At 40.6% G+C, this 273830-nt stretch overlaps 4 protein-coding genes across 7 annotated transcripts; 2 read left to right on the top strand and 2 right to left on the bottom strand.

Moving 5' to 3' along the window:
* The first annotated feature begins 3981 nt into the window (after window positions 1-3981).
* Window positions 3982-56219, top strand: UPF2 (UPF2 regulator of nonsense mediated mRNA decay). 2 transcript variants are annotated; one of them, XM_041483713.1, is made up of 22 exons: window positions 3982-4457; window positions 9202-9581; window positions 11170-11949; window positions 15795-15955; window positions 16945-17142; window positions 18387-18536; window positions 18944-19047; window positions 19366-19451; window positions 25863-25971; window positions 27151-27264; window positions 28511-28627; window positions 33515-33700; window positions 34223-34426; window positions 35051-35326; window positions 36721-36904; window positions 37645-37784; window positions 38818-38922; window positions 39834-39932; window positions 40609-40776; window positions 45122-45263; window positions 48778-48898; window positions 55004-56219. In XM_041483713.1, exons 2-22 carry the CDS (start codon window positions 9220-9222, stop codon window positions 55011-55013), a joined length of 3816 nt encoding a protein of 1271 aa, XP_041339647.1. In that variant the 5' UTR covers window positions 3982-4457; window positions 9202-9219; the 3' UTR covers window positions 55014-56219. The 2 variants fall into 2 exon arrangements, with proteins under 2 accessions (XP_041339647.1, XP_041339648.1); XM_041483714.1 differs by lacking the exon at window positions 3982-4457 and adding an exon at window positions 4674-4899.
* Window positions 56220-65319: 9100 nt separating this feature from the next.
* PROSER2 (proline and serine rich 2) lies at window positions 65320-89785 on the bottom strand. The gene is made up of 4 exons (XM_041483721.1): window positions 89639-89785; window positions 80091-80306; window positions 69982-70234; window positions 65320-69093 (listed from the first exon to the last, which is right to left on the bottom strand). The coding sequence occupies exons 2-4, from the start codon at window positions 80268-80270 to the stop codon at window positions 68102-68104; spliced, it is 1425 nt and encodes a 474-aa protein (XP_041339655.1). The 5' UTR covers window positions 80271-80306; window positions 89639-89785; the 3' UTR covers window positions 65320-68101.
* Window positions 89786-108582: 18797 nt separating this feature from the next.
* On the bottom strand, window positions 108583-114334 carry ECHDC3 (enoyl-CoA hydratase domain containing 3). Its single transcript, XM_041483795.1, has 5 exons — window positions 114037-114334; window positions 113829-113950; window positions 111592-111689; window positions 110555-110755; window positions 108583-109074 (listed from the first exon to the last, which is right to left on the bottom strand). The coding sequence occupies exons 1-5, from the start codon at window positions 114162-114164 to the stop codon at window positions 108745-108747; spliced, it is 879 nt and encodes a 292-aa protein (XP_041339729.1). The 5' UTR covers window positions 114165-114334; the 3' UTR covers window positions 108583-108744.
* A 19425-nt stretch (window positions 114335-133759) lies between these two features.
* Window positions 133760-245763, top strand: USP6NL (USP6 N-terminal like). 3 transcript variants are annotated; one of them, XM_041483793.1, is made up of 15 exons: window positions 133760-133875; window positions 138872-138961; window positions 185657-185730; window positions 187773-187855; window positions 204695-204734; window positions 209445-209525; window positions 217680-217787; window positions 219681-219790; window positions 222031-222079; window positions 223703-223823; window positions 226936-227030; window positions 228688-228753; window positions 228841-228940; window positions 231021-231173; window positions 242201-245763. In XM_041483793.1, exons 2-15 carry the CDS (start codon window positions 138958-138960, stop codon window positions 243643-243645), a joined length of 2529 nt encoding a protein of 842 aa, XP_041339727.1. In that variant the 5' UTR covers window positions 133760-133875; window positions 138872-138957; the 3' UTR covers window positions 243646-245763. The 3 variants fall into 3 exon arrangements, with proteins under 3 accessions (XP_041339727.1, XP_041339728.1, XP_041339726.1); XM_041483794.1 differs by lacking the exon at window positions 133760-133875 and adding an exon at window positions 135043-135178; XM_041483792.1 differs by lacking the exons at window positions 133760-133875; window positions 138872-138961 and adding an exon at window positions 179033-179162.
* Window positions 245764-273830: the final 28067 nt, after the last annotated feature.

Genomic DNA, 273830 nt, shown 5'->3' with positions numbered 1-273830 from the left:
CATTCAGAACCCACCTGGATGTGTTCCTGCATCAGCTGCTCCAGGTGACCCTGCCTTGGCAGCGGGGTTGGGCTGGATAATCTCCAGAGGTCCCTTCCAACCCTGCTCTGGTGAGACCCCGCCTGCAGTGCTGCGTCCAGCTCTGGGATCCTCAGCACACGAGGGACATGGCTCTGCTGGAGCGAATCCAGAGGAGGCCACCAAGATAATTAGAGAGGTGGAGCACCATTCCTGTGAGGAAAGGCTGAGGGAGTTGGGATTGTTCAGCCTGCAGAAGAGAAGGCTTCCAGGTGACTTAATTGCAGCCTTCTTGTACCTGAAAAGAGTCTGCAAGAAAAGATGGAGATGGATTTTTTACAAGAGCATGTAGTGACAGGACAAGGAGGAATGGCTTCAAACCAAGAGTGTAGGTTTAGATTGAGTATTAGGAGGATGTTCTTTGCTGTGAGCAGGGTAAGGTACCACAACAGGCTGTGCAGGGAAGTTGTGGATGCCCGACCTGGGGATGTGTCCAAGGACACATTGGATGGAGCTCTGATCATCTTTGGAATAGTGGAAGGTGTCCCTACCTGTGGCAGGGCGTTGCACAAGATATTCTTTAAATGTCCCTTCCAATCTCAACTTTTCTGTGATTCTGTAAACTTTGTGTGAATGCAGGTCTGTGGTACTGGCAAGTTCCCTGTCCATAGGCTTGGCTGTGTTCCTGTAGCCATCACAATGAGGAAATCAAAGAGCATTTTTTGTCCAAATCAAACCATGGTATTTGCCTTTGGAACAGGTGGGACTGGATTTCAGAACTGAATCAGTTCTGACACCCCAGTTGGTCTGGGATTTTATGATATTCACAGTCCTTGCAGAGGGGCCACTTGTGTTCCTTAAGGCCTGCATGGTTGGGTTTATGCATATTTATAAAATCCAATGTGGGAGAAAAATATAAAAATAAATGACCTTTAATGCTGCAAAGAGGGCAGTGACAGAAGGACAGTGGACATGTGGTCCATACAGTGAACTGTAGTAGAAATGTGGCTGTGAATATTCATATTTTTTTCAATTAGAATGAAGAAACCTTAAAAATAATGCTGCAAGATTATGTGATTTTTTTTGAAGCTGACAGTGGAGATGGAGAAAACGTTGATGTAGTTAAATATTTCCATTCTGCGCTTGGGGAAAAAGACAAATGTTGCAGGCAGATTGCAGGATGATGAAATACTTTTCCACAGTTCTTAAGCAAATACCAGTCAAACAGCAGATATCACTGTGGTTTTGCTTTGAATCATATAGGCAGTTAGTTGAGTATTTCCCAATTAGCACGGATAGGAATAGGTTTGAACACTAAAAATTTTCCAGCTTCTCCAATGAGATGTTTCAGACAAACAATGTGGATCTCAGAGAACTAGCTGAATATTTGTATATATAAGTTCACTTAATAGAAGTTTAATAAAGTCTAAGCAGGTGTTTATGAAATATATATCTCATCAAGTCAACTTGTTTGGGTTTTTATGTGAATCAAAATCCAGTTAATAAAGATTTAAAGCACTTTACAGATTTGCCAACATAATCATCTTGTGTAGGACGTGATTACATGTGACAAAAGCATTGCTGTGGCTGTATCTAGGTCAAGGAAAGGTTTTGTTGACTTTGATTCATGTCTAAATGTGAGAAGGTGATACCTGTGCCAGCAGAAACACCACTGCTGAGGGCGTAGGCAAAGTGACTCTCCCAGCCTGGCTCTTCTGGTGCAAAGCCTGTCCTAGAGAAGGCTCCTGTGTGAGGTTCATTCTGTACATAATGCTCTCACTAAAAATACTAGAAATGCCCAAAACCAAGGCTGTACATACTAAATAGTAAGTGTCTGACTACCTGGCAGCATAGAAAATCAGCAGCACTGGGAATATTTCTAAAGGAATTATCCCCCTTGCTACTTTAGTAGTTAGATCAACCCAGAAAAGCTTGAGTGCTGATGAAGTTTGTCAGCTGGAGGTAAGTGGTGAGGTTACCTTGAATCTGAGAGTCAAGATGTAGATAAGCAAACACAACTTATTTTAACAGGATGAGGTGAAAGCTTGCACATATTCAAAGAGTATGTGCACTAAAATGTAGCTCCTTTCCAGGAAACAGTGGCTATAAATAATCTCCAAAAATCATGAGAAAAAAGCAGGTGGGTCTAAAAAAATTATGTGAATATCCACTCACTTGGAAAAGAAGATAATTTGCTGGATTTGGCTGCAAGGAAATATAGAGGACACCTACAGATTCTACATTAGGCCAGTATTTGGCACAATTTAAATACTGTGTGCATGTTTGGTGCCAGTAATTGAGGAAATATATAAAAAATTTGGGAAGAAGAGCTTCAGGAATTAAAAAAAAAATACATGCTTTATGTCTGAGATTTATGAAACATCAGCTACCTGGTTTTGGTTTTGGTAAATCAGTACAAAAGCTGGATTAGTATGTGCACAAATGAAACTTTAGAAGGAAAAGTTTTCTGAAGTTTGCTTGCATGGCCTTTACAAGAGAGAGCTCCAACAAAATTGTAGATGTGGGAGTGTGGTATAAACACCAAAGGAGATTTTGCTTTCCTTTCAAAACTGTAGTGATTGTGCTTTTTGTTCATGTTGGAAAGGACAGCAACATCGTGCTTCGGAAGAAAATAAGCCAACATCTCTTGATGTAATGCCACTGATACTTAACCCAAGTATAACCCAATTCCCCCTAAAAAGAGTAATCCAAAGGCACCCACTGACAGGCCAAAGGATTGGTGCCTCTGGAAAATAAAGTGCCAACACTTGGCACTTTATTTTCACCCACTTTTTACTATGTTCTGCCATGGATCTTCTCCACTCCAGTGAATCAGTTTAATCAGCTTGGTAGTTTAAGATATTTTGGCAAGCAAATGAGATTTTTGTGAGCAGGAACATGTGCATGATCTGTGTCAATAACAAGCACGACTCCATCCTTTCAACCTTGTCCAGAAAGAGATTTTTAGATATGTCTGCAAATACACCCAGGCCTGTGCCTGCTGTCAAAGTCCAATATTGCTGAAGGGTCGTTCCAAGCCCAGAGTGTAAAGGCTTTCCCAACCTAAACATTTCTGTCAGAACCTGGATTCAAAATGTAAAATAAACACCAGATTCTCACTCTGCAGCTCTGGGCTGTGCCAGCTTTTTCCAGCTTAGGCAGCTCCAGAGTTGCCCAAGAGGTGATACTGTGCCCAGAACTGCAGGCAGAGAGCCTTTCCAACAAATCTGGGAGTTCCACCAAATTCACCACTGTAAAATATCCTCAGATGTGCAGGTGGGGACAGTGACTGGACTAGAGGGCAGAGAGACCAAATTTAGACTAGGAAATAATGACAGAATCACAGAATGGATGGGTTTGGAAGGGACCTCTGGAGATCATCCAGTCCAACCCCCCTGCCAAGGCAGGGTCACCTGGAGCAGGTGACACGGGAACACATCCAGGTGGGTCGTGAATGTCTCCAGAGGGAGCCTCTGAGAGCAGCCTGTCCCATTGCAATCCTCAATGTAAAGTTCTTCCTCATTGGAGGTGAAATCTCTTTGTTATGTTACATTTTATGGCCATTGCTCTGTCACTCAGCACCACTGTGATGAGCAAAGCACCTCTTGGCACCTGCCTTGGAGACATTTACTGGCATTCATGAAATGCCCTCTCAGTCTTCTCTTCTCCAGGCTGCCCAGGCCCAGCTCCCGCAGTCTCCTCACAGGAGAGAAGCTCCAGAGGCCTCCTCACCCCTGCGGCTCCGCTGGACCCTCAGCAGCAGCTCCCCGTGTCCCTTGTGCGGGGGAGCCCAGAACTGGGCACAGCGATGGACGCCCGAGAAACCACCCCGAGGCAGTAATTTGGTGTTCAGACGCTGTCGCGCCAATGTTTTATCACGGTGACACCGGAGGGCCCCACCCGCGGCATGACGGCTGCCGTGACGCCCGGCGGGCACAGACACGTCACCGCAGTGACGTCACGCCGCCCCATAAGCCGAGTCGTGCGCTGAGGCCACCAAGGAAGTGACATTCGGAAGCTATTTTCCCCTTTCCCGCCGCCGCGAGGGACGCGGGGCCGAACACTTTTCCTCTTCCATTCCCACTCTCGTTCCCGTTCCTCTTCCCCGTTCCGCCTCCGCGCTCCCGGTAACCCGTCCGCCGCCAGGACCCCGCGCGGGGCTGCCCTCCGCGCTGCCTAACCCCCGCCCCTCGGGAAGCGCCGCTCCGCGCCGCCCGCAGCCGCGGCTCTGCCGCCGTGAAGCGGCGCCGCTCCTCCCTTCGCGCCCGGGCGTGGCGGGGCGGGCGCGGCGGGCTGGGTCGGGGCAGCGCCGTGGGTCAGGCAGCGCGGAGGCGGCCCGGCCGCCGTGAGGGGAGAAGCGCTCGGGGGCCTCGGAGGGGCGGAGGAGGAGGAGGCGGCGGCGGCGGCGCCGGGCGGGCCCATGTCGGCACCGGGCACAGGTACCGCGGGCACCGACGGGACGGGAGGGCGGTGCCGGGGCGTGTGTGAGGAAGGGGTCTCGGGGACGGGGGGAGGAGGGCACAGGGCCTGGCGGGGAGGCACGGGAAGGGGGGTTCCGGAGGCGGAGGGGCCGTGGGGCTCGGAGTAGGGGAGGCTCGGGTGGCGGTGCCTGAGAGCTCTGGGAGAGGGAGGCCGGAGAGAACCGGAAGCTGCTGTTACCGAGCTGCTGGTCCCATCCGGGAAAGGGCCCGGGCTGCGGGAGAGCTGAGAGCAGGGATTGGGGTGGTAGCCAAGGAGTCTTTTTGTACTTAGTGCCTTGTCTCTAGGCCTCTGTTTCACGGTGGAAAGCGCATTCCTGCAAGTTTGGCAGCAAAACATTCTCTCCGAGAGGTATAGAAGCGAAAGTAAAAGTGCCCGGCTGTTCAGCAGGCCGGCCAGAAGGTGTGTCAGTGGCCTGAAGTTGTGTCAGGGGAGGTTTAGGTGGGATATCAGGAAAAGGTTCTTCACCCAGAGGGTGGCTGGGCACTGGAACAGGCTCCCCAGGGCAGTGGTCACAGCACCGAAGCTGTCAGAACTGCAGAAGTGTTTGGAAAATGTTCTCAGGTACATGGTGTGACTCTTGGGGTGTCCTGTGCAGTGACAGTAGTTGGAATTTGATGATCCTTGTGGGTCCTTTCCAAGTCAGGATATTCTGTGATTCTGTGAACCTTGCCTGCCAGCTGTGTGGGGGACTCCTCTCTCTCTCTGCACTACAGTTTGTTTTTTTTTCCTGTGTGCTGTGTTATATTTTCCAAAACCTGTAAGTTTATTTTCACCTCACTGACCTGGGTGTTTTTCTTATGCACCTTCCCTTGCATTAACTGAATTTCAGTTTTTGAAATCTACAACCTTGTAGTGGTGTGATAACTAGTGATGGAGAAGTTTGTTGCTCTTTGAGATTTTTCAGCCAGTCAGAGGTGGGACATCTTGCCTACATTTGTTATCTCCCTTATCTCTTTTGTAATAGAGTAACTGCAGAAATGACTATTTATGTAATCCATCTAATTTCTAGTGAAAATTTTCGTTATGTTTAGTTTAATAGAACCATATTTCCTTCTCTCATACTTGTGTTTGCAGGGATAGGGATTCTGGATCATATTACTTCAGGCTTTGAGAATAGACTGTTTTTATTGACTTGAGAGTATTGCTTTGATGGCCAAGGTGTTGCTGTTTATTCTTTTATTCTGAATTGTGAGTAGATTCATGATGCTGAGTACCTTATATTACTCTCTGCTTTCCTCAAGAGTAAATAACATAGATGGTTTTTCTTAAAAACTACTTCTGTATTTCAAAACTATTTCTTAAGTCTCTGAGCTCAGAGTATCATGAACCCAGTCCCATTCTTTCAAATTCCAAGATTATTGTTAAAAAAGTAGAAACTTTACAATAAAAAGATAATAAAAATTTACTTATCTGTGAATGAGTCACTGTACATCAAATATTGAAAAATTAAGGAAAATAGTTCCCTCTAAAAACATGTTGTCTGCAGGTGCTGAAACTGAGAAGAAGGAGTGTTAAAGCATGTAAGTGTCACTGTAGAAATGGGCTGCCAGGAGTCCAGAGGCACAGGGATGTTTGTCTTGTCTCTGTTTTCTCTGTCCTTCCTAATTTTCTGGTGTGAGTGCTGGTTTGTCCTGTCTGTTGGCCTATGGAGTTCACGTCACTATTATGCCTTTTCATCAGTACATTAATGTAAATGCGAGATATTAAATAGAATAAAGTTTCTCTTAATGTTTCCATGCCATCTTCAGCCTTGTTTCCTATGGAAATGAGGCCCAGGTGAGCCAGCTGTCTGTGTCCGTTTTTCCCTGCTTCCCACAGCTTTTGGGAAAGTTGCTTGTGGGACAGCTGCCCTCTGCCTGTCTCGGGGGCTCCGTGCCGGCTGGGAGCTCCGCCTGGCTGGAGCCCCGCGCTGGATCAGCCCGGCTGTAGCTCGGGGGCAGCGGCAGCGCCGCCTCCTGCTGCCCTCGGGCGTTTGGTGTCGGCGCTAACGAGCTGGCAGAGCCATCGGAAAGGTTTGGGAGATAAGGAGCTGTACACGCCGTAGGTAGTGAGAAGTATTGCAACACACCTGTTCTGGGATACAGAACAGAATCCTACTGTAAAACGAGATTTTTTGGGTTTTTTTTTGATTCCAGTGTTAACTGGGAAAAAGTGGATAATACTGCCTTGTGGTCAAAACCATAACATGCCCAATTATGCTCCATCCCTTTTCTTTTTATCTCATCAGGTTTGCTTTTATAGGAGGAAGCATCAGATACATCTTTAAAACAGAATTCTGAGTTCCTAAATTTAGAAAGAGGATAAATGACCTTGTTGTTAAAAGTTACTTGTATAGCTGGATATTTTGTTCAGAGTATTGGAATTGTGACATGCTGTTCCAGCATTTCTCTAAACATAGGCAACCCCTTCCCTCTTTGGTTAAGTACTGATTTCATAATAATACTGTTTTAAGATCAGAGTTTTTGGAATTCAAGTACTTCCTGAGATCATGAGATTTGAAATTTTATAGTTGTAGACATGCATTAGGTAGTCAAATGTGCTGCTGCTGGTTTAAGCAATGCTGATTTGATTTCCATAAGTCAGTGTCAGAGACATTTCCCCATTGGTGCTGTTGCCAGTTGCTGCCAGAGGCCAAGTCATGAGTAAGTTCCCCATTGGTAAGTTGTCACTGCCCAGGTGTGAACACTGATACTGTAAATTTTTGCAGACCATTTTCTCTTCAGAAGCTCTGGATGAGCGCCTTATATATTGTAATACAGTTTCATCTGGGTGGGATAGACAGTATATAAATGTCATTTTATTGTTTGGGAGATGGCAGAGGGAATGTGCAATGCTTCTTAAGAAACATGTCTTCTTTATTGTGAACTTTTATTTATAAACATATTTCAGAATAGTTAAAATTAGTACCAGAAGCACTCTACATTAGATTGGAATGCAGGTGTCTCATTATCCACTCTGAGTAGATGCAGGGAATTGGTAAATCTAGGATGTTTTCATAATCCAAAGTAAAATGTTAGAAAGGCCAAAGTAGGGGTGGCTACTGGGAATCAAACTGGTGTTTCTAATGAAAACAAAGTGATGGCTCTTCAAAAGGCATCACATGCAATGGTGTCCTGTCAGTCCCACCTATGCATGTATTTAACTTGAAGCATGTAAGCGTGCGAAAATTATTTTTGGTGTTAAGAAATTAATTTAGCCTGAGGTAAAAGCCTAGGTGATTGTAATTGCCTCTTGTGGTCCTGCCTGGCCCACCTGACCCTGCCATGAGTCAGCAGAATGCCCCTGCATTCTGGGCTGTAGTACCAGGGGTCAACTGTAAGGCTGAAGGTGAGTCTTCCCCCTCTGCTCAGGTGTGGGTTCTCTGTTCCCAACAAAGGCATTGACACACTGAAATAAGTCTGTTGGAAGATCACCAAGATCACAGGGAGGCTGGAGAACATGATATCTAGAGAGAAACAGAGATAACTGGGTTCTTGATCTGTAAAAAGAGAGGAGGAAATCTTATTACTGTGTTAAAACAAGCTAATGGGAGAGCATAGTGAGGATGAAGCTGGTTTCTCCCCCAAGCTCTGCAGGGATAGGACGAAAAGAAACAAACACAGTATGGGGCATGGCAATTTCCAGGTTGGTATCAGGGAAAACTTTTTCTCTGTGTGCCCAGAGAGACCCACTGCTTCTCTGTTCCTGGAGATACTAAAGCCTTAGCCAAGCCTCCGATCTGCTTGGAGCAGGGATCTGAACTAGGTGCTCATCACAGTTTCCTCCTAATCAAAATTGTCCTGTGATTTTACCCTTTTGTGTTCAATATATGTTACCTTTTGTGCCCTTAGCCAAATGAAACCAAAGCTTGGAGGGCTGGAAACCCTAAAGACGCTAAAGCTCTTACAAAAATGTTGGTTGAGTAGAAGTAGAGAGAAATTGTAGCCTTTGATAAATCTTGGTAATTGCAGCCTTTCTGATATTATTTCCGTTTGCTCTGCTGGCAGGGAGGTTTGTGCATCCAGCTTAGTCAGCACTGCTCGCTCTTCAGCTGCTACTTGTGCTGAGTGCTGGAGATTCTGGGGACATCTGGGGAGGGGTGAGGAAAGAAGGAAGCAAGCTGATGCCTTTTCACAGTGAGGATAATCCAGCATTGGAGCAGGTTGGCCAGAGGAGTTGTGCAGTTTCTTTCCTTGACGCTTCTCAGGGCTGGGGCAGTCTTGTCTGAACTCATTACTGGCCCTGCTTTGAGCAGGAGGATGAATTACTTAATGTCCCATCTAACCTGCATTATCCTATGATCCTAAGTAGTGGAAGGGGGAGTGTTCTTGGGAGATGAGTGGAAAGGTCGGTGAGGTGCGGATGCACGCTGATGTTTCAAGCATGTACTTTTCTTAAGTTTGGGGTACTTTGTTTTCATCAGTCTTGAATTATTTTTCTTTCAGATGGACTTGTTTATGTTCAAGATCTTAAATTCCTTGGGTTGTAGAAACTTCAAGGTGTTTTTATTTCACAGTTTGTGCTGAAGACAACTTTGCAGAACAACATGCTTACAAAATGATTAGGTTTTACTTGTCGGGTCCATTCCTTAGTTCAAGAAAACATAAACTATTATTCTGATGAGTCACGCGTTTGTGAGTTAAGTGAATATGGGTGGGCTGTGAAAAATGACTAAAATACCAACAGCAACTTAAAAGTACTTGTTTTCCTGTGGTTCTGCAGGTCTGCCTGGGTAACACAATGCCAGCTGAGCGCAAAAAGCCAGCAAATATGGAAGAAAAAGAATCTCAGTTAAATAATAAAGAAAAAGAATTTAGTGAAAGGCGACCAGTGAGCACCAGGGAGAAGCCGAAAGAAGATGTGAAGGTTGGTATGAAGAGAGAGACTTTAAAGGTTCCTGAAGATAAAAAGAAAAAAATGGAAGAGGATAAAAGAAAGAAGGAAGACAAGGAGCGGAAGAAAAAAGAAGAGGATAAAGTAAAGGCAGAAGAGGAGCAAAAGAAGAAAGAAGAAGAAGAAAAAAAGAAACTTGAAGAAGAGGAGAAAAAGAAACAAGAGGAGGAAGAGAAAAAGAAACAAGAAGAAGAAGCTGCTCAACTGAAGTAAGTTACCTTTTAAAGGTTTAATTGGGCCAGATGCTGGAGTTCTGTTATCAGGATTATGGTCAGAGTTATAAAAGATGAAGTGTTGGAGTTACTTTTAATAGGTTGCATGTAGTGTTATAAATTTTACATGCCTGTCTGATTGTGCTTTATGACTTCTAAGAGGTTTTGAGTTTTCACTTGTAACCTCTGTTACTTTGGTCTCTGTTGTGGGGGTTTGATAGTGTTCTGCATGTGATGACCATGGAGAGCACAATTGTGCTTGAGCAAATGTTGTGATTTAACCCCAGCTGGCATCAGCCCCACACAGCCACTCCCTACCCTCGACAGGATGGGGAAGAGAATCAGAAGAGTAAAAGTGAGAAGTCTCTTGGGTTGACATAAAGACAGTTCAATGGGTAAAGCAAAAGCTGTGCAGGCAAGCAAACCAGAACAAGGAATTCATTCCCCACTTCCCAGCAATCCCCAGGACAGCAGGGCTCCATCAAATGTTAACAGTGACTTGGGAAAACAAGCACCATCACTCCTATCATCTCTCCCCTTCCTTTTTCCCCCAGATTTATGTGTTGGCCATGATGTCATATGAACTGGGATATCCCTGGGGTCAGCTGGGGTCAGCTGTCCTGGCTGTGTCCCCTCCCATCTCCTTGTGCACCCCAGGCTCCTCCTTGCTGGGGTGGGGTGTGGAGCAGAAAAGGCCTTGACCATGTGTAAGCCCATCCCAGCAATAGTGAAAACACCCCTGTGTTATCTGCACTGATTCCAGCACAAATCCAAAGCATAGCCCCATACAGGATGCTCTGAAGAAAATTAATTCTGTCCCAGCCCAAACCTGAACAATAAAGAAGCACAGATGCATTTGAGGTGAAGTGTTACTGTCCAAAAATTGGGAATACAGACTTAACAGGTCTACAGATCATACATAACAGGAGCAAATCTGATCTGAGAAATGACTTTTAATCAGTCACAGACAACTGATAACTGGATGGCAAACTCAGAATGTAACCTGGCAGTTTAATATGTGATATTACCAAGACCACGTTCCTTATTATGTTATCCAACCGTAGTACAGTGTTGAAGGTGGCATCTTTATGGGTCTGAAATATTTCACTTTTAAGATTGAGGGAATGTCATAGCCAAATTATATCTGGTACAGATATAGTTCATCTAATCCAAATTTTCTGTGTAATTTTAGTATTCTGGCAATAAAAGATTCTCCTTAAATGTGTAATGCAGTAACCTTTTGAAAGGCTGTTTCCTCTTCTGTGAGAACTTAATCTGTAGTAAATGGAGTTTCATGTTAATATTTTTGAAGTCTGTTGGGATTAATATGTTCTGCATAGAAATGTTTGAGAAATTTTGTTTTGTAACAAGTAGTAGTTGCCCTTTGCAACACAAAAGTTAAACAGTTTCTGAAGCAGAAATGCTTTAGCTTTCTAGGATTAGCTTAGTAGATATTAAATAAGAGAGTAAGGTGAAATTGTGTTAGAACTCCTGAAGCTTTTCCAACTGTGACCTTTTTTCCTTTGAACTGATACTTTGAGATTAAGTCTCCATAACAAAAATGACTGATTTTTATGTCGCACAGGGAGAAGGAGGAAGCACATCAGCTCCATCAGGAGGCTTGGGAGCGCCATCAGGCAAGAAAAGAGCTCCGCAGCAAAAACCAGAACGCACCGGAGAGTCGTCCGGAGGAAAACTTCTTCAGCAGACTGGACTCCAGTCTGAAGAAGAACACGGCTTTTGTTAAGAAGCTAAAAACCATTACAGAGCAACAAAGGGACTCGTTGTCCCATGACTTTAATAGCCTGAATTTAAGCAAATACATTGCAGAAGCAGTAGCTTCTATTGTGGAGGCCAAACTGAAAATATCAGACGTGAACTGCGCTGTGCACTTGTGTTCCCTCTTTCACCAGCGATACGCTGATTTTGCTCCTTCGTTACTTCAGGCTTGGAAAAAACATTTTGAAGCAAGGAAAGAAGAGAAGACTCCCAACATTACCAAGTTGAGAACTGATTTGCGTTTCATTGCAGAATTGACAATAGTTGGGATTTTCACTGACAAGGAAGGTTTGTCTTTAATCTATGAGCAGCTTAAAAATATTATTAACGCTGATCGAGAATCCCACACTCATGTTTCTGTGGTTATCAGCTTTTGTCGGCACTGTGGAGATGACATTGCTGGTTTGGTACCAAGGAAGGTAAAAACTGTTGCAGAGAAGTTTAACTTGAGCTTTCCTCCTAGTGAGATAATTAGCCCAGAGAAACAACAGCCCTTCCAGAATTTGTTGAAGGAATACTTTACATCTTTGACCAAACACCTGAAAAGGGACCACAGGGAGCTACAAAATATTGAAAGACAAAACAGGTGACAATTGAATGTTGCTTTTTACTTATGAGTAAAAATTAGTTTATTTATGAAATGCCTAGATTTGTTGCAGTATTGATGAACAAAGTCTTTTAGCAGTGTGTAGAAGATAAGTGTGTTTTGCAGTGTTTCTAAAAAAAGTTCTAAATTTGTTCTGAATACTTAAAAAGCAGAGACAAAACCGACTCTTTGAATATCTTTTAAAGGAAAGGGAGGTTGACCTTTAGCTGTAATTCTCTTTCCTCTGTTTGGTGCTGTTTCCTTATCAGCATGAGAGCAATGCTGCTTTCCCAGCTGGTACTGTCCTTTTCCAGTTGGCACAATCTGATTTCTCCCTTTCCACCCACATGTATCAAACGAAGCATATGCCACAATTGCTTTGGCTTGTTTACTTTTTTTACTGTACCAGGGTGAAGGAAAAAAATAGGTTAAATTAAGAAGGTATCTGTTACACTCCAAGGTGGACAAATATATATTAAATAAATATATTAAAATGTTTTGAGGGCATAGACAATTTGATAAAAGTCCTCCTAAATATTTATATGTAGTACTAATATTGCAGGGTATGAATATGCAGGCTTTGAGCTCTGAATGATTTTATTTCTGCCATGTTCATATTGTTTAATAACTGTTTGCTTTAAAGCATCCTGAATTCTCATTATTGGAGCCAGCCTAAATCCAAATGCTATTCTTGAAACAATCATTCTTAATTTCTTCTGGAAGCATTCCAGTCAGATAGAAATGAACATGTTACTGTTTATAGACACATATTTCAGCTAAAAGGCTGGACATCCATCCAGAACCAAATGTATGCTTGGAATGCATTAAATTTTTATGTTTCCAAAGCAAGAGTGCTTTGTGCTGATGGGTTTTGTGCTGCAGTCCTATCTGGTCTCAGCCAAGTGTTGAATTTCACAGGATCATAAACTGACTCTTGAGCTACTGTTATTTCTACAAGTACCTTACTAATTCAAAGTACATTACTGACTAAGGTGTAATTTTTTCAAAGTGAATGAATATGAACCTTTATACTTGCACAATTGTCATTAGTTCTGGGCATATTGGTTCTGGCTGGTGTTTCAATGAGTGGGTGTTACAAAGTCTGTAACAGACTAATGACAGAAAATAGAGTGAAAAAGTTTCTGAGAGGTATATGTTAAGAAAGCAAGAAGCAGAAAGAATGTAAGTGATCTGGGAGAAAGAAACATACTTTAATATTTACTTGTACAGCTGCATAAAAATGAGTGGACAGAGCCTGAGCAGCCTGGTCTGACCTCATCACTGAGCCTGCTTTGAGTAGATCAGACAAGGGCAGATGAGGGACCTCTTTGAGCACCTTGTCATTGAATTATCCCTCCCTGTCAACTTGGGTGCAAGGCTTTGTTTTGGGGAAGGAATGTGAAGAGCTATCATTTATCACTGGATTAAGAGAACTCTGTTATTTCTCTCTCTGAACTTTAAAGTGTCTATTTTAACTCCTTAATGAAAGCTGAGGAATAAGTTTTGTTAAATAAGACATCAAAGTCTTTCCTGCCAGATTTTATTTGTTTACAGCATCTATAACAGATTTGTGGCATTTGCTTGCTAGGGAAGTGCAAGGCATGAGGAGGGCAAGACAGAGATTAGCCAAGTAAAAAGTCTATGAATATTACAGAAGTCTTCCTGTACTGTGGATTTTGGGAAGGTGATTGTGCAGTTGATCCCTTACTTGCTTTTGAATTTATTTCTTTTTTTTTATGGGTGGTAGTTTTTTTGGGGTGTTTTTGTTTGGTTGGGTTGGTTATTTTTTTGGGGTTTTTTTTAAATCCCAATAATCCTGTTGGTTGAAACAGGTCTCTGTGTATTGAAAATCTGATTCATTTTGCTGTAGTTTTTATTCACAGTGTTACTCCACAATCAATGAAGTGAATAGGGAGTGAACTGTTCCCTTTAGTGCATCAACTGTGACACATGTTAAGATTATGATATTTTGTCAGGTGAATAATTCATCAATTTATCTCTGTCAGGAGAATGACCATGAAATAATTTAAGCTGTACAATTTGGTTGAATTAATTGAAGATTACTATGCTAAATTAACCATGCTTTAGTGCTGTGTTACCTGTGGAATAATTCAGGTAAAATTAAAGCAGACTCAGGCACTGCTGGTTAAATGGATGGTTGCGAAAATTACCTTGAGTTACTCTTTGACTTTAATACAACATAGAACCTGGGGTCATTTGGTTACACAGCTGAGGGCACAACAAAACTTGTCAGGCTGTGTCATTGCAAGGAAACACCTCGATTCTCATATTCTGAAGAGAGTTTTCAAAAATAAGTGTTAGCTGTGGAAGAAACTTCTTTTGTCTAAATTAAGGATGTTTTTAAGATGTGCTGAGCTTGCCTTGTGTTTGAAGAGACATGAAGTAAGACAAGTACTGTGTGCTGTACTTGTAATTGTATTCAGAGGTGAACTGTGCTTTTTAAAGTTTGCTTCATTTGCTTTAGCTGCTTTGAATTTAACACTTGTCTTCTTGAAACTGAAATTGAGAACTGAAAGTCTTGTACTATTGTTACAGCACTTTGCTTTTTTTGTTTTTCAATAATAGCAGAGAGCTTCAATGCTCGTGTTTATAAAGCTGCTGGTTTAAAGTATGCATGCAGTGGACAGCGGTCTCCATGGAAAGGCTATGAATTGACACTTAATGTGTTTCCTGAATCCAAACTGAACTACTGCACTGCACAAATACTCAGTGGTTATTTAATTTGTTAATTTTTCTTTGGTGTACTTTGCAGGAGCAGGAAATACATGTTAAATAAGTGTGTTTTGTCAGAGAGAAGAGAAGAGAACTTTTGCCAGCATTAATGCTTCTTGCTCTCTTGCCAGACGCCTGTGTCCAGTTTTGGTTCTGAGCAGGGATAAGGGATTTTGTTGCTCACCCTATGAATGTGTGCAAAAAGACTTTTGTTTTACAATTGACCTGGAACAAGAAGACTGATATCCCTCAACTCACATTCTCTTAAGTATTTCAGAATTCTTATGCCACAAAATGCTTTGGCAAGACTGTGACTGTTTGCCTATTGCATAATAAAAGCCTAATGGTAGTGGAATCCTACAGGTGATAATGTAATGATACAACCTGCTTTGGGAATTGTGGCATTGGCACCTTTTTTCAGACTTCTGATGCTTTCATCTCAGTGCAGGGTGCCTGGTCAGTGGTTCCAGCACTTGTAAGCAAGAACTTGTAAGAAAGAGCTTGTAGGTTCTTTCAAGTGCAAGTTACTTTTGACAACAGACTTCAATGTTAAAAATTATTATTTGAAATAAGTATGAATAATTTTGTAAAAGAAAATAAAGAGCAGCTGAAGAAACAAATATAGCTGCTCATAATTTGGACTGATAGCCTTGAAATAACTTGTTTTGTTGGAAAGTCAGTGGGCTGCTTGCAAATTTTTTGACCCTCCTGGTGATGATAGTTCATGTAATCATTTAAACAATGTGGAAATGGATTGTTACAGGTGCAAATCAACTTTTATCTAGCTTGTTGATAAAGTTGAATATTCTATTTTACTATATAAGTCTTTTTAGGACTTTTACAGCCTAATTGTGGCAAAGAGTAAGTGGGCCTTTCTCTTCACATGGAAGCTGGAGCTTCTGTGATTGTACTGTCCTGTACAGGAAATTCAGTGTGGTTTGGAAAAATAATACTGTCACTTAAATCTTTGCTATTGCAGTCTAAACTAGAATTGTTACAGTTCCCTCAAAGAGGGCAAGTTAGCTTTGCTCAGAGAAATTCCTAATGGTTCAGCATAGCTGAAATATGTTTTAAGGAAAAAGGTGGTCTTACTGTAAGTTTGGTTTTTGTAGACGCATTCTCCACTCCAAAGGAGAGCTGAGTGAAGATCGACACAAGCAGTATGAGGAATTTGCAATGTCGTATCAGAAGCTGTTGGCAAATTCTCAGTCTCTGGCTGATCTTTTGGATGAGAACATGCCTGACCTCCCTCAAGAGAAGCCAACACCTGAGGGTAAGCCAGATTCTAAAGCAGGTCAACAGAACCCTGGACTGGGCTTGGGTGTGGTGGAAAAACTAACCAAACCCTCTTAGCAATGTGTTCTTTCTGCTGGTTTCATTTCATTCAGCCTTTCCCCTACAGGATATCAGCTAATGAATAATAAATTTATTTTTTAAATTAAAGTAGTTTTGCCTAATATGTAACCATAACTGTTGTATATTCTGAGTACTTATGGAAACCTAAGTAATATCTCTTTGTTTCTGGGGATAGAGTAATAAATGGAAAATTATAAATGTTTTTAATGTGATCCCTTCACTTAATATTATGCAGGTTTTACTATTTAAAAACTGTTAGAGTTTTAAAAGCTGATACTGATAAAAAATATGCTTGAAGTCTATTTTGGGTCATGATGTTGTGGGCAGGAACATTGATAAGCCAGATAAGTCACTAGGTCTGGCCTCCTGAGCAGAAGTGCAGCTTTCAGTGCCTTTAAGTCTAAACTTTGAGATTCATTGAGATGTTGAAATGATTAATATCTTTTGCTTTAAATTATCTTGAACTTTAGAAAGCTCTATTTTTTTAATGCCTCTGAGTATTAAATTGTTCTTTTTAAACTTCATTCTTAAAACTTAGTGGAATGGAGAACATACAGTTCATTGTACTCCAAGTGATTACTTTTAATGCTAATGTTGTTAAAATCTGTTATAACTTTCTAATACCACATAATGTGCTGCTCAGTTTTTCTTGATTTGACTTCCTCTGATTTTGTCTGTATTTTTAATCAAAATGAAATTTACGGTTTTAAGATAATTTCTTGGTATGTCTATTACTAAGATTGAATTGTTAAAAACACTTTAAAGTATGCATTGAAATGTTCAGGTGAAAACAGATGTAGTAATAAATAGTTTAACACTTTCCTAAAAGGACTCTTAAAGGTGCCTCCCTGTAGAAGATTGTAAATTTGTGTAAATAACTCCATTATTTTTTCACTACTTTTGCAGAACATGGACCTGGTATTGATATTTTCACACCAGGAAAGCCTGGAGAATATGACCTGGAGGGGGGTATCTGGGAAGATGAAGATGCTAGAAACTTCTATGAGAATCTCATTGACTTGAAGGCTTTTGTGCCAGCAATTTTGTTTAAAGATAATGAAAAATATTCCCAGAACAAGGATTCCAGCAAAGATGAATCAAGAGGTAAGATGCTTAGATGAGTATTTTCTTCAACATATCTTGTCCAACAGATAAACAAACTTGATGGAAGTAACAAGTCTCTAATGAAATAATTGTGGTTATCAGGACAGTACACCAGTTTGGATGAATTTTTAGGGGATGAACTAGGTGGGATAGGGATTACCCCTGGTTATTAAGGAAGAAAAAAGGCAAATGCATTTTAATATTGTTAGAATTGTGAATTTCAAGTAATTGGAGGTTAACCATTGTGAGTAAATACCAACTTTTCTGTGAGAAATGGGAAGAGTTTTCCCTTTTTTTGCAGATGTTAGTGTTTGGGTTTTTTTCACTGTTATTTTCTTATTAAATTATTAATGTAGGTGAACATTAATTGTCAGCATAAAATGTCTCTAGATTAGAGGGCCTGGGTGGTTCCTCTGTTCTGACACAGCTCTCAGTTCACAACCAGGCCTGTGCAGACTTCAGGTACAGTGGGGTAAAAAGTCACAATTCCTGGCTCACACTGTAACAGAAGATGCATGATTGGAGAATTCTGACATTTTCCTGTAAGGCTCTTCAGACATTGGAGCAGCTTACCCAGGGAGACTGGAATCTCTGTCTTACTGTTTTAAAACAACTGGAAAAATACCTGAGAAATCTGGTGTGAATAGTGTTCATCCACTTTGGCCAAAAGGTTGAACTGGAGCTATCACCAAAGTCCATTTCAGACTAATTTTGTTTGTGATTCTGAACATGTTAATTGTTTGTGAGTCTGTATTTCCATAGGGTGTGTGCACTGTTTAGAAGTTGTCTTACTTGGCTTTGAAAAATTTTAGAGTTTTATTAAGGTTATCTGCCTTGAAATTGATATTTTTTTAAATGAAGCGTAGTCTACAAATGCAGTTGGAAGGAGGCCTGAAAAAACAGTAAAATTCTGTAGATTGTAATCTCTTGGAAAAATGCTCAGTATTGGACCAGTATTGTGGTCCAAGAAAAATATTAACGGTTCTTTTCTGAATCTTTATCAGATTCAGATATTGTGTTCAAAGAAACTAATAATCTTTATTTGACCTTTTATATGGCATGTTATTTCATTGGCACCTTCCTCCTGTTCTGCTTTTTCCTTTTTTTTCTTCATCTGTGTAAAAGATTGACACTAAAGAGACGTAGGTTTAGCAGCATTAATCTTCCTGTATTCTAATAATGACTATGTATATTTTAACAGTTTGTTAGTATTTATTTGGTACTTCTACTTAACTTGTAAATAGATTCAAAAGATGCCAAAGATAATAAAGAAGCAGCTGGGAATGAGGATCTGGAATTGGAGCTGGAGAACCTGGACATTAATGATGATGCACTGGAGTTGGACTGTGGAGATGAGGCAGAAGATCTTACAAAGAAACTTCTTGATGAGCAAGGTAAAAAGAATTGATTTAAAGAATTTTTTCTTTGTGATTTGGTTTTTTTTTTTTAACTTGGTTATTTTAGTTTGTGGATTTGTAGAGTGCATTCAGGGCAATTTTTTATTTATGAAGCTAGCAGCTAGAAACTGCTAGGATTGTGATAAATGTTTTTGTAGCAAGTCATTCAGATAAAAGTGAAAATTATTTTAAAGATGTTTATGTATTGAAAGTTACCAATTCCTTCACACAGCTTTTAAAAGTAAGTAAATGTAAAGGTAGTTGTCTGAAAAGTGACTACAAAGAGGAATGAATACTTAACAGCTAAACATTACAAATGCACCTTTTGGGGAATGTGTTGGACAGTATATGATTATATTTCATAATTTAAAAGTGTCTGCTGCTTGTTTATTTCCCTCTGTTAGAACAAGAGGATGAAGAAGCCAGTACTGGATCTCATTTAAAACTTATAGTAGATGCTTTTCTTCAGCAGCTTCCAAATTGTGTCAACAGAGACCTCATAGACAAGGTACGGTCATAGTTTCAGTTTTTTGCACTCTTAAAAGCTGTAATGCTAGATCAGATAGATAGGAAATAAAGATTTCAAGCTTTGGAGTCTGACAGTAGCTGAATTAATTTTTAATCAGTCTGTATTCCTCTCAGTGGACATGTTTTCTGACTATGCCAGGTCTAGCCAAAACTGAAGATTTTTCTTTGTTTTTTTTTAAAGCAGTTGTATGTAGTAGGAATAATTTTGTAAAAGCCGTGTTTAAACACCATTTTCTGTTGCTTTCTTGAAAAGCCACTGCATTAAAGTGAAGTATTGCATTAACTTTGCTCTTTATAGGCAGCAATGGATTTTTGCATGAATATGAATACAAAAGCCAACAGAAGAAAACTGGTCCGAGCACTTTTCATAGTTCCTAGACAAAGGTAAGAACGGAAGGGGACCAAGCTGGATCCACCCATTTATTATTTAATTTAGCATGTGCATATATGTTTTAAAACCAGTGTATATTCCATTTGTTTATTCCTGATCTGCACTTTTAGAGTGGCTTATGCTGAAGCACCAAAGAAATATTTAGAATCAATGATCCACACCATGGTAAATTTTAAAAAATTAAGGTTTTTAATAAGGTTTTTTTTTTTCTGGTGTTTGGTGTTTATAGCAGATCTCTTTTCATTACTTTTTAAAATTACTTTAATTTTTGTGAAAATAACAGCAAAACCTACCTGATACCAAAAAGGGAGGTTTTATTTCATTCAGGACAACTTGCACTTTTTTGTGTTAGAGCCTGTGGACACTTAGAGCACAGTGTAGCTTACAAGGAGGATTTCTTGTGGTGTGTTAATTCTGATGTGCATGGCCATTGTAACAGCCTTGTGCCTTCTGCAACAGCCAGTCCTAGGCCAGCCACTTTGAGCCTGGCCTCTTTTGTCTGTGTACATCTGCCTCTGTAAAGCTCTTGCTGTTTCTCCTTGTCTCTTGTGTAAGCAGATTTCCTGCACTTACAGGGAGAACCCTACTTCCAAAAATGTTTGCAAATATTCAGATAAAACATTGAATTCATTGGAGGAATAATATATTTTCCTGTTCTCTGGTAAACTTGAGCATTAAGTAGGTAAAATTATGAAGAAGTTGCTTTTCTTGCTTTACCTTGCCCTGTTTCTCATGATAAGCTGTTTTGATGCTGAATTTAATATAATGTGAACATGGTCATCTTGGAATTCTTGTTAAGAGTTTTGATTCCATTACCTTTTAACACTGGGGGGAAAAACATAACTTCAGTACCTGTTCTATCTCAACTCATGTGTAGACTGGCTTTGAATAAACAGACTTCATGGTGCTTTGTTTTCTTTAAGTTTAATCACTGCGTGTGCTGTGTTTTCAACCCTAATTCAGCCTATTTCTACATCCCATCTGCAATAAGCATCTGCTGTGCTAATAGCCCTGTTCTCTTGCTGTGTGCAAACCAATGGCTTGTTTGCTGACTGAAGCATTAACCTGACTCCGGTGAAGCAGTGCACGTAATCTTTCATTCTCTTGTGTGTTCTTGCTTCTAAAACTTACAGGTTTGACCTCAGTGTTTGGAGATTTTGATAGAGGCCTGATTGTGCCTAACATATTAATTTTGTGCCTAACATATTAATTAATTAATGACAGAGGAGACAGGCAACTGATTATCTTCTGTGTTAGATGTAACAAGGTGCTCTTCAGCCCAAATGTAGGTTGCTGAGGAACACTTCTGTTTATCTGCCTGCTGGTAATCATGAAATGCATCAAAACACAACATGAGAAGAACTTGTTTTTCTCAGCTTAGAACAACTACAGCAAAGAAAATCAGCAGGAGCACTTAGACTTTTGTCTTCAGCTGTGCCATAGTAGAGAACTTTCCACACCTGTAAAATGGAAGTAGCTTTTTGGCTGGTCTGTGACCATACAGTAATGTTTATACCACTGCCCTGTATTGTTTCCTGGTGCTGTAGGTTCCAGATTGTTGAAATTGATTATTAACTCTTGGAACCTTTTGAAAATTCTTTATTCTCTTTGCATAATCTGCTAAACTGTGCTAGGTGCCAGTGATCTGGAGGAACTTGTAGATGTGCACAGTGAAAGGAGGTACTTTCAAACAGGAACAGCATGATAAGGCTTGTAAGTTCAGCAGTGTGATTTCATAGATGGCATGAAAGCAAAAGTTAAATTCCTGATATATTGCACTGTTAAAAAATTTGTCTGTGATCAGGCTGTACTGTGAACAGTTAATAAACTCCTAGAAGCATACATAGTTTCCTCATTGCCATTGATTTGTCATCTTCTCAGTGGTAATTCCATTGCCCTGTGGATTTGTATTAAAAGTAATAATAATTTAAAAAATACTAACTTTTCTCATGGACCTCAACAGAGCAGGATAGATGGTGGGATAGCCTTGAGGAGCTGCTGCTTTTGTGATGGTTCTGGTCTCCAGTAGTTGGAGCTAACACTGAAGTGAATGGCTCAGCTGATCTTCTCACTGCTTTGGTTATAAATATGCATTATTCCTAATATTAATAAGTACTAATATTTGGTGTACAATTCTTTTTGAATTCCTTTTTCTGCTGTCTGCTCTGGGACCTACTTGACTAATAAATACTCAAGCTACCTTGATGCTTTTAAGATCTTAAGTTCATTTGTGTTTTTGTTCCTGCATTGGTGAGCCCATTTCTGGGCTATTCAGCTGGAGAAACAGGATGTTGACTGAGCTGCTTGTTCTGAACACAAGCAGCTGGATTGTAAATACCAGCTGAACTGCCCATAGATGCAGGCAATTTGAAAGGGCAACCTATCCCAAATATTTAAGTAAACTGCAATTGGTAAAAGAGCAGTTCTGCTGTGTGTCTTCAAATCAGCATTCATAGTCATTTCTGATGTAGAAAATTCTGTATATTCTGTAACACACTGCTTTGGGGCTTTGTGTACTGTGCATCAATGATGATTTTGTGCTGTGCATCACTTCACTGAACCATAATGATATGGCTTTACCTTCCATTATTGTTGTTCCATACTTGTTTTTACTAGTCCAAGAATTTTTGCAATATTTCTCTGGGATACTGTGGGAGAAGAGTGCTTGTTAGGCTAATGTTTTTGAGGAGGGTTTTTTGTGAAAGCTTCAGAGGAGCAGTGTCCTTGAAGATGCAGATAAAGCAGTATGTTTTCAAAAAGCATTTAGTTTCCAAGGATATCAGTTAATGCTGTTTAAGTTTACTGCTTTATTTGCAGCCATAATGAGGTATTTCAGTGACAGAATAAGTTCTCTTTCTTCTCCTGAGATCACTTTTGGGAAATGTGCAGGCACAACAGTTTCATCAAGCAAGTGTAAAACTGGTTTTTTGTTTGATGTGTAAAACAGACCCTGTGAAATCAAAGTCATTATGTAGTGTTGCCAGGGAGCTTTCTTGCTACCACTAGGGTTGGATGGATTGGGACAAATCAGGATTCTTCAGGACAGAGAACTTAATTTGACAAAAAAGGCCATTTCTTCCTCAGCTCACTGTAAATCAGTGTTAGAATGCATCTTTGCCCTGCTCTGTTGAATACTGATGAATGGATCACATTTACATTTTCAGCTGTGATTTGAACCTCCAACCCAACAGAACAGAAGGCCTTTTAAAAAGATTTTTCAATGCCAGTATACGAGTGGCTTTCACATTTGCATTGGAGGATTGATTTAAAACTAAATATTAGCCTTTTAATCCAGGACTGCAGGCAGTGATTTAACCCATAGTGCTCACAGCTTTAGGACCTTTTTGTGTTGTTCTTTGCTGAATTATTTTCCTGTACACAGAATTATTTAGGTTTACCAGAATACTGCAATTTTGTAAATATTTTTCTTTTACTCCAGTATGAGGACTCTGAAATATTTTCTCAGGCTTTGAATTCTAAACAATTCTAGATAAATGTTAAGCAGTATATAGGGGCTGTTGTGGCTTAGGGTATTTTTTGATGTTCCCATCGTTGGTGATCTGTGCTGCAAGTTTACCTGCAGCAAAAGATATGTTGTTCACATGGAAGTTTTTAGTGTTATTATTGGTTGTTCTTCATGCAGAAGGTAGCTGCTTCTTAAGTGTTAAATAGGTTGTTCACATTTTAATTCAAAAGCTGCAAGCCTCCTGTGTATTTCCTGTCAGCTTTTCATTCTGAGACTTCTCTGTAGCAAGGTTCTCTTTGTTCAGTTGAACTCGACTTATCAGTGTTTGCATGGCCTGTTCCAGTTGAGGATAAAATTGAGGGATGTGCTTGAGATCAACGAGTTTTATGTCCTGGCAAGGAAATAAAAGCCAAAAGTGCTTCCCTGGTAACATTCCAATTCCACATCATCCTTCTCTTCCCACTGAGCAGTGTGGGTGGCACTTAGTACCTGTTCAGCCCTGTGCATGCACTGCTTTTATCCATTATCATTGTGCTTATGAGGCAGGAGTTCTGGCTCCATTGCTTCATTCTTCAAGCTGTCTTGTAGAATCAGAGAAATTAGGAAATGTACAAAATGCCCCCTTCACTCTTCCTGGGCATAAAATTTTGGATGCATCCATTTTAGAGAGATTGCAGTTAGGACTTTGAGATAAGTTTTTCTGTAAGTTGGTTTATGATTGGTTTTGTTTGTTTGGGCTTTTTAAAATAAACTGACATTTGAAATGGTAAAAAAAATATATACTCTTAGACTTTTTACTGATGTGTAGCTCATGTGAGCCTGAGATCCAGAGCTGACTAGATTGCAGTCCATGGTATGTGGTCTAAATGACAATGGTCAGAAGTGGTGCTTTTTACTGTGGGGCTGAATATTCAGGGTACTGCAGAGAGTGACTGCCCCATCCCTGATGCCAGATCTTGCTTCATAACCAGAAGAGCAGGAAGAGAAAGCAGTACTGTGGGGTTTGTGGGGCTTTAGTTAAGTTCTTCCCCACCCTTCTCCAGAGAAAAAATGCTTTTGAAGGGAACAAAGCACTGCATGTACCAGTAGATGGTGCCACTGATACTGGAATGTCTCCACTGCTGAACATGAATTTTTGTCTCCCCTGAGAGGGAACAAACTCAATCTCTGATTGCCAATTTCAGCATAATTAACCCAAGCCTTTTCCTTATTATATTTCACCTATTTAGAAATACCCAGTCTTAGTATGCTTCCCCATTAAGAAACCTTTTGTGTCCTGCAAGGGAATAACAACAATGTGCTCTAAGACTTTAATTTTCCCCTAGGTATACTCAGTTTACAGAGATGAAATTATTAGCTCTCAGCAGGCAGGTACTTGTTGAGACCAGAATAAAACTTTCTGGTATTTGTTTTAAAAGAGTTGCTATACAGAAATCCCCTCAGTTAAATACACCCTCTTAGCTCAGCCACAGTCTTCTCTTAGTTTAGCTTTTGTGGGTGTGTGTGAAGTAGTGAGACTTTCACTTCTCTCAAAGTTAATGGCTAAATGCTTAATAACATGGTAGTAATTTGCTGTGGGTAGTCAGCCTTGACTGTGTGTTCCAACAAGCTTGAAAAATGTAAATACTGCTTCAGTTATTGATTAACAGAAGAGATAAAACCTGTTAAATAGGTAACTGAGACAGCCACAATGTTTCACCAGGAGTCTTGTGTTACCAGGATGCTGCCTGGCTATGCTTTTTGGGGGGAGTATATTCTGATGCTTCTAACCCACAATTTAAATACATACTTGTCTCTTTCTGTAAATGGGTATTCAATGTCTTGGAAATGGGCTCCAGTAACGTAAAAGGAGAAGGGAGGCAGTTGTGATGGCTTTGTTTAGGAGTTTTTGTCTTGATGCTTTGTGCCAGGACAAGCTCTGTGTATCAGCTGTGCTTTTGGATTTTTTTTTTTTTTTTTTTTTTTTTTTTTTTTTTTTTTTTTTTTTTTTTTTTTTTTTTTTTTTTTTTTTTTTTTTTGTTAGCATATTTTTTCTTTTTGTTTTCCTTTCCTGAGCACTAGGGAAAACCTTAATTCTGCATAAAGTGTAAACTCAAGATGCATTTTTCCCTTACAGGCAATTTCTCAGTAGAAGCATGCAAATTTAGGATGTTCCTCTCCACTTACTTTGGCTTGTTCTAGAGTTCATCTGTTTACTGCATTAACTTAACATTCTGAAAATAAACCGAAAATACTTCCTTTGGCTTGTTAGATGACATTATGAGGCCTCAGAGTGCAGTTGGTTTCTCTGCATTTAAAACTGATATATACACAGCTGGTTTGCGTAAATGTGCAAAGGAAATGTGTGTGAAGGCATGTAATTAAGGCAAGAGAGAAGGAAATAAGGAAATTCTATAGAAAACTTGGAAATATTACCATTTGTGGGAGTGTTAGCTGAGTTTTTGGAAAACGAGTGGCCACATCACATCTGCTCAGCTTTGTTTTATGTAATAACTACTATTCATTTAGGAGTTTTCCACCTTAAAAGTAAAGATATTCTCTGCCTTCCTAGTTATGTCTTCTGCTTTTCAGAAAAAATATTAATACCTTGCCACAACCCATGGCCTTGTCCATAAGAACCCTTTTTTGCGTGTTGAGATGGATCTGAGTTTTCTTTATGTTTGGTAATTTATTGAAAGTCAAATTCTGTAGTTGATGGTATTCAGCATTTTACCTATGTCAGGAGTTAGAAAGGAAATGAACTATGGAGTATTCCAACAGGATATGGGGGTTTACTTTCTTGTATTATTTTTAAATGATATTGCATTCTGAAGTGGGCCAAAAAAATTGCATGTGTGTAGTTCTGTCAGTGCATTGATTCTTTTCACAAGTAAAGTGGTACCTATATTTGTACACATTAATACATTTTTGTCTATTTTATCCTCTCCTTTGTTTGCAGATTGGATTTGCTACCATTTTATGCAAGACTGGTTGCCACATTGCATCCCTGTATGTCTGATGTAGCAGAGGATCTCTGTTCCATGCTGAGAGGCGATTTCAAGTTCCATGTATGTTTTGGTGATTTATATTTTTATTAAAACCAGATCAACTAATCTCATAAGTTGACCTTTGGGGAAAATACCCACTTTGTATTGTGTAGACACTACTTCTAAAATTCAGTGCATATTTTTCTGTCATCTCAGCAGTTGTAGAAAAAAGAAGAGAAAGTTTTGTAACTTTATAAGTCTTCGTAAAAGAGAAGTTTTTGCAACTTCCCATATATGCTTACATATTTAATAAGGTGAACTGTACAACAGTTACAACAGTTACAAAATTAAATACTTTGCTCCATCTGTGTTAAAAGTTTTCTGTAAATAAATAACTTGATTTTAAAATGAGACCTGACCTATTCTAACATTTCCCACTACAAGGCTACTATTGGAAGGATCAGTATTATCATAGCATATTTAATTAAAATTAGATTTTGCAATTTTCATCTATCAAAATTTTCCACACAAATGTATTTTTCAGTGTAGTTTCCTTCAACTTTCATTTTAACTCTTATAACCAAACTTGTTATGGTGCACAGTGATGATTCCTTCACCATTTTCTGAGCTCTGTGGCACAGATTTCAATTTTTTTTTTCTAATATTGACATTAAAAATGCACATAATTTGTTCAGAATTACTTGAATCTTAATGTTAACTTTTTCAGAAAAACCTCTTTCTGTTGGGGAAATACAATTTTCTATTTTGCAGGTTATGTTTAGATGTTGATATATATTTGTGTTTGGTTCCTAAATTTATGCTGAATGTATTTTAAAAGTCTGCACATTACTAAATCTGACTTAAAAAAACCATCACTATTTAATGTTTCCTTGAGGATAGTACAGGTGGCCCTATTCACATAGAGACTTCTTATTGATTCTGAAAATACAGAATCTAGAATACTTTATCACTACTTCACTGGGGCAAAGGAGGAGGATTTGTGGCTGTAGCTATGTTAGAGGAATTAATTGTTTTGGGGGGTGGGGAGGTGGGGAAAATAATTTAAAATCTTCTGAAGAAACAAGGTGGTAGGGAGGGTTTTAGGAAACCCAGTGAGAAGTGAAGGTGGAGCTTGAGGAACCAAAATGGTACCAAAGACTGCTGAATTCCCAGGTGTGTTTTGTGCATGTTCAGATCAAAATAATTTAGAGGAAGTGGATATTTTTGAGGGCCTACCATCAATTTTTGGTTGTTTTTTAGGTAAGAAAAAAGGACCAGATCAACATTGAAACAAAGAATAAAACTGTGAGATTTATTGGTGAGCTTACCAAGTTTAAGATGTTCTCCAAAAACGATACTCTCCACTGTTTAAAGGTTGGTACTGTGATAGTCCTGTACTCCTGTGTATGCTGACAATGTGTCCCCAATCCTATTCCCCTTCACTTACCTGCTGCTGATGTTACCCGAATTCATTACCTGAGATGTTTTAAACCCTGGAGTCTGTGGCTGCTGTGTATGAGGAGACTTTTATAGCTGCTGTAGAAGTTAGAAGGTTTTACCTCTTCTAATGGGAGGAATACATTAAAATAAACTTCTACATTTGGACATCATTTTCTTTGGAAGTATGGCACACATTGCTACTTATTAATCTGCTGTACATTGTAAAACTTCCATAATGTTGATTTCAATTAATGATTTTGTGGAGAAAATAACAATAAGGGAGAGAGACTGGAGGCAGAAAGCATTTCAGTGGTGCAGGGAGAGGCTTTTATGCCATTTTAGCAGGTGCTTTTGTTTGTTGAGGAGAAAAACATCTCAGGAAAACATTAATCTCACACATCATCTCACTTTGCATATGGATAAACATTCAAACCTTGATGTCAAGTCCCAAATTAAAAATAGGTTTTAAAAAATAAAAGTGCCTTTAATAAAAGATGCTTGAGACTCACAGCTTAACATCACTTTCTGTATGAATAGTTGCTATTCATTGACTTGTTAGATATCAAAGCTGAATTCCTAAAGAAATCATAATCACTCATAATTTCACCTCTCTTGTCTATAAAATGCTGTAAAATGCAAAGCTGCATTAATTATAGTTATTGCTCAACTGAAAACAGTGCAGTTAGCTGTGCTCTGAGGTTACTGTGCCCTTGTGTAGTATTATTGAGTAGGTTTGGTTGGGGTTTTTTTGCTGGTCTTTGAAAAGATCCTGTTCTTCTGAAGCCTAAATTTGGGGTCCATAGACTGTTCTTGTAAGAATTTTAAAATGAGATTAATCTGTCAAATATTCTTAGAATGGTTTGGGTTGGATGGGACCTAAAAATCATCTGGTTCCAGCCCCCTATCTTAGACATGGACTCCTTCCTCCTAGACTTGGTTTCTTAGAACTCCATCCAAGTGGCCTTGAACACTTCCAGGGATGGGGCATCTACAACTTCTTTGGGCAACCTGTGCCAGGGCCTTGCCCATCCTAACATCTGATCAGTGAAATTCACTGGCATTTGTTCCATAAAGAATTCAGTACCCCAGCAGAGTGTCCAGTCTGGTAGATATAGCTTCATGTTTTCTGCAGCTGAAAAAGATGTTTAACAAGCTGTGCTTTTATGTAAATCCATCCCAGATGCTTCTGTCAGACTTCTCTCATCACCATATTGAAATGGCGTGTACCTTGCTGGAAACCTGTGGAAGATTCCTCTTCAGATCGCCAGAATCTCACCTAAGAACCAGTGTTCTTTTGGTAAGAGGAAACTTGTTGTCTTATGGGGGAAGGTGTCATGTTCTGAGTTAAAGCAATTACTTGTTTTTGAAATTATTCTCAAGAACTCCAGTTGACCTAAAAACCTCTTCATGACTTGAAAAAAATTGTAAAAAAAGGAATTCAATTACTGAAGTAAAAAGCTATTGCTCTTGAACTACTAGTAATTCAGAGACAGGGCAAACCCAGAGGATGAGGTTGAAAGAATATTATAGCTGTACCTGAACATGCCTGAAATAGTGTTTGAGGGGAAAAATAGTAGTGAATAGAACCAGACATGATTTCAACTGGAAGTGAAGACATTTGTGCAAGAGGTGATTTCTATGCCCTGTATAATGATCTGGGATTCTAAATGTGAAAAAAAAAAGTTCATGAAGATGCTAAGAGAAGCAGTTTTAGAAATAGAGATCAGGAATTAAGATTAGAATTGGTATCTCTAAGTCTGGAGAAGTACTGGCAAAGACTTAAAAATAACAAGAACTGAATAAATAATAACAAGAACTAAAAAATATATTTACTGACTTGGGAGACAATCCTAAAACTCTGTCCAGGGCAAGAGACCGAGTCAGACGTGGTTGAAGAAGACTTTCAAAGATAGATTCACTTTCTCTTAAACCAGTAATCTCTCTTCTTGTGCTCTAGTTAATGGAGAAGCAGTTGCATACTTGGGTATATTGTTGTACAATTTCTTTTCCACAAAATACTGTTTTTTTTCTGAACCTCTTTGAATGTCAGAACATCTGTTGAGGTGGTACAGTCATGAGAGGAAAGAGATGGGTAAATTAACTGCCAGTTCCTTGGCTCTTGCTTTTTGTAGCAGTGCACTTTGTATCTTGAAAGGTTTGAGTCTCAATTTTCTAATGGTTTGCCAGCTGATGTGTTGTATTGTGAAATATATTCCTTTCCATAATCAAGGATTTTTTCCCTTGAAAACTCAGTTCCATTGGCATTAAAAGACATTTTACTCATTGCTATCACTTTATGGTAGTTAAAAGTTTTAGAAGTCAGGAAAAGTTAAATACTTATACCAGAGCTGGTTTTTGTAACTGAGTGCATTTAGTGTTATGCACTATAAAAATGCTGACTGTTAGATTGGATTGCTGGAATCTCCTGGATGAATGCTAAACATGGCTTAACTGTGAAGTGCAAGAAAAGCCACAAACACTGTTTGAATTACTGAGCCTTAAAGCCTCACAAGGTTTTGGGTAAGTAGTCTTTTCTTATGCATTGAGGAACCGGGAGAAGGTGAAAGACGGCAAATAAGTTTGGAATATCTATTTATTAAGATGTAAAATAGGCTAAATAGAATTATATTCTGCATCCATCTTAATTGCTGCATTTTCTAACATTCCACTAAAAAAACCTACAGAGATTAATTTTGACTTAAGTAGCCTTACACAAATTGGATCATAGTCTCATGGTACAAGTTAGTGTGAACTGTGGAAAAGATTTCTCCCAAAGCAAGCTGATAACAATCTTGTGGCAAAAATCCAAGTAGTTGTAAAGCTGATCTACTCTTATGGGTAGAATTAAGGCCTGTTGATCCTCTAAATAATTATTGGTCCTAATCTTTACTGCTGATGATGTATTTTGTAATAAGATTCCAAACAGGCTGCGTGTCTCCTATTCAAGACAGTGTTGCTTTGTCCTGGTGTAGAAGAAAGTCATAGTTAAGAATGGATTTTAAAAGTAATTAAGGAAAAATTACCTAGTGAGAAGTAAAGTGTTCTGTAAGGGCATTGCTAATTTAGTGGCACTAAGTAACTTATTCCAGTGATCATATCCTGGTTTTGTGGAACTACTTCATGTTTTGCAGATTATTTAGAAATTCTTCTTTTATTAGGACAATGCTTATTTCTAGTAATGGTCTTCTTGCCAAATCTTTCAAATTCAGTGGCCTTTATGTAATTTAAAATACTAATGTAAAACTAGATTGGCTTTGGGATTGATCAGTTGATAAATGAATTACTTGAATTGGATTATTGAATTGGAGCTTTGAAAGGAAGATCAGCTTCATCTTGATCTATGTTTCTGTAACATAATTGAGTTTAAATGTCAAGTTATTGTATTATACTGTTGTGGTCTTGCTGAAAGAATATTTGAAATTCTGGTATTAAAAGCTTCCTGATGCATTTTTAATCATTTAACTTAGACAATTATCTTAAGCTTTAGGGCCAGATCACTTGTGTTAATAAATATACAGAAGGTACACGTAGGCTTCCTTCTTGGTGTGACTGCTTTTACTGGTGGTGTTAAAACTGGGAGATGTTGTTTGTACAGGCAGAGGCTGTGGCAAAGTAAATGCAGTTCATGGAGAACTGTGTTAATTCACTGTAACAATAATGTGCTTCCAGGAAATGAAAAATTTCCATTTTGAACTGTCAGAATGAGTAGCAGGGTAGAGCAGTGCAGGTATTAAAGGGAAGCAGGAGCTGAACAGTTTCAGTATCTTGCTAAAATCTGATGTTTAAATGGCAGTCATGCTGAAATGCTTTCCAAAATTGATTCTCATGATGCTTAGGTTTTGATTAGTTCCTTTTTTTTTTTTCCCTAATGGTCACCAGATTTTCTTTTGAAATGCTTCTGCAGAAAGCATATGCTGCATGCAGAAAGATTGTGCTACTCACCAATAAGAAAAACCCAAACAGTTTTAATATTTTAACATGGGTACTTTAATCTTGATTGTGCTCTGTTTTTATCAAAGGAAAAAGAGAAACCTAATCTTCAAATGTAGTGCTTTACCTGTGTAGTTCTTCATTTTAGCCTAGAAAAATGAGGACCCAAAATAGCTGATGGGCTTAAAGCACTTTGGACCATAGGTCTTGCTTTTTTCTTCTGAATTGCATCAAGGTTTTTATCACTACAAACAGTGTAGTGTTATGATTTCTCTTTCCTGTGTGTCCATCTGATGCCTTAGCTGAAAAAGGACTGAAACAGTTTCTTGAAATGCTGAAGATTTTTAATAAGTAGAGGTTAAGACTAATACAATCCACTTAAAATTAGAACACACATTCAGGACTGATCATAACTCAAATTACAGTGATGTTGAGACTTCTTTTTCTCTTCTGGGAAGAAACATTTTAATTATAAACTATTATTTACAGTAAAATGTACAACTTTTTATAAAGGGAAATACACAAAGTGTGTAGGTTTAGGGGGTTTTAAATGTTATTTGCAAGCCCTTCTGCCATTTTCTCTGTCCAGCTTCACTTTGACCCACTTCATTTTTCAGTATGTAGTATAGCATGATAAATGCTTTTAAGGCAGCAAAGGTGTATTTTCTCTTGATCTATCAAGAGAAAATGAAGGTGGAACATTTTCAAGGGTAACATTAACATATATGACATGGTAAAGTTTGGGAATTTTCTACTCTAAGTACATAAAACAATTTATGTACTCAGTTGTTAAGTGCTTGTGCATCTGTTAGGTGCTTGTAGGAAAATGTGCTGCTACTGACAGAAATTTCCCATTTGGAAAGGAACAGTCTCACAGGGAATCAAAGGAAAGACCATTTGTGTCGTGGAAAAGGTTAAGAATGAAATGCCTTAGGGTTGGTGTCAGATGGAGACCTTCCTGGTGATAGATGACTAAATCCAGGAGGAAACTTACATTATTTGCTGGGTTACTATGTTACACAAAGCTACTGTTCCTCATTGAATTAGCAGCTGAAACTCGGGGTTATGGAGCTCTTTGAGTACATTGACATTTCAGTTGAACTGAAATGTCTGCCTTATAAAAGAAATTTTAAATTGTTCAAGTTTAGTGGAAAGGCCACCAGCATGAAAAATAGTGCCTTCTCACCAATATTCAAAGGAGGTTTAAACTCTTGGTTGGTTTACAGGACTGCCTGAATGGATATATTAACATTTGTGTGTAGGGATGAAACAGTACATACATGTTAATTTTGTTTATCTATTTGGAGTTATAAATGACTGTGTAGCCAACCTTTAGCAGCTAAAGTTTACACAGGTCCAGTTTTCCTGGTGAACCACCATGGAGTGATTTAGAATATATAGGATCACTTACAGAATTACACCTATATACATATAACTACACAGATGCGTACTAAAAAGTATTTAATAATGAAATTAAGTTCATCTTTAACTAAAAATCAGCAGCTTAGAACTGCTTTTATCATTCTTGTACAGAATTTTTAGATAAAAGAAATTTTTAAACCCCACAAAATAAACCTTAACTTACATATCTAAAGTGATGTATGGAGAAAAGATTTTATTAAGTGAGGAATATCAGGGCAATCATGACAATTAAGCACAGTAATGAGTGCTAAGTCTTACTTGTCTGATGTTTCCTGACACATTACTTTATGGTAGATACTGTTTTTCTTGCAGTCAGTTCTGCTTGGGTGAACAGCAGTAATGGAGCATGGGATAAGGAAAATTCTGTTGTCTAAACCTTTGGAAATTCATATAAAACCATCAAAAACTCTCTGCAGTTACATGCTGATGTAAAAAGTAGATTGCCAGTCTTATGATAATTCACTGTGTTTGTGTCAAGACATCAATATTTCAGCTACTTTAGTTAAGTAAAATCTAGTTAAGTAATGTTTTCAACAGATTTATCTGAACAGTAGCATTAAGATTTTGAGTTAAATCTTAAATACTTTTCCAAAACCTTTTTTACCACAGGTGAGCCATTATAAAAATAGGGATCATAAAGAAAACTGACCATGGAAAGAGCAACACAGAACCATATATATGTACTTTGTCTTTTTTTCTCTCTACCCAAGCTTTTAACTTACTTTTCTGCAACCCTTCATATTTACTGTATCCCAAATGTAACTCTAAAAGCCTTTGGCTTGAAAATGTGGCATGTCAGCATCTCTAACAGGTCATTTGCATTTGTTTCCAGGAGCAAATGATGAGGAAAAAACAAGCAATGCATCTTGATGCACGCTATGTTACAATGGTAGAAAATGCCTATTACTACTGTAATCCCCCTCCAGCTGAAAAAACTGTGAAGAAGAAACGTCCTCCTTTGCAGGAATATATCCGTAAGCTTCTTTACAAGGATCTCTCCAAGGTCACCACAGAGAAGGTAAATCCTTTCAAAATCTTTAATACAGTTTTTACTGAAAGTCATGTAGTAGTAACTTCAGAAAAGATTTGGGGAGGCCATGGTTTTTTAGTTGCAAGGAAGAGGGTTCATTTTTGTATTCATGAATAAAATGGTTAATTTCTTTTATTGGAGCATGTAGAAGCTCTAGTTGTGGACATGTGTTCTCAAAAGCATCAAATGCTGAACAAAGGGAGAGTGAGATGAGATCCTTGTGTTGGGAGAGTAAGGGACAAAAGGCTTCAGTTAAATACAGACTGTAAGAGCAAGGAAATTATGGAACAGCCTTGGACAACTTGATCAGTAGCTCAAGGACAGCAGTTGTGTTATGTACATAAAGTCTTCCACAGCCACTGCAGGTCTGGAGGATACCTGGAAGGGAGAACAAGGTTGTTTGTAGGTGCTTATAGGGATTTCATCCCAGCCAGGAGAGAGGGGGATTACAGGGAGCATCTTGATATTTTACCTGCTAAAATGTGAAGCTTGTCTTAAAATTTGGTTTAGGTCCTGAGACAGATGCGCAAGCTGCCTTGGCAGGATGCAGAAGTTAAGGACTATGTTATATGCTGTATGATCAACATCTGGAATGTGAAATATAATAGTATTCACTGTGTAGCCAACCTCTTAGCAGGGTTGGTCCTTTACCAGGAAGATGTGGGAATTCATGTTGTGGATGGAGTGCTAGAGGATATTCGACTAGGAATGGAGGTAAACAATCTGTATCCTTGCTAAGCTATTCTCATCTACTTATGTTGAAAGGAAAACTAAAATAATTGTGCTTAAATAAATGAATCCTTGGATTCTCTCTTTTTTATTTTTTCTTTTTTTTTTTTTTGTCTGATGACTTTTCTACTTGTTTGGTATAAGTTTATTTAAATTAATAGAATAATTGTACCAAAAAAACCCCAACAAAACCAAACTAACATTACTTAAGACAATTGTTTTGCATCCCTTATCATAGTAAGGCCATGGAATTTATTCTTTGACAGTGTAGACAGATTTACACAACTTCCAGTAACTTTGGAGACCAGTCCATATTTTAAAAGCTGTTATAATTACAATATTTCTTTGACTGAAAAATCATCATAGATTTAAGATGGAGTGTATGTTAAATGTATTGGAACTTACTAGCTGACCAGCTTTCATAATTCTTTTTAATGTTTACTTTCATGTAATGTATGTAGCCATAAATAACCATCTTTTATTATAAGAAATTCTGTCAACTTTTTTATACACCTTTTTCCTTTGTGAAATGTTCGTTGGGTTTGGGTTTTATAATTTTCTGTTGTGTCTGCATGATAGAGTGAATTTTTTTGTTCTTTTTTGATAAAGGTTAATCAACCAAAGTTCAACCAACGGCGGATCAGCAGTGCCAAGTTTTTGGGGGAGCTTTACAATTATCGAATGGTGGAGTCAGCTGTAATATTTAGAACTCTGTATTCCTTCACCTCATTTGGTGTGAACCCTGATGGCAGTCCTAGTCCACTGGACCCTCCAGAACATCTTTTCAGAATCAGACTTGTCTGTACTATCCTCGATACCTGTGGGCAGTATTTTGACAGAGGATCCAGCAAGCGGAAACTTGATTGCTTCCTTGTATATTTTCAGGTATTCTAAATTTTATGCAGATCTGTAAAGTTCTTTAACAAGCTAATATAGGTCAGTCTGGTACATATTTATCTCATTGTTCTCTAGTACTGTAATTTGTAGAATCTTGTCTGTCTGGTAGCAGTTTTAGTTTCAAGTGATATGTTATGTTGAGTTATGCCAAAATGATCTGGAGGCGCTCAGTGCTCACACTGGGGTTTGCTGAACTTGAAGAAGAGATTCTTTAGGCTGCTGTCCTCAGCTAATGGTTTTTGTAGAGAAAAATGAATCAGATACTTCTCAGGCATGCATGGTGAAAGGATGAGAGGTAATGGGCACTAGTTGCAGCAAAGAAAGTTCTGACTTAATAACTGTAGTGAAGTGGGGAAAATATTTCATAATTTGAAATGAGGAATTCCAGACCATGGAAGTCATGCTAAAACTTGCTGGATTTAATTTCTTATTCTTTCTGCTTTTCTCTATTTATTTATTTATACTAAAATTTATAATAAAGCAAGGGTATTAAAAAATTAAAATTAAGGTGATAACTTATTTCAAACTTTAAGGATACAAATCACTCATCTACATGTAAGATGTATAATGGTGTTTTGAAGTGTAGAGCCTCAGAATGGTTTGGGTTGGAAGGGACCTCAAGGATCACCTTGTTCAAACCCCCTGCCATGAGCAGGGCCTCCTTCCACTAGACCAGGCTGCTCACAGTATGATATGGTCTGATTTTTAAATGCAAAAGGAAAAGTTTTGGGGAAGATATCATCATATCCCTGTTACACCTAATAATTTCAGCAAGCCTTCCTCTTGAGCATGTCATCTTTTAAGTAAGATTCTGTTATTCATACTTTATTTTCGGATGAAGTTTTTGCAGCACCTTGGTTCTCAAGTTCTACTGTTAGGTTCACTTAAAATCAGCATTAATTTTTTACAGTGTCACTGTAAGAGGTTTATGTGAATTTATTGTAAAGCAAACTGGATAAGGCAGTTGAAGCTGGCTGCAGTCTTGAGATTTTTTTATGATGTTTTCTCCCTTTTCCCCATAATATGCCTTTGGGGAAATCAGTTTTCTTGAAAACCTCTGGGGGAAGGAATCGAAAGCTGGCTGGCTGTTAAAAGGTCATCTCTTGTAGAAAAAGTTTACCATGGGAAGGCACTTTCTTGTCAGGGCTTTTTTCTTGAGTCTTCATACTTATAACAGTAGTTATGATTCTTAATGCTTGTGATAGCCAATGTTATCAAACAAGTTTTAGTGATACCAAAATATCTAATAGTTGTATGAAAGAGTAGTGACATGAAAGCTTTTGCATTTTGTACTGTATAAACATGGCATTTTAAACTTCATAACTTGAATGGTTTATAAATATCATTTTGCATATAATTAATTTCAATATTTGATATTCCAGCGCTATGTGTGGTGGAAAAAAAGTCTGGATGTTTGGACAAAAGACCACCCTTTTCCTATAGACATAGACTATATGATCAGTGATACACTGGAACTGCTGAGACCAAAGATAAAGCTCTGCAATTCTCTGGAAGAAGCTGTCAGACAGGTGCAAGACTTGGAACGAGAATTCTTAATAAAATTGGGTAAGAAATGTGCAAGGGGAGTAAGGTATTTTTGACAATTCCTGTAGTTCTTAAAATTGTCTCTTTATGTTGGTCATAGGTAACTGTTGTTATTGTTACGATCATTTATTCTCATGATAGAAACATTTTTGCACCTTTTTTGCATGTTTCTTTCTAATCATCATAGATACCATACAGAATCTCTATAACTCTACAGTAGTAGATGTTGTGAAAAATAGTATGAATGCTCTTAATTTAACAGTATTTGGAGAGCAGAAGTGTGTGTGTATTAATTTATGGAGTCACATGGTGCAAAATATGAGGAATAAAATAAGTAATTTAATCAGAAAAATGTAGTAATCACACTAATTTCAGGAGAAAATATTTGGGCTGGCAGTCCATATTTAGTTTGAGGGTGTTTTGAGGCAGTTTGAACAGCTTCTTCTGTTCTCTGGGAGATTTTAAACAGTCTCTCTAAAGTTTTCCTCCTTTTCTGACAGGACATTATTACCCTTTATGTCTAAACTAACTATACAGGAAATGTTTCATTCAGAAGTCAAATATAAGTTTTAGTGCTCAGTAACAATGGACTTTTGACAACTTCCACATATAACTTGCGTGGTTATGTGACAGGAAATGTTTCATTCAGAAGTCAAATATAAGTTTTAGTGCTCAGTAACAATTTTGACATCTTCCACATATAACTTGAGTGGTTATGTATGTTCTAATCTTCTAAATCTTTATCTTTTTGCAAATTTCAGGAATTGTGAATGACAAAGATTCCAAGGATTCCATTACAGAAGGAGAGAATCTGGAAGAGGATGAAGAAGAGGAGGAAGGTGGAGCAGAGACAGAGGAACAATCTGGAAATGAAAGTGAAGTAAATGAGCCAGAAGAAGAGGTGAGCTTAATCATTTACCTTGCCTCATGTAAAAGAAGTGATTTTGATTGCTTGCTACTTTCTGAAGCCCTTCTAAGTCAGAGCTAGCAGGTGAAATCTGGGTGTGCACAGCCCAGTCAGTACTGTGAGGATATTCCCATCCCAATTCCGTGTATGTGGAAAGCTGACTGTCTGAGGCTTATTCCTTATTTTGGCAGAATCTTGAATCTGACAGCTTTGCTCAGGGCATGTGCTGCTTCTCAGCAAGAAGATACCTCCATCTTTTGGCATGAAAAAAATTCACTTTCAGATGACTTTCTGTATCTGTTTTAGCAAATGTATTGACTAAATGTCAAAGCAGTCATTAGGAAAAAATAACAGGTGTTTAGGGTATGTCTATGCAATATGAATAAATAAAAGATTTATGGAGCATAAAACCTTCCTTGTTTACTGTGCTAATAATATTTTCAATCAAAAATGGTGGAGCCAATAAAAAAACCACAAGTACGTAGAAATTCTGATTTGTCACTATGACACAGCAAAGTTGACATGATAATGGTATTGTTACAAGAAAATGAGTTCATCAAGGAAACAGAGAACAGTTTTTCTCCGTATGCTTGGGCTGGCTGATTTATTAATAAGCTTTCTTTCCACAGATGTCTCTCAGCATTAAAGGTTCTGAAGTTTGGCTGGGTTTGTGCCTTCACCCATAAATTAGTATCAATAGAATCAGAAACAATTGCAGGGTGGAGAAGGCACCTCTGGAGATCTTTGTATTTCCCTTCTTTGGACTTCATGAGTTCTTGCCAGTCCATTCCTCCAACTCCTGTGGAGTTCCCTCTGCGTGGCAGTGTGTATCAGCCACCAGTCCCAGTTTTCTGCTGTACTTTTGTGAAATTACTAATGAAGCTGAGTTCAGATTGACACGCTAAATAAAAACCAAACAAATTTACAAAGACTTAACTAAGCAACGTGAAGAGTTTAGGAAAACGTTTGAGGAACCAGCTGTCCTTCTTGTTTTAAAATAGTCAGCAGTTAAAATTGAATGTTTCAGGAGGGCTCTGACAATGAGGAAGAAGAGGGTGAAGAAGAGGAGGAAGAGAACACTGATTATCTTACGGACTCCAATAAGGAAAATGAAACTGATGAGGAGAATACAGTATGTATTGAGCTGGAGATAAGTGAATTAAATTTGCATCTTTGGTTTTCTTTACTCAGTGTTTTTTGCCAGTGCTGCTCATAACATATCTGGAAAAATACAGCACGGACACTCCCTGCTATTCTTTCAGATACATTTTATAGCTTATTTTCATGTATGCATACTTTGGTTATTGCCTTTTGAAAATTTTTATGCTGTCAAATTTGCTACAACGTGTTTTCTCAAGACTGTGAGCTTTCACAGGTAGCTAGACTGGAAAATATTGTGTAAATGATGGTTTTGTAATGCCTGCAATAGTAGCAAACTGGTAGGATACAACAAGATAACCAATTATACTCCACTAGATCTCAAAACAGAAAAGGAGACAAGCCAAGAAGTGTGAAATTTCTACAATAAAAATTTGGGATTGACAGATTATAACATTTGCAGCTAAACAACCCATCTGGTTAAGCATGAATTGCAGTTACATAGTAAGGAAATAATGAACATTATGGAAGAATGTGTTACGGTGCTGACTTCTGACATTTTTGTTGTCATGTTGTGCTTTCCAAATAATTGAAGGGTAGTCTTTTTCCTGAAAATACCACCTAACTTCATGGACTTAATGGGAAATTGAATTAGAATAGGTGTGTTAAGGATAGGGACTTTTTTTTATTGTTGCCACATCTTGAATGTGTCCATACACACACACACATGAGTCTGTCAGAATGTAATGAGTGACCATAAATCAGGAAATATGCCTTTCAAGAAAATAATCGAGACTGAAAACTTCTTTCCTTAACAATTTGCTTCTATAAACCTTTCAGTTGTGTATGATATAGAAGCAATAAGGATATTTTCCACTTATTTCTAGACTGAATATTCATATTTCTGAAACTAATGTAATGGACAATTTTTTCTCATTGCAATAGGAAGTAATGATTAAAGGAGGAGGACTGAAGCATGTCCCTTGTGCAGAGGATGAGGACTTCATTCAGGCCTTGGATAAAATGATGCTGGAAAATCTTCAGGTATAAATAGTTATTTTCTTAATTTATTGTATAGCTAAATGTTGATTTCTTTCTTAAAGTAAATAAGTGATTAATGCTTAGGTTACCATACTAAAGGAATGAAGACTTTTTTTTTTCTTTGTTTTGACCTCTTTTCTGCAGTTGACTTGTTTGGCTTTTAGTAAAATAGCTGTTAAATGTATTGTTTGTCCAGTGAATACGTGACATACTGACATATATTTTACAGAATGAATAATAAATGCAGCAGATACAGCAAAACTTCTGACTTTATCTTAGGTTTTAATAGGCTTAAAATCCAGCTACATGGAAATTTGCATAAGCTTTTAGTACTTTGTTTTCTTAGTCACATCTGGTAAATGTTTCAGTATTGAGTATATCAAGCCTTGTATAATAAGTGTATTATTAAGATGTACAAAAAGAATCTTGAATTAAGAATGTACATTCTACAGTGTGTCTCATCAGGTCTCTAGATTTCTTTCCCTAAGAGATTGCCCTGTAACTTTCTTCTTCACAAGCAAGGAAAACAAAAGGAAAATATAATAAGCCTAATAAATGTAGTTATATATTACTTCATTTTCCTGGAAGGTTAAACCTTTTCTCAGTTGTGAAAATATGAATGTTTCCAGCCTGACTGTGTCAGCATCTGATCATTTATAGAATTCACTTTTTTTCATAGCAACGGAGTGGTGAATCTGTTAAAGTGCATCAGCTGGATGTTGCTATTCCTCTGCATCTCAAAAGTCAGCTGAAGAAGGGCCCCCCACTTGGAGGTGGGGAAGGAGAGTCAGAGTCTGGGGACACAATGCCATTTGTCATGTTAACAAGAAAAGGCAACAAACAGCAGGTAAGGAATATGTAGTGTTTAAATAAATAAGGACCTTTCACTTCAAAAAAAGTAACACAGAATTTTTTTATTTCTTCTTTCATTTCTCAAAATCAGATACAGACAACTTCATTTTGACACATGGGAAATACCATATATAATTTCTTGGAATTCTTGGTTGTTAATAGAAATGATGTAGAAAAATTCTGTGGTCAGATTATACCATGACTATTTACATTTGGTGATTCTACAAGTAGGTCAGTGTTAGGTCTTGTATGTATTTTAGATATAGTTGTGGAAGATGAAGAGATGTGGTTGGTGAACTGCCACTGAACACTGAAAGGACTAGAAAGAAAAACGAATATTCCAGAATCTTTTAAGATTCTACAGCTTTTCCTGAAAACACTTTCAGCTTCAAATCAAGATATATGGTCATTGCTAAATTCCATTTCCTGAGTAACTGCCACTTGGCTGAATTTATTCAACTTGCAAAAGGAAAAAAAAGTCATTATCTTTGAAGACACTGTTAGGGGATTATTCCAGAATGCATAGAGTGAATCTCTTGGAGAAACTTAAATGGAAATGAGGTTGATAAAACAAACTAACTCCTTGCTTCATGCAGCTAAGCTGTATGTTAGTCTTGGCTCTTTTCTCCAGTGTATGTTTGAATTTTCCTAGCTCAGCAAATGCACAGTACACAAATCTCTACCTAACACATTCCACATGTATTTCTTGTCATGGTTTAGGGCTTTTAAAGAAATCTTCATTTTGGTTGTATAATTTGATGAAAATAAATTACTCTGAATTTATATGGAAAGCATACCTAAGGAATCGTTTCATACCATCTATCTGAACCTTTCAAGTGTTTAGATCCATGTCATTATTTGGTTTTTACATTTGTTACCTAAATTGTGACAGTACTGGGGTGTATAAACCTGAAGCAGGTTCCTTCTCTTCGTTCATATGAAACATATTTCAAAAATTCATGTAGGAAGTGGTTATTCTGTTTTCCTGGAACTTCAATGTGGTATACAAAGTTCTGCAATAGCTCAGAGTGGGAGATTTTTAACTGTGGTCATTGGTCTGAGAAGGGGCTTGAGAAAACTCCATTTCTTAAAAAATGTTGTTTAGCTTTTTCAGAATCGTTTACTAGGAGTATCTGTAGTTACAAGGAATTTTGGGATCTTCATATTCCATGTAAAGGGGAAAGTATTGCAGAAATGTGACTTAGAAAGAAAGCAGAACTTGTTCAGGAGTTTTCCCTGCTCCTCCCCCAATATTTGGTTTTTGGAGTAGGCTCTTCCTGCCAAAACTCCTCTCAGTGTTTCTAGAAATGTAGAAAACAGTTGCTTTATAGACTCCTTCAGCTCTTGAATTAATGAAAGGCTTCTTTGTCCATAGTTCTGTATTCAGAAAAAAATGTGTTTTAGTACAGGGTTTTAATAGAAAAATAAGCAGGAAAGAAGAGGTGGAGTTGAAAAGAAAATAATGATTCCTTCTTACGATGCTTTATTTTAAATCTGCATGAGCAGAATGTGCAATGAGTTTTGAAGTGATTTGCTGTTAAACTAGATCTGTAAACTTTCAGATTTTTAAAACAGTTAAAAGAAGTTTGCAGCAGCCTGGGAAACTGTCAGTAACTTCATCTGCACAGTCACCAGAGTGATAAATGACATCAGCCTACTTGCTTGCTCGGCTAGTAATGATTTCATCCTCTGTGTTGTTTGTCAGTGGTGCTCCTGAAACAAGTGTTAGAAAAATGGAAGTGCTGTGCTTCCTTCCCGAGGGTAACGTTTGGTAGTAGAGGCCCAGTTGCCAAATACTCAGTTGACATGTCAGTGTCCACCCAGATTTTAGTGCAGCATTGACAAGTAGTTTTTTTGAATACAAGAGCAACTGATTGGTATTTACCAGCTGCATATATCCAGATTAATGGTCATTGCAGGCTGATAGTGAGAAGACACCATATTTTATCCTCCAAACATAGAAAACTAGTAGCAGTAGAATCTAACATGGTTGTTGGCATCGTAAGGGATCAGAGCTGAGCTGTATCTAACACCCTTTGAAGTTTTATGCCAGGTAGGTATGAACTAAATTGAGATATAGACAGAAAAAAGAAAGTCAAGAAATCTGGTTACTGCCTAAGACAAAAGATTACCTTTCCTTTGAAAGGTTTTTAGCAAGGCTCCATAAAAGAATGATAATATCCATGGAATGGTCAAATCTCTCTCTGATTGTGAATTTTTTTATCTCATTTATATCTTCACATCTTTATCTCATGGCATTTTTATAAAATCTGTGGTCTGGTCTTCTGAATAATGATTTTTGATCTTCCTTCAGTTTGACATCCTTAAAGTGAAATCCACTGTCCTGCCCCCCTGCATCTCACAGATTTGATAAGAGGTTTTTGATACACCTTTTCATATTTGCAAATTGGAAGTGTTTCAGTTGTTCAGTAATCATCATATCCTGTAGTAATTGTCATCAGTGACTTGATTTCAGATGGCAGCTGATTGCCTTGAGATAGTGACTCAGTGGTGTTTTGTTAATTGCCAGGCTGTTGTTTTTTCTGTATCTGTTTCTCTCATTTACACCCTTCTATAGTTCAGTTTTCTTTTTCTACTTTAAGCATCCTGTCTGAAAATACCAATCCCATTTAGCTGATAAATCCATAGAACAGAGAAAATATAAAGGACATATTAAAATGGATGAGGAGCTTAATGGTGAAGCTGAGGAATGATATTTATCATGAAATGCTGCTAATGGATTAGTTATTTGTGTAGTTTACGTAAAGTTCATTTGATGATATCTGGGAACTTGCACAGCCTGCTCAGCAATAAGTAACCAGAGCTTGCTTTGCTCTTGGTATCTCAACTTCCATTTCTGTTCTTCCCTGCACACCTTAATAACAAGCTCATATTTATATTCAGTATAATATGCTGTTACTGTCATCCCAACCCCCCAGAAAATCTCATCTAAATTCATCGTGTAGTTGGTAGGGTTTAGGGATTTACTGCACCTAAGTTTTTCTCAGATCTTTGCAAAAGTCTGTTTTTACTGTTTCAAAGATAGTTTATGTTTCAGTGCTTCATCTGAGTCTTCTCACACTCACCACTGCTGCTAGTGGGGCATTACTCTCTGAGATACCTTGAGACTGTTTAGTGATTATTGCATTAAATACTAACCACAGGTGGTAAGGATTTTGCTTTTACTCTAAATGTTCTCAGCAGAGGTTTTGATAATTTATCTCTCTCTGCAGCTTTTGACAGTGTAACAGAAAAGAACACTTAGGAATTTACTTCTGTTTCTTTGGAAATAGATCTCCCATGACGAGTAACAAGGAGCAGTACTCAGAGTAGTTTGTGGAATATTGAGAGTGATTATCCTTAAGTGCATTACCCTTCTTATGGCATAGAAATACTTATTTCTAAAGGACATGGAGTTGAAGGAGGAAGAGAGATTTTTCTAAATGTTTGCAAACTTTAGCATTAGGACTTTCTTAGAACTGTTGTTTCAGTTGTGGATAAGATTTATTTCTCTGTTCGGGAACAATTGTAAAAAAAAATAGATATGTAGAAGTAACAAATTGGATTTTCTGAGTCTGGGGAAAAAGAAATCACCTTCCCTACACCTTCCTGAAAATATCAGCTGGATTTCCAGAGAGAGGGTACTTCTGTGGGAGTGCCAAGCTTACCTGGTGTGCCTTATGGCAAATCAGATAATGGGTGCTTAAATCAGAATGTGTGGTGGGTACATTTGGGTATGGGGGAGGAGGAAAAGATCAATCTGACACCATGGTTGCCTCTAGACTAAGAAGAAGCACTGGGGAACCAGAATTATTCTTAAAAAGAAAAGTACTGGCCAGGGAATTCCAGGGAATGTCTGAAATGTTTTTCCTCTGTTATCACAAGCGATAGTAGTAGATACTCTGCTCAGGGGACTTCATCTCTTTGGAAGGAAGAGAGCTGAAGAGGGAGATGCAGCTTTCTGAACCAGCTGTGGTGCTTTTACCTCAAGACCAGGGCAATTCCCAGTGGGCAGATCAGCTGGTACGAAAATAAGAAAGAAAGCATATGGCTGTGCCTTCCTAAGGAAGGACTGTCAGTTTTGTTCACATGAATACTGTCTAATAGGTTTTGAACTTGGCCTTTTTTGTGTTTCTCTGTGTCTTGCATTTTCTCATGCTGCTTTATGTGAATTAGAGCTTCAAAACAAACCAGCAACTCGCTTCACAGTAGGAACTTCTGTAGAAAGTACCTCATTGAAATAACCTAGAAATAACCATAGCATTTCTGTAGTTTGGATTGTTTTATATTGGTTGGTTTTTTCCTCTGATGTGCACTTAAAAACTTATTTTCATTTGCAGTTTAAGATCCTAAATGTACCGATGTCTTCCCAACTTGCTGCAAACCATTGGAACCAACAGCAAGCAGAACAGGAGGAGAGAATGAGGATGAAAAAGCTCACTCTGGATATCAATGAACGGCAGGAACAAGAGGACTATCAGGGTAAGAGAATCACCAAGGATTTAGGTTTGATTTTCAGGGGAGCCTTTATGGATCTGCAGAAAGCATTATTTGTGATGATTAGCAGCTGAAGTTCTAAATATTGATTTGCAGTACTTATGGGAAACCTGTATTTTGGTTTTAGTCATTTATTATTTCCTCCCTGGTCTTTATACTTGAAGTTTTTGTAGTTGTGCCATGAAAAGGAATTTTCAAGTGGGTCTCAAATTTCAGTGTTTCCATTTAGTTTGGGAAAGGAGAAGAACTGAGATAGTTCTTTAAAATTAAGGTAATACAAAATCAATGTGATGTTTACTGCAAGATGAATTCTGTGCAATTTAAGCTCTGCATTTAAGCTATTAATAGGTGTTTTATATATTAATAATATTTAGGCTCCTTAGTCTTGCAAATCCCGAGGTAACCTTCACCAGAGAAATATAAAATGTTACCTCAGCTTCATATTGTAAAGGTTCTAGGAATCCTCAAATCTGGAGCATAAGCATATATTAACAAAGTGAGGGGTTGGTACAGATTACATGATTAACTTGTGTTTTGAAGACATGCAAGTCAGGCACTTTGGAACGTGGACAGATTGAAGCAAACAGTTAATACAGCTCATGCAGTCTCCAAACAGGTGCACTTGGTGTGTTTAGTTGTTGGGTGGTTTGTTTTGGGTTGTGGTTTTCTTCAGATTCAACTTCCCTTGGCTTACTCAGACAGTAAACAAAACCAGACCAATAAAGCTGATGTCTTATGTTACTGTTCCCATTTAACATCTCAGAAGTTTTTGCTCTGCTTTTTTTTTGTAAAGATGTTGTAGTCTGGTGGTAATCACAGTGTAAGTAGTTAATTAGCAGGAAATCTCATTTAAGGCATTTAGTGAAAGGTCATTGTTCATCAAGAAGTGGGAAATTAAGGCAGTTTTAATTTTAAAACACTGTGGAGTCCAGTACTTCTTGCAGAACTTTTATAGTACCAGAACTAAACTTGTAATTGTAAAAAGGAATATCTTCCAAAGTGAGTGTCTGCAGAGCTCTGAAGCGGTAACACAATATATTCTTAATGTTAAACATGATAATTGGCTCAGAAACTTTCCTGAGACACTCTGCTCTTATAAAGCCCACTTGTGAGAAAGGTGGAGAGAGACTAGAATTAGACATTTTAGTGCTTCTCTCAGACTCTTGGTAGGTTTTTCCTCATTAGATACTTCTAATATTTGTACTGGTCAAGGCATTTGGGTTTTATACCATTGTATGACTTTGTTGATATCTAAAATGAACCTGTTTAATCTAGGACTTTGTTGTGAGTAATTGTGCTTTTTATCCAAAAAAGGATCACATTGATTTATTTCTGTTGGGCAAAATCAGAAAACTGATATGAATTGATAACTGGAAATAGGCTTTTTTAGAATTTTCTCATAGATTTTTATTTAGTTGCTGTGGATAAAACAATACAGGAAGGAAGTCAACACAAAAGCAAAAGGTTTTTCCATAATTGACATCCCTTTTTAAAACAGCTGTTGATGCATCTTAACCTGGGTAATGTACAGAGTAAAGCCAAACTAAGAAGGACCTTTTAATCAGGCTAAATTAAACAGACCAAATTACATTCACCTTTGGAACAATTTTTTATTTAGATATTGTGCTGTTGATTGTTACTTTTGAAGAGTCATTGAATAAAAGTGTTGGGTTTAAATTTCTGTTTCAAGCTTTGAAGTTATGGAGGGAGAAAGAATTCTCAATTTCTGAAAGAATGCCTCAGGGTTGTCCCAACGTTTGCAACGTTTGTTTTTGTTCTTTTTATCTGCACAGGGTAGCTAATAGATGGAAATTCACCAATGTACTTCAAAGTAGTATCAGATAAAGATTTAATGTTTCAGCAGAGCTTAGTATATTACAAAGATTTTTTTAATCTAAAGAACTCTTAGGAACTTGGGTGGTTCTCTAGTTTAGACTGGTACTTTTCTGTGCAGATTAATTTTTTTTCTTCACTTAAAAACCAAGGAGGTTTGGTGATGTGCCTTCAGCCTTGAAAACACACTGTGCTCCCCTGCCATCTCTGCCTTCTGTTACATTCTTCAGTTCTGAGCTTCCCAGTCCCATATTTCCTTTCACCTGCTGTGTGGAAAGCAGAAGAGGCAGATGTGTTCATTCCCTGCTTGCTGCTCACACCTGCCTGGCAGGGTACCCTCCTCTGGTTTTCCTCATTGCCCCCAGAGCTCTCTCCTGGCACACAGGGCTGTTGGGAAGGCTGATTTCATGATGTTTACAAACATGGGCTGTCAGTGTGTTCAGTGGCTGCCTTTGCCAGGTGCTGAATTCAGAGTACAGAACGTGGATACAAGGGTCACTGACTGTTGACACAGATATTGAATCACCCACGGTTTCCCAGTTTCTCCAAGACTGGGTGGATAACTTCACTGAAGGTTTCACCTGCATTCTGTAAATGGTGGGGGAACCTCATCTGTCTCTGGTTTGGCCCCACTGAGAGCAGTGTGTGTGCAGCAGGTGATGGGTGTGTGTCTCCAATGAGATTACCAGAGACTGGAGAACCAGACAGAGCAGACTTTCAAACATAATCTGTTTAACAGCTTATTCCACTTTTCCCCTTCATTTATCCCATCTGTTTGCTGAGTAAGGTAGATCCCTGCTCAGGTGGACCGTAGGAATACTTTCCATTAGATGTATTAACAGATTGGCAGAGGTTACCTCCTGTGATGTATCTGTAATTATATTGGATACTTAATAAGCATTAACTTAGCTTGGTAAAGAAACATTTTTTTTTAATCATTAAAAAATGAAATAGTTTTAGAAATTAAGATTTACCAAATGTCAAAATACAATACTATCCTAGTTTAAATTGCCCATAAATTGGCTGTCCAGGGATAAACTGGGTAGTATGGGCTTTCTGCACCCAAATTATTCCCTCTGATGATGAGTGATGAGTGAAAAACTCCATCCGTGGGACAGCTGGCGCAATGTAGGTCAGCTGAGTCACCTTCTTCAGGTGCCTGTCTTCCCTGGAAAATGATCCAATTATGCCAAGCTTAGACTTAAATACCTGACTGGCAATGCCTAATTTTAGGACAGGTTTCTTGCTGAGTCTTTAATTGGCAGCAGTTGTTACTATTCCAGGGAGGTTTAATGTTGAGGCCACTCGTGCTGCTGTGAGTCTTTGTTCGCGATCATTGATGAAGAAAGTGATGGCTGATGTGTTCAGAAAGAAAAGGTTGCAGGTCTTTTCTTGAGCATCTGTGATGAAAACCATTGCTGGCAGTTCCTTCTGCAGGAACATCTGGAAATGCAGGTTCATATTGTGGGGTAGCTTGGGTTTATCAAAGCTGTGGATGCAATTTGTAACTTTTTGTGATTAACTTTTGCGGAATAACTTGAGTGTTAACGCTACAGCAAAGTGTAAGTGTAAATGGCATGAGATATGCATGTGTAAATGTAAAAATGATCCATAGAAAATGTATTGAACTTTCTTCTGTTTCCTTTTCTTCTGCCTGAAATCCCAGAAATGTTGCAGTCTCTGGCACAGCGTCCAGCTCCAGCAAATACTAATCGTGAGCGGCGGCCTCGTTACCAGCATCCGAAGGGAGCACCTAATGCAGATCTAATCTTTAAAACCGGTGGGAGGTAGGACAATCTTCCTTTAAATGTGGTAATTCTGGTTCTAGGCAAGTAATTATCTTCATAATTGAAAGAGATAATGATCTCTGTAGTGAGTGCCTGGGCAGTCGTTTCCATTCTAAAGCATTCTCTTAAAATGCCAAGCAGTGTTCTGTGTTTCTAACACAGTGTCTACCTCTGTGACAGTTTGGAAGCCAAAAGATTATTTTTCAGTTGTGAAATGGCTGCTAGAATCTGAACCTCTATTTGTAGGGGAAAAGATGTATGTCTGCTTTCTCCATGAGAGGGGGAGAGGATTGGGTTTTTTTAAGTATCTGCAGAAATTCTCATACTCTTTCTGTGGGATGAATTTGACAGTTATTCCTCTGTATTTGATGCCCTGAATGGGAAGTGAATATAGTAAAGGTGGGGAAGACGGAGCAGAATTTTCAATCTATGGTGTGCAAGAGCTTGCCAAAACCAGCATTAATATGAAAAGAGTCATTCCCGATTGCTTAATTGTTGTTCTGAGGCTTTAGTATGTGTCTTTTCTCACTCAGAATAAGCTGGCAAATAAACCATTAAATTAGCCCTGCAGCACACATCTGAATAGACAGAGTTTCGGTGAAATGCAGACTTGCTTCCAAGTTTCTCTTTTCTTTGCAAGTTCATTTTGAAGGTGGATTGATAGGAGCAGCAACTGGGAAGGGACAGTTTACCTCCTAATGGGTCTGTCTTTGTAAACTGCAGATAAGTTAATGTAATGTACTATTTCTGTGTTCCAGTAGCATTTCCAACTTCTTCATGGTACATATTTACGATCATTTGATAATGTCCTGATGATCACTCGCTCCATCGAGACCTCATACAGACACTACTTGTACAAAAAAAACTATTGCAGTTTAAAATAAATGTTTTACAAAAAATTAACCAGATGTAACTCAATAAAATGAGCAGTGCTTTCCCTTTAGCTTTTTCATATCACTGTGACCTAAAGCTGTTGTAGGAATACAGAGTGTTCAGGTACACTGAATTGCCACAACACTTGCAGGTGTTTCATTAACAGCTGCAGCATTCTGCTCTTTCAGTCACGAGCTGCATGCTGCAGTTATTCTTTAAATACAACAGCCAGACCAGTAGATGTGGTATCTGTAGATTTCTTTTAAATTATTTTCTTTAGAAAACTTTTTATATTTCGATGTTGTAGGGAAAATATAATTTAGGACTTGACTGAAATAGGTCAGATGTTATCCAGCAAACAGTTTGAGTAGTGTTTGTTTATTCAAGTGCCATGCACTTGCAGTACTGATGTAGTTTTGTATTATGGAGTTTACTCTTTGTTCCTTTTAATCCATAAGCTGCTTGGAGCAGAGACCAGGAAGTTTGTTTGAGCAGGTATATTTTATTTGTTGTGTACTGCAGTGCTCTGCCTGGCAGTCATGCATCAGTTGAGCCATCTCAGCCTGCAGTAAGGGACTAGTACTTTTCCTAACTCCATTTATTTCTTGGAGACTGTGGATCCACCAATGGCTTCCCACTGGCACAGATTGTCTGTTGCCTACATTCCTAGAGCCTCTGATTTGTAGGATATATTGGAAATTGTCTTCTGACTTCAAAGGTTGCACTGCAGTCTCTGCCCAGACCCCCCTCATGCTTTGTTAAAAAGTTACCCTGTAAATTCTGAGGAAACTGGAGGGTCTCACTGAGCAGATAGCAACTGAGCTGTTAATTTTAATATCTGTGTAGAGAAGGTTTCACATTCCTGCCTGGTAGAACCAGTGGTGTAACACAGATCTTGCACTTCCACGAGGACACCGTGTTGTGTTGTTGCTGTTTCTTTGTACATGAACACAACTGAAATGTTATTTTCTTGCAAAATAACTCAAATTTACTGGAAATAATAGTTTGCTGGTTTCTTTAAGGTACACGACTTATTATTTTAAAATTCTTGAGGTTAGGGATAATCTAAGCAAATAAACCTCCTGGTTGGTTCCACTGTAATGTAAAATGTGACAGGTTCTGATAGCTGAGGTAGGAATGAGGCCTTTCTTGCATTTCAGGGAGTGTTGAGAGTAGAGAAATTGATTTGTTGTTTTTACCTTTGCTTTTTCATTGCTAAACATGCCCTAAGCACTGTGTTTCAAACACCTTTTAGGAACTTAAATTCAAATCTACCTCTTGTAGCAGTTCATTTCAGAAATTAGTGAAGGTAGCATTGGGTTCTTCCCTATGTTTTTGGCCTTGAACAACTGGATCTCACTAAGGAATTAGCCCTCTATATGTTTTTAAAAAAATATAAATCTTCTGCAGTTTTTTACTTTATTCCTCTTGTGCTAATGTCCTTGTTCTGTACTAAAGTAAATACAGTGATATTTGTAAGCTTTGTCAGATTTCTTATTATTTAGTGTGTGCAAAATGCTGGATCAACAATTGGAGTTTGTTTCTGTTTGTTTGGAATTGCCTGCTTGTATTGCCTCAGGTTTTGAGACGTGCTGGTCCTGCAAGGAGGAGATTCTTTCTGGGACTTGTACATTTAAGGCTGACTGGACTTAAAGATAATTTACTGTGACTCCATTAAAAGTAGAGTTCCTTGATTTGCTTCAGCAGCCCTGGGAAGAAAACAATTTTCTCTCTTGCCTCCGGTTCTGTAGCATTTGTGTGGTAAGAGAGGCCTTTGGCTCTCAGGCTATTAAACTACAACCTTCAGAAAACACAAAATTCACTAAAGTAATTTTTTTTGGTGATGGGATTATCATAAAAATTGACTGGTACCATTAGGAACAGCTTCTTAAAATATAAAGTGGTTTTCCTTTGTTTAAGGGAATTGAGGTCCATTAAATGGCTTGGTTTTAAAAGTGAAATGAAAATAACCCCATTATATAAAATAATTTTAAAAACATTGATTACCAAAATGTGAAATTTCTCCCTGTAATTCTTCCATTGAGAAGCAGGGCCTTACCAAGGATTTTATCTTGTTAAGCCTCTCCTTATTAAAAGATGCAGCCTCAAAATTTGTTGCTGTTTTGAAAGTATAGTTTAGGGCCTGCCTGTGTCCAAAGTTCCCCTAGGGATGCAGGTATAGGCTGGCAAATGAAATCATATTCAAGTTAAATGGTGATCTCAGGTCTCCTGCTTACATCTGACTCTTATTTCTCTTTAACCCATTTAATAAAGAAAAATGAAGCATAGCAGTAATAACAGGATGCTGGGATTTTATTAGCTAAATATTCTCATCATAAAGAATATGGCATTAATGCTGAAAAATCAGAGTTTGGATAATAAGGAGAAATGTGAATTTAACATGATTTCCTGTTTCAACTTTTGGACCAACACAGTTCATACATCACCTGTCATGAAGCTGATGCATTGACAGTGCTGCTTTATGAAGCTTTGAATTCACTTCTTACTGAGATGAGCCTTTCAAACACAGCTAAGAAATGCCAAACCCCTTTTCAGCTGTTTCATGGGAGGGAAGCAAAGGGAGGAATGTGGGAGGGGGGCTCCAGATCCTGCAGCTGCTTCTGGTGGACTGCGCTGGAGCTGAGCAGAAAAGAATAGAAAAGCCTCAGGTGCTTGCCTTGGCAGGATGGTGCTTGTTGAGCTCTGCAAGCTGGGTGTGAGTCTGACCCAGACAGCAGAGCTGGAGAGACACCTGCTACAGTTCAGAGGGAATGGAGGGCAAACTTGTATTTATAAGCCATATTCAGTTAGAAAGACTGCTCTGTTGGAAAAGGTTCTTTCAATATAAATGATAACTACCTACCAAAAATCTCTGCAACTCTGTGGCCCTCTGGAAACCAGCTACCAATCCTCAAAAAATTCCCAACCCACTGTACACACTGATTTCACTTAGAACATTTTATTTTTGATGTATAGACGAGACTATAAAATAACTGACAGAAGTTAAGATTCTCTCACTTAGGGGAGTCCAGCTTGTGTGGTTTATTTGAATTTTGGTGTTCACAGTATGGAATGTGATAAGTCAGATGTGATAGGTTTTTAATGGGCATCTTGGTGGTTTCTGTTTCTTGTTCATGGTTTTGGGTGACTAGGGGAGAGAGAGAACAAAGAGCATGGAAGCTGAGATCAGTTGAGAAGAGCAAAGCAGGGAGTGAACTGGGAGAGGAGGTGTTTGGGGCTGGAAGATTGTGAGGAGATTTGTGAAGAAATGCAGCACTGCAGAAATACAGAGTGCTGTGGATTGGAGGACATGAGGGGATTAGGGATAAGTGTGAAATCCAGCTTCAGAGGTCTCTACATGTCAAGAAATAAAGAGATTTTTGTGATCTTGTGATGTCAGCAACATGCAGAAAGGAGTTGATTGTTGATATTCCTGGGCACTTCTCAGTTTAAGCTGTAAAGTTGTGCTGCTGACTGAGCTCTCCCATCTTCACCCGTGCCATGGCTTTGTGATTATTTCCTAGCCTGTGGTGTGATGTTTCTGTGTGTTTTCATGGCTTCCAGCTTTGTGCTCCAGCCATGGTTTGTGTCAGAGGCTCTGTGTGTTTCCCTGTCACAGGTGGGCAGTGCTAATGCTCAGCAGAGCCGTGAGAAGCCGACTGTGTGAATTTCATACAAATTAACAATGTGTCAGTGGCAGGAAGGGGAGTGTGGGAGGAGACTGCAAAGAATTGATTCCTTTTACACATTGAGCTCAAGATAGTTTTAATTACATCTGTGTACTGAGTTTGACTTTGCCAAATACAGGTTTAGATCAAGTTTACTAGGTCAGACACAAATGTGAAATACCTGGTTTGGGAAAAACTGCTACTGCTATTTTTGGCAGCAGCACGTGGCTGTGATCCCCTGAAACAGGGATCTGCCACCAGCCTGCACTGGTAGCTGCTGGTTTGGGTGAGAGTCATTTTGACCAAGTTGGAGACATACAGCCAGTCCCAGCTTTTTCCTTCCCTCCCCATCAGCAGTAGAATTATTTTTTAAGAGGAGATGGAGAGTTAAAAGCATGATCCTGCAATTCAGTGATGTCTGCCCTCGATTGTAACATTCTGCAAGTGAGATGTCAGTCTACTAAATAAATAAAAATTATAGTTCTTTTCTACTGAAAGCACATAGCCAGTGCTCTGATGTTGAGTGTGCCACAAAGAATTGGAATGTTACCTTATGTAACACTAACAGGTGTTAAAACCAAATAATAGAAGCAGTGCTGCAGTGAGTTCTAATGATGCATCAGCTCAGGATTTCCTGGCAAAAATACACAGCATTTTTATATAAACAAATACTGGATAATAGAACAAAGCAACATATACAAATACAGAATTAGTGTGCCAGCTTCATCTGGTACAAGAGGTGCAGATGTTACTATGTCCAGATAACATATCTGTAACATTTTTCTTGCAAGATCTTCAGTGAAAACCAGGTTTACATCAAATGTCTGTTCAACAAACACTGGAAGATTATGCACTGATGTAAAGAAACATGAACTGTTGTGGTTGCATGGTAAAAAAATCTCTGTGTGTAGCCCTGGAAATTCCTTGGAATTGTAAATGTTGGAGTTGTATTTTGATGTCTATTATTAATTTTAATTTGCAGCCTAAAATCAGCTGAAAAGGAGCCCAGATGCAGTGACTGCATTAGTGACACTGGGGTGGCCTTACTGCTGCATTGCCCTGGTCTTGTTGAATCCCCTGCCTACAAACTGGTGTCATTCTTCAATGCATTCCTATGTTCTTAAGAGAATTAAATGTGACTTTTTGTGGGTAGGGATGTGTTTCTTGAACAAGAGATGGTGGAAGATTTAAACGCACCAATCGACTCTTAAAAAGGTTCTAGCCAATTATTTGCCTCTAGAAAGCCATTTGTAACATTTCTGCAGAATTTCTAAGCATTAAGAAACTGCACAGAGAGATGAAAACTATTTACAATAACTCATTTTTCAGCAAATTCACAGCTGTGCTTCAGTAGTTCAGCATCTCATGTGGAACGATAAGGTGCAGATTATCCCCCTGCTTCTGCCTGGTGTGCCCTTTTGAAATGGCTGTGCAGAAAAGAGAAATGTGTAACTTTGAGGGTAAAAGGGTATCAGAATGAGAGGCAGCTGCTCTTGGGGCCGCTCACCCGCAGAGCTGTGGGCCCCTCAGGCTGATCTGATTCCTCTCTCCGCTCTTCCCGCAGGAGACGTTGATCCAGCCGCCAGTGTCATTTCATTAGGTCCTGTATCTCTGGTGTTGTGGAGTCCTCCAGCGATTCAACGAGAGCAGTGGACACATCTCAGCATGTCAGTCTAGAGCGTTCAGAACCGAAACCTGGGACAGGCTGGGGCCGTGGGGCACGAAGAGCAGCCTCCCCTCTCCCCCCCCACCCCCCCAAAAAAAGCTTTTTGTTATGGGAACCGCGTTGAGGGTTAATCTTCTCATAGGAGCAGAAGCAAACAGCGAGATGGGGAACTTGACCTGCGAGCAGCTCGGCGAGAGCCGGGAGCAGCCTGGAGTTCAGCCGGTGACACTGGAATGGGAAAGGCCTTTGGCAGCTCAGCGTGCAGGGAAATAAAGCTCTGAACTTGCCACAAGTTACGTTGTCTCCGACTCGAGCACTTGGTGTTGGAAGGATGTTCTTTGGGGGCTGCAAATCTACAGTAGAAAAACATAGAGCAAACAGCAAAATCCAGAAGAAAACCCTGCCGAGTACGATAGCTTCTCAAACACTCCTCAGCGAGGATGTTCTTGGTTAAGGAAGAGCCTTTTGCTGCCAGATGTACCAGAAAGGGGGTGGGGAGGGGTGAAAAACTGAAGAGCCAAGGAGGTAAAATGTCTGTTAAGGTTTAAAATAGAAAGTAAAGTTGATGAACACGGGGTGTTGACTCGTACTGCTTGGAACAGCCTGACACCAGCCTAAGGACAGGGATATAGTTGAGCCCATTGTATCTATCATTGAAAACCAAAACGTGCCAGTCAGCATAGCAGGAGGATGTCAAGGAGTGGATCCAAATATTTTGTTGATCTTCATGGGTTGATAAGCCTCTGTGTCTATTGAAACAAACAAAAAGTTTAAAAAAAAAAAGATTTAAGTCTGGAAACAAGTAGAATTTTTATTTTTTTCTAAGTAGAAATGAGGTTTCTTGGTCTGTTTCTGACAATCTGTTATTTATTAGTGTAGGGTTTTGTTTGCTTTCAGGTAGAGGTAGTTCATTGAGTTCAAGACCCATCTGTATGTTACTACTAATTCTTTTTTCTAGCTCTTTTAAAATCCTTTTTACCACTGGTTTTGGTTTCTGCATGTAGGAAGAGAGACTTGTAAAATTGTAACATTTCATACAGAAATGCCGCCCGATCTTCACCAGCTTCAGAAATCTGACCTTTGCCAATGCTGCAATAAAGTGTTGTAATTTAGAGTCAGTGTCTGCCTCTTGACATTCACTTTGTTCTTTGGAAATGATGTTTTGAAGGGTTTGTGATGTGTTGTGGGCTGTAGTTTGGACAGGAATTCCAGGTCTTTGATTCTAGTCTTATGTGATTTTTTCATATAGTTTTCTTTCCAAGTGAAATTCATGGGTGTGTTCATTAATCACATTTGTAACTCTGAGCTCCTCCAGGAACATCTCCTACATCAGTATGACCATATCCTTGGACAGTTTCCACTTCCCCAAACAACAATGCCTACCAATTCCTAATAGCAAATTAAGCATCTAATTGTGGTTCAGACTAGAGTCAGCTTCCTTTTCTCAACATGTTGCTTAGTTTCAAAAGCATCTAATTTATCCAGACTGAGTAACTGCATAAAAATAAAATATTAGCTCTGTTTTATATGTGTCAAGCCAATGCCTTGGATGGAATTGGGATCAATGGAAATGTCTTTATAAAATTATTTACTAAAGATAGTTTAGGGACAGCTGGGGATTTTCCTGACTTCAGACTGAAATCACAAAACAGTTCAGTGAAACCTGAAGTTTAATTTTAAAATTAATTGTTCTAATGCCGAATAAGAACCTCAGAGGTCATTGTGAGTGAAATAATCGGGGTTGAATGTACAGGGACAAACCTTTTAGCAGGGCCTGTTGCAGTAGGACAGGGAGTGATGGTTGTAAACTAAAAGAGAGTTGACCTAAATTAGATACAAGGAAGAAAATTTTTACAGTGGGGGTGATAAAACACTGGCACAGATTTCCCAGAGAGGTGGTGGATGCCCCATTCCTGGAAACAGGCAACATTTCAACCTGATGTATTTGAAACTGTCCCTGGTCATTGGAGGGGTGTTGAACTGGGTGACTTTTAGAAGCCACTTCCCTTCCAACCCAAACTGTTCCGTGATACACAGGAAAAACCCCGGTTTGCATCCACTTTGTTCCTTGCCTTCCCACGTGCTGAGCCCACATCTCGTGCTGTGGCTGGACGCTGGTCCTGCTGCTTGCACAGCAGTTTCACCACGTGCAGGTTCTTGCTGCAGGGACTGCATGGCTCCCTCTCATGTCTTAAGAAAACTTTGCCTTCCTTTACAGGGTGTTTGATTAAAATTGTTGGGTGAGCAGCCTGGGATTCATACAGAACGGAGAATTTTGTTTTGCTTCTGTTTTGGTCAGTGTTTGTCACTATGAATATTTCTGCTTTACCCAGATTACAAGATGTTTATTTTAATTAATGAAATTATGTTTAATGTCATTGCTTCTCTTTCCCTGCAGTGCAGTGACCCACAGGTGTCTCTGGTCACTGTGAAGTCATCCCAAATTCAGCCTGTGGCAGTGTTGGATGTTCCCTGGGAGCCTTTCTCACAGGATGCTGGTTGAAGGTGCCCTTGCAAAGAGTGTTTCTGCAGCAGTGCTCCCAACCCTACAAGCAAGGAGTTAAGTCTGGGAAAGCATATGTAGATGAAGGAGAAACTGTCTCATGGCTTTGATTACGTAAAAGATTTCTGTTATCTTATCATTCTGTGGAAAGAATTTGGGTGCAAGTCAGGCCCTGGCATTCGGAGTTGTCTTCACTGATGTGAGGCTCCGTGAGCTGACGGACAAAGTGTGCTGTACAAAGTGTACTTTTGTTTGTGTGGGTTTGTACCCAACAATTGTGCCTCAGTTTTGATGGTAACTTCTCTTCCCACATCTCTTAAGCCTCCAAAGCTCAAGGCAGGAACTTGGGGGAATGAAATCCTTCCTATCACAGTAGACAGGTTTGTGACCACCTGAGGAGCCTGAATGTGCCTCATGACCTGGCAGGATGGGTCTGAGGCCATCTCAGGCTCCTGTGAGGGGGCTCTGAGCAGCCTGGTCTGGTGGAAGGGGTCCCTGCCCATGGCATTGGATGGGATTGGATGAGCTTTAAGGTCCCTTCCAACCCAAACCATTCCATGATTTGTGGTGCATCACTTGGAAGCCTGTTGGAGCGGAGGTGCTGTGTTGGCCCTTGCTCTAGGATGGAGCCAGGGTGTCTGGGACGCTCTGAAATTGGAATTTGACCCAGGAATGTCAGTACTCAAAGGCAGCACCTTGAACTCCAGCTGATGCTGTGGGGCATCTTTCTCTACCCACAATGATGTAATGTGATAAAAAAGCTATAAATCTTCTTTTCAAGAATTGCTGAGTTTGCAGACTTGCTGTAATCTCAACTTCCCAGGCCCTCAGCATAAGAAAGCTCTTGGCCTGTTTCTGTTATGTGGATACAAATATAAAGCACATCCACGCACGTCTGCCACAGCACACACAATTTTATGTAAATTCAGGCTTAGAAAACCACCTCTGTTGTGGAGTCTGCCTGCTTTCCTCAAGCTCTCAGCATTTTTCCTTTGGCTGTTCCAGCAGAGCAGTGACTGTGCTTGGCAGGGCAGCAGGATGGGCTGTGAGGAGCTCAGGCACCGTGTATCCTCACCAGGTTGAGTGGATGTTTTCAAAATCAATCCATCCATAATGATGCCAGGAGCCTGCTGATGCCCCCTGATAAATACATCGATTTTTTCCTCATTTTTTCCCTTCTTTGAGCTTCACCACTAATTTGCTCCACGCTGAGGTTTTCCTCAGCCATGCACTCTTCTGCCCTGTGGAAAATGCTCCTCTGAGGTGACACTTTGCTGTCCCTTCTCAGAGTCCACTATAAATAGGGTTTTTTCAGCTACTCCTAAGGAAATCCCAGTCTACTGGGAACAGGAAACTATTTGAGCAGGAATTAAACAAATGAGCAAATGTCAAAATATTTACTTGCATTGTTTGAACTATAAACTTTGCTTTTAAGTTATTATTGTCAGAGTGTGATTGTGCCCTTAAAACACTGTGTTTATGATCCTTGTTAGAAGAGCAAACAGTGTTCTGTAAAAGCCTCTCTCCCTCCCTCCTTCCTTCCCCCCATTACCTGGATCCAATCCGTCAGGCAAATAAAAACATGGTTGGGACACTTAAAAAGGAGGAAGACATTTAGCTATTGCTAATGTTTATTTGTTCTTTGACATTTACCTGCAGCAGGAAAGTTTCTGTTGTGCAGGGGATAAAGTGGAGTGACGTTTGCTGCCGAGAACGAGTCAGTCAACAGCCCAAGAGCTTGAAAACTTTGCTGTATTTACCCCTTAGTTGTTTTGGGGGTGGTTTTTGTTCCATTTTTAAATTATTTACACTGTATATATTATATACATATGCACACACATCTGTCTGTTCATGGTGAGCTAAAAATCAGAAGCTCTCCTGGGAAGCAAGACTTGAATGTGTCAGTGAGGCTTTGAGAACCCACCTGGAGGAGGTTTGGGCTCGCTGCTGTACTATTCCCAAATGGAATTCCTACAAGTTGCTGGGAGTTGTGATGGAAGAGAAGATAACCAAGTCATGAGAGGGAGCTCAGAGGAAGCTTTGGCTGTTCCTACCTCTGCTCTGAGCAGCTTTTCAAGTGGTGATGGGAGCTCTGGCTTCCTCCTTGGGCCCAGGGCAGGAAGAGCCCTTTCCTGGAGGAAGACACAGCTTCAGTCCACTCCTCTCCAGGAATCCAGCTGAGCTGTTCCCAGCAGACACCATTCCTCACCCCTCCTGTGGCAGACTTTCTTTTCCAGCAGAAAGATGAACACAGCAGGACTTACACAGTCTAACCCTTCCTTTCCTACTGAAATGTCTGAGAGGGGTAAATAAACCAGGTTTGTTATTCAGGTTGGTCCCAAATCCCACACCCTTGAAAACCAGGGGTTTCTTACTGGCTGTGAGTCTTAGCTAATATAAAATCAGAGCAGCTTTTGGGTCCAGAGAAGGCCTCACTCTTGCTGCAGGGTGACAAACTGCAGAGAGAAGTCTCGGCTCAGCACAGAGCTGAGGGGTTTGTTACAGGATGCACCAGGAATTGCACACAGGGCCCATTTCCTGGGCTTGAGCTCACTGGAAAACTCATGCCATAAATAAAAATTAAACCTGATCAGGCAAACTAAAATCCATTTAGGAGGCAGGAAATGTTCCACAGTAATGAAGTTTGTGTCGTGAAGCCTGAAGACCCTGTGGATCCTCTGCTCTTGTGCAGGACTGGATATTGGAAATAGAAACGTGCTGACAACTGTTTCCTAATAGATGTTTAAGTATGAAGAAATAGTCTCCTCTCCTGCCACACCAGCTTGTAGGGATACTGTTTTCCTTCTGGTGTCATTCCACCCTCTGAGCATCAGTACAATGGGTGACTTATCTTCATTAATCAGAGTATGAACAGCTCCTGGCACACATGAGTCTGAGCTTCCAGGCTGCTGGATTTTCTCCTGGGCTGCCAAGGGAATGCTACCAAAGGGGCAGGTGTGGTGGTGGGAGAGGAAGGGTGATTCAGGATTACTCCACAAGCCTGGAAACCCAAAGGTCAAGCTCATCTCTGCTCTTTTTCCTTGGCTTAACGTCACTGCCCTTGTTTCCCAGCTGGGAAATGCAGCCCTTGCCCTTCCTTGTGGGAATGGATAAGCACGCAGAGAACAGATAAAAAATTACACAGTTTTCTGATGCTGACAATAACAGAATCTCAGGGAGTTAAGAGCTTCCTTTGAAATTATGGGAAAAAAACCATCATGAGCATTTGAGGATGAAGTTGACCTCCCCAACCCTGTGAGGAAATGAGCAATCCTGTCCTAACAGAGAGCTCTGAGGCTGAATCAGGCAGGGAAGGGACTTGCACGGGAAGCCCCAGCCAGCAGTGAGAGGGGAAAGCTGTGACAGAGTTGGGCTGTGCCCAGCAAGGGCAGGGGGCTGCAGGGCTCTGTGCTGCCTCTCCAGGCTCTGAGACGACACTCACAGATGCTGCCACAGCTGCACTGAGCTTCTGAATCCCTCCTGGGCTGAACAAGGCCTGGCTCAAGGACAGGGGGCCTCCCAAGGGTCTGTGTGGGGCTTTGGCAGGGAGAGTGGGGACACGGGGAGGGGGGTGTCCATTACTGGGAGAGCAGGGACGTGGTTCTGTGCATCACCTCAGAAAGAGAAGTGTGAGAAGTGTGTTCAGCAGTAACCACTGCAGCAGCCATGCCTCAGCTCTGGCTGGTGTCTGGCTGCCCCAGCTCTGTCCCCAGATGCTTTTCCAGTAACTCCTGTGATCTTCAAAGCAGGAAAGGAAGAGGAAGGATGTCCTGCTGGATTGACTGCTCAGTGGGATGGAAGGCACTGCTGAGCTGCACTTCCCAGCCCCACCTGCTCCAGGTGCCTCCGAGCTGCACACGGGGCTGACAGCAAACACAGCAGGAGGACTCTGCCATAGGTCAGGTGAGAGAACCCTTCCCTTCGGCCCCGTGCAGGTCCCAGGGCTCAGGGGGCTGAGCTGGTGGGCAGGGTGAGGCTGGAGGGCAGCCAGGGGCACGCTGGACGGGGTGCAGCAATCACCAGGGGAGGAGTAAGGCCGAAATCTGACAGAGCTGGAGCAGCAGTTCAGCAGGCCCTGGCTGGCTGTAGCACAGGCTGTGGGAATTGGAGCTGCTCCCTGACTCAGTGGTCAAGCAAGGATTTTATGTATTTATCATCTTCTTTTAAATTCAAATACCTTTTTTTTTTTTTTTTTTTTTTTTAAATGATGGGAAAACCCCCCCCAACCCCAAAAAACTTTACCCTTCAGGTGAGGATACTGTAGCAGCTGCATTTCTTTAGGATACAGAGATACCCCTCTGAGAAGAAAATAATGGTCCTGGGTAAGAGTCCCTCAGCAGCTTTGGGAACCACTCAGAATTAGTTTGTGGTTCCTGGGGCTCTGTGAAACATTCATTAAAGCTCAGGGGCAGGTGCAAAGACCCATGAACAAAGGAGAAAATGAAGCTGAGTCGCTCCTTCAAGCCTGCCAGCTGGTTTATCTGCCACTCCTTGTGCCTGCTCAGTTTAATCCCAAAGTTACTGAAGCCTCTCCTGGTGTTCTTTTTTTGGCCTCTTGGAAGTAGCAGCAGGTAATTATGGTCCAGTGGAAAATAATCGTTCCTGGCAGTTCCCTTGAGGTAAGAACACATCTGAACTTTTGGTTATGTAGTCAGGGATGCACCGAGGACTTTTCAGGGAAGGCATTTCCTCATCTGGGAGGAGTTACCTAACATGGGAAGAGAAGCCCCATTCTGGGGAAGAAAAAAGACCAAATAAAAACAAAACACACAAGACAAGGGTGTGTTCCCTTGGAAGGTTTGGCTCCATTCAGTCTAAGGACTCTCCTTACCAGAGAGGAAAAGATATTTATAGTTTGGAAATCAGAACTGGGATGAAGATTTGTCTCCCTTTGCCTCTATGGGATGCAGGAATTATCTGAAAGCAAGAGCAGGTGGAGGAGGGCTGATGAATTAAAGGCCTCCTCTCATTGAAAAGGTTGTCAGAGCCTCTTGGGAGACAACACTGGAAGGCAAAGGAGTTCAGGAAGGCTGGATGTGCTTCTAAGAAGGAAATTTTAAAGGCACAGGAGCAGATGATCCCACATGCTGAAAAATGTGCCAGGAAGGAAGGAGACCAGCCTGGCTGAACAGGGAGCTTTGGCTGGAGCTCAGGGGGAAAAAGGAGCATATGACCTTTGGAAGAAGGGGCAGGTAACTCAGAAGGAATTCAAGGGTATCAGGGTATGCAGGGCTAAAGCTTAACTGGAAATTAATCTGGCTGCTGCTGTAAAGGCCAAAAAAAAAAAAAAGTTTCTATAAATACATCAGCAACAACAGGATGGCTGAGAAGGATGCAGGAGGAAACACAGTGACAAAGGATGAGGAGAAGGCTGAGGTACTTCCTGCCCTCTTTGCCTCAGTGTATAATGGCAAGACCAGTTCTCTGGGTACACATCTGAGACAGGGATGGGGAGCAGAAGGAAGACCTTACAATCCAAGTGGAAATGGTCAGTGACCTGCTACAGCACTTGGACACACACCAGTCCATGGGGCAGGTGGGATCCACCACCCACTGTTGTGGGAGCCAGTGAAGTGCTCCCCAAGCCCCCTTCCATCATCCTCTTCCAGTAGTCCGGGCTAGGTGGGGAGGTCTGGGTTGTAAATTGGCAAATGTGGCACCCCTCTACAAGAAGAGCTGGAAGCAAAATCCATGGAAGTACAGGCTGGTCAGCCTGACCTCAGTGCCAGGGAAGGCCATGGAGCAGATCATCCCCAGTGCCACCACGCTGCACATGCAGGAGAACACGGATGAGGCCCAGCCAGCAGGGCCTAGTGAAAGGCAGCCTGATCTCCTTCTGTGGCCCAGCTGGGGCTCAGGGGAAGGCTGTGGATGTGGCTCCCTGCACTCCAGCAAAACCTTTGACACCATCTCCCACATCGCTCTCCTGGAAAAGCTGTCAGCCCAGGGCTTGGACAGTGGCTCTCGTGGCCAGGTTAATCCTGCCTGGGCAGGGCCCAGGGAGTGGTGGGGAATGCTGCTGCACCCAGGTGGCATCTGGTCACTGTGGTGTCCCCCAGGGCTCAGTGCTGGAGCCAGCCCTGGTTAACATCATTAATGATGAACTGGACAGGGGGATCAAGGGAGTCTGCTGGTGCCATGGAGCTGGGCAGGAGTGTTGATCAGCAGGAAGGGAGGAAGGCTCTGCAAAGGGATCAGGACAGGCTGGATCCATGAGCCAAGGGAATGAGGCTCAACACCAAGTGCCAGGTCCTGCCCTTGTGTCACAACAACCCCATGGATCCCTCCAGGCTGGGGATGAGTGGCTGAAAAACTGGCCAGTGGAAAGGCAGCTGGGGGTGCCTGGGACGGGCCCTGAGCTGTCCCAGCACTGTCTCCCTGCTCCAAGGCCCTTCCTTTGTAGCTGCCTCCAGAGCAATCCCACTGGAGCAGGTGCTGCTGTGCCTGAGCTGTGCTTCCCTGGCTCCCTCTCTGCCAGGAAGGACAGTGAGTAGCCAGCTAAGGAAGGGCTGTGATTTTTCCTTTGGTGGGTTCAGCTACACAACACTCTGAGCTTGTTCAGCAGAGCTCTAAGTTACTCTGTGCTGAGGCACAAACAAGACTGAAAACCTGCCCAAGCAGCTGGGTTAAAACCATCACCTCCCTTCAGCCTCCTGCCTCCCCTGATCCCTCTATGGATAACACTTTCTGAAGCTGTCTGTTCTAAAGGGAGAAACTAAATTCCATATGTGTGTGTATGAAACAGGAGTCAAAACATCAAAAGCTTCTTCCCCAAGCTGCAGCCACTTGAAAGGCTGCAGGTGCTGGGGCAGCTGTGAGGCTTCACCTCCAGCACGGGTGAGGCACTGGAACCTCCTCTAAGTTTCATTACAGATCTGGCCAAGTTAAATTCTCTGCCTCTGGCTCCGGGCTGGAGCTGGACACAATTACAAAAGGCCACCTGGCCTGCCAAGGCTTAGACATGTAACTGAGCCCTGAGGCAGCCCTGGAGAGCTTGGAGACAAGGCTGCTGCACCTGCTGCTGCTTTTCGGCTACCACCACAACCAGCCTCAGGGATAAAAAAAGTAGATCAAGCAAATGGGAAGTATTTCTTTTTTCTAGAGTGATTTCTAGTCTCTCTTTTATGACATATGAATGTTGAGGTGTTGTTGAGGTGGCTCAACAACACCTGAATACTTACATAGAAATCCTCCTTCAAAAGACAGAAAAGCAGCAAACAGATGTCGAAGGGATGGGTAGGAATGTTCTCTGACAGGGAACTTTGACCTGTGCAACAAGGAAGACTTCCACACTCAGCAGGACCACACTCACTTATGGTAACAGCCTTGGAAACAAAGATGTTATTCTTCTTTCACATGTAAAATTTTTCTCTTGGAAAGGTCATTTTAATAATGCAAAACATTGTGAGAGAGAGGCTTTTGTCTAATTCAAACACTGCTCAGGATGAACTTCATTCTGGCAAGGACTCTGATCACAGCTGCTGAAGCCCAGCAGTGAGAATGCACATCCCTTGTCAGACATAGCCTTTTTTTTTGTCCCTCCTCCAGCACCTGCCATGACAGGGTTGGGCTCTGGCTCACACACATCCACAGTTGCAAAATAAAAGGTTATTAAATCAGTATTAGCCATTAAGAAAAAGTCACCTCCCTCCTCCAAGGAAGAGTCATGCTACTGGGTGGCAAAGAACACAATGGCACCTCCCATCAGCCATCATTTCATTGGGTTTATTCTAGTTTAATAGATGATTTATCAGATTTGTGCAAGACAGTTACCTCTAGCACAAAGGGAAAGAAAGTAAAATTACAGCAACATATACACACAAAACAAGATACACAAAATAGAGCTAAATTTATATACAGGTTATTAGCAGCTAGACTTCATTTAGTACATGGCTTTACTCACTACAGTTTTAGGCACAGAGAAGAATTTATCTGCTATGATGAAGGGCCACAATGAATACCTCGTTCCAAGTCCTCCCTGGGCAGAAACTGCTTTAGCTAATGAAGATCTAACTCTCACTTCCCACCAGTTGAGGACACAGCCCTGCACAAAGGATGAGAGAACATGATCCAGCTAATTCAGCATACAGCAACTTTAGATATTAAATATCTGGAGTATTCTTAAGTGGGGTGACATTACAGAGTTATTGAACTAGACTGAATTTCAATGAAACAGTGTCAGGGTTCTTTCCCCCCCGTTTGCTTAGCAAGGACTCTCAGCTGTAAACAACTCAAAGAAGAGCTGGCAAGAAATGATTAGATGTGGAGATTGCTTTGTACGCACTTCACATTCATAATGAAGAATTTGCTTTACCAGGATTTGAAAGCACAAAGGCCATGAAACATTTAAATTTACTTATCAGGTTATGTTAATAAATTACTATGCATTATCCACATGTCAGCCTCCATTGCAGCCTGCACTGCAGCACGTGCTTGGGTGTATTTTCTGTGCTCCCTAGTCTTTCTGATTTAGGACTGCAGACTCAGAGCCCAGCAGAACAAGCCTGTGCTTTACTTGCAGCATACAAGCAGCCTTTTTTGCTTCAGCAGCACCTCTCATGTTTGATTATGCATGCCCAAGTGCTCTGCCAGCCCAGGAACGGCCACATATTTTAATTACTGATTGCTTATGTATAGCAAGCCTGTCACAATGAGGAACATGATCACTTACCCAGTGAAAATGCTGAAAAGAATAACTACATAACAGAAACAGCCAGATACCGTAACAACACAATTAAAAATTTAAGCAGCAAGCAGATAATTTTAAAAAAACCCAACCAAAAAAAAAAAAAACCAAAACAACAACAACAAAAAAAACCCCTTAACTTATGAGGCAGGTTGAGAATGACACAAAGGTTTTTCCTTCACAACAGCTTCGTTTACAAGTACAGCTCAGCAAGTTTGAAATACTTTATCACAAGAGCTACAAACTTGTTTATCACAGTTATGTCAGAGCTCCTCGCCAAAGGGTGTGTCAGTTTCTGCTGCAGCCAGCCCTCCTCTTCTCCAAGGTTTATTGCTCAGCTACTCTGGAGAAGGAGTGCCTTGGTCGAGGCTTCAGAAAGTGCAGAGAGTAAGTCAGTTTTTCCCTTTAGAAAAAAATCCAAAACACTGAGAAATCAAATGTGAAGGAATAACAACAAAAAAATGGAGAGTTTGGCATTTGATTTTAAAGTGGCTATTCTTGATGTTTTCAGGTAATACAAAAAGAGAAGGAGTTTCAATGTGGAAGGGCAGCTTTGCCATATTAAAAAACCCAAAAACACGCTAACACACAAATATATTTTGGGACCATCTTTACCAGCTTGTCTATTGAACAAAGGTAAAATACCACCAACCTGGACCATTCAGGGAAGGTGCAACTCTCCTGAAACTCCACATAGCCTGCAAGAATTTTGGCTGTAACTTCTGTTATGCATTGGCAGGGCAGAATCAAACAAGGCTGTGAACAGGGGATTTTTAGGGCTGTCAAACTACAGGAAAACCAAATGACAGTTTTAGAAGTAACAGAACTTATAATTTGTGTAGTACAGCTACTGTTCAAAAAGTAGCAGCTCCTTCCCAGGAACCCCAACATAAAAGAGAAGACTTTTAACATGCAGGTCTCGCTTTTGGTACAAAGCTAACTTGTTCCTATGGCTTCTCTGCTGTGAGGTGCTCCCTGGGACAGAGCAGCTGGGGTCACAGATTGTCAGGAGACTCTTTGGCTGTCAGTGCGAAATCTGGTGCATATCCTTGAGGCTCTCCCGGTGCCTTTCCCGGGACACGTGGCCGCTCAGGCGTGGCGGGGAAGCAGGTGGCTGGGAGGGGAGGGCAGGCTCCAGGTGCAGCAGCACAGTCAGGCAGTCACCCGTTCAAACCTTGGGCTGCTCTGCCCAAGAGAAGGTCGAAGCAGAAGCCATCCTGTGCACAGTTTTGAGTCAAGGGGAGAGTGAGGGAGCAGAAGACTCCACTACTGGCAGGGAAAGAAGCCAAGCCAGACAACACAGATAACAAAAAGTCACAGAAGGGTGTCACACTGTCAGAAATTTCAGCTGTGACATTATCTCGAGCTCCCATGGACAGACAGACAGACATGTGGGCAGGACAGACGGAGCTCTTTGTTTTGGCTTCAGAAAGAGCAAAAGCAAGATTTGCCATTTAGTTTGCTATGTACAACAATACTGCACTGTACACTTCATTAACGAGACGCTGCCTGCTGCAGTCCAGCATTAATTAAATAAAATTCCTCTTAGTCACAAAGAGCAACAGATAAGTATCTCTGTAGGAAGGAGAGCCAAACCCCACTGCTGTACATGACCCTACGTGGTGCCAGTCCTTCTGGGATAAACACAAGTGGCCATTCCACAGTGTCTAATACCTTCCTGGCTTGCCTGAAGCAGAGAACTTTCCCTTTTGTCTTCCAATCCACTTGATCCCAATCCTCTTGGGAGTGTTCCAGCACAAAGCCATGCTATGACTTTCCCCCTACTGCCACAACATTCCCATCCAAGTTAGGCAGTCTCTTTCAGCAGTCCCAGTTTCCGGAGTGCCTCTCTCCTGGCTTCTTCAGTTGAGCCACGGCCGGAAAACTTCACCGTTATCCCTTGGGATCGAAACCCTGAAGGTCTAGGCAGCGAACCCGATCTCCTCCTCATGTCCAGGCTTACACCAGGTTGTTTATAATCATTGCAACTTTTTTCTGCATTCTGCTGTGGGCTGCTGACTTTGTTAGTGGCAAGAGCCACCTCTGGTCTGATTGTTACAGTTTTGCCCATAGGAAGGAAAGGGCTGGGCTCACTTTTTAAAATCTCATGGATGTTTTGATATCCATTGGTAACAGCCTCTGACTGTTTGGGCTGCACATCAGGCTGCTGAGTGCTTGGGGCATGGTCCACTTGGTCCTGCGCTGGCTTTCCCTTAACTAGGCCGAGTTTTGTCAGGGCTTCATAGCGTGTTTGCTCAGAGGAGAGATCCCGTAAGGAGGAACTTCTGTTTCGTGACAAGAAATCGTTTTTGTGCAGCTTCTCCTCCAATTCAGCTGCCAGAAGAGCTCCCCCATTGATGTTGGCCAGCACCTGAGCCCGCCGCTCCTGGACATTAACCGCTGCTTTGGAAATGGTCTCGCTGAATTCCTTGCCACTGACATTTGTTATGTTGATGTTGCTTGGGAACCGGTGGAGTTTGGGGGCGGGGGCAGGAGGGTGCTTGGGTGCTGTGGAATAATCACCGTTGGCTACCGGGGCTTTCTTCCTGTCGGAATTCCCTTCCTTGAGGGCGCCGGGAAATCGCGCCCGGCTCTCCACCTGCTGCTCACAGATCTTCTGGGCCATGATGAGAGGAGTGGGGACAGAACGGAGCAACTTTGGATGCTGCACTGGAGGAGGGGGTGGAGGGGGAAGAGGAGGAGTCTCGGACACCGTTGGTGGTGGTGCAGGGGGGTGTGGGGGAAGCTCAGCAGGTGCAGCTGGCTGAGGGCTCTCGGCTCTCCGAGGGGCGTCCAACACTGAAAGGCAAAGCAGCAGAGATGTCATTAACTCTTCACACAGAGGAGAATGCAAGCTGAAATGCTTCTTTTAGCAGCATTTCTGTCCTCTCCCTACCTTTCTAACTCAACCTCAACCCAAGTAGCCAGAAGAAACTGTAAGTGAAGTCCCAGCAATGGCATCTCTTAGGCACTGCTATAGCTCAAATCAGCACGTTTACCATGTGTCACTATCACAGCCTTCTCTCTGCCTTTCACTCACAGTCTGCATGTTGCTTCACTGTGCTTCAATGGCTGCTCTTTCATAAGAGTTTTGCAGTTCTTATTTTTTATTAAAACAGCCAGGAGAGGACACATTACGTCCCACTGTGTGTACTAGCTGGTAGATTCATTGTCCAAACACAGAGAGAACGCACTCTACGGGGTGACAAAACCAACATGCCATATGCTATCTTGTCACAAACTCACTGAAAGGATCAGTCCCACACAGAGTAACACTGAAAACAATCTGCTATCTCAAAACTCCTGAAAAAAATCTTAAAAAGTCTTGGAGAAGAGCAGAGCATGAACAGGTTGGTGAACGCAGTCTGCTTTGTTGCAGTGACTGTGCACAACAGTGACAGCTCAGTCTTCAGGCAGAGGACTGAGACAGCAAACCAACAACTTCATCAGATGCATGACCCCCGTGAGGGAAAAGGAAAAATTAGAAAAAAATGTTACAGTAGCAGCAAGAATTTCAAAAACCCCAAGCAAATTAAAATCACAGTCTTTGGAGCTCCTGATGAGTAACAAATTTATCTTGAGATAGTAAGGACAGTACAGAATTTCTTAAGCACTTTCTACAGGGAACTGGAGTAGGTCAGGGCTGGATTCAAAGGGAAAACCCACACTTGCAAGAAACCCAACTACCTGGTTCTGTATCTCTGCTGGAAGGGCCTTCATGGTCACTGCTCTCAGGTGTTGACTGCACTAAGTCAATGATATCTTCAGTCTCTGAATGACTGGACACATTTTCTTCTGTTGACCTTGGGGACTGACAGTGGATGCCACTGTCACGTAGGGCCATCTCCTCCAAGTCATCTTCTAAGGCATCTATGGTTTCCTCAAAGAACATGAGAACATCCTGTTCTTCGTGAGTTAAGTATTTCAAACTTTCATCATCCTATGGGGAAAAAAAGGAAAAAACAAAGATTGACACCTTCCCAAAGAGACATTTAGACATTACAATGTTAGAGGACAAAAAAAGGTTAAAAACCAAAACAGCAGCAACTGGTAGTACATCCTTTAGTTTAGCAAAGAAGTCTTCATTGGAGTTGTACAGAGAAAATTACTAAAAGATTATAAGAGCTACTAACAAAAAAAAAAAAAAAAAAAAAAAAGAGTCAAAATAAAAAGCCCTACACACACCTGTGCCTTTGCAGGGGTTAGCATAGCTTCTTCTGATTCCAAACTGGGGCAAACTGTGTTCTGTGTCAGATTCAGGGACAAGGCTTGGGGAACAACATGAGAGGGAAAGGGTGCACTCAGAAATGGGCTGAATCCCTTTTTTGCTCAAGTCCAAAGGGTGACTTGACTCCTAGAAGCAATGCTGGAGCTGAGAAGTGTTTCTGCCACTACAAACTATAAACTATCCAGAGGTACGTAAGAGATTACAAAGAGGTAATAGTAAGGAGGGAGAGGGTTTCTAAAGATTTTACCTTTGAGTTACAGGAAGGAAAATCCAAGAACAAATATGAAGACCTGCTCCCTAGCAGTATAGTGCCTTAGGCTATTTTCTTCAGCAGGAAATAATCCTGTAGACCACAGAACTGATAAATAATCACTTGAATTATCCAGTTCATTTTCTCTGAGTCACTGCTCTTAATTAACTTGATTAACACATTATCACTATGCGAAGCTGGGCAGCAATGCTCTAACTCTTTTCCCTCCACCCTGGGAAACACTCACTTTTCCAGAAGCTTGGAGATGACAAAGAATGATTAAGAAAGGCACTGCATTAAGACAATGGATACAGGAAAGACATTTCCCAAGAGACCTGTGTAAGTTCTGGAATGCAAGTATATATTGTTGAAAAGCAAGTGAGGTTTTCCCTTTTCTGGATTGAATTTCTCTCCTGCCAAGCATATACTGGAAACTTTGCTGTCAGTAACTCAATGAGAAGCACCAAGGACACCTCATTGCACGTGCAGACAGGGTAAAAAGGCTACTTCTCAGTGGAGGGCTGGGAGAATTTAGGTAAATACATAAAAGTATGCAGTACAAATATTCAAGAGGTAGCACGTTCTTGCTAGGGCAGCACAACTTGCTTCAAACTCACCGTGCCTGTTCAGATCATCTTACATTAGTTCAGACTAAAAAAAACCTGTGTGCAGCTCTACCTGTTAACTCCTTGCACAAACAAAGCTTTTATCCCCATTCTCAGCACTAAAAATAAGAATGACATAGCTCTGTAGCAAAATAATTCCTATAGATTAAGAAATACAATGTGCTGCATTGTACCCAGTGGCAGTTGATCTCCAAGCACTCAGAGTATTACAGATGAGAAAATAAATGGTTTGAAGCTCTTAGCCTGTGTGGCCAATAGAACATTTGGTAGGAGGGAAAGACGTACAGAGGTATGGTTATTTCTAACTTAGTCTTACTATCCACAGTGTACTGTCAGAATAAGTAACTTATTCCAGCTTGCAGCAAAACTGCTACAAAAGCTAAAATTTGGATGCCATTTGACAGTGCCGGTTTAAAAGATGAACTTCAAAGGCTGACGTAGTCCACAGCTCGCACCCAGCACATGTCAGCTTTCAAAGGCCAAGGAAAGTTTTACAGCTGCACTTGAAAAGCAAGAGACAGACAAGCCTTCCTTTTTTGTTTTTTCAGTTTTTTTTTTGTGTGTGGTTTTTTTCCTTAATGGATGTTGCAATCTCCTTCCTTCCCCACCCAAATACTCATAGGGCTGCTATGTCTAGTAGGCGAGAGAATGACAGGAAAGGAGCCCTTGTTGGGTAGCCCTGAGCTGGAGCTGAACAGGAGTCCAAGAGCCTTTTGTTGAGGGTGAGCTCATTGCCAGAGCCAGACTTACACAGGCAAAGGAAAAGAAGAAGGGGTTGTGTTTAAGATGTCCATAGTGACAACAGATCCAGAGTGTGGTAGAGGAATTACTGTGTCCACCTAAAAAAACTGCTCCCACATTAGCTTAACTTGTTTGATCAAGAGCTGAGCAAAGAATAAAGCAAGGAAGCAAAGACTTCCAAAAGCACTTCCTTGCATCCTTTTCTGTGCTGCAAGACTGAACATTTTTCCATTACAGGTAAGATGTGGAGGACAGCCTTGCCTGATTTAACCATCTCTCATGGATCTTGCTGTGTCCCTTTAGGTAAAGGATCTAAATTGAGTAACCATCCCTTTGCAAACACATTTGTAATAAATAGCATACCAAGATGTGAAAGGCCAACTTCATCTCTGTTAGTACTTTGATCTGTTTCCTCATGCAGTCTCCCTTCAAGATGATCAATATCACATTTCATCAGAAAAAAAAAACCAACCAAACAACAAAACCAAAACCAACAGCTCTGGAGAATAGGCAGTGTTAGGTCAGGGCACTGTACTGAGATGCAAGGCATCCAGTCTGGATAGAAACTCCCCCAGGCCAGATATGTTTCAGTTTGCCAGCCAAGGAAACAATCCCATTTTAGACACACAATCACAGTGGAAAGAAAAACCTACTCAGGCTGGTCAAACCAAAGGAGCTCAGAGATGTAAAGCAAGCAGTGACTTGCTTTATTCCCACCTCTATTACTTGTATTATAGCAAAGCCTTCAGAAAGATGGGAGGAATTTTTGTAACTTAAAGGTGCCAGTTTCAACTAAGGCTACCAAGTCTTCTTGCAATTAGTTCATTTTCCATATATTCCAAGTACTGGAACAGTTAATGTTCTTTCCAGGCTGGTTTTCCAGGCCTCCTTTTTTCTTGATGAATCTGTGTTTTTTAATAGTCAAAGAAAAGTCTTTTCAGCTACTTGAGTTATTCACCTCATAGTTTCCATCTACTCCCTACTCTTCATACACAAACACACCTCCCTAAATTAAATCTCACATACACCTAACACTACAAACTTCAAAACTACTGTCAAAAGACAGCCTGAATTTGAAACTTGAATATTGTCCTTCAGCTTAAAATTACATTAAATTGGGAAGATTAAAAAGACTGCTCAGATAGAAGAAATTTGGGATGAAAACAACTGAAATAGCTGAGTATGCTCAGCTGGCATTAATATTTTAGATCTCTGTGCAGCCAAACATTTCCTGCTTATGCCAAACAGGAAAGAGTCTGTTATGACACTGTTTGGTATAAAAGAGGAAAAATAAAGAAATAACAGAAAGAAAAGAAGAATAGAATCTATTTCATAGAAAAGATTCATTCAATCCTTTCCTGCCTGTTCAATACAATGACTTAATATCCAGAGGCCCACAATTTTTCATACACATCTGTAGAAATTCTGAACATCACATCCAGATCTAAAACTCCTAAGACCAGCACAGCTTTGACAGAAACAGAACACCACAGGAAATCCCAAGACATCTGCAGTGCTTAAAAAAATCTTCTAAAACCTGCTAAGAAACCAAACCTCAATTAGCAAAATACCAGAAGAATGCCAGATTCAACTGATTTATCAATCACTTGACAGCACTGAAAAATTAATAGGTGCAATTCCATGAGAAAGAAGTGAGTGGGTGCTTCTCAAAAGAACCACGAAGGGAGCAAACTATTCTAAGGTGTAGTACAAAGGCCAGTGTAGCAGCACTTGGGCCACAGTCTGTTAGTAACAAGGCAGTTCTGCTTGTTAGAAGGGGTGAAAAGGAAAGCCCTGCGTGCAGGAACTGTATCAGAACACACATAAAAGCTTTAGCACAGAAAAAGTCAAGTACCTGTGACTGGATTTACAGGAAAGGGAAATGGAATGGATTGTACTGCTGTGTTACTGAAGCTGGCAGTATGTGAATTACAGCTAAGAACATGAGCTACTACACAGGATCAGACCAAAAAGCCCATTTAGCTCAGTAGCCTTCAGCAGCTATGAACACACAGGAGTAAGAGAGGTTGTGGGAGGTGTTGCTGTATATTGGACTGGTATATTTTTTTCCTTCCCTAAATCCTTCCAGTTTCCAGCAACACATGGCTTAAAGATTTCCCAGATGCATTGGCATCTGTGTATTTAATAGCCCTTAATGAGCTTTTCTAGCATGAATTTGTCTTATTGTTTGAGCCATGGAAATGACTGGCATGCACAGCATTCTGTGGCAGGGAGTTCCAGAGTGTAATTGTGTGCTGTGTCAAAAAGTGCTTCCTCTACAACCCACTATCTGATGGTTTTGATAATACCATTTCATTTGGTGAAGAAGACTATAATATTGAGTCTTGTTTTCTTCAGTTTACAAGCATAATTGTACCATGTGCTTCATAAGAGGTAGCAAAGCATATAATCAATAGGTCCTAAGTGAGGAAACAAATTATCTACAAGTACTTAAAAGATAAACTAGATGAGCTAAAGTCATAAACTGACTAAATTACTCCTAACCTACTTTTAAAGAAAGCAAGCGGAATATCTACTTAAACTCTGAAGACATCTCTTCGATAAACAAAATTAGGCTGATCAGCCTATAGAAATTAAAGGGAACAAGAAATTGTTAGAACAACATTGAGAAAAACAGGGAGACACTTCAGGCAAAAGCCACTAAATTTTTATTAGTCACACCAAGCTCATTTCTCATGAGAGGGTTATTGACTTGACCAATAGGCGCAAGCACAAGATGTCACATACCTTGATTTGAAACCCTTATGACACAGCCCCCAAAACTAAACACACAGGTGAACAAAAAAATGATGCTGAGATGAAGTTACTGCAAGGTACCTGTGCAATCTGTGATTCTGTCAGTTTAAGTGCCATAAAGAGGGAAAAAATCTGCTGTTCAGGGATGCAGCTCTCATTCTGGGATATATTAACCAGGGTGATGACATGACAGCACATCCTCATTTGGAACACAGAGTTCAGATTCAGTTGCTGAACTTTGGAAAGGATGCAGCCAAGCTGGACAGGGTCCAGCACAAAGCACGGAGTGCTGTGAGCTTAGCTGCACAGGAAGGCTCAAATAATGGAGCATGTTACATTTAAAACAGGGGAGAATGAATGGGTGCTGGGGCAGAAGCAGCCCTGTATCTCTGTGTGTATTTTAAGATACAAAAAGTTGACCACCCATATAATTGCAAAAAATCTTCTTTACATTCACTGAAGGTGAGACAAGTAGAAGTTAACTTTCACATTACAGAAACTTTAATGCAAGTATTCAGTGAAAAGTAGTCAAATATATGAAGAAAACACTCTGGAAGTCTAGGAATGTCTATCAGCATGGTTTAAAAAGCAGATTTGCCCACCTGCTGGAATAGTCTCTATCTACCAGATCCTACTTTGAAGCACAATGATACAGTTTGTGCACAGAGCCCAAACTGCCTTCAGGATCTGTATTCTCACTAGCACATTTCACAGCAAGATCATTCCTTGCTAGGAGTCAGGCTCTTATTTTTCCAAGGCACACTGCTTCCAGGTCATACTAACATCAGCTTAAAGTGGATGAAGCATAGCATAGCTCTCCACACCCTGTAAGGAATGGCTTCCACCTGCCCCAAGGCAGACGTATCCATACAAAGCAAACAGTCAAAAATTCTTCTCATATTTTGTGTATTGTTATTTGGCAAAGTCCTTGGACACGCTGAAAGGCCTTGTAGTACAGTAAAGCCTGTGGAGTATCAGTATCAACAGGGAAAAACACATTAATTTTATGAAAGGAGTCTGTTTCAGGACTTTCCCTTGAATGTACCTGAAGTGCAGCTCAGCATCACAAGACTCATTCAAATTGTGAGGAAAAGAGGTGGCAGTGGGCTAACAGACACATGATCTGTCCTTTTCCAGAACCCCTAAATCCAGACTGGATTCCCAGTGGATTCTCTTCAGGGAGGTTGAGGTAAAGAGATACCATGGTGCACTTAGAATGCCAGGTCTGTGGCATCTGAATTATCTGTACATATCCAAAAAAGCATAAGGATCACAACAAAGAATTTTTAGGCTACAAGAGACACCATAACTACAAAACCACCAGGTCACCCCTGAGTTAAATGGCTGAGTGTGTGAAACAAAACAATGAGCCAGTTCAGACTACTCACAGCATAGTTGCTCTTCATGTCTACGTAATCAACGTTCAGAATGTCACCTGTACTGTACAAGGGATCCAGGAGTGACAAACCATAATCAGTGACTGACTGTGAAGTCATGTTAGAGCCAGAGAGGAAGCTTGTTTGAAGAAATAACAATCAGAACAAGCAAAATCTCTTCAGAGTCATGGCCTCTCCCAATTTAATCCATTTGATTAGTGATCAAATAAAATAGTCACTTGAACAAATTCTACAGGTCACCACTGTCCCAAAAAGAGTGGTGGTGAACTGTGGCATTAACCAAGGATCTGTCTGATCCAAAGGCAAAAAATAAAATATAAAACACAGTGTGATCCACCAAGAATAACAAGAACTAACTATCCCTCAAAGCTATCACTCAGTAAAACATGTTCAGATACAGAAGGTAAAGTACTGAAGTTGTAGCAACAGATCCAAGGCACTGGCACAGCTTATTATTAGTGCAGTTCCAATTAGCACAGCTCACTTCAGGTACAACCAGCACCTCTGCCATGGTTTTCACAGGTAGCACAATTGTCCTAGCACATTATTCACACTTAGAAACTAAAGCAGTTACTCATGGCTGAGAATAGACACCCAGTCCAATTATCAGAGACAAGCACTGAAAGAAGGATTGGCTTTAAGAAGCTGGTCTGTGCCTATTCAGTCAATGGAACAAGGCAAATTGCTTGAAAAAAATCCCCAAGACCTAGTTTTATCTTCAAATTAAGTGTCCTTAAATTGCTGCAACTGTATTTCATGGCAAGTTAATTCTTATACCACATGTCTGGCAGTGTCATTACAGACTGGGTTTTGGAAGCTAGAATTGCCAAGAACAGAGTGTTTTTGTTTGCCCTCACCCTTGGGTAAGTGCAACTGATTCTCCATGCACTGAGAGAATACACTTCTCTAAAGCAGATGTATGGATACATTTTTTTTTTACAAAGAAACCAAAATATGTGTGCAAATCAGTCCTCACATATAACAGTTTTTATGGTTACTAACGTTCATGTGAGATGAAGATATCAAGGTATACATTTCTCCCATCTCAACTCAACCTGCTGTGACAGATTTGGCAGAATAAGTCCAGACCTGAACATCTATCATTTCTATGAAAATACTCATAAAATCAAGGCAGCATCTTGCTTTCCATTTAAAACAATAAATTTGACTTAGAGGCCTGCAGTTGTCAAAGATAACTGGAAGCATCACTATAGGTAAGAGAAACTGACAAATCTGGCAAAATCAAACTGAAGTGACAACAGATGACTGGGAAGGATCCCACAGACAGAATTTTAAGACCTTTTTAGCACATGGAAATTGATGTCCATCTCCTGGTCATTCCTAAACTGACAACCAGTTCCCAGCAAGCAGTGCCAGCACAGACAGGATGCAGGACCAGCCAGGAGTCAGCCAAACCAGCTGTGAGCAGTCAGCAAAGGCTAAAGCCAGTCCAAGTGTTTGTCCCTATTATCACATCCCTGGGTTTGTTTGAATTCCACAGATGCAATACAAAGGTTATATTTAGTAACTAATGCAGCTTGACACTGAGAAGCTTAAGAACCTGCTTTTTCACAATCAAGTAGGAAGAAACCTGGAGCAGCCCAGGCCTGTCATAAGAAACACTGTCACACTTCTTTCCTTTGCAATGCCATTACAAAAACCCAAAATAATCAAAGCCAACCCTGACCTTTCTTGCCATGTCTCTAGGTGAACAGACCCAGGAAAGTGATAAATGAAGAGGCAGTTAGGTCTTTACTTGCTTCTATTTCAGGGTCCAGTGAAGGTCCAGTGTGCCTGAAAATACTTCCCCACTTTTCTCAGAACTGGTATAATAGAAATTCTTTGTCTACACAAAGTTATCTACTCCTTTCTTCTCATTAGGCCATCAAAGCTTCTGCATCTTCTAAAGTTTTATAACAAAACTACTGAAGCAAGAAGATAATTTCTCTAGCAGCATGTTCCAGCAATTAAGCAGAATTTCCTTCATGTTCAGTTTAACACAGACCCCTTCTCAAATTCAGAACTGAAATTATGCCTGTATTGAAGAGTTTATATTGTCCAGCCTGTTACTCCACACATGCAAGTTGTCACCCTTACTGGACATGCCACCTACTACACTGCTGGAAGAAAAATCATGAAGGGGATCTGTGGCATCCCAATTAAATTTGTTGGTACACAATTCACAGTCTTCATGCACAAACTCAAACAAGACAAATAAAGGCTCTGTGAACTGCTAATTCACAGCTCTGATGGGAATTGCCTAAGCCTGCAGCTAACTTTTACTCCATCTATAAATTACTGCATTACAGAGTAGGAAGGGATTCCAATTCTAGCTGATGCATCATCATATGGGTTATCACATGGCAGGATCTAGTTGGACTAAGGGAATTTACGTCATTTTCTGACACAGCAGACCTGGGATGAGACTGTACAAACAGACTGATTTATACATAGCTTTGTTATTTAATACTGATTTTTTCAAATGTCTAGTCTCATGCCTGCTACTGCAGCTAAGAATAAAACTGAAGGAAACATGATTGACTATTACTGTGTTAATCTGGAAACCAGTGGTAGAGTAATAAACAAAATTAACTTGCAATTCTGTGTAAAATTAAGTTGTAATTCTCTAGCAAAGTACTACTTCCACCATAATTCTCTAAAATTCAACCAGCTTTCATAAAAAACCAACATTAACTTCCTGAGTCCAAATTATGTACTTAATCTCTCCCACTCTGACCCTTCACAACTTTTTTCTAGAACAGATCAGAAACAGTTAAGTAACTAAATTTTGTCATACTTGTTTTGTGTTTTAACTAGCAACACAAGCTGAAGGATACAGTGTTATATTAACAGTAAGTATTTTCAGTAGAAGCAACAGAAAAAGGACCTGCATTTGAATTGCCTCCAGGTACTTTGTGAGAAGACTCACAAAGTAGCACAAAACCATGAGTATATCTGAGGTATACAGATAAATACAGGTTTTGCCACTTACTCTTTCACAGAAAACTACCACATTAAAAGGAAACCATCAGGGAGGGCAGAGGGAAGGAGACAGAAAACCTAATTCTGTATTTAAGGCAAGATAGAGATTTAGATTTCCACTTAGGGCAAGCATGTTTACCAGAGTGCTCTTTCCTCAATTAAAAATGGATGCTTTTCAAACAGTTGGGATGATCAAAAAAATATGGAAGGAACCATACCTGCGCTTTCTAGGCTTAGCCTGCCACAGTACCAAGTGCACTGTTGAGTTCACTGCCTGATTCACCCTGCTAATTGGGAAGAACGCAGAAGTGCATCCTACTCCCTCAGTTACTCACTCACAATTTAAATGGCCACACACTCATACTCACTAATGCGAGCACAGCTTTGTTTATGGTGACATATTTGTTACTCATCTAATTAAGGTGGAATAAGCTGAGACCTTTATTCAAGAGTGTCAACAAAGAGATTAAGCAAAAGCAGTGTGTAGAACCACCACTATCCTTAAGTTTCTTTACGAGCTATTTAAGAAAGCAAGGGCAGAGCAGCCCTTACTGCCATTCCTGGTTCTCTGGGAGGAAGGGCTGGAGAGAAGCACTCTCCAAGCTCTCAGAGACAATCAGACCAGAATAACAAGCTGTTATACCAAAGCTGAGAAGTTATTTCTGGCCTTTGAGTTTAACAACCGAGACAACACCAGCAACCACTGAGGATTAGAAATGGCAGAAATCAATCTTAATAAAACAAAAATCGCGTGATATGGACAGAGTTATTAATGTAATCTGTATCACTAAGCACAAGGCTCATTAAACACTTACCAAGGCAAGATTTCTGCACCTAGCTTGGCTGCCATGGTTCTCCACACTGCCAGCCCTTTCCATGCTCCCATGAGTGTGCTCCGGAGAGATCTCGGATGCCATTTCAGGAGAATCCACCAGGAGATTCCTAGGCATCACACCTTCTTGACCTATTGATCCCGACGCAGCACAGAATGCCATCAGTGTGTTACGTGGGGCTGCTCGCTTTAGTCATGTCTGGAAACAGAGAACAATGTGGTATGGGGTTAATTCTGCTGGTTAAAACACTTGAAAAGGAATGGAAAATAAATGGCAAAAAAAGATCCCACACAAGTTAATAAAGGGCATATCTTTATGTCCTGAAACACATCTACTGCTTTATGGGCATCTTTCAAAACACTGGTTTTGTTCAAAAAGATGACTAAAATTCAACATAGAAAGGTTCTGCACCCCATCTCTTGTGCTTCCAAATGAGATGTCTATGGACAGTTATAAGCAAGGATCCTGCATATATCCATGTCCTACAAATTCAGTTTGTGTTTTCCATTATGGCACATCATTAACAGTAATAAAATCCCACTGGCTGAGATACCAACTGGCCCAGCTCAAGTACCTTTATTTGGTTTTAAACAAGAATTCTATTTATGGGATCACATGAGGGAAACAGAACCCCATTCATTTCCTAACACTGCTGCAGTTAACTCGTGCCACTGAAGCAGCTCTATACCACCTGCTTCTGGTGAAAAATCCATGAGCAGAACTTGGTGCCATTTTTGCATCAACGCATTACAAATTGTGTTTTAAAGCTTCAAGAGCTTTTATTTCACTCAGCCATGAAGAAACAGTACTTGTACATTTGGAAGACACTTACTGAAACAGACATATGCACCAGCATATTCACTGGAGGAAAAACCCCCAGTTTTTTAAGCTTTCCCAGTGCCCAGTTCTGTAAAACCTCTGAATTGTCATCATCTCCCAAAACACTCTGGCAAAACTTTTTGATTCTCAAGGACACAAACACAAAAGTCATCTTAGTGCACTAACAGCATGAGCAGGGGGTAGGCAAACCCTAGAACCTAGCTCATTTCTCACTGCAATACATTAAACCAACCTTTGCAATGAGAAATTGCCTTGCTTGCTAACAGTCCATCTTCTCACCCAGCCTGCCTGTGACCCGTGGACAGCAGTGACACATTCCTCAAAACAGCTGGTTCTGAGGTGCCACGTTATATGCAACCAGCTGGGAAATGGACACCATTCCCCTGACACTGCACAAATTAAATGAGATGCTCCTGCTTCCCAAGTGCTTCTCCCTTTATTATGGCTCAAGAGGTGACACGAGAAGCAAAGTCAAGCCTGCATTTCCAATTCAATGGGATTACTTCTCCTTGCTCCCCACAGCTGTGGGCTGAGGGCTGAGAAACCAGAGCCTTCTGGTAAGCTGATTAGTGTTTCATAGCAGTGAGATAACATCTGCCAATACTGAGCAACAATTCCATCCTGCTGATCCCTCCTCCCAGGAGAGGGCTATGACATTACCAGAGGTGCCTCGCCTGTGCCGCAGCACCAACGTGTCCTGTGGGAAAGCTCCCACACAATGCAGCTAGGCTGCAGTCCAGGAAGTCTTGGAAGCACATCCACAACCCAGAGCACTGGGTTGCCACAACAAAAACATCTCATAGCCCTTCTTAGGAACATTAGGTCTAATGATCAAATTTAGCCTTACTTTTACACAAAAAGAACAATCTTCCTTTTTTTCCTATTAAGAACTTTAGCTAACAATGACACAGTGCATCCTCAGGATTATGGGCGTTAAGTGATGCCCAGAGAGGTAGAAGCATGCTCATGGTCCTGGTTTTCAAACTCTTAGGACAGGCAGACACAGGAGCACTGAGGCAGCTGCTCTACCTTTGGCTGCTGCAGAAAGCTAAACAGGAAAACAGCAGCCCAAGCATGGAACAACAGCAGCTCCATCTACAACAAAACCTGTGGTGCTGAAAAGCCACACACAAACACATCCACACAAGAAAATATATGCAATTTTTGGAAGCTAACGTTACCAGTGAAAATCTTGACTCCTCTGAACAAGCACACACAAATAAAGATATAATTTTTAGAAGGCAAGACTATCAAAGCATCTTGACACCTCTGAAATTCATAGAAAACTCCCACTGACTTCAGATTCCATCCTATGACAGTCAAGGTGATGTTCAGATGGAAAAGAGAGACCAGCAAGAGGTGAGTATTTCTACTGACATTCAACACATGGCAAATGTTATTTCTCTTCAGCACTTTCAAGTTGCAGCATCACATTTTTATCCAGGTGTCCCCAATATAAACTGAATATGGCATGTTTGTTCAGTCCCTCAGCGATGCTGTAGACAATTGTGAGATTTCCAGAACTACACTCAAAGCTGTGAACATTTTGTGGACTATATTATGAGAGGCCACTGCTGCAGATTACAATAGCTATCTAATTACAATTACAGATTACAATAGATATCACAAATAAGACCCACATTTAAAGACTAACCAGGAGAAGATATTAATTTATGTTACCAATAAAGAAATCAAGAGGCCCAGATTTTGAGGGAGAAGTATTTAAGAGTATTGTTCTGCTTTCTCCAACAGCAATACCTCAGTTTAACCAGGACTAAGTTCATGGTAGGCTATCTGCATTCAGGATAGCAGGAACACCCAGATTCAGCAGCAATAAACATTAAAGCCATGACTTATAAATAACAACATATACCTCAGCTCCCAGCAAGCTCCCATTACTCATTCTGGAGCTGCAGTTCAGATGTTTCACAAAGCTCCTGAACAATGACTAAAGGCAGTGAGTGCAACTGGTTCAGAGAGCCACCCACACAAGAGCCAGTATCAAACATTACAGCGCTGGTCCTGCTTTTGTGTTAGAAGCTCTGGCTTCTTTGGGAGTTTTACTCATTTCAGAAAAGCTTGGGAGCTGTGCAATGGTCTGTGAGCCTGCAGAAAAGGTGTGGGGGAAGATTTTTTCCCCTTCTACCTTTTACATCATCTTTACCACAACAAAGGTACATGTCAATATAATCATAATCCATTCATATACATTATTTCTTCTCCCCTTTCCTGTGTTCTTTATGCTTTGAGAAACTCCTACACCTTTGTACAGTGTCTAGAGCAGCCAGAGCTGAGGTGAGGCTGCCCAGCACCACTACAATACATACAGCATGTTTTACTGACAAATTCTCTCCTAACCATGGTTAACTGAAGTCACTTCATCCTGTTTATGCCATCTCTATTAAGGGAAAGACTTTATAAGTTTAAGATAGAAATAGTCAAGAATCTAGTGAATTTCCAGACCCCACTGTGTCAGTAGGATTGCCAAGGTAAAAGGCAGGGTTCAAAAATGAGGTAACCTTGCTCAGAGAGAAGGAACAGCAGGACGACAGGCAGCTGTTCCTCCTGACCTTCAGAGATGCATTAAATATGAAAGTTGCTCACAATGGGATTTGTTGTTCAGTCATTGTAGCTGGGTATTTTTTAACTTTGCTTAAGAGATGTGTGCCTGTACCATTAGGGATTAATAATAAAAAAAACATCAGATCATGACACAGGAGCACAGAAGTGTGACAGGAACAGTACTGTTTGGAGAGACGATCCCAGACATTAAACCAGAAATGCATCTTAGGGCAGATGTGATTCTATCATCTGAAGTGTTCACTTCTTGGATACACTAGATATAGCTTTCATGAGATATTTAAAACAATACAAGTCACACATCGTGCACATTTTTCAGAGAGTAGAAGAAGGAAATTGAAAGATTCTGAAGTTAGCACTGAATTTCACCTCCAAAGATTTAATTTTGCTTTGACAGAGGTAAATAATTCAGAGAGAATGTATTAAGTAGCCATCAAAGATAAGGTGCGGTTTGTCCTTTCAAAAAGGATATTTTTACAGTTTTGCTGACTAAGGTTACTTCTTCACTGAAGCTCAAAGTTAGCATTTACAAGGGACTGTTTCTATAGTAGCAGGAGATTGAAAGAATTTTTTATTAACAATCCTGTTTGAAGACTAGCTTAATAGGCAAAAAGATCGATCCCACAAAAGTGCAAGACATTTAAACGCTAAAAATCAACTGCTATCTAAGCCAGGAGCCAAAAGTCAGCAGACAGCACCAGGCCATTAACTGCACAATATACTTAAGGTGAGTTGACAATTTTTAGAAAATTATCATGCATTTTTAAAAGGGCACAAGATCAGTCTGTCCCTTTCGCTGTACATACAATTTCTAGAACACTCTCTGCATGAAACATTTCTGAAGATAGATTTCTAAGCCTCGTTGTACTCTGAGCATCACACAGACTTTGCCTTTGTTCTTAACCAGCTCTTTCTTAGTGATTCAACTGCAACAGAAGAAGTGGCCAGTGAACTTCAAGGCTGGTTTAATCTGTCAGCTGTGCACACACACAGCAATGCACACACTGTCAGTCACCTTGCACTCCATGGTGGTGGTTGAGTTTGGAGAGTTAAGCATCTGGAAAAAAAACATCTAGAAACACTCTGTGGTCATTAGAAGTGTTACCATGGGATGGGTTTTATAGAAATGATGGTACAGGAGCAGACTGGAGACCTTTATCAGCCTCTGACAGTTGACAGCAGAGCAGTAAAACAAGGCAAAGGAGAGCAGGAATTCATTCAGATTCCTGCATGCTGTGGTCAGGAGACCACAGGGCTTCCCAAAACAGGTCAGGTATTTATGTCTAATAACCTCATGAATTTTTCTTTGTATTAAGTGCTCCTGCAACATACCTCTGAACCAGCTGTACAAGACCAGAGCTGAACAAAACCAGCTGACCCACGACATCTTCACTGAGCCACTGCTGTTCCAAACTCCTCAAAACTAACTGATGGTTAGTTATGGTGGACACATCTCCTTGTGAACAGGGCTATCAGCAACTGAATTCTTCTTACCTCCTTCAGGATGTGAAATACCGAGTAAATCCTTGAGCTTTAGGGGAACCCCTCCTCTGTGATATACAGTAAGATTGAAGCTTTCTGGTATAAGAATAGACTAAGTAACAGTACTGCCTACAGAGGCCAAACCTCACAGGCAAGTTGACTAATTCTAGGAATACACAGGATAAACTGATGAGGTTTTGCTGAACACATAAAAATCCCACAGAATCAGACAGTAAATTTATAAACTGTTCTTACAGAAAGAAACAAAGCAAAACTGAAGTAGCAACAAACAACAACTGATGTTTGGGAACCAAGGCAAACCAAAACTGGCCAACATGGTTAAATTCTGACTTTTCTTCTCCATATCATGGTGTAGAAGCTTGCCATAACAGTGAGTATGATTCACAGGTTTTATCTGCTCATGAAAAATCCCATGTGTTTAAAACAGTCATGGCTATTTAACATTCAGTAACCCGGAAACACTCCTGCCCTTGTTTAGAGAGGGACTGTCACCACAGTATGGCCAGACAAATAGAAATGCTGATCATTAACAGAAAAAGAACAAAAAAAAAAATAATACACAGACTCTATGACAGTAAGGTCTACTAAATGAGAGCCACGCATTAACAAAAAAAAAAAAAAAAAAAAAAAAAATAATACACAGACACAGAATCTAGGACAGTACGGTCTACTAAATGAGAGCCACACCAACAGCATTTTTTAGACACTTCCTTGGACATCAATATTGATTTGCAGAACAGGTGACAAGTAGGACTGAACAATGTTTAGCCAAATGTGAACTCGGGGGGCTCTCATGGCAGCCCATGGCAGACATGCAACTACATCAAAGTAATTAGAGTGACAAGAACCATGCAAGTCTTCCAGAATTCAATGTATATAACCCCAATATTTTGTTTTAAACTTTCTGGTTTCTGTGGCACACTTGTGACAATTCAAACTTTCCTTTACAGGCTGGGGAGCTACAAGATCCGTTAGTTTTAGAGCTAAAAACAAAGATTCTCTCAGTCCTCTAAATCTGGAAGCTGGAGCCTCAAGAAACACACTGAATGTCATTCATACAACTCGCACCAGAATTTGTGAGAGCTGCCAACAGTGAAATAACTAATCCTGTGTACATACATTTTTGAAAGAACTAGATGGGCAAAGCACCAATTCAGTAAAACTTAAATCTGTCTGACTTCACACGCTTAAATGGTTCGATGAATTGGATCTCAAATTAAATGTAGCAACCACTTAAGAAGAAAGGAAACAATCGCAAACCAACCAATTTTCATCACCCAAGTAATAATTCAATTATTACATTGAATTCTTCAAATCATGTTTTGCTCAGGAACAATGCCTAAGGTCACACCTTTGACCATGTTAATCCAAGCCTGATGATACCAGAAAACAAGGATTGCATACTGTGCTTTATTCTTAACTGGTCTTTCTAGATTTTCAAGAACATCCTTTTTACTGTTCTGAGACCCTATGGTTCAGAGACTTTGTTACATAGAACCAAGCCAGCAGAAGAGCACAGCTCATCACTACCTCATACTCCTCTCTGCAGTGTTTGGGAAATGCTCCTTCTTTTAAGGCAGCGGAATACCAGGGCAGTATTTGATGATGCTAAGCACATTGGTCCACCCTCAAGATGGGAAAAGATGTGCCCACACATCTTTTCCTTTTCCCTTGCAAATAAATTCTGTTCCCAGTTCACTACATCAGCAACAGCATCAGCTGAATCTTGTTGCCCAAAATGAAGGCCAGTGGCAAAGGCTCCTACACAACACTGTGGATTAAACCACCACAGATCCCTGAAGTGCTCACATTTCCCACTTGTTTAGAGTGACAGCATTGCTTCCTGCCCCAGCTGAAAATAAAACTACAGCCAGTGAAAAGCAGTTACTTTCCTGTAGATTAAGGTCTTACCTAAGGGCACCGATAAGGCTCTCACTGGGACTCTCCAGTTGAGATTTGATGACCAGCAGCTGCTCAGTGGAGAGCTACATGTGATACCCAGAGCTGCCTCTCCAGTCCCATATGGGGCTTTAAACACATCCAGGTGGTGGCTGAGCTCTCCTCTGACTTCAATTTGCCTTATGCAAATTTCAACAAGGAAAGCGTCCCATTCTTTTCAAGTTACTCTTTTTAAGTCTCCCCTGTTAACATCAGGGCGGTGCTATCTGTGACAGCCAACACTTTAGAACCATGAAGTGTACATAAACAATTTCAGGCACAGACGCCTCTGTAATTAGTCAACTTCTGTCTTGTTACAGGTGCAGCATTGCTGGGGTTTAGGGTTTCATTATGTAACTGCTGCTACAGTCATAGCAATGGTGAGCCAAATCCTGTTTTACACAGCATTTAGGATAGCAAGGCAACTTCCAGCCCCAGTACAGCTGTGTCACAGTCTCACCACTAGATTTTAGGCTGCTCTCCTACGTTTCTTTTTGTGACTGCTATGCTGGTGTGGGGAAGAAAGCAGAGGACATCTGAAGCACAAAGCACAGGTGTTTACTTTAAAAATTAGCAAATTTCGGACATTTAATTCCTATGTAAGTACATAAAGGTCTGCCTGCCCAAGGTAAACAAAACTGAAAACAGCACTGGCAAAAAAAGAGCAGTACAGTCTTGGCCCTGGACTTTACTTGGTACAGGGATCATCCATACACACCCAATTGAAAAGAATATATTTAAGCAGTTAGTTATACTGGAAATTAAAATCACTTGCTTTTATTTTTTAATTAAAAAAAAAAAAAAAAGGAGGAGGGAGGATTTGGTAACAGTAACAGCCTGTCTGGCTGGCTTTGAAAGCCACATTCATATGCTCATTTATTTTCATGCTCCAGTATTTCAGAAGGTCAGTCAGCCTGAGACTTGTCAACTGCTCAGGAGTTAAGTTGTTCCAGTTACTATATCCAACCAGCAATCCGTCTGCCAACATTCTTGGTTAATATTTCTCTCAGAGGCATGCAGAGAAAAAGCAGCTATAACTAACTGGATGAGAGGAGTTTTACTACTGACAAAACAGATGCAATATAGAAATCTCCCTGCTCCCTTCTAATGCCAGGCATTACTTGCACTTCTAGTCATAAAGCTTCATTCTACTCATCCACTCCCTATAGTAAAAACTCCAAACAAATCCTTGATAAGAAAGACACTGCTGGGAAAATCTATTCTGTTTCTGAAAAATAAATAATATCTTCATTTCTTAGAGACCCAAGCAAGCAATATTTTTTCCCCTTTTATTGTTTAAATATCAGCTCCCTCCTTACACAACAGTAATTCCTGCAAATGAAGGAGAAAAGCCACGATCATAATTTTTTTAAAGTAGTGACTGTACAAGGAAGGCCATCTACAATGCTGCATTAGTCAAGGATCTGTATCAAAGTCTTGAAATAATACCTTTTTATTAGCATAAGCCAGAAATTGCAAAAGCTTTTAAAACTAAGGCTTATGCATTAGGGTTTAGAAAGAAGTCTTTCATAAAAAAGGGAGGGGATAGGAAGTAACTGTTACATTTCTGATTCTTGTTACAGCTTAAAATACTTGGAAAATGTTTAGAAAAATTCGGAAGAGGCTGTCTTATCTCTTTCCTATTTCATCTGCATGCTTGTTACCACAGGAATCATCTCTTGCTACACCCATGCACAGGACCAAGCACAAGAGAGCTCCACTTCCAGCAACCTCCTCTCGCTGCCACACTAAAACAAAAACTATTCAGGAAACATGCCCTTGAGATCCTGGATTACTGAAAATCCCAGGAGTGTTTTTAAGGCTGTGCTTTCTCTTTACGGGCACTAAACCTCACCCGAACCACCTAAGATTAAGATCTTAAGAAGCACCAGCCTTCTCATGCTTACCACCTTAGACGGAAAAGGCACCTGACAGGGGGAAAGGGAAAAAAGCATCCTGAGCTAGAATCTGCTACTGTTTACACCAACAGCTTTTCCAGTGGAAACCCTAAAATGCAGACAGAAAGCAAAGAGGAGGCACAAGGCAGGCATTCCTCATCACCCTTAGTCAGGCAGGAACAGCATACATCAAAGTTTTACAGGTATCAAACGTTTGCTTAAATATATTTTCTTAAAGTTACCGATAAGCAGAAGCAAATTTTAGGTTATGCGAGGGAAGAACAAGAAATCCACAGGGGTAAAAAAAATTCTTAACAGCTCAGTAGTGGGAAGCCAAGCCTCGCACACGGCAGGGCAGCAGTTTGCTCATAGTTTTTCTCCTCCCCGCCTGTGTACCAAAACTAACCCAATCCCAAAGCCGCTCTGCGGGGCTGTGCCGGTCCCTGTCCCCGGTCCCGCCCGCCGCCCAGAGCCCGCACGGAGCACCCGGCGTCCCGGCCTCCGCTGCTCTTGGAACAGGAGGGAAGAATAATTAAAAATCCATTAGTGAGTAATAAGAGCAGCGCCGAACCATTGCCGTGGCGGGCTGGCCGGGGCGCGCAGCTCCGCGGCCTCTCCCCGCGGCGAGCCCGAACAGGCGGAGAGACGCGAGCTCGCCCCTCACGCCAGCGACCCGAGACCCGGCGGGGACGAGCCCGGGGCAGCGAGGACTCCCTCAGACGGGAGCCGGCGCAGGGCCAGGGGAGCCCCCCGAGGAGGGGCGGCACTCACCGGCTTTGGGGTCCGCGCCTCTCCCAGCCGAGGGCGGAACGAGCCCCGGCAGAGGACAGGCAGGTGGTCGGAGCAGCGCCACGGGCTCCGCCGAGCAGCCGCCCCGAACTCATGCGCACTGCGCCGGCCGCCACCCACGGCGGGCGGATAAAGCGGCCGGGCGGTGGCTCAGCCCGGCCCGGCTCCGCCTCGCCCGGGCGGGACCGCCGCCTTTGTCCCGGCGGTCGGGGTAGGGCGTGAGGGAGCGAGTCTGCCCTGTCGAAAGGCGGCTGCGGTGCGGTCGGGGCTGAGGGGCTGCGCTGCCCCAGGAGAGGAGCTTTGTGTGTTGGAGCTACGAAGTTCGTCAAGGGTCTGGAGACTCTCACTTGTGAGGAAAGAGGGAGATGGGCTTGATCAGCCCCGGGAGGAGGTGACTGAGATGGGACCTCATCAATGTCTATCAATATCTGAAGGGGGGGTGTCGGAGGATGGATCAGGCTCTGCTCGGTAGTGCCACCCAGTAGGAAAGAGGGAAAGGGCAGAAACTGCCCAGGAAGTTCCACCTGAACGTGAGGAAGAATTTCTGTCCTGTGCAGTGACTGAGCGCTGGAACAGGTTGCCCAGAGAGGGTGTGGAGTCTCCCTTACCGGAGATATTCCAGAAGTGTCTGGGCAAAATCCTGTGCCTCACCGCTGAGGTCGCTCCCGACCCGACCGATTCTGTGATTCTGTGTCCCTCCTCTGTGTGGGGGACATGGGTCTCCACAGCCGCCCTGTGAGGGCGGAGAGCGGGGAGCCATGGTGGGCGCAGTGGGAGAGGGGACAGTGACACTTTTGGCTGCCTCAGGGAATCCTGAGGTAAAACCTGCCCTGATCGTGCCCAGGGAAGTTGTGGATGCCCCAACCCTAGAAGTGTTCAAGGCCAGGCTGGATGGGGCTCTGAGCAACCTGGTCTAGTTGAAGTTTTCCCTGCCTGTTGCAAGAAGTTGGAACTGGATGATCTTCAAGACTTCCTTCCAACTCAAACCATTCTATGCCTCTATGATCCTGTGAGGCGTAAATTGTGTTGGATCTGTTGTCTGAGGGGCTTGTCCCTCCACTAAACTACTGGGAAATGATAAAGGTAAAAGAGAAAATCACTGTCGCAACTGCTTGTGTCTGCCTCCTCAGTGGGGAAAAGGTTTACATGCCTTGTTAATCTGTGCCACCCATATACTTAAGAGCTCAATAACAAATATTGCCTATTTGTACTCTTATTTATTACTAATATATCATCACAGTCACAGGTATTTATCAGGTGATTGTGCCCTCTCCCTTCTTCATTGTGAAAGGCCTCAGCAGCCAGCAAATTAACAGTTTGACTTATATTACACTGTAAAAATTTCAAGCTGCTTTCAGAAATCATTATTTTTCACCCATGCTGTGGTGGCTGAGATATTCCTAATGCAAGAAGTACCTCAAAGTGTGGAAGATGGAAATGTTTCAAAAATATGTGGGCCTACCCAAATAAATGGCATTACAGAACAGGGAAGGGGAAGCTGTACAACGTGGGTCAATGAGGGTTGACAAGGTAAGACCATTCCAATTTTTTTTCCATAGAAAGATGGTAAGACCGTACCATTTTTTAAAATGTGTTCTCCAAAGCTACAGGAGCAGTGTCCAGGAGGAAAGCAAATTATTAAGACTCTAGTTGTTATGTTAAAGCTGGTGCCTAATGTAAGCTTTTTTGGTCATTCTACAGCCAAGAGAGAGAGGGACTTTCCACCAGTTGAAGAAAGACTGGACAAATCTCATTGTGAGGAAACCTGTCTCTAGTGGTTGTAGTGGTGAAGCCTGACCAGAGTCCTGTGTGTCTCTCTTGACTGGGGGCCCAGTTTAGAGTTTGCTGATGTTAGGCTAAATGAATCCCATCTTTCTCTTTTATTCTTGGCTCTGGCAACAGCTTGGTATGGGATCACATGCCTGTCCTGTGTAACAACTGTTACACAACAGCACAGGAAAGGAAAGCTCCTTATTTCATCAAGGAGCAAAGTGGGAGTGGTGTCTGTTGCATACAGCATGGACACCCCAGCTAAGGAGAGCATCTCTGTTCTGGGAACATTTAATTCAAGAATATACTTAAAGGCAAGCATGTACTTTACAGATTTCTGGTGTGGGAACATCAATACAGAGAGGGAGAGTGCTTTGAGATTTGTCAAGATGGAATGTTAGATAACTTCAATGTATTATTTTTGCAATGTATTATATGCTAATTCAACCTTCTTGAGCTAAAATTCTCCTTACTAAGTAGGACATCATTCTGAGGAAGATTTTACAGTTACAGGGCTTTATCAGCTCCACAGTGTTATTTTCTTTATTTCTTGATTTACTCTCATCACCTTGTAATATCAGGTGTAGTCTCACATTAAAAATGTGCCCTGTCAACATTTTTCTACCCCAGGTGAGTCCAAAAGAGTTTTTTTGTCCTTTTGATCATCATTTGTATGTTTTTTCCCTCTTTCCTCATTCTTCAGCATTACTGATTACTAGTCCTGGCACTGAGTTTATTCTAGGAGACCAGCTGTGTGTTGACACATTCTGTCCTGAAGGTGGGGAAATTTATGGAGCACAGTTCCAAGTACACAGCCCATTACTGTGTATTATAGAGAACTTCCCTCCTCTGCTCAGTGAAAACTTGTTATACCAGTTCAAAAATATGTCAGGTATGCATCTCCTTCCTCCAGCATTAATCATTAATTAACATGTGATACTGACATTTCTGGTTGCTACTTAATGTAGCAAAACAGTATTTTATGTGCATTTCTAATTTGTTCTATCATCCTCCAGCCTCAGCAGAGGGTGACACATCCAGCTGTCAGTGTCAGTACTCTGGCAATGCTGCCCAAAACAGAGCCACAAGAACAAGCCCATGTCCACAAAACTCCTCTTGCCAGTCTCACTCCTTTGCCTCATGTTACAGGCCAAAATTCTTGTTTCTTCTCACAGAATGTGCTTATTGTATTTGCTGCTGCAAATAGCTGACAGTAGACACACTGAACTAAGCAACTGTGATCAAAGAGGATCTTATTCACCTGGTTTGGACTTTTTTCACAAAGTTTTCATTTTGGGTCTGTCTTTTCTTTTTCTCTGTATGTGTCCTGGATTTGATAAGAATTGGTAGAATGGAGCAGTCAGAAAGAAAACATAGACTGATGGGAAGCTATCTGGTTTTTACTTAAATTTCAGTAGGCTTAGAAAGCTCCATGGTTAAAGTTCAGAGCCCCTTGTGTGAGGCAGTGTATGTAAAGTAAAAGAGCAGGCAACAGACAGACAAAATAGGGAAATAAATATGTACTGAGATACGAGATAACCATGAAAGAAACAGGGTTTAGCCAAAGTGAAGGTCAGGTTACATTTGCAGCCATTATGGTTGACTTAGTGTTGTGATAAACATGGCATTATCATGACTTGTTATTTGCATAAGAGTGGCCATAGGAAACCTCCAGACAAGAGCATGGCTTCTTGTACAAAGTACTGTACCAACAGCAGGTCACTATTATTGTTTACAATCAGTAATCCCACATGAAATGTGCTCTGGGACTGATTCATCCAACTTTTCCCCTTGATTGACCACTTCCTTCTTTTGGCTGGGCACTTACAGCCAGAGCCAAAGGAAGGCTTCGGTGTCACAGCGCTCCTTGCTTTTCAGTGCCCAGCTGGCAGAATGCATTTCCAAGCAATGAGATAAACTTACTGTAACCAAAACTTGGTGCTTTGCCTGTGACTCAGTAGCAGTTGGATATCCCGGCCCAGATATCACTGTTGCCTCCCTTTTGCCAACTCTGTGGCTTTTGTTTTGTGGTCAGGCAGGTCTGCTTAAAACAAATAAGACAAGATTGAAAGCTCCCTCCCCAAGTTTGCTGATGACACTAAACTGGGTAGTGAGGTGGACATGTGGGAAGTGACAGCAGTCTTGCAAAGACACCTGGAAGGGCTGGAAGAGTAGACCAGCAAGAACTGTATGAGGTTTATTTAACAAGACAAGAGGCAAGGTCCTGCACCTGGGACCACGTAACCCAAGAACCCATTAGAGGCCAGGCCACCCCTGGAGTACTGTGTTTGGTCCTGGTCTGTGTAATTCAAGACACAGTCAGACTGGAGAGGGTCCACAGTCGGGCCACCAAGATGATCAAAAGGCTGGAGAGCCTGACCTGTTAAGAAAGAAAAAAACAGTTAGGTCTTTTCTGCCTGGAGAAGACTTTGGGGAGACCTTATCCAGCACCTAAAGGGTGACTCCAAAGAGAATGGAGGCTCTCTCAAGGAGCCACATGGAGAAGACAAGTGGCAATGAGTACAAGTTGCTCAAAGAGAAGTTTCATCTTTATATGAAAAATATTTTTTTATGGCGAGAACAGTCACTCACTGGAACAAACTCCCCAAGGAACCAGGTAGAGCTGGATGTTTTCAAGATGTTACTGGACAGGGTGCTGCATAATATCATCAAGGCTCCCTTCTCCATGAAAGACTGGACTTGATGGTGATTTGAGGTCACTTCCAGCCTGGGCTGTTCTATGATTCAGTGATTATTTTTGGGAAGTGCTGATATCTTTTTTAACCCAGATGTTTTTGCATTTGGTTTGGACTGACTGCCATGGGACAAAAACTTTAGGATGAGGGAGACAGATCTGAAACCAGCTCCCCTGTTGTAGGGACAGGAATATCTTTGAGCTGCACAGAGCAACTTCCATCCCTCCCCTGCGTGATCAGGGTACATGTGTGGAGAGTGAGAGATGAATTTGAACAGTCTGGTGGTTCAGAGGCAATGGTGGCATCTTCTAAATGGGCACTTCCTAGAGAAGTAGCTGAGATACCATCACTTGCTGTGAAAAACAGTCAAGATAGGATCTATGGAGATCAGATACAGTCAGTATTTATTTGGTACTCTTTAGGAATGCCTTTAGAGTTTAGCCCTGTTTGTGATTAAGCCAGAAGAATATCTAATTTCCAGATTATGTTATCAGTTAATTGAGAAATGGCCCTGAGGCTGCTGTGGTTCTTTGCCTGTACAGAAGCAGAGCTGGAGGCATTGTGAGCTGTATTTATTAACATCTCTCCAGCCAACCTTCACAGTCTTCCTTCTGCCCTCTGGATATGCAGATTCCCCTCTGTCCCCTCTCCAGTACCTTTTCTCCTCCCTGCACTGCAGTGGCCAGCTCACTGTCCCCAGTCCCCTCTGCCAGCACCCCCACCCCACCAATGCCTCGGGGCCCACCCTTGTTCCCCAGAACTCTCGCTATTGCCCTGTGGTTTCCTACTGCTTCTCTCTCTCCATGAAGCCATGTCCCTCTTCCTTGCCTGGTCTCACAGGCACACTAGTGAGTTGTCTAGGAACTCAGACCTAATTTCTCCCCTCTCCTTACTTCTGGTGTTAGTGCACCTCACTGGTGAGACGAGATTTGCAGGTACAAGAAGAAGGCTGCAGAGGAAGAGAAAGTTCCCTAATGACTTGTGCTGCCTTCAGGCTTTGTCTGCAGTTCACCTGGGGGGAGAGAAAGGGGAGCTGGGGTGTATTTTTGGCACTTAGTACCTCACTTTCATTTAAATTCTAGTTTCAGCTCCTAAATTCTCTATTAGATCTAATCTGTCATCTTTTCCTTCAGCAGATCCTACTCTGAGAGCAAATATTTCCTTTTTCCCGTGTTTTGTTTAGAGGGGGGTGGGGCAGCTTTCTCCTGGTGTTGCAGTATCTGGTTAAAAGTGGCCCGATTTTAATAGCTGTTCCTTGGCTTCTGCTATTTAAAACATATGTTTTCTGACATTTAATGATGTTTGTTCTCCCATACGTCCCAATGACTATAAACAACTGGTTATTTTCCAGTGTCAGTGAGTTTGAAATTAATGCAACTTATTTTCCTGTGGGAAACAGGGACCTATATGTCACTGAATTGAATTAAATATTAATTGTATTATTTCCGAAGGGGAGAAGTGCAACTAAAATCAAAGAAATATAGAAAACTCTTTATTCTGAGAGAGCACAAAATGCATATACTTGGAAATAAACCTGTCTTTTTAAATTGCTGTGAGGTTTTGAGGTTTGTGCTTTTTTCTTTTTCTTTTATTTACCCTTTGTTTTTCTTTTTTCTTAATTTTTTTTTTTAAATTTCTGGTTTGATTTCTTTTAGAACTGGAAGTTAATTCTTCTAATGGTATTCCATTGGCCCATGATATGTGCCTGGATGATCTTAATTCCAGTTCCCAAGGACAGGGTGTCCTGTGATACAGCAAGCTGTATTTTGCATTTGAGCTGTATTTTCTGTTTCAGCAGGACAGAATGGTTTATGGAGGAGGAGAGCAGGATGGAGGGGTTCCCTGTAGATCATGTTTGAGGGAAGGACTTGCCACTGTCATTCAGAATACTCTGGAAAGGAATTCTGGTGGGGTTGTGGGCTCTGCCCAGGGTCAACTTCAAGTCAGTGGAACAAATCCCAGTAATTTCATTAGGAGCTGAATCAGGCCTTTACTAGGTCGGGAAAAGGGTTTAGACTTCTGTAGCAGAACGTAGATGGACTTTAGACATTTAAATTTCATCTGCAATCCAAACAGTCTCTGCTTATCAGCCATCGAAACCCACTTCTGCCTTATCTCTTCACGAGCCTCTCAGTTTTCTGTGGCTGTCCAGTGGCTGCACGTGCTGTATGAGGTGAACAGAAGACTTCAGCACAAACTTAACCTTGTCCAACAGAGTGGCTCACACACTTTCCATCCTCAGTGTCCCTCCAGAGTGTCCACAGTCTGTTTGGGGACACTCAGGGGTATTTACTTGTGAACTTGGATTCTGTGACTGTACCTCCATAAAAACTGGATTGGAGAATACCCATCATGGTTCAGAAAGTAAAAGCAGAGATAAAAGCTTCTACTCAAGAAGCTACAAGAAGGTGAAAGGAGGAAAGAGGGATGGAAATCCTCACCCCCAGATCTTCAGGGACAAATCATGTATTTTACATTGCCATTGATGGATAAAACAACTCACCATCATGGCAAGCCCCTAATCCCACAGGACAAGGCTATTAGAGGATAATCCTAACCTAAATTGCAACCCTATGTTTGAGTACTGGTTCTCCTAATGCTCCAGGATACAATTACAGAACAAGGCCTGGAAACCACAGCCTTTGTTCTGCCTTATTGCTTAATTGTTTAATGAAGTATTCACTTCATCTAAGTGAGTGCTTTGTAATTTTGTACTTGCATGCAGCTGGCAGAGGCAAAGTACTGGCTTTTTTACAGAATAACTTGTTCTTTTGGTGGAAGAAGGTACCATTAAAAATATCAGGCTGCAATAGTAAATAATTTGAGAGAGCTCTCCATAAAAAGAAAATCTCACCCTTGAAAGTGAGGAATGAAAGCACATTTTTTACTGCTTTTTTTTTTTTTTGTCCCTTTTCTTCCTTGACACTATGCAAAGACAGATGGAAGAGGCAGTGGGACAGCCAGTACCAGATCTTTCACTAACAGGTCTGTTCTGAGGGCAGGACACTGCTACCACGTGCACCTCTCAAACTGGAATGGGAGAGGCCTTCCCAAATTAAGACTAAAAAAGAAGCATTCAAATAAGCCTTCTATCAAGATAAAAACAATATTCAGGCCCTTAAGTAAGTGCAAAGTCACTACATATAAGTGCAAATAACATGAAAAAAAATTATTCTAAAAACTTCTATGGATTTCAACAGTCTCTCTGTTCTACTCTTGAAAATATTCCTGTGTCAGGCTCCAGCTCCTGAGTAGTTCCCTGATGAAGGTCAAGTGCTCTGAGACATCCGTTCCCTACCAGCTGCAGGTAGGCAGATCTGTACCTCCCACCATTTAGGAGATTTTGATCTTTTGAAGCTTTTCTTCCTCTTTATAACTATAGAAGGAGCTTAGACAATTAGCTCTGGGCTTGGATATCATTTTTGGCTGGCAACATGAGCTTCAGACACAGGATATCAGGAGATTTGCAACAGGGTAGGGACAGAAAATGACCCTGGGAACAGGAGAAAATAATTTGAACATTGGAGGCTTTTTTGAGTTCCAGCCATGCAGGGGCCCTTGCAAATGCTAAATACCAAAGAAACATTGCCAGTCTGTAATACCAAGTTTTTCTTCAATAGCTATAAAATTGTTTTATGAATAACATCAGTACAGACAGAAGAGGTAAGGTCACCTGTGTACCTTCCTCTCCTGCCAGCCCTGCCTCTTGGGAGGTACTGCCTGTGGATCCTTTCCTGGTCCTGACAAGGAAGGGTGCTGCTTCACTGGGAGCACATTGCTAGAGGGGCACAGCAGTGAGGGAGGTGGTTCACAGGGGGTTCACTTGGTGCTTTCCATGCAGACTCCGCTGTGGGTGCTGTTCTTGTCAAGTCCATGGAATGCAGATGATGGGAAGGAAACCATTACACAGTTGCATTTGAGGTACCAACAAACAGAACAGTATAGGGCACCTGGATGTGTATGGTAGATACAAATTTATATAGTTAATGCATCGTTCTTAGCCGCCCAAAGTGACAAATGGATTACTTTTAACTGCTGTGTTCTGTTTAAAAGCAAGTACAGGGCAAACGTTTTGTTTGTCAGGACGCTTTGTAACTTGTTTTCATGCAACTACCATTTTCAACATCATTTAACAAGTCATTATAGACCTTTTAATAAATTATAGTCATTAACCTTGCCTTGGGTAACTGAGGGAAAGATTTTAATTCAGGCAGTGAAGAGTCTGTCCTCTAGGCCTGTGTTCAAGATCACAAGAGTGGCAGAGCCAACATCAATTCAAGGACCAACAGGAACACACCTGGCTCACAGCCATCTGTTGTTTGTACCTTTGCAGTGCTGCTGGTTCCTGCTCATGCCAGTGCTCAGAGACTTCTCAGGCTGCTGTTTCCACACTCACTCCAAGCTGCCTCTGTGACCTGTTCTTGCAGTTGGAAGTGCTAAAGCCTGAGAAAACCCTGGCTCCTTTGCCTTTAAGGACATACCTGGCAGCTTCTCTGTAGGGAGTTTCCTGCAGAGGCAGGAATCTGACTCATGGCTGCTGGAGACACCTCCTGGAAGAGCTGTCATGGAATAGCCACAGGCAGTTGTGATTCAGTCCCGAGCAGTCTCATTAGCACCCGATTTCTTAATGGCATCCCATATAAACTTAAATTACCAGCTATTTTTGTATCCTCCATGCAACCAACCACTGCCTTAACAGGAACTCTCTGTCCACATGAAAGAGTGTTTTGGTTTTTGGTTTTTTTTTTTTTTTTTTCAATTTTTAAATTTTGTATGGAAATGCTTGCATAAACTTTCATTTAAACATTTTAAAATTTGTTTGTAATAAAGAAGGAAAAAACCCCTTTGCTTAAAACTTATATTATGTAAGTTTTTTCTGAAAACCAACACTTTAACTTTGTTGAAGAAAAGATTCAAAACAGGCTGCAAAAGTATTTATTTAGCACATTTTTGGCTTAAAATACTGTCTTGCCGTGTCTTTGTTATTGCTACTTATCACTCTGAGGTAACATTTGCAATTTCAGTTGTTTGCTTTTAGGGATGTCACTGGTGGTGGCTCAATATCTGTAGCTACAGATGGACATAGTCTGAAATGGCTCCTGCCTGAACCAGCTTCTCCCAGTCAGGGAAAGCTCAGAAGTGGCAGGGTGGAAAACAAAGCCAAGAGCACAGGTCACCCCTGTCCTGGCTCTGTGGGAGCACACCTGTGCAGCAGGGCTGAGGCTGTCTGGTGGAAAAGGTGTTGAGTCACAACTGACTGGTCTGAGTGGAGCCTTTGTAGTGAAAACTGGCAAAGCAGTTAAATTACATCTTCCACTGGTGAGAGTTGTCCAGAAGCTGCTGGGCACAAAGCTGGCATAACCTGTACCCCATTGCCATGGGCTCCTGCAGGTTTGGCCTGGGCTGGACCCCACTTGCCACTTTATCTGTGTTCTGGTTGACCTGGCTGGGTTCACTGCATTCCAGAGCTGGTCGTTCAATGTTGTTTGTTTGAATTCCTCTGCTGCTCCAGCACAGCCCACTGTACCGGCTCTTTTGGTGTCTGAAGTTGTAGATTTCCCTCACTGTGGTGCTTTGAACAGTGAATGTGCTCCCCATCCTTCTTCTACAGTATGAGAATCTGGGGAGAATTGGCTGATAACTAGTGTTCCCTGAAATTCCAGTTACTAAAAATATCATCATAGGTGGTCATGCTGACTTTCCATGAAGCCAGGAGTAAAACTGAGGCTCAAATAGAGACACCTGGTATTTGTACTCCTTCATATTTACAACAGTGTAATGATTACCTTCACAGACTCTTGCATAGTCTCACCTGGCCCGAGGGATGGAATGACTCGGTAGGATATCTGCATTACAATTGGAATATAGTTCCTGCTGGGAGAGGACTTGAGAGAATATTTTTATTTTTCAACAGCTCCTGCTGTGCCTTGGCATTTGCACTCCATCTGGACTAACACCTTCAGCAGTCGTTTCTCTGCCCAGCAGACTCTGGGCCAGCAATGACAAGAACACTGGTTCATCATCAAGCTGTGAGTAGCACAGCTGATTAATTCTTATCATTCACTGCTTTTAGTGTGTCACACAGAACTTTAGAACTTCCTTTACAGCTGGGGAAACTGAGTCATGGAGAGAAGAGATGGTGCCACTTAGGTCACCTGTTAAGGTGGGTGACAGAGGCAGCACTGAGATTGTGGCTGGCTGAGCTCTGGCTGGGAGGCCCATCCTCTGGATCCTATTCCTGAAAGCCTGAGGCACGAAGGCATGATTGTCACACTTCACTCATCTCTTCTACCTGGCTTGCTGACACAGCCTCCTTGGAAGGTCTTTCTGAATCATTTGTTCTGTCCAGAACCTCTTACCAAACTACCCATCTGGATCTAAAATTCAGACTCCCCAGGAAAGGCAGAGCAGTCTTTCCCAACCTATGCTCAGCTCAATGGTCCAGCTGCCCAGACACAGCTGTACTGCTCACAGGTGTATTCCTTAAAGCAGAACAGGGTCTCCTCTTGCTTCAAAAGACCTCCCTGGAATTTTTTACCAAGCTGTCTGTCTTGAATCAGATTGCAACTGGTCCTCCAATGTAATCAGTGAGGATGCAAAGGCAGGAAAAATGGGAGAAGAAAGCTTAGACCCCTGACTTGCGGGGCTCCCGGGGGTACTTTTTCACACGTGCTGCTCGGAATAAACCAGGGCTCATTCCCTGGGAGCAGTCCAGTAGGAAAACAAGGCTGGCAGCACCGGCCTGGCGCGGGTCCCGGGAGCCGATTCAAGCTGTGAGCTGCCATTGCCCTCTGCCGACAGCTCGGTGTACGGTGCCCTCACTGCAAAGCGAGTGTTTTCTGTTCCACGGCAAACAAGGAGTCCTGGGCGTCTGCAGAAAACTGAAGGATCCTCCCTCAGACAGAGATTTTTAGGGTTTATTGCTTGATTTTTTAAAGTCCTTTCTCACTGTCCATTGTCTTTTAGATCCTACTCATCAGTCAATCAATCAATCAATCAATCACATATCAATCATCCCGCATCAAAACCAAGTCCAGTGTAAACTGTTGTGCAAGGCATGGAGTGTATGGGGAATGGGAGCCAAATTTCTCCTGTAGAGGTTGTGGTGTACAGGGACAACTCAAATAAAACATAATGAAAAACCCAGTGATCAGCCCCATTTTACCTGTAAGTCACTGGGATACTGAAAGGTCTGAGCCCACAAAAAGGTAGCTCTGGTTCCTTGCTGCAGGTCAGGTTAATTCAAAGCAGAAGTAAACCACAAGTCCTGACTGCAAGGAGAATGGGTCACACTGTTGGCATCTGCTTTTTTTTTTTGCTTTTCAATATTTTTTCATCATGAGGTTAGACAACTCCTTAGCTCACCCAAAGCTACAATTCAAATGTTATTTGGGGGTAAAGCAGGCAGAAGCAATGACCTGTGATAAACAGAAGGTTGGACTGGACAGTTATATTTCTTTTCTCCCTCTGTCAGTTTGCCCAAGGTCATAGTGGAGTTTTGTGAGAAAACCAGGAAGTGAATCTGTTTTTTATTTGTTTTGGTTTTGTCTGTTGTTGTTCTTGTTTGTTTTGTCCAGGGCTTTACATTTTTTCCCCTTTTATTTATGTTTCAGAATTATCTAACAAATTACATACAGAAATATATTTAAATATTATAGTGAATGGGTCAGAAAGGTCTAGGACATTTAACAGGTGGGTTTTTAGCCTATGAACTGCCACTGAGCTCTTTACCAACTTTTCCTGTGATAAATTCACTGTTTGTGTTTGTTATGAGCGCTGAATAAATTGGTGTTGCATTTTGACCATCCAGTACCTCATAAAGATTTCAGGCTGTCAATGGAAATATTCTTGGGCTGCTTACTCTGAATAAATGCTCATGTGGAAAAAGACTAAAAGCTTACAGGAACATCCACAGACAGCAAAGAAAAAGGACTTCTATCTTTGACAGCTTCCATTTTACTGTGATGAGTACATAGTAGGGACTAAGTGTTTTTTCATAGGCTCTGTAAAAGGATGAAGTCTTCTCTTGCTGCTAGATAAATGTTGTTTCCCATTTCAAGCAGGAAGAGCTTCTGTTTTTAGTGATTCAGACCAGTTTCCAAGCCTATTAGTGGGGAGGAGTTATCAAAATCCAAATTCCTGAACTTTAGTGCTGTCATTTTATTAAATGCATTATAACATGAATTATAGCAATTGTAAAAATAAGTAATAGTATTGATAATTAATAATAATCTCAGGCTAATGAATGAGGAGCTGGTCATCTTTGCATGGTCCCAGTGAAAAAAGGGTAAATTATGTCAGCTTTTCTGTTCTCTGCGTGGGTGCTCTGGAGACCACCTCAGTGTTTCTCTTGCTGGGCCTTCTGTCAGAGAGCCAAATTCTCTCATTACCCTGCTCTTCCATCTGTTATGTCTCAGATTTGTGGACCCATGTAAGAATGAGTAGTTTAGTCATATAAGAATCTTAGCATTCATTAAAACAAAATTAACCCTCAAGGAGGGAGAGAAAGACACAGAATAAAAGTTCTGACTTCACACTGAGATCTCAGAACCAAACCAACAAACAAAAAAAGAAAAAGCACACTAGTGAGTTCCTAAAAGAGAAGGGAGATTAACTTAGAATCATTCACCATGTCTACATTTATAAAATATCCTAACCTTTAGAATGGAGATTTTTTAAAATAAGATTAACTCCCTTAAACAGCAGATGATAAAAGTTTTGTACCTGATAAACAGGTACAAGAAACAAAATAATCATATCTAGACTAAAGACCACATTAGAAGAATGACTTCATGTGTTCATTTCCTTTTTCCTTTCCCCTGTGTTCTATATATGATTTACTAATTCTTTATTGTTTCTTTCCAGAAGCATCACTCACTGTCTACACTGAGAATGATTTTGGGCCAGGAAGTGGAGACGACCAAAGCAGGTATATATTTCACTTTATCCTTGATGCTGACAGGGCAGAGTGGGCAGGGAAAACATCACTCATCTTTCCAAACATGATTTCATCCACTGCAATTGTTTGTAGGAGGACAGGTCTGGAATAAAACCTGACTGCCACTTTGGAAGACCTCACACCTTCTCTGTCATCAGCAGCTGAGGCATCAGCAGCCTGAATGTCAACATTCCCTTATTGCAGGGAATGTGTCCTTAAAAACTCCTTCAGGAAGCAGAGCTGCTTCTGCTTCCCCAGACATGGCCCATTACATCAGAGCTCCTGACGGGGCTCTAACGAGCCAGTGACAGACTCAGACACTGCCATCCATACCTGAGCTGCATCTCTGGGAGGGGATGTTCCCTCTGCAGGACTGGTGGATGAGATGGAGACCTAAATCTGTGTTAAATCCAACAGGTTAATCTGCACTGCCATCAAAGTGAGGTTAAAGAGTTGGTGGGAAAGTTTATTTTTAGTTCGAGTCCACAGCATTCCAAGTCTTAGTTTTGGCAGGCTGAAAACACTATCCTGCCTCTAGGAGGGAAAATTAAAGGTTCTCATATTAAGTAGCTTATGAACATTAATCATTAATCAAACACATTTTAGTAGTAGAAATTCCATTAATTATTTTGTCATCTGGTTCTGTTTTAATTTCTTTGTCTATAACAACCAGAATCAATAAAATATACAATAGCCCTATGATGTTCCCAGTATCATGTCTCCAGGATACAAATATTTAAAAGAAATATTAATGCTTTAAAACTCATAGCATGAAAATTAGTACAGTTGGGCACATCAAAGGTGAATGAAACTCTTTTCCCTTTTCCAAATACACAGTGGTATTAGGGGTACATTTCTACCATTTCCTTTTTAGAAAATCTATGGTTTTGACAAAAATAGTTCCCAATATTGACCATGAGCAGCCAGGAGGTGGTACATCATACTGTGGAGAGTGTAAAAGGTACAGCTCTGATGTTTTTTTTTTTCCTTCCTCTGCAAGTGTAAAGCAGGATGGGAATGCATTATTCAGCAGTGAAATTCAGAATTAGTATAATCGAGGTGCAATGCCAGTGGAATCAAGACAAATGAATCCTACTCGTTGCAGTATGAAATTTGTCCTATAGCTTTAGGTCATCATGGAAATTTAACCATTTGTCTAGCCTCCTTATTGCTCAGATACAGCAGCCAGCATTTCCATGAGATTATTTAAATGTAGAATTATTAGAAAAGTTTGCAGCTACAGAGATAGATGGATTTTACATAAAACCCCTGCTCTTTGTAGCAACACAGTGTGATATTGAGAAAGATAATGGTCAAAAAGTACATTGCCAGGCTTCTAATGAGAAACTGTTGACAGTAGAATTACCCCAACATTCATCAAAAAGCCAATAAATGTCAAGCAAGAGGCCTTTGATGCAGTAGCTCATAATTCCTGTTCAGAAGCCTCTGCAGTCACTTCAGGGCATGCCGTCATCCTGCATTTCTGCTGATTTTACCAAAAACTTTGTTGCTGAAGAAATACAAGGAGCAGGTGTCAGCATTCCAAGTGCCACGGCTACAGTGCCACGGGCTCACCGTGAGACCTCAGGCACAGCACATTTGGCCTCAATTTCCCCATCTGCAATACAGGAATGGCAACACAGGAATTACCCAGAGGCACTTCTGTGAAGGACACGCTGCTGCCATCCAAATGCTCACAAATCATGAGCTAGGTGGTAAAAAGTCTGCTGCTGACTCCTGCCACTGAGGTAGCCATGTATTTTTAATGTTAACTATGTCCAGCTTTTTGGGCCTTTGTAGGACGTATTTTCAAGCTCTCTCCTCCACAGTACAGGAGATTACTTCAAACCAACCCCAAACTAATTCTCACCCAGGCTGCTGAATTCTGGGTTGGGTGGCCTTAAGGAAACTCCATGAACTTTATATAAACGCTTATATAAGCTGTTCTTGGGCTCTGTGGAGCACAGAGGGTATAAATACCTTGCCCATCACCCATGTCTTCTGTTTAACTCTACTTTCAGTACATATTCCCCAGGTGATGTAGTGAAGCAGGTCATTGCCTGGTCCATGAATTAGGAATAATCTTGTGCCTTGTGTTATTTGTCACTTCTCCCCAGCTTTTCATTTGCCTTATTCATGAGGGAAGCCTGAAGCTATATCCCAAGTAAAACAATCATATCCTCTAGATTTTGCCTTTGTATCTTTTCTAAAATTTCCAGGTAAAAGCTCAAAGCCACTCCTTTAAGGCTTCCATGGACTCTGAGGCAGTTCATTCCATTCATGCTGGCAATTCCTTGCTTGCATATCATGACTGGTTTCCATTCCAGCTGTTCCCATATATATGTATAGAAAATGTGTCCCTGTTGGTCATTTCCAAGGATAAGCTGCATCCTAGAGGCTGTGTGCAGATGGAGTTGCACTTAGTTTCCAGAGCCACATGCTGTTAGGGTGACTTGAAACTAGGCTAATTACCTGGCAGACTTCTCTGCAGAGAGATTCTTTAATAAAAATGGAGGGGGTGACAAGGGATAGCATCCTTGCTATTTTGGGACAAACTCTTCCCTCAGGCAGCAGATAAACACGGTGATAAGGCTCCCAATCTATCATTTGATATGCTGTTTCTTGGCTGTAGTACTTAATTAACAATTCTGGAACTGCTCTGTTTCCCAGGAATAGCCTGTAAATCCATTAAATTAAACAATAAGGGCAGATGTGAGCAAAAATAAAAAGCCCATGCAAGTCAGAAATGAAAAATTAAGTTGTTTTGTCAGTCTTCAGGGGCCAGTGTAGGAATATTATAAAACCTTCTGAAGCTTTTCTGTCTAATGTTCAAGCAAGAGGGAAATGTTCCTGTGGATAGCAACATTTTTAGAACTGATGATTGCTAATTACAAAAGCACTACTGACAGGACAAGGCAGAGTGGTTTGAAACTGAAAGAGGGTAGGTTTAGATTGGGTATTAGGAAGAAATTCTTTAATTTGAGGATGGTGAGGCACTGGAACAGGTTTTCCAGAGAAGCTGTGGATGCCCATCCCTGAATGTGTTCAAGAACAGCCTGGTCTAGTGGAAGGTGTCTCTGCTGTGGGGCTGGAATTAGATGGTTTTTAAGGTGCCTTCCAATCAAAACCATTCTAGGATGATCCTATAATTCTGTAATTAAGTAATTACTTTACTTCATGAAATAGTACAAATACTGTGAAAACTGAGTTAAAATAAAAATAGTGCCTTCCAATCAAAACCATTCTAGGATGATCCTATAATTCTATAATTAAGTAATTACTTCATGAAGTAGCACAAATACTGTGAAAACTGAGTTAAAACAAAAATATATTTTCTCTTCAAGTTCTGAATGGAGTTAATAATAATGCCAAACCCTATAGATGGCAATCAACTGTAGAAGAATTTCTGAATATCTGAAAGAATGTGCTCATCTAAACTGTCACTCATGCTTTAAGGTGGCCAGTGAAACCATTTTATTACTGCAGCTAGCTGGAAAGGGCACTGTTCTGCAAAAATCAAATAATGTACTTATTTCTAAAAGCCTGGAACAAAACAGCCAGTTGAGATTTGCTGAGTAGTTGCAAGACAGCCATTAAATATAAATATTTTTAAAAACAATTTACTCTTTCCTAATGCTTTTAGAGCAGCATATGGGAACAGAGTCTAAGTGCATCTTACATTTGCAGCATTGGAAAGGACATGATGAAGGTTATTGGGCTCCAGATTTAACTCTTCCATCTCACAATTGCTCATATCAGTTTCTAATCTATATAAACTAAGTGAGTTTGTAAAAAACTTACCTTTAAAACTCCATCTTTCCTGGTGGTAACAATAAAAATTTGTATTTTTAAACAGCTAGTGCCAATGATGCACATTTTTCACATTCAGTGTGAAACAGTGTAATGGTCAATTAAAGCTTAAGTTTTCCTTTTTAAAATTAAAACTTGTAGCAGAAATGAAAATTTTGTTCTTTTGAACCTGTAGATGTTAAAAGGACTTGCTTTGTGGAACTGTGTAACTCATATTTCCACATCTGGACTTTTAGTAGCCATAGGTGGGATTAATTTGATCTAACTTAAGACATCCAAGTCTGCACCAAGCCCTTTAGGCTGCTTCTACTGAAAACAAAGAAAAAGGCCCATCCTTACTGTGATTTACATGGTCTTGCTTAGACATCTGTTTCAAGATGAGATGGATGAGCCCTCATGATCTGGCTATGTGGAACTTCAGAAAAAATGTGTTTGCTGTGAGGTCATCCCATGTTGATCACCATGGATTGATACCAAGGCTCCTTTCATCCAGTACTCCCATCAATAACACATCCTCTGCAAATCTGCAGATTCTGCAAAACTGGGGCACTGGCTGACACCCCAAATGGCCTGGCTTCAATCCAAACTAACCACGACCCAAGGAGAAATGCAAGTTTCTTCACCTGGGAAGAATAACCAGTACAGGATACCAGTACAGGTGAGGAGTGGACTGGCAGAGCACAGTCCTGCTGGAACTGGGCTCCCAGGGGATGCCTGGCTGAATCCAAGCCAGCAGTGCACTCACATCACAGAGCAGACAAAACACACACTGAGCACTCTCCTCTGCTCAAGTCTGGTGAGGCCATATTGAGAATACAACCCAGTTTTGACACAACCAGTACAAAAGGGATGTGGAGAAACTGGAACTGGACTACTGGAGGGATGCCAAACTGGCTACCCAGAGAACATGTCCTACAGGGAGGGTGGAGGAATCAGGGCTCATCTGTCTAGCACAGAGGAATCTAAGTGTGGTCTACATGCAGCCTGTGACTGCTTGAACAGAGTTACAGAGATAATGGAGATAAACTTTCTCAATCATGATAAATAATGGAACAAAGGGGAATGGCCAGGAAATGCTGCTTCAAGGCTCAAACTGGACATTAATAAAAAATTCACCTGGAGGGTTGCAACTGAACCTCTTTTTTTGGAAGTTGTCAAGTCTTTAAATCCATGGCTGAACTGCTCCAGTGCTGGTAAAAGCCCAGCTTTGAGCACAAGGATGGACTTCCCAACAAACACACCAGCCTGAAAAGTGCAGCTGGGGCAAGACACTGCCTTTCACACCAACCCATGCTCATCCTCCCTGCAGTCAACAAAACTCCCCAGAGCTGGGAGTTGAACTGATGGTGGAAAATCAGGATTTGTGGGGGACAAACTGCTGACACATACAGTTCACAGGAAGATTTGAGGAGCAGTGGACAACTGTTACAGGCTTCTGTCTGTAACACTCTAACAGTCCTGGAACCAATTATCATACCTACCAGCATCATCTCTGGAAGGTGTCCAAGGCCTTCAGTTCTCTATTAATAACAATAAATAACAATTCTCATCCAGAACTATGGAGGGGAGGTGCTGAACAAGGTGATGTGAGCTCTCTCTCAGCCCCTGTGACTCCCTGTGTAACCTGAGACAAGTTAAACTGTGTTTTGCAGCACAGAGTTACTTTTAAAACCACAGATTAAATTCACTGCTATCAAAGAAAACCCATCTTCTTTGATTTTTCTTAACATTTATTACATACTTAGAGTAAATTTATTGTGTCTGGCATTTGTAAGAAGAGAAATTTAACTTTCAGTAAGAATAAAAATATAGTTCCCAAAGGCAACTGCGTGAAGAATCATAAAGCACAGCTAAGGTTTGTTTAGAGACAGGACTCATTTCTTCTCCTCCTGAGAGTGTGACCAGACAGGCTTACGCTTCTGAACAAAGGCTTCAATGCCTTCCTGCCCATCTCTCAAAGTCAAATTATCTACCATGACCTTAGTAGTTATTTTGTAAGCAGTGTCAAGGTCCTGGGTTATCTGTCTGTAAAAGGTGGCCTTCCCCAAGGCCAGGATGGATTTGCTGCTTTCACATATCTTCTTAGAGATTTTCATGGTCTCTTCTTCCAGCTTGTCTTCTGGTACCACCTTGCTGACCAGCCCGTGCATTAACGCTTCGTGGGCAGAGAGAGGTTCACCCGTGAAAAGCATCTCCAGTGCCACCTGAACAAGGAAAAATATTGTATTAAGTCAACCCAACTCAGTGATTTGCTTTGTTTGGGGAATTTCAGCCTCTTCCTTCAGGTACAAGTTATTCTTTTCACAAATGATTTAAATCTTTTGGTCTTTTAAACAGCCAAGAGGTCTCAGCAAAGAGCAGAACTGGGTCTAAAGCTGGTCTCTGCAAACCTGCCTGCTGATTCCAGCTGTCCTAGGCTGACACCTCTGGGTTTCTCTTCAAAAGCTCACAATCTCTAGTGATTGCTGTAGGAATTAAAAGAGAAGTGGATCATCTACAAAGTCAAATGACTAAACTTGGTATTTTAAGCTGGGCATATGTGCAGTTTTTGAAAACACCTGCCCTAGTTTTAAGTTTAGTATGAGTGGTTTTAAATATGGACTTTTTATAGCCACATTATTTCAGTCTCCTGCTGCTTCCAGCATCTGGTGCTTGAGGTTTGAGACAAAAAATCCCCCAAATACTCAATAAGACTATTCAATGCTATGTATCAATAAAGTTTTCCAAGACTTCTGGAGCAATTTACCAATGCCTGAATCATAAGAGCCGATTATCCTCATTAGCATCTTTGTTCTGGTAGCTACAAACAATGGCAACTTCTTTTGTTAAAAGGTAAAAATCACCAATTCTGGGAACTGCAGGGAATGTTCTTATTGCTTTGAAAAGTGGCACAGAGAAAAGTATTTCCCACACATTTTAAAAAGGTAATCCTACCTTTTTAAAGGTAAGCCCAGAAATACTAACTCAGAAACAGCTGCAACTGCACACGAGAGCAGACTTGGAAAAATCCCCCATGGACTCTATTTGAACAGGATGTCCCTGCAGATGGGAAATTTCAAGCTGAAGCTTTTATCCAGCAATGGGATGTGTGCAGTTCAGTCACTGCATCTCAGCAGAGCCCTGCTGGGCTTGGACTGTCTGCCTGCATGAATCCAATTGGCTTTACAGGTTGTACTATTTTTTATGCAGTGAGAGATGTGCAGCCACAATCAGTAGGACATAAAACAGGAAGACACTATAGGAGGGTTTTAGATGCTATTTAAAGCATCTTGATCTACAGCCAGGCAGATCCTGCTGGCAGTGAAATGTCATTGCCTGGCAAGAATTGATGCCTCGGTGGGACTGTTATCCTGAACTTGCAGGGGTTTCCTCCTCAGGGGAGAACATCATTGGCTAAAGCCCTGAGCTGTCTGTTGGAAAGGAAAGGGATTGCTGAGCTGGTGGGCTGCTGGGATGAGCTCGTGCTGGTTGGAGTCACATCAGTAGAAAGCTGCCTTTCCTAAACAAGAGTTCACCCGTCACATTATTTTTCCCAGTCCAAAGAGTTATGGAGATGCCTTCTGAAATAAAGTATTTTGAATGTTGCACTGCAGGAAAATAAAGTTCAGGCAATGGAACTAAAACTCCTAACATGGGAACCAACTTTATGCAAAATTATGAAGAATATCTGGAAAGGAAGTTTACCTTTCTTGGAAGAGATCTGCCCAAGGCCACAGCTGGTGTGGAGCAGAACAGCCCAATGTTTACTCCAGGAGTAGCAAACTGAGATTTCTCACTTGCCACTGCGATGTCACAGCTTGCCACGAGCTGGCAGCCAGCTGCTGTAGCCAAGCCGTTTACTTTGGCAATCACTGGCACTGGAAGTTTCTGGATTAAAGTCATAACCTGCATGCACAAAAGAGTAGTCAGTATAGAAATTCAGAATGACACAGTCCTGTTTCGGAAGCCATCAAAAGTTCCTTCCTCTCTATTTACCAAAAATCCCCCAGACTGTTGGATCTTGGCTCCTTTCTGATGAAAGGATGGTGAGGGCCTGTGGCTTTCACACATGGCTTTTACAGCATTCCTTAAACATGGGCTCAGCAATGTCTTAGAGATCATTAGTACTGGAGGAACTACAACAAAAGGTTTCAAAGTACTCACTGTTGTCACACTGAGGAGGATTAGGGGTCAAATTCTAGCTCCACCACTATCAAAGGGGATTTTGCCATTCTCTCCAAAGGATCCAGGATTCACTTCAACTTCCCCACCTCCCTGACCTGTGTCTTAAGAACTTGGACAACCAGTGAGTCAGATCTTACTTTCACATTGTCTACTTGTTGTTTAAGCTGATCCTGAACTTTTAACTAAATAAATGCTGGGAAAGTACATTTTATCACAAGTGATGTGGAAGTGGTTATCCCTAAACTTCTAGAAAAGATACTCAGCTGCAAGGAACACTGGCTAAACTAAGGACTACACCCTGACTGTGCCCATTGTTGGAGACATGCATGTTGGCATTCTAGCACTTCTATGTACATGTAGAGAAATCCAGGGAAAACCTAATTTCACCAGGATCAGGCATTAAAATAGCAGAGCAGCAAAAATCAAGGAATCCGAAGGAATGTGAAGGAATCTGAATCTGTACTTTAGCAAGCAGATGACCAATGCTGTCCCTCCTTAAACCAATGCTTGCTCTTAACAGCAGGCAACGGCAAAGACGCTCAAGAAGAACTGCTTACCTCTGCACATAATTCAAATACTTGGGAATGATGCTTCACATCATCTTCGCTTGACAGTTCCTTTAAATCATGGCCGGAACAAAATACAGGTCCTTCAGCTGCAAAGAATTTTAGGAAAAGTCAGTCTGAAGTAATAAAGAAATCAGGGGTTGAGCATATCAATGTCCCAGCTAAAGGTATGTCAATGACATGTCAATGTTCAAAAAGGAGTTTGGGGAGGGAGTTTTGAACAGAATTCCAAAATACTGCCTTCTGGGTTCTGTGGTAACTTCAAATTCCTGCAATGCAACATTTAAGAACAGTAACACCCATTACCACTTTTCAAGGTCTCATTTTACTTCCACTACACTTAACTCAGTTAGAAAGAATGCACTTCACCTCTGAGCCCAGTTTTGTGTAAGGATGTTCAAAACAGCTCCTTAGTACAACACAGCTTATCAGCTGGAGCAAGGCTGGAGTGCTCTCAGACTGATAAATATACTTAATCCTTATTTATTGTACCCAGAATTAATGATTAACTTTTGCTAAATAAGCATCAGTATTTTTCCTGTCATGGTGCTGAAGGTCACAATGGAAAAAGAACGAAAAAAGGTTATTCTGCTACAGGAGAACCAGAAGGGTTGTTGGAGTGTTTTCTCCACTACTAAACTGTCCTCTTGAGAACCCCCAAAAGCATGTTCAGGGTTTGGGCAGCGAAAGAGGAGGTTTCTGTGGAACCAAACTTTGGATTTGCTAAGATCAAAACACTCTATACAGGTACACAACCTTTACAACAGTTTTCCTTTGTCATGTGACTACCTGCCATTAGAATGAACCAATGTGATGCTTTCCAATCCTTCAGAACTTCTCAGATATTTGTATGGATGTGACATTTCCAGCTACACCTAAGCAGATCAAACCTTACCTATGGATTTGTTTCTTATGAATCAGATTATTAGGACACAATCGATCCAGAAATAACCAGACAATTGTCAGTCAACTCATGGGGTTGGCAATATATATCTGGAGATTAATTACATCTACATTTGAACCTCACTGAAGAGTCTGCCGCAAAGTCTGTGGTAAAGGCCCAAAGCACTCTCTGAGGAATCTTTTATTGTCTTGAAATTTCTTCTTTTGCATTTTATTCAGCAGAGGAATTAGAAATAAACAGGAACATGTAAGTTCTAAAAAACCAAATGCAACTGTGCTCACAAACTCCCAGAGCACTGTACTCCCAAAGAGCCTTCAGTGTTTCACAAAATTTCTAACTGCTGTTTGAAATGAGGAATATGAATTTAAACTCACCCCTGTGAAATCAGCTCTCTTCTACTCTTGTGTGTGCCCTAATACACAGAATTTTCCCCTATGTATAGGAAACATCATGATCCTAAATTAATAAACCAATTTATCTGAGATGTTTGGAAGGGAGGAAAAGGAAGGTTATCTTAAAATAGCAAGAGGAAAAAAAGATGGCTTAAGTACATCTCAAGTTTCACTATCTTTAAGAACTCCACAGCTTAATATGTAAATGGGAGGAAACTGTAACAGGCTCTGGGAGAGGCTGTTATACATCTGTGGGTCAGGAGTGCCTGTGGTATTGATATTGCAGCTTCTCTTTCACTGGAGTGTTTTTAAAAATAGTTCTGACAAACCACTGGCAATGACGAGGCTGATCCTGGCTCAGAGCAGGGAAGCAGAGCACTTGATTTGCAGAAACCTTGTTTTTTACTACAGTCTGTAACTGTCAACAGGGCAACAAGTGCCGGCCTACCTTTGCCTGTTCCTGCACAAAACCCCTATGTTGGGATGTTAATGCTTTACTTTGGTAACTCTTAGAACTATTTTTTTGTTTGGCTTGTGTTCTGTTTAAAGTATTCCTTACATACAATCTTAAAACCAATTAACCCTGACCCTAAACTGCTGAGTGTCAACACCCTCATACTCCGACCGAAATACTGACGTGTTAATGCTTAGACATGCTGGCTAAAACCAAAAGCGTAACAAAACCCCAGGCAGTCGTTAGTGCTGAGTTAGGAATGAGGAATTAAGTACAGGAAAGGGGAAGTTGGGGTGAGTATAGAGGAAGAGCGTACAGGGAGGCCTGCCGGGCGCTGACAGCCGCGGGAGACCACGGGAGCATTAGGGAAACACACAGGGCCCTTCCCGCCCCGTTTCCCGTAACTCCCAGCGAGTCTGGGTTTCGGCTGCGCGCTCGCCGCCGTGCGCCCTGCCCGCCCGGCCGGGCGCCGCGGTACCCGCGATGACGATGACGCGGAGCTCCCGGCTCTTGACGTCGTGCAGCAGGTCCCGCCGCAGGCTCTGCAGCATGGGCAGCGACAGCGCGTTCCGCCGCCGCGGGTTGTTCAGGACGATGGTGCTGCAAAACCCGTGAAACACGGCGGGGTTACGGTCACCGAGCTCCGAACGCGGCCGCGTCCCGGAGCCCCCGGCGCCCCCGCTCACCGCACGCCCGCCGCCTGCCGCCGCTCCGTCAGCGGCTCCGCCGGCGGGGCCTGCCCGGCTCCCGCGGCCGCGGCGCTGCTAAAGGCGGCCGTGAGGCGCCTCCGCAGCCGGTACAGCCGGGCCGCCATCGCTGTGGGGTCGGGCCGGGCCGGGCTGGGCCGGGGCGGAGCGGGCCGGGCGGGCGGAGCTCCGCGGCACCGGGGTTGGCAGCGCGGTCCGAGCCTGACCTCGGCCTTGTGGTGCTGCCGGGGCACAGTCACAGAATCGATTGGGTTGGAAAAGATCCCTGAGACATCGAGTCCGACCTGTGAGCAAACACAACCTTGTCAACCAGACCATGGCACTGAGTGCCACGGCCAGGTTTCCTTATACAGCTCCTCCACCTCCCCGGGCAGCCCCAATGTCCAGTCACTCTTTCTATGAAGAAATTCTTCCCAGTGCGCAACCCAGGCCTCTTCTGTCACAGCTTAAGATCGTATCCTCTTGTCCTGTTGCAGGCTGCCTGGAAGATGAGCCCGACACCCACCTGGCTACCCTCCTGTCAGGGAGGTGTAGAGTGAAAAGGTCTCCCCTGAGCCTCCTTTTCCCCAGGCTGAGCCTCCTCTGCTCCCTCAGCTGCTCCTCCTCAGACTCGTGCTCCAGTCCCTTCCCCAGCCCCACTGCCCTTCCCTGGACACCCTCCAGCACCTCAATGCCCTTCCTGGGCTGAGGGGCCAGAACTGGGCACGGCACTCGAGGTGTGGCTCAGCAAAAACCAAAAGCGTAACAAAAGCCCCTGGTGCTGCTGGACACATCATTCCTGGAGCAGACCATCCACACAGAGCCTCCCTCGGTCCTGCTCTCAGACCTGACCCTGCACTGGAAGGCTTGCGTGGGCAGTGGTGTCATTAATGAGTAGCTGGGGTGCTGGAGAGCACTCAGAAATGTGATAATCTCTGCAGATTCCACTGAGCACTTGCATCTGTGACTGTGAGAAGGAGATTAGGACTGTGCTGAGTGAATTTGTCAGTGGCACTGGGGTGGGACCTGTCATGACAGCAGTGCCATGCAGAGAAAATGACATCACTTTGAGGTCCAGAGTAACTGGCATGACATGACATTCAGTTCTGCAGGGCTATGTGGGAACTAAGAAGATCATAATTTATTCACTGGGAGCTAATAATCTAAAAATTGTCATGGGAAAGGCCTTGAGTGTTCTAATTGGTTCTACAGAGTCCGTCTGTAGTCCAAATGATGCATTCAAGAAGAAAAAAAAAGGCAAATATGATTTTAAGAGGTGGTTTGGTGATTTTAAACTTCAAATGTAATTTAAAAATTCAGAGTATTTTAGGGACTTACAGGTACATTCACAGCTCTTCTTGAATATTGCTTATGCTTCTGGTCACCTGTGTTCCAGAAGTCAAGCTAAAAGAGAGGCAGCCGTGTGGCTGAGGCAGCTGGGGAACAATCTCCTCTGCCAGGAGATGCTGACAGGCCCAAAGACCAAGCAGCCTTTTTCCACATGATACAGCTACCCTAAAATGGAATAGATTTATGTCCAGCATGTGCTCCTTGTAAATGTAAATCTGTGCTCCTGCTTCCTGATCTCCCTGTTCTTGTGAGTTGTTGCAAAGTACTTGTAGGTTCCCAGATGTGTCTCCAGTTTTTGTCACTGTCTGTTGGACCTCTGCAGCCTTTTTGTCTGTAGGGACAATTGAGGCTTCTCAGTTGTGAACATCAGCCTTATAAAAGAACCATTTGAATTTTGTATTTAGTAATATATTTACTTACACAGATATTAACAGCTTAGTGTGGAGACTTTCTGCTTACTGATTTTATGTTGCCTAACACAATGACCCCTCAGATCCTGGGCTTTGTGGCTCTACAGTAGGAGGCACAGTAGGTTTATGTATATTTATGTACATTTTTCAGTGTTGAAGGTCACTGTCAGACCTGAGAGCTAATTCTGCTCTGGGCTTTCCCCACATGACCATTTTCTTTTTCTCAGGGTTGTTTTTACCTCATGGTCATTCACTGAAAAGTTCTTCCAAAATTTACTTTTAATATTCAGTAAGAATTTGCAGAAAAAAATATTAAAAATTTCCATTTAGAAGCAAATGAGATCATACACAGATCATATTCAGCAGTTTCAAAATCCCTGCTTGGTTTGGCAGAGGCCAGCACACCGAGAACACAACAGGTGTGCTTGCTCTGGGAGGAGTTCCCAATCCCCTGACCATTGACCTCTTTCAAACTTGTGAATACCACCTGATTTTTTTTTTCTTCCAGTTCCTTTTCCATCTGCTTGTCCCTTTTCTGTCCATTTCCAAGGAAAGAGTATTTTTGCAGTCTTCTCCAAAAAGCTTATTTTTTTTATATAGTGTTTCCATCTCTGGAAATTCAGTTCTTTTTAATTTTGATTGACAACCTCATGTTTCCTTTCACACCCACCCCCATTACAGATTGTTTTTTGGCTGCATTTTCCCCAGTGCATTTAGGGGACCTGCTGCTGCCTTCTCTGAGAAAGTACTGAAAAAAACTTTGTGATTTCAGGCAGATTTCCTTTTCATAGCATTTGCCAGCAGCATTGTGGATATGGCTGAGCTCACAGTTTCAACTGGAGACAGCCAGAAGCCAGGATTGCAAGTACCAGACAGGGCTTTTTAAACCTTTAGCTGTATAGATCCTCATAAAAAATAAAAAGGGAGATTACAAAGGACATGATGTGACTTCATCCTTAGTTCATTCCAGAAGCTATCACGGTATCACACTGTGCAGGAAAAGATGGTTTGAGATTCAAGTGTGCTTAGCTGCTGTAAAGCCCTCTGTGCTCTCCATTGTGATGTTTCTAGAGAGCATGCATGGACAATAAAGATACAGGATCCCTTCCTTCATGAAGCACAGGTATTTATTTGGGTCTTTATTTCTTTGGTTTTCAGCAAGCCCAGATGGGATGTGAATCTTGCAGGAGCACCTGCTGCTATAAATAGCAGGTCCACCCAGGGCAAAGGCAGACCTTGTTGGGATGCAGCTGAAATGTAAAATACATCACACACACATATGTAAATTAGTAAATTTATCCATAAAGACATTTCTATTAATTGGAATGCTATGATGAAAACTTGGGAGTATTTTATGGAACATGAGGCAGACATATCCTTAGCAGAGTTTCATGCAAATTATCTCTTGTCAAACGTTGGCATTCCCAGAGGATCTTATGACCTGATTTTCAACACTGCTGAAGGCATTCAAATCCCACTGGGAGCCAGAGGGTTTGGCACCTTAAGAACTGAAAGACTGCTTAATTCTGCTCAGGTGTGTAGTAGTTCCAGGATAACAGGGAGAGCAGGGTCCTGTTCTTGCACCCAGGCCAAGGAAAATCATTTATTTCCCTGCTTTGTAAATTCTGCTAGCAAAGAGATAGACTAGTGCATCATGGTTTCTCTGATGTGGAACCCTCCAGGACTGACTAAAGGAAAGATGAAAAAAGATTTTGGTTTTTTTGTTTCCATTTAGCAAGGATTCTGAGCTGAGTCCCACCACCACAGGATGGGTTCTGTCTGTGTAACATTTTTATTGTGTCCTTAGACAATTTGTGTTTTCTATGTTGCTATTAGGATAGAAATAGCACAGAAACTTCAGGAAAATACTTAATTGTGCTGGGATTTTCTAAGGGCATGAAACCCTTTTATTCTGTCCACACCTCAAATTCCCATAACCCTGCTACCAAACCTCCTTTGAGTCCTACCCCTGTGTTTTTTTCTTTGAAAAGTCTGGGAAAGGTAATTTGTATATCAGCCTTTTCTTTTTAGAGGCTCTAATTATTAATTGTGAAGTAGTAATTAAAAATCAGTTACAGGATTAATGTATGGGAGACTATCAGAAATTTTAGCATGTACTTTAAGATAAAGTTATATTTTAAAAAAAATTGATTATTCTGCTAAAAGAAAGGATTTTAATCCAGTTTTAACTTCATGACTGCCACTGAGAATTTGCAGCAGCCTGTGAAGCAGGCTAATCAGTCAGGCTGCCAGTCAGGCTCAGACCAGGTACTTCCCTGGCAGTATTGCTGCCTCCTGCCTTTACATTCCTTCAGCAAACAAGCCGGTGTCCTGTTTGCTCTTGACATTAAACATAAAGCTCCCAGAGTCACTTCTGCTGCAGTGTCCTGAGTTACTGCTCAGAGCTGTTTCCCAGACACTGTGTGGCAGCACTGCTCCGTGTAATGGGTTGTTCTTATTTTCCCTTCTGCTTGTCAACCAGGTGATCGACCAAAGCCCTTTTGTCACTACACCCATTCCTTCTCCTCTTCATTTGCTCTCTTTCTCTTATCCTCCCCACACTCATCTTTTATCCTATATTGTCCTCACTGTTCAGTGATTTATGTTTCCCTGGCGTTAACATTAGAATTTTGTTTTTTGTAGATGAGACTCTTAAGATGTGAACAATGACCAGAATTATAAAATATGTGAGGCTATAACAGGCTTGGAAAAAAAGGTGATATTCATTCCTTCCCTCAGAGGATCTAACCTTAGGTTCCCAATTTAGATACTTAATCCTGCAAGGCTCCCTACACAACCAGTAGAGATGTTCTCTCCCCCGCAGGGCTGAGCAGTGTCTGAATGAGCTGCCTGCTCCCAGTGCCTCTCCAGGCTCCTCCTGCTCTCCGTTCATTGCACCTGTGTCGGGTTTAACCCCAGCTGGGGACTCAGCCCCGCGCAGCCGCTCGCTCACTTCCCCCGACAGGATCAGGGAGAGAGTCAGAAGAGTAAAACTGAAGAAAGTCATGGGTTGACAGAAAGACAGTTCAATTGGCAAAGCAAAAATGGTGCACAAAACTCAAGGAATTCATGCCTCACTTCCCATGGGCAGTCGGGTGTTCAGCCATCCCCAGGACACTGGGGCTCTGCCAAATGTAACAGTGACTTGGGAAGGCAAACACCATCACTCAAAATGTCCCCCGCTTCCTTCCCCCAGTTTTACCCCATATGGTCTGGGACATCCCTTGGGTCAGTTGGGGTCAACTGCCCTGGCTGTGTCCCCTTGCTCCTCACTGGTGGGGTGGGATGAGGAGCACAGAAGGCCTTGCCCTTGTGTAAGCCTTGCCCAACAATAACAAAAACATCCATGATTTATCAACTGATTCCAACACAAATCCAAACCAGACCCATGCAGGGTACTCTGAAGAAAACCAGCTCTGTCTCAGCCCTAATCACCAGTAGGCAACCAAGGCAGACTGGTCTGATGCCTCTTGCAGGGCATGTGAGCTTTCTCCTCAGCCACATGAAAGGTACAAACACTGACCTAAGCCCAGGGACCTCAATGGAAGAAGGAAGTACCAGAATCCTCTCAGCCTGATGATTCTCTAACTGTATCTCAGGATTCACTTCCAGATGTCAGTGCCTCTTTGCTGTGGTTACAGACAAAAACATAGCTGTGAATGAAGAGATAAATTGTAGCCACTGTTTGGGGCCAAGAGTAAAAGTTTGCCTAAAGTTGTCCATACTTGGGAACACCCTCTATTGTGGCCTGGTTTTGCTCTAAGCCCCTTCTGCAAATGACGGTTCTCACCACCCTCTACCGAGCTTGTCCCTGCCTCTGCTAGTAACTACTTTACTGTAGCAAAATACATTGAATTTTCTGGACTCTTCCAGTTCACCTGTTTCATGCTCTTTGGCCAATTTTCAACTAGTTTCATTTTCTTTCAATCCTTTTCATCTCATTACAACCACCATATTAGAATCAGAGAAAATATTAATTTTTCAATTAAATTGGATTTTTATCCAATGAGAATACCAGACTCTTACAAATGAGCACGAGAATGACAGAATCCTAATAGTTAACGGTTCCTTGGCACCACCAACATCAGAAGCTGCACAGGGATAACAGAGAAAATATCCATCTTGGGTAGAAAAGTTTATGAAGTCCCAAAAAATTAGTTCAGTCAGGAGCTGAAGCCAGTCATGTCCACACCACACTGGGGCAGGAGGAGGAGAAGGGGGAGGTTTTTATGTGTCCTTGCAACATTTCTTGCAAGGGGCTTGACACAGAAGGCTGCTCATTACTGGCTCGGTGGTGACTTACACATCTCAATGGTGTTTCTACCTTATCTTATATCTTATCTCCCTGGGGCTGTGTCAGACCTGGCAGCCAGGAGGCAGGACAAGGAGCCACCAGGGAAGCTGCCAACTGCTCGTGTGCATTTTCTTTATGGAAGGAAATGCTGGGCTGCAGGTTGGGCTCAGACCATCCAGCTGGCCCCGATACTCTTGCCATACACTTCCATTTTATCAAGGCCACACATCTTAAATTCACAGTGTGCTGGCACAAAGGAAGGGGCGATGGCCTGATCCAACACAGCTGTCTGATATTGTGGAGAAACATCCTGTAACTCTCTGTGTCAAAGTGCTCGTGGTTCCTGTTTCCAAGCAGAGGAAGCAGTAATACATAATGAGCAAAGAAAATTATTCTGTGTTTAGGAAATACTAACCCACAAATTAAAAGGGGCATTTTTATAATCAAGAATTATTTTAGTTTTGAAGGAAAAAGCAAAAGCTTCAGGAAACTATGTCTGCCAGTCCCCTGGATCAGTCAAGGAGATTGGAAGAGATGTTAAAAGTTGCTGGAAAATTATTGCTGAACAAACAGACAGAAATGAATGCTTGCCCTGAGGAAAGGGCTGCAGCCCAGGCTCAGTGATGCTCTCTCTGGTGTGATCTCCAGACCAGTCCATGGGTGTGCCAGTTGATACACAGCTCTCAGAGCCAGCCCTGCTCTCACCCAGCCAGGAGCTACGGGCTGTGGAAGGGAGCTGAGACATGGGGTGTTTGTGTTTGTGCCACGCAGACACACTGGAGAGAGGATTTACATACATGGGGAAATGCAGGTTATTGTAACAGTGCGTGACAGAATAAAAATAAGCTGCAAACAGCTGTAAAACTAGCTATTTACTAGTCCTGTAGTTGAGGAAAGAACCCGAGTTGATTTTTATCCCTAACATTCCATGTTGCTTGCCCTTCTGCTTCCTCCCCATCCCTTCAGTCCTCCTCACCCTGAGCAAATGTACTGTGGTGGGAAGAGTGCAGGCTTTTGGCAGGTCAAACACAGCAGTGAAGCCAATGAAGCCTCTGGCTCTTCTCTAATTTGAGGTGGTAATTTGGGTCTCCAGTCTCTGTCTGGCCTTCAGTGTTCATAGGAGAGGTGGATACTTAAGATCACTGAGAACCCCAGCCTGCTGTTAAATGTAGCAGGAGACAGACAGTCTGATCCTATTTCCACAGGAAACCAGGCTAAAATAACCTTCACAATCTTGTTAAACTCCTACATTTAAAATGACATAGTTGTTTTCATGAACAGCCTCCTGCACAACAGCAACACTAGAGTGAACTAGAGATTGTCATCATTATCCATCTGTTTTATTGAGAGCTGAACCAATTAGTACTGGAAAGATTCTTAATATGGCAATGGACTTATCAATTATCAATGAACATTTTAATGAACTAATCTCATTAGTGATTTTTTAGAATTTCATTTATTTTTAACAGCTAACTAGTTTATCTTTGTTTTTATTTTCACTTTTTCATTCCACTTTTATGAGAAATTTGGGCTTCGGCTTCACGAGACAGCAGGAGAGACGTACATGCTGATTTCTCCCTCTCTTCTCATCAGAGGCAAGGAAATCAAATGCTTCCTTGATTTACATCCTGCTTAATCCCACTGACATTAATTTACCTAAATCTGAGTACATGATTTGTTAAATTAGACCTGTACAGTATGCAAAATATGAGGGTTTGGCTAGGTCTCTTTGAAATAATGTAGCTTAATTTATCACTTATTTTTAAACATGGCCACCTGCTTTTCTCCTTCATCAGTGTTTATATGCATAGTTCTGGAGGAGGCAAAAGAAGATAATTCTTAAGTAGTAAATTTATTTAAATTTGGACTTCAGTGATCCTTGTGGGTCCCTTTGAACTCAGGATATTCTATGATTTTTTTAAAAAATTTCTTCTTGTTTCAGGAGTACCTTTTGTGCTTGGCATGTTCAGCTCTGGCAACGCAGGTGCCTTAGCTGACACTGCTATTCCCAGCAGGAAACCTTCAGGGCAATGAACAGCACATATTTGGACATCTGAGACAAATGAAATAGGATTATATGAATTAATTGCAGCTGCAAAGTTTTTCAAGTTCTTCACGTTTTTCATGAACATACAGATTTGGCTGTTGACAGTGGCACAAGCTTTCATTAGACTTGCTGAGGATGGAAGAGTCCCTGACTTTGCAAGGCAGCTGAATCCCAGTTCAGTTTGAAGCTGGTGGCTGGATTCTTACAGATTTCACTGTCATCAGGTTTCCATCTGCCAGTTTGCTGGACCTGGCACAACAATTTTCAAGTATTGACGCTCGTGGCAACTCATGACAGTTCATGTAAAACTTACTTTCAGCTTTGGGATGTGCAGTGCCATCAAACTGGACCAGATCTAGATGATCTTTAAGGTCCTTTCCAACCAATGCATTCTGTGATTCTGTGATAATATCATCAGTGCAGTCTCAGAGCCACAACAGTACAAAAAGGAATTTAGACAGCACCTTGAATCCCCAGTGCTTCCAAAATTACAGAGGTACATAATAGCACAGCTTTTTGATAATGGAAGACCAACTTTGCTTCAGTTCACATTAGCACTAATCAGTTGTCTAGATCTGGACCAATCCATAGAAGTGAAATTACAGGGACATTAGGGAGGTAGTAAATCATGTTTATTACACCAGTGCCTAAGGCTGAGAAAGTACAAAGCTCTCCCCAGGAGACACTGTACTCCCTGCTCCAAAAAAGCTCAGAGCTGGAGAAAAGCAGCTGAATATGTTTATAAAGTGACGGTTGTGATTTGAGAGCAAGCACGTAGTACCTTGGTGATGTTAGAGTTGGTTTGAGAATACAAACAGATAGAAGAGAGAAAGGAGAAGAGACACTGAAAAGAGGATTGTTGGAGTAACAGTCCCAGGAGTGAAATGAAGCTGATGTAGGAGATTTTGAGCACAGGGGCTGGATCAAACAACGAGTGAATGTGGGTGAATGTTGAGCCAGCACTGCAGAGTGGCTCTGGGGGTGGCTGTCACTCCTGCCGTGACAGCTGCTCTCATGGCTTGCTTCTCCCCCATCTGAGAGCTGGCTCCCCCAGAAATGGGGATTGTTCTCAGTGTAGGTGTGTGCCAGAGCATCTATATTTAATTTCTTTTTTTTTTTTTTTCCCCTGAACTTCCTTTTTAAGCAGATTTAAGGAGTGAAACACACAGAGTACACAGAGGGACATTTGCAATATTATGTTGAAAATACTGCCCCAGATCTCAAGTTTAGGAACCAAAGGTGGGTATCCACATGCTAAACTGGAGAAACTCTAATACTGGTTTGAAATGAGATCTGGCTGCTCACAGCCTCATTGATGAGATGTTTTGATGCCTTCTTGTTTCTTTACTATATCAGCTCTAGGCCACCTCAGGATTTGACCTGTGCTGAGGGAGTTCTGTAACACACTGAGCTCTCTGTCAGTTACTCCATCTGCTCAAGCAGGGATAAGAATTTGTCTTGAGGAATCCCCATTTTCCTTTTTATAGCTTCACACTGATTCACCATGGGAAGGGGGTCAGTTATGAGGAATGTTGCAGGCTCTGAACTACATCCTGCTCAGCTGCACACCTACAGCTTCCACTCATTTGTAAAAAAAGACTAACATGCATGCAAGAGGGTAATTTGGTTCTGTTCCTGTTATTAGACCTGCATGACTTGATATTACTCAGAAATAGTTTCTGGCTTTTGGATGCCTGTTATTATCATTACAAGTCTTTACTACTCTTTGTAGGAAGAGGCAGGCTTTAGATGAAGAATAATTCCCCATATCCTCAAGTTCTACTGTTCCCTTTCCAGTTATGTCCAAACATGACAGCTGGAACAAAAGAGCCAGTCTCCTTTCTTTGTATGTGCAGGTAATTTGTAACTGAATTCAATCCAAGATTACAAATATACCAAAAAATGTGGAGGTTTTTTTGACCTATTTCTTTGATCCAATTCCCATCCCTCAAAAGGAAATCAAGCAATGTCCAATCCTGCAATAAAAACCATAAGGAACAAAGGATTATTTTAATGCATTTTTTTAAAAGTGTACTTACTTAAAAACTTTAGGTGTAGTTGATGCAGCTGGGGGTAGGAGAATGCAGTGGATGAGCCCATCTCAGTGTCCCTTCCAGTTCCATTTTCTATGATAATATGATTGGGAAGAGGATAATTATCAGCAATATCCAGTGTGAATGCAGGAGCAGATTTGGAGTGCTGCCTGATTGCAAGGTATTTGTCTGACACTCATTGTCATTGCATGAGAATGCTTTAATAAGCATTGAAAATATTCCATTACATGGACCATCTCTGGCAAAAATACAGTCTGATGTTTCGTGCTCTGTATAAATGCCAAGTGTTTAACACATGGACACGCAATGCTACCAGCTGAAAACACTAAAACCTGTAAACCCTTGATTCTTATTTGCAACAGAAATACCAAGAATCTTTCAGTTTTAAGATTCTTTAAGAATCTTTAATGTAAACACTTTCTTTTCAGTATGGATGAAAAATGACAAAGGGTGTTTTTCCTATTAAAAAATAGATGACAACCTTATAACCATGAAAAGGACTAATGAGACTGATCTTTTGCTACAAATGCAGATCCTGTTCTGGCACCTGAACAGCTGAGTAGGAGGTAAGAGTATATTTTAAGACTAGATACCACACAGAGCAGATTCCTGCTTGGTTCTTGTACTGATTTATACTCAGTTCTCAGCACTTCAGATTATATTTTCCAAACACTTTACTTTTCTCCATTTACTTCATCAAAGTCATTCAAATCTGAATTTTAAACCTGTGTTTCTACTGAGTTGTCTGGAAGCAGATTCATTTACCTAATGTAAAGGTGAGACTCAGCACACAGATTAAGACACCTAAATTTAGGTGTCTGCACGTAGGTGCTGACCTGTGAGGTGGCTGCGGAAGCTCTGGCACGGCCGGGAGGCACCGGGCTCGTTAGCTTGAGAGGGATCCAAAATCACTCACTGCTGATCAGATCTCAGCAAGTGCTTATGGAGCTGAGTCCCAGGGTAATGAAAGTCTGGAGAGTGGGGCTTAGGGTGGCATCAGCCCAGTCACCTGTAAGGGTGTATCATGAGCTGCCTCATGCCCTCTCAAGCCCTTTGAGTGCCCTCCAGCCCTCAGAATGGGAGCCCTGACACCTGGTTTGCACACAGGCACATGCACTGTGGACACAAGGACCTTAACCTAAGTTAAATCAGATCCATCCCACCCAAGGAAGAGATCCTCTCAGCGGACTTCATACGGGAACAGGCTGTAGAACAGAGTTCAGAACTCAGGATAAGCAGTCTCACAAAAGCAGTGGTTAGATTACACCTGTGGCCCCGTTTGTCTATGGGTTGCCTGGAGCTTTTGCACATACCAGGCTGTTTCCAGCTCTCTCACAAACTCTAGACAAGAAGAAAAAATATTTATGGACAATAAGGGTGTGAGGGTGTGGCCAACAATTCCTTCTTCCCATGGAAAAGACCTGGGGTGACTGATGCAGGACACAACATGATTGTCCTTTTCTATCTCAATGCAGCTGTTTCAGAACACAATTATCAAGAAAAGGCTGATGCAGCTTGTTTGACAGATTTTCCTGACTGTGTGGAAAGTCCAGGATGTATTTTAGGTGTAATTTAATTAACTGATACTGTAGCTACGTTTACCCTGCCAGAGGATTTCTAAACTCTTTGCACCAACTAATTTTAGTTGAGAGACTGTACAATGAACTTACTCCATTTTCTGCATTTTCTCAAATTCATATTTCACCCTTTATCTTAACTGAAGCAGCAGCAGCCCTGTGTATTTTCCATTACCTCCTCCCCTGCTTCTAATAAAAATTCAACTATGGGGCAAATCCTTGGCTGGAAAGAGTCTATAGAGTCCAGGACCTCCTTTGTATAAAAAGTTACAAAAACAGGATGTGTTTTATTTGACTAGAGTGAACTTAATGGTCATGGGTCGTTTTCATTTAAGACACATTTTTTTTTCTCATGATTTTCAAATGTATTTTGTTTCTTAAATGACAACAAGAAGAAAATGTATTTTTCTTAGCATTTTTTTTAAGGATCTCAAGGCACTTTGCTGGCAGTAATATGCTAAATATTGCAGCCTCCCTATATAGTGAATATGTCACTACTGGCCTTATCTGCTTTCTCAGCTTTCAGGCTTATTTCCCTCCAGTGGGAGGGAAGACCTGGGTGCTTTCCAGTCTAGAATTAAGAGGACAAAAACACCATATATTTTTATGTACTTTTTTCCCCCCTTTTTTATCACTTGTATTTTATTTCACTTGTCTTCCCAAACTGAAAGCTTGATAATGAATTATTCTTTTATTTCACTGGCACACTATTATTTTCCTTTGTATTTAAGTACTCCCCAGCAAGTCTTCAGTTTGTCCTGTTCCATTCATTCCCTCTGGAAGGGTTTTCAAGTTTTGAAAGTTCACCTCAGGAAGATTTCATAATAAGAACTCAAGGAAAATAATATAATCTTGCTTTAAAACACTTCCTTCCTCTGTTTTGCTGATGAATTATAACAATTCACAATACCATCTGGCCAGCAAGTGGTACAGAACTTATTTCATTGTTTTAACTGTATTTATTTCTTTTGATTATACAGCCCATAACATGAGGATTCCTCTGCTGCTGTTCTGTGACGAGACCCAGAGTACAACATGAGATCAAGATGTGCCCAAATGTCTGGAACTGGGCTAGAAATAGCCCTGGCAAATGATCTGTAGACTTAGATGGAATTAGAACGTGAGTACTGTGGTGGAGGGCAAAATGCACATCTGAATTTTCCAGCTTGATCCATTTTCTAGAATCAGAGGAAAATCTGAAGAGAAATCTGACTTTCTCAGGGGGATTTTATAGAAACTTCTTAAGCTCATAGACTGAATTGAAAAGGAGAAAGGAACCTGTTTTTTTGAATCTGGTTTTGCCATAACTCTGAGTAATGGAAATAGAACTGGACAAGACATTTTGAAGAACTTTCTACAATCCAAGTTTTGAGGAATCTCACAGAACAGTTAATGAAATTGAGTAGTGCTCAAGCTCAAGTCTAGAAAGGACAGCCTTCATCCCAAAACCTAACTGATAAACTAAATATATCCAGGTCTAAATTTGATCACATGTGGATTGGGAGCAGTAGTTGTGTTACAAAGAGGAAGTACCACACCTGAGCCTCCTCCCAGATCACCTGCAGCACCCAGTGCATGAGAGGAATGAGACCTCAGAGTTTCTAGGTCTTCCCCCCAAACACATTTGGAGCTTTCCAAATAGCTCCAGACTTTGCAGACTTTCAATACAGAATTTGAGGCCTGATTCAGTGTGGATCACAAGGTGGTGCAATTTCAGTGAAACTACTGCTTCTTATCCTACAGCTGTTAATTCAATTCACTTGTTTGATTTTGAAAGACTGTGAAAATGAAGAATTACTCAAAACAGTCTCTAGTGACTGTGAATGTTCTTACAGCTCTTATCAGAAGGTGAATGTTATTGTGTAAAGGTACAGAGCACTCTGCAGCACAAATTCACTGTCTGTCCCATGAGCAGGTGCCAATCCTCAGGGTCAGTGCTGCTCCACACAACCTTGCTGACAAGTGTCATGCTTGGTGTTGATTGTTTGATATAGATCTTTTGATCACCAGCTTTTTCATATAAGCTGTGGCCAGACAATAAAAGGCAAAGGTCAGTGCCACATGAATGACAGAGGGCATGAAGTTCTTAGAATTTATTTTTAGTTCACCAAACCATTCTAGTCCTGAGGTTTAGATTATTTAAAGCAAACACTGCTGTATACCCAGCACATGGTATTTTCTCCCATGTTGCCTCAGTTCCACATGCTCATGTCACTATCATGTGAACTACAGCATAATGCAAAGCTGTGTCGTATTCTTTTAATTTTTACACTGAAGGATTTCAAATGGAACCTAACATAATTAGATTACATGTAATCTCTTCCCATTTTGATCCTATTCTCAAGAGTGTTTGCAAAGGAGCTTACTGGAGTCTTAAATGCACAACTTGAAATCACTCTGACGGAGATGAATAAGAGCAGCACGCTCTTAGGAAAACATCCGGATGTGCAGGACAAAGCCTCATGGCTTTATTCAGTGAAAAAGGTGTCTCCATGAGCAGTGCCCACTTCAAAATCCTTCACAAGCAATTTTTTAAACTCCTGCACAAAACCTATAGCAAGTTGATTCAGAGTCTTTCCTTATCCATTTGTCTCTTGAATCAACATGGACTCCTATTCATACCTGCTTGTCCCAGGACTTCCACAGAGCTGTGTGGTTTCTATTCAGGTGTCAGCCATCGAGATAAACTGCAGTTCAGAAGGGTTTTCAAACAGGCATCACCTTCCCGGGAGTACATTAAAAGGGATTATGCATTGCCAGACAGCAAGTCTTGTCAGGTCAGGGCAAAACAACATTTTAAGCCGATTGGCTCATATATCTCAAGGTATGTGTGTCCTTGCACAAATTCACTTTCCCCTCAACCCAGTATTTAAGAAAATCCACCTTTCATGATGTTGATCGATCTGAAGTGTGGTCAGATTGAACCCTGCTTATTATCCTGAGGTTACCAAAGAAGAAATATCTCTGGATGTAATAGTAAATTACTGGATTGTAAGGAAACTTTGAGGAAAACAGCCTGTTATTTGGTAGTTGATGCTTCACCTTTCAGAAAGCTGTTCTTTGCATAAAAAGGATAAAGCATGTTTACACTTCAGAGGTATTTGCTGCAAGTTTAGGAAGCTTCATCCTGCTTTACAGTCTCAAGCTGGCTTTGTTTGCCAAAGGTGAGGGGTGCCTTTATTAGCGATGGTGGCTGTGTGCAGGGACCTTGGCTTCCCTACAGGAGGAAATGGGGTACCTGATGTAAACATCAGCCTCAGCAAGATCTGTGAGCACACCTTCTTCACCGGCCAGGAACCTGAGTAACCTCATGTCCCTGTGTTTGAGCAGCCTGACCCTGGGAAATGCAGCAGTGGCCCTTCCCTGGGGAACGAACTCTGTTCCTTATGGGTGTGAAACAGCTTGAGAGAGCATGCCCACCGTCTCGTTGGCTTGTTTCACTCTACAGTTGCCATATGGGCTTAGTTAGGGAAAAGATAACTGTGACAGGACTTCCACTTCCCTGGCAAGCTACTTCTGCAGTTAAGGCTTCGTAGGAAACCTTCACGCTGCTTTACCCTGAACAGGAGGCTGACCGAACACAGATGGCTCAAGGCAGAGGGGGAAGAATGTGTTTAAATGCAAAGCCCAACTTGCATCCCCCACTTCACGTTGTGCTACATAAATTCTACATGAAGCGGAGCTGGGCAAAGACTCTAAATATCACATTGTTGGAAAAAAATGATTTTGATCTTTCGCAAGGAGCTTTACCTGAACGAAGTGAATATGTTTCTGCTCCATCAGTCATTCACATTTGTCTTTCTGCTGGTTTCAGCAGCAAATTGAAAAGGTCATAAAGATTTAACTTTTCTGCTACATTAGACAAGTAATTACACCTTTTTCAGGATCCACTAGCACAGCACACAGTATCGAAACATTTTATTACAGGCTCTTGTTTTCATTTGCTTGTGACTTCATGAAAATTATTCCCTTTGAGGCTTTTAGATTTATTGGTATCTAAGAAATGATTCTATTTCTGTTGAGTTGCTTTTGACATTCTGGTGGTTATGAGTGAGTGATAATAAACTTTAATAGTGACTCTGAACGCTGACTCTATAAATACTGTCATGAGATTCCTGGTTCCTTGTCTCACTGTAACTCTACATCAGATTTGCACTTTACAAGAATGTATCCTTCAGTGACTCTCCTGGAGAATCACAATAAGGCACGCAAAAGATGAAGCTGACATTTTGTTTTGTTGTGCATCATTGCCAATAAGACCTAATCTTCTGTCTTATCTCTTTTTCTTCCTCTGTTTTATGTTCTACTTTTCCTTGATTTGAAAGCTGTATGATTTGATTACAGCTTTTCCCTCTTTTTCACCAAATCCCTTTGCTTTCCGCTGTGGGGAGCAGGATGAAATCCTGTTAATAAGAATCTAAAATTCAGGTTCAGGCAAATATCCCAATTCATGTTTTAAAGCCCATACTGTGCTTCAGTTTAGACACAGCCACACATTTACTTCAGCCAGGCTTTCTGAGTTTTGCATTTGCTGTGCACAGCCAATTGTAACTGTCTATGTACTCAATGTAGAAAAGGATCTCTGGGAAATTCTATAACATAGGACAAACAGGTAAGTGACACGTTTTTGGTGTTGTGATGTTTCTCAGTTCACTAAAAAACTACTTGGTATCAAGGAGACCTTTAAAAAAGGGGTTTTGTACTGTGTAAGGGTATTAAATGTTCTTTGTGCAGTTTTCATAGAAAAAGAATCTTGAAAGTTAAATCAACATATAAAAGGAGAAAGAGAAAAGACATGAGAGAATATTGAAGTAACAGAATAAGACAGAAGGAGGTGAATGGGAAAAGGCAAGAAAATGCTAGAGGAGACAGAAAATTTGGGAAAAAAGGAAGGAGAATTAAAAAAATCTGTCTTGACAGACAGAGGGGACAGAAATAGCTCCTTTCATCAGGCAGCAAGCACTGCACACATTCAAGTCTGATTCCCGTGGCAGGAGCTACCAAAAGCAGGAAGAGAGGCCTGAATGGGTGAAACCTGAACCTCAACAAACCAGCAGAGCCTGTGGACAATGGAACTGGCTGAGGGCAAAGTGAACAATCCCAACCAAAAGGAAAACAGCCCTTTAGGCAGCCAGAAATAGTGAAGCAAAGGGCAAACCCTCCAAGTCTCACCTGACTCCTGCTTTTAACAGAGCCCTTCCTATGGAATGCAGCATCTCCACGTGGGCTGATGCTCCTGTGTGTGTACAGGCAAACCTCTGCCTGAATCATCAGTTCTGCAGAGCTCCTGGAAATGGCAATGACATGACCAGGCAAGGGATGGGATGGAAGTAACACCTGAAACCCACCACTTTCATTTTGGGGAAAATAAACAAAAGCAAACCCAGCAGGTGGTATAGCAGCTGAGTGCATTTAAGCTTATACAATACTGAAGTTCTGGAACAGCTTTTTTGGGAATAAAGAAGGGGCAGGGCGACTCTCATCTATTAAAAAGATGGCTTGTGGTCTTCCTGAAGAGATAGATAAAGGATTTAATCACTCTGGATCTGCTGTAAATTGTGCTGAGTTCCATCTGATCTGTGTTCAATAAATGAAAATGAGATGAATTTATTAATCCTGGTTGTAATGTTGATCCCTCTTCTGCACCTTTTGTACAGCTCCAGGGCCTGGAGTTGTTACTCAGAGGCACCTGGGTGCCTTATCCAGCATGTGGGATGCCACCTCAGAGCTCCTGGTACCCCTCAGAACTCTCTGTTCCCCACAGGCACCAGGGACTCTTCTCCTCTCACATGGCTGCAGGTGTAGCCCTGGAGTTGTGCCCAGCTCTTTCACATTAAAGTCATGATGTTCTCCTGCTGCGTTGTCCCAAAGACAGCAAAAATCACTTCTCTTGCAGAAAGAAGGAACAATTAAATGTTTTCTCTTCCTTTACTTCCCTTGGCTAGGGCATGGAGGGAAGTCAGAGCAGAGGGCAAGGGCCTGGCTGGGAACTGTGCTGCTGGGAAGCATTTGGGAAGCCTCTCTCTAGCCTTGGGAAGCACAGAGGAAGTTTGGGGTCATCATCTGCCCCATCCAGGACTAGGATGTCTCCTACTCCAGGAGGAACAGGAGAGGTTCTCCACTTCCATACTATGATGTGAAGCTGTGTTCTATCCATCTCCATTTTTAAATCCTGCTTGTTTTCCAGGTTCCTGACCTTCTTACACGTCGAGCAGTGGGAGCTGTACCCGCTCTGCTGGCCACATGAGTGACCCCTGTCCCTCCTGGCCTGGAGAGGTTTGGACATAACATCCTCCCTTCTGCTGTGCCTAGGGGCTTGCCCACAGGAAACTGGAGCAGCATTTATCCTCTAAGAGCTTCCTGTGGGAGTCATTCCTCTTCTCAACTCACATACCCATGCTGCTAGGGCAGAGGTGGGTTTTCCCTCCCAGCTCCTCATGTCTTCTCCAGGCAGGTAAAACCACAGGTCACCTGGTGGAGAGTCCCCTCTCTCTCGAGCAGGGGGATGCCTGTTCCTAATAGCAGAGACTCTGGTCTCTACTGGCAGGGCATGGAACATTTCCTCTTTAAGCTCCTCTAAAAGTTTTTGGTGGCCCTCTTTAATTGCCTCTCTTAAATTCCAGAAATCCTCCGTCAGTCTTTCCATGGATGAGATGTAGGCCCATAATGGGGCGGAGATAGTTTCTTCATGTCTCTGGAGTCTGCCAAACCAGAATGCCCACTTCTTCTTCTCCCTCCTTCCATGCCAACACTCCCAATGACTTGGCACATGACAACACGTTTTGTGTACACTGGACGCTGTCTGGATTATTAGGGAATTGCTTGTTATCTGAAAAGATTATCTCCAGCACAGTTAATTCTCTCAGGCACCAGGTACTTTCTGAGTGTTCCGCTTGTCTTGGCACACTGGAAAGTCTTCTTCTTGCAAAGGTATTTCTCCCTCATATCAACAAGAGTTGCCTCCAGAGCTTGGGAGCTCCTGGTGTTTTCCTGATCCTTTGGCCAATACCCACATCCCAGGACAGGGATCCCAGTTGCCTGGCTTCATTACCGTCCAGTGCTGCACTGTCAGTCATGATAAGTCTTGCCAAATATTCAGTGATTTAAGTGGAAATAATCTTAAAAGAAATAATTAAAATCAATTCCAAAGGGAGAAATTGTTGGAAATTGTATCACTTTCCTAATTAACTTTTTTACAGTATTGTTTTAATTAATCAAAAGCAGTGTATTAGTCTCAAGCAGTGTAATTTTCCACTTTAGCCAGCATGTTGCTAAGTTTCTTTTGACAGACTTACTGTTAGATTACCAAAACTTTCAATTTTGCTAGACTAAGCCTGATAAGCTTCAATGAACAAAGGAAAGCTGGACAACAAGGATCCAAAATTCATGGCCCTCCAAGGAAATCAATTGGAGTAACCAGAAAAGACTAACAAAGACATTACAGCCTAACACTGTAGACTCTGTCAGGGAAAAATTGATAAAAAGGCTGAAAAATGTGGACTAATTAGCACTAGAACAAGAAACCAATAACTAATCGAACAGTAATTACTGAAGAGAGTTATACAATTTAGAACCAATGAACAATAATTTGTTTGCTGAAAATGTGTGAGTGAAAAGTTTTGGAAATGGAGTGCATATGGCTGGAGTTATCTGCGATGCACTCCAGCTGGGAATAAATTAAGACCTACTCCCCGACAGTATAAAATTAAGAGTTTGGGAGTTTGATTTATCCCGGTATTTTTGGTGTCATACTGGAGCCCAGAACTGGACACACGAGAATGGGTGTCCACACTGCGAGCCTTGGCAGCTCATGCAGCACAGCCAAGGAGTTTCTGAGGGCACCAGGCCTGTTTTGTGTTTTTCCCACCTCCGTCCCCACAGCAGCTCCCGGCCCCGGGCAGGCGCCTCGTCCCGAGCCCAAGATGGCGGCGGCGGCGGCGGGTCAGCCCTGTGGGAGGGGCGGGGGCGGGGAGGGTTTCCATAGCGGCGGTGTCACATCGGGGCACTTCCTGGTCGGAGGCTGCCGGTCCCGGGGCAGCGAGCAGGGACGCGCCGCTGGGGAAGGCGGCGGAGGGAGGCCCCGGGAAGAGGAGGAAGCCGAGCAAAGGTAGGGATGAGCTGGGACTCTGCTCCGGCCATTGTGCGGCCCCGGGATGGCCGGCTGGACCCGTCCATTGCGGGGGTGCGGAGGGCCCCGCGTGTGTGTGTGTGGAGGTGCCGCGCCGGACCCTCCATTGAAGCGGGCGGGTTCCTCCCGGCTGAGGGGAGGCGGGCGCTACCATCCTCCCCCGGGGGGGGGCGCACCCCCCGCGAGGCCGGAGAGGTGGAAGTGGCGGGAGCCGGCTCCCGCAGGGTGCTGCGGTGCTGGGGCTGTTCCACTCCCAGCGGAGGGGGGTGTTTGTGTGTTTTTGGAGGCTCCCTGCTCTTTCTGCTGGGGAGGGGGCGCCGCGTGGGAGCCGGGAGTGCGGGGGGAGCCCGGGGGAAGCCCTGTGGAGATGCCCCTGGTCCTGTTGTAAGGTTGGAGTGATGTGTGGCGGCGTGAGGGGCCGCAGTCAGAGCGGGGCTGGGGGGCTGTGTGCTTGAGGGAGTCACGGCTGTAGGTCCGACACTTGGGGCCTCCTTGAGGCCCCTCTCCTCTGGCCATGTGGGAGGCGACTGTGCCGCCCTAGTCAGGAGTAGGGAGGATTTCTGTAGGGAGGCTGAGCCCTTTAATGTGTCTTTCTGGCACCGCTGCTCTCTCTGTACCTGCTCCCTCCTCTGCTTTTTGTAATACTTCAGGTATGTGGTGGAAAGTGCCAGGCTGGCGGCGGTGGGCTGGGAGAGAGGGCGTCCCTCAGGCTGTGCTCAGCCCTGGGTCTCCATGGCCCCCTCCCAGCCCTCAGTCTGCGCTGGGACTGCCAGCAGAGAGCCACTTATTATCAGGTGCCAAGATGGCTTTCTGTAGCGTGGATGGCTGCTTGTAGAAAACCACCGAGCCACTGAGCTGCCAGCTGAACGAGAGTCAAGTGGTGACTTATAAGTCACTGTCTCCAAACTCCTGTACCAGTTGTTCACTCGCATATGCTCGAGAATAACTTTCTTTGTGCCGTTTGCTGCTTGGAGGAGGCAGCTGCACTGAAAACTGGCTGTGAGGGAAGCTGCTTTTCAGCTTTCACTGAATTACAGTGGAGTAAAAACAAATCCACATCTGCCCTGTTCACAACAAATGTATCTTGTGGAGGATCATTTCACTTAGGATAATTATATTAAATAATTGTTTTCTATGGTTTTTTAGCTTGCTGCGTGCCCTGCAATCTAGAGCTGCTGTGTGACAGTCGAAACTCCAACTCTGCCAGGCGTGTGTGTATTAAACGCAGCGGCCAATCAGCAGTGCCTGAAACTAAAGGCGATTTGCCTCAACGCTTTGTAGTGTAAATATTCCTGCTATGAACAAAGGAGGGTGTGTCGTTGGGCTTGTTTCATTTGTACTTCCATGTGCTTCCTCATCTGTGGCCAGTCAGTGATTCTGTGTAGGTTCTGAAACAGTAGCAATTGCACTTTGTTGTGAATTGTGCGTTTGTGCTGTCTTGGGCATTTTATTGAGCTGGGGTGCTCAGAGGCTTGGTGCTGTATTAGGCATTTTTGTTATGTTCTTTTTAATAACTGTGCTCTGAAGTGACTTAGTTTTACTCCTTTTAAACTTTTTTTTTCTGATTATAAGTTTTAAGTTAATTCAGCTGAGATGCAGTGTAAAATAAGTATTTAGTAGAACTGCCTTTTAACCAGCTGTTCCTCTGCCCTCCGATTATACAGCACAGAAACCACCAATTTCAGACTTAATGTTTTGCCAGCCAGCTATCTGTGCAACTCTAAAACACAGTGCTTCTGAAATCTGTCTGTTTTCTGTAAGGGGCCATAATGTTTGGTTTAAAGAAGACGGTAAATGACACTAAAATACTGATCTGTGCAAGGCAGGCTCTCTTTAGGCTGTTTTGTCTTTGTGTGTTTAAGCAGGGCAGTTGCACACTGCTCCTGTGATTCCTGGTTCTTGGTAACTGGGGGTATAAATTCTTAATGTTAACTCCTTAGTATCTAACTTAAACAGATCCTACAGTAACACACACAGGCTAGACCTGAATCTTTAATTGCCAGCTTAAAGGAAAATCTCTTCTCTGGGTAGAGTCATAGAAGTACAATATGCTTTCATTTGCTTGCAATCTGGCTCCTGCTAATTATCCTGAGACAGAGTATTGGGTAAAAAAGAGACCTGGCACCAGCTATGGAGACAGGTAATTGAACGTATTATGAGTGTGTGTGAATTTGAAGTTGCAAAGAACTTCGCTCACTGCAGGTACTCCTGTCAAATCTCAGCTGAAGTGCCAGTAGTTTCACAGCTACTGGAGGTGGTACTCCCAGGAGTGAGAGAGTAGATGTGTGTCACTAGAGGAAACATGAGGTGGAATGCAAGGGTTAGCTCTTGAGGAAAAGACAAAGATCAAAGGTATGTGTGGGTGGGTTGGTGGTTTGGTTTTTTATTTTTTGTTTTTATTATAGCTTTGTTGATTGCAAGGGAAAGCGGAAAGAGTATCAGGCACTGCTTTGAATTAAAAGCTTTTCCAAGATGGTGTCTTCCAGAAAGACACTGAACAAGTAATAGTCTTTATTTCTGTTTTGTAGTAGTTGGTAGTATTTCTGTACATGAGAGAATACTGCAGGCATTGAAATAAATCAGGTTGGCTGAGAAAGCAAAGTGAAAACAGTTTAGTTTCTAACACACATCCCTAGGTAAAGGTGTTGCTGTTGCAATGAAATGGAAAACAGGGACTGTCTGCTATTTGGTAGTGTTGACTTTCAACACTGCTTGCTGTTGCTGTACTCAAAATTACAGAAAGAAAAAACTTCCTTTAAGAAAAGTTATTTACAAGGGAAATTATATAAAACACACACGTAGTGTTATTTCAGAGAAAAACAGCTGAATTTACCAGAGGTCTGCATTGTGTGCTAAACAGATGCTATCAATAGCTAAACAAAATATTTAGGCACTGAAGGCAGGACAGGAGCAGCACTTTGTGGCTGGGAGTCGGAGGTCAGGTCGCTCTGGTGCACTGGAGCCTTCACTTTTCACACGTTCAGGTAGAACAGAGCTTCTGTGTCATCCCCATCTCATTTCCTCAGTGTTACGTGACAAGATTTTTATAAGCAATGAGGGTGCATAATTAAGCTATTATTAGCCTTAAGTGGTTTTCAGAGCTGCTGTTTTGTTTTTTCCTAATGAACAGCCTTTTCCTGTACGTACACACAATAAAATGTCATGTAACACGATGGCTCAGAGGCAAAGTATTGTTAGTTCATATTTGCAAAACTAAGGTGAGATAATGCCTTTAGAAAATCAACTTGAATGGGAGACAGTGGTCTTCCAGTTGATTCTGCATAAGATTCAAGAAGGGCCCCAAGGTAGTGTGAAACTGGTCAAAAGTGCTTTGGACCTGGTTTGAGGGTTGTCTGATCCATTTGATGCTCTTAACATAAGAGGTGATATTAGCCCAGTAAATAATTAAATGTCATGGGAGTTATATTTGCTAATTTTGACACCAGTAATCAAGAGGAAGCTGACAAGGCTGCAGTTCTAATGATATGTTTTAACAGACGCTTCATTTTTGATTGGGCTGCGTGTGCTTAAATATTTAATTTAGCAGACGTTCATGGAAAGGTGACAGGGCCTGCAGTTCAAACTGTTCTGCACTGATGTAGCATCTCATGGCTTTGTGTTCCTGTCTGCTTACTTGGAATGTTTCTGTGTGGAGTTTTTCAGCTGCTTTCTTGCCCTAATCAGTCTCTTCCCTGTGTTACTTTTTCAGTGCAAAAAGGTTGGTTGTAAATTTCAGTCTGCAGCTTTACCAAAGCCTTCTTTTTGGCAGCTGGATTTCTTTTTTTTCGTGGTGTGTGTGGCTTTGATGTTTATTTTATTTTTTTAAAAATTGTTTTAGCAGTTGATAAAGGAAACTTCTTGTGATGTCCTGTGGTAGTTCCATGTACTTTGTTATGCCCTGTAGATCTGTAAATGTTATGTGAAGTCATAATGTAGGAAAAGTTAAATCTCTTATGTCTTTTTGCATTTTACTTTTTTTTTTTTTTTGAGCATGAAGAGATCAGGAGAGTTGAGACTTGAAATCTGAGTCAGCACAAGATATCTTGCTGGATTAGCACAGGTGGTGAGGTTCAGCAGATTCTAATTTGTTTTGAAAAAAGGAAATATATCACATAATATTCCTTAATTTACAGATAGTCTCCATTTGTGCAGGTATTAGAAGAAAACTCTGTATAGCTTAGTAGATATGTTGGATTTCTTCTTTTCATCTCAGCTGTGAGTGAAGTTTCTTTCGTTTAACTGTTCTGTCAGACTTGGATAAACTTGCTTTTAGCAGCAGGAGGGAGATTATATAATAAATTTTTCAAAATGTACTTGCTGTGCTGTCATTGTTGGAGATTAAGTCCTCTATATTTGGCTTCAGGGAGGGCCAGGCTTATTGTTAGTGAATCCATATCTGCCCTACTTGGGTATGTTTTTTTGAAATCAATGAGGAATTGATGAAACTGTAGGTTTGTAGTTGCTAGGAATGGTGGCTTTTTCAGGTTTTGTTTCTGAGAAGGAAATGTTTGATGTCAGTGCCAACCTGTGCTTGTTTAGTAATCTTAATTGCCTTTCTTGTGTTTTAAAAAGTGGGGCTTTCTACATTGTTTTGCCAGCTGAGGTTGCTGAAGGAAAATACCACTTAGGAATTTTCAGTTACTATATCTGTGTTGTAGTCTTGCACTTTTAACTTTTTAACTGCTCCCAAGAGATAACAAACGTTATATTTTTATAGCACTTTTTTTTTAGTACATACACAAGTTTGTAATGTGATTGTTAGAGGAAGGTGCACGTTTTGAGTCCATAAACAGCCAAATATATCCATAAGCAGTAAAGGTCCCCAGTCATAACAAACAGATCTCTGTTTTCCTTTATTTTTTTTTTTTTTTAACAAAGAGGAGAGAGTAGGAAAGACAGTTTATATGTAAACATATATTCTAGTGATTTGAAGCTGAAAAAATTATTTGTATTTTTATTTTCCTCCCATCTTCAGGACATGTATACCTCTGAGAAACCTTCTCCAACAAAATACCTTGCTTCAAGACCTGTCTTGGATTATATACAAAGAAGTTTCCAGTCATGAGTAAGTAGATTTCTTTCTTTCAGAAAAAAAGAAACTCTTAGGTTGTAGTTTAGAAGAACTGAACTTCTGTAGTAGCTTTTGGGAGGTGGTTATTCCTTGAAAATATTCATACTGAGTTTTGTGTCTTCAGTCCTGTAAAAATAACCAAATAAACGTGAGAGTTGGCAGATGCCATTTTTAATCTGCAAAGTTTTGATCAATGTGTGCTGTGTAGGACTTCTCTGTAGTCTGGTCTCGTTTTCAAGAAGTTGAGTTCTGTAACAAGATGATGTTTGTTTTATTCATTATAAATAAAACATGTAACTCTGAGGGGAAAATGCCTTGGGTTTGCTAAGAATTCTAAAATTTGTGACTGCCTAGTAAATTAAAATAACTGGTAAAAATCCAACATAAAATGAACGTGCTTCATTTTATAGGAAAAAAAATAAATACGCTGCTCAAATTCCAGTATAGATGTTTGATCCCAGAGGAATTCTGGCATGTATTGAAATGATCTGAGCCACAGAAAACTGTGACTTAATGTCTGTTATGGTGGAAAAAAACAGATGAAAGCCACCGGAAGTTTTGCTTTAGGTCGTATCTGATGGGTAAGATAACCTCTTTTCATGAACTCTTTTGAGTATTTGAAGGTCTCATAAGTTTTGCAGATGTGAGACTTCTTCATGCAGCTTCTGTCAGCAATGTTACTTGGCCTTGTCTCATATAGAAATAAGGATAAAACTTCATTTGCACAGGAACTATATTTGTAATGTAGCTCAGCTTCAACACAACTGTACTTTCTGTGCTGAAGGAAAAGCATCTTGTTCATAGGATAATTATATCCTTTCTCAGTAAAATAAGACCATTTGAGTTTCTGGGAGGAAATGAGTAAAGAAAATTGTTGGTTAAATTTCTTGTCAAACTAAATGAAAAATGATTGCTCTTGACATCTGGAAATAAAAAAGAATGATGAAGGAAATGCTTGCTAAATGCAGCAGAGGAAAAATTACACCAAAAAAAAGCTCAGAAGAGTTTCTGAACTGTAGGGTTCATGCTGGTGTAGGTAGAACTGTTTTAGTTTTTATAGAGATTTATTTCTATTTTCTTTCATATTGCTATTCACACTTGTTTACTTTATGATATGTAAAATATTTGCTGTATTGCATAGAGGACAATTTTCCAGGCAGTTATTCAAACATCCTGATTTGTCAAACACTGTATGTGAATCATCATTTATAGAGCTTTTCATGTTTTTCATTGCCTTATGTTCAGTCTTCCACATAACAAATAACTGGCTCTCAGTTGCTGTGTTAAGTGTGACTCCCAGGGTGCTGCTGTGGTGATGCTGGTTTGGGTACAGCACACACAGACAGTGCTAGAGCAAAACACTCTTGGTTTTTGGTCAGATTTTGAGCTGATTCCAGCCTGGAGGGTTCAGCTGTTCATTAGGAAGAATGAAGACCCTTATTCAAATGCAAGATAACATTTTGCAGTACTTTTTGTGGTGGTCAGTAATGATGTTCTTCAATGCAGGGTGCCACATTCTTGTGGTAGGGTGGATGTTGGAGCCTGTGCTTATGATGGGCTTCAAGGGCACAACACAAAGTGCCACTCTTTAAAAATATGGTTTGGAGAAGATTAGATGTTTTCTGTTTGGCTGATGTTGAATTTCTTGGTTTATGGTTTACTTGAGAGAAACCTGAACTATAGTCAGAGCCCTCAGTTTATGCTCTTCTTTCCTAAATACCTCAGTCAATGAGGAAGTACCATATCTTATGAAGCTGCATTTATTTGCACAGTTCTGTATATGTGTGCTTATTCACAAAATCTGTGGGCACCTAGAAGAGCTAGGTGTATTAAAAATGGTGGGAGTCTCTAGTATTCCTAAATTGTGCATCACCTAGTGTCACTCACACAAAAAATCTGTCTAAAATGAGGTAATCTCAGCCATCAGAAGGCCACTAAAAACTCCAGAATGCTGTTATGTGCAGGCTACATGATTGAATCCTACTTGGTATTTTCTTGTGATGTACTTGATTCAATATATATATATATGTTGCTCTTTGTGAAGGGCTGTGCTAGGTGCTAAGTCCTAAAATAATTAAATCCTTTTTCTAATATCTGTCCTAAATTTATTCACAGGCAGATCATATCTGTTTGGCATTTTGCCAACTTTATTTACTAGATGAAGTAATTTTTACCATATAATATTTGTTGTTTACCATATAAAATTTGTTACACAAAGCTTATTATTTTATTTAAATGCCTTGTAGAAGTAAATCTGAGTACTTATGAAGCACACACATGCTTATTTTTAAGCCAGTGATCACTTAATTTTTTTTTTTTGAAAGTGAATGAGAGTGCTGGCTTTTTGTTTAACTTGTTTAATAGTTACCAGGTGTGTAAGTGCCTGCTTTGGATCCTGTTGTACTGGATCTTTCCTTGTATTGGGGAAGAGCATTGACAGAATTGCAGAGTTCATCATTCATGGTGGTAGTTTGTTGTTGGACAATACAGAAAATCTGTTTAAACTGAGGCAGTCCCTGTTAAGGCTTTTATTTCTGTGGAACAGCTTTGTAAATGTCTGTTTTCATAAATAAGGGTAAGACAGATTTGGATTTGAAATTGTGCTTTTCCATTGTATGCCTTACAGTACACTGAGGTCAGATCCTTAAAGGGTTTGTAATAGTATCAAGTGTAGCTAAGTGAAGTTGATTATTGATTTGTTTTGTATTTAAAGATAACTTGTCAGAGAAATCCTGGTTGATGCAACTTGCCTAGAATGTCCCACCACAGAAAGAGTTGATTTAATCTACATTTTCTCCAGGTGTTTAGTGGCCAGAAAATGTGTAGCGTCATGATAAATTCTTAGTGTTATAAACTTTGCTCTTTATTGTTGGGGATTTTCCTGCTCTTTTCTCCTTTGAGGAAAGGTCAGTACAGTGAAATTATTTGAGCTGGTATAATGAAACTTAAGGCTAGTGCACGCTATTGCAACAAGCTGCTGACATCTTCATTTTTTCCCCTTAAATGCGTAAGATGCAGTGCCAATTTATAATACAGAATATTTCTTTCCTGACTTTGTCTTTCTGCTTCTAGTTTTATTTCTAACACACTAAAAACTTAATGCTGCATGCATTTGGGAAGATCACCTTCTTTGTGCTTCACTCCCATCAATTCATTTCTTTCTGTTTGACTGAGGGTAGGAACACATTTTGTGTGAGAGAACACATTTTGAGAGGTGCTGTGCAGTGTAATCTTACATTCTGCAAATGCTTGGTGTGGCCTGGTAATGATGGGGGCAGTTTTTGCCTCACCAGTTCAAATCAAGTCCACAGTGGTGTGATTAAAGGCTGCTTCTGTTTCATGGTTGGTTCCATACCTTGACCTCTCATTACAGCTCTGGCTTTCTAGTCTGTGTTCACAGAGGAACCTTGTGGTTTTGGGATTTCTGAAATCATAGATTTTGTTTCTTTTCTTCTGTGTTCTCATAGTGTATGTAAAGAAATAGTTTTGGCTGTCAATGTCCGTGTTCATGAACAGTGAACTCGGGAACTAAAACAAATATTAAGGTCAGCCTTGACATTTTAGGTCAGCCAGGTCAAGATGCAGTGCTGTAGTGACTCCTTCTAGGCCAGGCTGGATGAGGCTTGGAGCAGCCTGGGCAAGTGGAAGGTGTCCCTGTCCATGGCAGGGCATAGGAACTGGATGATCTCAAGGTCACTTCCAACCCAAACCATTCTACACATGATTATTTCTGTGCTTGCAGCTGAGGAAAGTGTTCTGGGTATCTCTAGAGCTCCCTGTCCTAAGGAAAGTCTGTGAGTTAAAGCTGGCTCATTTTTCCCCCTCACCCCTCAGTCTCCCCTCCTGGTGTGTCAGAATGAATCCGTAGTGAACTGAGGACCAAGTCAAACAGTTCATAAACAAAATACTGGGAAATAGATTTTTTGTTTGTTTTACCTAAGTGTAGGTGGCTGCACGTTTTATGTAGTGTGGGTAAAGTGTTGCAAATGATTTAAAAACTGAATTATTTGGTGGAAGAGGCTCTGTAGTCATCACTTCTTTGCAATGAGCTGAGATTGAATGAAAGGAAGGAAAAAGTCTAGGTTCTGATTCATTGAGACAACTGCGTGCTGGGAAGGAGAGCTTACAAATAAACTAAAATTCTTTAACACTATGTAATAATGAATAGTTAAAGGATGTCAGATTATTATGTTACATGCTAGACTTTTGTTTTAGTTTTGAAGTATGAACCCTGGAAGCCAAGTCATAAAATGCAAATTTGAAGCTATAGTTAGTGTTTTCACAATTGTTGTGATTTCACAGCACAGTTGTCTTCTAATCTTCATAAATACTGTGACTTGAGAAACAGAGAAGAAGCTATTGTGTGTCCTGGGTTATCTTTCCTAAAACTTGAAATAGTAATTCTCTTTGAAAAACTGAAGCTGTGAATAATAAAGAATTGTTGGATATGGGGGACAGAGCCATAATGCAGATTTGTAAAAGGTGACTTTGAAGACTTGTGAAATATTAATAAAAATTTTTAGGAGTTAAATAATAGTAACCACCCTGCAACTCAGCTATGGGAAAAAGAAGGAAACCCACAAGACTTTTAACTAGTGAACTACTGTATATTAGTGTCCCCTAAAATTGCTTCATTGATAATATCAGTGTTTATTTAATTTTTCCTCTTCTTTTATTAGCTGTCAAGGGAATTCACTGTAACTGTAGTGACACATGAGAATTTGCATCAGTAGTAGTACCCTATTAACTTTTTTGTAGTGGGGTGTTGAAGCATGAAAAAGACATGTTGTTGTTTGCCTCTGCAATCTTGTAGTACGAGAATTTGTCACTCGGTCTTGCTTCACTCTTGCTCTTCTGTGTTGTGTTAACTTTTCAGATCTCTTTTTTTAGGGTACTGCTGCTTGCTGCTCTATCTCCTCTTTATAGTGTAGCTTGTACCTGGTGAGACTGTGAGCAACTGGACTGGAGATAATTTTCTGACTCAAAATACAGATTCAGAGATCAGAATTAATGAGTTACAGGAACCTGTGTGGTCTCAACAACCATGTTTTGAATGAAGTTTCATTAGAAAGGTTTGGGCTGCAGGAGCCAAGGCTGAACTCAGGGTCTTAAAATTTCATGACCTCTTTAAGATGTTGCCCCTGCCAGTAGTGGGTTGGTGTCCTTTGCCTGCCTGAATTCCTGCATTCTTCCTTGTTACAGGAGCATTCATGAGGCTGACTGGAACTGGGGGGGCTCCCTAAGCTCTTGCCTAGGTGGCTGCAGCCAGGGGTGCACTGCTGCCCTGCAGGGAACGCTGCAGGGGTGGGGATCAATGATCTGGGGCTGAGATTCTGGTAAATGCTGGTTTTGCCTCGCTGGAAGTGTGCAGGGAACTGTAGCTTAAGTTGTTCAGGAATGTGGTAATCTTGGGCTTCCTCTATGCTAAGCAAGGAGAGGCATCTCCAGAGGGCTAATCAGATCTTGCATGACCCAGTTTCTCACCAATACTGTAATTAAACTGCTCCTCTGAATACACAGGGTGCATGAGTAGCAATAAAATATAAACCCAAATACTGTGCACAAAACTGGTGTATCACATGGGAAACTTACTTGTTGTTTTAATATTTGCATTTTATTATATTGGATTTTTATTTATTCAATTGACGTAATGATGCAGCTTCTTAGACCTTGTGGATTTTTTTTTCTCATAGTACAGCTATTGAAATAAATCAGAACACAAAAGCTTTTTGAAATTTGTCTGTATTTAAACAGATTTAAAGTTATTTTAAAAATTTGTTTTCGTAATCCTTCCTTTGTTTTTGGTCACATTTTAGGATTGTTACGGCTGGTAAGTCGTTGCTTTCTTTGCACTTAAAATTTATTTTTAGGTCAAAGAGGCAGATTATCAGTTTTTGACTTTTATTTTGTCACGTATTTACTTCAACAAAGTAAGTCTTCAATCTCCATAGTCTGAAATGAAGCTGTATCTTTGCAGGAGGTTGCAGTTACCAAAAAATGTATTAATCACCTCCAGAAGCTGTGTTTGCAGGTGGTAGGTTCAGTTCAGTAATGTCACATTTATAGGGCTTTTCTGACAAAGACTTACTGTAAAATATTTACTGTTTAATGTAAATAATCAATGTATAGTAAAGTTAAATTTATAAAACCCTTTGCATACATTTCAGATACATTGACTGAACATCTTTTAAAAGGTGTTGTATTTATTTTTAAATTTATTTTCTATAAAGGGAATTTCAAATCTATCTTCTTTCATTTGGGTTTTTTCCTGGTAGGTTGATGGGGCTTCTCTAAATAAATTAGTGCAACATGACACCTCCTTTTAAAGAGATGTAATTTCTGTTTGTAAACCAAAATGTTGACACTGGCAGGAAACTATTGTTAGTTTTGAGCTGACAGGAGAGCTGTGGCAGGAAAATTACCATCATTAATGCCATCATAATGTTGGAGTTCCAGTGTTTTCATATACACACTGTTCCCCAAATGTGTCCTTTTTAGATAGTTGCACTTCACATTTATTCTGCCATGTTTGTACTGGAAATTAAGGTTGGATTGTTTACAAATTATTTACTTTATGATACCTTAGCTCTGTGTGTCTCTGAAACAACAAGGATGATATAAAGATGGTTATGATAGTAATTTATGTATATTTAAACATTCATTACATGTTTTAGTTGTGATATATATTTTATGTAATTATTTTTGCTTTACAATGTAAAATTATATACCTACATTAGAGATAGTAAAAATTATAAATAAAGGAGAATAATCTTCTAACATTTGTCTGCCTCTGTTTTGATTGATGGCCAGTAAGGAGTGCTGAATTATTATGACTAATTGGCATACACAGGAGTACATGCCTTTGGCATGATAATATTCTCCCATTACATCGTTTTTAATTTAAATCCTAGTCTTTGGACCTCTCTCTGTGCTCCTTTATATAGAACATTGCACAATGATGCCTTTATCCTGGGTCTTTGGTGCTCCTGCAGCAGAAGGAGTGAGTAGCACAAGAACACTGTAACCTTGTTCTCTGGAGTGAGTATCAAGTATCTGCCACTATGTAAGCAATTCATATTTCTGGGATCCTATTCATCCTGTGATAAATTGAGGGTGGTATTCAAGTGCATTCCAAAGGGGGAAGGATGCAGGAATTCCCAACTAAAATACAGATGAAAAGCAACTGTGGGCACCCCTTTCTCTGCATAAGGCACTGCATAGTCACAGAACAATGTTGCAGTTACTGCAGGAGGACTTTTAGAGGCTGCAGTTTTAAGCTTCCTAATGGTGGTGTTATTTCCTGTTGAATTGGAGAATTCACAAAACAGCTGAATGGGATGAAGGGTTAGAAATGGACTGAAGAAGAACTTTCCCAAGTGTTAAATGAGGTGTTCACAGGACTTTCCTTGCCTGTCGTGAGTCATGTTGATTCTCACTTTCCATACAAATGATTGAATAATATGCAGCACTGTGCAGGAAATGTGAAGTACTGCTGCTCAGTGGCGTAACTTTATCACAGCTATGAAAAATAATTGAGCTGCAGTCTCATGTTGTTATTAATGTTCATATTCAAGAAACAAAGCACCTGATTTAAAAGATATGTGGTTACTTTAAGCTAAATTGACTGTGTTTCAAGAAAAACTATTTTGACATACTTTACCCAGCTACTGATAGGAAACGACTTCTTTGATTTGTAACACAGTTGGAAAATATTTGGGGTTGTTGCCAGAAGTGGGGTTATGTAAGTAACATAGTGAGATTATTGGCTCCATATTTGTTTAAGATCTTTTCTTTACTTAAACTATCCAGCCTGTTATCCTTTCCCTATTTACAAGGATTGCAGATGTTTGTGGTAACAAAGCAGCTGCACTTAAGTGATAGGATTGATATCCTATCAATCAGCGGATTATAAGGCTTGTTTAAGCTCTCATTGCAAAGGACCCTCTCCCCTATAATTAAGGTATTTTAATTCCTAAAGTTATATGGGAGACTGTCAAGATAACACTGGAATTTTTTCAAGGCTATTGGTAAACCTGTTCCTATCCTGCTCAAAATTTCTGAAGCAAGCACAAATCTGTGTAGAACTCCCAAGTTCTTCTGGTTTGGGAAGCTGGCATATGTGTTGTTTTCTTTCTTCTCTTCCTTTTTTTTCCCTCAGTTTTATTTTGTGTGACATAATGGTCTCCAGAATGGAAGGTATACCAACATGCTGTAGAACCTCAGTGCTTTTGGCCAGGGCAGTCATTAATCTAACAGATCCCTAATGTATAAGGGCACTTTGTTTTAATAAAGCACTGTGGTTTGCCATAGGAGAGGATTCCTGAATGCAGTCTTTCTGTTTTAGCCTTGAAAAGCTCTTTGAAAACCTGCCTAATTCTGTGGTGGAGTGCTGAAAGCCTTACTCAGAACTCTTTTGAGCACAAGTCAGACCTGCCAGAATTTTTAGGGACATAGGGAAGTAAGTCTCTCACCAGAATGTTCTGTTGCATTCAATAGAAAGCTTTTTCCTTCTCTTTTTTCCTTTGTAGTAGAATTTTATACAGCATTATATGAGGAGTTTTATTTTGTGGTGCTACTGTGTCTGAGTTGTTCAGACAGTACAATGGTATAACCTTCATTTCCTGCTGTCCCCCAAATTTAGCTTTGGAGGTGACACTTGTGGGCTGCAGCTCTGAGTTTGTGGAGTGATGCTGTGCTACAGCCATGCTTGTGGTCAGGCTGCTCTGCAGACCCTCCTTGCCTTGGGAGCTTCAGTGCAGTTACAGCTCATATTATTTTATATCTGGCTGCAAAAACTAGACAAGCTTTTAGCTTCCTCTCTTCCCCAGTTGCATCAAATTACTGTAAGAATGTTTGAAGGATATCATGGTCTTGGAGAGCAGGAGAGAAAAAAAATTGGTCTGTTGCTTGCTGTAAAAAGATGAGGTACGAATTGAAAAGTGTCAATTTTGCTTTTTTTCTTCTCATTTCCTTTCCTGTCTCCCACCTCCCTTTTCTATTCAGAAGCAGTGACAAAAATATTTGTATGTTTTGCTCTAAGTATGTGGTAGGAAAGTTTTCTTTTTAGAGCAAAGGCTAATGAGTCACTTTTAGTGACATTTCAATATTTATTTATTCCTTGTGCATTAAAACAAACTAAAAGAAATAATATTTATGTGAAACTCACTGTAAGGCTCTTGAGTGTTTTTCCCCCTCTTGTTAATGCAATCAATCATTAAGTGGAACATCCATGTAGAAGAACTAACACAATTTGTGTTTTTGTTTAACACTGTATATTCAGTGGATGATGTAGCAAGGCCAGGTTACCTGGATGTTATTCAGTGAAATTTAACAAGGATAAATCCCTGCAAGGGGGAATGGGGAACTTCTGTTCCTCTAGCACTGGTGTAGTGCCAGTGGGAGTTAAAATGCTAGGTTGCAGTGCCTGAATGTAATACTGGGTAGTGATGACCCTTCTTGTCTGGACCATGGCAGTTGTTGGCTGAAACTTGGCATGATTTTAAATTCTCTACAGCTGCAGAGAACGTAGAGAACAGTAAATGCACTACAGTTTTCCATCTGCCAAAACTGGGACAGTGTTAGTAGGTTCCTGTGTTCTTGTTCACGGAATAAGTAGGTAAGACATTTTTCATTTGGATAAATGGATTGTCTTAAGGTGAAGCTGACTAAAGAAGTCTCAGATGCCCAAGTGTTTCTACCATTTTTTCATTGATGAGGGAATAGGAGAACTGTTCAACAGTGGGGGCATGCAAGTAGTCACAGTTAACATGATTGTCACATTCAAGTGCTAAGCTTGGATTTTTAAAACACATTAGTTACAATCTGCTTTGAAAGACTGCATTCTGAGTGAACATAGAAGGAGAGCAGGAGGCAGAGGTCTGAAAGTGAACAGGTAATAATGGTGTGTCCCATTAGAACACGAGTGCAGGAAGCAAACAGACCCAGGTATGCTTCCTTTCAAAGGAGGGTGGTTCCCTTCTGCTCTGTGTGACCTTTGGCGTGATTTCCATTGGCTACTTTTGAAATGTTGAACTTTTTCTTCCTTTGAATGTGTCTTTGTAACAGTTTTTTTATTGCTGAGGTAGGTTGCTTTTGCGGGATTAGATGCCACTTCAAGCGTTAGATTAGCCTATTACAGAGTATTCAAAAACTTGTTTTAGAAGTTTTGAGTTTTCTTGCAGAGACAGAAAGCCACACTGTGTACTATTTGCTGCACAAACTATGGCTGCAAATACATGGGCTTAATAAAAGTAATGTGTATTTTGCAGTGGACTAATAAGGTTTGATGTTCTTCCTGCCTCTCTACAGCTGCATTTTATTACTTGGATTAAATATCAGCCTAGAAATGTACATGCAGTGGAGGATTTAATCATGCTAACAAATAACAGTGCATAGAGTTTTCTAGTTTTTCTTTGCCTCAGGGAGGTACAAGATTATTAGTCTCATTTATATCCTCTTCAAAAGGAAGCCAAGTAAGGGTTTAAATTAAAAGCAAAGTTTTTATTTTTCTTCTTTCTTTGAATTGAACACACATTCACATTTATCAGTCTATGGCTGATTAAACTAATGAATGTACTTTGACTTCAGTATTAGCACATGTAAGATAGTAAAGTTTTGATTTTTGTTTAATATAGCAAATCCAAAAAAAGTCTTTAATGACTAGTGTGGCTTCTTTCTTTGTGCTTAGGTTTGACAGAACATTTAATGATATCCTTTAGCTTAAGTTAAATTTGTTGATTAGCACTACAGCCATGGCCCAAATCCAGGCAGTGTAAAATTGCTGCATATTCTGTTTGAAATGCTGCATATTATTGGGGAATATATTTCAAACAGTTTTTGCTATTGTAATTACAACTTCATTAATGTCTGATTTCTTTTTCAGACTTCTAGTATGGGACTTTTTTCTTCTCAGAAAAATTTTCATTTGCAGCTAAAGCTATATGAAAACTTGCTATCTAATATGAGGAAGACTGAGAAATCCTGTGGGGTGTGTGCATTCACTGAGATGAGATCTTGTGCCACCATCTTCTTTCTTCCTCCTGTTTAAAAAAAAAAAAAACCCACCAAACATTATTTTATCAATCATTTAAAAAGGACTGCTTACAGACAACGTTTTTTTGGGGGTGTGGGGAGTGGTGGTGGAATTCCATTTGCTTTGTTGTTGCTTTTTTGACCTTTTCTTGAGCCTTATAAAGTGACCATTTGGCCTTTGAAAGGCATGGTGTGAGTGTGAAGAGAAAGAAATTGAATTAATTTGACGATTCACAATAAGAATCTGTGATTCTATTCTTAGTCATTTTCATAATGCTTTGTAGCTTGCTTGAAAAATCCTAATAGACCCAAAAGACATGAGTACCCCTGTGTTTAAGGAATTCTGCACTGCAGCCTGAGCTATTTTCTTTTGCCAGGTCTTTATGGGTTAAATATCTTAGAGCTTTTGGAACCTTTTGAACTGTTGCTAAATGGTGCAGTTTAGACACACTTGTATGTCTAAACCTACAGTTCTACAGAAAATATAGGAGCAAAGAAGAAGCAATAACCTTTGGTCATGGAGGTGACAGGTATAAAACACATTTATTGGGAAGAAAAAATAAATTGTACATCTATACATGTTTTTTCCTTTTTGTAGTTTTTTTTTTTGAAGAGCGCATCAAGACTTACATGAGCACAAACTTCTGATACTGATCTCCATTAGTGTCTGGTGTCTGCTATCAGGGTGATAAAAGTGGTTTACACAGGCAGTTCCCTGGGCTTCATTGTGGCTCTCTGGGAGACTCACTGTCTGTCTTGTTAGAGTCCAGAGCCACGTGCAGAATGTGTTGTAGCAAGAGCTGAAGGGGTGAAAACTGTGCAAGAAGGGTGACAGCGAGAGCACTGAGCAGGGATGGAGTTGTGCAATGTGTAGTTTTCCTTCACTGTGTGCTCTAAGCTCTGCAGAATGTGGCCCTGTGTTTTTCTGTCTTCACTTTTTTCCCCAGTTACAGCATTTGTTTTTCTGTTTCAGGTTTATAGGATTTTTTTCCTGGAAAAGGTAGAATTACTTCCATTGACCATTTATTGAAGTTTTCCATTATCTGAATTTAATGAACAGCTTTCTTGTATGTTTAGAGTGTAAAGAAAAACAGACTTTAAAAAAAAAAGGCTTTCTCTTGAAATTATTACTTTTCCAGTCTTTAGATCAAGCTACTTTCTCTTCTTTAGAAGATGCCTTCTAAATAAGGCTCCTAGATCTGCAGCCATAGTTTCGTGCTTTAAAATTGGGAGCAAACCTGCTAGAAATGAAGAAAAAAATATTCCTAAGTGGATGCAAATTCTGTTGGATTAATAGTTACTGACTCTGAAGGGCCATTGAGAAGACTGTGAGGATGTTTATTTATTTTTCTGGATGCTTTGCAAAATGCATACCCAAAAGCAGTCATTTTTGAAAAACTATGTCCTGAATAATAAATGGAGTTGTGTCACTGGTGCAAACATTTTTACAAGAAAGGCTATCAGAATTTCACATAGGAATTCTTGAGGGCATTAGGTTTTCTTCTTTTTGCCTCTTTCTTGCTTCAAAGAACGATCTGTAGAAAATAATAAAGATTAAGAATTTAAAGTTTCAGAGCTTTATGGGGACAGTTAGTTATTGATTTGGAACTCTAGACTTCTTGTCCAACTATGATAGATTATTGAAAATTTAGTAAAAGCTGTTGGCTTCAGTTCAGAAATTGGAAAATTAATTCAAAATATTAGTGAGAAACAATAGATAACCTACTTCATGGCAGCTCTAGTAATAATTTTTATTACAATATATTGCCTGTCTTAGAGCTCAATGCCTTATTGTTTCGAGATAATAATTTGAAGACAGGAACTGACAGGAGTATCATAAAACAAAATGTTTCTGGGGATAGTGGAGATAGTTAAGGTGTGTGCCTTAGCTGCTGGATAGACTTTATGTGAATTCATTGTTTTTGCAAGAAATAAACGGGTGGTTTATTTTTTTTTGTGAAGGGACTATGCAATAATATACTTATGATATACTTTTATTTGAGATTTAAAGACTCTTTTCCCTGTTATTTGACTTGTATTTCCTTAATCCTTTAATCTATTCTTGAAAACTTTTACCCCGCATATGAGAGAGTGGTTCCTGATGGGAAAATAATTTTCTGAGTCTCTTTGCTAAGATGGGAGGGACAATGAAGCAGTTGTGCCATGTGTGGTTCCTGAAACTTCAGCTTTTAAAGCAAACATTCCAATGGGTCATCAAGAGCAGGTGCCCTCACTTTAGATGGTGCTGGAGTTTTTACAGCCCCTGTTCCAGACAGCCCTGCCCACAGCCCTGCTGACTGTAGGGTGCTGAAACACCTTCTGGGTGTTACAGCCTAGAGAGGAGGGTCCAAAGAGCAAATGAACCCTGCTCCCTTGTAAATCCTCTTCTGCTGCCTGTAACGTCAGACTTTGCTCTATTGCAGAGCCAGCGTCACCAGAAGTGTTTTGTGTCTTTATTTGCTTTCTAAAAGACTTGAGGCTTGATCCTGCTGTCAGTGGCACAACTGCCCTGGGCTAGGACCTTCCTGGACATTTTGTTATGTGCTCTCCTTTCCCTGGGGGGTCAGGACTGAAAGCTTGGCATTTTAACCAAGTGTGGAGTCTAGCAGGTAGGGAAAAGGACACAATTCTGGCTTTGGGGAACTCAGGAGAGGATGATGAAATCAGACCTGCACAGGTTTCTGCAGAGATGTTGGGAGTAATCAATATGCAGAATATCTGAATTCTAGACAATTCAGGTTGATAAGAGATGGAAAAGAACAGTGACAGTAATTTGCATCTCAACTCTAATGTGTGCAGGGCTGCTGTTCCTATGAATGAAAGCCCTCGAGCCATTGCAGTGGGTTGGGTTTTTCTCTGTTAGTAGCTTGTACATCTTTCTGTAAACGAGGACAAACAAGCAGGCGCTTTTTGGGTAGCTGCAGTGCTGTCTGGGAAAACCCTGTGGGTTCTTGGTGGTTTTTAATAGCCTAGACAGAATGCTGTGAATATATAAACATTACAGATTAGAAGAAGAGAGTGAAAGAGAAAATATTAAGTCTTCCTCAGACTTAAAGTCTGATCTTCCCTACCCCCTGTCAAATACCTTTGACAAGTACCCACTGAGCCATCCTTCTGCAGCATCATTTGTGCTGTAAATGTGTTACCTCCTGACAATATGCTTCATGAAAAAGAACTGCATCCAAAGATCAGTTAATTATAATTACGTTAACGGAAGCATTTTTATTCTGAATTATGATAGCTGACTAATCAGGATGCAGGTCATTTTTTTATTATGCTTGGGAGAGATCAAGGGCTGTACACATTGATCCATAAAATCCCATCTTGGCTAACTGTTCCTTCCAATACAAATGTATATTTCATCATGTTGTTAACATGTGCATGATTTCTGTATTCCCTGCAATTTTGAAGTCAAGGAAGAAAAGCAAAATCCAAGAACATCATCAAGCACATATTGCTTAGCAAACTCTCTGTTGAAGAGGAAAAATGCTTGGCAGAGATTGGTGGTCTATGCTCTGAATATGTAGCAATACTTCTTTTCTCAAACAGAATCTACTGAAATTGTTACACTAAATTTATGACATGGTTTCTTGGTGGTTCACCTTGTGTATCTGTGTCAGAATTGCTGTGAACTTCCATCTGGTGTATCCTTGCCCACAGTGGGTGCTTTATCAGGATGTGTGGTCTGGGAGGTGGCAGTTGTAGTGACAGATTGTGTGGAAGTATCAGTTAGTTCAGTATCAGTCAAAGAAAAGAGTGAACTATAACCAAGTTCTGACTCACAAGTAACAGATGAAATGATACAATTTAGTGTGGTTTATTTCTAGAAGTCTTTTTGGTATTGCCTCTATAGGAAAGCAGGTTTAGTGTTGCTGTCTTGGTGTAAATTGATTTGAGGAAACACAAATAACAGCCACCAAGCTTACTGTGTAATTATTCAAAGTTTCAGTGATTTGTTGAAATTTCTTATTTATCATGCCTGCTTCAGACTTGCATCATTTTCTTTACATTGCATATGGAATGTTGTTTACATTTTCCTAAATTATTTTAAGGCTTTGTGAGTTTTTTCAATTTTTTTCTACATGCCAATTGTCACAATAAGGAAGAGAGGGAAACTGCTGTGCATACCAACTTTGGAAACTGTTCCACATTGAGGAAGGCAGGTGTGATGTAAAATGACTTCCAGTCCTGAAGTTCTTGTGTGTCTCCCTTTAAAAGGGAGGACAGGGACCTGTGCCAGCAGGGTAAGGGACAGTTTGGAAGAAAAAGGAATGACTTCTTTTTGCAGTTGGGAATAGGTGCTGAAGTGCTTAATTTCTTCCTTTTAAAATAATTTTTCACAAAAGTAGGTGCAAGTCATGCCTTCTAGTTCTTTCTTCCTCTGCTGCCCCTTCCCAACTGTTAATCTCTGTCAGTCCACCATCTCTCCTTGTTCCAGCACTTGAGAACATTGCTGTAGCAATGAGATAATCAAGTTAATGTAAAAATGAACTGTAGGATCTGCAAGGTGTATGCTTGCTTTGGAAGGCTAAGTGGATGTTATTACTGAACATTTTATTCAACCTTAATATCTTTTTTCTTCCTTTCTCCTTCTATCCATAAAATGTTAATATAAGGATGATCAAAAGTTTAGTAGTTCTGTAATAGTTGTGTTTTGTACACCATGAAGTTAGAAGTCAGTTTTTCTAAAAAAATTTGTGATGTAATATAGTTGTAAGTAATGATATACATTTGGTTTTATATCTTTTGACGTGAAGAAAAGTTGTTTGATTACCCAACTAAATAAAGAACAAACACCTCGTGATGAGATAATTGTGGAAAAAATTCTTCCAACAGCAATTTTGAGCCCTGGATTATTAAATAACAGACCTTCAGGTAAACCTTACTGCACAACCCTACATTTTACATCTTACTTAAATGTTCTGAAATTATACTTATTCTGGAAGAGTCTGCTTGTAGTGATCTTCTCCAGACCTCTCTAGGTATAAAGTCATTGTTCTTAAACCTGGAATTTAACTTCATGTCCAGGAGTTAGAAATTATTCTTTATATATGAAAGCTGAGGATTCTGTCTGTAACATTGAAGAACATTGAAGAATGTAAAATTGAAACACTGAAGAATGTTTCTTCAAGCTTTCTCTTGGGTGGACACTTGAATGATTGCAGAGTGGGAGAAGAAATCGGACAGCCTGGCAGGGAGAAGGATTTTACTTTTCTTTTGTTTTAACTAACCAAATAGGGTAGAACTTTGGGTTGCTCTTCCTTCTGGCAGAGATTAGTGGCCAGGCTGTGAATGAGACTGACATAACAGACATAGTTTGTTGTTCCTGTGCTCTCTGTGATTCAAGAGACTGACATGGACATGGATAAATATGCCAGTAAATCTTAAAATCTGAAACGCTTGTGATGAGCAGCTGGAAATGGAAAAATGGAAAGAGATGACCTCTTCTCCTCCCCATCTAACACTTAAGCAATGGGAACAGAAGGTCTAAAGGCCAGAGAATGTGGCCTGTGGTTTGTTTTCATGTTACGATTTTCAGAACATGTAGTTGGCTTCCTAAATTGATCTCTCTGTGTGCGAGGCCTCGCAGTGCTGCATAGGAATTCAGTTTTCTGAAGTGTTCTCAGAGCCTCTTCAGGTCTGACAGTTATTTAAAGTGATCACATAAAACATGATTCCTCGGGATTTTTTTTTTTTTTTTGGGATAGCTCTGCAGAGGCTTTGACAAAAGGCACTTCTGAAGGGCCTTTGTACATTTTCCAAATGTCATTAAAAATGTTGTGGGGCACATACAGCAGTCTGTCTGCCTAAAATTACGTGACACAAGTAATGCCAATACCTTTGCTGAAATAGTTCTCTGGGCCTCTGGTGGTGGGTGAAAGAATGCCTGAAATCCTCCCAGGATTTGCAGCGTGCCTCCCGGTGTGTGAGGATTCCTGTCACGTACGAGGGTGTCAGAGGTTTCTGTTAGAGGGGGGAGAAGAGGAGCCCAATAAATGTCTTTAGCAGGAGCTTGCTTGTGCCTGATGGAGTTTTTGCAGGCTGGGTTTAATTTTAGTTCTGTTGGTGGGTCTGACGCTGGCTCTGCACTGCACCGGAGTCTTTCTTTAAGCGTTACGTGAAATTTCATGAACTGAGACTGACTTGAAAAGAGGATGCAGCCACACTTGTTAGTTACTGAGCCTAGGGGAGCTCGCTGCATCTGTCGCACTCGTTTCAAGGTTTTTTTTTTTCCTTTTAGCTACTTTGTGAACGTTTCCTTTCAACTTTATGTAGAGAAATCAGTATGTGTTCTCTGCAGTAAACAATTCTAAAATGTTCTCTAGAAATACATTTAGGACTGCTTGCAGTTTTTTGTCTGCTTGTGCTGAAGTCACTTTAAATCCATCACCCCAGCCTATAGAGTCGTCAGGCAGAAATCTTGCTGGGAAGGTAGATGAGTTCTTCCTGCAGCAGTTTTGCTTGAGCATACTGAAGACAGCCATGTAATAAGGTGTAGTAATGAAACCTGTTGGAATTTTAGAGGAGCACCTTATTCCTTTGATCTTGCTAAGGAGCAATGATTCAAGTGCTACAGATTGTAAAGGATCTGGTGTCGCCAGCAAGACGGAGAACAGATGCTGCCAGGAAAGGTAAGAGCAGCTCTGGGATATACTCAGTGTTCTCAGTAACTTGCTGTGAATCAGAAATATTTTGGGAGTTTGGTTGTAGTTAAATTGCATTCTTGATACTTAAAAATGCTCTTTGTTGTGGCATGAACAGCTGCCATAATTTGGCTTAGAACTATATTAAGCCTAATTATTATCGTTTTTGGAACTGTCGCTTTCCCAAAGAGAATCCCAGTGACGTTTATGATGCTGAAAACTGAGTTTGTCAGCATCTGTAACTGTTACTGTTACACTGAAGATTTTCTTCTTTTTTTTTTTTTTTTTTTTTTTTTGTAATAAAACATTTTTTTGTCAGGAGAGCTCAGGATGTCAAAATAGCAGTCATATTGTGTGTAATCCCATCAAAATAGTTTTTAGGCTCTTAATGAGAATAAGACCAAAACCAGGCTTCTTTAGTGCTTATGAAAATGAGAGACTAGAAGTATACAGCTGCACTCCTGGCTAGGTTTTACAATTAGTTTATTTCTAGATTAAAACTAACTTCAAAATCCAAAATGCCTCTTGCAAGTGCATGAAAAACTACTTGAAATAATCAACGATTGTTTGAATTCAATTGATGTTAAATGCTGTTCTTGTGTACTTCAGTGTGTTGAGCATTTGTTTTTTCTTTGGTAAAGTAGTGCCATCTTTTGTGGTATCTGGCACACATCTGATGAGGAACTGATTAAACACTTCTTTTGTCTTTTACATCTTAATTATTTGCAACTGCTAAATATTTGGTTTGTAGAGGAACTAAATAATTTGTAGGGATAACTTAAAAATTTCGTTCTTTTCTTACTAGAATTAATTTGCCAGGACTGGTTTATTATGTATTGAATAGGTTGTGAATAATTTAGGATTTACAGCATCTGCCTGTTACTGTGTCATTTTTCTGTTCTGCCCTTACGTGTAATGTGTGGCTGTAGGCAAGTACCTTTATTTCACACCAAATAACATCAGGCTGCTCTAATTGTAACAAGTCAGGTAATGAAACACCTCTGTAAGTAAACAAAAGGAGTGAAGGTAGAACTGGGCTCAGCTGTTACCCTCTTATTCTGAAAGAAAAAAAGGTAAGCTTCCTAATTATTTCCTTAGATTTTTCAGTGATTGGTTGAACATCCCCCCAAGAGTTGTATAGTTTCATCCCAGTACATTACTTGACTTCAGCACTGTTCACTGTTCATTTTTGATTTCTGCTGCTTCCAGAGATGGACGAAGGGACAGGAGCCCTGCTTGTCTGTTCTGCACGTACCTCACTAGTCAGGCAGGATTTTTATAGAACTACTGTAAGAACTGCTTAAAAAATGTAACACCAAAACCCATAAAAATACTTATTTATAAGAACATATTCAATGGAATTGAAAGGGAAAGCTTTGAAAAACATGAGGAAATGCTCTTTCTCAGTTCTAAAGCTTTCAGGTTTTTTTTCCTGTTTGTTTTACTCCCTTAGTGAAAGACATTAATTTTGGTCATTGTTTGGGAGGTATTCTCAAGCTGCTACTAACTGAGCTAATTAGGTGTTAGCTCTTACAGAACCTGGTGATGCATTTTGCCGAGCAGTATTAAGATCTTAACTTCAAAAAACATTCAAATGTATTCCAAAGTAAACATTTACAAAAGATGCAAAATGCTGACAGGTTTTGGTGATCAATACAGTAATTTGAGTAGACATTAGGGTTTTTTTTCTTCGCAGAGTGCAACATTAAGCATCTGGTGTACGTGAAGGGCTGTATTCTGCAGAAATGACTCATTCTCAGTATTGTTCTCAGTAAATGGAAAAATGGACTGGTAAAGAAAGAGTTGCTAGGAAGCCTACTGTGAATGTGAGGTGAATCCATTGAGTCATGGGGGATGATGTGTGAAGTGTTTACCAAAGTGCTTTCAAATTGCTGTTACTGAAGTGTAAAGATTGTAAATCCCACTCCTCAGGTCCATCCTCCTCTTTCCCTTTAAAAAGTGTTTTCATTAGAATATGATTTATTGGGAGGTAAATGTTACAAAGAAGCACAGTGTATTAATAGCACATTTCATATGTAGTATCAAGTTAAAAACTTCTTTACCACTGAAGGTCCTAACCAAGTAACTGTTTTTATAAACAGTGCATAAGGTTGGGGGGGAAAGGATTCCACTGCCTTGCAATTTTCCCAAGATTTATTTTCAGACTGAGGCTTAGAAGCACAGTTAAGAGCCAAGAGAGTGTTTTTTTGCATCCATCATTCAATATCAGAAGCTTGTTATAAGGTCTGCAGTAAGCACAGTTACTGTGGAGATGAAAATTCAATCCCTGTAGAAGAAATTCGTGCAGAATGCCATTTAAAAGAACCCCATTACTAATGCTTCATGAGTTGAAATGTGGATTTAATGGGGTAGCTGAAGAGCCTGACAGACTTGTGGAGTCTAATTTTATTTTTTTATGGACCAGTTTGTTTTCATTGTGGCTGTGACCTATGCCACAGGTTAAATTGAATTTAATTTTCTGTATCATAAGAGTTTGATAAATAAGTGGTTTGCAAGACTAAATCCCACAAACACTCAGGCAGTGTGAGCATGAGTGTCCATCTTGTCTCCCAGTGCAAGATCTGTGGTTCTGGTTTTGTCTTCAGTTTTTGGCTGCTGAGGCTGACATCAGAAAATCCTTCAGTAGGCCTGTGAGTCGTGCTTAGTGAATACATGAAGTGAGCTAAACAGGAGGTTTTGATTTATAATGTCTCACATTTCCATACTTTTTTTAATCTTGTGCTGTTTAAACATTGAATTATTCAATATTTTTAGGGGAAAAAAAGTCCTATAATTGTTTTGCATAGTCTTCCAATTGCAGTGAAGCTGAGTGTGTAGAGTTTGTTGTTTGGTTTTTATGGGTTTAGTTTTTGGGAAACTCCAGACCCTTACCATGTTTAGATAATACCAGATTCGATAGAGGGAAAAATTGCCACCAGTCATTTATTGTTAGAGGAGTAACACTTTACATGCCCTGTAAGTCTGGAGGTGAACATGAAGTTGTAAAGAAATTTAAGAGGTTGCCATTATTTTATTTATGAAATTGAAAGTCTGCTTTGAATAAAATAATAAATCATGGCAATATAAAATTCTCTTGACAAGCGTTGTGATTTGAAGCCAAACATTTTATGAGATCGGAAACCTTTCTGAATTTTAAAAAATAGTTCAAATGTTACTTGTCCTAGAGAACTCCATATAGAGTATAAATCTACTAATTATTTTCTTCTTTGCCATCACTAAAATCTTGGTTGAAATCCAGGTTGTATAAAATTACTGAAGAAATACTCATGTTTACTTCTTTCCTCCCTTCTTCCTCCTACAGATGGCTACAGCAGAACTTAATTGGCAACATCACCTTGATGTTAGGATATAAAAAGAGATGTTGTACCAAAAACTTCTAGCAGATGGGACAACTAAGTTGAAATCACAGAATTAAAAAGGAATGCAGTATTTCAGTGTGAGAGAGAGAGAGAAATCTGAGAGAAAACTTCAGTTTGATACTGTTTTCTTTAAGAATGAAAGAGGAGGCATATGTTTGGTCACTGCACTGTTTGGGCCTATGAAGTGTGTAAATGTTGGGCCAGCCAAGGATAACTGTGTTTAAATTTTCCAGCAATAAATGATTCTTGGAAGTGACTGCCTGGATTCAGTGCAGACAGTACTGTGGTGGTACCTTGTATTTCACACGTAGACTTGACAAGAAATAAGCAGTGTTTGTTTGGTTTGTTTCTGTGGGCATGGACTATGTTGATTAGTTGCAAGATAGAGAAAACAAAATAAAGGTCCCACATCGAGTAGTTGTGGTGTTTTCTCTTTACCTTTGGTGATAGTAGAGGAAAAGTGTACTCAAATCAAATGCATTCCATTGAGGCATCTACTGAAATATGGGAAACTTCTTAAATCCCTTGATTTTTCTGTTTGTTGTAGCATCTTTTCAAGGAAGACTCAGAGTTTTGCCTCTTATGGGAGGCAAGTTCCAGAGTTACCTGAATTTCTTATTTTATTTCATAATACTGTTATAATCCAGGTTGAGTATTTTTACTGATAAATACTGGATTAGAAGTAAAGGTTTCTCTAGACTTGCATACCTGTCCTTGAATTACTTCATTTTTTAAAGGAGACTGGCCAGAAGAACCAAGTTAATAAAAATTAATGAGCTCTTCTGTGAGCTGCAAGCAGGCAGTTAATTTTTTTTTTTTGTCATTAAATATGAAATTCTGCCCACAGGAGCCAAGAAAATGTATTATAGTCTGCAGCTCATCAGTACAGGTACATAGCTTCAATTCACAATTTACTGTGGCAAAGTTTCCAGCAGTGTGACAGAATTTAACTGTATTTCAACAGTTCTGACATTATTTGTGCTGAAGTTTCAGCTGTGGTTTCACAAATAATTAATGCTGGCAGAAATGACTCCTCCTGCCTTGCCTCTGCTGCTCACTTGGCCTCTCCATCCCAGTTCAGATCCCCAGTGCTTCACCCGGGTTTGTGTAGCCATGCAGTGGTTTGGAGAGGGACACTGCACTTCTCATTCTTGTTGAGCTACTGTAACCTTGATTAGTGTAACTAATCCACCTGCTAATTTAACTAATCCACTGCTGGTGCAGTTCCACAGAGGAGTTTGTGAGCTCCAAGGAGGAGCCAGCATTGGGATGTGAGTGAATCCATGGGGACAGCCTTCCTTCAGTGGTACTGCTGGCTGAGGCTAATGGGAAAGGCTGGTGGGATTTCCTTCTGCTGCAGTGAGAGGAATTCACCTCAGGATGATACAGACACAAGCAAGTAATAACACAGTTGGGTCACTGCACAGCTGGACACACAGTGTGTATCCAGAGTGTTTTTACCTAATATACTCTATTTCCCTGGCTGGCATTTGCTATGTCTCACCTTAAATAATAGTAACTTTCATGGGTTACACATCATGGCTTTTCTACTGAATTTCTTATCCTGACATTTTATTGCCTTTTTACTTCATTTGAAATTTTATTCTTCTCCTTTGTGTGATGCCAGCTGCAGTGATTAAGAAAGGTCCTGGTGCTGCTTCACCATATGTAGCTGTTAATGGCTTACTTTAGTGTCTGTGTATTTGGTTATTAGGTAGGTAGCATCATTAAACAAAGTCTGTAGATGTTGTATCTTGGGAATTGGTCTGTGGCATAACAAAATTAGTACACACAGCTAGAATTCATTTAGCTGTTGAGGAACTACAGAGAAAAGAAGCACTTGCTTGTTTTCTCCTTCTGCAGTAATGTTAGTTACCTGAAATGAGCTAATTTACAAGCAGGTAAGCCCAGCAAAGGCAGCTCATCCCCAGCTTCCTACTGTGATTTGTTATTCTAGTATGTCTTGGGGTTATTTTTGGGAAGGTGTGACCCTAAACCTATGAACTGTCAACTGTAATATTCTCAGTAATCCTGAAATACAATTTTAGGGTTCTTATTTGTAGCACGTGGGAAATGTGGGAGCTTAACATAGAATATTCCTATACAAGTAGGCTTGAACAAGAAGGAAGAGTAGGGAATGGTGCTGTAGTGTAATAGGGAAGAACACAACAGGTTTGCAGTGATGTTTTTGCTAGATGGGACGGAAATTCAGTTCTGTGTGCATCAGCACAGCTGTTTTGGCATCACTGAAGCTGATCTGACTTGCTGTGTGTGGGGATCTCCAAACCCTGTCCTGGTTTCACTGCAGCAGGAGGCACCTGGCAGCTGGGTGAAAAGACCAACTCAAAACAAGGTGGGTTTGTTGGGTTCCTTGAATGAAGAGGACAATTAATGATTCATTCAAGTTTTTGATTAACATTTGGGAAGATTAATGAGTTACATGGTTTTGAGCTTGAGCTGGTAGGATGAGTATATTTGGCTTTCTGTTTTCAGTGATGCTCCAGCTGAGACAAAGATTCTGTGTTGCCTGAGGCGTTTGTCCACTGTGTTTGCAGTAGAGCCAAGATCTCAAGCCTGGATCTCTGGACATGGCCAAAAGCTGTTTTGTATCCTGTGCCTTCCTTCTCTACTGGCTCTTGTGCTTCTATAGTGTGGGAATTTTACAACTAAGACATTCTAGTTTTGGTTTGGAGACTTTGGGAAAAGGCCGGGAAGCTGTGCCTGAAGGATCTAGAAAAACAAACCTTATCCTCAGTCTTGCATTTTCATCACTCAGGTGAACATATTTTCCTGATCTTCATTTTGGTGGGATGGCAGTTGTGCATATGCTGTTTTCAAGCATACAGAACTTTTTTCTTGTTGACTGTCAAAGGGTAATGCTGATGTTATTTTACACAAGCAAGTATATTTCTTTTCCTGAAGAAAAACTTGTGCTGTTACGATGTGCACACTTGAAGCAATGAGGGATCATCTAATTTGTTCTAATGTGTTAAGTTCTTAAGGTTTCAGTATTTTATCTTCATGTTTATGGAATTTGGAATTCAGTGTTAATCATCAATGTTGGTGTCCATCTTTATTAATTGGGAAGCTGGTACAAAAACCTTGAAAAGGTGACAGTTTTATTGTTAAATTGCAGTGGGTAGGATTAAGCAGTGGTGCAGAGATAAATGCTAATATGTTTGCTTGTTAGTTTTCAATAACTTAGAATGTGGTGAATATTTCAAAGTGACAGGGTCCCAGCTGGACATTTTCTGCAACAGGTAATTATAGCAGTTGGGTGGCTTAGAAAGTGCTTTGGTGTATATTGACATTCACAGCTTCCCTGGACATCTTATCTGGCTTCTTCAAAGTATTTTCGTCCTGTTGAACTTCTAGATCTTTCAGTATAGGATGTAAGGAAAACATCTAGACTTCTCCAATCAACTATCAAAGCAATTTTTATCTTTTATTTTTTTTTTAGTTAATCCTGTCTAACAGCAAATAAATATACTGCTTTTTCCATGGATTAGCTTCCACTATTTTGTCCTTCTGGTTGCAAGTCCAAGCAGTTTCTTTTAAAGGAAGTTATCTGTCAGCATTAGTATTAAACTATCCATAAAAATGTTAATTTGAACTGAATTTCCAGATCAAACAGAAAATGTAATTAATGTCAGTTAATTAAATTCTTGGTGGAAATGGGAAAATAAGTACACAGAGGCCCAAGACTGCTGCTGTCTCCTTGCTAATAAAGCAGCTAACAAAGCATTTTTAGCAGTACCTGGAGGGGGCAGGTCCTTGGTGAAAATAATTTCCTCAAGGAACAGATTCTGCTCCCTTCTGCTTTATGTCCCAGGTGATGCAGGTTTTTTCCCCTACTGTTATTTTCTGTACCATTATTACATGTCAACACAAACCAATAAAAGGAAATAGATGTGTGCAGGCACATGATTACACACTGTTCTCTCCAGGAGAAGAGCACGACCCCTGTGTCAGGTCTCATGGTCCCTTAACTCTGCACCCCAAGCTGGGGTATAAATCTTGGGACCTGCCACAAGGGCTCCATGTGTGCAAGTGGGCTTTGGTGTAAAATGAGTCTGGGCTGACTGGCCACAGCTCCTGTGAGCAGATTGTGGCCACATGGAGAAGCTCATGGATATTCAGCTTGTGGACTTGGGATACTCTTGTGTGCCTGATACCTTCAAGCCAGCAGTGGTGTCCTCTGCTGCTACTGGGAACAGCTTGAGTGCACACTGCACATGGAATTGGTGGTCAGAGCAATAACTCTGCAAGATAGGATTGACCTGTTCCTTTAGACTCGGGGTGTTCTGAAGACCTCAGGGGTTTTGTAGTTTTAAGCCAGGTATCACCCTGATTCACACAGTCAAAACCGTACATCCTTGGGGAGTGAAAACTGCCGTTGATATTTTTCCCTCCCTTCTCACTTTGCATGTGCTAGTGGGTTTTGTTGTTTGTTTGGTGTGTTGTTTTTTCTTTGTTTAACAGTAATTGTTTGTCTGGCACTGTTGTGCTTTCTGAACATTATCACAATCTGGATGCTCCACTCCTATGGCACATTAACCACAGGTCTGCTATAGTCTAATGCAGATAATAATGAAATTTAAGTGGAATACTAGGAAAAAAAGTCTCTTTATTTCTCTGTTCTTTAATTCATCATTGCAAAATAGGTTTCTGTTAAAGGATCTAAAAATCAAATGTCTTTTTCTTAGCATTCATGTTGTAGTGGCATAAGTGATGTCTGCACCTTCCTTTCCTTGCACCACTGCAGGTACTAGTTCTATCTGAACATGGAGTGTTCAAATGTAACCTCTCTGCCTATTATTTTTTCAAAAGAAAATAGAAAAGTCCTGTAAATTTTGTGGGCAAATTAGATTGCACAAAACTTTCTGCATTTATTGACTGGAAAATATTTTTATTCCCTGGAAACTGAAGAGGAAATTGGTTGTTTTTTCTTTTCCTTATTTTTAGATGAGACGTTTTTCTTTTGGATGTACTTAATATACCAAGCAAGATTAATATGTAAGCATTTGGAGAGGAACATGAGTGTGAACAGGCAAGTTTCACCATATTGCCATGTGCTAACTTTTCCCGCAAAATATTTTGACTACAGGGCACTCTTCAAGCCCTTTTTTGTCTCCACTTAGTCAGAAGTATCTTACAGAGGTTAAGGCTGAGTTTCAGGCTTCCTTTTTACAAATAAATCCTTCAAAGTTTAAATTAATAATTTTGGTTTACTGATTCCTGTCACAGTTAGAATGGAAGTGAAGCTTTTGTTGCTAAACCTCATTTCTGAGTGGGAAATAGCAGGAGTCTGAAGGACATGGTTATAATGCAGTTCACAGGTCTCAAGTGGAATGTGAGAAGTTGCCTTGATCTGAGACTTCCTCTTGCTGATAGAAAAGGAAATACTGTTTGTGCTAATGAAGGGACTTTGGTAACTTGAATATGCTGTGATCTCTCCTAGAGAAATATTTTCTGTTTCATTTAGAGTCACATTGTTTGCATTGGTGGAACAATTCTTCATCACTTTCAAGTGTTGGGTGTTCCTGGGATGCTTCCAGGGCTCCCCAGTGTGCAATCTGCTGCTGATTTCAGGCATTGCACTTTGCTGTGTGATGTATAAATGGCTGCACCATTGCTCTGTGTCCTAATTTTTCTCCTTCTATAAAGAAAAAACCTGACTAATCCTTTCCTTTTTCTGATGCCAGCTGTACGTTGAAAAGACTTTTAAAATGTTCTGAAAAATTTCCCCATCTATGCTGCAGCTGCATGAAGTCTTGAAGCCACCATGTCACATCACTGGGTAAAAGAAAATGTTGTGTTCACAGACTGTAGTGTGGATCACACATTGCACAAATCAAAGATATGGTTTTGTCAATTCTGTGCAGTGAATTAGTACTCTGGCTAGGTTTTGAAATACGTGGGATGAATGCTAGTCTGGAGCTTGCCAAATCTATAGATGAAAAAGAAAATAAGCTACACAGACTCCAATTCCCACTACTATTTAGTTTATAGGCATTGGAATGACCTTCTAATCTGTGCAGTGATAATTGCCTGTTTTACATAATGTGTAAAGCTTTGCAGAGGAGTATTTGTAGTGATGGAACATGTATTAAAAATCATTGTCTGGCAACTAATAAGAATGTAAAGCCATTCTATAAATAGTGCAGATAAGCTCTAAAAGGAGGAAAGAGCAAATATACTTAGGCAAATCAAAAGACAGCTGGGCTGGGCATTTAACATAGCAGTGGCTCATGAACTGTGTCCATGCTGACAGGGAGTGAGGCACTGCAGGCAGAGATGGACAGAGGAAAGCTGGGAGATCAGCATTCCTCTGTATTTCAGCAGTTTTTTCCAGGCTAGATCAAACCTTGGGTAGAACATAACTTGGAGGTAGGAGTGCATCTCCCAGATAGTTGAACCTGGAAGGAATCCAGCTTTGCATACTTCCAAGTCTCTTCCCAGCACAAAGTGGAGAGCAGTAAATAGAGATGATGTGGAGCTTTGCTCCAAAGTGCTCTTCCAATTTAGACTAAAGTGTTATTTATAGAATTGTGTGGAACATCAGTAGTCTTTTATCCCAGATTTATGATCTTGGCATTGGATAGAATAGCCTAATGAGGCTTTTCTTGGAAATAAATGGAATTTCTGGTAGGCTTGATATTTCAGGGGCAGAGGGGGATCGAGAGATAATGCACTAAAGCATTGAAGACTGACATTTATAACTTGGGTTTTTATATGCTCTGCATCTTGAGATTAAGTGTTAACTTAATGGCAGAGTTTCTGTCTGGCCACTGTACTGGGTTTCCTGGCAATGTTTTGGTTGCTGGGGCTGCAGAGGGTGGCCAGGGTCTGCCCCTGGGTTGAACACAGCCAGACAGAGCTTGCTCCAAAACAGGCCCATCCTGGGCCAAAGCTGAGCTCACCAGCGAAGCTGGTGACACCTCTGAGATAAGATAGTTAAGATATGGTAAAATCCACAGTGCAGCAGTTGTGAGAGAGGAGAGAGATAAAAATATAGTGGGAATTAACTCTGCAGACCCCAAGGCCAGTGGAGGAGCAGGAGGATGTGTTCAAGCACCAGAGCAGGGAGTCATTGGCAGCTCTGGAGAAGGCCGTGGTGAAGCAGCTGTGTCCCTGCAGCCCGTGGAGGTCCATGGAGGGAGCAGAGATCCACCTGCAGCTCCTGGAGAACCTGTGCTGAAGCAGGCTCCTCCATGGCACAAACCATGGCCCTGGAACAGGAGCCCACACCAGGAGCAGGTTTTCTGGTAGGAACAGCAGCTTGTGGGAAAGGCCCCTGCTGGAACAGTTTGTGAAGGACTGTATCCCTGTGGAGGGATCCCGTGCTGGAACATGGGAAGAGTATCAGGATTAAGGACCAGCAAAACCCAAGTGTTATGGGCTGACCTATACTATTTTTAATTGCCAGTAAATTAGTTTTCCCAAGCCAAGTAGGTTTTTCTCATGAGTGTAATTGGTGAGTGACCTCCCTGTTTATCTTGATCCATGAGCTTTTTCTTCTTTTCATCTCCCCCAGTTAAGTAGGAGGAGAGAGAGCAGGTCATTGGGCACCTGGCAGCCAGCCAAGGGTTAACCCACTACAGCAGTGCTGAGCATGTGGACAAGCTTAAACTTTGCAGGCCTCTGTTCCTGTGAGTTCTCCCCAGTCCAGGTTCCCTGGAGCTGCCAGTGATGGCACCATGAGCAAATTCAGCAGCTGGGCTTTTCTGTTGTGGGTTGCAGTGCACTCACATGATCCTGTTTACCAGCTCTGCCCAGAGCAGTAACTTCAGCAGAGTGGGAGACAAAGAGCAGTGATGTGGTCAACAAGCACTGTAAATCCAGGACTGGATGTCTGAATCATGTCCTCCTGTCTTTGCCTTTCTGCTCTCCTGAGGTACTCCTAGGTAAAATTTGTTTGTGTTTAAAAAAAAAAAAAAAAGGTAGTTAATAAGCTTTGTAGCATTTTCAACTGCTGGTGTGTAGTAATTGGTTTTGAAACAGTATTAACTGGTATGCCAGTGGAAGTTTTGGAGTAATTTTGGCTAGTAAGTGTTAGAAATTCTAAAGTCATTGCTTCTATTAGGAAATGTCAACGAATTATCCCTTGCATATATAATATGTGACATAATTTCATGATATGAGGAGTTTGGAGAAGAGATAATCAAATTAAGGCTTATGAGAATGCACTTGAATATGAGGTGGCTACAGGTGGACAAGGGGACACAAAATTTATTTGATATATGTGAATCATTCCTGCTGCTGTTGAATTGCTGTTTAATAGTTTGGTCTGGGCTTTGTTTATTTGACTAAGCTGTTTTGGCAATTTCTGTTTCTTTTTTCATTTAAAACAACTTCTCTGTGGTATTTTTTATTTTTTTCCTCTCAAACCTATTTTTACCTATCTTTTATCTGTCATGCAGCTTTCATCATTGAGTTCATAGATTTCTGATTAGTGATAAAAACTTTGTTTCCAATTAAAAACTAAAGAGAAACCAACTTAGAGCTTCTTATTTGGGAATAATTTATTTTAATACAAAGACATTACAAAAGGGCTCTAACATGAAAACTATTGCAGTTCTTTTATAATTTTAAATTATTTTTTCCTCCACAATTAAAAAACATGCAGATGAGCTTGCTTCCTAAGCATTCTTTTTCATTCTGATCCAAATGTGAAAAGTCCTTCAATTCAAATTTGGGCTAAATCCTACAGTCCTATGTGAAATTCTGTAAATATTTGGTATTCTATTTATTTGAGCTAAGAAGCTTGAACTTGAAATGCTGATGGCTGAATGATGTATCAGGGAACTGTCTGATATTGGACCAGTAATGACACACCAGTTTCACTGAGGAATAGTTACCTCTGAGCTGTAAGAATAAGAAATTTGCCTTGCTTGCCCTGAAGTGGCCACAAAGCAGATGTATCTGACAGTCACATCATTTCAGTGGCTTATAAATATGGCAGTTCCCTGTGTCATATCCTTATGTCCTTAAAACTTGGAGCTACAGAAAAGGTGACTGTAAAGTTTTTTAAAAGAAGCTAATTTATAGCATGTTTGTATTCTTTTTGTGCTGGTAAGTCTCAGTTGTGTGTTGAAGAAAACTGTTTTTCAAAGTTACTTACTGTTCATAGACTCTGCACACTAACTTGTGCCATAGGCTATACTTCTGCAATTTTTTTTCTCTTTCTTCTTCATCTTATTAAGAATGTGCCGTTGTTTTGCATCCGTATTTTGCTTCCATAAGTTTTCCTTTAGGCTTTTTCTACTTTTTTTTTTTCCCCTTCATTTCAGCATTGCCTGTGTAAGCAGAGACCTACCACATAGTGCTGATGTAATATACAGGCGTGAAGGAGGAAAATAGGTGCAAGGTGGTGGGAAGATTAGTACTCAGATTTGCTGAAATGTTGTAATCTCATACCCCTTACTGATGATGACTTCATGCTTTAACTTGACAGCTGATTCCATTCTAGCAATTTGGTACATCATCCTCTTAAAATGTCATTCCTTAGCTAAAACATCACACTTCTCTCCCCCCCTGCTTTCTGTATCCTCTTTTCTTATTGTTTGTATTTGTATTGTCATTAGGTGTGGCTTCTGAATTCTCACCACTCTGCTTCTCAAGTCTCAGAAGGTGCTACATTACCAGGAACAGTGACACAGGTCACTGCCTCGCTGTGGGCTCTGTCAGGGTGAAGGCTGCAGTGTCCAAGCTGAGCAGCAGTGCTTGGGCTGCACTTCCATCAGCCCTGGAGCTCTGGGTGCTGCAGCCTTCACCTGCATCCACAGCATCGGAGTAGATTTGGACCTCTCAGAGAGGACGAGAGCCTCTCATTGTATTCCCACCAAAGGTTTTTGATTTAGTAAAGCCTGACTACCTGAGTTTCAAATCCATGTATTTGTCTTGTGCCTTTGCTTAAAATCCTGTCTGTTTATCTGAAAAAAAGTGACTGAGTCTTTGTTGGAGCTGGTGATTCAGTGAAACACCACCCGGGCTCAGTAGCACCTGAAGAATAATGGCTGTTTGTGATACTGTTTTAATTGAGAGAGAACTTCCCCAGGGTGTACAGCTGACTCATTTTTCACAGAAACCTGTCATCAATGTGTCTGAGGTGGCCTGACTGTTACTCTGGGATTAAGCAGCCTCTTGTACCTCAGGTACAAAGTACTCTCTGATGCTTTTGTTTTTCTACATTTATAGCACATGATATCACAATAATGTCAACCACTGGTTCCTGTTGTCAACGCTTAGGTTTTGTGTGCTCTTCCAGAACAGTGGGTGGTGGCAAATAGAGTATGTGTGAGTAATTTTATAGTGTTTCATAGTTACACCCCTGGATTTTTCTCTGCCAAGGAATAAAGTGAGCTAGAGAAGGAGAAAGTGTGGAAATTCTGCTCACTATTTAAGCAGAGTAAGGTTTATACTGATGACTAATGCACCCTAAAAGCTGTTCTCTTTAGTGTGGATTATAGTAAAACAAATTGAAGTTGAAAATTATATTTCTTTTTTTTCCCCAGCCTTAAGAGAGACTGACTTGTTTGTAAATTCTTTTAAGAACTTGCTGTCACAACAAGAAGTTTGTTGTTAAATTGAATGGTTTCAGAAAACTCTAAAAACAGGAGAAATATTTGGTGGTTTTCATTCACTTTCAGACTTGTGTGATAGATGGCAACTGTACATCTGCTGAAGAGGGAAGAGTTGATGAAAGGCTGTTGGATTTTCATCCAGCTTGAAGCCCTTGCAGTGATAGTTCCTTATCCTTCCAAAATGTAGTAATTGAAGGAATGTTCATTATGTTCATCCTCTTTGTTTCCCATCCTATTGCTAGACCTTTCAGGAATATGTGTACAGAGATGGTTTTGGTTTGCTGCATTACAGTTCCTTGCTTCAAGAAAAGGCTTTGGCTTTGGTTGTAGTAACATCAGAAATGCAAAGCTGTCATTTTATCATGTACTGAAGAAATGTTTTCAGTGGTAAGAGGGAACCACAATTCATAACCAAAATACATTTTTCCTTTGCAAGTAATTTTGGATTTAACTTCACTGATGAAAATTTCACTGAATTTGCAGAATTTCTATGTGAGGTCAACAGTTGACCTCTAAGTTTTCTGTCTGCAGCTGGTTTTAGTTAGAGCTCAAAGCTGTTGTCTTGTAGAGGTTGGTTGTTTGGTTCATGCCTGGGTAACCAGTCAGCCCTGTTGCTCCTGGTCCATCTGAGAGAACACAAATGAGAACTTGAACCCTCCCCAAAGTGCTGAATATCTTAATTGCATGTCTACAGGCAAGCAGACAGTGGGTGGATGTGTGTTTAAATCCCAGCTGGTGCTGTTCCTCCTTCTCTCTGGTGGAGAGAGCAGCTCATGTCTGCCCTAGGGGAGGGTTCTGCAGTGGGTCTGCTTTTCCCAGGGAACAGGATCCTGTTTGCCAGGTGCAGCTCCACAGGCTCAACCAGGCTCAGCTCTTCCTGTGGATTTTGATTCTGGATATGAAATTCACAGAGGTTGAGAGGGATCTATTGGGAATGAAATAGGTTATATGAGCTGGACTGAAATCCATGAAAGGCTTTATTTGTGTATTGTCCTGGAGCTAATGTTGATAAACTGGAATAGGGATTTCCAAAGTACTGCATCAGTGTTTGTATCAGATGAAGTAGGCTTTCTCAGTTCAGTGAGTTTAAAACTGCTTTTTTAAATTTCAGGTAATTTTCTGCTGAGATATGAGAATCTGTGACAAGTAGATTTTTCTGGGTTATGGGTGGTTTTCTTTGGTTTGGCTTTTTTCTCTAACAGAGTGTAGTGTTTTTAAAGCAGATCATCATTAGTAGGTTCAGTGCATTATTGACTTCAGCATAAACAAATGGATTTTTTTCTTGATGGCCGTGTATAAGGCTTAGACTAGAATTAACATCATGTTTGTTTTGCAGTAGGAACTTGTTAAGGTGTTCACAGCATGTGTTTGTAGCTCATTTTGCATGAGTATTGAAATAAAAGTACTGATTTTGGGAGAAGTAGTATTGAAGACTTAATGGTGGGTTTGTGTTACTGAAGTACCTCAGTGCTTATCTTGTTCTAAGCCAATAAAAAGAAAGTGTTACTGATATGCCTGCCTGTTAATGCACTTATTATTAAAGTTATTGTTTCTGTGTGACAGCAGTATAAATTAATAATTATCATGTTACATCAACACTGGATATTTGTAAAATGTTTTCAGAATATCCAAAGAATGAGCCAAATGCTGCCTCTTGCTGTGATCTCTTACTGAAGGAGATTTATAACCTCTTTGGAAAATTCTGTTCTGATCCTGTATTGTCATTTACAATCAAAGATTCAAACAAATGTCTTTTCATTTTCTTTTTGTGGTTTTTTTCTACTACAGCTTTGTGCCTGCCTCTCAGTGGTGCTGACATCTCAGTGTTGTCTGTACTTAACTGGAGTAAAAAATTGGGGAAGAAGACCAAGACCTTCTTTGGCACACACTCCTAAGTTTTAGGGATTAATTACCTCTAAAATCTAATTTGGTGCTTCCTCTAGCAAAAAAATTAAAGGTGATGGATATAATGTAGGCAGAAGGTTTTTCTTACTGGTACAGTGTTCTCTAGAAAGTTTGTGATCTTTTTTCTTCCCCCTTTCTCCCCACCTTTGGGTTGTTCTATCTGATCTCTGAAGTTGTTCTATATTGACAAAGGTTTTAACTGATGCAAACAAATTCATCCTGGTATTGCTAATTAGCAGTATGAATGCAGCCTGACTGTGATTCGGTGGGTATGGCGCTGGGATTTATTGCAGCTGCTCTGCTGGGTTTTCCCTCAGCTGGGGGCTGGGACCAGACACCCAGGACAGCCTTGGAGGCCCTAATTCCTGTTTTATATGGGAAATGCCATGGCTATTTACTTTGTTTTGTTTACTAGTCCTCAGTCAGTGAAACTGAAAACAACAGAACCTTCTTGTCTGCCACTAACTTCCTTTTCTCATAGCAAAGATGAAGAAACTTCCCCTGTTTCTGCTGCCATTTGACAAACTTGTTAACCTTTCAGCTGGCTGTCTCTTACTCCTCCAGCCTTTCCTATAACCACTTCATAATCATAAAAACATGGATCTCTGCTGCCTGACACTTAAAATGATTTCACATGTTCAGAGGGGATTTCAATATTTCTTCCCCTGTCTTAAATGTCATTTTAATTTTTAAGTTAATGACAGATATTGTAAGCAGCCAGTTGTTCAGCTCCATGCTGTGCAGACATGACTGATACAAGAGGGCAGGTATCTAAATTTGCCTTGATGTCTTTCCGTGGACTTACTCAAACTTATCACAGAGTCACAAAGAGAAGGTTTAGTGTCATATGAGCTTCTTGGTGCCATTCAGACTTTTCAGAGGATTCCCTTAGAGGATCCTATTTGTACTTAAGGTATTATTACTGCAGTTAAAATGTTTATCTGCTCAAAGATGAATAGCTCAGAGACACAGTAATTGAAGAAAGCTGTTCAGCTATGGTGAACTGAGCTCTAGTGTGTAACTCAGTTTTTTGGTTTTTTTGGTGAAATGCTCTAAGTATGTTGGGATTATATTTAAACAGAAGGGCTTGCTCACTGTTAAAACCTTTGCTCACAGAAGCTCCTCTCACTGTTACTGTGCTTTTTGGTGGTTCCTTCCGTGTATCCCAGTGGTAGATGGAGGGATGCCTGAGATCCACACTCTGTGGTACGGATCACAGCAGTCTGTCTAGCAGCCTGCAGTAACTGGAGTAACTCGTGTAACGTTGCTGGAATAAAGCAAGAAATGCTTTTCATCCTGCCACAACTTTCACAGTATTTAAGATTTTATTTTCCTCTTGTGTATTGGGCTGAAACTGAATTTAAAGCTTGAAAATGAATGCCAAGGCCTCCCCTTGCTGTGTCCACAAGAGCAGCAGCTCAGCCCCTGGATGCTCAAGTTCAGGTGTGAGCAGAGGCTGCAGGGAGGTTTTATCACACTTTTGGGCAAGGACTCGTCTCTTGTGCTTCACATTATCTCTTCCAGGAGAAGGCAGAAAAGTCTAAGGCTGTAGTAGTACATGTGCAGCTGGGCAGTAAAATCTGGTGATTTCAGGGCATTGCTCATCTGTTGCTTGTTCGTGAACGCTTTCTTTTCCAAAGTCTCCTGTGGGGCCAGCGAGGTTTGGCCGTGCCAGCTGAGCTGAGCAGCAGCTCGGTGCCAGCCCTGGGGCTGTGGGCACTGGGCAGGTCTGGGGAGCTGCTGCTGCTGTGTCCCCCTGGGGCTCTTCAGGTTCTGCTCCTGCCACCTTCAGTCAGAGCCGGTGTTTTTCTGAGCTGGCTTGGAGCTCTTTAGTCTTGTTAAGTGGCAGAATAGCATGTATTACAAAAACAAACCCTCCTTTTCTTCCTGTTGTAATCAGTTAAATCGGCTGTGTAATTAAATGATGAGCTGGACTGTGAGTATGGCAGTGTATTCACAGCTCATCTGTGTAGAAGAACAATTCTTATTTGAGCCGGTATAAAATGACACCAATATCGATGAAATTTTGTAACTAGAGATATGTTGCAGCTTCTCTAGCCCTACAGAAGAAATAACCCAGCTTCCTCAAAAATTAGGGACTGCCCTCTTTTAAAAAAACTTCATCCAGAGTCTGTATGAGTGTTGTCTTGGTGATGTTTTAAACTGGGAATAGACTTCACATCATTAACACTGAATTTTAAAATATAATTATTGTTTGCTTCATTAATTCTGACTAATGCAGAGAGAAAAATGATTAATCAGGAGACAACATAATTAGTGCAGTGTGGCAACTGACTACTTAAATATAAGTCTGTTAACGTGGGAAGCATAGCTCTTGTTATGAAATGTTCTACTTTGTGTCAGAATTGAAAATATTAGAACCATTTTACTCTTTAAATTGATACAGTAAATTGTAGTGCTGTGAAAACATTCATATTCTACCACTAATTATGATGTTCAAAACAGGAAATCTGAAATTATGTCGGAAATAATGTCAGCATTTCAGAGATTTTTTAAAATGTTGTTTTGATGTATGTTGCTGGGGAGAAAATGTTTTTATATGTCATCCTGATATATAGCATTGGGAAAGCAAAGAAGAAATTTATTGCAGAGAACTGCTATGTTCAGTCTTGCTGAAAGATGGTTTTGCTTATGTGTTTAGTAGCCTGTCATACTCAAAAGAAGTATGAGCAGCGTCAGTGTAGAGAAGGGATATTTTAGTTCTCAAAAGCCTCTGCGAACTGCAGGCATAATATACTTTTAAAGTACAAGGAATTAAAAAAAAAAGACATTTTCAACTAAATTTGTTTATAAAATCATAACCAGTACCTGAAAAGCCACTGGCATAAGAGGATGCCTTGACTTATATTATTAGGTTGAGGGTAAAATTCCTGAAATATTTCTGCTTTTCATCGGTCAATACTGCTTCTTGGGTCAAGTGTCTGATCTTACCATATAATGCAGCAGATGATTTGCAGCATATTTTATTAAGACATAATTGTAAAGGCTAGGACTAGTGCTGGGAAAGGTCATGGATTTCAGGGGGAGTGTGGGAGTAATACTCATGAGCTGTAGATGAAGCAGATTCTGTGTTACAGTGGGATCAGTTCTAGCCACAGCAGGAGTTCTAAGGAATGTAATCTTTTCGTGGAAGACCATAAAATGATTTGCAGTAGTGGAAAACCTCCTGTGTTTTTCCATGAAGGCGGTGTCTCTGCTGTTGCGTGGCTGCTGGGTTAGAACATGTCACCCACCAGGCTCGCTGTGTCCCCTGGAGCCCGGGATGCAGACCTGCCCCCATGGCCACTGCAGCAGCTGCCTGGAGCGCTGAGCTCAGCAGTGCTTGCATCTCCTGGCAGACAAACGTGTCGGTGAGGGACCACTTCTGTCTGGCCACGATGCTGCCCTTTCATGGCACTGAGGAAGGAGAAAAATTGTAATGAAAAGGCCAGATACCAGCTACACCCTTGGGAAGAGGAGAACAAAGGATGACTTAAGCTTAGACATAAGACATTAGCTAGTTGTGGCACAAGTCAGACCAGTCTTTGCATACTGGCAAGCCCCAAATTATACCCAGCCTGAGTTTTTACATTGAAGTCTATTAAGAGCTGCCATAAATATTCCAGGTTGTGTTGACAGAGGTTTGGGCAGGAGGGTGGGTTGTGCATTGGTTTTGTTCTCTTTTTCTTTCAAGAAAGGAGCATTGTTCAAAATTGGGCTTACTCTTTTCAGTATAGCTTGTTGAAAATTGGCAATTGTGGTTTCTTCTGGCTTTGCAACTGATTATGTTAACCTTCAGCAAATTAATTATCTTCTGGCTCACGACTGCACACAACACTTTGTGAAATGGAATTACAGTAGAGCCCTGCCAGATCTTGTCACTCTACTTTGTAACCCTTGTGGGAACTTTCATAAGGCTCAGTAGTGAGGTGATGACATGAGCATTCCAACTGCAGCTTCCAGCTGGTTAGGTGTAGGTACTGCTGATGGAGTGATCTAATTTTAAGGTGTAGTTATTTACGTGAAACACACAGAAAAACAAATTACAAATTAAGACTAATTAAATGGCCAAGTTATATTTTATTAGAGTATATTCTTTTTCTGTTTGATTTCTGTTTTATTCTGAGTTTTGTGCTTTTATTGCTGCATTAACTTAAAGTTTTTGTAAGGCTGTGTTATTAAAAATAAAATGATAGGCATATTGCAGTAATTGATTAATATTGGTGGTATTTCTGTAAGCCCTTTAGTCCATTGTTGCTTAAAAGCAAGATGGAGTATTTGATTGAAATTCTATGCAATACATAGAGTTCTAAATTCTCATTTCATATCTTGACACAGGCTTCCTCTGTGGAATACTGCTTAGCAGAGCTGCCTTGATTTCCCTGCTCTTGCTTTGAGTCCTTTGGAGATCACTTTAAAATTTAAAATTTGATTGATTTGAGAGGGTTTTTAGTAGCAGTTAATTCTACTAATTTCCAAAGTGACCATTTTCCATTGGTGAATGTGCAGTGTTTCATAGGGGATGTTGCAAAACTGCAAGAGTTCTACCACAGTGAAACTTAATTTTTCAATAAGATGAGAATTCAGTCATGTTTCTTCAGGGAAGTTAAATCTTTACTTTCATATTTTTCACTCATTACTCCTCATGCTGTAAAACTACAGCAGTGTCTACTCTGAATGCTGATTATTAAGAGTGCATGTGCTTGCTGTTGCAATGGACTTTTTTTTTTAGTGCAGAGCATAATGAATATATTGATTTTTCCAAAGAGTTTTACTCTATCTTTTAGCTTTTTTCCTTTTCTTTGGAATAGAGAGAAATTTCAGTTAAGCCAAAATCTTACCTTTTCTGTGTGTAAGTCTACTTGAAAAACACCCACAAAATCAGACATGCTAAATTTGAGAGACATAAGAGAAGTATCAGTATAGATATTTCCAGTATAGCTATAGTGTATATATATATATATGTGTGTGTGTATGTGTGTCAGTAATATGGCTTATTTCTGTCTGGGATTAATGTGTGGTAGAAGAGCAGCAGAGATGTTAAAAAGCAAATTGTTTTTGTGGTGAAAGGATGAGAGAGTTAACCTGGGACAAATGCTTGTGTTCATTGCGTGTGACTTCTTGTCATCCTCACCACAAATATGCTCACAGATAAGGAAACAGAAAGTAGCTGGTTTCAGTTCAGTAGTTCTGTTATGAGCAAAGATTATTTCTGTGGAGCAAGAGGATTGCTGTTGTGTCAGCAGTAGGAAAATGCTGCTTTTGAGGGAAATGTGCCTGGTAGTGGACATGGCACTGGCTTAGTCTGAGCTCATACTGCTTCCAGAGACTAAACTATTGACACCTGGGCTTGGGTGGGCTCCACCAGCAGTAATCAGTGGTAAAGACAAAGGAGCTGCTGCTCATTTCCAGGCTCGGTGCTCTGCCACACGATATGGGGAGGAAGGTTAAAACAATTGAAGGAACTGTTCTTTTTTCAGTCTCTGGGGAAAAAAGAATAGTCCAACACACTTGATCAGATCTCCTGTTCCTGGCATTTTAACATTTCTCTGAGTGCAAGAAAACCACAAAAGGGTTGAGGCTGGAAGAGACCTCTGGAGTTATCTGGTCCAACGCTGTGCTCAAGCAGGGCTGTGCAGAGCTGGTTGCCCAGGACCACGTCCAGACATCTCATGAATATCTCCAAGGATGGAGAGAGATTCCACAGCTTCCCTGGGTAACCTGTGCCAGTGCCACTGATCATCTTTCAGCTGGCTTCACAAAGTGTCTGGTAGTGTGTGTGCTCTGACTTCCTTAGGTTAGGGTATGGAATTGGCTGATTCCTGGCTGCAGGCATCACATAGCAGCAGAATGGCAGTGTGAGAGAGCGTGTGTGGGGGCTAAAGTCTGTGCAGGAGAATGGCTTTGTGTGTTTGGCCTGTGACATTTGGTACAGAGATCTGTTTTCCAGGTTTTACTCCTGAATATTTATACTTTTATCAACAAAAATGTTGTTTTCAACTTCTGAGGTCCTAGGTGTTTCAAGTTCCCACGATATCTTGAGTAAAGTGATTTTGATCAGAAAATATGTGAAATCTCCATCCTTTAAGTAGGGAATTCCAGTTACAGAAATCTAAACTGTATTTTTAGAGTTAGCTAATTTTGTGGTTTCTTAGGTAATAAGCCAGAAAGAGGGTACCTCAAGCCCCATTTCAAGTAAGTCCTTTCAGTAAAACTCTTTCCCTGTACTTGGAAAACACCAGTAAGAATTCTTGCCCAAGAGTACAACAGCGATGTGTTACAGGAGCCCTGGCCTCTGAGGCTGTTTGTTCAAATCCTTTTGTTTATTATGAGCTGGAATGCAGGGCTGTGGGCTGGGCTGGAGAACACCAGCGTGGTGCCTTCGTGACACTTGGCATTAACAAATGGCATCTTTGTTCCAGCCTCTGCAGCTCCTGGAGCTGTAGAGGGGCTGTGTCTGGAAAAAGGAGCACGTGTCAAGTGGCTCAGTTGTGTGGAGCAAATGCAGCAAGTGGAGGAGGAGAACTTTTCCCCCGGTCATTTTTGATAAACTGATTTAGAATATGGTCTAGAAGCAAACAGATTTACTTCATGAAGACTAAAACAGAGCTCTACAAGGACTGGGAAGAAAATGACAGTCTAAAGACTGGTAAAGTGTTGTGTAAAATGTTATATACTGGTCTTTAATTGTTTACATTATGCTGTTATTATCTCTCATTTCAAATCAGTGATAACTGAGTTTTAAATAATAATATTTAAGGAATATAATTATGTTTAATTGTGGAAGAAATGTAGCTCAGTTAGCTTCTGGAAATACATATTTCAGAGAAAGTGTTGCTATGCAAAAGAGATTGTTTTTCTAACTAACTAGTTCATTTTAGGTTAAAAGCTCTTTTCTGTTTTAGAAATTCTCTTTGTGTGAGGAGAAAGTATAATAAATGATGCTTAATCCCTTTTGTTCAGAGCAGCTTTAATATTGGTGTGCAGGTATTTACCAAGATTCTTCCTTTTGAACATGGTGTACCCACAGCAAAATACTATTAAGTGTACGTCATGGCTTTTATTTCGTTGTTTATGGGAATGAACTGGAAGGAAAATAAACAGCCTGAGTATTTAAAGGACTTTCTGCTATGACCAGAGAGTTTGTTTATTGCTCTGATATGTGCTTTGAATGTGTAGATGCATAGCAGCTGGTGGTGGTGCCTGCAGACAGGAATTTGTGCCAGTGCAGCTCTTTGAGCAGTGGGATGTGTAATGTGCAAGCCAGCAAGAATTTTAGTAAAGTAATGGGAAACAAATTAACATTTTCAGTTCTTTTGGGGTTTTCAGAGTGCTCTGCAGTTGGAGAGACGATGGTGGGCTAAAGGACAAAAAAGGAAGAAATCGCTTTTCAGAATTTGGGATAAGGTTACACAGGATGCTTTTGGTACATTGAGCCCCATGGAAAGAGGCATCACTGCTGAGGGTGCTGGTCCACAGTGGGTGAGCCTGAGCCAGTGTGTGCCCAGGTGGCCAGGAAGGCCAGTGGCATCCTGGCCTGTGCCAGCAGTGGTGTGGCCAACAGGACCAGGACTGTGATTGTCCCCTGTACCAGCACTGATGAGGCCACACCTCGAATCCTGGGGTCAGCTTTGGCCCCCTTGTGACAAGAAGGACACTGAGGTGCTGGAGCCTGTCTGGAGAAGGGAGTGGAGCTGTGATAGGGTTCTGGAGCACAGGTCCTGTGAAGAATGACTGAGGGAGCTGGGGGGTGTTTATCCTGGAGAAAAGGAGGCTCAAGGCAGAAACTTACTGCTCTCTACAACTCCCTGCCAGGAGAGTAGCCAGGTGAGGGCCGGGCTCTTCTTGCAGTAACAAATGACAGAATGAGATGAAACAAGTTCAAGATGCATTGAGGTGGTTTAGTTTGGATAGCAGGAAAAATTTTGTTCCCGAAAGGGTCCTCAAGCACTGGAAATAGGCTGCCTAGGGAAGTGGTGGAGTCACCATCCCTTGCGGTATTTCAAAGCATTTGGTGCTTGGGGGCATGGTTTAATGGTGGGCTTGGCAGTGATGGGTTAATGGTTGGACTCAATGATCTTAAAAGTCTTTTCCAACCTAACAAATCTGTGATTCTTCTTAAATTTATGGCACATCTGTAAGAGGCAGTTTATTATACTGCTGCTGATGCATGAGGACTACAATGTACCTTGTGCCTACTACTCCTTCAGTGTAAGCAGCTCATTGAGGTTCTTGGTGGTACTCATTTCATACTACAACCTGAGGGAGCTACTCCATGGTTGTTACCTTTGCCAGGTGAGGTACAGCCTAGTCATTTTTTAGGCTGTTTCAGAGAGAACAGCTCTAGTGAGTTTGAATAACCCCAAAGATCATTCCTATAAATTGTATGACTGCTTTTGTAGGGACTAGAGATGTGTGCTCAGTGGATTGCACATGGAGATCACTTTTAAAAAGGCTATGCCTTGCTGGTTTGCAGTTCTGTAGCTGAACAGGATTAGAAGCCATGCAGGATTAGACAAACAATTCAAAATACAGGTACTTAGTAAACCTTGTAGAGCAGCAGCTTTTCTTTTTGTGGGAAAGACCAGTGTTTTACTGTCTTCTGGCCATTCCTCCCTCAGCAGCCCTGAGTTCTGCCAGGCTGTGATGAAAGCCAGGTGTAACTATGGGCTCTGTGTTAGTTACCCCAACCAGGAGCAGCTGAGCTGCTGCCAGGCTGTCACAGGCTGTTCAACTCCTTCTTGACTGCTGGAAGCATAAGGGATAGTCCTGCCAGTTTCCACTCCTTTATTCTGGAAAACTGAGTTACTGTAGGGACTGCAAGAGGGGTCCTCAGTGTTTAGCTCAGTGATTTACATGAATACAAAATTACATTGTTGTAAATTTTTCCCCCTACCTTCTCCCTACCCCCACCTTAAAATACATGTTTAAGTGGATTATAGGGGGTCCTTGGGTCAAGATTCTCTGGTGTCTGTAGGTGACTCCATCCACAGCTACTCTTCATCCATGTGGAACAGAAGAGAGAAGATGGCATGAAAGCAAGAGTAAAGCAGGATTTTTTAAAGTTTCATCAGATAATGAAACCATATCTCTGTTTCTTGCAAAAATCTCTATATTTGAGAATTTTTAGTAAAACAGAACTCAATTTTTACATCTATTTGTAGGCCACCTTGTTTTTTCTATACTAGTATTTATTTTTACCTGGATGTGTTGTTTTGCTGTTAAATGTCACTTATGGCAGTTAGTGTCTTCCAGGTAGTTTAGCATTCATTAATAGAGCATAGTGTTATATACTTTTAGTTTGCATTATGTCTGTTACTTCTGGGGAGATTCAGGACACTTGGAAATTTTCACAGTGAGAACAGCCATTGGAATAATCTCCCCAGGACAGTGGTAGATTCCCCAAGACTGGGCACTTCTAAGATTCAGCTGAACTGGGTGTTGGACAGTCTTGTCTAGACTGTACTTTGGCCAGGAAAGCTTGGACTGCATGGTCCTTGAGGTCCCTTCCAACCTGTCATTCAATGATTGATGCTGGGCAGGATTTTAGCCATGCTTGCTTGTATCTTGTAAGCCTGACTGATTTTGGGGGGGACTTGAAAGTGCTGTTTAGCATGCCATTGTTGACAGAATTTATCATCAGGACCTTTCCAGTGTATTTCCCTGTTTTTTAGTTCAAATCGGTTCTCCGTGCTAATTAATTGACTGTATGTTAATGTTGATCTCATTTGAGATGGCATTGTTTCCTGTATAATCTGTAATGCTAACTTTTAATTAGTAAATTTAATCATACTTGTATCATATCTTTAACTGCTTTCACTGAGATAACACTGAACAAAACTGATAAAACTTTAGAATATCAGTTATTTGTCTTCAATTTCATAGTGATGCATTCTTGTGCCAAAGAATTTTTCTTGTTCCCATATTTAGCTTTTACTTTATCAGGAATCAATGTGTAATTTCTAAGTTGGAGGTATTTAAATATTTCCTCTTATAAGAAAAATCATGTCCAATGCTTATCTCCCAAAATAAAAGCTCTTGCCCTCATCTCAAGCTGTTTTCTGGGTTTTCAGTATGGATGGATTAATGAAACATTGAACTATCTCAGTGCAGCTGGAAGGTTAAGATGATTCTGGCAGAAAGTAAAGAGGATTACTTTAAAGGCAATGAATATGATAATTTACACACTAACTGTAATTGAATTGTCATGAGACACAGATAATGCCAAACTTTGATTCACACATTGCTAATGCAGAGGAAGGGATGGTAAGCCATGGCCACGTTTTCTGCATAAATCAGGAACTTGCTTTCTGGTGCAAGTACAGTTTGGCATTCTCTTAAGCAAAGGTTTAAACTTTTTTCAGCTTACACTGTTATTGTCTGTGTTTTTGAAGATCTATGCATGTCCTTTTGAGCACATTTTAAAACAAAAATAGAAGCCATTTTCAGTTCTGTTTAAAAAATGTATCAGCTACGTACTTCATGAATGTATTGACTACTGTGTATTACAACATTGTCTGCTTATATTCAGCCACACTCTTTCTCAAATGAAATCTAATGTCTTCTGCTTGGAAATTAATGATAGGACTTTTTACCTATTTTTTGAAGCTCAGCAGCAAGTGTACTTTAAACAAGGGAGTTTTTCCCCACAGCTGTCCTTTGGCGAAGTGGAGATTTGGGTCAATCAGTACTTGAAGTTGCTGAAGGAATGTCAAGTTTCTAAGGAAGTTAAAAGTTTACTTTTTAAAAACTCATAATTAGTCTTCTGTAAAGACTTGCTGTAAGCACACATCTGCCTTCCAAAAGGAAACACAATTTAATTTTGGTTACAATTCCTTTATCTTCTCACTTTGAAAGTAAAACCAGGGTTCACCCACTGCTTTTTGTCAGTGTTGATTTGGTAGATCTAGTGGATATTATCAATTTAGCAGACATGCTATGTCAACTAGTAAAGACTAGGAACCAGATGTTGTAATTGTGCCGGGGGAGTAGATGGTGCTGGAATGCGCTGGCAGTGGTGTGAGGTTGTGTCTGTGCCCCTGGGTGTGACAGCGCTGGGGAGGGGCTCTGGGAGCTCTGTCTTGCTCAGAGCTCACATGGGCAGCCAGGGTAACAGAGCCCTGCAATGGCTGTAAAGCTGTGCCAGAGAAAAGCAAACCAGAGACCCAACTTCTTTGTGTCATGAGTCTCCTTTCAGCTTAGGAATAAAGGATCCAGCACCTGAAAGCACAGGAGGAGCAGCGCCCTGCTTGGACACACCCAAGTCTGAGCAATATGAAATTATTCTACTTACCCCTTATCTTACTAGGAGGAAATTATTTGTCAGTGTTGTAGATTAGAGATGTGAAGCTTCCAAATACAGCAGATTGAATTATTCTTTTTATTTCTCCCTCAAATAACTGTGTAAATACATGTGTGCTGGTACTGCTGCACACTGGAGAAAATGACAGAGCTCTATGTATTAATAAACAGGAGTAATGTGATTGGCAAATGATGGTGACAAAGGGGGCCAGGTGAGGGTAACCAAGTGTGACTTCTGGGGATCATAAATGAAAGCTTTGAAGAAGCAGCCAGACCTTCCCTTAGGGAAGCTTGGGACAGGCAGTGCTGTTGTCTGAATTCTGGTGCTTGTGTCTGTGGTGGGTCATACTGAGGTTCTGCTAGTGTTCTCCTGGAGAAAGGTGGAGTGAAAACAAGCAGAGACCACGTTAAATCTCTAAGAGATGGCTTAGACGGCCACCTTGGCACAACTTCTTGTCTAAATGTTGAGAAATATGTAGGTAACCTTTACGCTTTGAAGAAGCAGCCAGACCTTCCCTTAGGGAAGCTTGGGACAGGCAGTGCTGTTGTCTGAATTCTGGTGCTTGTGTCTGTGGTGGGTCATACTGAGGTTCTGCTAGTGTTCTCCTGGAGAAAGGTGGAGTGAAAACAAGCAGAGACCACGTTAAATCTCTAAGAGATGGCTTAGACGGCCACCTTGGCACAACTTCTTGTCTAAATGATAAATATGTAGGTAACCTTTATTAAAGAAACACTAGGTTTGAACAAATAATTGTGTTAATGTGATACAATAGAAAACTGTAATATCTGATCTGTTTTTCTATTTCATAGCCCAGATGGTTGGTATGTACAATTGCTGAAGTTCATTATGTTGCCATGAACTAGATAGTGAAAAAAACCCACATGCTTGGAGTTATTTTTATAACAGTGTTACATTGAAATATATTTTAAACCTTTTTCAAGCCTTGCTTTATCTGAAGTTCATTGCTTTTTAATAATCAAAAGAATTTGATGCTTGAATATTTCACAAACTTATTAATTAAAGCTGATTTACCTCATTGCTTTGATATAATTCTGTTTGGGATATTGAAGTACATTCTGTTGTTGGATATTCAGAATAACAACTTTTCCTTTCTTGGTGCTCTCTGTTCCTGTCCATGTCCTAGAGATGGTTTCTGCTCAGGGAACAGGACTGAGCAAAACTTGAACTCCACTCATGTAGTAAATGCTGCATCTGCAGTGTCCTTATGTCCAGTGCTTACTCACACACTGTTTTTTGGGTTTTTTTTCTTTTGTCTATCAACCTTCCTGTTGTCATATCCTTACACTTATTCCAGCTCTGGGTTGCCCAAGTTGCAGTTCTGATGCTGTAATGACATCCTTCCCTGTTTTCTGAGAAATAAGTTGTAGGCAATTTCTAAGAAGCCATGCAGTATTTCTTGAGTATTCCAATATCTTTACAAATCCTGTAAATAATTCACAGTTATGTTTTAAGCCAGTAGTGAATGTTTCAGCTTTCTTTATTAGAATGTTTGTGGAATTGCCAATTAGTGGCCTTTAGTACTTTCTTCAGTCTTTCAGTTAGTGGGTTGTGGAGAATTATTTTTTTACTGTGTTTAATGTCTACATTGGTGAAAAATCAGAAGTAGTCTAAACTCAGCAATTAAGAGACTGTGCAGTAACTCTACTTTGTTTTGAGCAGTATTCAGGACATGTACCAAGGTCATATTTTGCTTTGACACAATAGTTTTGGCATTTCTCCATTGAAGTAGTCTCCCTGAAGTTGATTTTCCAAGTATTTGGCTGCAGTTCTTTTTTCACAAGGGGGAAAATCTGAACAACATTATTTTAATTCCTCTACAGGTGCAGATGCTGAGCAGGATGCTGCTATCAAACTTGCCCAGGAACGAGCAGAGATAGTTGCCAAGTATGACAGAGTAAGTGAACTTTTTAGTAATTTAAAAGGCATTTTATAATGGATCTTCATAAAATGTCTGTTTAAAAAGTGAATCATGATTCCAGCTAGCTGTTGTTTAAAATACTCTGTTGAGTACTAATCTGATGTTTAATGTGGCCTCTGGGTGCATTAAACTCTCCCTCCACGGGGGATATTCTAGATAATGACTCAATCAACTCATTTTTCAGGTGCATAGCAAGTTACTTTGGGACTATTTCAGGGAGTGTATTGTATTAGAAGTAGTGAAAGTGGGGTTATGGAGGATGCTCAGTGTATCTATGAGATCAGAAGGACTCTCATTTTACCTTTTATTTATTTAGTCTTTGGTTATGGTAGCACAAACACTGAAATCATAGTAGAAAAATTAAAAGGTGAGTGAGCTGTATTGTTTCTCATCTTGTTGTGGGGAGCTGAAGAAATGCCCTGGTCATACCATGTTTGTTCTTGGACCCCTTGTCAGGAAGAGCCTGGCACAGAGTGCCTAGAATGCTTACATAGTAGTCAGGTATTTTTGTTACACTTACAGACTTTTTAAGTGTCACTGGAGTACAGAGCAACAGCCTTGTTTGTAGAGTTCATGGAATGTTTTATGTGCCAGACTTACTGGTGGTCTGCACAGTGTGCAGTAAACGAGTGGCTCACCTTGGACTAAGGAAAATCCTGCTTGTGTGTGGCAGGCTGACACCAGCTGCTCCTCACAGCTGCTCAGTCACTGCCGCCTCTGCTGGGCAGGGGAGAGAAAATGTAACAAAAGGCTCATGAGCTGGGATAAATGCAGGGAGAGATCCTTCACCAATGACTGTCGTGAGCAAAGCAGACCTGAGCTGAGGAAATCTGTTTAATTTATTACCTATCAAATAAAGAGTAGGGCAATAATAAAATGAAAACCGGATCGAAAACATTTTCTCCCCAACCCTCCCTTCTTCCTGGGCTTAGCTTTGTTCCCAATTTTCTCTGCCTCCTCTGCCTGAGCATTGCAGGAGGATGGGGAATGGGGGCTGTGGTCAGTTCATCCCACATTGTTTCTGTGACTCCTTCCTGCTTGGGGGTTTAAACTCTTAAACCTTAAACTCTTCCCTTTGTCCAGTGGGGGGTCCCTCCCACAGGCTGAAGTTCTCCACGAATTTCTTCAGTGTGGGTCCTTCCCGTGGGCTGCACTTCTTCATCAGCTGCTCCAGCACTGGTCCCTCCATCAGGGTCAGTCCTTCAGGCACAGGAGCTCCAGCATGGGTCCCCCATGGGGTCACAAGTCCTGCCACCAAACCTGCTCCAGTGTGGCCTGGGCCATGGCCAGTGGCAGGTCCATATTGCAGCTGGCTGACTTTGTCTCTTTTGGATGTGGGGGAGACTTCCAGCAGCTTCTCAGAGAAACTACCCCTGGAGCCCCCTGTACCCCGACAAACCCAATTCACTTTGTGTTCTGAGTGGTGTCCTGATTTCACAGCCAGTAACCTGTGCACAGCCCACACCAGAAGCAGGTAGGGCTGAAATGCAGTTAAGCTTCTGCAAGCCTTTTGCAAGACTGGCAGTTGGAGAGCAGGAATGGGACATGGATGAATGCATAACTGAGGGGAAAACTCAGTGCTGCATTGTTTGACAGCTGCTGCAAGTCAGCATGCACTGTCTGCAGGATGTGTTCTTGCAGGTGATAGTTCAGGAAAGAGGGACTTGGGAAATGAAAGGAGTAGATGGCACTCTGGGGACCTTGATGGATTATTGTGGAGTTTAACAGCAAGTGTGGGATTACTGTGACTCTGGTTTAAATGTATTTTGTATAGCAGTGACCAAAAGAGATTTTCTGTGATGAAAATAATGTTTGTAAAGGCTGGGATACGTGTTCTGCTCTCTTTCTTCTTGGTTGGTTAGGTTAGGACTGGTGTTCTCCTTCTCCTCCTCTAACTTCCTGCCACAATGTCCCAAAGTGTTCCAAAGGTTACGCTTTCAGTGGTTGAATGCTCCCTTATGTGTCTTTATTTATTGTGTCATAAAATATAATTTTTTTGTTTTTTCCTTGCCCTTTAGGGGCGTGAGGGTGCTCAGATTGAACCGTGGGAAGATGCTGACTACCATCTTTACAAAGTCACAGACAGATTTGGGTTTCTACAGTAAGTAGCAAGCCTAAAGAAAATAAGATTAAAAGTTTGCTTTTAATTTTTGCTGGCTCTTTATTGTATTACCTATTTGGTGAAAGTATTATTGTACCTTTAACAGATATTTTGGAAACTGCTGTGTAAGTGTTACTGCTGGCTAATCTTTCACTGTGCTTTTCAATTCAGTTTCTATCTGAGTTTTTATTTCTGTAATTTGATCTTGCATAGGGAGTAAAATGTTTTAAAATATTTTCTTGGGGAGTGAAAATTGACAGTCTACAAAAAACATATTCCAAGCTAAATTACAGATAAATTTTGGTTGTGAATAACTTAGTTGGTTATAAACAAACTTGAAGTTCTCAGAAGGATTTATAAAAATGTTATTAAAATGCTTAATTTTAAAAATATCCCAACACATTAAGGTTGCTCAATGGTTGTAGATGAGCAAAAGTATATATCTCAGTCCATAGAAGATTAGTATCTTTTGGCTTCATATATTTTTTTAACCTTACTGAAATCTCTGCTGATTTGGGACCTAATATTGAGTCAACTTTAAGTCAGAAAATGCCAGAGTCCAGATGCAGTTCCCCTACAGGTGCCTCCTTTGTAACATAATCTGTTTCTTTTTGGCAAATAGAGGATTAGAGAATTACATTGTGTTAGGGGTTTTGTGGTTGGCAGATGTAAATATCCAGCTTGCAGAAACTGAACACAAGCTGACTTGCTACTTTTGATGATATTAGGACTCTCTGAGGTTCTTGGTGTTTGGCATTTTTGTTTGAATACGTGAAATGCAGTTCAAATCCAGAAAAATCAGTGATAAATGGAAAACTTAGTAATACCTATGTAATTCATAGTATTGGGAAGGGGGATGCTTATGTTCTTTTTTTGGAGGAGTTTTTTTCCTTCTCTTCTTTCCTTTTTGCAATGTTATCGTTTTTATGAGCTGTCAGTTAAAAGTCATCTTTACCTGCAGACTGCTTGTGCTTCATTGGGGTGAGTTAATTTGATGTGTGACATTCAAAGAGATCTGTTTCACACAAAGAGGTCCTTGTGTTGGTGAAGCCCAGCTGCAGCACCACGTGCCTGCAGTTGTAGCATTCCTAATGGAGAAAGGATGCCAGAGTTGTTTTATTTCTGGGGCAGAGGTAATGGAAGCCACTGCAGGGTTCACCTCTGACTTTGGTATCCTTGTGAACTCCTGAACTTTTCCTGTTACCTGTATTGTGGTGCTTGCATTTTTATGTGTTAGGTGTAGATTGTTCCTCAAGTTGCCTCTACTTGCTGCTGCTGTTCAGTCATTACCTCAGACGTTCCTCTTGCCCAGGAACATCTCTACTCACCAACACAGAATTAATTCTCTATATAGTCAACTTCAAGGGATGAAAGCTGAAAGATTTAAATTACATAAAGACTGCACAGGTTAACAGTGTATGCAGATAATCTCTTCACTAATTGTGCCTATTTGTAGCTTATCCATGTCTTGTTACAGGGCAGATTTCACCTGGGAGTGCTCTCAAGGCTGCTTTATGATTGCTTAAGAGAAATTCAATGTGTTGCAAATTATGTTTTTATTTTCCTGAGAAGCAAAATTTCTCCTAATAGAAGAAATATAATTAGGATAAACATATTAACTGTATTTCCCTGAAATGACAATTTATATTGCACTACAGATTTTAACTATGGTCTGGGTCATGTGTGCTATCATACTGGGCCTGCTGTATCTGAAAGAAACTCCTGTTCTATGAGAGTTTGAAATGCAGCAAGATGTACCAAAAGCCTCAAAAGTTTGTCATCCCTGAGAGCCATAATTCCCTACAGTCTCTCAGGTGTTTACAGTGTAAATTAGCAGACAGGCTGATGCACGCTGAAAACAAAAGCTGTCCTTGTTAAAGTCTACCGGGATTTGTAATCTTGTTTATATTGACATCTTAAAATACTAAGAGAGGTGTCTTTTGTGTCAGAAGGGTGCTGGGTGTGAGGAACCTGATACAAAATTAGGGCTTGTTTTCTGCAGTACAATAGGCTTTGATTACTATCAGTGGTTTTCTAGTTTTCCTTGTCTGTGTCCTGTTTGCAGCTTTCCTTGGCTCTGTGGAGGGACATTCAAAGTTCATCTGATTGCTGATAGGGCAGGAAAGATAATTTTGAGGGAATGAAGCACTCAGGCTGCATGTGTACTTGCCACTGGGCAGAATATGGGAGAATGTCAAGTCTAGAGACATGTCAAGAATAGTTTTGGTCTAGATCTTCTTCTGGTGCCCCAGTGCCCTTATTTGTGTGTTAAACTGGGAATTTGTAAACCTGAGGGACCTGGAGACTTAACACTTCTGTTGTCTTCTTGCCATTCCAGTAGAAGTGGAATGGCACTCCGGTTTTCCTCAGAGAGGACTGAGTGGGAAAGTGCTTTTTTATTTACCAGTGGAGAAATTGGATTGTGATTGGAAACAGATACAACATTTCCCTTCAAGTAAAATATGTCACTTTAACCTATTTATAAGACCCTCAGTTGAGGTATCTGGCATCTTTGGTCGATTCTAAGTGATGCAGTATTTGCTGGTTGCAAGAGTTAGGTCCGTCTTTACCCAATATTGTCCTAAATTTTTAGTAGCTGCTGCCTTCAGAACACAATTTAATTTGTTTGCTGCAGTACTTTGTTTTGCAGTTCTGCAAAGGAATGTGAAAGTTCTAGTTAACTTTGGATATTAAAAGGAAAGTGGTGTGGACAGGTTATTAATATTGCTATTTAAAACAAAAAGAATAGAGCTGAATTAATACTTAATGAATTTAGGGAACAAGAAAGTGTATGCAGTGAGAAGCAGGAGAGCATTATAATAATGAGACTTATTTGAAATGAATAAAGGGAAGTTTTAGAGGGAAGTTGGATGTAGGAAGAAGGTTTCCAGCAAAGCTAAGCTGTGAAATAACCTGTGGGGAGCCCAAGGGGACTGTCTCTTGAGATGTTTAACAGCAGAGTGTGCAAAATAAAATGCAGCTAGGAGGAGTTTGTTCAGTGGCACTGACTAAATTGTAGCAGTTATGAGCTACTCTGCTGCAAACAGAAATTGTACAGTAGAGGCATGCAGGAACCAGGAAGAGAGAAGCTCTCATTAGTAGCTAAATAGTAGAAAATTTGGCCTTTACCAGCTACTGTTGTTGCAAGGCTATAGGGAAGTGCTGGGTTGTGGTTATTTAAGCCATGTGGTGTTGCAGGCAAACCAGACTCAACTTGGAGAATTTTATTTCATAATTTACTGCCAGGTAACATGACACACTGACTGCTGTCTTGGATGCTGGGTAGGAACACTCCAAACATACCACTCTAACAGGCACCTAGAGGAAACACCTGTCTTCCCTCTGCCTCCAGGACAAACTTCCCTTGCTTTTTGTCCTGGGTTAGCCTTGGATCACCCCAGTTCCTCTGGGGAGGTGGCAGGCAGTGCAGGAACTCCTGCACATGATGAGTTCTTTCTGCTGCTCCTGGCTTTTTACTTATTTTCTCCTTCTGCTCCTTGTATCTTCCATGTCTTCCCCCACCCTGACATGGTGCTCCACTGGGGGTACATCTGCCATGTTCTCAACATCCCCTTCCACATGTCTCTTCTGTCTCTCCAATTAGTATTGTTCCTCTTAATTAATAGAGACTTGTTTCTGCCAAGTGCTGTTGATCTTCCTCAGTGTCACCTGATATACATGGAATAGTATATTAAATTAATACATCAATTAAATAAATATTCATATAACATGGAATAGCCTATTAACAAAAAAACCTCTTCACTTTTGTAATGTTTGTTTCAGAGAATCCCACGTCAGGGAGCTTGTCATGACCATGAGTATTGACAGAGCTGACCAGTATATTTTATAGAAGCCAAGTGTGGTTACCAATAAACCTAAAAATATTAAAAAAAAGAAGGCAGCAATATCCCTTCTCAGAAAAACCTCAGGCATGGTCCTTATTCAGTGCAATTTGTTTTCCAGTACAAATCCTGCTGCTGATTCCACATGACAGTGCAGGACTGCTGAGCAGTCAGGCTGATGTGAAAAGTGCCATTCAATTCTAAAATGAACATTTTTTTCCTCTGAAGTCCAGCACCAGTGTCTGTATATACAATCTGCCAGTATTTTGATAAGATTGGATATTCTCTTCGAGAAAGTGCAGGAGGTGGAGGCTTTGAGCTGTGCCTGCAGCTGAAGGAAGCCCAGCAGCCAGTCTCTGGGGACTCCCATAGGGCTCAGATAAGGCTTAGCCTGTAATAGATGACTTCTGCAATCAAGTATTTTAGGAATGGGAGAAATGCCTAAGATCTCTTCACAGATAGTCATAACAAAAACTGTTTAAGCTGATTTTGGAAATGAAAAGGCACAATGTGTTTGGTATTCATAAAAAATCAGGGGTTTGTTTGCTCAGTTTTTCCTCTTTCCTTTTTTTCCCCCTCTTGTTGGATATGTTGTATCTTTTTGGTGAGCATTGTATGAATGTTGACCCTGCACCCCACAAAAAAGCAGTTCCTCTCTATCCTATCTTGGAACCTGGCTAAATTTTAAATTAAATGTCCTAAGTATTTTCAGTGTGGACTGTTCTTTCACCAGCCCTTTACTTTATAGATAACTTCTGTTTGCATTTTTTCTATCAGCATTCATTGATAAGGAAATAACTTCAGGGAAAAAAACAAAAAACTAGAGGAGTTTGAGTGTCTTGAAGCTCATAGCAGGCATTCCAGTAATGCCTCAGGATGTGGGATTTCCCCCTTCCCCCTCCTGGAATTATTTAGTTGATTTGGTGCTACTTTGGAATGGTTAAAAAAGCTACTAAAATAAATACCTTATTCCTTGGGTGGTAACAAGTTCCCTACTACAACTAGGAATGTTTTAAAAGGTATTTTATTTATTTAAACTGACATTTCATGTAATGTCTATATTGATTTGTCTGTTTGGAATTATATGGGTTATTTTTATAGCTAAAAAATTATTAAAGGTCTTACTACACTAAATGACAGTGTTTTTATAAGTAAATAAGAATTTAAGCTTTAACTGACTGTTGTTGAAGCACATACTTAAAGATGTATTTTTCACGAATATATCCTTATATTTATTTTTTATTAAACTCACCAGTTAACTACAAGGACATAATAACTTGATTTCCTCCCCTTCTTCCCTGCCCCACATAATGTTAAGGTTGAATGGTCACAAGAGCATTGGCTGATTGAAGTTTGCAAAACAGCCCAAACTTTGTCCATGATCCTGAAGTAGGGGAGAAGCTGAGAACAGCATTTTGCAACTGTAAAGGTCAACACCAGTTTGAAGAGCTGATCCTCTTTGGGTCCTTGCAGCACCAATTTTGCAACTGTAAAGGTCAACACCAGTTTGAAGAGCTGATCCTCTTTGGGCCCTTGCAAGGGCCAAAAGTCAGAGCAGGATAGGCCAAATGGCCTCAGTGGCTTCCTAGAATGGCACAGAAAGCTCAAATTTGAGCAAATCTGAGGAGCATCACCAACACACCCCTGGTCAATGTACTCCAGGTCCTGAGGGACTTTGTACTGAAATTTGTAAAGCATTGAACAACATCCCCCTGAAGAAGGAACATCAGCCAGGTTCATTTGTTTTGGTATCTGTTGGAAGTACAGATTTCAGTCTTTCAATCATTCGGGGACTAAGCAAAAATATTTTTAAAAAATAAAATGTCCCACACTTTTCATTTTTAGCTGTGAATCAGGATTTATATTATCTGGTCTTTTAAAGCATCCTTGTGTGTGTATTCTTGATGATTCTTTTATATTTCTTTCTCTGTATATCACCCAGCTGAGAAGGAGGTGTTCTGTTTTCTTTTGTAAGAAAACTGGTCAAGACCACAGTTTTGCTGTTCTCCTTAAAACCAAAAAAAAAAAAAAAAAAAAAGGTTTTTGGAATTTGGGGCAGGTACAGCTCAAGCCCAAATTTTACTACTCCTCATTGGGAAATACAGATTCTGACCTGAATATTCTGACTTATATGTTGTGGAAAGTGTTTTAAGTGTTCAGACATCAATAGTTACAAATAGAAAAAAACCACAAGAAACTGGAATTTATTTACTGCAACTTTCCAAAAACATTTTTTCCCATTGTTCCTAATGAATGCCAGCAACAGAATTGTTCTGGTAACTTTTGGTGATGAGCTGTGAAAGTCATAGCAGACATGATATCATTCAATAAAGTAAAGAGTACTTTTATTTCTTCAGCCTGCACCATATCAGTTCTTTTCAGACCTTGTTATTATCAAAATTTGTGTTAATTTATATTAGTATTTGTTATCTTATAGCAATAACCTATATTGTCACAATTTGTGGACTGACTTGGGTGATTCACTTTAAACATGTTTTTCCTTTTACTACCTGCTCAGTAAATGGAAACTGGGGTATATATTTAGCGTGGCAGATGCTGTTATGGTGATAAATATTCCAGGATCAGCATAGTGAGACGGGCAGATTGGAGGTTTATTTTGCAAAGTTGTTCAAGTGGGTTTTTATCCCCTGAAGGCTAAGGAGTGGTACAATAGAAGTACTAGTGGTAGAAAATACAGGTATGTTCTGCCCCTCACCCCATTCATGAGGCTCTCTCCAAAATTTGGGTTAGGTTCTTGTGTTACTCTTGCAGTAGCTCTGTGCTGATTCTGGTGGAATTGTACTAATTCACAGCAGCTGAGAATGTGACTCATACCCTTAGTCTTTATCCATGAGACTGTTAAAGCAGAGAACATGCTTTCAGAATAGTTTGCTAATGATGGAGCTTATCACATTGCCAGAGGCACTTTCCAAATAGCAGAATTCATTCTTTCTTTTGCTGACATGAGACCTACCTGCTCTTCTCCATCAAACTTCACTCTTTAGAAAACCTAGTGCATTTTTATTAGCTCCAATGCATTCCTACAGCGTGCTCCAAAAACGAGTTAGGGGAGCAAAGAAACTGAGAGCTCAGTCAAGGATTGAGATACTTCATTAAATGTCTCCAAATGAAACTATTGATTTTTTTTGTTTTTTCTCAGTATTATTATTTTACCCTGAACTTTTTTGATGAGCAACCAGTTATCCCCTCTTGGATTCTATTTCTTAGTAATTTGTATGTAGCCTTGCTGGAAAATAGTCCTTGTCTCTGAAGTATTCTGTGTGCCTTTCTTAGTATTTTCTCCTGTCTGCCTGTTGAACCACATGTCCAAGAGCAATAACTCTTGCACAGCTCTCCCCACTGATTAGGGTGGGAGTGAATTCTCTCCAGATAAGAGTTGTGAGGACAGGTCTCTGAGGGTTCTTGGCAGCAAAAGAAGTTATGCTGAGATTTTGGGTAATAGCAGTTAAAGAAAGAAGCATGGTTAGTTGATGTAATTTGGTAATAATCAAGTGGCATTCAAAAAATAGGGATTTTATATAATAGTAATTTCAAAGTCTTAGTAGGAGAGTCATGGAATCAGGGTTGGAAGACGGTTAAGATCATCAAGACAAGCAGTAAATCCAGCACCATCACTGTAACCCCGTAACCACTAAACCACATCACCCAGTGCCAGATGCAGAAGCCTCTTAAACACCTCCAGGGATGGTGACTCCACCACCTCCGTGGGCAATCTGTTACAATGCCTGACCACCCCAAAAGTGAAATTTTTTCCCCTAATATCTAATCTAATCTCCTCTGCCTCAGTTTAAGTCCATATCGTTTTAAGGCCATGCAATCTGCACATCAGAGTTCAAGGACAGAGCTCCAAGGCTACGAGAAGAGTTGCAAAGTTACTGTTCACAGAGACATGGAGCCACGATTCTTAATTTGCTAGGCACAGCAAATATTGCCAAACATGTTAAGTGATGTGGTGATGTGCTAAAATAGCAGTGAAACGTTTATTCTTAACAGTGCAATTATAAATGTCAGTCTTACTGCATTTTGTTTATGCTGGTCAGCAGGGACTTGCTGTCATTTTCTTCTTCTCAGCTTTGTGAGACAGGGTCAGACCCTTTTGTCAGGAGAGTGGCTAAACTCTTCCCTCCCTTGGGAAGAAGTGTGCCAAGCTCAGCCTTTTTCAGCTGCCAAAGTCAAATCTTTATTTTAAAAAACTTCACATCTCTCTTATTAGAGAAAAGTTGTGTTTCTCTTCTCTTTTTCCTAAGTATAGAAATATGCCTCATTTTGACTGTCTAGAATTTTTCATGAGGCATTATAAAGATTTACCATGGGAACTCTGCTGAATTCTCTTCTCTCCATCAGAATCTTGTATTATGTGCCAGGGATTCTGCCTTCTAATATGTGATACACTTGCCTTGACTGATTTTGCTGCGGAATGTTCATTGCTAATCAATCATACTGAGGAACTGCTGTTAAAAAAAAAAAAAAAACCCACACAAATTTCAGCTCTATTTAACATTCTTTCCTTTTGCCCTAATATACCATGAGGATATTATCTTTATTTTTGGAGAGATGTGGTAGTTTCTTGGATTGGTTATTGAGATTCAAAATGCTTTTTTTTAGGTCCATCTTCCTAGCATTAGACAATGCCTTTTTTTTTTTTTTTTCTCTCTTTGCATGCTTCCACGGGGAACTACTTTTACAATAATACTTTAGTTGCATTTCTGTATGACAAAACCTGTTTTGAAAACACAGCAAACACATGATTTATCAGTTATGGAATTCCTGCTAAGTTGAAATGAATCCTTGCTTACTATGCATTTGTGACGTGGTGAGGCTGGTTCAGAGACCAGGATAAATAGGTAATTTTATTTAAACATCCTTGACAGTGGAAGAGTACATTGTATGTGCTGTAAAATTTGCTTAGTTCTGTCTATTCTGACTCAATTTACAGTTCTGCTTCCATGATGGAAATGAACACTGGTCTGTGAATTTGTCTGCACTCTTGGTGGTGGTTGTGTTGTGAGTCTTCTCTTTGCATTCATGCATTTGAACTTGTGTCCAAAAGCATGAGCTGTCCGTGACAGTTTGCAGTATTTGCTTCCTTAAAGTGAGGTCTTATTTTTGCAAGAGTCTGTGGTCAGAAGTGTTGCTTTAGAAGGTGTTTTGGTTACTACAAGGAAGTCTTCAGTGCCTTTGTTGTTCACTTTTTCTCACACTTGCTATTTTAACAAGTGTTCTTTGTCAGCCTGATGGGGAAAAGTGGTTGTTTATTCAAAGCTCTTGCATGAAAATTGTCCAAACCAGATGTAGCAAAGGGAGAAGAACCAGACTTTCTCTCTGGTGGACACTTGTGAGCTTTGCAGTTGCATATATTTGCACACCACTTGTGTATTTAATAGTAGGACTTCACCAGAAGGAGGAAGTGCCTAGAAGTTACGTGTCTAGAAGTTACTAATGAATTTTTCTGTGACTTGGACTGTACATTTAATTTCTTTTGCAACAGTATTTAAGATGTTCTGTTTAGTTTTTTGTCTTCCCTTTCCCCTTGTGTTATTGTGGTGATCTAGTGTGTGATTCTTCTCTCACTTTCATTTCATGCATGGTCATGCTGTGGAAGGAAGAAATGTTCTGTTGTTATTTGCTGTAATTCAGAATGGTCTTTTTTTCTTTCCAAAATCTATGTCACAGCTTCTTTAGCTTAGCTTTATTCTAAGCTTATTCTTAGGACTAGAGTTGAAATTTGAATTTTAAATCCATTCTTTCAGCTGAGTTAGTCCAGGCTGTCACTTCAGCAATCCCCTGCAGATACAGAAGGAAATGAGGTGATCGCAATCCTGCAGATTTGATGGCAAACACAAAAATAAGCTGCAGGATAATTCTGCCAACTAAGGATAAATAATGTGGTTTTTTGTTAACAGCTGCTGCTACTTGATTTCAGTAAAAGATCATCCAGTGTGTACTAGGAATTCATAAAGTACTTCCTTGTATGGAAAGAGCTATTAGGTAGCAGAACTGAAAAAATGATAATATGGTTTAATTTATACAACATTCATAAAGCGATATGCAAGGGTTTTGAGTTACTGCCTAAGCTCTAAAACATAAGTATGTAGCATAATCATTATTACCTGATTTATTTCCTACTAGATTTAGCATTTCCAGAAGATGAAAGTAACTGAATGTAGAGAATGGCCAGAGTGTGTTTCACTGGCACAGGTTGTAAAGGATGCTAAAAGCGGGGACAGTTTTTAGAAGTGCAAAGATGCTGCTACTCTTGACCCAGTGAAGGACCCACCAGAATGGGATTTGAGACCACTGAAGTTTATTTCCTCAACAAAGGAAGTGTAGGTACATAATGCTTTGAACTTCAGCAGTGAACAAGTATATCTTGCTGGAACAATACCATCTCAGGTAATTTATGCTCAGTATGCTTTGCATAGCACATGAATTTTAATGCAGATGAAGTGCCAACATGCAAACCATGGATCACTGTTAATTTATGGTGTAAGTGATCTGCACAGGAAAGAACCTTTGAGCAGTACTTCAAAACAGGAGATATGTGTTTAAGGAGAAAATCCTAGGTGTTTTAGACATTTATCAAATGTAAATTAGAAGCAAGGCATTCTCTTTCATTTGCCTGTTAGACTCTTGGGAATTTTAAGGTAGCTTAGGCTAATCTTTCTGTAAAAACTTGATTCTGAGAAGGCATTTTTAACCTCAGTGTTCATTTATGTGCAATTAAAGTGACATCAAAAATCACTAGAAGTGCTGATGTACTCAGTTCAGTAGATTATAAATTTTCTCAGAGGTGTTCTGATTCCATGCTGGGGAAACTTTCAAGTTTTCATATAGAACATACCTTTCCATTAAAAACAGAGGACAGCACATAGTTTTAGCATTTGGAAGTGAAAACACAGTTCTATTTTTTGATTTGAATTTTGTGATAATTTTTCATATTGGCAATAAAAACGTAACAGCAAAGTCATCTTCTTTGAAGCAGCCAAGTACTTTACTGAAAAGTCACCATTTTGAGATTGGGTTGAATTTGATAAAACTTGCGTTTTATTTTGTCTCCTCTCTTACAGTTCACATTGCTTGAGAGTTTCTGGACAGGCGCTACATGTTCATGGCACTGTGCTCTGCAAATTGGCAGCAACATCCACAGAATCCACAAATAATAATTGCAAATAAAACCTAGTCACAAAATCACATGTGGTCCAACCTTTTGCCAGCATTAAATTCTTTCTTGCAGCATGTTTCCTGATAATTATATTGTGGAATGTCACACTGGCTTATCCCATATGTTAATTAATTGCTTTGGCTTGCTTATGAATTTTAACAAAACTTCTGAAAGCTGTGTTTTAATCTGCTGTAGTCGCTACCCTCATACTGTGCAGAGGTTGTTCAGTGAAAATTCCAAGTGAATGATTACAGTAATAGAGCTCCAATTATTTTGAGAGACAGACTCAATCAGAATTGTGAGTTTGTAAGTACATTGTGAGATAGAAAGAAGGAAGTGAGCCATAGAATTTTTTCTGTGAAAAACAACAGCTTTCTTACCTTCTCCTTAATATTTTCAGAAATCTTTTCCACATATTATTGATTTTGAAAGTAATACTTTTGCTTTCATTTCCTTTGAAAAGCTGGAAGATTAAACCAGTATTCATAGTCAGGATTCCTCTGCAAATTACCTTGAAGGTGTGATTCTGTTGCTAAGCACTGTTGTACATATCCATAACACCCCATATTGCCCTGACAGCTTTATGTGCCATGCATCAGACACTGAGGGGGAGGCAGACCTAACAGAGCACCTTGTTAGTGTGTTTATTGCGGAAGAATTGGTTTCCCAGTGTGAATATACTAATTTTTTTTGAGTCTATAGTAAAGCCATAGACTCCTGCAACTCACTCCTGACAAATCACACAATTTAAAACTGTACCTATTTGGGAAGATTTACTTTTTCCTAATATATCTGGATACTGTAATGGTGCAAGCTGTTACTTCAGCAATCTGAGTTTCATATTGTAGAGCAAGACAATTCCATTTGTACTAAAGCTCTTTGTGTTCAGACACCTGTCAAGTGAATTCTTCCCTTCTCATACCTTACCTGTGTATGACCACTCTTACAAATTCATTTCACATCACTTTTGGTTTTGAGTTTTATACCTTACTGATGTTTTTGTGGATGTTTCCTCACAAATTTATTGATCATGAAGGTTTCGAAATTATACAAATGACTGTTCTTAAAAATTTTAAAAAATACTTTCTTCAAAATGAGTCTCCTGAGTAATAGCAAGTAGGTTTTCCTCGTGGATTTAGACATTTAGAAGTGTCACAAATGACAAGCTGAATGCACAACATTTGTTTCTTCATGATTAACTCAATGAGACCATGAAGATCAGTGTTTTGCAAGAAACTTCTCCCAGATTATATTGAAAATGTGACACCAAATATTATTTTGGAATACTTTTCATTCAAAATGAAACTGTGCAGTGGTACAATGTGATGATGCTATTGCACTTAGAGGAGAGCATGAGAAAATAATTGAGTAATAGTTTGAGAAAAGCTTTTGCATAGGTACTGCTTTGCAGGCTTTGTGAGAATTAAACATTTTAATATCTGTGTTATACTAGGTTCAGTATTATAGAAACAATGAATATAATTGACTTTTTAATTAGATGACTTGTGTGTATCACAGTTATTTCATGCTAACAAGCCCCAAAGTTCTTCACAGTACCCTGGCCAGTTCTGAAATAGTAATTGAGAAATAAAAATATAACATACCAGAAGATTTTGAACATTACAGTTATTCAGGCAATTAAGCTTTGTAGTATTTTTGGTCTTATTGTGGTCAATTTTTGCCACTTTTTTTTCCCCCCAATGAAAATGTTGTTGTCAGGCCTTGTCCAACTTGTAACTGTGAAGTAATGAATTGATCCTCTGGAATTTGGAGTTCTGAGGTGAGTGGTGTACCAAGGTTGATTATTGCACTAAATATCTTCCATCCTCAACTGAAGCTGCAAAGGACAGAGGAAGCTTTACATTTCTTAAACTTAAGCCAAACCAGAAACAGGAAAATGCTGTGATTTGAGTCAGCAGGGAGCATACTTGGGATTCAAATACAAATGCAGGAAAAGAATAAAAATGTTGAGTGTGTAATATAAGAAAGTATTTCCTTGTGTTTGTGTTGAACAAATACATCTTTAATGTATTTTAAAGTGGTCTTTAAAGATTACTTTAAAGATTTAAACAGCAGCAGTGGGTGGGGGACTGTAAGCTTGTTAAATCTCAGACTTTTCAATTTATTTCAACCACCACTGTTACTCAAGGAGGCTAATTACAACACATGCTGTAATGGTCAAAACCATAGACCTGCATATTTAATGTTCTTAAGTGACAGATGTTTATGCATTTGACATCTCTTTTTTTTTCAAGTTTTCTTGAAACGTTCATGAAAACCTGTGCTAGCCAGTGTGTTGGATTTGAAGATGTAAGATCCATTCATGTCTTACAACATAATAAAAAAGGCACTTTCAATCAGGTCTAATAAACGAAGTCTTGTCTTTGACCTTAGAGACCTCACTAGAAGGTGGAAGTGATCCAGACCAAAAGATGGGAGGATGGCTTTGGGGGGTGCTGCAGATCACCACCAGTGAGGACCATAGGTAGAAATTCTAAGTTCCAGTCAGACCTTGGAATCCAGTATTTACTTTCTTCCAGTGAGACATCTTTGAGGAACCTTGCAGTAGGGTGACAATCAGACACCTTACTGTAGCTGGGATTTGATCTTGCAGTGATTTGCAGCTCCCAGACTTGGAGACAAGATCTTCAGCCCTTTCTCTTAGTGCTGGGACTGCAGAGCTGCTTGGCAGTGACAGCAGAGCCCTGAGCTGCTGTTGGGTCCCATGTGGCTGCAGCTGGGAGCTCTTGTCCTCATGGCAAGGCACAGACCAGGTGCAGTGATTGTTAATTCCTGACTCATTCAACAGCTGACTTTACCTATTCAGATTTTATTTAGTGGGGACAGCAGAGTGTTATAGATCTCATTTCTGCTAAGTGAGACCTTATTTTCATTACTTCAGTTAAAAGTATGCCTGTGACGCCTCTTTTGGCTATCCAGGATTGTATGGTTCCAAGCTAATTATGTTAATCAGTTCTGTTCTCTCTGGATCCCCTAAATGAATATTACTTCAGCTATTAAAGGAAAACAGTCATCTTAGAGCAGGATATAGCTATATTATGTTAATACTGTTCACCATTCCCCTTTATTATTTGGTGAAGTATGCAGATAAAAACCATGGAGAAATGCAAGTTTAAATAGTCTGAAAATGGTTGGAGAAGATTGATTTTTAAAAGAAATAATTAAGGTGTAACAATATTAGATTGGCTTGGCTGGGGAAGGAAGGGAAAGATGCATCATTACAAAGAAAAAACAGAAGGTACAATAAAATAACAGATTCATAGACATTAATTGATTTTGTGTCTGATCCTACCCTATAAAAGAAAATCTCTAAGGTTTCTGCATAGAAAACACATTAAATGGAAATATATTTATTTAAAGTACCTTTAGGGGCTTTGAGAGAGTTTGTGTGCCTTCAGTCCTTGCAAGGTAGATTTTAATATTTATATATGTGAGGCTAGAGGCATAGTTGATGCCATTTTGTTAATGGAGAGAGAGATCTCCAGGAACTCCTGCATGTCCAGTGAGTTACTGAGCAGCCCCTGGCAATTCATTTGGCTTCTGTGCTGTTTGCCAGGTGCCAGCAGCCTCTTGGGGAATAAAAACAGGGGGCTGCCTTAATGTGCTGCTGTGGAATGTCAGTGTAGAGACATTCGTGCAGAGCTGTGCAGCTCAAAAAAATAATGAGTGATCTGGGCATAAATCTGATTAATTGGATTGGATTAATTTGGTGTCTGCTTCCCAGGACATGAGGGCAGCCTTTTCCTACTCAGGAGGTTCGGCCATGCCTTTTCTTTGTACGCCGGTGATAACTCGCAAAACTAGCAGAGAGCAATTCCTTAATAAATCACTAGAACTCATTCTTCCTTTGTGAGAGATAAGATTTGATTAATCTTTCACGTGATCAGCTTCCATGCCAGTGTGAAGAGAAGCTGTCAAGTGGTACCAGTTCAGCAGAGGAGCTGCTGTGGCCGCTGTGAGTCCGCGGGGATGCGGAGCTGGCAGATCCTTGCCTTGCAGGCTGCAGGCAGCGCTGGAGGAAAAAGAGTTTGTTGTGTGCCCAGCCAGCTGCTGCTGTGACCTCGTAGGGCTGGAAGAATGAGGCTGCTGTGGGAGGCTCGTGGAGGGTAGGCAGGGCCAGCAACTGTCACTGAAGAATTGGAAATTTTAAGTGATGTGAGAAGGCCTAGCAGTCTTTGTGCATCAAACCAAACAACAACCACCCCAAGCAGATTGTATTAAATTTTTTTCTTCCCCTTTGCTTTTTCTTTCCACTTCAGATAAGCTTTCCAGAATTTCTAGGTGATACTAGGCATACAAAGGGCCTGCTTTCAGCTGATTTAGTTATATGAGAGCATGCATAATACTATAATTTTGTTAACATTTACAAATAACTCTGACAAAAGGTTGTTTCTAGTGTGTTAGATGTTGATCAAGACTTTTTTTGATTATGTCGTTATTCAGCAAGAAAACTTTCAGATATTTATTAAGTGCTTGTAAATGAATGAATTATGCTTTTTGCAATGCTGCTCAAAAGCAACAGTCTTGGTTTTAAAATTAGTTTCTGAGCTGTGGACTGGAAAATTTGACTTGTGTGTGGTGTGTGTATTGACTTGTGTGTGTTGTTAAACTTGTCTGTGAAGGTGTTGATGGGAGCAAGTTTTTCCATTAGATGAAGTGGTTCAAATGTATTTCTTCATTCTGTATTTCTTTATTTAAATATACCTTCTGAATCTGAAGCAGCATCTTATAAATGCAATGAGATTGAATGCAATTCAAGTGTTTTGCATCAGAATGTTCTTACACTGCAGCCTTAACTGCTGTAGCCTTTGCCAAGGTCACCCTTGCACAGAGTGGATACAGGTCTAAAATACTGGTGGTTAACAGCTTCTCTGTAGAAAGCTATAATGATGTGGTATGAGTTTTTTTTCATAATATCAAGACTCAGTAGGAACTTTTAAAAGTATTTCTCGTGTTTCCTGTGTTTTAGTCCTTTTTAAACGTGGTTTTGTTGGGTGTGTTATTTATCTGACCTCAAGAGCAGAAGGGAGTTGCTTGTTACGATTGAGCTGCCGTGTTTTCAGAAGCTGCAGGGGAAGGCAGGCTCTCTTGGCATCAAGGTGGTCCAGTTGCTTTTTGAGAGGGAAAGCACAAATTTCTTTGCTAAGAAAAACAGAAATCAGAGGCCTCAGAACGAAATGAAAGGAATGGAAAGTCTGAAGATGTATCAGGTCAAAGTTTGCTCTTCAAGCTTTCAATTCCTAAGCTGCCTTTTTAGGCTTAGGGTAAAAAGTGAAAAGACTTTAATTTTTAGTATTAATTAGGTACCTAGTAACAAAACTAATTTTTTTCCTGCTACTTCCTGCTTGTTACTTAGAGTGAGATTTGTAGTTTTGAGAACATGTGAGTTAACTCTCCTAAGTCGAGCAAAGTCTCAGTGCCTTTCCTTGAGCACAGTAGTAAAGGGGGGAGCCTTTTTTTTTTTTGGTTGGTAAATCAGCTAACAACAGTATGATCAAAGAAAACAAAACAAAAATCACTTGGGTTTCAGTTCAGTAGTATAGCACAGAGTGCTTTTACAGAAGATAAAAAAGGTTTTCTTAAGCCATGCAATGTTTTTCTTAAGTTATGCAGCTACTTTGATTTAAAATCCTCGTTCTGTGCTTAAAATACTAGTTCTTCTTTACAGTTCAGAATTCTTGTTCACTTGTTACTACAAATTGCTGGTGTAAGTGCTGACTTGTAAGAACCTATACAGAAATGATTTTGTGCCATGAACAACCAAGACTAATAAAATTTTATCTTTGTTTTCAGTCCAGAGGAGCTTCCTGTCCATGATGCAGTGATAGAAAAGGTAAGTCCACTGTCCTCCAGGTTTTACTAGTAAGTAAACATTTACAGATTTACAGCTTTTAAAAACATAAATCATTGTGAAATGAGTTGATGAAGCATTTTAGTGATTTGCATTTCCAGAGAAGCACATTCTGAGACCCCTAAGAGCTGTGTTCTTGAGGCCACATTAACTCACCCACAGATCCCTGGAGGCCCACTTGTTTTTACATTTGCTCCTGTCAGTGAGAGTGAATATTCCTCTCCCATTATGTGGCCTAGTGAAGGAAATGGAGCTGCTTAAGGGCTCACACCCAGCTCTGTCCTGAAAGAGTGAAAGCTGTGGTCCTGTGCCAGGAGCTGCCATCAGCTGTGCAGGGGGATGGATGATGTGAGTGAGGTGGTGGCACTGCCACCCGGGTCTGTGCTGCTGTCCTGAGGAGCCTGGGCTACTTTGCTGCTTTGGGAAATGGTGACAAATATCCTGCTGCCACTATGGTGTGGGGACCTCCCTTGTAATGCTGAATTGCTGAGCTGGGTGTATTTCACATGTGCAGGTCCTGTTGGCAGCTGCTCCAGGTCCTAGTCCAAAATTCCTTCTGCTGCTGGAGGGTTCTGGAGAAGTAGTTTGACAACTGATGTGTTGGAAATGTGGAAAAATAATGGGGAACTGAATTTCTTCCTGTCTGAGCCTAGTTACTGTTGGTATTTCCCCTTGGTCAGTCCGGTCTGTGGTTACTTGCAAGAACAAATGAAATCAGAAAACTGAAGATAAGGTATTGAAAGTTGCAAGTTAAGTTATCCCTCTTGGTTGCACAAACTGGAAAAAGGATGGAATGACTTATTTCAAGGCAGCTCAGCTCTTTGAGTGTTAAAAGCAGCAGTGCTTCTGCAAATTAATTATTTTGTGCTTCAGTTATGTACTGAAGCTAGTAAGAGATGCTTACTGTGAAAGAGTAGAACTTGTAAGTCTGTTTTGTTTTGCCTTGGTTCATGTGTGGTTTTGCATACACAGCATGAAATAGTTGCCTTTTCCTGCCATGTTTCATTACATTTAATAACACAGTGAGTGTATGTATAATTTCATTTCCATCAGAAGGACACAGTAGCGGGGGGTGAGTGTCTGAGCAGAAATATTAGGCAGCTTGTAGCTACTCTACAGGTAGGTGTGTTTTGAAGCTCTGATTCACTGTGGCTTTGTAGTTAGCCTTAAATTATTTGAGGGAAATAGTGTTTTGGTTCTCTGTCCCAAATTCTGTTTGTGCTGTCTTTTAAGTGTCAGCATAGAAAGTGTATTTATGGAGTCAGTGTTAAATTGCACGTCCTAGTGTGTTTTAATAATCATCCAATGATGCTCCTGCATTAGACTCCTGGTTACACTCCTGATGGTATCCTGACCTCTGCTGGTCTGAGCTTTATCTGGCTCCTGTCAGAATCTGCAGTTTTCAAGATACCATCCGTAAGGATTTCTGTGTTATGTTAATGTAGGCTAAGATTAAAAGCTTTCTGCACAATGTCTTTTGCAGTCACTTGGCAGAACTATTTATGCTTTCCTGTTGCCTTGTGAATTTAAAAAAAAAATATTCTTAACTCAAGTTTTCATATAATTTGCAACTTATGTAAAAGGTTGATATCCTTGTGAATTTGGAATCTGTTCTTCACACACAAAAGCCCCTTAGGCTGGCATTTCTGTGTGTGTATTTTTGGTCATAATACCTTTACTCTGCATTAACAGTAATAATTACTCATTTTGGTGCTTCATTACTTTGCTGCACATTTGATGCCTTAAATGCATCAAATCATTGTCCTACATCATGAACTACTTAATTTTGAGATGGATGCTCAGATAAAACAAGGGGAGGAAAGATTTTCTGGAGGAGGAAAGGAGACAGAACTGACCTCAGGAAATCTGGAGTCTGTGTCTGACTCTTGATTTTGAAGTTCTGTGAAATGTTTCATAAGTATTTTTCAGTTAGGTTTTGCCATTGGTTTACTTGATTATAAATTCTCTGGGGAGCAGTTCAGCAGTTTTGTGGGAGGTTTCTGCTGAAGCATTGCTTTAAGCCCAGCCCCTGGCACATGTGCTCTCCAGAAAGGTGGAGTGCTGCACACGAGAGTGGTGCTTGGCAACTTCATGATTTTTGTGTTTTCACTAGTGCATTGTTTGCTGACATGAGAGTAGAAACCAGCTCTGCTTCAATTAGGGATTCTGTTACTCGCATGGCAAAAATGTTTCAAAGTGTAAAATGTACTCAGAAGACAGATAAATGGATTTTTTTTTCTTTTTTTTTTTGGTGACAACTACATGGAACTTGTCTGAAAGAGCAGTAGCAGCATCCTTCTGCTCTTCAATGAGCTGCCTCAGATCTGTCTGTGTTTTCAGTGTTGTACCTGTTAGACATAAAAGTGAACATAATTCAGACAGGGAAAGAGATAGCTAAAAGTTTTCAAGAATTGAACACAAAAACAATTGCTATTTTGACTACAGTAGCATCACTTGAGAATGGTTAAATTGACACAAAGACATAAAAGCTTGAACAAACATAAAACTGAAGTGAGCTTCTGGCTCAAAAGACCAAAAATCTTGAAAGCAGATCAAACATACAAACAAAAAGGCTGTGAAAGCAGATAGGGTTTTATTTTTCTTGCCAGTTACATGAACAACCTGTTGAGGGCAAAGACCTTTCCTGACTTCCTGTTATTCCTGCAGTGTCAACTGTGCCTAAAGAACAGCTGCTTTAAGAGAGGTTGAAAATGCTGATTCCTTAAAGGGATTGCAAGTGTGAAGGAGAATCAGAAACAGTGTTGTGAAATCTTGAAAACAATAGTTTTTGTAACCTTCCCCTCTAAAAAGTCTTAAGAAATGTCTTTTAAAAAAATGCAAAAGGTTTTTATTTGAGATATTTAATTTGAGATATTGCACAATACAGCCAGATCCTGAACAGGAATGTGGGTAGTTGATTGCAACATGAGTAGTTAGATAAGGTTGAAAGAGTAGAGGCACTTCTTTTCCCATTACATTTTTATACTTGTGTCAGGCTTAGAGAATTTGAATTCAAACAAAAAATAACTTGAAAATCCAAGCCAACTTCTTTCCAGGACATTTTGTGGATGTATCATACATAGGGGTGGACCTAAACTTCATCAAGTTATACTTCTGCTAATGCAAGGCTTTGGGCTCCTGGATTCAAGAAATTTAGGAAGCTAAAGAAGCTCATTGTATTGCATTGGTAGCCAAGAAAGAATGCACAAATTCTGATGGGTAAAAGCTAGAAGTAAAATTAGGATTCTATTGGGACAATAAGTAGTAATTTTCTTTTATATTCGCCCCAACATTTTGGATGCAATTGACTTTATAAATACTTAATGAAAGTATTTATAACTTTTCAGTATCCTGCAGAGCTTTGAAATTAAACTTTTACATTGTTACCAGATTGGATCACTAACCATATGAATATCCTTCCTGCCTTTATTAATCCCTGGATTTGAAGTTGGAGGTAGAGGGGCTGTCCTTTACAATAAAACGAAATACTTTTTTTGTATTCAACACTGAAGAGAAAGCAGTAGCCACAAACATTCATTTTTCTGCTCTAACCTTTCCAGTCGGATCTTCTGCTCCAAAGCTTTATGAGAGAGTTGAAATAGTCTCATTAAAAACATGTAACAACACACAGCTAACTATTAACTTTATAGTATAATCAGAGGTACTTTGCAAGATGTAAAACTGAGCTGTAAAAATAAGAGCTAAAAGACTTAGCAGTGGAGCTAACAAAATACAGATTTTTGGTCGTGTAGTGCCAAAGTGCCTTGAAATTCGTGGGCTGAGATGGCTGATTCCAAGTGCTTGTTTGGTTCCCAAATTTGAGAAGCTGATGGCAACTCTAGCAATATTTTTATAGACAGAAGGGCACTCTCTAAGGTAGTAGGGCAGTACTTGCTCTACTGCTTAATGTAACTATTGATTGTGAGAAAATGGGTTTGTTTTGATTTGGATTCTCATTCTATCACCTTGTTACTGAAATATTCTTGTCAGTAATAAAATTCAAGCTAATAGATCTTCAGAAGAAATCCTTGATGTTAGGTTACAGGGTAATTCAGGTGAAAATGTGCCTGAATTCTTCAGGAGGAGAAGTATGGCAAGGATTTCTAGCTTTTAATGTCTGAAAATTAAAGCTTATTCCCACTTCTGCTCCTGCACTGTCACTCTTGCATGCATTTGTTTTGTTCATTTTTAACTGTGTGCCTTTTAAGAAGGGACGGTTAGTGTGATCACTTGCAAACAGAAGCTAATGATGTTTAGGGCAAGTCTGGGGAAAGAATATAATTTCAGAGACAACTAACTTTTAAGTGGCTTGCAGCAGAAATTATTTGCCTGAAAACCAAGTATAAAAACAAATGGAAGTTTTGTTGTTTTGAGTTTTTTTTTTTTTTTGTTACTTGCCAAATATGCAAAAAAGAAACTTCTAGAAATCTTGTACTTAACCTCCTCTTATAAAATACAATTCATCCATAGTGCTGAAAATAACAGTTTCTCCTTGGTTTTTGGTTGGCTGGTTTTTTGGGTGTTTTAAATGAACTGATGAAATGAACTCTTTGCTGTTCTCAGATGACTGAATAAAAAATTCACAATGCTCTGATGCTCTGTTAAACTTTTTCTTGTTCTTTTAAAAAAAAATATAGACAACTTTAAATGCATTTGTTTCGGAGATACTGAAAATTTCTAATTCCTTTTCAGCAAAAGAACCTTGAAATTGAAAGAACTACAAAATGGCTTAAGATGCTGAAAAGCTGGGAAAAATACAAGAATAGTGAAAAGGTAAAAGTCTGCATGGCTGAATGTCATTGGCTGTCATTTTGGAAAGAATGCATACCCTGAAATTAGATTGCCTGTGTTTGATATCTGAAAAAAAACTCCAAACCCCACACTGAAAGAATAAGCTTTTTTGTTCTTCCAAAATGCAATAATACCTAATGACCCAATAGTAATTACCCAACAAAATTGGTGATCAAATGCAAGGAATTGTGTTCATGTGTGCAGAATAATCTGTGGACAGAGTGGGTCATGTCAGGTGTGCCATTAAGTGCTAAATACTTGCTTTAAAGCTAGGTGGGGACTTCCATGTGAGCAGTTTATTTGCTGGAATTGTGGTCTTGGTCATCTTAAAATTATGGAAGAATTTCAGCTGGAAAAAAATTTGCTGGATGGGCTTTATTCCAGCAGTGGGCTTTGGTGGGTTTTATAGCTGGTCTTGTGGCTGTTTGGTGGATAACGCATGGAATCCCAAATTGAGATTCCTTCTTGTCTTCAACACAGCTTAAGACTTGTGTTAAGCTGTTTTAACACAAGACAGCTTAATGCAAGCTGTCTTTGCATTTTCTTTTGAGGCTTCTGTTGGTATAGCTCAGGATCTAGAAAGTCCATTTTCTTAAAATATGATGTGAATGCATGAAAAATAACTACTTTTCCCCAAAGTTTTTCTTATAATCCTACTTTTTGTCTTGCAATTTTTCTGGGAGGAGAAATTATGGATCCTAACTGTTGGATCCTAACTGTTTTGACTTTGTTTCTGTTTTGTTAATGTAGCAGTAAGGAGATTTTAAGATCAAATATGTTCCCAAGGCAAAGGGACAATAAAAAACCACTCCATAACAGCTGCTTTGTTTGCAAAGAGACTGTTAAATATGACCTTTCAGGTAACACAATAACCACGTGTCATCTAAGCAGCAGTGGTTGTGCTCTTCAGCCATTGGTGACATCAGTCCACGAGACACTGACTTAAATAATCCTCTTCACCAGGCATGCAGAAGGTCTGGCAGATCAGCTGAGCAGAAAGAGTTTCAGTTCATGTAACAAATTATAGGCTGAACTATAAATAGGGGCTGGAATAATTCAATATGTTCATAAAGGGATGAACTTCACTTGAGGCTAGGAAAAATTTTCACTCATTGTGGAACTCCAGTGAAGCACATGAGGTTTAAAAAACAAGGGTGTTTTCCTTATGCTATCTCACCTCTTATGTGCTAAGTGAACCAGAAGATACACAATAAAGAATCAGCTGCCTCCTCCTCCTGAGCATCCATCGGAAAGCCAGACATTATTTGTCACTGCTCTTTATGAAAAGCCTGGCCATGTTCTCAGAACTGTGCAAAACTCAAAATTAAAGGCAGTTTTTATCTGGAAGTGTGTTGGAAGAATGCACCAGCTTTGCAAGCTCACATTCTTGAAACATGGAAGGAACTGTTCCTGAGTCTTGTTTTCTGTCTTCCCTTGACTGAATGAAGTGGTTAATGTTAGAGGAACAAATTGCTAAAGTAAATGAACAGCCTGTGTGTTACAAGACTCACATCACCTGACACTGCCATGGTTTCTATGCAGTCAGGCAGCTCCTGAAATGAGTATTCTTTAGAAACAGCACTGAAGGGAGTGTTGAAGCAACACCAACACTAACAATGTTATAGGATTATAGATTATAATTGAACTGATATAGATTATAATTGAACTGATGGCTTGGTTTTGGAAAATGGCACATTTGAGACATGATTGTGCTCCTAAGTAGGTAGGAAGGGAGACTGAGAGAAAGTGATGGTCCCAAGTATACAGCAGATATGTAGAAAATACAGGACTTTGGACAGCCTGTTTGTGATGAGCCTTCATAATATACAGCTAAGAGAGCTTTGCCTTGAAGGAACATGTTCAAACTCTACACATCCTGTAAATGAATCCGTGTATTAGATTCCATTATCCCAAACTGTCATATGCTTAATTGCAGACTGTAGTTTTCATTCAATACTCTGGCAGAGCTGCTTCTCAACTTTTTTTTCTTCTGTCATAACTTCACAAAGAGAATTAATGAGAAAACATTAACACACTGGTGGGTGGGTGTGTTGTGTGCATTTGAGATGCTTCACTTTACATCTTCTCCTGGTTTTGACTCCTGAAGAAAATATATATATATATATATATATATATTATATATATATATACTCAAGGATAGATAGATAAAAGAAATAGATGAGGCATCTGGAAACTTCACACTGTTTTCCCATTGGAACTCTTGTGCTAAACCTTGTAAAAAAGATGGGGTGGAGAATAGAGATTAGGAATGTATGCCCATGAGGAACTGGAAATAGATGGAAGAATTGCCATATTGAGACCAGAAATGTGCCAAGCTCTATCATATTTGGGTAATAGTTTAGAGGCAGTGAAGTATGATGTAATAGTGAGCCTGTGTACAGCTCCATAACAGTGTGGAGTCACAGAATCATGGAATGGCCTGGGGTGGAAGGGAACTTATTCATCATTGAGTTCAAGCCTCATGCCATGGGCAGGGTCACCTTCCACTAGACCACCTTCCTCAGAACCCCACCCAACCTGGCCTTGGACACTTGCTGGGATGGGGCAGTCACAGCTTCTCTGGGAACCTGTGCCATGGTCTCACCACCCTCACAGGGAAGAATTTCTTTCTTATGTGGGAGGTTTTGAGGTTTTCTTGTTGCCTTTATGTCCTTGGCCAGATTTGATCACAGCAGGGCTTCAGCTCTCTGACTGATCACTGGCTGCTTGGACAATCTCTCTGTATTCCTCCAAACTGCCTGTCCTTGCTTATTCCCCATAGCCTTCCTTTTTCTGTTTGAGGTTGTCCAGGCATCCCTGATCATTCATAAAGGCCTCCTGGTGCTTTTGTCTGACTTGCTCTTTGTGTATAAAACTCCTTGATTCCTGTGTGGTTATTTAGGCATCTCTTTCAGTGGAGTTTTCATGGTTCTTACAGATACCACTCTGAAGTGTGTAACTGCCCTTGTGTCTTGGCTTGATTGATATTGTCAAAATAAAGCTTTCATCTCCCCATCAGTCATTTCTTATGCAGGAAGTGTCACAGAGTAGCAAAGTTTGTGTTTCAGCATGGTCCTTCTCTAGTTTGTGCTTTTATTTCCTATTTGTATTCTACTGCTTAGTAGTTCAGGGTACAATCAACCACCCACAGATAGTAAATCCTTCCTGGCTTAGTATGATCATAACTTTCAGGAAAGATTAAATAAAACTGTTATATGTTGTATTCCCATTTGAGTATTTCCACCAAAGTATTTCTCTCTTTCCCTGTCTGCCTTCATCTGTCTGTGATTGAAGTTGCCTAAATTGAAGGGGAAAGGAAGAAGAGAAACAATCAGGGTAGCTGCCATTTCCAGCTGTTCTGGCATTCACACACAGTGTAATAATCAAGTCTCCAGTTCGTTTGAGGTCTGAACACAGAGCCTTAATGAAGAACCCTCTTTGCATTCCTGAGATTTTTGAATGAGATGGAGCAGCTCTTCTGTTTGCACTTTTTCTTCCTTTTTTGCAACCCAGAGAAGCTGAAGAACCTCTAAAGGCAGCAGCCTTTATAAATATATTTTCTTTTCATTATAAATATACTTTCTTGTGAGACTTCAGATTTTAATTCTTATGCTTCTCATCACGGATTCTTTTTGAGGTGGCGGAGTCCCTTTGCTGCTTGTGCAGCTCTGCCTGACAGCTGAGAAACTTTTATTTTCAAGAAAACAAACTTTATATCTTGCAGGAGCATTGAGCCAGTTGCCACTCTTCAGGCCAGTGCTGTGTGACAGTGGCCTCATTTCTCTTTCCAGAAACCAATAGGGTTTATGAGCTGGAGAGATGGGGGCCAGGCAAGGAAGGGGAGGTTGTATGTTTTCCAGGTGTTTTTGCATGTTGGACATTATGGCCTTCACTGAGATGATAGCTAAATATTTTTTTTTGTCTTCTTACTTCACAAGGATTTTAGTTCATTCTGTATATTCAGTGTATTTATAGATCCAATTGGTTTTTGCATGAGAAGCTCCTTTGAATTCCCACGTGATGGGGCCTCATTTAGTGTCAGTTTCTCCTACCTACTTCAGTATCAACAATCTTATTAATAATTGCAGGAGTTTGACTGCTATCCTTGTCTGAATATCAGCTTAGATGTACTACAGAACTTAAACCTGTATTTTTATGTATCCTGTGTTTATATAATTATATGAATCAAGCATCGCTTTCTTTTTTTTATGTCCTGTGCTAATGGAAACATCCCAGATCCTATAACCCCATTTTTTGAATGATGAATGTTTTCATAGATGTGTGTTTTTATCTGAACTCTGAGTTTATGTATTTGTGCTTTCTTTTGATTAATTATTTTAAGAAAGTCTTAATCTGCAGAAATTTTTTAAAATTACTCAGTATTTCATCTTCCCAGAAGCAGAATTAAAAAGTAACTTCCTGAATTCTCTACTTTCTGTTTTAATTATTAATTCAGAATGAGCAGGAAAGTAGATGAGAGTTCTGCAAGTGTATAGATACAAGCAGCATTTTTCAGCAGATTTTTTACCTGGTATTACATAAGGACATAAAAGACAGCAGAGGGCACTAGCATGGTGCTTATGGTAAAGACATTCAGCTAGCTAATAACCAGTGTGCTTATTTATATTTTCTTTAACTGTTTGGTGACTGAATGATTATCAGAAATGAACTTTGCCATGAAGCGTGTGTGAGTTCCCCCCCACTCCCCAAGATTCAGCACAGCTATGTCATTTTCACAAAACTGGAGCATTGCACAGGGTCACAGAAAGGTTGGGCTTGGAAGGGGCCTCTGGAGGTCACCTGGTCCTGCAGCTGCTCGAGCAGGGCCACCTCCAGCTGCCCAGGACCATGTCCTGATGGCTTTTGAGATTTCCAAGGTTGGAGACAACACAACCTGACTGGGTGACCTGTGCCAGTGCTCTGTCACCCCCACAGTGAAAAAATGTTTCCTGGTGTTCAAAGGGAATCTCCAGTGTTTCAGTTTGTGCCCATTGCCTCTGGTCGTGTGACTGGGCACCACTGAACAGAGCCTGGCTCTGTCCTTTTTGCACTCTTGCTTCAGGGTGGTGCAAAAACAAATTGAGAAGATCCCTCTGAGCCTTCTTTACTCCAGACTAAACAGTCCCAGCCCTCCCAGGCTTTCCTCATGGCAGAGGTAGTCAGGTCTCATCATGTCTGTAGCCCTCTGCAATGTGTCCATGTCTGTCTTGTGTTGAGAACTGGACTCACCGTGCTGAGCAGAGGGAAAGGATCTCCTCCCTCAACCTGCTGGGAATGCTTTTGTCTGGTGCAGCCCAGGATACCACTGGTCATCTTTGCTTCAGGGGCACTGTGCTGGCTCCTGCTCAGCTTGGTGTCCCCCAGGTCCTTTTCTTCTAATCTGTTTTCTGGCTGCTGACCCCTGCAATGTTCTGGTGCCTGTGGTTGTTCCTTCCCAGGTGCAGGACTTTGCACCTCTCCTTGTTGAAGTCTGTGAGGTTTCTGGCAGCCCATTTCTCCAGCTTGTTAACATCACTCTGGGTGGCAGCACAACCCTCTTGGTGTATCAGCCACTCCTCTCAGTTTTCCATTGGATATGAAAATTTTCCCACTCGTTTCCATGTTCTTGTTTGTGCACTGGAGCCCATGCCAGACTGAGTGACATTTCTCTCTTCTGTATCAGATGGTGAAAGTCTTTGGTCTTGTGTTCTGCTGAGTCTGTAGGCAGGATCTGGTAATGACTTGGGATGACTGGGAGCTTTTTCTCTGCCTCAATAAAAGAATAGATGGAACAGCAGAGTCAATTGAACACAGATCTAAAATGGTTTGCAAGAAGCTGTGAGTGTTATTTGGGTTTATTCTGCCAGGTAGTGCAACAATTCAGAACTTAGCTACTAAAAATATTTGCTTTCCTCCTGTTTTTTGGGTTTTTTGGCTTAGCTGTAGTTGGCTGATGAAGCTGTTCACCTCTCTGTTCTTTCTGCTCTTTTTAAAGTTATATTTGCAACTCACTTTCCAAACTTTTCTGTGAAAAGTGCTTCCACAGTTCTCTCTCTCAGTTTTTACTTACTGCTTTAAGGGCTCTTCTAGCATTTGGCTGTTTCAATCTAGGCACTGCAGAAGATGGGAAAACTGTAAATGCCATGGACTCCTCTGAAACTGGACATTCTTCTTCTTCAGTTTTATTTTATAAAAAAGCCCTGAACAACTCCACAATTTGGATGGATGGTTTGAATTGCTTTAATTCTGTTTGGATAAGAAGCTATTATTGTAAAGGCTTATTTCTGGCCTTTTATATCTACCTGACCTTCTCCCAAAATACTAATTTATACAGCAACAGTAGTCTTGAGAATTTATTTTTCAACTAGTTGTCTTCATTAATAACCTTTTGTTCTTGGAGACATTCGAAAATGAGTTAAAAATTATAATTAGCTGACAAAAATATTTGTTGTGAAGGTACTCTGTTGCTGCACATGGGTCTGAGGAATAAAACTACCTGTCACTGAGGACATAGATCACTGCATTTTTTTTCCCCATAGTTTTCTTCCAAATTTCTAGAAAAGATATTGCAAATTTGGCTCATTCTGCTTTCCAGCAGACAGGCTAATCTCTTCCTAGGATGACTCCTCTGCACTTGGGGGTGTTTGGCTTTCAAAAGACTGAATTTTATTCTCTCCCGCAAGCAGGTACCTTTGTGTCTGGGTTGACACACACTGAAATCCTGTGTGACCTGAGCTCAGGGTACCCATCTGTAGACAAGGCTGCTTTGGAGCTCTGTATGTTGTTCTTCATCTTTACAGAAGAAACTCTAGTGGCACAGCTGAGCTCACACTGCATGTGTTGCTGCTTTAGCAGCAAAGTTTTCTTCATGAAGCACAACAATTTTTTTGTGGACAGCCTCCAGGATGGCTGTTGTATCTTATATAAGTTTATCTTTTTCATTTGAAAAAGGAACAAGGGAAGAAACTCATAACCTTATTTGTGCAAGAGTTAGAGATTCTGCAATCCAGACACAAATCCTTGCTGGCATTAAAGACACCTTTAAAGAGCTGATACATTCCAAATGGCAGGAGGGTTGGAAATACACTGCAATGAGGGGTTCGTTTATTTCCCAAAACTGGAGATGTGAAATAGGTGAAAAGAAAAACAGTCCTGTCTTTGATGAGGACATAGCTTTAAAAATATTTCTTACTGCAAACATAACTTTTATAAAACGTTTAAAGGATGTGGTAGCTTTGTCAAACTTAATTTTTAAGGTCTTTTATTTTTAAGGTCTAACTTCCATTGTGGGATAAACATGAAGAAAAAATTGGAGAGTGGTTGTGTGTGGTTTGTTCTCTTTTAAACCTAATTGTCTCCTTGTGTAATCATTAAAATAATGGTAAAAACATAATTTCAGAAAGGCTAATTTTCTGTGTCAGAGTTGTCTTTTTAATTTTCCTTGTCTTAGATATGTCTTCGAAAGACGATAACACCTTTTTGTGTTCTTATGTTGGTTTTTTTGCAAATGTTTAAATATGCATGTAGGAGATTGATTATTAGTTTTGAAATAGAATGTGAGATCTGTTCACTTTGGAAATGGCACATTCTGGTTTTTTTTGTGATTTCATACTTTGCTTCCTTGCACACATACATTTGAGCATACTGTCGCAGTACTGGAAGAATTCAAAAATCAGTTCTGCTTTTGGGTTTTTACTGATAATTTTTAAAGCTTTGTGATTTTGCTGCTTGCTTTTTTGCTATTTCTATTTATAGACTGTAATTACAGTGAGTTATTTGTGGCTTATCCTGAAATAGTGTTGCTAAGAATCTGATTTTTGGGATCTAAATTAGAAAATTTGCTGAACAAAGGTGATACAATTTTGAAAGACCTTCCTACATGCAGAAGTCCTGGCTTGAAAACATCACCTGGGATGGTTTGGCCCATGTGCCTATTTTGTCCCTGTACCTCTGCATTCTGTGAAGAGGTCCCAGATGGCACTGCTGGACATGTTCCTCAAAACACACTGGAACACTTTGTCCCCAGCAGGTCATCCCTTTCCTAGGGTGCTTGGTGTAATCCCATTTTTCTCTTCAGCATGTTGTGCATCACTATTCCTTTTATTCAGAGCAATGTAAATTGTGCTGCATTTTTACCTTCTTTTCTTTTTTTTGCAGTTTCATAGGAGAATTTACAAAGGGATCCCACTGCAGTTGAGAGGGCAAGTCTGGTCTTTGTTGCTTGATGTTCCTAAGATGAAAGAAGAAATGAAAGACTTTTATAATGTAAGTTTGTAGAATTTCTACTTAATATTAATTTAAAAATGTCAGGTACTAAAGCTACAGGCTTTATTAAGCATTTGCTGTTATGCAATGTTAAAAAAATAAATTAGAAATTACATTGCACTCTATTGCTTGTTTTAGCTAGGAAAAAGGCTGTGTATTCAAAAGCTGAGCTGAGATTAAGTCTGAGTAGATGAGGATTCTTATGAAAGAAGATGGGTGTTGGTATTGATGTTGTCTAAATTTTGGTGTCTGCTACCTTCCTCATATTTCTTGCTCTTTAGTCTAACAGGCTGCTTTTTCTGACTATTATATTTTAAGTTCCTCAATAAGACTAGTGAGAGATCCAAAGGAGGTAAAACAGGTTATGCTGAGTAATTAGTTGTGAGAAAGAATGCCAAGTAAAATGAAAAGCATTTAAAAATAGGTGAAATAATCTTCAGGAATTACTAATGTCATCTAATGCTCAATGCAAAACAAAGAAATGTTTGTAGTTCAGATACAGAAGTAGAAAGAGTTTCTTCCATCATTATCTGATTTGTGATATACTCATCTTGCTGCTCTCTATTTTCCTATTTCCTGAAGTGATACTAACACTGCTCACTGCAAGTGTCACTTACAAACTGCACACCTTAAATTCAGAAGGATAAAACATGTTTCTTGTAGGTCAAATAGCTTCTTTCAGTTCTCTTTGCAGGGGAAATTCCAGTTCTTAACCTTCTGTCCTTCCTGTTTCTCAAACTTTTGGTACCTTTCTGTTCTCTTACATGTGCAGATGCCATGATTGCAAGGGCTTAGGGTGCTTCTTTTCCTATATTCCATCATATCGTAGGTGTTTAAAACTGGAAATTTTCCCTTTGCTGCTTTTCTGTCTGTCTGGGCGACAAATAATTCTGGGTGTTTAGTTTAAATTGTACTGAAAGGTGCACACAGCTGAGGTTGTGGTTAGTGTTGTGTTGGTTCAATTACTTACAAGTAATTCCTCACGTGCCTAAAGCTTCTGGTTGTGTTCAACAGACTTGATGCATGTTGTTGTTCCCTGTTTGATCCCTTCATTATTATAATTTTTGACGTTTGTTTTCTTGCAACCAGAGTCTGTAGAATTTTGCCTTTTGATTGTCTGTGGTATTCTCTAATACTCAGAAGTAATGTTTTAAAATATCATATTGAATCCAGGGTCTTGCAAGCTCAACTTTTACTGACAGAAGTGAGAATAAATGAATGAGAGACAAGAGAAAATTATTGTTAAGTGCAAAAAATAAGGTGTCAGTCTAAACCTGTGCAGGTTTCATAAGTATTCAATTACAAAAATGGATTTAATTATACAACACTAAAGCAGATGCTTAAAGTAGACATATTCTACAGCTAAATTAGATTAGAACAGAAAGGCAGAGGAAATTACTAGAGGAATGTCCATTATCTATATTTAGGCAGCTATGTAGCTGTTACTTCTGTAGAGAAAAGACAGGAGAAGTATGAAAACCACACTAAATCATTTGCTTAAAGCCTAGTCTAGAGCATTTGCATGTCAGTTTTTTGTTCCTGAGTAGCAAAATTAATTTTCTTTCTCTAGTTCTCTGCCTGCCTCAGAAATGACAATAAGAAATTTAAAATGCTGAAGCAGCCTTAAATACGGGTAGTGAATGATGTGTCAAAAACATGTATATTATGGGATTGGTCTTTCTACACCTTTACTCTGTGGCTGTTTCTGACCTATAGAATTTGAACTTGTACACGCTTATTTTGGAAGTTAAAACTGTTAATCTTGTGAGTTGCTATTCTGTATTGTTTTAAATCCCATGATGGCAATTAATTCAACATAGCTGTGCAGTCAAGCGGCTTTCTTCTTTTTTAGAGTTCACAATTTTAAACTTCTGTTCTTTACTGTACTCCCAGAAATTGAAGTGTCAAGCACGAGGGTCTTCACCAGATATTCGGCAAATTGACCTCGATGTGAACCGCACGTACCGAGACAACATCATGTTCCGGGACAGATATGGTGTGAAGTAAGTAAACTTCCAACTCCCCAGGGATTTCAGCCTTCCTTTGGATTTTGTATTCACCCATTATCTAATTCAGAACCAAATAAAGCAGTCTTTTTGTATGTGAGCATTTAATTATTTACAACTATAGGTCATAATGCTTTAGGATTTCTTCAAAATGTTTGGTTTTGTTATGTTTTTTGCTGCCACTAGAGGAGGAAAATTAGGCAGCTGTCATCTTTAAAAATGCTTAATAGTGAAAAAAGTGGGGATACAAACATCAGTATTGTTGCTTGCTTTGCAGCATCAGCACCCTGCTGAGAGGAAGAGGGTATTTTTCCCCTTCTGTCTCTGTATTAGTTTAGTTTTAGATTTTAATCTCCTTTTCTTGCCAAGGCAGATTTTATGGTAGTCTGCTGTTCTCAAAAAGTGGTACTCAGAGCTGTGGGCTTTAATGTGATAATAAAAGAAACATTTCTTTACATTATTATTCTAGATATTTTGTGGAAAAATTCTGAATCAGGGGAATTTCTTTGAAGGCTGTAAGGAAGGAGCACAGAGCAGAGATTCCCAGGCTGAGGTGGTTCCGTGCAGCCAGTGCAGTTTTGATCCATTTGTGCAGGGCTGGCAGTGCCTGTGCTGCTCGGGCCTCTCTACGTTCTGTGCACACATTTTAGGTGTCAGCAGGAGCTCGTTGCCTCTTCAGTTTGGGGTTAACACAAGCAGAGCCAGCTCCAGTCCCTGTGGCTGTTGTAACCATGCCCTCAGGGTCCACAGGAAAGCCTTTGGCTGCCTAAAGCAATTTCACACTTGGAACAGATCTCAGAATTACTGTACATATATTATGCATTTCCAGCAATGCCTCAATGAAAAATTCAGAAATCATTTCACATAGCAATGAAATGAAGTCCCCTGGGTGAGTCAATTGCTTGTTTGACTTTTAAGAAGACTGTATGTCTTTGAAGGTTCATTCTTTTACAGGTCTTCAGTGCTACCATCTAGTGTAAATAATGCTGAAATCACTGTTGTTCTGTGTATGGAACTGTGACTGAGATTGAGCTCCTGTGCTCAGTTTGATGTGGTCAGCTGAGGGTACAGGAGGTTCCTGTGTTCACTGGGGACCTGTTAGTTTGTCACTGTAAAATGAGGCTACAGCTTAATGGCTGGTACCTTGTTACACTTTTCTTTGGTTACTGAAGAATGGCTAAACTCCAGTTTTGCAAGAGGGTAAACCAAAATGCCACAGTGCAGATGTTTTGATAAATTCTCCAAGTATAAATCCTCTTCCCAAAGGCAAATCAGCACCTTCTGCCTTATGCTTTCTTTTTTTTTGTTTAGCTTGCTAATATCTCTTTCCATTCATTGATAAGTAACAGGGAGAAAATTTCACTGGATAGAAAAAAGACAATATGCAAAACTCGGCTGTTAAATTTTAGCAGTTTTACTTGTAGATGAAAGTAGGCATTCAGGTATCCAGATTCTCTCCTGAACAGGTGACAAAAAGTAGCTGTGAGTTTAAAAGTGGATTATAAGAGCCCTGCACTGTTTATTTCATACACAACTTGGAAAGAGCAGAGTTGTGCTGGCTGGTTTGGTGCTGTTGGCGCTTTTTGTCTGGCTGCCTTCACAAGTTAGATTGTTTGCAGAAAGCAAGGGACCTCTACAAAGCTTTTTGTAATTCTACATCTGAACTACCCAGAAATCAACAGAGGGCTGAGCACAGAATGCTGAGCCAGAGTTAATATTGTTTTTCTTCAGTTTGACAGTAGCAGTCACTAGAGCAGACTTTAATTTCAGTGCCAAGATTAAGACACCTTTGTGGCTGCTTTGTGTATTTCACATCTTCACTTCTACATCTCTGTTTGGAATCAGTAACAGCTGTTAGTGTTCTGCAAGCACAAAAAACAAGTTTGGGGAGTTTAAATTTTGGCATTCAGAATAAATCAGTGTTTGAAATGTCACCCATGCAATGTTTCACTTTACCTGTCTGTAAAAGTGATGATGTGCCACCACTCTCTTCTAAAGTATATTGATATTTTTTGAAACATTTTAACATGTAAAACATCATAAAGGTGCTAATTACAAAATAGGCCTGAAATCAGAAGCACTTATTGTTGTCAAATGTGGTTTATCCTGTTTTTCAGCGCTAGACAAGTTAAATTGGGAAAACATGTTTCCAAAATGCAGTTCACTACTTCTATGTTTTTCTGTTTTTACAAAAGATAATACTATAGTATTTTCATTTTCTGCTCTTATTTCTCCAGGCAACAATCTTTGTTCCACATTTTAGCTGCATATTCCATATATAATACGGTAAGCTGTGTTCCTTCACACTTAAATCTGGTTTCTCTAAATGTACTGTAAGGTAACTTGCATTTCTTTCTTCCTAAAAAGACCAATAAAACATTTCAGAGACCTTTGGAAGTACATATAAAAAATAATTTTCTGACATATTTTGAGCTGAAGTTAAAGTATCTGAATTATGAGTTTTATTGGACAGACTGAACTATTGCTTACAATCTGTAATAAGAATAATGAATTTGTGTTGTGCTGGAGTGTTATGTGACTGATATTTCCCCCATTATATTATCTGCTTCCCTGTCATTTGAATGATGGGGAGGAAAATACTGCAGAAAGATGTATGTTGGAGTCCACAGGTGTATTTCATAATATGAAAGGTTTTAAAAATTTGGAATTAGTTTAAAAGGTTGCATCTTCTTTACATAAGTGCTTGGTCTTGGCTGCAGTCCTGAATGGGATTTATTAGAGTGGGGTTTCCAGTCTGTATCATAAGGGTTAGAAGCTTATGTATTTGGTAATGTCTTTTGGCTGCATGCTAAAAATAGAAAAAGAAATGCCTTCATATCCACATTTAACTGTGGCTTAACTGTCCCCATTCTTTGGGCCCATTCTGAGCATTTCTGTGCATCTTCCATTTCATATCCATCAGCAACTCCCCAGAAGTCAGTATAAAATATGTTAACTTTAGAAGAGGAAAGAGAAATTAAAGCGTGCACTTGAATTAAATACTGGTTTGTTTGGATTTTTTTTTTAAGTTCTAGGAAATGTAACCTTTCTGTCTGACCTTTTCTACCTCGTATAAAATATTGGACTGGTATTTTCAAGTTGCATTAATAATTATATTTAAAATCAGTCATCAAAGTGTAATGAAAATATTATGGTGAACTTTTTATTTTGCACTTCTGTTGTTGTATTTTTTCTCTTAGTGTGTAGCAGTTCTTATGCTTTAGTTTTATATCTAGAACAAAGTTGTGATAAGAACTTGTAAACATGAAAAAACTTACTCTACAATTAAGTAATTGTCCTTACAAATACTTCATTGATGGGGTTATCTTTGCAGCTGAATGATAGTGACAGCTGGTTCCTGCCATAAAATTCAAAATTAGTAGCAGAGGAAGTACTCAAATTCAGTTTTGGAACAATAAATTTTTTCTTTGGATTTACTACAGTTGCTTGCTATTGGGCTGCTAAACTTGAGCAAGTTTATATTTACAGGTCGCTGTTGAAAAATCCTGTGTTTATCAGATGATACCCTGACTGTGAACAAGAACAAAGCCAGATACTCTCACCCTCCATAAAACCCCCCAAATTACAACTAAATGAGAAATGCATCCATTGGACAAAAAAATGATACAGTAACTTGAAAATATTAGTACTGATTGAGGATTTTGTTCATCAGTAGTGAGTTCTAATGAGCAATCAATACTTCCAGGTTACTTTTCATTTGGAGGGCTGTGCATCATCCCTTCTATCTACCAATATTTTTAATGTTTAAATATGAAGTGTGTTTGGTGGGAAGCTCTGCCATCAGGACAGGCATCATCTTTCCTCCACTAACTCAAGGAAAAGCTAAAAGCTCGTAGCTATGAGGCTTTTGTTTCCAGCATTTTAATATTTCCACTGTATGATTTTCAGGAAGTTGGATACTGTCAGGGAATGAGCCAGATCACAGCTTTGCTCCTGATGTTCATGAATGAAGAAGATGCCTTCTGGGCCTTGGTCAAACTTCTGTCTGGTCCAAAGCACGCTATGCATGGTATGGAGTTTCCTGTCAGTGTATTTAGGTTTCAGCCTGTCCTAGTTAAGCTGTAAATTATTTGAAAATGAAACTGTTCTGTTCTGATTGGTCAAAAATAAAACATAATGAGAGCTTTATACTTGGGGGAGGTATTGGATGTTACTGGAGCTCGCATCCATAAGAGAGAGTAATGGTTTTTATATGTGATATCTTTCAAATAGTTCTTAATGAAAATCAGATGGTTTCCTCTTCTCCTATTCTCTCAGGGAATGTAACCAATTGAAAACTGGTTATGTAGATATCTATATAGTAATAAAATAGTAGTGGAAGCCTAATACAGAATGTGTTAAGCAATATTGCAGCTGTGCTATCGTTTGGCAGGACAGGAATCTACAGTAAAAAATGGACTTGTGTCTAGGCATGAACTTCAGGCTTCTCAGTTTTATCTCCACCTCACACAGAATATCCTGCCTTCATGGTATTGTTGCTCTTGTGTTATTGGTGGTTCTCTTTCCATGCCAGATTTAGTATGATCTATGCATATTCCATGGCTATTGGTATGGAACGAGTCCAGGAATTCCAAAACATTTGTGATGTTACAGTTCTGGTGATTCAAAAAAGCTGTGGTTCTTGGAAGCCTGCAAAAGTAAATGTCACCCAGAATTGGGCTTTTTAGCAAATTTCCAACAAGCTCTAGCTGCTTTTACCTGCTGAAAAATTTCTCATTCTGTGATCTCTTCCTTCCCAGGCTTTTCATTGTTCCTGGATGTTCTCCAAAACACCCAAAATAAAGGGATAGTTTGTTACTTTGCTGTTTACAGTTCTGCAAAGCTATCGACTCAGTGGAGGAAAAAAGTGTGATCTGATGTCAATGTCATAAATAGAATTTTGAGTTCATCAAATGTCAAAAGATTTTCTTGGAGCTTTACACAATGATAATACAGGCTAAAAGCATCTTACAGAAAAAAAATCTATAGATTTCATAGTAATCCAAAACTGTGTAACTGCAGCCATATAGAATATTGAGCTCCTCAAAGCTCACAGAAAATTCTTACTTTGGGGGAAGTAAGTCAAAATCAGGTCCTTATTTACCAAATCATGTGCATGATAAACAAGAGGATAAACACAGGCAGATGAGTTGCTCGAGATGTTGCAGACCTCCCTCCTTCCCTCCTTTATTCCTGTCACACACCTGCCAAGTGATGGGAGAGGGAAGGAGGGAGCTTTGAGTAGCCCAAGGCTTGGTGAGTTTCCCCACAGAGCATAGGAACCATTGTGTCACAGCTTTATTATACACACTGAAACTGTTTTGGAGTGCCTGTTAGGCAAGTTTGCATTTATAGAGGTTGATAAAACTTTAATTATAACTCATATGTTCCCAATTTATCATTCATTAAATGTTGCCAGCTAGTCTAAGATTCTGCTTTCAGCAGGTTGGACTAGATAATCTCCAGAAGTCTTGTCCAACCTGGATTTCCTGTGATTCCTTGAATTTATCTGTTTTAAATGTCACTGTGCATCTGTAAATATCACAGTAGATTCTGGAAAGGAAACTTTAAACTCAGGAAACTGACTTAACTGATGTCATATTACAGTTTGCACTTTCTATGTTCTTCTTTGTGGAAAGTAGCTTAAAGCACTGTCTTTAAAGCTTAAAGAATTTCAATTCCAAATTGCCAATATCCATGAAGAAAAACTTTTATAGTTGCACTTGATGCCACTGACCATCAGATAGTTCTCTGAAATGGACATCTGCCTATGGAAATCATGGGGGTGGGATAAGAAATTCAATTAGAATCATATTGGCAAGATTAAGATGGTTAAAAGCTCCTCCCTACAGACAAGGTTTTTCATGGTTTTTTTTCAATTTTACCTGTGATACAGCAACCTGGAATACTTTTTGGGTGCAGCCCATTAGCCAGACTAATTTCTAGTATAAAACTACTTGAAATTAAGAGATGGATTTGGCCTCTCTGGTATTTCATATTCATATTCCATATGAAATATTCCATATTGTAAAGTCTCTAGATGATAAAATACATACATCTGACACTGAAAATTATCTGCTTTTTTTGGAAGCTCTTTCCATTGATCTTTCTGTAGTCTTAAAAATTCAGGATAATGAGTTGGTATATGTAAATGTAAAAGAGCAACCTTCCTTGGAAAAAGAACCTTTATTGTTATTGTTGATGGCTAATTAGCTTTGATGTAGTCACTGTTTACAGTAAGAAAAAAACCAAATGCCTTGCCTGTGTTATTGAAATTTCCTAATATGCAACCTGACATTTAAGTATTGTAGAATTTGCATTTGTTTCTATGAAATACTAAACTTGTGTGAATCTGAGGTTTTAAATCTTGTGTCTTAGTGACTGTGCACTGAATTGCACAATTGGAACTAGAAAGACTTTGCTTTTTGGTTTGGGACTTCAGTCACTCTTATTTTTTTTAAGTTGCATGGCTGCTATGGATCTGTACTTGTTCTTCCAGTTTTCATACTGCTTAAAGTATATTGGAGTTTTTTATAACTTTAACTCTGCTGATACCTCAGCTGGAAAGCTGTCTTGGAGTTTTCCATGTGTAATCACTAAAACAATTAGATGGGTTTTTTAATGCCCTTTGTTCAGTTGTGTGAGCTCACAGTCTTTAGTTATAGGCTATAATAATGATATTTGGCTTGTAGAATATCCCTCTTGTCTTTTTAATGGTCTTTTCCTCCATGCAGACAGTTTTAGTAGATACCTATGCTCTTTGCCCTTCTGTCATTAATTTTCTGGGCTATAATTTCAATTTTAGTGGGTGAGGGTTGTGATTTTTTGTTTTGGTTTTCTTTTAAAGAATAATTGTAAATGTGGTTTCCACATGATCTTATATTGGTTTGACTAATGTAGGACTGATGGATCTGCTGTCATTTGTCATTCTGATGTAATATTTGTCATTAAGGGGATGTATTGATTGTAGCTATTTAGGCAGGAGTATGTGCAGATGTGTATAGAGACATCAAAATATTGTTATGAATATCTGTTCAGATCCAGTGCTCTTATAGAAGGATAATATTCTTGGAGCCTTAATGACTTTCTTTATGTCATTTTATAGTACAAACACCTGTTAAGTGGCCATCTTCTTTTCTTAGGTTTTTTTATTCCTGGTTTTCCAAAACTGATGAGGTTTCAGGAACATCATGACAAAATATTGAAGAAATTTTTGTCCAAACTTAAGCAGCATTTGGTAAGTATTTATTTCACTATGCAAGCCATGCAAATTTACAGCTTTCTACCTTTGTTTCAGTTCAGGTGAGCCCACTAGATCAAGCCTTAGGAAAAAATGTCAAGTTTTAAGAGGCAGAAGTGCTGTTGTTTTCATTATAGGCAAAGCTGTGTTGCATTTCAGTTCAGGTGAGCCCACTAGATCAAGCCTTAGGAAAAAATGTCAAGTTTTAAGAGGCACTTCGTTGTTTTCATTATAGGCAAAGTTGTGTTGCTTCTTGACAAAGTTATGATAAAATTGGATCCTAAGAATGATTAATTTGGGTGTCTATCTCACTTTGGACCTCTGAGTTAAGGACAATGTGTGGTTCTTCTGTTTGGCCTTGTGTGAGCTTCTGATGCTAGAACATTTTATCAGAGGCTTTTTGTATGTTGAGCTTGTGGTTGGTTCATCTATGGACAGAGTTGACTTTAGGACCAACCAGTTTAAATTTCCATTTAAAAATAACCTTTTTAAGAGGTGTTAATGGTCCATTTAAAATGCTTCTATTTTCATGAAGCTACATGTCGAGTTTTATCTCTTTTAATGCTTTTAAATAGAAAATAACATGCCTTTTCTTAAATATTAGCTAACTATTTAATATTTATTCTAAGATGTAAATTATTTTTCTAATGGGAGAAAAATGCCCTTTCAGTAGGTATCAAGAATTTGGTTTTACAGTACATTGGTACTGCCAGAATCCATCTCCAGTTCTTAAAAAGTAGTGTAAAAGATGCTCACTTGCAGCAACATCATTTTCCTCATCTCTTCCTGTGAGTGTGTCACTAAAATGAGCCAAAGTTAACTCCTCAAAGACAAAAGTAAAGCCTGCACACAAACCAAAGGGATTTGGCCCGTTGTTTATTCAGTGTTTGTATACCTAAGTTCTAAAATTTGGTGCTTAATTTTTGGCAAAGCTGAATCTGGCTAGCATAGAGTATGATTTTATCCAACAATTAAAATTCAGGATTCGTTAACTTTTCAGCTTTTACTTTGGCTTTTCTTCTTGCTGTGTAAAGGACTTTGAAGAGCTCCATGAAGCTGCAGAAAAGCTTTAGCAATCTTTGGATGGGTGTCATACCTGATGGATTATCTGTGCTCTAGGGGAAATCAGGCCCCTTAATCAAGAAATAAAATTCCTTATCAGCCTGCATCCTGTTTGAGGCCACTGGTCAAAGAATTTGGTTGTTTTCCAATAATTTCTGGTGGATATGTATTTTTGTAAGGACGTCCTTTCAGTCTTGGGCATGAATTGTCAGCCTTGCTACAAGGAAATGAAAGACTTTATGGACCCAGTGCCTAAACTTGGGTTACTCCAGAATACTGATTTATTTTCTTCAGAGAGGATTTTATCCTCTGCTACCTCTGTCCCAAAAACATGATAAAAGTCTAGGATGTATTAATACTTTAGCACCTCTAAGTGCATGTTTTTCAGGTGGTGAAATTAATGAAGAAAAGCTATAAAAACCAGAATTTGCCTCTGTTGGATTGAAGTAACAGTGTCTTATATAGTTAAATTAATTATTTATAGTGACTATTGAGTACATTAGCCTCAAGGGGAAAATGTTTTTTTCATGGAGAGTGCAAGGCATTACTTGGATTTTTGAAAGTATTTTTTCAAATTCTGTGTTGTTTGCAGGACTCCCAGGATATGCCCACCAGCTTTTACACAACCAAGTGGTTTTTTCAGTGTTTTCTTGATCGTGTGAGTATGTTTTTCTTTCTGTTGCTGTTGTTAATTGTGACTTGGGGCAGACTGTTTTCACAGCATTGCCTGATTCTGTCATTGCAGACTCCCTTTACATTAAGCCTCAGGATATGGGATATCTACATACTTGAAGGAGAGAGGATTCTCACTGCTATGTCTTACACAATTCTGAAACTGCACAGAAGTAAGAAAGAAATCTGTCAAACCTTTGAAACCTAAACAGAGGTTCAGCTAGTTTTGTTCTCATTTTGTGTAGTTTGACCTTAATGTGTAAAAATCTTAGTTTCCCACGTGCCTTATGCTGCTTCTCACAGATATTTTTCATTCCTTATGCAGAAAAAGTTAAAAATCTTTGCTTTATAATTGTGTGTGTGTTGTGGGTTGATCTTGGCTGGATCCTGGTGCCCACCAAGCTGCTCTATCCCTCTCCTCTTCAGCAGTACTGGGGGAAGGGGAAAACATGATGGATTTTTCCAGACACCAGGGCAGCTGTGGGGAAAATTAACTCCATCTTAGCTGGGCCTAATGCAGTGTGATTGTAAAAAAGAAGTGTTTATTAGAGTAAGAAAGTTATTTGGACTTGAAGTCAGTTGTATTGCTGACTAAATAGTGGGGAAAAGTGTGATAGTTTCATGGTCTGGAAATGGCTTCTTTAGCCACAGGATTTAAATTAATCAGAAAACACACAAATAATCAAGACTGTGCCACTAAATGCTGAAAATCTACCAGCAAATACCTCAGCAACGAGGAATCACCAGTCTGTGTCACTTTATACCATTGTTTGTTCAAGAATGTAATTAAAATCCAGAATTTTTTTTTAGTCAGCCTGGGTGACCTTCTCCTTCATCTCTTGACTTTGGGTGAAGTAAAATTTGAGATTTTGAACAGAACTGTCTGAAGCATCTGTGCCTCGTTCCCCAAAGTGACTTGGCATCCTAAGTTCCAAGGACCCAAAAAGCTTTTGAGGGTGGATGGTGGCTTCTAAATAGATTTGAGCATTCCTAAGGATGATACCTTGTAGCTCTACTTGGAGACACTCCTCCTTAGCCCATAGAATCAATGTTTTAATTTCCTTGCTAGTTTATCCTTCTTGAACTGTGGTGATGTTACCTCACTGTCTCACTGGGGTGTACTCATTAGTTTGTTCAAAAACAACTTTGAAAAATGGAACAGGTTACCTTCTACATTATTGCACTTGAGACAGGTAAACATTTAGAGGCAAATCATTAGGCTCAACATTTTGGTTTCTCTTCTTAATTTGCAAATAGATACCTACTTGATTTCATTTTGTTTTTATTCACCACTCATTTAATGGGAAGACCTGAGGAAAAAGACTCAGTGTGAATTTGCTTGCTAAGCAAGTACACAGCAACTTCCTCCATCATCAAACACTGAGAGAACTTCAAGGCAGCAGAGGAGATGAGAGGGCTGGCAGGGAAGTTGGCAGAAGACAGATTCTGATTTGTTTTCCAGTTTCTTGTCTACCCTCAAAAACATGGATGGTATAGGTATTCAGTCAGTGTCATTGTGGAATGCATGCCAAGAGCATTTTTATTACAGCACCAAACCAGTTTTTTATGGTTTCCATATTGAAATTACACATCTGAAACTTCTGATGACATACAAATGATGAAAAAAGAGACTTAGGTATGCAGTTACAGCCTTGCAATCCACATGGCCTTACTGCTGTGTTAAAAGGGAAACAAAAATAACCTGATAATTGTAAAATTACTTTCAAACTATGACCTGAATTTTCAGAGAGCCTGAAGCAATGGTTCTGAAGTGTGAACTGCCATCATTATTTCATTGGGAGTTAATTCAGTTGTGAGTGAGGGTGCTGTAAACAGGGATTTTTAAAATGTTTATCTGCTTTTCAGCGCTCCTAATAAGAGAGATGATGTCTGTTGTACAGATCCACAGCAGTGGTTGTAAGTTGAGGATGCAGGCTGACAAATAAAGGCCTGAAGCTGTTGGACATGAGAAGGCTGAAGGAGGGTGACTTGCAGTTAGTTTTCTGAAGGTGCCCCTTTATGAAAAACAGTCCTAAGTAAAGAATAATGTGTAGAAAGGATTTCCATGGTGACTTGCAAGTGAATTTTTCATGTATTTTTAGATTTCTAGTTGTAGAAATCTGTTATTTGCCTAATTGCCAAGTGGTTTTCATTCTACTTTGAAAACAAAAGCACCTCATGACTAAAGTACATTTTTGAGTGTTCATTATCAAGATGTCTTAATGTATAATGTAATATTTTCTCCTTATATAGAGCATCTGATGAAATTACAAATGGAAGAGCTTGTAGAATTTCTGCAGGAGTCTTTAGCCAAGGATTTCTTCTATGAAGATGACTTTGTAATAGAGCAGCTCCAAAATTCTATAACAGAATTGAAACGAGCAAAGCTGGATTTACCAGTAGCTGGTAAGAAACTTGCAAATATGCAGAGCCAGATATTTGGAGTTATTCACACATTGGTAATTTTTAAATGTTAATTAATGCTGTTGAAAACTGTGCAAATATTTTCCTCTTCATCACTGCATAGATTTGGGGAGTTTTTACCCAAAAATATTTTACAGTGTAAAATCACCACTTTTCCTTTCATAAATTTTCCTCTTCTTTTGGTGTTTTTTTTTACTGTTTTTAAGGTAATGGCAAAGCACTGTGGAAAAATACCATATTCTGGTAATTTTATTAACTTGAATTTATAAAACCTTTCAGATAGAGGCTCTAATATCAAAGTTTCAAAGTGTCTGAAACACTACCTTGTCAGAGAATCCAGACTGTTTTGTAGATTGATTAGATGTGGACCAAACTTCAGGTCAAATAGCTTCTTCTGTTTGTTAAATCCAGATTTTTAATTTTTTGCAAGTGATGGACTTGCTGGGTGTTCAATGGAATAGTTTTCATTATTTCTTTTTAGCCTTTGTGCTTTTTGGTTGCAGATAAGAGATGGTTGTTTCATGTGACCTTACTTATGAAATGTATAGGATTTCTTCAAGATTCTGTTCTTTTTTCTATCCCTATCTCCATAGTTTTTAATTAGAATTTTTCTTGTGATTACTCAGAGTCCTTTTACTCTATCCTTGCTAATTGTAGAAAAGCATGTGAGAAAATGTTTTTAAAAAAATTACAAACATGGCAGAATTTACCTTGAAGTAACTTTATTAAGTTGCTGTGGTTAGCTTTCAGAAGTTAAGAAGTGTCAGAATAAAGGTTGCCTGTGTAGCATTGTTGTGATAATTTGTTCTTTCATTAATGAACTTAATTTTTCTGTTTCTGTTGACATTATTTATTGCATGTAGTATTGGGCTGTGTCAGATCTCATCACAGGTAAATACCTGTTTTACCTGGTTCTTCAGAATTGTTCTGTGGAGTGCAAACACTTTCTGTGTATTTGTTTCTTATTTTGCTTCTTCTCAGAGTTCCCATTTCTCTTGCTCCCTGTTCCTGCATTTTGCCTTGTTCCTGAATTTCTGTACAATCTGTCCAGCAGAATTTCTTCCACCCACAACAGGTCTAAGTCTACTTTCTGCCCTTTTCATCTGTTGCTTCCCCTTTCAGCATTCCTATTCTACCATCTCTCCATCCTTTTCCCCAAGCTGAGTTTCAGTTTTGACTTCCTCTTCAGAAGAAGAAGTTGCTCTTTGTCCCTACGCTTCAGCCAGGTGCTGTCTCAGGTGTCTTGTGCAGTGGGTGACAAATCTGAGCAGCTGTGTCCTTCAGCATCAGTGCCACACCACCATGTTACAAGGAGATTGATCACAGGAGTCCTGTCTCTTCAGTCCTAAATACAGAGTTCTCCATGGTTGTGTTTGAACAGTGAGGGGTTATCCCAACAGCTTCACTTGTCTGTAGACACACAGATTTTTTTATGGATGTGGTAAAGTAAGTTTCATCTGTGAAAAGTTCCACATGAAACTGTGGTAGGGGAAGAATTGGGAAAGATTTTTGTAGTTTGCTACTTGATGGAGTTAGTGTATCTTACAGCTTAGAAAATCACATGCGTGTAAGTCATATTGAGATTTTCTGTGGAAAATACAGAATTTACTGGAAATTTTCTTGATGCAGAAGGCAAAAAATCTGTTCCTAACTTGTTTGTTTTAAGGCCTTTGTTTTGGTAGAACATAAAATGTCTTCAAGTGGAAGTTTGAGAATACTCTGGATTTTCACAGAAAATTCAAGGAGGATTTAGGTGACATAAGTGTCACCCCCCTTGTGGCAGAAAATGTGAGACTCACGGAGTCTTCTTGTGGATACCAACAGCAAGGAATGGTGACTGTGTCTTCTTCCTGAGACACTCTGGCAGTGGGATGCAAGTTGTTTGGTTTCACACATGCACACTTAGGTGTAACTTCTGATACAGTGAGCTGACAGCATGCTAAGTGTTTTGGGCCACATTGGTTCTTAATTTTGGTAGCTAAAGAAAAATCAGTAACAAAATGTTTTTTGTGTGGTTTTTTTTCCCCCTGAACATGAATGAGAAGGTTTAATTTTAAAACAGGAAGAGCAAAGCCAAAGTGAAGTGTATGTTGGTGCTGGAATTGAGCTTTTTCCTTTTTGATTTCAGATTAACTTGGGCAAGCTTTTCTGTGTGGTATGTTTTTGCTAGGGGTGGAAGGGAACATTATTTAACCTTTCACAGACTAAAAATAAGATGCCTTTAGCCTAACCCTTGGGAATCTAGCTGATTTGTCTGCTGTTATTACTTGAGTGAGGCTGCCTCATTTGTTCTTGGTATAAATTTCATAAGCCTTTGGTTTTATTTTTTAAAGTTTTCTGCACTCTCCTAATTTTGGTTTTATTGATCACTGTCTTCAAGCAGTATTCTTTTTCAGGTTTGAACATTCTCTAGACATTCAGCTGTGCTCATGTGTTGTTGATAAGGTACCAGGTGCCCTCCTCAGCTGGGCAGAGGAGAGAAAACAGCACAAGATTTCTGGATCAATATAAGGACAGGGAGAGAACAGACTTGACTTGAGGAAATTAACTGAATTTATTATCAATTAAATCAGAGTAGGATAGTGAGAAGTAAAACCTTAATAAAAACCTTCCCCCACTCTTCCCTTCTTTGTGGGTTCAACTTAACTCTAATTTTTTTTCTACCTCCTCCTTCCCAGCAGCACAGGGGGCAGGGAATTAGGGCTGTGGTCAGTTTGTCATACATTGTTTCTGCTGCTTCTTTCTTCCAAGGTGAGGGCTCCTCACACTCTTCCTTTTCTCCAGGGTGGGTCCCTCCCACAGGCTGCCAAAACCTGGCCGTGGAACCTCCATGCAAATGTCTGTCTGGCTCTACTCTCTTTACTACCTTGAATTTCACTGTTTTTCTTCTAATTTCATCTAAAACATATGAAACTATTAGAGGTGATACAGCCACAAAAAACACCAGCCTGCTCATTTAAGTATTCACTGTAGCCTGAGAAAATAATGTTTTAGTTTTCTCATCTGAAATCAAAGCACTGCTTCCTATCTTGTACTTTTTTTTTTTTTACACTGAGCAAAAATTACACCTTTAAGAGCTAAAGTAAAAATGCATGTTAGGATCAAGAAAAAAAAAATCTTGCAGTTGCATCAGTATCAGTCATCCAGGAATAGCAGTGAGCTAATTAAGCTCAGTGGAATTTTCCATCTGGCATCCTTTGTTAGCCTGTATAGATTTTCCTGCCCTAGTAGGGTAAGCTGCAGTAGGATATTAAAAGAGGTAATAACTTTTGTGTTACTTTAAAGTGGATGTCTATTTATGTCTGATGTAGCTTTCTCTGGCTCACTTCCTCCATGGCTTCTCTCACTGAATTAAGGAGCTCCTTGTTCCCTTCAGAGCAGAGAAGGAAGGGACTTGTTTAATATTTTCTCTCTGACAAAGCCCTTAAAATGCTCAGCCGGAAGAGATGGATGTTCAGGGGATCTTGCTAATTTTGGGTGTCAGTGATTGGCACTGTTTTTACCATGGCTGTTTTGCATAAAGAAGGCCATGGACTTTTCTTCCTTTCTCTGCTGATTTCCAGTTGAGTGCTGACCAGTGCGGGGTAGCCCATAGCAACTCCCACCTCCAGAGGGTGGTTTGGAGCTCCAGTGCTTTTCCTACAACCCAAGGTGGGCATCCCTCTATTCCCATGGCTCTGGAGACAGGGGGCTGTGTGCTAAGCACACCTCTGACTGGGGAGCTGGGGTTTTTGAGACCTTGGAGAAAGGAGGCTGTGACAGCTGTACCTAAAAACTGTCCTTGAAGGTACTTCTCTGACCCAGCCTCAAAAAGAAGAAAAGGCATTTGGTATTTTCTGGATTGCCTGGAATTTGATGAAGGATGTCCAGACCATGGATGGCTCTTGAAGAGCACTCTCACCTAAGTCTGTGTGACTTTACATATTTTCCTGGAGTCAAATCCAATATAAATTCAACAATCTCTTCCTTAATTCAAGGATGATGTTAAGACCATTAATGAGAAAAATCTTCTTGGTATACACCATTGGTTTCCAAAATTCCTCAATGCAAATTCTTTCCTTGTCTGTTATTTAAAACAGCAGCTAAATTCTGTAAATGCTCACAAGATATGGATAGAATTTCTAGCTTTACTGTAATTTTTTCCTGTAGGACTACATGAATAATGCAATGCTTAATAAACAATATTTATATATGGATAGATTTTTATAGTGTCTGACTTTAATAAACAGAAGTGCTTACCAGTGAAAGTTCCATATTAAAAATATGTTGCTGAAAATAGTTTATTAATCCAGTGTTTTGTAAACAAGACAGCCAGGCCCATTTTCAAGGTGTGAAGCCCCTCAAGTCTGTTCTTGAGACAGTTTCTCACCTGTGTTTTAATATAAGGGTCCTGAAAAGGGTGGGCAAAGGGCTCCTGAGTTGGTTTTTTATGACTGAAAGTTTAATAGACTTTGCAGCAGCTGAAGGCCTTAAATCAAAGACAAAGGTCTTGTACCTTAATTTTAAAGCAGTATCAGCAAATTTGGAATCTGCCTCTGTCCTTGTGATTAACACCAGCTTTAAATTGCAGTTTTTATAGTTTTTCCAATCTTTTCTGTATTCGGGGAGAACTAACAAAGTTTGAATCTTTAGCATTCGCCATAAATTTTAAAGTGTTTATCTGATATTTATCTTTGAAGTTATTAAATTTATTATCAGTATTTTTTATTCAATGATCTATTTTACACAGTCATCAGTCATAGTGCAGAAATGTATAGTACCTGAGTAATTATCAAATAATGTCTGTTCTCTGCTGTTAATGAGCCTTCTGCCAGCCAAAGCAATAGAAATATGTAAATCAGCTTGACTTTCCTGTTTCTGATGGTGTCTTTCTTTTGGTTGTGTTTTGTTTCAGAGGAATTTTGGATTTTTCTCTTGTACTTCAAGAATACACAAGTAGCTATTTCAGACAATGCACTTCATGCTTTAATAAACTAAACGATTTTTTTCTGCCTTGTTTCTTGTGTGATGCAACTACTTTACAATACAATGAACTAAAATAATATGTGGAGTTATACTAATACAGTTACTATATATCCTTAGCAGTTTTAGACTTTGGCTTTGCATCATTTAAAAATCTTTACTGTTTCAAACTTGCATGATCTTTAAGCACATGATCCAAACAGTTGTGTTGTCATTGTTCACATTGCTGTTTAAAACTGACTTTTCAAGGAAGTATATTTTCTGGAAGAAATGTGGAATTAGGAATGTGAAGCTGTGGTTAATTTTAGAAATTTCTTTTTTTGCAAGGGCACCTTACAGATGTGCAGCTGATCACCTGCATCTTCTGGCTAATAACCAAATCTGTTAAGATTTCTGTTGTTTATCTGAATGCAGATGTTTATAAAATAAGTTTTCCTTACTGTCAGTACCATAAAAGTGACACAGCTGCAAGAGAGGCAAACAGTGCTTTTAGTTCTCCCTTCAAGTTGTCCAGCAGTATTTCATTTAGCAACTCCTTTGCCAGTGATGGCATATAAGGGAAGGAGGAGCAGAGGCTGACTTTCAGACAGCAGCTAGAGCTTCTAGTGCAGGCACTAAAGATTCTTTAAAATTCTCTTGGTCTTGTAAACTGAAGAACATGGGGTGTCACTGGTCGAAAATAAACACAAAATTTCAAGTTGTCATTTTAAGAGGGTTTTTTTTAATGACCATTACTATCCTTGAAAATTGTGTTAGAACAGTCAAAGTGCATGTATTCTGGTGCTGAAATTAAGGACTAGACTGTTATTCACCGGAGAGAGCACTTAAAGCACTTTACTCCAATTATATGTCTGCTACTCGATGCACGAGGCTGTTAGTGCCTCCTGAAGCAATTATCTGTAAAAGTCTTGCAGTGGAGATCGACTTCCACTGGGTGGTGGCCAAGGCTTGTTTGAGCAGGAGGAAGTAAAGAGAGGCAAACTTTCTTTAATATGGCTTGTCTTTCTTTTGGGGAATGGTCAGATCTGCTCATATTTGCTTTGCTCCTTTTCATGTCAGGGAATATGTTTGCCAGCAACAAATAAGCACCTGATTGTTCTTGTTTTGCTTAAGTTGTCTCCCTCTACTTCCATTGCTCTCCTTCCTCACCCATTTTTCACCATTTCCTTTGTTGTTTGCCTACTTTATGCTATATTGCATAGAAGTCAACTAAAGCACTATCTCTTTTTTAAAGGAAAACCAGAAAATCTATAGCTCCTGCTCTGTAAACTCTGATACAAGCTATTTTAGTGCTTGTTTTTGGGAAAAGCCAGTAACTGAACTGTCTAGAAACCTGCTCTGTTGAGGGAAGGAAGGAGAGAAAGATGAAAGTAGAGACATCCATATATCACAGGAATACTGGCAACTTGGGAAGAATCTCATTGCCCAGATTGCTTCAGAGGACAAAGGGACATTTTGATTATTGTACAGGTCAAAACAGTCACAGCTGAATGAGACAGCTTTGTCTTCTGGTTTTAAAATGCTTTCAATTCTTGTACGTAAACATCACAGATTGTGCAGAAAAGCACTTGTCCCAAAAGTACTTCTTGTAGAATTCAGCAATTTCTCCATTTCTCAGTCAGACAGATATGTCCAGACAGTGAATTAACCCAGATCTTGGATCAGCAGCACAGACACTCAATTGCATTTCCTTTAAAACATCCAACTAAAATTTCTTCCTGCTCAAATCTGAGGAGTTTGAACAGTGAGTGTATTGAAGTAGTACAGGAGATGGTTGAGAGCTGTGTGTGAGGCTTTAGGCAGATTTGGAGTGGAAAAATGTTAGATAAAAGAAATGGGACTTGAAGAAATTGGTGCTTTTGCATGCTTGTCTGGCGAGCTGTTTGTGTACCTCTTCAGGTAGAGATGTTTGTTGTGACTTGGTTTCTTTTGTTTGCTTTTGCATTATGTTTTTTTTTTTTTTTTTATCCTCAGCTTTTTGCTTTTATTACCTTTTTTCTTTCTTTCTTGCTAGCATGCAGCATCATGGGTTTCTTGTTGTTACTGCTGATAGTGGACTGCTTAAAGCATTCCCAAACACAGCTGGCATGCTCTTTGTGCATTTGAAGAGTGTCCCATTGTAGTCATGTGCATGACTTGGTTATCCTCTACTTGTTTATTTTGTGAACTTTTTTGAAACTTCAGGAGTTTTTATTTGTTTGGGTGTTTTTTTTTAAGTTCTCATGTCACTGGAAGGGACAACTCTGTGTGTGTGTGTGTATTTATAGATGATCTGTACACTTAAATTAGAATTAAGTAGTCATTTTGCAGTTTCAAAAAATTTCCTTTAGAAGATGGTTTGTAAGATGTCTTTTTGCTGCAACATCATAGATCCTTACACAATTCCTTTCCTCCCAGTGCTTTTTATGGCTGGAGGTGATCAGTGGAGCACCTTTGAACCTGTTCTGGTAGCCTTGACTCCTGAGTTGGTACCTCCAGCAATGTGGCCTGTTTAGTTCCACAGGCAGATGTGGGTGACTGAGCAACCAGTGCCCCTTGTTGGCGTCCAACGTCAAGTTAAAACAAGTTTTGTGGAAGTCCTGTGGATGAGGTTTAACCTGTATTTCCTCTTTTCCCCATTGAGCCTTCTTCCACACATTCTCATTGTTCTGTATTTTGTTTTCCCTGACAGCACTGAGCTCTGGTGTTACCAGCCTATAAACACAGGATCGTGCTGTTAAAATGCAGAGGTTTTCTTCTAAATGAAATTTTCTCTTGCAACACTTTCCTTGTTACTCAGGATGCAAATTAATGTTGAATTCTAACAATTCCACTACAGACATGGCAAGATTTCTCTGACAATCATTTTACAGCTGTGATTCATGTTACAGGATACCTCATCTGGACCATGCAGCCCACATATGCCTGGTTGTAGGGGGTTCCTTTACCCTGAAATGAGAAGGAAAGGTGACACAAAGCAGCCTTGATAGAAATCAATAAAAATGTCTGCAGTATTCTCACTTGGGTTATTAGAGCTTAATGGTAATTAGGAAACCTTAAGTGTGTGAAATTAAAAACCAAAACCTCACACAAACCCCACTTCTATAGTGCAACCTACTGCATTTAAAGGATCGGATCTCCTGTTGCTCTGTAGACATTTCTTAGAGTAAAAGCTGGGAGAAAATAAATCAGTTCATGCTTTTGATGACCCTGGGCAAATGAAGGAAGCATTGCAGCTACCATAGGAACTGGTCTTCGAGTTTTTATATATATGACTAGAATATTTTAACTTAATGTGTGGAAGAAAGTAAACACTTTTTCTAAAACATGTCTTCTATACGAGGACAGAAATTAAATAATTTAGTGATGCTGCAGAGCCATTTTCTTGTGCTATTCCATAACTACTTTGGATCTCCTGGAGATTGTAAATGGATTAGCAGCCCATAAAGATTAGTCCTGTATGATTTAGATGGCAGGGTTTTGGTATGTATTTTGCATGTACTAACGTATTGTTTCTTAATGCAGACTTCATGGTGTTTGTACATTCAAGATTAGTAAGACTGAAAGCACTGCAATCTATGGTTTAAGTATCAGGAATATTTATTATATACAGAATTCACTTTTATTTAGGAGACAAGATCTTCAGCTTTGCCTAATGGTGTATTTGAGGATGCAGATGGAATTAAATGATGCAAATACCTCTTGCCAAACAGAAGCAAGTTCAGAAAGTGAACTCCTATTCATAAAGACTAAAGGACAATTTTGGAGAGGCTGGTGCAGCAGTCAGTGTATTGCAGAGCTGTTACATCACCTCTTTTACAGCATCCATGCAACTCCTTCCTTTGTCCCCTCATCTGTTCTTCCAGTGGAGGAACACTCCCTTGCTGGGGGATGCAGGTCTGAGGGCCCTGTTCCAGATTTTATTTGGGAATAGTGGGGGCCCTTATGGAAAGAGACCAAACATCAGACTTGGAATTGCAAGAGCCACTCACTGGAGCCTAGTGCTGAGGCCTGGCCCCACCATGTTTGCTGTATGTGAAGTGAGGTTTCTGAAGTTATTTCTGAAGCAAAGGGTAGGTTTTAGGTTTCCATATGACATTTGGCCCTTACAAAGAAAAATCAAGAAAACACTAGTTTAATTGTTTGGCAAATCTAGGCTGTTTCTATTAAGTTGATTTATTTAGTTATCTTGTGGTGATGGCACCATTGTCTTTTTCTCTGCTGTCCTCCTGCAATGGCCTGGCTGGCTCAAACTCAGAGTTTTCCTTTTGTTTATATAGCAACTGATCCGTGCTGGTAGTTTGTTAGCTGTTATAACAAATAACAGTCACCTTGGCTGCTGGCTTTCCTCAGTGTATCTGTATCATGAACCACTCATCAAAGATTGAGCTCCTGCTCCTGCCTGTATAAATGAACATAGCTCACTTGTAACTACAGCCCTTGTCAGGGAGAGACAGGTGTGTGTATTCACTCCTGTGAACCCTTATAGACAAACAAAAAGAATTTAAATTACAAATAGCCAGAAAGTGAGGCGCTAACTCTCTGATCTCTGATGGGAGGAGATTCTACAGTCCTTGCCTTAGGAAGAAGCAGGGATTTGACAAAATTATTTTGCCAACAACCATTTTATAGAATTTATTTTGCATAGCATTTAAGCAAGGGTAGCCATTTCTTTTTTTCTCCTTACAACAAAGCTTCTTTTTATAAATACATAGACAGTGAATAGGACTTGTTTAGTAATGCTGACTTTAAAACTTCGGGTTTTGTTTTTTTTTTTTTTTTTTTTTTAAATGCTGAACATCAAATGAATTAAATCTAGATTAATACATTTAATGAGAAGTGCATGACCTTTTCTTCTTCTAATAGGAAAGTAATGGATTACACAATTGAATAAGTTATATGCAAGTAGATATGATAAAATACTTTTGCTGTGATTATGGAGGGCGTTGACTGTTAAGGAGAAGGATTGCAATAGAAAATTTGATGTGAATTGTTCTGTGAGCAGCATCGAGCCATGAAACACTTCTTCATTGTTTCTGTGTGTCACTGTGGGTTGCTCTGAGTCCCCACATTGTTGATGTTTACCACTGGCTGTTGCAATGTGTTGAGCTCCAGTCTGGGAGAAGTTTCCATTTGTGTCCTTGTTCTGTAAATGATGTCCTTGTGTCCTGCAAAACCCGCCCATGGAACACTCAATTTAAACCATGACGTAGCCAGTGTTGATGTCAGCTGCTCCAGTTATTCTATATTGATAGAAAGCTGAACTGAAAAAAGATTCTGTGCATAGAGCCTTTTACTGGAGGTTTTTCATACTGAGGATGAAATTTCTAGGCAGGAAAGGATCCAGGAGGAACAAGGTCTTAATTGTGTGGGTGTTAATGAGGAGGTCCACCCAAAAACTTAAGGGAAAGACAGTTCAAAGATGTCATCTGAGAACTTTGTGCATGTGAGGGAGGAGCTGATGGTGTGGCTTGCTAGAGGTGAACATTAAAGGATGAATGAATGGAAAACAATCAAATAGGAATGTGATATTGGGAAGAATTTTTAAAGTGGACAAAGTATGTAACAATGTGAGGAGGGTTCCATACAGAGTTGGTACTGTAACCAACATGCCATCTAGGAAAATGGGTTTTTTTCAGCAGTGTCGAGATAGAGCAAAAGCTGAACATTAAAGGATGAATGAATGGAAAACAATCAAATAGGAATGTGATATTGGGAAGGATTTTTAAAGTGGACAAAGTATTTTGCTTAATGTAACAATGTGAGGAGGGTTCCATACAGAGTTGGTACTGTAACCAACATGCCATCTAGGAAAATGGGTTTTTTTCAGCAGTGTCGAGATAGAGCAAAAGCTTGGTGAGATTGCATCAGCTTAACGGGTTGGGATAAGAGGCTAAAGAAAATCTGTGTTTGATGTCAGTGTACAGAAGAACCTTTGAGGTGTTCAGAAAAATGGTGACCCAGAGGGACGTCCAGTTAATTTCTACCTATTTGTGCTTGCATGACAAACAGATCAAAGAAGGCTTCTGCACAATTGTGAATTTATGTTATTCCTGTTCTTGTTTTAGGTAAAGAAGATGAATTTCCAAAGAAGCCACTGGGGCAGATTCCATCAGGACCTCTGCCTCCTGTGCTTAACTCCACTCCAATGCTTAATGGACAGAACAGTACTGGTACACAAGCAGCAAGACAAAGGACAGAGAGAAGACCATCCACAGAAGAAGAACCAGAAAGTTCACCAAATGACCGAAAAAGAATTAATTCTGTGGAAAAGAAACCTTCATTAAAACAGCAAAAGATTCGACCAGTAGAGACACAAAACAGTTTGCCTAAGAATGAGGTGGACACCAGAAAAAAGCCTCAGCCAGCAGAGCAAGACAACTCAAGTCTATACAATAATGCAGCTGCTAATCAGAATTCTAATGCTACTTCCAATACAAGAAGGGAATTTGTACCTAAGTGGAATAAACCGTCTGATATCAAAATAATGGAAAAGACAATGAAACTCACTGCAGAGGTGAAAGGGAGGCCAGTAAACCATTCTGGTTTGGGCCCACCACCAAGTCCTGGAGAAATGCAGCCTTTGAATGTAAAGCAAAAGGTGAGGGTTTTGGATGCTGATGAAGGTAAGCGAGGGTCTAATGCATCTCAGTATGACAATGTTTCAGAGGATGAAACTGAGGATGAGAATGTTGTTGAAGAGATGTTTGAGAGAGCTCATCCACAAAGTCCTAGGCATGTAGCATTTTCTAATAGTCCAAGAAAGCAAACAGAAAAAATACCAGCTCCATTAAAAATACCCAATAATTACACCTTCACTTCACAACCCAGATCTCCAAAATATGCATCTCAGTCTGATGGTCCATCTCATGGAATGAATGTAAAGCAGCCACTGCCAGGTTATAGTAATCCCCCTACTTACTATGGGAATTCTCCAAAGCATGTTTCCAGTATAGGCAATACAAGTTCCGCACCTCTGCATTACCACGGGAATCGACCCAGCCCCTCTGGAAGGCCGTATGCTCCTTTGATGTCAGTAGATTATTCCCCAAATAAACTGCAGATGAATTCCTATCCTGCCAGTCGCCAAAATGCTCTTCCACCAGCCCCTGCTCAGACAGAAGTCTCTCCTGTTGATGCATTCACCAGCAACTCGAGGTCCTCCCCAGGTGTCAAGTTTATAATCCCTCCAGCAGATTATTTACCAGAGGAGAGAAAGTGGCCGGACGCCGCCTACGTCTACAGACACGAACCCTACAGGCAGCCCTGGAGCCAAGACCTGAACAAAGGCCACTTGGATAATTTCCAGAAGTACCAGCATTTTCAGCCAACACCTTTACAAGACCGCAGTCTTCCTGCTGTTTCTGTGGATAGTCCAGTGAGATACAGGACTTCCCCGACCTTGGAAGAGAATGGTTCCCCACAGTACCAATATGCAAACCCATCAGCTCAAGCCCAGCACTATCGGAACAGAACTGATGGATTGTCTATGCACGAGTCTGTGCTTCTTTGAGACTCTGGCTGTGCTTAGTAAAATGGCAAGAACCAAAACCAGTGAACAGTACTGTGTTAGTAGTAGTCCTCCTCAGTTCTCTGAAATTTGGATGGTTCGTGTGAGTTCAAAAATAACGACACTATTTCAGAGATGTTTCAGACTTTGGTTGAAAGCTGGTGGAGTTCTTGGACTTGCATGGAAGCTACTGGAAGTGATCTAATGCACATAGACATAGCAATAAGCTCATATACATCATGTGGTTCATGCTGTCGTCGCTCCTTACATTTGAAATAACTCGTGTTACAATCCTTCTGCCTAAAACCTGTAACACACTGAAAAGTTTTGACTGACATTGTTAATGCACTGTACAGATGTGTGCGTGTGTGCGCCTGTGTGAGTGTGCACTTACAGTACACAAACTCATATGGAAGAGAGCTAAAGAGTTTAAATTTAAATGCATTTAACTTTGGGCAAAGCTTGTGAAGTACTTTTATTTCATATTAATTTTTCTTTGTAATTTATTTGAGAAACCATTCTTTTTGAATGGGAATTTCTGTCATTTTTATACAGCTGCCTCAGCATCCCAGTATCTTTTCTGGGCAGGAGAGATGCTTTGGGAGTATTAATTTAATCATATGTGAGAGTTAATTTCCTCTCCTTTGACTACTGTTTGTCATTTTCCTCAGCAGGAAGGAGCAGGCAGGAAAAAGCAGATAGCCAAAAATGTCTCTCTGATCTGGCTAAGAAATGGTGCTTAAATTCAGGGCAGTGTATAGAAGTTTTTTAAGTGCATCAGAAATGGAGAATTTGTACCTTCTCACCCAAATCTACTTTCAGAATGTCGTTCTATATGCAAAAGACTGGAGCACAGTGAGGCTAATGCCAGATACAGAAATGGTGCTGCACCCTTCACTTTTTGCCATGCTGTGCTGTCAGACTCAAACTGGTTGCAGGGCCAAATCTCACAGATATCAGAGGATTGCACAGCTCGTTGACACCTCTGTGAAGTGCACAAAGGAATTTGAGCTTTGCTCCAAGCTTGACATTCCCCAAGCTGTGTGAGTATCAGTGTCTCTTGTCGAGTGGATTTTGTTGTGTTTTGCCCTTTTTCCCCCCAAATTGCCGGTGGGTTCCTGTCTGTGGTGGGGCGTGTGCTGCTGTGCTGTTGGGCTCGCACTGCACGGTGTTCTACACTAAAAGGACCCTGACTGTTAACAGGAACCTTAAACTCCTGCTGATGTAAGTAATTCTAGTTAGTCTTTGCAGCCTTTTCTACTTCATGCTTTCCTTTCTGTTTTGACTGTGAATTGGGGGTGGAATAAAAAGCAGGTGAAGAGGCACATGTAGGATGGAGTCCTGCGAGCTGCAGGACACACTGACCTCTCCCCAGGAGCTGAGGCAGAGGAGGGTCTCACCAGGAGAGGCCCTTGGAGTGCTGAACAGAGAGATTTCTCTAATACTGAAGTACTAAACATTGGTATCAACACCAGTTTGGAAGGTTGTCCTGTTCCCTTTTGTTTTGTAAGGTTTGTTAACTGAAAACATAGAAATGGATATTTTTTTTTTCCTTTAAAGAATGAGCTTTAGTGCCTATTATTGCTGCAGGTTGGCTCTGTAAGTTTTAAGGTACAGAAGTAAAACAATTTTTACAAATGGAAGTAACATTTACTTAGGATGTTTCCAAACATTTTTTTTTGTGTATATAACGTGTCTGATGTAATTTTTAATAACTGGGCAATTTTATATTTTAAAAATTGCAAACTGCAGCGAAGTAACTGTAGCCAAGCACTACACTGAAATCTTGAACTAAAATTGTGAAGATAAATATGACTTGGGCTTACTTTAGTTCTGATTGCTTACAGCAGCTTAGAAATGTATGTATATAATATTGTGACTAAGTGTAATAATCTCAGTGTTTAATGATGGTTCTGTAATTCATAACGAAGCTGTACAATTTATTTGTGCAAACAACTTGAGGCTCCAAAATATGTATCAGCATTAGTAAATACTGTAGATTTTTATATATAAAATATATACACACTATTTTCTTATTTCATCTGCAACAGTTTTATAACTGTGTACCCTATTTTGATGTGACTGTATTTTTAACATGTTAAAATAATAATAATTAAGCTTATGTTGTTTTGTCTTTCTTCTTAATTATTTGATTAGCCACAGACTGGACTTTAGCTATTCTCAGCACAAATAATTGCTTTTCATAAATGAATCATGTGTATATATATGATGTATCCTATTTAATTTGTACATGTTTATTTTTAGACTAAGCAATGTGGATAAAATCTATATAGTCCTTTTGCATTATTGCAGAAGTGGCAAGATTATTGATTATAGTTTATTACACTGCTAAACCTTAGCCTGTCATTTGCAAAAGCTAGGAGCATAAACTGTGATCATTATTTTCTGGTTTTGTTCTAATAATCTCACCCAATACCGCCCTAAAAGAGAATTGTTGGCATAAGGAATTTGCAAAGTTGCATTGATCAAAATGCAAAATAATAGTCTGACTGTGGCTTCTGTCTCTCACATGTTTGGAGGATGCTATTGAGTTGTTTTTTTTTAAAAGAAAAGCAACCCAGCCTTGTGTCATCTGACTGTAGTGCAAAATACATTTTTATTTTCATTTAACTGGACAAACCAGACTCAAGGTACAGGCAGGATTGAGTCTGTCATTCATACCAGTAACAAAACCCACTTGATGATGCAGAGTGAAGGGAGACGCAGCTGTACCAGTGCCTTGCTGGTGGAGGGGCTCATCTCAGTGCCATGGATTAGAAATCCTCACAAGAGCTTTGCTGTCACTGTTTTCTTTGATCTGAAAACAGTGGAGTGGTAAGTATCAACATAATATAGTTGAGACCTTTTTATTTTTTTTTTCCTATGGTTTAGTAATTTTCCAAGATCTCTGCTTTGAGCTGTATAAACTGTAAGTTTCTTGTCCAAGTTAGTTGTCATGGCTTTCCTTGTGTGAGACAAATTCAGCGTAGGGATTTGGAGAATTAACACAGAGGAACACAGAAGACTAAGTAAGGAGACGTGTCTAACTTCTGTATGGAAAAAAATTAGTGAAATTAAACTAATTAGGATTTAAAGAGGAAAGAAAGGGCCTTGAGTATATGCTGTGGTTGCTTTTCCTTTCACTTGGATGCTCTGCCAGATTAGATCTAATGACTTCAGTGTGGTACTGAAACAATTGCTGTGGCCATGGAAGAAAGACAGGGAGGATGGTACCACTGGTACTCTTAACCTTTTTGGTGAGTGGGATGTGATGGCAGGATCCAGGTGCTTGCTTACCTGTATAACCAAGCTGTTATGCAAGCAAGTGAAGACAGAAGCCATCCCTGCTTGTCCTTCCAGGAGAAGATTCTGGCATCAGATTTGGTGAATAATCCAAATCTAAACATCAACTTGCCTGGGCAGCTAAGGAAGAGAATCTGACCTCGGGAAAATTCTTTCCCTTTCTCCTGATCCACCTGTGGCCAGTCTGTAATGCTTTAGGAAATGCAACACAGAGGAAAGAGAGAACCTGTTTAGCCAGAAGTCTGTTAAGGAGAGTATTCCCTCCTACACCTGCTGATTACTACCTGAAGCCTTAAAGCATGATATTGTTTGCAGTTGTTTCAAAATTACCAGACTGGAGTGGACAACCCTGTTTTTCTCATGGCCAAGATGTGTAAATGCCGGTTACCTCTGTAATATCTGTCAGCAGGATGAATCCCTTGTTGTAAAAGTAACTGTTCTGTCCCCACTATCAGTAAACTTTCAAGGCAAAAAGCCAGAGAGTTTTAGAAATCATGGAGGATGCAGAAAGGAAGTACCTTATTGCTAGTGAAAGATACAACATTGTTATAAACCACTGAATAATTCCAAAATTAGATGCAAACAGTAAACAATGTTGAAATGTCAAAAGACAGAACAGCCTTCCAGTGTGGGGAAGCAAATCCAAAGCTTCCCTGAGGTACATAGACATTTTCCAGGGAGATTCTTCTCAAGAATCCTATCCTGAATTTCACTTCATCCTCAATATGACTTTGAAATGGACTTGCAAATTGCAGACTTTTTTTTAATCTCCCCCTTGGGTGGCATTACACTGCATGCACAAAGAAGAATACTATTTAAAATATGCCATCAAACGCCCACCGTTTCATTTCCAGCAGAGAACATTCCACTTTCGATACTTCAGTGAGAGGAAAATATGATCTTTTTTTTGTAGTCCTTTAAATACTGCATTTTTGTAAAGTTCTGTAAATGTAGCATAGTTAGAGTTTAACAGCTGCTTAACCAAGTATCGTTCAGATGCTTGGTTAGAGATCCTCTTTAGAGGATCTTTAGATGGCATGAAGCTACTGCATAATTTGCTGCAGTTTCTTTTTTCTTCTGGGCAATATTAAGACAATCCAAATGCTTTTAGTGGCAGAGTTGCAATGAGGAGATGACTAGGCCAACAACTGAAATTGGATATATAATTGCAGTCATTTTGGAATAGCCTTTAAATGGTTGCCAAATCCCAAGAAAGACACCATTTTCTGGGTTCTTTGTGCCAAGAGAACTTCTTACTGCAGCAGGGAACACGTAGGTCCCTCTCCTGAGTGATTTGATTCTCTCTGCTCACACCAACTGCTTTTCTTTGTGCTTATGGAGTTAATATGTTAGTAGAAAATCAATGGAACTTTTAGAATGAATGATGAGAAAACAAAGCTATCTTGTTCTGACTTTTTTTTTCTTCCTTTTTTTGTTTGTTTTACTGATTTTATTGTCAGCCTTGTCAAGGTGAGCTGTGTGTGATGTGATTCTTCTGTCTTCTTTCTCTAGTAATGTGCCAATGTGTTTTTCAGAGGCTTTGTGTTGCCTTTTTGCTGCTGTTTCTGCTGTATATCAGAGGTTATTGTTTGCCTCTTCAGCTTTTCCTTTCTAGATTATGTGCAAATTAAGGGAAGAAAAATTATATTATCAATATTGCAGTTGGTCAGAAATTCTCCAAGAAGGGTAATTCCTGACAGAAAGCAGTTTAATTTGGCAGTTGGTGAAGGACGCTGTAAGGTGGAGACTTTTGTACAAGTCTGTGGAATCCAAATTCTAAAGTTGCTTCTGCTTGGGGGCAAGCACCAAAAACCACATTAGACACAGGCCAAGGAAGAATTTTTTTGCACAATGCTGTGTCCTGCCACAGAAACATGCCAGCTTGGAGCTACAGCCGACCTGCCAGTGTAATATGCTTGATTTGTTTAAGTAAATACCCTGTTTCCTGGTAATGCATTTCTTTTGTGAGAATTTTCTGCTGGAAATGAGGTAAAGAATTGAAGTCTGGGCTGGGAACTTCAGGGAAGCCTGAGCTCCTCCCTTTAATTAGGAGAACTGAAGTTGGCTTTTGGTTCAAACCATCCGCTTCAATCATTGTATTTGTGAGTTCAGGAGTATCTTTTACAATAATTTGTGGTATTGTCCCTTAGGACTTGGGTTTTTTCAGTAACAGAAGGTCTGTTAGATTACTTTCTGTGCCTTTTTTTTAAACTTCCCTGTTCCCATATTTCCCCAAAGAGAGCTCAGATCTGGGAAAGACTCCATAGGTAGTAAATTGATCTTAGTGGGTGATGGTAGATCTCCAGTGCTACCATCAGACGGGTTGGATGGTATTTTCAGGCACCTTAGCACTCAGCATGAAAACTGGGGTTTTGCAATACAGGTAAGTGGAAAAGCTTTACTGGTGCAAGGCTCCCCTTGAACCCAGCAGCAATGTGTGTTTTACAGTAAAACTCACACAGCTTTGAAGCAGAAGGGCTGGTTCTCAAACATGGTGATGCTTAACTGCCTTAACCTTTGGGAGCAGAGTTCAGTAGAGCTTGTTTCTAGCAACATTGGGGTTTTGTTCCTCTGAAATTTCACAGGGAAGGAGACCACAAGGATTATGAAGTCCAGCTCCTGGCCCTGCACAGGACACCCCAAAAGTCACACCCTATGCCTGAGAGCATTGTGCAAACACTTCTTGAACTCTGCCAGGCTCAGTGCTGTGCCCTGGGGAGCCTGGTCCAGTGCCCAGCCACCCTTGGGGTGAAAAGCCTGTTCTAGTATCCAACCTGACCTCCCCTGACACAACTTCAGGCCATTCATTCCCTGTCACTGTCACCACAGAGCAGAGATCTGTGCCTGCCCTTCTTCCCCTCACAGGGAAGCTGTAACTGCAGTGAGGTCTCTCCTCAGTCTCCTCCAGGCTGAACAGACCAAGTGCCCTCAGCAGCTCCTCATGTGGCCTCCAGACCCTTGTTACTCTCCTTTGGACACTCTCTAATATTTTAATATCTCCCTTACATTGCGGTGCCCAAATCTGCACACAGCACTCAAGGTCAGCAGTATCCTGGCTGAAACACATCCTGGAGAACCTGTGCTCTCAGAGGAGGAGGAGCTGGGTCCATTCTGGAAGTCAGCAGTTTCAAATTCCTGGACACATGAAGGTAACCTAGAACAAACTGGGGATTACGTTTATGTTAAAGTGGTTTTAAAACAGTCCTCTTGGCCTCAGTGTTCCTTAGAGAGAGCTCACCCAATCAACCTTTCAGTCTCTAAAGAAAGCAACTGTGTCAGAAGATCTTTCTTTGATGTCATTTGTTTGGACTTTGTGTCTGGAACTCCTGAAACCCTTCAGAGTGCTCTCCCTTTTTGTTCCCCGGGTTTTACTGTGTCAGGTTTTTTCCAGATGAGTTTTTTTCAATTCCAGTAGAGATGTCCACCTGTTTGCTTCTCCAGTGAATGAGTTTTCTTTCAATTCTTGTGTCAGCCTGTCATGAGCTTCATGCTTGGTGTCAATTTATTGCATTCTCCAGTCCGTCCCAAAGTCTGTCTTCAATTGGCAGCGCTGTCGCTTTGCTTTGGAGAAAACACTGAAAAAGGGACAAAGTACATAATTTGGAGATCATGAAACAAATGATGGGTGTGAAAGCCAATCATAATCACTTTAGAAAGGTCTGTCTGGTGGTTGTGCTGTGAGCAGCACCTGTATCATCATAAGTGATAGAGGTGCTTATCTATTACCCTGTTAATTGGAAGGGCTGGGATGATCAGTGGCTTTGCTGAGCTCTTTTCCCCAGTGATACCAACTTGTGTGGCAGATTGTGTCTATGATTTGACAATTTGATGCTGGTCAGCACAAAGGAGCAAGTGAGCCTTTGCTGGATGGCTGACAGCAGAATTCTCTGTAAATATTTCATCACATATAGTGAATAAAGAAGGAATAGTCTCTTCTTGCCATAGAATGAGTACTCTCACAGCTACAGAAAGTAATTTGCAGCTGCTGGAGTTGTACAGAGCTGTACCCCAACTTTTTTGATGCTGTACATTGTGATTTTTTGTAACATGCAAAAGTGCAGCACTTCTGGTGTGCTTTTTGCCATGCAGTTGTGCATCCAGGTGGGCAGTGTCCATCCTGCTGCTCCCATTGCTTTCCTGCTGAACTCAGCTTCTGCTGGGCACACCAAGTCTGACAGGGGAAGAAATTAGCCCCTTGTCTGCTCCTTCATGGCTCCTCCTGCGTGCTGGTTGTGGGATTTATTTATTTTGTGACAAAGCTTCAGAATATATTCAGTTTCCACATCTCCTGGTCTTCCATGCTCTGTCCAAATTTTGCCAAATACTAAAAGAGAGGGGAAAATAATGAATTCTGGAGTTAAGCAACTGCAGACTTGACCTGCTGGAAATTGTGCAGCTCTGTCTGCTCCCCACAGAGAAAAGTTCTGGTAGCCGAACTTCAGAAAGGAACAAAATAGTTTTGCTCTTTAAATGCCATTATAAAACCCCATGATTTCAGTGTCTGGGTGGGGTGTCACACTGGGCACACATTTATCATTGTAAATGTTATGTCTGAAAGGCTTTGAAATGCTTTCAGAACGTGTGATTTTGGGCACATAAGCAGATCACTTTTATTATAACCTTCATGTTGCACTCAATAGGGTTGGTCAGGTGATGTTTTTCCCTGTTCATTTAAGTGGTTTCTTACAGAGGCCTTTGAGTTCCAGAATAATGTTCTGTGCAACCCTGATAATTACTTTCTTATTAACTGGAAGGCCAGGCTCCCTTGTCTACCACCCCTTTTAGAAGTGAATCATGTTCTGATATTAAAATGACCCTAAGCTGAGATCTCAAGTTTCCTTTCCAGCTGGACTAATGGGGCTTGTAGGAGGGAAGGAAAACTTCCATGACTGCTAATTATCCTTGGATTGGATTAATAAAGGAAAATTACTTAACCACCCATCCAAAGATGGAGAGTTAGCTTACCTTTGAAAACACTTGCCAGCTGCTAACAAGGTAGTTGCACTGGATTTGCCTTTTTTAAAGATACCTTGGGTGCATCCCCTGAGTACGGTACCCAGAAGGATTCATCCGTGTGCTGGAAAGGCTCAGCACAATCTCAGCTGGCAAGTTGGCCACCTCAGTAGATGCCTTTGGAGCTAAACCATGGACTGTGTTTCCATCTATGAACCTGATCATGACCTGTGGAGGCCATTGGGGGTTTATAAATAATTTTTAAGGGGCTTGTCTTCAGAAAAGGAAGGTGAGCTGTCTGAACTTCTCTCTTGAAATTCTTTTCTCTTTAAGCAAATCAATAGGAGTGAATTGCTGTGGGGTTGGAATTATTTCCAGCCATAAGAGCAAACAGTGCTCAGACAGTGCTGAAGGGGCACTTTCCATGATGGTGTTCCTATAAGGGAATTGCATTTAATTATTTTAAATTATTGAAGCAGACCAAAGGGTTGTGTCCAACCTTTCAAGTGACTTAGTATCCACTATTCTTCATGTAAGTTGAGGAGCCAATGTCCATGCCACTTAGGAAGGCAAGTAAGAACTGTCTTTATATCCTTGGCATCTAACAGATGATCAGTTTTACCATTAGCATAGCTGAGCTACTTTATAAAATCTCCCCAGCCTGCATTTTCTGTCTGACACTTCGTTGATAGTGTTGTTTATACGAAAAACCTGCAGCCCTTTTATTTTTAACTCCTGTGTTAATGATGGGGATGCTTAGGGAGAAATTCCCTCTTTGCTTTTTTGCCTTTGCTGTGAAAAAATAATAAATGCTTGTCAGCCTAACAAGATGTAAAGTGCCTCCCCTGCTCTGCAACATTTAATTCCTGAGGTGTCTTTGTAACTGCACTTTGTTTTGCTGAACAGATTTTTCTCAAATATTTTCTATCACATCAACTTGTGATAAGTCTAGTCTGACCTTTTGGACTTATTTTTGGCTCAGAGCATTGTGTTTCAGTCACTGCCTCCTTCTTTCTCTCCCAGCTAGGTGCTGATAGACCTAGAGGATGCTGGTGGTGCTTTGAGGTGGGTATTCCTGAAACTCTCACTGCAGTGAGCTAACAAAAGAAAATGAAAATGGCTCTTTGAATTCAAAAACCTTTATTAGAATGTCAGTTAGAATACTTAATTATCTTAATTAGAATTCAAAGCTATGAAGAACATTCTTAAATATTTAAGTGCTCTCTGCCCCTGTCCATTAAGTGCAGATCTTTTCTGCCCTTGTCCTGTGCAGATGTTTTCTTCCAATTCTTAAGTCAACCCAGCCATGTTTTTGGGGGTTACTGCAAGCTCTGAGCTGCCCCTCTCATCCACAGAGAGTTGTCCCCATGGGATGTTCACTCCCTGCCCCTCTCAGCAGGTTTTAAACCTCTCTGACAACTCTTTCATAGCCAAGTTTCTGCTCTTGGCCCTTTCTGCTGCCAGACCACTTCTGCCCGTGGAGCTCTGTCCTGTGCAGGCTCAGGAACCTTCTTCATCCTCTGCTGACTGAGCCCTGCCCACCCCTATCTCTGTCTCCTTGACGATGGGAACTGAGAAACCACCTGGCACAGAACCACAGCAAAGGCTGGGGCAGATTGGGATGGGTCTTGCCTGGTACCTGCCCAGCCTTCCCTGCTTCTGGCTTGCAGCTGGGGAGTTCTTCCTGTCCTCGAGAGGAAAGCCTTCCATGGCAGATCAGTCCTCCAAGACTGTAAATACAGAGTGCACGAGCCCACTGAGCTCAGCAGAGCTGGGATATTTCTGTGTGAGAGAATTTTCCATAAGCAAAGTGAAAAATCCATCAGTCTTTGCACGTTTGGTGCCTGAGATTAAAAAGTTTTGATCAGGTCTTTATAACTGTTATTGATACATTTCATACAATGCAGTGCAATGCAGAGTTGGCACTGTACAAACAGCTCTTCCTGTGTCTGATTTCCATTTTTCTTTTAAATTATATTTCTTTAATGTTTAATTTCACTCAATATTTGGGTGGTTTGGTTTCTTTTGCATACACAGATGTGGGATGATGCTTTTATCTCTTCTCAGAAGTACTGAACTAAGTTGGTTCTCTCTGAGTTTCTCTGTAGGATACCAAATATCTTCCTCTCTTCAGTATAGATGAACCTGTTGCTCTGGAATACATTTATTAATTCACATTGAAAAAAATTTTTTTGTTGTTATTTTAATGGGAGTCTTTTCTGTAAAGATGTTGTTTAAAAGCTTGTATTTGAAATGAGATTTTTATTGTAACTGCTCCAAGAGGACCCTCATAGCCTTGACATCTGAAGTCTTCCAGAAGAAGCTAAGTGGGCTCTGTGTTTGAAGTGGCAGCACAATGCAAAGATGTAGCAGGAGGGAAATGTATTGTATTAATTCTAACAAACTTCAAGAAACTTATAATATCTATGAAAGTTCTTCACATCTTTTGTTCAGAGGTGTCAGATATAAAGAACGTTGAAATCAAGGACAAAGATGCCACAAAGGCTCGTGTGAGATGGAGGACCCAGACCTCTTTATGAGAGTGAGACAACTTCTCTTGGGCTTCTTTCAGAGAAATAACAATAATAACAATAATAAAAAGCCACTCAGCAACATCTCTGAACACAAAGGCTGAACAAGTCTCTGTCCTGTGAGACTGAAATGATTATTCAATTGGTAATTAAATATAGTCAAGGACAGTTGACACACGAGGTACAATCTGTGTTTGTGACTTTGGTTGCCGGCTCAGGTCATCACTTATCCCTAGACAGGCAGGATCAGGCTGTGAGTGCCCATTGTATTTAGAGACAAATTATTGACCTGCCTTGCCTGTGAGTTTGGGGTTTTTTAGCAATATTTGACGTGGATTTTATGAGTTGCAGAAACTTTCAAGAATACATCTATTATTTGGCCGTAAAAATGGGAACAAATCAAGGGAACTTAGACATCTTCCTGTTCTCTGCTTCTAGCTGATTAATCTTAAAACTTACAGCTGAGGACCCTAAATATTGTCTAAAAAAATAAATTTACAGACTAGAAAGTGGATTTACAAAGGCACTGACTTCCAAAGAGCATTTACTGTCTTGTCTCTGCAAACTATTGAGAATTTAACTGATGCTATTCAATTGGTGATTGTGCTACAGGTCTTTACAGTCACAGGTCTTTACAGTTTTTAAAATTATTTTTTAATGCCATATGCAAATACTTTGGCTCAGTAAGTGTGTGGATATGAAGCACCCATGAAATTAAGCTTTTGTTCCCAAGCAAAGATCAGCTGAATCAAGACCACTATGACAGACAAGAATTCATAATGCTTTGGCTTCCAATTCTTTGTTGAAATCTTCCTGGTTCCCAGAAGGATTTGTGTTTAGTTATGTTTGAATCGATTTGCCTGTACTGTGATCCTTCAAAAAAAACCCAAACCCCCAAGTCAAAACAACAACAAAAAAAACCCCAACCCTCAAACAGCTTCTTTTCTAAAACTAATTTCTGATCATCTAGTGCTATCTTATCTGTTTGTCATCTACAGAAATTTTTTACATGAGCATCTAGAACATTGATAAAATATTAAATAATATTGAGCCAAGAGTTATTCCCTGGGGAAATCTGCCTGGAAAAGCCCCACCAATTCCTGTCTCCCACTAATGCGATTACATGAAGTTGCCTTTTGATATCAGTGTTTACAATTTTAACATTAATGTCCAACAATAAAGCTCTACCTGACACTTGGGATTTCTTTGTTTCAAGTTGCCTTCTTTATTATGCTGAATTCTTGAAGTTTATAAAGTTTTCATTGAATTTTGTACTCTCCATTATTACTTGTCTGTTTTTTCAACCCAACTGAAACTCTTCGCCATTTCCTGCTCTGGTTTTTAATATTTTTTTTTTCTTTTTTTTGAAGTAGTTGTACTTTAACTATATGTATTTTTTGCAGATCACAACTTTTTACATGTCTGCTGGGCTTGGGATTTTTTTGCTGTCAGGTGAAAGACCTTTATTTTTTCCCCAGAAACTCTGTATTTTGTTATGTAGCCACAGGCCATGTCCAGCACTGCTTGCTCCTGACAGATTAGCTTTCCTTTCTCTACATGATACAGTGATTTTTGTAGAATAGTTCACTCTGTTGTCTCACCGCATCTGGTTGTGTGCTCAGATGTCAGTGTTTTACTGATCATAACCCTGAGCATTCAAAGACCTCAGAGTCGGGTCAGAATATCTTGGAGGACCGAGCCATAGGGTGGGCACTTGCCCATCAGGAGCTGAATTAAAACCTGATAATGATTTTGAGAGGGAAACAGCATTAAATATATTTCCTGTGCACCTGGTGTCTTTTCTGGCTGGTAGAGATACATAGAGATATTATAGATGAGACATAAGAAAAAAAAAATCTATTTCTTTACCTATTCCAGGTGTAAATATTTTAAAGACAGTAGTCAGGTATATGGCTCAGCTAGCATTTATCTGGAAGGAATATTTTACATAACATTTTGCATAATATTTATTGACACCCTTCTCCAGAGCTGGGAATCCAGCTGCACTTGCCATTGGAATGCACGGACAGTGTTAACAATACTTGTGCCAGGAAGATTTTCTTACCCTCCTCATATTGCCAAAGGATTTATTATCCTTTACAGCCAATACTTCATGGACTTGTGTTATGAATGTTTGTTGTTTAGAATTTGTCACTGAGGAAAGGCCAGTTCCAGACGTGGTGCTCTAGATTTGTGATGTCGTGCAAAGCCCAGGTTATTTTTCATAATTATTAATATTGCTTTGGTGACAGTCCAAAGGTGAGTTGTATCTGCTCATCTCCAAATGACCCTGTGAAGATGAGCAACATTTGTAATGACTTTGGTCAGTGGCTTCTTAGCTGCTCTAAGTAATTTCAGAGCCCAGCCAAGGGATTTACGTTTCCATAAACAGATCCCACCCTCAGAAACTGTCTGAGCTTGAGGGATCTGGAAGAACTGGCTGTTCCATCAGTGTGTCCAGAGCTTCCAGCACGGGAATCAGTACAGCTCGTCTGTGAACTGGGAAGACACCCCAGGTGGTGACATATAAAAAGGACACAGAGCATTCCCTTTCTTTCAGAGCATCTCTCTCTCCTGCTGGCATTGGGTGATGCATTTTAAAGAGGTTGGGTGTTTTTGGTCAGAAGTTTTTCTGAAATAATTCTGTTGAATATATTTCCAAAAAAACAACCAGAAAAAGCAAACCAGATGCTTTTCTCTCTTTTTTTTTTTCTTTTTTTTTTTTTTTAATATGAACTTTCAAAATTTCTTTTTTTCAGAGTTACGGAAGGCTTTGAATTTGCTTTTTTTGGGCGAGGGAGGGGGCAGGGGATATGGGCACAGACACATGAATGGAGGATTTTAATTTTTAACACTAACTTTAAATATTACCAAGCTCAATCAAACCTTCTCAATGGGGATTGCAGAATTTAAATAGAGTTTTTAGACCTGCAGCTGAGCAGGCTTCACCTTTGCCGATGGGAACAGCTGTGGTTTGCTCCTGCTCCTAAATGAACTCTGAAAAGTAAATATTTCCATGGGGCAGTCCAAACAAAGGGGTTTTTGGGGGGGGAACAGAAATTGTTTAGATGCTCTCTTAGGAAGTCTGGGTGATGATTTAGCTGCTGGGATACAAAGCCTTTAGGAACTGATGGCACCTACCTCTGGGGAACAGACTGTGCTGGCTGCCTTGACCTCTGCACACACATCACCTGCTCACTGCTGCACTCCTCTGGGAGTACCTGATAGACCCATTCCCAGGGGTCCTGAAGATTGGAGCAGATGGAGAATTTGTGGCATAAGAAAAGCAGGTGTTGCTGCAGGTCTTACAGTGGGAAACATACCTGGAGTACTTCCAATATCCCAGGGATGTCCTCTATGAATTAATGGGAGCTTGAAGGAATACCATGTGGGTGAGGAAGAATTGGCTGCTTTGGAGGTTACAAAAAAATTAAAGCTTCATCCTACCCCAAAGCTGCTGGAATTTGCTGTCCTGCAGGAGAACCTCCTGGGAAGAATATGCCTGAATACTGCCAAGGTAGGGGAAGACACCTGGGCAGTTTCTTCAGGATCCATCCCTGGGGACAAGCCACATAGGGCAGCAATGTGAGTCCTCTCCTGTGCCAGCAGAACGATGGAGGAGGAGGAAAGAGACTGTTCTGGCTTTCCAGTGGGGAGGAGCAGAAGTGTTTGTACTGTGTGTGTTTAGGCACACAGCAAACCTGGAGTGGCTCAGTGGAGCTGTGCTGGGAGCCACAAGCGGCTCCCAAGGCTGGCTGCTTTGGGAAAACATCTTCCCAGCAAGCACAACCACTCAATGCTCCATCAGGAGGTGAGGAAAGCTGGAGTACATGCAGCAGCCAAACCACCTGCCCAACAAACAGAAGGAGGAATCTTGCAGCAGATGTGATGGACAGGCAAGGAAAGAGAGAGAAGCTGTGATTGCCCTGACCCATTTGGGGTTTTTTCAGAGCTTTGAGAGGATTTTCCTTTGAAGATATTCACCCTAATGTTTATATTTTCTGTCATTTCATGTTTCTGCTTATGATTATTCACAGCAGCTCGAGAGTGACTTCAGCAAGACCCCTGGGCCCGTGGTCACTTCCCTCAGGAACTGTTCCTGCTCTTGGAGACAGTTTTATGGTTCTTGGGGAGCTCAGCTCTCTCCTCTAGAGCAGCCCACTGGGGGCCCAGGTGCTTTCTGCTCCTGCTCTGTCAGCAGGGATTTGAGGAGATGGTTTTTTCCCTGGCGAAATAGATCGACTGCGTTTGACATTTAAATTGTCATGCAGAATTAACCTGCCACTGAGATAACAGGAGGAGGACAGAGCAGCTTTCTCTTCCAGCTATTCCCCCCTCCCAGGATTTTCCTCCAGAGACTTCAGTTTCTCCTCTGTATCCTTCTCCCTGTCCAACTTTGCATCAAGCCAGACCAAAGAGCAGCAATTCCTATATGAACATTCAATTAGTCCCATATTTAAATCTTGTCACTGTGACCTAGTGAATTATGCAAGGGGCTGGATACCAGAAATCAATTGAGCTCTAATTCCCAGCCCTGGCACCGGATCTCTCAGCATATTGCTACAGGCAAGTTATTTCAGCACATTTTCTCTCTCCATTTCTTCCCCATAAATTGCACATGTTAACATTAGGTGATGCAGCAGCATCACAGATGTACTGAGATATTTGGGTAGAGGAATTACAGCAGCACATCCCACTCTTACATTGTGTGCCCAGGTCTTTGCATTAGATGTTTATTTAAAAATGTATCCGCAGCAAAACATTTGCCAAACAAAGGATGATTCAGGCTTTGTCTAACTTCCATTAAAGATACAAGGTCTGGGGAAAATCTTTCAAATTATTATCATATGAAAGTTTAAGATGAAGAGGAGGTTACAAGAGAGTAAAATACTCAGTATTTTCTATCCCAAAATGCTAAGTTATCACTTTCATGCAGTCCAGCACGACGGCAGTTCAGAACCATGGGGGTCCTTATCTCCCATGGCTCATGCAGAAATTATCGCATATGTTGTTATCAAGAACAGACTGAATCCAGTGGGAGAGGCTGCATCAGTGAGAAGGGTGCCATCACATGCAGGGCCTTAGGATTTTTTGAAGTTTTTTTCCACCTTGATGGAATGTTTTTAAGAATGGCTTTGTAAAAAGCCAGCACCAAGTCTACAGTGCTCTTCAGTGACGAATTTGTAATGCAAAGGAAATGTAAGTATGATAGAGAAAAAGGAAGTATTATAGCAGTTTACAAGCCTTTCATGTTGTTTTCTTAGAAATATTAGGTGAGTACTTTGTCTCCTATTTGCTCTCTGTTGCTCCCAACCTGGTTCTTCCCATCACACTGCACTCACAAGTTAATCTCTGCACTTTGCAGTTGTTATCTGCTAATGGAGGAACACAAGTGACTTGTGGCAGAAACCTAAATGTTATTTATTTAAAAAACTACTGGAAAATATCTACTTGTGATCAGTGTTTCCTGAATGGTTTAAAATGTCATCTGAGACAAAGTTCTGTTCAGCTGTTCTCCAGTGTGGTATTTTCATGGTGCAGAATTTGTGAGGCGTGGGAGAGCCAAGATGTGAACTCATGGAAGGCAAAGACTTTAAGCTGCTTAGGTGGCTGCATGAAATATCTTGAAAAAAGCACAGGGCAAGGAGGGAGGAATAAATTATGTGGTTTAACTGTCCTTAATTTCAATTAAATATGATAGCAGTGAAATTGGAAATATAGTTAGCCTGATAACTTCCCTCTAATGAAGCATCCTTGGTGTGGCTTTCAGGGATCCAGTTTCACTGTCCACATTGGTGAAACCTCTTTGTGTCAACAGACCTTATCTGAAATCAGCGGCTTACTTGTGGCTTCAACAGCTTTTGGCCACTTTTTGCCATCTTAATGCTACCTTGGTGAAGTCAAGCTGTTTGCACATCCTTTCCCTCCAGCCCTTAGTGGAAACTTTCATGTGGATGTAAAATCCTTTGCTGTGAGGTGATTCATTGGGTAGGATATGTAATGCTCTCCTTGCTCTCTGAATGTTTCAGCCAACTGATAAATAATCAAGAACCTTGAATATTCCTTTCTGTCTGTCTCCTCAGAGTGCTTTGTTTGACTCACAGTAATTTATGGTGAGTGCATTAAAGCCAGTACTGTAATGTCACAGACATGAATTACCACAGTACATTCTGTCACTTGGGGGCTTTTTTCAATGCCAGGCAACAGACTTGTCCCAGGGCAGGGTGTGTTTGGGCTTGTTGACACTGTTGTCATTTTGCTCCTCTGCATTTTTAAGTGTTCTAATTAAACAGACTGAAAAAAAAAAATCAAAGTTTTATACATTCTTCCAAAATCCAAGTGCCATTCCCAATGAGGGCTTTTTGGGTTATTGTTGAGTGGCTCTAACCCTTTTTTTCTTTCTCAACATTATAATCTTAAGTCCAAACTTTTAGACCTTGATACCTCTGTTATTGTTTCCTGATTGGCCAGGTGAATGCAATGAATGTCTGTGGAGCCAGGTCCTTGAAGAAGAGCTCTGCAAATTGGGATTTTCTCCAGGAAGGTCAGTCACAGAGTCTTAGCCTAGGCTGGCCTCCCTTCCTTTTGCCTCCTGGCAGTGCTTGCATGTCAAATGATTGCACTCTTGAACTGTGAACTCCAAGGCCTGTGCCCCCACTGCTGCTTGGCAGGAAGGAGAGATCTTCTGTATGGAATTAAAGAGCCTCCTCTCTTCCTCTGATTTAAAAAAATCATTTTAAAAAGGCTTTTCCACCCCACATCTTCTACACCCTGCAAGGTTGGCAGTATCTGAAAACAATTAGAAAGAGACCCTTGAAGGCAGGATCTGGACAATCTTGCAAGAGACATAATTTTAATCTCATAGAATGTCTTGGCACACTGGCTGAAAACAGGCTTTGTCCCTGGGATGAGAAATGATTAAAGCCAAATTCTGTCTTGCGGTGATTATGGAACAGGCTGAAGTACAACATGAGGCATGGCTAAATTGGTTGTCTTAATCCATGGTCTAATAGACTCTAAAATATCCCTCAGAATGGGGAGAGATCATCTGTTTGGGTGTCATCTGCATGCATGTCCTGACCACCCTGACCTGATTTATATCCCAGGAGCCTCTTCTTCCTCTGGCTTGACTTCAGCCCACTGCCCTTCCTGGCATCTGTGGCTGTCCAGCACCTGCTCCTGCCTCCCCCCACACACACAAACAAAAACTCTTCACTGCCCACTTGCTTCTCTCGTGCAGCCTCTCCCTTTGCAGACAGATGGCTTTGGGCAGGACATGCCACCCTCCTGTCTCCCCACAGGATGCTGCTTGATCCTCTGGCTACACACCTACACACTGCTGCCTCTTCTGGCAACCTTTCAAAAAGCTCTTCAAGGACAAACCCCCCAAAATACAAGAGATAATCCTAAAAAGGAAAGTCCCCTTTCCTCTCATTTAATATCACCCTAATACATCAGAACAAATACAAACCATTGTACAGTAATTTTAACCTCTGTTTAATCTCTGCCAAGCCTCACGGGTTTGAGCTGGCCAGCCCCCAGAGATGAGCTGCTGGGACCCCACCAGCCCTGTGAACAGCAGGAGGTTTCACACAGGGATCACACTTTGTTCCTGAGGCAGCAGCAGAGCATATTGCTCCTGGTTTTCATCAGAATCATTAGCCAAAACTTTGGAATTTTGCAAAGCTGACTGAGGACAGAAAGCCCAGGAGATTGTTGGCACAGCACGAATTTACATATTGAGTGTACAGGGTCAGTTCCTAGGTACCCAAGCAGAACCAAACACAAGAAATGTTCCTGATTAAAACTCCAGACCTCTCTTGTCAGCACTGCAACCCCAACCCCATCACATTAGGGTCCCTTCCACACCTGAGAGCTGAGTGATGAAGGATTTGGGCTCTTTTAGCTGCCAGGCTCAGGTTTTATCCACCTTGTCCAGCAAAAATACTTCCCAGACACCCAGAAAACGCCTTCATCTGCTGTTCTTCAACCTTGAGAGAACTCAAACATGCTTTGATTTCAGGTGAGGATGTGCCTTTGTGTTGACTGCAGGTTTGTTTGGACATCAGTAGTGAGTGCATGCAAATCTGGACACTGAGGGTATTTAGTGTGCTTTATAAAACCATCCATCACTTAAAAATGGGAACAAGGGAGCTGTTTTCCTGGCAGAGGGCTTGACTGGCCCTTCTAGGTGGTAATCTGTGCTTGAAGTCTGTTGTTCAGCCCAAAGCCATCTCTGTTGCACAGCTCCCTCTGTAGCAGTGGAGGTGAAATAAGGAACAGAGGTGTCACCAGACATTTGACCTGATGCAAGCCTACGTCCAAATCTTGCATGTGTGGATTCTTCTTTTTTATTGTTATTAGAGGTTTTGTTTGATTTTCATGTTTGTTGCTTCTTTTTTGTTTGTTTGGTTGGTTTTTTGTTGTTGTTTTTGTGGGGTTTTTGGTGGATTTTTTTTGTTTGTTTGTTTTTTTTGGGTTTTTTTTTAAGATAAGCTCATCACAAATCTTGATCATTGAGACCTGTACCAGTAACTACACGTGGACAAATACAATCTGGAGCTTTGCTGTTGTGGCTGCACCAGTTTATTGTGGTCTGGTACACTGATTAAGGAGCTGTGGTGTTTAGAAGCCACTTGGCAATCAGTGGAATAGTTTTCATCATCTTTGTGCCTGACAAGAGTGCAAGTGAGGAGGAGATGAGGCACTGAGATAAGGAGAAGCTTTTAATTCATTTCCTAGGTGACCTAAATTCAGCCCCTGTGGCCATCATGTCAATCCCACAGTTTTGTCTGCTAGATTACTGATGTAAGTAATGGTGACACGTGTATTTATCCAATGTCCTTCTGTGTGGCTTCAGGAAGGACATCTCAGGGGGAAAAAGAGTTGCTTGGAGATTTAATGATACTTGTCATCAGTTCTGTTTTCCATGAACTGTGGTTTATCCTAGCGCTGAGAGAGCATCTGACAGTGTGTGCCACAAAAACGTAGTGTGTTTTTCCTGTGAGGGTGGCTTGTGCTGTGGGAGATCAGACATCTCTTCTGCTGCTGAGGCAACAAACGTGCAGAACTGGTGCATGACTTACTGAAAATAATGCAAAATGCAGATGTGGTGGCTGAACAGAGATTGGAAATCCCAAGCCTTTGTGCAGGGTCAGAGCTTTTATCAGGGCTGCACAATCATGCAATCCCTCTCTCTCTCTCTCTCTCTCCAGCTTTAGATTTCCTCCTGTGCTGCAGCAGTTTTGGGAGGGGAGGTGATGCATCCCATCTCCTGCTCTGAAAGAGGTGTCTGAGCTGCTGGGTCATGAGAGAAAATCTGTGCAAAGCGTCCTCCCCTGTGCTTCATACCCAAGGAAAAGCTGAGACTGCTCAGGGAACTTAAGCACAGAAAGACCTAATTTGCAGATCCCAACAGGCATGTACATGACATAGATGCAAACCTGCACAGTCCTGCTGAGATGACAACATTTCTGAGTTGCAGCAGCAAAACTCCAGATAGCTGGGTAATTACAGTGGCAAAAATTATATGTTTATGGCCCTTCAGGAGCCATAAACATAGAGGTGATAAATGTTCTGTGGATTGCACTCCCACATTTGAGTGCCCACACTCTGTCCTGGTATCCTGTGGTTCCTCCTGCCATCAGTGACACTTTGGGCACGGTGTGTGCAGGCTGCTCTAGCTCTGAATTAACTTCTCCAAAGTAATCCCAGTTTTCCTGTTTCCTTTCCACAGGTCAGCCCAGGCTCAGCAGTGACTCAGCAGCACACCTGCCCTTGCACACGTGACTGAACATCTCCTGCTGTGTGTTTCATCTCCAGCACTGCTACTTCCTAAAGTTAGAAGCAAATAAAAGTCATTCTTCATGAAAAATAAATCTTTATAATTTAGGTCTCCAGCACCACCTGGTCTTCCATCCTCTCCCCTAACCTCTTCCTGGATAACATTTCCTGTGCTGATTGTATTAGTGTAGCATGGAGTGAAGTACAGTCAAAGGCTAATCTTTTTGTGATTGAATATTAGATTCCTCATTTCAAGAGGCTCTCACAAACAGCTTTTTGTCAGACTGATGGAAGATGGCAAGGATGGAAGAGAACTTGAGGGAAAAGTACATGTCTCTTCCCAAGGGTTTTATTCTCTTTTCCTTCACAGCTTTTACATTATGGCAAATAGTATAATTTAGAGTTGTAATTTCAAAAAAGATGTTCATTACTGAGAAGGCAGCCTGACCAAATCTTCCTCAGAAGACACTTAATTGACAGTGTTTAGGACTGACAACACACCTGAGATGGATTACCAGCAATTCATCCTTGAAGCAGAAGCAAAGGAAAGAATTTGTCAAAACTGACAGAAAAAAAAAAAAACCCAAAACCTGGAGCTGCAGGATCTAAAATGGAGTAAATATGCAGCTGAGTAATAACTGATCCTGTGCTTCCTGAGCCCTTTTTAGAAGTGTATAAAATTGCATATTAAAACCCATTAATTGCTATATTTTGCAGGATGAAGATCCAGCACAAACAGTGCTGTTCCCCAGGCAAAGCCAGTCCTTTACCCCTTATGCAGAAGGTGGGTCCTGTCCTAGGGACTGCTCTTCCCAGGAATTTCCATTCCTATCTTAAAACAACACTCTCCTCTTTCTTCTTTTAATCACTTTTAATAGCTCTATGAATTGCTCTCCTCTCCCTACTCCCAAAATAAAACATTTGCATGCATTTTAGAAAGGTGGCGTAGAAGGGACCTGGCAGTAAAAGCAAAATAAACACATGATGCAAGTAAAATATAACAACACATAATACCTGTCCCCAACCACCACACAGTTCTGGAGGGTCTGACTTTGATTATGTCTCTCCTTGCATTTTATGGTTCCTCTATATTTACATGCTTGCTGCTGCTCAGCCTCAACAGTTGTACTTTTTATGTTAGGTAAAAGCAGGAAAAGACACACTCTGAATTCTGGTTATTTTTGTTTATCGTGGGAGGGAGGATTAAAGATAAAGTTTCAGAACTGCCCTCGCCCAGAAAAGTAACTTGGTTTTGCTTGTGCTGCTGTCTAGAAAATAATGTGGGATTTGGGATGTTCATGAGAATACTGGGCCAAACAGTCAGCATTGCAAAGGGTCTCTGCTTTGTCACCTCACAGTTGAAGATCTTGCTGTGAATTTGGCAGGTGAAGGGACCAAAAAGACTTCCTCTGCTGCTTGTGTGCCAATTGTGTTTGTGTTTAACATAGGTTTTAACACCGATACCCAGGAGGAAAGGAGGATTCTGTCCAGAAATCCTGAGGTGGAACTGTTTCCCTGCAAGCCTGGGTGAGGAGCCTCCAGGAGAGGTGAGCTGGCAGGCGTGTCCCTGTGTGCAGCATCCTCTGTGAGCTTGCACTGACCTGACTTTCTGCTCTGGGAGTGCTTTCTTGTGGGGGTGCCCTGATCTCTCCTTGTCAGCTGGAGGCAAGGCAGCTTCTGGATTCACTCCCTGCAGTACAAAAGCCTCAAAACAAAACACTATGTCACCTAATTGCGAGAGCTGAAATTATTTATGGACCTGGCCTTTGGAGTCAGAGTCTCAAACTTCTTTAATTACCTTTGGGGATCTGTGCACAGGATACCATGGTGATGAGAATAATATTTGGAATTCAAGTCTTGTCTAGTGTGCTTTAGCAGCTGGAATGGGCAAGCAGCTGATTATGACCATAACAGAAATAATGCCAGAAAACTACATGCCCAGAGTTTGGAGTACTGGCTTTTTAATCAAATGCATAAAACTCTGGTTATCTTTCTTAAGCCCTTCTGGAAACAAAATTTGGAAGGAAAACTCCTGTTCAATATTCAATGTCCTTGTGCAGTGTGAATCTTTACCTATAAAGCTCCTCACCAAAGGAGGAAAGACTAGAATGTAAATTGTTGTCTTGATACTGCTATCTGGAGCATTAATATACATCCACCAAAACACAAAAACTGAACATGCAAATTATTCCCATTACAGCTCCATACCAACATTGCTAAAATTAGTCTGAATCTATCATTGCTTGATTCAAACTTTATAAAATCTCTGGGGACAACTTAAATGTTTAAGGTGATTTGTTTCTCCAGGGAAGCCATCCAGACTCATTAGCAGACCATAGCAATTGTCAGAACTGATGATATCTGGAGGCAGCTGCTGTTTTCCAACTCACCTCTAAGGATCCACTGAGGCACAGCTACACAGGACTCTCCATGGGATGATGTCAGCCTTGGAACCACAGGCAGCCCACATTCAGCCAGATCATAGCACAAATCTATCAGCCTCAGCCACGTGGGATTCATCTGAGCAAACAAACTGGTTGTCTAGTCTTGCTTTGGCACCAAGGGGAAATTGGCACATTCAAGGCATGATTCATCTTGCCCTAAAGCTGATATCTAAAATAAGTCAGCTGAGCACGCTGTAAAAGTGCCTGTTTCCCTTCATGGCTACAAAGGATGGGAGGCCCAGTGAGGCACAGATGTCTCCAGCATGGATGTTTTGAATTAGGCAAGATGAATACTGTCTATGCTGTATTTTTTAAAAATGCCTTTTGTGATGGATGCTCAGGTCTGAAATTGGAAGTACAAGTTCATTTATAAAGTACAGTGTCCTCAAGGGCCCTCGAAGAAATGTGTTTGCTCTGAGTTCAACCCTGACCCAAAGCCCTGATGCATCTTTTCCCAGAATTTAGTGACTATAACTTGACAGACACTCCACTGTTTAGTCCTCTCTATCACTTTCATTTAGCAACTGAATGCAAAGATTTAATGGATATTTTTAGAGTTTACTTACATTAAAATTGTTTGGACCAGGTACCATAGACATTTCCTTCTTCTTACACAAAAAGCTCTAGGATTTGTAACAATGGAAACATGGCTTTGCCCCAAATGGCTGCTTTCCTAATTTTTTCCCCCCTTTGTCTTGCATCATCCATAACATTTTGATTGTGGCACAGCTCAGAGGAGAAGGTTTTTTTTTGAGTAGTTTGGAACATCTTGAGCTTTGATTTCTAATCAATTTGTACTAACAGCTATGGAAACCAGTACAACAAGCCAGGCCTTTTCTGTCTCTTTCTCTTTCTTACATTTGGAAAAATAAATCTGAGCAGCGACGTGAGTCTTGTATAATTACTCTTCCATTTGTATTTCTAGACTTGTCAATCTGGCAAGCGCCATAGAGAGGGATTAAAAGCTTTCTCCTTCTCTCTCAATCAGAGATTTCATTTGCTTCCGTGTTTTACAGTAAATATAATCAGTTCAGCAGGAGATGGTTTTGTTCTCTGCAGTGATGTCTTCCTAGTCGAGGGAGTTCTTATTAGCAGCCTGGATGTGAAGTCAAGTGACAGGAGCCCCCCACACCGAGTGCCACTGCAGCTGCAGGCACAGTGATCAGGGCTGGAGTCCCTGGGCACCTGCAAATGTGTGTCCCCAGCAGGAAACCCAAAGATCTCCACTCCTCCATTTCTGGCTGGGGTGTAGGGACTCCAAATGAAAGTTGGAGTCGTACTCAGCCACCTCCCAGGTGATGCCATAAATCAGTTACCAAAAAACAGACTGTGCAGATTAACCTTAACTCCTGTTTAGTCCCAAACACGGGGTCTATGGGCAGCTCCTCCAACCAGCCACAGCCAGGGACACTGGGAGTTGAGTCCCAAACACGGGGTCTATGGGCAGCTCCTCCAACCAGCCACAGTCCACAGCCAGGGACACTGGGAGTTCTGCTCTTTTGCCCTGGAATTGGCCCTGGTTTGGGGGGAAGGGGAGGTGCTGGATCATGGCAAGGCTTGGCTGTGGGATGGAGGGGCTTGGACTGAGAGCCATCGGTGTGGATTGCGAATTATTCAGCTTACTGTAGAGGAGAAAATAAAGGAATTTTTGAGTGGTGAAGAATGCATGGTGGGCATTTAGATAGCTCTAAGTTTAGACAGCAGCAGAGCAGAGAATGCATTTCAGCACCTGAATTCCACTGGCACCTCGCTTAATTTGTCTTTGTCCTTTTTTTCACCCTGACTTGCAGGCTCTGTGCCTTGACTTCCAACACATAAACACAACACAAAATACAATAAAAAGAAATTGGAAACACTTTGGTTAAGCCTTGATGACAGCTGGTATGTAAATGCAAAGACTTCAGACTGTCTCTCAGTACAGAGCAACTCTTAGCACTTAGCTGTTTATAATTTTTGCATGGTCAGACCCATGGATACACCAGTGCTTCAGTGCTTTCACTGACTGCTTCATTTCTCAGCATCTGAATTTGCGAGCAATGTCTGCTTTCATGCAGTGTAAGTCCTTTGCCAATCCTTCATTAAGCAAAAAGCAAACCTACCCCTAAGCCCCAAGGATTTGTTTTTTCCCCCTATATCTTTTCCAACAAGTTTGATCCCTTTATGAGGACAAAATGGCATATATTTTACTTACTGACTTTGCAAAAGTCAACCTAATAGTTGATATTTCTATTTTTTCCCGTTGTCACCACTAATAAATATTCCGTGGTGGGGCCTGGGCTGACAGTTGTGATGAAGAGACGGGATGGCACAGAAATTCTTGATCCTCTGTGGCTGTGCTGACAGCTGGTGAGAACTGGCACGGCTCCAGCGGAGATCTGGCCCCTGGTCCTGGATTCATACAGGGAATCCATCTGCAAAGGCAGAAGCCATTTTACAGACTGCACCTCCCCTTCAGCCTGACAGGTTTTAATAGCTGATATCAGGGTGCTGTTGCACCATAAAAAGGTATTGTAGAAACTCATAATAAAGAGCAACCTCGCTTCGTAAAGCTCTTAATTTAAGCAAAGAACAAACGGACATCAGAGGACGCAAGGGAAAAGCAGCCTGATTTCCAGGCAGGTGCGGCCTCCGGCGCTGCGCTACCCGAAGGGGAACGATCGAAGCGAGGAGCTCGGCAGCGCTCCTCTGCCGACGAGCGAGGAGAGGAGCTGCTGCAGCCGGCCAGGGAGCATCGCACCCCGCCCAGCGAGGCCGCAAGCTGTTGCACAGCCCCTCGCCAGGCAGAGCGGAGCGAGCCAAGCGGCGGCCCGGGAGCCAAGCGCGCTGCCGCCGTGAGGGCCCGGCCCGGCCCGGCCGCGCTTGGCAGCGGAGCCCGGCAGCCCCGGCCAAGCCGGGCCCCGGAGTGCGCGGCCGCCGGCAGCGCTTCTGAGGCTCGCAGATAAAGAGGCTGTGCCGGGACCACTTTGCACACAGCAATTAACAGGGAGAGACGGCACCGAGCAAATATTCCAACTGCGGATCCAGGAGGTGCCAATATGTTTTGCCGTTCCGCGATTGTGTTCTGGAGGCGGCGGCAGGGCTGCTGCACTGAAGGGTCTGCTCAAGTTGGCATTTCTGCTATAAACCTAATTTTTGAAAGGGGTTATGATTCGGCCGTTTTTAATTAACGAGGGGATTAAAGTTGGCACATGGGCGCTGAAGGGCTGTTTGTTGCCGGTTTAATTTATTTTTTTTTTTAATCCAATCTGTTAGGCCCATCTCAAATAATATTCTTTGTTTCCATTTGGCGGGACTGACTTTAAAGACCTTTAAAGATCTCTATGCATGTGTGTGTGCTTATATTTATGTGTAAGAGAAAAGAGTTTCATCAAGGTGAAGAACCACATCAGAGTAGGTGAGCAGGTTGCTGAAAGATCCCACATTCCCAAAGCTACCATAACTCACAGCAGCTCTGGGCTGGAACAGGGAATGCAGAAGCAGTTGCAAATTTTTTTGCTGAATTTTGCAGAATGTTGTCCGCTTGGGACTTGCAAAAACTTTCCCCCAAACTTAGGCATCATTTTTATGCACTATACTTTGATAAATAGATATTAGTATTGCACAGCTTCAAAAGGAAGCAGGCAGCTGCTGGTAAGTCACTATTAGAATACATAAAACCATGTAAATACAGTGATACTGTAAGTAGTGTAAATAGACTATATTATATAATCCCAAAAGTTATAGGGCCATAAACCTCTCAATATCATAAAATTTATTCCAGTTCTCTATTATCCCAGCCACTGGAAAGTTTTTCCCCTGTGTTTAAACTGAATCTTCCTCTTCTTAACTTAATCCTATTAATTGTCCTATCTGCCCTGAACCTGGAAAACAGACTGCCTCTTCCCTTTTTCAGCACTTTTCATGCACCAGAAGGCCATTGCCTTTTGGCAGTTCTTGCTTCTTTGGGCTTTCCAGCTTTCCCAACACAGCCTCTGAAAATTTGTCTATCCTTTAAAAAAAAAGGTGTCTCACCTCTTTCTAGCTGGTCCAGCCTTCCCGGGAGTGATGAAGATTTTAGGTGAAGTTTCAGCAGAATCCTTACTGCTGTCCCTTCGAGCTCAGCAATATTGCACCTCTCAGTCCCTCTGCTCTTTCATGGATGTTTCTCAAGCATCATCCACAGATCACCACGATACCTGGAGTGTGCAGCTGGACCTGTTAGGAGGAATGGCAGGATCTCTGCTTTTGTGAAACTGCTTCATACCAACGCCCAGCGGGAAGGGTCTGCAGCTGGCTGCATTGGAACTCTGGAGCTGGTGACTGGTGGCTCACAAGACCAGAGCTCTGTGGTGATAGAGGGATAAGAGTGAATTGTAAATCCCTCAGGCTCTGCTCTAGCAAAAACCCTGTTGGCCATGTGAACCACTTACACAGATGATAGAGCTTGTTCTTCACAACACAGACACCCTCTGCTCTCACCAAAAGTCACATCCCAGATCAGCAGCTTTGGCCCAGCTTTGGCCACAGTCTCTGGGCAGCACAGGAGTTGCTGAGCTGGTCTGGTAATCACCATGAGCTGCTTCCCTGTGTCTGTGATGCCTGTCAGTTTGTTGGCCAGTGGCCTTCCCAGCTATGTCCATCTTCACCCTGTGGCTGCTCTCCCATCTTTGCATGTAGACAAAATGGAAATTCTCCATTAAAGCAGATGGGTAACAATGAATTGTCCTTTTATTTCTAGAACTCAGGCTGGGTTTCAGGCTGAAGTGACACCTACATTAGGTTTCTCTGTATATGCTCTTTAGCCCTTTAGCCTTTAGCTCCCATTATTTTCAGTGGAGATGAAGCTGATCTAGGGAGCAGCACAGACAGATCAGGGCAGAGCAGACAGTCAGGGCTTCATTTGTTTGACCCAATGCAGGTGTCAGTCCAGAAAAGAAGAAGTCTTGTTTAGGTCTCATGTCATACCTGCCAGCCCCATGCCCTAAGCTTAACTTCCAGTGGAGCTGACTTGCCTTGTGGGTTCTGTTGGGAGCCCAGGCACCAAAACCCAACAGTGTTATTTAAATCTGGTGCCTCAGAGCTGAGCTCTGGCATTGACACTCCACCTCATCTGTTTTCCAAATAAAACACTCCAAATGGATGGGGTTTGGAGGATGCTTTGATTAAATATGCAGATAAAATATTTTAGATGCTGCATAGATTTCCAGTGATTTTTATAACTCTGCTCTCCCTCTACCTTGATGTGCAAGGTGTGTTTCCAGACTCAGTTTTTGGACAGGAGAACAAGTGAAAAGCCATGGAAGTTGTTGAAGAAATCCATTTGCTTTGCTCAAGTCCCTGCACCATCCATGGCCACACTTGTGGGCAGTGCTGAGGGCTCAGTTGAACTGATCATTCCCAAAGTGAGAAAGGGGTTCTGTGTGAGCAGTGACCTCACCTCAGGGATTACTTTTGCCAAAACTCCCCCTGGGCTGATTTCACTCCATTCAGAGGTGACACAACACCCAGAAGTCCAGAGCACTTTTCAAGAAATGCTGCTGCCTTCTGCTGTCTGGATGGGAAAGTTCCTTGCAAAGCTTTGGTTCCTCTCTCCATTTCCTCTCTCCTGGTGGCATGTGGGTGAGAGGGGAAGGCCAAGAGCAGGGTGTTCCTTTCCTGTGAGGGCTGTTTCTGATTTGGGGATTTGAGGAAGGGTATTTTTGCAGGAAGTGTGGCAGTTTGCATGGCCTGGGGCTTGTTTGTCTCCTATGGATGCTCTGCCCCAAGCGATGAGGCTGCAGTTTGGAGGGGTGCAGCAATCACTGCTCCCCAGCATGATGGGTTTGGCACCCAGGGTAGTGCTGCTCCTGGGGTGTGTGTGTTTGTCAGTTGAAATTTGTCTGCAATTTCTTTGATGGGAATTGAGTGGCATGCATTCCCTCAGGAGATATTTCCATGTTTTTATTATTCTTCAGGCTCCCGTGACATTTCCCAAGTCCAGTTGTTGGAGCCTCAGGTTCGATCATCTGCTCAAGGTGCCAGCAGGGATAATTTGGCCCTTCAGCAGCAATTATGTTGGCCTCTGCAGCTCATGGTATGCACAGTTTGGGAGTGGGTTTCTCATGTAAAACCTCAAAACCCACAGTGGAAACCTCTGTCACTGGGTGCTCAGTGATACAAGGTCCAGCTTAGGTTTTTACTCCTGTGAATTCCAACAATGGCTTGAAAATGAAGATTAAAAAGAAAACTAAAGCTGCTTTTGCTTTCTTTTTAGGTAGAGGTACATATAAGACTGAAATTTTCAAGCTTTCAGTGGCACATGAAGTACAAATACAATTTCAGGAATGCTGGCCAGCGGGAAAAGCATCACTTACTGTGAGTTTCTTGGTAAAATCGTGACAGTTGACAACACCAGGCAGCAAATAAAAGCTACATAAAACAAACTGTTTTTCTGAGTGTGTTATCACTGCTTGCACTTCTCTGGCCTGAATATTGACATTAGATCAATTAATTAATATTGATTTTGAAATTATTGATTTAACTAATTAATATTGATTAAAAAATCTGTGGTTGGCTGTGAAAGTTTATTTCTCCCTGGACTTCAGACATCTCTCATGTCCCTGGTAGAGAATGAAGGGTTGTTGATGGATAGATCATGGAGTTGTTCCATCTTTGTCACAGTGAAAGGAGAGAATGTCATGGTTTAACCCCAGCTGGCAGCTGAGTACCTCACAGCTACTCATTCACTCCCACCCCCTGCCCCTATGGGGAGGAAAATTGGAAAAAAGTAAAAATCACTGATTGTGATAAGAAGAGGTTAATAATTGAAACAAAGCAAAATAGAATAATAATGATAATAGGAGTAATGGAAAGGAGAGAGAGAGAGAGAGGAATAAAATAGTAAAAAAGAAAAGTGTTGCAGAACACAGTTGCTGACCACTCCCTGGCTGATGTCCAGCCTGTCCCCAAACAGCAATCAGAGCCCCTGGCCAACTCTCCCCCAGTTTATGTACTGAGCATGATGTCCTGTGGTGTGGAATAGCCTTTGGCCAGCCTGGGTCAGCTGTCCTGGCTGGGCACCTCCTCCCTGGCACAGCCTGGGAAACTGAAAAGTCTTTGACTTATATAAACTCTACTTAGCAACAACTGAAATGCCAGTGTGTTACCAACATCATTCTCATCCTGAATCCCAAACACAGCACTGTACCAGCTATGA

The sequence above is a fragment of the Pyrgilauda ruficollis genome, unplaced genomic scaffold (assembly GCF_017590135.1).
Source record: "Pyrgilauda ruficollis isolate IOZ18807 unplaced genomic scaffold, ASM1759013v1 scaffold61, whole genome shotgun sequence".
NCBI lineage: Eukaryota > Metazoa > Chordata > Aves > Passeriformes > Passeridae > Pyrgilauda > Pyrgilauda ruficollis.
The sequence above is the reverse complement of the archived record's forward strand: the minus strand, read 5'-3'. Positions and strand labels throughout refer to the sequence as shown.

Coding starts and splice junctions, on each gene's coding strand:
- UPF2 (XM_041483713.1), top strand. CDS start 9,220: ATGCCAGCTGAGCGCAAAAAGCCAGCAAATATGGAAGAAAAAGAATCT. Junction 27,265..28,510: donor ATACTCTCCACTGTTTAAAG/GTTGGTACTGTG, acceptor AATCCATCCCAG/ATGCTTCTGTCAGACTTCTC. Junction 37,785..38,817: donor TAAATGAGCCAGAAGAAGAG/GTGAGCTTAATC, acceptor TGAATGTTTCAG/GAGGGCTCTGACAATGAGGA.
- PROSER2 (XM_041483721.1), bottom strand. CDS start 80,270: ATGGCATTCTGTGCTGCGTCGGGATCAATAGGTCAAGAAGGTGTGATG. Junction 70,235..80,090: donor GGTGCAGAAATCTTGCCTTG/GTAAGTGTTTAA, acceptor TTTTCCCCATAG/GATGATGAAAGTTTGAAATA. Junction 69,094..69,981: donor CAGCAGAGATACAGAACCAG/GTAGTTGGGTTT, acceptor TTTGCCTTTCAG/TGTTGGACGCCCCTCGGAGA.
- ECHDC3 (XM_041483795.1), bottom strand. CDS start 114,164: ATGGCGGCCCGGCTGTACCGGCTGCGGAGGCGCCTCACGGCCGCCTTT. Junction 113,951..114,036: donor CGGCAGGCGGCGGGCGTGCG/GTGAGCGGGGGC, acceptor CGGGTTTTGCAG/CACCATCGTCCTGAACAACC. Junction 111,690..113,828: donor CCGCGTCATCGTCATCGCGG/GTACCGCGGCGC, acceptor AATTCTTTGCAG/CTGAAGGACCTGTATTTTGT.
- USP6NL (XM_041483792.1), top strand. CDS start 179,105: ATGAAGACTAAAACAGAGCTCTACAAGGACTGGGAAGAAAATGACAGT. Junction 204,735..209,444: donor ATGATGCAGTGATAGAAAAG/GTAAGTCCACTG, acceptor ATTCCTTTTCAG/CAAAAGAACCTTGAAATTGA. Junction 227,031..228,687: donor CCAAACTTAAGCAGCATTTG/GTAAGTATTTAT, acceptor TGTTGTTTGCAG/GACTCCCAGGATATGCCCAC.